This window comes from Grus americana, chromosome 1 (assembly GCF_028858705.1).
Source record: "Grus americana isolate bGruAme1 chromosome 1, bGruAme1.mat, whole genome shotgun sequence".
NCBI lineage: Eukaryota > Metazoa > Chordata > Aves > Gruiformes > Gruidae > Grus > Grus americana.
Genome location: NC_072852.1, coordinates 217401454 through 217613909, shown reverse-complemented (window position 1 = coordinate 217613909; position 212456 = coordinate 217401454). Strand labels below are relative to the sequence as shown.

The window sequence follows — 212456 nt, the reverse complement described above, 5'->3', positions numbered from 1 at the left end:
TCTCAGAGCTCCCCCAGGATTTGGGGGGTGTGGGGGGGAATGGAAGTGGGGTTGTGACACGATGCCTTTCATAGCGGGTGGTATAAACAGAGGAGCAGGATCTTGTTGGGGATCTCCTGCTCTACTGCCAGCAGCATCAAATGGGGCTGCAAAACCCACCCAATCAAGATGGTTTTTTTGGGGGGGCTGCTTCAGCACATCCATTGCTGCAAAGTTGGGAGCCTCCAGCGCCAAGCTGAGACCTTGCAGCTCATCTCATGGGTGATGAGCCACAGCCAGGCAGCTTTCAGGTCGCTGGGAGGATTTGAAGAACTGCTGTTCTTGTATAAATTAGGAGGTTTTGGGGTACAGAGGGCTGTTTTGTATGCTTTCCCATGCCCTTGGAGGGGGGGGGCAGGCACCAGGCAGGGCTCAGGCATGAGGCCTCAAACGCTTCTCCTCTCCCAGAGCGTGGGAAGGACACTTTGTGGGCATAAATGTGCTTATATACGTGTGCGTGTATGTGCGTACATGTGTACATGCGTGCATTCACAGTCCAGCTGCTCTCCAAAACACGCACCAAGACGTTGGTGTTTAACCAGTGCCTAAAATTGCAGGTATTTGGGGAGATAAAAAAAAAAAAAAAGGATATTTTAAACTTTCAGGCTTTCCTGAGCATTTATTTGCCAAGGAGTCTGCAAATATTGGTATTAAACCCATGAAAGCCTTAAAATAAACTCCTCACAAAGCTGGGTGGTGTGTTATTTCAAACACCCACTGGTTTCGTTTCTTGCAAAGAAAATGCTGCCTGGGCCCATCCGTTTTTGGTTATTTCTGCAATAATATGATTAGTTTGCAGGATTTGGGAATCTCCTCCCGTTGAACCCAACGTTGGTCTCCTGGATGGCTTTGGGGCACCTTTCCTCTGTCACCTTTCCTCGTTCATCATTGATGGTGTGATGGCCACCTCCCCAAGTCACCGCAGGCTGCAGTGTGGGGGAAACTGGTGTGGATTCCCTGGTGTCTAATATAAAGGTTGAGCTGTTGGGTGAGGGCTCCTTTGGTTCTTTCTCGTTTGCGTGGCAAGTTTTCTATGAAACTTGTAGGACCTCAGTAGCACAGAGACTTTGTCCGTCTATCGAATTGGCCAACTAGATCAGAAATTACTTGGAGGGACAGGCAGACTTGTTCCTTAGAAAATCAACAGCCGAGGAGGAAAATCAGAAGAAAAATGAAGCCAGGACTCACTACTTGGTAAAGAAGTGAACGTACCAAGTGGCTTACAGTAACAACATGGCTCGCTGCCTGCCTCTGCCAGCTTAAGGGTCTCCTTCCTAGAAAGGCATGATTGGGAAGGAAAAGCCCTGTGCTTGGATGCTGGGAAGGTCTAGTAGAAGTGTGCATGCCTCCAGTCCACGTGGCAGATTTGTTTGCTTGGCAGGAAACCATCAATGCTCTTAACTTTCTCTTCCTGCTCCCAGTGCTAAGAGATATTTAGAAAAAGTGGTTTTGATGTTTGGTGGGTGGTTTTTTTTGTTGTTTGCTTTGTTTCTCTGAAGTAACTGCACAAGCTCTGTGTTCCCCATCAATGGATATTATTCTTGCTTAATTCTCATTCTTGGATTTGAGTGACTCACACGAGTCGGTGCTGGTATGAGCTACGAAGAAGTCATTGCAGCAAAAGCTTGGGTGTGATGCTGTAAAAGCTAAAGCTATCCACACGCGAGCCTTTCATCTGCAGGACATTCATCCCTGGGTGGGACTCCAAAACCTGGGCTGAAAATCAAGAGGGGTTTTTTTTAAGAGAGATGGGATGACTAATTTAGCAATTTTAGGATTTGCAGCTATTTCTTTGGCTTTATGCTTTTGAGTCTTCATGTTTTGGCAACTATAAGGGCTAGAAAGTTTTTTAAAAGAGAAACCAAAGCAGAGCTTTCTCCCATGGCACAGGGGACCATGAAGTGCTTCTCTGTCCCACACCGCAGGGCGATGGGCAGTTACCGTGCCTGCATCTTAAAGACGTTGCTGGAAGATCAGGTGTAAACTAATTTGAAGGCTGGAGAAATTGGTCTTGGGATGAGAGCGAAGAAATTTGAGCTGCTCAGATTATTGCCAGGCAGATTTCAAAGTGACTTGATGATTTGTAATAAATGCATTAATGGAGATGAGTGTGTCCTAAGAGCCTCATTAAGTTGGCAGAGAAAGGCACAGCAAAAGCCAGGCTGGGGAGCAAGTGGCAGATAAGTTGCAATGGAAAACAAAATGTATTTTTTTCACAGGGGCTGGAGTTACACTTGGGAAGACTTCTTCTCCTGGTGTCTGTAAAGGAAGCACATGGAGTGAAACCTCTTGGTTTGGTGGCTCTATGAGTTGTTGGGTGAACCAGAAAAAACGTGGTCTATGGGATGGGAGATGAATTGCTTAGAGATTCATTAATTAATTATTCCATCTAGCAACTTCTTCTGGTCTTCAACAGGAGCAGCCTAGGAGAAGCTACGTGACCAAGTCTATAGAAATAAAAATCAACAAGACTGGCTATTGAATTCATCATGCTACCAGGGTTTTTTGGCCCCTGTAAAGCCCTGCCATGACCACACAGTTCTCTCTGCACTTGGGTTTTGCCAGAACTGGTTGTATCAGCCCCCTGCAAGCACTGATTTCAAGAAACATTAGGTGGAGTTTGCAATTCACAGAGGAGGTTTCACTCGGCAGATGGACTCCAGGAGCAGTGGTCTCTTGTGGGGCATCTTCTACTCGGCCTGAATCTTTGCCAGACCTTTAAGAGGTAAATCAGAGGTTTCAGGTCAGCCGGTTGTAGTTACGGGGCAGTGCTGTAAGGGTCTGCAGTGCAATGCCCGTGGGCACACCATAAGGAGCTGCATGACCCCACTAGGGAGGGGTTAGAGGGAGGTCTGAAGACCTTCTCAGTGGCTTTCAAGGTCCATAGGTTTGCTCTGACCAGCTATAAGGAGCCATCCTGGGGTGTACTAGGATGCTGCAACCTGTCTCCACAGCAAATTTTCACCTAAGACAGTTGAGTTGCTCCTCTGGGTCTTCCTGTCTCTCAGAAGCAAGGATGTGGGACAAGCACCGGTGTTACTGGGCTTTCTGGAAAAGGGGAGACAGCAGCAAGATAAAGTGAAACCCTCCCCAGTGAGCTGCTGGGTTTGGGGGTGCTCCAGTAGCCCTCTCCATCTCATCTCCATCTCACCTTGCCCAAGGATGAGAAGACCTGTCTCTTGGGGTGGCTAGCTCTCCCATGGATTTCTACAGGAGTTTAGATGCTGGAGGTATCTACTGTGGAGCCCCAGTGTGGACAGCTGTATCTGGAGCTTGAAACATGTCTATGACATTCAACAACCCAATTTCTGTCCCCGGTATCCTCTTCTTTGTACACATCGGAGAAGATGGCAGAAGAGTGCTCATAGTAGAAATAAATTTATTTACTACAAGAAATCTGAGGTGTCTGCATGTTACAAAAATAAAAATGTACAGTCATTGTCACAAAAACTTTTTTTTTTTTTAGTATAAGTTAGTTCTTTTGCAAACAAAAAAAAAAATAATCTAGATATAAATTTCCAGTTGGTAACTCTCCAACCGCTCTGCATCTGAACAGTGCCACTAGCTTGTGCGGGATCAGGATCACAGAGGGACCCCCCCATGGGACTGGCAGTGTTGCCCAAGGTGGTGTTTTGAAGCTGGCTGATGCCAGCTTGGAGAAAGGTGGGATCGCCAAGCAGGACTGCAGGAGTGAAATTGAGCACATTTTTGTTGAATTATTCAAAGCACGTAACTTGGTATTCACGCTGCTTTTCGGCAAGTGTGGGCGACCAGGCAAGACCTGGCCTGGAGAAACGTTTGTACCAGTTCAGCGCTTCAGTTGAATTAATTTCTCCCAGATATTTGTCTCGCCCCAGTGACTACGCCGTGACCCTCCCCGTAAAGCCAAGCTCCCTTCACAAGCACAAGGTGCTGCCACGGTGTAAGTTCTATCTTAACTCAACCCTATCCTAAAAGTTCACTCAAGGATGAAATGAACCACTCTACAAATGTCCTATTTTTCTTTGCTGATGGTGCTCAGAGCTGAGACAGTCCTTTGCCTCCTGTGGTTGTGACATTGTTGGTTAGGACAAGAGACCTCCATGGGACCATGGTTCCTCCAAGCCGGGACCACAGGAACCTCCCAGTTAACCCTGAATGGTCCCACTCACCCTTGACTGAACTTGGCTGGTTATGTCGCAGTATGTCTTTATCTCCACCAAGCCACTTCATAAGGAGGAGGGATGGGAGAAAATGAGAAGACGTCTGAGGAATTGGTCTAAACCAGGATCAAATGTGTTTGCCTAATCCTAAAATAGAGCCAGGGCTGCTTTTACAACAGCACTGCAGCACAAGCAGTTTTCATTTTTGGGGCGAGGAATCAGCATCCTTGTGGCAAACTGGGCAAGGAAGCCGTGGACTTTGGCTCTCGGCTCTCTAACCCAACAATTACAGAGAGAAAGACCAAGTGGACCTTCTGGGGAAGTGTTTTGTGGATATTTTCTCTGGTTTACTTTGAACTGTCCTGGCTGTTGGGGATGCCTGACCAAATCCAGACAGGACTGAGATTAAGCTTAGCACCACATTTACCGGTACGGCTGCTAAACCCAGGGTTTAGTGCTACCAAATTTCCCAGGGAAGGTCTACGCTGTCAGTAAGGGATATGCCGACTGGCTCCAGTGGAGCACTGGGATTACTGGGATTATGAGGAGACCAGACAGCAGCATCTGGGCAGCACTTTGACTCATGCCAAGCTGCTAAAGGTCACAGAGGGCTGTCACCTCTGAGCAGCAATGAGGATGTGGCACCATTAAGCCAATGGGATGAGCAATGGTCTTCACTTCTTTGTTGGAAATGTGAGTCACTAGTAAGGGGGTTAAAAACAAGACATGAAGATCTCACCCTGAATTTTAATGAGCTGGAGATAATTATTAAAGTCAGCAGCTGAGAGAAAGCTACGGGTTCTTAAAAGCTTTTCAAGGATGAACGTTGCTGTTGGGAAGCACTAATGGGTGTTTTGGAAGATGTTGACCCCACTGGAGAAACCTACAGGGGACCTGTTTGATGGTACCACTAAACTCTAGTGGGGTGGTACCAGTATACTCCAGTGGGATGTATGGTCCTTTTTTAATGGGAAGCCAGCCCTTGGACAGGAGCTGGGAGTCCCTTCCCGGCTCTGCCAGCAGAGGCCGGGGGCTTGAAGCTGGGAGAGCATTTCTTCAGGGATGCAAAGCTGTGGGAGACTCCTTCCCGCTGCAGGTGGTATTTGCGCTTGACATTTTCATCGACCTGTTTATCAGAAACACAGCTGACACTCCTCATCGACCGAAAGCCTTTCCTCCCTTGCCAAGGCACAGAGAAACCCTTGCTACCTCTGTGCCAGAGAATCTGGAGAAAGGCAGATGGATTTATTCAGGGGAACCTTTTGTACACAACGATTCCGCTTTAGAAAATGATCTAAGATATTCAGGCTGTGATTTGTATTTAGCAGATTTGGCCACCATGATAGAGGTCACCCAACCTCACTGGTGGAGACATGCCATTCAGCATTGAACAGAGAGGCAGGCTTGGATAAAGAGGCAGAGATACGGGGTTTGTTTGTACAACCACAGCAGCATCTTCCCGAAAAAATACGTTTGAAACAGCGACAAGCAGAGGAGCGCATTTAGCACAGACCATGCTGAAGCGGGTGCAAGCCAAGGCACTGCAAACATCAAAAGCCTTGGGCCCTGAAGCATCCTGACCTCCTTTCACACCTGGGATAAAGTCTTCTGTCGTGGAGACGGTGCTGGCCGCGCCGGAGCAGAGCTAGGATTTCACATCCTTGGATGATGTGTCCGAGCCGTTGCTGGTTCCCAGGTGACTATTGGGCACGATCCCCAGCGCCATTTCATTTTGAGGCTTCCCTGGCATTTTGTTGCCAGCAAATTTCATAAATCGTTGCCCTGCTAAGAAATACAAAATGGGATCCAAGCAGCTGTTGGTGCTAGCTAGGGGACGAGTCACCTTATAAACTAAATTGATAGTATTGAGGGTCTGACAGCTCAAGTCCCAGCTCCGGAAGGAGTAGTACAAGGTACGGGTGACATGGAAAGGAAGAAAACAAACGATGAAGACCATCAAGACGATGATTATCATCTTGACTGACTTCTTTTTGGATCGGGACAGCCTGGAGATCCCCCGTGTGGGCTGCAGCAGCCTCCGGGCCATTAGGCAGTAGCAGATGATGATGATGAGGAAAGGGATGCAGAAGAGCAGCACCAGCATCACGGAACTGTAAATGACAAACTGGCCGAAGAGGTCCTTGCTGGACGTGTCGTGGCAGGTGATGGTGTCACGTTTCACACTGGTGGTGACGAAGAAGAGCACGGGTGACTGGCACACGACAGTGATCACCCACACGATGACCGACACCCTCCGGGCGTAGCGAACGTGTCCCCACTGCAGCGACTTCAGTGGGAAGCAGATGCCCAGGAATCGATGGATGCTGATGCAGAGGAGGAAAAGGATGCTGCAGTAGAGGTTGGTGTAAAACAAGAAGCGGACTATTTTACACAAGCCTACGCTGAAAGGCCAGTTGTCCCCCATGGCATAATAATAAACCAGGAGGGGCAGGGAGACCACGTAGAGCGTGTCGGACATGGCCAGGTTGAACATATATGTGGTGGAGGCGTTCCAGGTCTTGATCCTGAAGATGAAGATGTAGAGGGCCAGCAGGTTGAGAAAGAGCCCCAGCACGCACACGATGCCGTAGGAGATGGGCAGCAGGACATACTTGAAGTCCTCATCAAATACACACTTGTAGGCATTATCTCCTGCGCCACCTGGGTCCAAGGAGCTGTTGATGACTCTGGTCCAGGCTGGAGGAGTTGTTAGGTTTGCCATCACCCTGGGGGGAAAGCAAAGAGGCTGTAAGGACACAGAGGTAGAGAGTCCCTGGAAGAGATGACTTAGTTGAGAAAACCCCAATACCACAATGCTGTGACATGTTGCGTGGTTCATGCTGTCGTTATTACTGTTACTATATCCTTCCTTTTTCCTCACACCAAGGTTGCTATCAATGCTTGGCTGTGTCTATCCAAAACCCACCCACAAGCATGGCTCGCTGTCTGGCAGGCAGTGCCATCTCAGTGCAGGTGACAATGACTCGAGAGGTGGCAGTGTGCGCCTCTTGCCAGCACATCGCATACCCGTGAGGAGCATAGCCTCATTGCGTTGGGTGTTGACAGAACTGAGGTAGTCCCTAGCATGCAGGACTTATAGTCAAGCAGATAAAGAGAGGTTTTTTTATTCTCATGTTGTATCTGGAGCACAGAGGAGGAACCAAGCTGCTCTAAAGTCACCAACAAATCCCAGGCCCAACCTGGGAGTCCAGCTCAATATCCCAGTCCACCCTTCCCACCAGGTTCATGCAGAAATTTGGTCTCCTGCACCACAAAAAAAGGAAAGATGCTCCATTCTGGGCTTAACCATCCATGAGAAGTGACTCAGCTGAGCACCGTGAAAGGTGGGTCCTACTAAACCCCAGGCAGAAAGGGCAAGAAAAGGGTACTATGCTCTTCAGCGAGCAATCCCCGTGACTGGCAAGGCTCTGATTTCAGAGGTCTTCAGTCCCTTCTGGTAGAACAAACATCACAACAATATCAGGAGGCCCCTTTGATTACCTTAAGGTAAAACCTTGCCAAAAAGAGCATGTTCTCCAGCATGGAGTGCCTGGGTTTGTTGCTGCTGCTGCTGGGTTTTTAATGCCAAGGGTTTTGCTTGTCTTGGGCTGATGGTGATCATCTTGGTAGTCCTGCTTCCTGGCCTTGAGACCCACTCCTCCAGCATCACCACCACCAGAAAGTCTGCTCATGCTTGTGCAAAGCTGATTTGTGCATGGGAATGACCAGTTGAGATGAGAAAAAATGAACTCAACAGAGTCTCTGCAGACACACAGAGTCTGGCACTGTCTGTGTCAGGAGAGACAAGGGCCCTTTTGTGCGTCAGGGACAGCCCACGACCCAACCGACACATGATCGCTCTGCAAGCCCATCAGCCAGGAATCAAATTAAAATGCATTTGCCTCCCTTCCCGTAAGACAAGCCGGTTTGATCTCAGGGGACGCAACGTGCTGAGCCCTGTGCTGCTGTACCCTGTCACGGGGAGCCTGCGGAAATGAGATTATGGGGAGATGAATCCAGCGCAGGAGCTCAGAGACCGGGAGCTACTGCAGGACAAAGGGTTTGGGTAAAGGTGCCCTTTGAATGAGTAGGTGGGATGTGCCCTGACCCAAATTTCACCATGATTTTAGGTAGAAAAGAGCAATACCAGCTTTCTCAGCTACATGGTTCAGCTCTAACCTGGTGCCAACCATGCTGTGGGATGGCATGGGCATGTCTTTTTTTGCAAACAAGCACTGTTTTGACCCAGAACTATCCTGCACCTACCTCCAGTTCAGATCCTGCAGGGAATGAGGCAATGAGGGTCTCCTAGAAGCTGCCAACCTGCATGATCTCTCACTGAAGTGAAGCACTATGGCATTAAAAAGCACCTTGACAACTCATAGCTGAAGGAGAAGGGGTGAAGTGACGCCTCCAGCCTATCACATGGGGATAACTCCAGTCCTTGCTCCAGGAACTGGATCAAACAACCTGTCCAGATGTGGCATGGACATGATCCCTGATGATGTTTCCCCCATTTTGATGCTTTTCCCCTCTGAGCAGACCACAGGCAGCGCTGGCTGAGGCTCACACTTCCCAAGGACGTGGGCAGAAACCACAGGCACGCTTACGCCCTGACTAATCTGCAACATCTGCAAAAACCCAAATATAATTTTGGGAACTGCTCTGTGATGAACATGAGGAGCCAAGATGCATCTCCCCCTGTCCCAGCTTTCCCTGTGCCTGGTTCAGCTCTGGTCCCATCGCCTTTCACCCTGCTTCCCTCAAGTCCTCGGCAAGGGGGTTGGAGAAGGTTGACAGTGCTCAGGGAGATGGGAAAACACTTTCCAGCTGCTCTTCTCCCCAACTTCTTCCTTCCCTCTGTGGTTTGCATATCTGCAGTCAACAACACAGAGGTTGCCCGCAGACCTGGCAGTCGCTTAAACATGTCAGAACGACCACTGTGATTGACAGAAGCCACACAAGGTCCCCTAAAAGGTGCGGGAAAGGGTTACAGAGCTCCAGAGACATCTGCATCCCCACTGTCCCCTGCAGGCAACCCGTCACCCAGCTCTGAAGCCCTGATGGGGGCAAGATCACCCCATCTTCCAGCCCACCTCCTCGCAGGTTCCTGCAACCCCAGCTAGAAAACCCAACAAGGTGTTTGAAAACCATCCGTAAGTCACGGTGGGGAACGTCCTCCAGCGTGCAGGGCAGCACAGGCTGCCCCAGGCCATGCTGCGGCCACGGATGTGCCAAGCTGCACGTCCCCATCTTCAGGACAAGGACCAAACAAGGCTCTCTGGTTGACTCGAACAGGGTAATCATAGAGACAAAACCCCACTCACAAGGCAGCCTTGTCCTTGCCGTTGTGCTCTCCCTCCTTTTCCTTCTGGAAATGCAAAAGCCTTTCTTTTCTATTTTTTTTCCCTACTTTTGCCCAGAATCCCTGAGACAAAACCTGCTGTGTCTGTCGGGGCCATGGCCGTGGTCCACCCCCTCACCCTCGGCCCTGTTGCATCCGCAGTGAGCTAGACGGAGAGGACATGGCCAGCCAAGGCGTGTGAAGGCACAAAAGCTGGCAGCTGCCCTTTCCTCTGCCTACGGGCCGGATGGCACAAACACCAGCTTCTACAGTGACGCATCGAGCCCCCGGTGGGGACGAGGGGAGGGAGACAGCAACAGCGATCCCTGAGGATGCCAAGCAGGATAAATACTTCTATGACTACCAAAAGCAAACCCATAACAACGCTTCTGTGAGGACCACCTATATCTGCTTCGTCAGCTCTCTCAGCCCTTCCCAGGGTCACGGCGGGAGGTTTTTTCTCCGACGTCGAATGCAGGTGACCATGCAGAGCTTTTTAGGTGCCCTCCGGCCACCCGTGCACAGCAAGGACATCGCCCAGACCAGCTTCCTCTGTGCTGGACCATACGATGGGTCTGGATGAACCTTGTTGCAACGGCTGGACCATCTCTCTCTTTGCAGGGTGACCTTGGACCTGTTTATCCCATGGGATATGATTTTGGGGGGCTTTTTCCCCAGAAAACATTAGCTGTAATGGTTGAAGACAGCAGGGGCAGGAGCCCTGTGATGAGAGGAGCCCAGGCAGATCAGCATTGCAATCCTGGCAGCCACATACCCTCAAATATATACACCCACAGGCATGCGCATGTGATGCCAGCATCCCAAAATGCTCCTGTAACAGTATCTATCACGGTCGGGCAGGGGATATTTAGATGAGTCAATATGGGGAAGGAGGGGGGCTGTCATCAGAGAAGGTCGCAGGCAGTCGAGGAATGGGCAGCAACCAAAGCCAGCACAGGGGGACCATGGGTTGGACACTGAATCACTGAGTAAAGAGCTTTAATCCTGGTTTCTGCCCCATTTTTCAGAATTCCCGGTGCCATCCCAGCACCAGCATCCATCCCACTGTGTTTTATGCTTGGGAACCTGCCAGCAGAAGCAAAGTCACGAAAGCAAACAAAGCGCAACCAAATCATGGCTGTGACGCATGCGTTTTCATGGGGGGTTGATGAAGTTTAATTGACCTTCCTGCATAATTAATATGGATTAATTTGCCGGCAGGACCTCGCAGATGCAGCCCTTCCTTCTGCCGGTGCAAAGCTCTGGGAAATCAAGCCTGCGTGGTGCGGACACACCGACTGTGACTGCAGCTCCCATCTTTTTACACCGGAGATCGAAACCACGATCCATTTACCGCGTCTTCCCCACCGTCTCCTTTACAACAGACCCAAGGAGAGTGTGGGTGTTTTCCCTGCCCTAATTTATAGGCATTTAGTAGACTCATCAAACTCCTCGCTCCAGATCAGGAACTACTCGAGACACTGGGAAGCGAACGACCTGGCATCGTTTTTCTCTCCTCTGGGACCGTGGTTGAAACACTCCCCAACCAAAAGCAAACAGACAGTGTGTTCGGATGCTACCGAGCTTGTCTGGTTGGGAGACGTGAGATGGGCCGAGGCTGAAATCTGAGCCTGCCCAAACTGCCTGGTTTTCATCTGCCCTTTCCATTTGGCTCCTTTCCGCCACAGTGACCTTCAGTGCCTTTCTCCTCCGGGCTGGCTCTGCCCACCAGTGTGGGCTGAGACATTCCCAGTCGTCCCGCTCCCACCATCTGTATCACTCCCTAATGCTTCTCTCCAGCGATCCCAAAGCAAAATACCTCCAAGATAGATTTCCAAGATACCCAAAAACAAGCTTTAAGCAGCTCAAGGGGCTTTACCCATCTCCTTGATCGGAGCCCCTGGCAATGCCCCCTCTTTTATCCCCCATGGATCTGACTTACCCCTTCCTCCATCCCCAAAACAGCCAGAAACCCTCATTCCTCCCAAAATGAGCTTGCAAAGAATTTATGTTTCTAATTTCCACTCCCCGCCCTCCCCCAAAAAAGCACCTCAGAGGGCATTGCTGGCTCTACTCTGGCTGGCAGAAATGGAGCTGTTCCACCAAAGTGTCCCCGTGCCTCAGTTTCCCCTCCTGCCCCCCGGACTGAGAAGCAGCAGGGTTCAATTTGGTTTCACCATGAAAAGTACTTTTTGGGGGGAGTTTTGGTTTCCTAGAGGGTTTTTCAGTCACTTGATCCAAGCTAAAAAGAGGAAAGGGAGTTTGGATAAAAGATAAAACAACTTAAAAAGAACTTTATCACTTTGTAGGTCAAAGAAAATGTTTTGCTTTGAGTCAAGTGACTTTTTCTGGGAATTCCTGGTTTTCCCCAAGAAACTCCCTGAATTCCTCCTTGAATCAATCCCCCTTTGACCCTCCGCTTCCCAGGCGGTACCAAAACCTCTTGCTTTCGTCCACACCACGGGAAGTCAACCTGGATTAACCAAAGCCATGGCTTTAGAGCAAATTAGATGAAAGCATTAAACCCATCAGTGCTGGCGCTCGTCTATAATTAAAGTCGCCTTCGTTCGGTTGAACCTGACTCGATTCCCAGCATGGCAGGTGTCCGGGGATGGATCCTGCTGGAAGCAAATATCACCCTGGCCAATATTTAATCCCTTCATCACCAGATCAAACATTTCCTGCTACTGCAAAGGTGATGCTGCCTGCGTGTTTTTCCCCTGCATCACCTGCTGTCCAGGAGACCCTGCAGCATCCCATGGGGTTGAAGGCAGATTACATCCTATCTGAGCCCCTAAATGTTGATTTTTATTTATTGGAGGATGAAAAACCAGGGCCCTCGCATCCTTTAAGCTTCCTGGGGATAGAAAGGAGCCCTGTGCTGAGTTTTATACCAGGAATTTGACTTTGGTTCTGCCCTCCAAAATTTTCCGGTGCTCACCAGAGGAAATGACGGTCGCACTGGGAGAAGAGTGTGGGACCATTTTCTGGTTGATCACCTGCTTTTGGTAACTCTGTTTCACGCTACAAGCCCCGTATCTGGGAGAAATTACATTTCCACGGAGATCTAACAGTCTCCTGCCCCAACCAAGGGAGCCACCCATCAACACCACAACCCACCCTGCAAAACCAAATGCACTCTGCCCATCTAGGAGATAACAGCATCCGAGACTGGGGATAACGCAATTATCGGGCTCGACCACGGCACCGGCAGTGACAGCAAAGCCAAAGCAGCACCAAACCCCAGAAAACCCCATGTAGGGCGGATTTGGGGGAATAATTTGCTCCTCCATAAGCATCATCCTGTGGGAGAAAAAGGGTCTTTGCTTCATGAACCAGTTCCCGTTAAGGCTTTAACAGGGGATGTTCAGTGTTAAGGAGGGATGACGGCGTGGCCGGCAGCACGCTCCACTGCCAGTGAAGTATTCAGGGCTTTATGTCAATAACCGGAGATAAAAATCACATCGGGCAGAGACGGGGCAAAGCCACTCGGTGCCAGGACAGTCAAAAATACTTCTCGGGGTTTTATAACCCACTAAATCCTGGAATCAGCCACACTCCAGGGTCTGGCTGTGAATTTAGGGGTCTCTGAGCTCCTTAGCCCATCAGGCACTGAGGTTGAAGGCCAAAGTTTCCTTTGTTTGGGTATAAATGAGGAAGAGGAACTTGGGGCTCATGCTTCGCGGTAACGAAATGGCCCAACTTTGGCAGCCGCGAGCCTTGCGCTGGGGGCACCGTCCCCCACCGCCAGCGGCCCCCCAGGAGCAGGGTTTGCTGCTCCCTGCCTCGTGCACAGGAAGGCAGCGGGTTGCCAAGGGGGTTTTGCAATGAGCTGATAAGAAAACTGGAACAGAAAGAGAAATAAGATGTTTTGCCCTTAAACTTGCTCCTGCAGTGATGCCATCCCACGCTCAGATCCAAGGCAGAAGGTGTTTTCGGGGCTAGGAGCTATTAAAGGGAGTCAAAGGGTTTGAAGCCAGGGTCTCACCAACCCCAGTGCAAATTAAACCAAACCCAAATAAATTACACAGGGACCCCAGCATGCAAAGAGGTGGAAAAACACAAGCCGGACTAAAGCAGAGAGTCAGCTTCATGGCTTTTACCAGAGGTGTGTACAGGAAAGCCCTGATAAACAGCCAGCAAATGTGTGATATGTGGGGCGTGAGCTGCTCCCACATCGAGGAGGAGAATTGGGGCTTGGTTCGGTTCTGCTCCCCACTTTGAGTGCACTGGGACCCTGTGCCACCCGTGTCACTCACCCAGTGGGGAACAAGCAGCAAGTGCCACCCCTGTGCGTGTGCGTGTGTGTGTGTGTGCGCGCGCGGGGGTGTGTGCATGTCATCTTCGAATCATAGAATCCCAGACTGGTTTGGGTTGGAAGGGACCTTAAAGCCCGTCCAGTTCCAACCCCCTGCCATGGGCAGGGACACCCTCCACTAGCCCAGGTTGTCCCCCCACCCGTGTTCATGTGTGTGTGCACAGGGGTGCGTGCGCGTGTCCCCCCTCACCCGTGTGGGCGTGTGCACAGGGGTGCGTGCATGTGTGTCCCCCCACCCGTGTGTGTGTGTGCACAGGGGTGCGTGCGTGTCCCCCCCCACCCGTGTGTGTGTGTGCACAGGGGTGCGTGCGTGTGGCCCCCCTCTCACCCGTGTGTGTGTGTGCACAGAGGTGCGTGCGTGTGCCCACTCTCACCCCGTACACACGTTGCACACCCGCACCCCGTGGGTCGCACACTTTCCTGCGTGGACAGGACCCGCACCCCCCGTACCTCCTACGTTCCCCCCCGGGCCAGATGCGGCCCCGCTCACCGGGCGATGCCGAGCCGGGTGGCTCCGTGCCGGGCGGCTCCGTGCCGATCGCCCCGCTCGGTTCAGGCAGGCGGCGGCGGCAGCTCCATGCCCGCGGCTCGGTCCTTCCCCAGCCCCGGACCCGCTCCCGCTGCCCCCGGTCGCCGCGTGTGAGCCGGGCAGCGGGACGGGGGACGGCCGTGGGGCCGCCCCGCCCTCCCCGGGAGCTGGGAACGGGGCAGGACCGGGGCAGGACCGGGGCTGGGACCGCCCCGCCCCGGGGATGGGATCGGGGCCGGACACCCCGCTCCGGGACGGGGACCAGGACAGGGGCGCGATCGCTCCCCCACCTCGCCCCACCGGGGATGGGGATCAGGGATGGGACCGGGGTTGGGGCTAGGACAGGAGCTCCCCACTCCGGGGACGGGGGCATGGATGGCACCGGGGCTGGGACCGGGACCGGAGACCGACCGCTCCCCCCCTCCACCCACCGGGGCTGGGAACCGGAGCTGGAACCGGGGCAGGGGCTAGGACAGGAGCCCTCCCCTCCGGGGATGGGACCATGGATGGGATCTGGGCTGGGGCCGGACCCGGACGCCCCCCTCCCGCATCCAACCGTCCCCCACCCGCAGCTGCCTCCCCCGGGGAGTGCCCTGGAGACCGTCGTGTCCCCCCCGCCCCGCCGGGGGCAGAGCCCACAGTCCCTTACCCGGGGCATGGAGCAGCCACATGGGGGTAAGGGGATCCCAGGACCAGGTCAGGAGGGCAAAAAATGTCTCAGAACGAGCTGGATGAGCCCCGTTTTGGGCTTCTGCCACAGCCACCCTGATGTTGGACACTGTCCCATGGTGGGTGACACCAAGCCATGCCCTATCGAGCCCCGGGAGGGTACCAGAGCACCCCAGGCGATGCCCTGCAGCACATCCCTCTCCGCAAGCTGGTTTCATTTCCAAGGGAAGCAGAGGGATGGGCGACATGAGATGGTAAAGGGACTTTGAGGCCAATTTTGGTTCTAACTTTAGCTCTCAGGACTGGTTCCCACCGATCAGTCAGCAAGCTGTCAAGTCAAACCCAGCTGCCTTGCCATAAACTCCCTGGGGTGGGGGCATTTATTTTTGAAAAGAGTAATTTTGGGGGCCTGATTCACCACAGCTTGTCCTGCTCCACTCTCATTCTCCTGGGAGCCACACGCCAGCAAAGTGCTTCTTCCTTGGGGATACAGGTAAACCCTTGGGAAAGGGGATGCTGCATCTTTTACATCCCAGCTTTGGGACTTTTCATCCAGGAAACAGATTGCTGGAGCCAGGAGGACGTGGCAGAAAGTTTGCTGGAGGTATTGCTCCTTGCCATGTCTTCTCCTGTGGGCTGCTGGGGGCTGGGTTCAACCACAAATAGGCGTCCATCTCCTGCAGAGGGTAACAGACCTGTCAAAATCCCTCTGCTGGGATGCAAAACATCTACAGAAACCTAAGGGCAAACTGGACCATGGAAGAGAAATACTTCAAGGGTCCTAAATTTCTAGGAAGTATGTTGAGTTTGGGTGTGAGCTAGGGGGTTGTATCTGCCATATGCCCCAAACACCCTATGGAGGTGCTCTAGGGTCTGTTCCCGCTGAGTCCTGGCACAACATGGCCTCCCAAGAAGCTATGGAGGGCCACTGCTGTCTTCATAGCCTGCCCTCTCCCTGTAGATGATTGATGTCCAAGTGAAGCAGTGACAGGTTCAACTCTACCTCCTCAGTGGGGCTCACACCCCTGGACTGAAAACCCTTTAATTTTGGGGGGCTGGAGGGTTTCTGGGCAGGATGGGGCCAGAGAACAAGCTCCACTGGACCATATGCAGGTGGCCCAGTCGTCTTCCACCGCTGCGAGTGCAGAGCGAGCCCCAGTGCTCCCCTGTGTATTTCCCCATCTGCGTCCGTGGGCGTAAGCCAGCTTCTCCTTCTGCAACTGGATCCGATTTCACGTGGGGGGGTCCTTGGGCCTCCTGGATGTGACCAGGGGGGATCATAAAGCTCACGAGGGAGGAGGGGAAGGGCACCAATGCCATCTATTATTTAAAAGTAGAAAGTGGCAGCCGGCTAAGGAGGCATTAGCCCGTGTGAAGAGGATATGAACATCTGGCACGGAAACAGCGCTGCAGAGATCTTGCTGACGGACCTTCATGCCAGAAAAAAAACAAAAAAAATTTGCCTATTTCCTTCTTCTGATGTAATTTGTTTGAGGAGGGAAAACAATACATCACTTTGCAGCTATTTGGGGCTGATAAGGGAGGAAGGGCAAGCTCGTTTGCTTGCACAGAGGGAGGGAGATGCCTGGGCAGAGCTGTTGAGTGAGGCTCAGACCAGTGAAGCTGTCTAGCAGTGCCCTACCAGGATGCCAGTGTGGTGCTGAGTTAAGCCCGTCTCTTTGGGATTTGGAAACGCTTCTTGGGCAAAGGTTGTGTTAACCGGACCATAGCACCCTGATTTCGTTTTCCAAATCCTTCACCCTGGCTCTGTCCGAAGGAAGGATGATGTCCAGAGATGATGGATTGAGATGTGGATGATGTCCAGAGATTTGCTGGCTGTCCTTGCATGAGCTTTGGCCTGCGTGATCATCTCTGCTGCTCAGCAGCCCTTGCCCGGCGCCGTCTCCCCCAGACTGATCCTCTGAGGTCTGAACACCCGCAGCTCTTCCACCGCAAGATAAAGCCAAACAACTCAAGACAAGAAGCAGGCTGCTTTTTCACGTCAAGGGGTGATTAATTATGGCCACGACTGCCTGAGAGGTTTGGTCGGTGGCTTGTTGCTGGATGCTTTAACAAACAAGAGGAGATGTTTTTCTAAAAGCTCGTCTGGAGCAGGGAAGTGGGCCCCTGGAGAGTCCTCTTCCCATCAGACCTTTTCCAAGCCTGGTTGAAGTCCCAGCAGCTTCCAGCAAGCAGGAGCTTCCCAGCTTCACTGCCCACTGCAAGGAAAAGCCTTTCCTTCCCCTTCTTTTGCATTTTCTCATCTTTCTCCACTCATTTGGGTGTGAGGCAGATGGGAGGAGGGTTGTTACCCTCTGATGTCCACCCTAATCCACTTTACTCATTTCCACCCTTCATGCAGGTGATGGTCACCCATTGCCCTGGGGACCCAAACCAAGAGCTTCCCTCCCCCCCAAAAATCTCTATTTTCCAGCTCCAAAGCAGCTCAAACAAGTCAAAGAAAGAAGCAGATGTTTTAAATCCAGCTGAGAAGCGAATGATTTGTGCAGCTGCCGCGCAGAAGATGGAGGCGAGCGGCGATACCCATTCAAGCCGAGCTGGAAAGCAGCCCTGCATTTCCCTTCATGGCTTCATTTTTCAACTGTTTTGGCAGCGATGCAGGTTTCTAAGACGCTTTCAAAACATTTTCATGTTGTCTAGGGGGGAGGAATGTGATACAGGAATGGGAGGACCGGAAAGGTCAGGGTGGCCACAGCAGAGCTCTGCACTGCACCCATGGGTGCAGCTTAAACCTGTGATGCAGGCAGGGGGACATGGGCAGAAGCACTTGAGACAAGCTGGGATATCTCAGATCTCTTTTTCTTGCCTTTTTTTTTTTTTTTTTAAAGCTTTAGTGGAAGCAAGGAGGAAAGTTTGCAGAAGTGTGTTGTGTTGAGCCTGCAGACCTGCCTCGCGTTTGTTGGTGGGAGAGGAAAGGGTCATGAACGCTTGTCTAAATCTATGTAAGTGCTACGTGATGCCCTGGTCCAACCTGGCCATGGGCATTTAATCACTTCTCATGGTCTTTTGGCTGGTAAGATGTTCAGCCACTTAATGGGGGGCAGAAACGTGCCCTGTGTGACCGGGCATGTGGGAGGGACTTCCCATGGGAGCAGATCTGATTTTGCAGCTTCCCAAGGTGGCTGCAATTTCCCTCCCTCTAATTCAGTATCATCAGCAATTTTGAAGGGTATACAAGAGGCAGTAAAAACCAATCCAGCTGGAGGATGAAGCATCTGTTCATGGTGGTGAATACCAACGGGGTGTGCAGGGGATGAGGTCAGGTGGGGTTGGTACCCACTGGGTGCTTTGGAGACGTGGGAGGACATTCCCAGCAGTCAACCAAGCTTCAAAGTGGGGTTGATTAGAGAAAGAGATGTTGGAGCTGGGACTTGGGGCAGGAAAAGCACCATGAGCCGGTCCCTCTGTCCATCCATCATACGCATGCGCTCCTGTATGAATGTCCTCCTGCCATCCCCGAGGCTGATGACGTCTGAGGGAGCAGCACCCAAGAGCCACAACCACGGTGGTGAGTGGATGGATGCTGAGCACAGGAAGGCACCTTCCACCCTTTTTCCACTCATCCCCTGCAACAAGAACCGACAAGCGGGTGCAGACGAGGCACAGGGGACCTTTGCTGTCCGGGGTCACATCCAGCTGGTACGGCTTGGGGGAGGGAGCACTTGGAGGAAACTTGGTGCACATGATGCTCACTGAGCAAGCAGCTGGAAGCAGCGAGACTTGATCCTTTCCACATTGCTTCAGTGCAGAGAGAGCTTTGCTCTGCAGCTTTAGCAATCTGGGTGTCTATTTTTTATTCTCCAGCAGTGGTTGAGGGTTTTTTTTAGCCTGGCTTTCGTTTCCTCCCCACTGAGCGCATGTGGTGACCCAGCCCCCCTCCACTGACTGTGGGGCTTTAGAGCAAGAGGGCAATGGAGATGCCAGGCTTTGACCCGCTCACTTTTCCTCCGAGCTCCTACACGACCCAGCTCTTTTGGAGGCGTTTGCAAACTCCAAGTGCATCCCCCTCCCTCAGGAGGACGCTTGCAGAGAGCGATTCGGGTGCTGCCACGACCTCCCAAGCAGCAGGACCTGGCTGCTGGGCCCCGAAGCACAAGGATCCCTTTGTGGCTGGCAGTTTTGCTGCTATAAAGACCTTAAATAAACACAACCCACCGGGGCAGGCAGGTTAAAATTAACCCATGGGCTTGGGCTGTGTGTGTTGCCCGCGGTGGATGTGGTTCTGCACCACAGCCAGTGGAGGGAGGGGGGTCACAACGATGCCTCAAAACCCCACGAGCTGGTGGGGTCAGCCTTCCTCCCCGACAAGCATCATCCTCAGCTCTGCTGCTGCTGACCCCACTGATGGGGCTTTCTTAGAAACAGAGATATTGAGTTTTCTGCCAAATTTCATGATGCTTTTTGCCTCTTCCTCTTCTGCAGCTTCCTTTGGGACTGCCCAGAAAATAGTAAATAAGACTGAGATTTAAAAAAAAAAAAACAAAAAATCCAGACTCAAAAAGGTTATTATTCAAGAGCTGGGTTTGGGGGGCTTTGAGTGAGTTGCAGCAACAAGAGGTGCTGGAAGAGGTGGCTGGGAGGACAGATGTTGCCCTGGGAACAGCTGGTGCTGCTGGAAGGGGTTGTGCACTGATCCTGATGTCCAAGAGAGCAGGTAAGCATATGTCCCGAAACTGAGTCCTCCTAAAACCAGCAGCAGTGACCCATCCACATAATGATCCAAGCCTAAAATAACGCCTGGGGAGAGGCTGCCCTGAAAAAGGCTCATTTCTCTATTTGCAGAGCTGAAGAACCAGGCAAGCATGGGTCCAACCATGCATGGACCCCTGGTAACAGCATGGTGGGACACAGTGGGCATGGGCAGCTAGACAGCACGGTCCAGTTACCCCCTAAAATTTGGGGGGTCACTGCTCAACTGACCCACCAGCAGCTCACCCTGAAGATGGATGCACATCCAATCTGGCACCACGGTGGATTTTGCTCTGGCTTCTCTGGCCAGGGATGGTAGGACACCCATAGCATCCTGTGTCTGCAATCCCATTTTTCATCTGTTCCTCATGAAGGACCCAGCGGACAAGAGCCACAGAGATGCTCAGGAGTAAGTTCCCATCGATGCTGGGGGAAAAGCCATTATGCACTAGTTTTCCGGGTAATTTTTCTTGCTTTCAGCTCCCAGCAGTGAGACTGTGGGACCAGCGCAGGGTCCCACCCTGGAATCCCTTTGTTTCCAAGAAAAACACTTATTCTCCATATGAGGCTTTTGAATTCACTTCCTTCCCCTCCTGCTCCAAAATAACCTTTGCGTCCTTGGAAAGAGTCGTGCTGAGATGACCCAGGGCATGGTGCTGGGACAGCAGATGGATGCGTGGACCCCAGAAAGCCACAGCTCCCTGTGGATGCCATGCCCATGGATGGCCCCTTGGAGATGTCAATCTAAATTAATGTTTCAAATGGGTGAAAGAACCTCACCAAGTCCTTCTTTAGACCCCAAACCGAATGCACCCCTATTTGATGAGTGGGTGAGGATGGGGAGTGCAGCATTACACCTTCACAATACTCCAGCCACCCTCCTCAGGGACCCGTCCTGCTTCCTGCCCTTTGGGAGAAGGTTGGTGGCATCCTCCTGCACCCAAGTCATCCCTTAGCAGCTTCCCCATGGATACGAACCCCATTTGAAGCAACATTAGGTCCAACGTTTGACCAACATTAGGTCCACTTCAGTTCTCCATAAAAACCTCCCTGAGGATGGATGCAATTCAGCTACTCCATTTTAAAACCCCTCTTATCATCAAGATTAATTTTCTTGTGTTTTTCTGCATTTTCTCATTTAAAACACAAATTAAACCCAAAATTTGGGCTCACAAAGCCTACCCTGAGGAGCGCAGAGCTCTGCAACCCTCATCTATTTCCCTGGCCATGGCTGGAGCGGAGTCAGAGCAATTGGCGAGATGGGAAATTGGGTCCACATGGATTTCTCCTGAGGAAACACAGGCTGATGGTTGGGAGCTCTGTCATGGATGTGTATTTTTTTTAACCTCCAACCAGGCAAGATAGGAGGCACCTGCTTTCCTGTGTCCACCCTGCAGTAACCCCACCCCCAAGGAGGGAGACCAGCCCAAAGGCTCGCTCCCAACGGGTGTCCTTGTCAAGAATCCAATATTGTTATCTAGGCCTGGCTGGTGTTTCATATTTGGATCTTTGCCACTGCAGTTAAAATAACTCTCCCACCACTCCCAGCTTTTAAAGGTAACGTTCCAGGGATTAATCCAGAGTGTTTCAGGCTGGCTCCTTAGCTTGGGATTGCTGAGGGGTGGCATCATGGTGCTGGGTGTGTGCTCCCAGTGCTCATAGCCAGGAGTGGGCTTGTCACCAGCACCAGGTTCAACATCCTTGGTGAGCTGAGGATGTAGCTATTAGCAAGAATTAACCAAAGAGAAGCCAATTCCTTCAGGTCAAATGGTTATTTCCTTGTAAATCTGCTTCTAACCCTCAGCCAAGCAGTCCTGGGAAGTCCAGATTTGTAAAACAAGCTCTGGAGGCAATAGTCTTTATTTGATCGACTTGTACAGTTGGTCCTGTGCTTGGTTTTTGCTCAGACAAGTCCTGGAATCAAAGGAATGGGTGTCCAGGCTAAACACAAGCGGAGAGCAGTTGGGTGCTTAATGAAGTGGGTATCAGTTAGGCTGTGTCTAAATGAAATGATAAATCATGCCTAAGGAGCAAAGAACGTGTAGACAAGAAGAGAGGGAAGCGGAAGAGAAATGATGATGTCATTATCCCCAAGGAAAGGGAGAGACATTTGATAGTCTGTGATGTAGAAGATGGGGAGGAAGGATAGTGGGACCTGAGTTATTCTGTCATCTTCTGATCAGGGGATCCCAGCAGACTGGGGTCAGGCTGAAGGTGCTGACACATGCCAATGATGGAGCAGCACTGTGGCCTGGTCCATGACGGCTCCACTGCGCTGAGCCCTAAGTCTCTATCTCAAACTGGGTGAGTGCCAGGGAGTTTTGCTGAGACCAGTAGATAACCAGGTCCAGTTTTTTTAGCTGCCACCTGAATTTCACCCTGCAACCTCCCATGAAAGCCAGTAACTAGTGCTTGAGTTGATCTTCCAGTCCCTAAAGGGGCTCCAGGAAAGCTGGAGAGGGACTGGTGACAAGGGCAGGGAGTGAAAGGCCAAGGGGGAATGGCCTGAAGCTGCAGGAGGGGAGATGGAGATGGGATGTGAGGCAGAAATCCTTCCCTGTGAGGGTGCTGAGGCCCTGGCACAGGTTGCCCCGAGAAGCTGTGGCTGCCCCTGGCTCCCTGGCAGTGTTGAAGGCCAGGTTGGATGGGGCTTTGGGCAAGCTGGGCTAGTGGAGGGTGTCCCTGCCCATGGCAGGGGGTTGGAACTAGGTGGGCTTTGAGGTCCCTTCCAACCCAAACCAGTCTGGGATTCTATGATCTCTGTTAGAAAGGCATCATGTCTTGCATTAGAGACATCCATGGGGAAACCCCACTGCCTCTTGCCAAGATGGTCTTTTCACTTAACACTGCTTCTTCCCCACAGTCTCTGCCCTAAAATTAACATTTTGTGCCTTATGTAATACGAACATGTGTCTGGCTTAGACATCTCATGACCAAAGGGCCCTTTGATACATGACATAGGGCCTTGTGCTGTGCAAGCCCGGTCTTGATCTTCCTTTTAGCAATTTGGGCAGGTCTTTTTGGAAAGAAGCTAACCTGGCCTTTTCTGGGCTGCAAAGTGAACAGGTGGAGGGTGGTCACCAGCAGACACTTCTCAGCCTGCTTCAGGTCAAGGGGAAAGCCCTGGGTTTACAGCGAGAGATGGATGACACACAAGGTACCCGTGGAAAATAGATGATGGCTTTGCTCCTTTCCAAGATTTGTTCCACCCATCATGGTGTAGCCTGGGGCACAGTGCAGGGTTCACACATTAGCAGGTTGAAGGACACCCTGGGCACGGCCTGGGGTATGAGCTCACCATTACCCTCAAGCTGGTAGCTGACATTAAAACTGAACCACAGAATCACATAGAAACAGCAGACCATCTCATCGTCACCAGGATCTACCTCTTCCTGGTTAGAAAACAACCATGAGGAAGACTCTTCCCTTAGCTAAGTGCTTGCAGGTGTTTCCTGGTGTTGTCAGGCACGGGGACTGGCCAGGTTCTCCCTTTCAATGCGTCACTCATGGGGTGGCCATGGCAAAGCCTTGGGATGTGCTTGGACCCTATGATTTTCAGAATAAATAGACTATCTGATAAGAAAAAACCAGAAATAGATATTTTCAGGAGCAGGTATTTGCAAGGGAAGTGGATGGAGATTTATCTCCGGATAGGTAGCCACCAGGGAGAGGGTTTGTCTCTCCCCCATCCCTCCAGTTTCCATTGGAGTGAGTCACTCACCTTCCTGTGGCAGGAGGAAACCCTCCCGCTCTCATGGAGCCCTACAGATTGGCTGCCCATCAACCTTGCCTTTGTAACGAGGCAGCTATTTTGGGATACAATGCCCTGCACCTCCCCATGTCCCCCGGGGGCCAACAGCACGGGCTGGGGAATCCCCAGCATGTGTCTCCTCCATACCACTCTGACTCCATGCTCCCTGTCCCACCATGGCTATGGAGTGATGGCAACAGCTTAGATCAGTGGGAAAAGCTGATGGGCAACTCCAGGCAAGGGTGACTGCTCACGCTAACCGGGTGAGCAGAGCCCTGGAACCCAGGGCAACCTCTGCATGTCCCCACAGAGACTGGGGTGAGGGATCTGTGGTCATCTTCCATGGGCCATAAGGAGGTGGGACATAGTCATCTTACACCAACTTGGTTTTAGGGCATCTGGAGGACCTACTGCCAGGCTGATGGGTGTCCTCTGCTCTGAAATTCAGCTCCCAGAGTAACCCTAAAATCCAGCTGTGCAGTATGACAGGGGTGAAAGGGCAGGAGTGAGGGACCAGCCTCCCCAGCAACTGGGGCACAAGCTCTGCACTAAGCTTTGACCTCCTCTGAGATGCCCATGAACTCTGTAATAGATGGAGAGCAGGACCACAGGTGGAGGGATTGCTCAGGAGGAGGGTGTCTTTGCTCTGGGACTCAGGGCTGGGGCAGCCAGCAATATCCTCGGTCCTGTCATCATGTCTATGCATGCTCCTGGCCACACTGGTTACTCACCAGCAGGGAAAGCCCATGCCTCAGTTTCCCCACCTGTTAAAGGTGAGTATGGAGCAAGTATTGCACCTCCACACCTCCTCAAGAGCCTAAACCAAAACCATGTCAGTGGAATGAAGTGGAACGATTTAATTGAGTTTGCTAATTACATTTCCAAGCTATTTTCCCATTGTTTACAACAGCCAGGGAATCATTTTGCATGTTACCCCATTTTGCCGCCTTGGTTTCAGCTCTGGGGGCTCCTCTCCACTGGGGGTCATCTGGGATCTCTGATCCAAGTCTGACCTTCTGGACCTCTGCTCCAAGTCTGCTCCAAGCCTGAACTTCAGCAAGGTCAGGCTGTGTCCAGGACAGCCTTGAATATCTCCAAGGATGGCGATTTTCCTGCTCTCTGGGCTGTCTTCCAAGGTTTCTCTTTCCTTATGGGATTTTTTTTTTTCCTAGTATCTCATGGGAGTTTCCCTTTCTGCAGTTTGTGACACTGCTTCTTATCCCATCACAGGACACCTTCCTTCATTTCCATCTCCTCTGCACCATCCCAGCAGGGAGGTGCAGGCAGCAATAAAATCTCCCTTGGCCTTTTCTTGTCCTGCTGCACACCCATCTCTCAGCCTCTCCTTCCATGTCCCGAGCTTCAGCCTGGTGGCCCCTCTGGGCTTGCTCCCATCTGTCACCCTCTGCCTGGTACTGGGGAACCCCAAACTGGACCCACTGCCCAGATGTGGCTTCACCAGTGCCAAAGAGAGACCAGGAATCATTGCCTGGCCTGGCTGGCTGCGCTCCTGCAAATGTCACTGAGGGCATGGTCGACTTTCACTGCTGCAAATGCACACTGCTGATTTTGGGGTAACTTGTGGCCACCAGTTGCTTCCAGCTGGCCACCCCAGCCTGGCTTGTTGCAGAAGACCAGCACATCCAGGGGGTAGGACCCTGTGCTTGTCCTTGTTGAACCTCTTCAAGTCCCTCCAGCAGCCCTGCCTCCAGTAAGTCAACCGTGCTCCCCAACTGGGTGTTGTTCCCAAACTTGCTGAGCATGCTCGGTCCCGTCAAGCAGGTGGTTACAAGAATGATGAAGGTTATTAAAATAGCAGTTGACCGTGTCCTGGTCCTCCAGGCCTTCCCTGGAGCATACACAAGAGGGTCTCAGAAGTGCAGCTGCAGTGGAACATTGCATCTGCAGGATCGGCTGTCCGCAGCCAGAAATTGGGTTAACTCTTCACATCCCTTCTCCCAGCTGTCCGATTCGCTTCCTGAAGAGTTCATGGTGTTTTATCATCAGGCAAAAAGAGAGGAAAAGTCATCAGGAGTTTACATTTGGAATTAAGAAGTGTTTCATGCTCCTCATGCATGTGTGCTGAGGTCTTGTGGGGTTGGCACTTGGGGCTGCCTCACGGCTGCCAAGTCCTTATCTAAAGGGCCCTCTTCACAAGATGGTGGCTCTGAGCCCTGTCCCACCAGCATGGAAACACCCCCTGCCTCCTGCCCTGTGCAACCCCTGCCCACACCCATCCCAAGCATCGCCCAATTGTCCTTTCAGTTGAGGTAACATCTTGTCCTGCTGCTTTGCTTCAGCACCCATGAAAATACTGATGGATGTGTCTTGGTTGGTAATGGCTCTTCTCTGACACTCGCAAGGGTTTGGGGAGCATGGATTCACCCTCAGACCCTCCCTAGGGTTGGGTATAGAGGTAGGGCTGTGGTTAGGGTTAGGATTGGGGTTAGGCGATGGTGCTCCCTGTTCCCTGTTTTTCCAGCATTTAATGGAGACCTCACATAGATGCATTACCTGGGTGGGGCTGGCCACTGTCCCTCACACCCACATGACTTTCGTGGGTTCCCTGTCCTTGGCCTCGACTCTCCCTATAAACACACACAGGGGCCTTCTAGCTCAAATCCAGCTCTTATGGGCATCATCTCAAGACATGGCAGCATCTGCACCGGCAGATCGAGTCTTGCTCTTAGAGGACGGCATCTAGGCCATGTCCCTGTGCCACCCAATGACACTTTCACTTGGAGTCCCCATGCATGGGCTGTAGCCTGGTGTCCCCAATGCGACAGTGATGAATGAATGGACCTTTGGGGAGGAGTGAGACAAGGGGAGGCCACGGAGGGCTGCCAAAAACATAGGCAAGGCAAAGGGCCACATTTAGGGCTCAGCGAGGTCAGAAGCAAGTTGGTCCAAGGGACCACCCAACCCCAGGCGATGCCTTCTGCAACTGGAAAAGGGATGCTCAGGAGAGGAAAATGCTCCCACGTCCTGGCAAGGCCAACCTTCACCCCCAGGCAGTGTTTCCTTCCCGACCTCGGCTGGCTAATCCATCGAATCCATCTCACTCGGGGCAAGGGGACGCTCTCTGCCTACAAAGTTCATCTTGGCTTGTGCAACCGAGGCTACTCATGTCCTATAACCACTGATATATTTCCCAGACGCTATCGCGGAGCCAGGAGCTGGGGGCGTTAATGGCACAGGGCTGCTCAGAGCGTTCCTGCCTTGCAGGGCTCTCCATCATGTCCCAGCCTGAGTTGGGACCTGCCACAATCAGCAACCAAGCAGGGCACAGCAAATGAGTCAGACATACTCCACAACGCAGCCAGTCCTGCACAATGTTTTTTGATAGTTCGGGCATGTAGAAAAGCAAACACCAGCAGCAAAACGTGTCTGTGAAGGCAGCAGCAGCAGCAAGGATGGAAAACCTCATCTTGCAGGTTTTAGATCCATCCATGTCATGAGCACACCTGTGAGATCTTCGGCTTCATGGCATGATCTTGCTCGTGCAAACGCCAGCCAGATCCAGCCCTTCTTCTGAGCTTTGTTAGACTGTGCATTGCCAGATGTGCATCTTCTCTCTACATACTGAAGGGCCAGGATTAGGCTTAGCTCAGCTCATGTTTATGCCTCTAAATTCCGGAACTTTCCGGATGTACAATCTGCATCTGTGAACGGGTAAAGTAAATGGTTTAAATATTTCATGGAGTTAAAAAACAAAATAAATTCTTGTTTCATTTGCCCTATGACTCAGAGATGAAAACTCACTCTCCGGAGCGGCTATTGTGTAAGAGTGGGCTTGGTAAGTGGATTTTACCGTTTGCCACTGTAACCTATCAACTGTTCCCAGAGAAGAAAAAACCTTGCATAGACCATGAGCAACGCCCTCGAAACAACAAAACCAATTTGCTCCCAAGAATGTCGGGTCTTTCTAATGTGGTGGGGTAGGTTTTATGCACGAGATGTAGAAAAACAGCTGGCACATCTGAGCCCAGGTTTATTTAGTGCTGCTGGAAAGTTGATAATCTACCAAGGCTGAAGGAACTCAGCTTCGGGACAGCAATGTGAAGCTGTTCTGCCTTTTGTACTGATGAGAAATCAGCACTGAAATTAGTATTTCTATGGGTTTTATTGCTGTTTTCTGATGTTCAGGTTAAAAGCAGCAAGGCGTGCACACTCATCGAAAAGGCTGAACTCAAAATCACTTTATATATCTGTATTTTTACATTTGTAAGTTAAATTAGAGGATTACTTATTGTTTAAACGCTTTGATTAGATCCGATAATTACAGCCACAATCTCTTTTCTCAGTGCATGCTCTGCTCCAGGAGAATAAAAGTCTCTGGGGCCATTTGGTTTATTTTCTTTCACATATTGGAGTTTTCATCTCTTTGCATGTCTCAAAGTGTCACCTTCCAAATAAGATCGTTTCACTGGCAAAAAAAAAGCGGCAGAAGAGAAAAGCAGGCAGGAGTGGGGCTGATCTCTGCGCCTTTGCTACAGCAGGGACAAACCACTTCTGCTCTCAGGCCGGTGCTTTGTGGTCACTTTGCTTTAGCGAGCATGATGCTTGACCATGGAGCATCATCTCCGTAAAAGAGATGCAGTTCTTTGTAGAGAAGAGTTTAACAGGCTGGATGGCCGGGCCCAAAGAGTTGTGGGGAATGGAGTCGCACCCAGTTGGTGGCCGGTCACCAGTGGTGTTCCCCAGGGCTCAGTACCAGGCCAGTTGTCTTTAATCTCTTTATCTGAGATCTGGACGAGGGGATCGAGGGCACCCTCAGTAAGTTCACAGACAACATCAACTTGAGTGGGAGTGTTGATCTGCGGGAGGGCAGGAAGGCTCTACAGAGGGATCTGGACAGGCTGGATCCATGGGCCAAGGCAACTGTGTGAGGTTCGACACAGCTCAGTGCCGGGTCCTGCCCTTGGGGCACAACAACCCCAGGCACCGCTACAGGCTTGGGGCAGAGTGGCTGGAGCCGGCAGTGTGCCCAGGTGGCCAAGGCGGCCAACAGCATCCTGGCTTGGATCAGCCATGGTGCGGCCAGCAGGACCAGGGCAGCGATCGTCCCCCTGTACTGGGCCCTGGTGAGGCTGCACCTCGAGTGCTGGGTTCAGTTTTGGGCCCCTCACTCCAAGAAGGACATTGAGGTGCTGGAGCGTGTCCAGAGAAGGGCAATGGAGTGGTGCAGAGACTGGAGCACAAGTCTGATGAGGAGCGGCTGAGGGAACTGGGGTTGTTGAGCCTGGAGAAGAGATTAGGAAATATTTCTTCACTGCAAGGGTTGTCAGTCACTGGAACAGGCTGCCCAGGGAAGTGGTGGAGTCCCCATCCCTGGAGGGATTTAAAAGCCGTGTAGATGTGGTGCTTGGGGACATGTTTAGTGGTGGCCTTGGCAGTGCTGGGTTAACGGTTGGGCTTGGTGATCTTAACAGTCTTTTGCGACCTAAACAATTCTATGATTTTATGAATTAACTCAAATGAGCTAGAGACACATCAGCATATTGCTGCCACTGTTTCTCCTTTGCAGGGGAAGTTTTGGTTCCCCTCTTGTGTGCCAAGACCCAGCTCTAAGCCCATGTCTCCCCTGCAACCATCCTCTTAAGGAGGGTGCCAGGCCCATATGCAGAATGAGGAAAAAAATGCTGAAAATGGATTATGCCACACTTTCAGCTCTGTACCTAGTTTTGCTTCTTTCCTAGCCTTGGCAGAGGATGGATAACTCCAAAATCTCCACCCATTCATGGATGGGCACTTCAAAGGATGTTGTGGTGGGTTGAGCCTGGCTGGAGGCCAGGTGCCCACCAGAGCCGCTCTCTCACTCCCCTCATTCACTAAACAGGGGAGAAAAGGCGTAACGAAACGCTTGTGGGTCGAGATAAGGACAGGGAGAGATCACTCACTAATTATCGTCACGAGCAAAACAGACCGAACTTAGAGAGGGAATTCATCTAATTTATTACTAGGCAAAACAGAGTAGAGGAATGAGAAATAAAATCAACTCTTAAACCACCTCCCCCCCAGCCCTCCCATCTTCCCGGGCTCGACTTCACTCCCGGCTTCAAACCTTCCCCCCCTCAGCGGCACAGGGGGATGGGGAGTGGGGGTTACGGTCAGTTCAGCACACGGTGTTTCTGCCGCTTCTTCATCCTCAGGGGGAGGACTCCTCTCATCGTTCCCCTGCTCCAGCATGGAGTCCCTCTCACGGGGTGCAGACCTTCAGGAGCAAACTGCTCCAGCGTGGGATCCCCCACGGGGTCACAAGTCCTGCCAGCAAACCTGCCCTGGCGTGGGCTCCCCTCTGCACGGGTCCACCGGTCCGGCCAGGAGCTTGCTCCAGCATGGGCTTCCCACGGGCCGCAGCCTCCTTCAGGTGCCTCCACCTGCTCCGGCGTGGGGTCCTCCACGGGCTGCAGGTGGAATCTCTACACCCCCTCATCCTTCCTCCATGGGCTGCAGGGGGACAGCCTGCTTCACCATGGCCTTCACCACGGGCTGCAGGGGGATCTCTGCTCCGGCGCCTGGAGCACCTCCTCCCCCTCCTTCTGCACCGACCTTGGTGTCTGCAGAGTTTCTTACATCTTCTCACTCCTCTCTCCGGCTGCAAAAGCTCTCCCTCTCTAACTGTTTTTCTTCTTCTTAAATATGTTATCACAGAGACACTGATTGGCTTGGCCTTGGCCAGCGGCGGGCCCGTCTTAGAGCCGGCTGGCATTGGCTCTGTCAGACACAGGGGAAGCTTCTAGCAGCTTCTCACAGAAGCCACCCCTGTAGCCCCCCCACTACCAAAACCTTGCCATGCAAACCCAACACAGATGTGTATCCATCTCCTGATGTCCTCTTCTCCTGTCTCCATCCAGGTGCTCCCTCCTGAGCAGGGACCAGTCAACGATCACAAAGGTCACAGTTCCCCATGGGGTTTTCTTAGGAGCTTCATCTCTGTTTTCTTTCCTTTACTGGCACACAGGGACAGGCCCTTCCTTGGAGGAACCAACAGTGATGTTATCCCTCCCAGTAAGGAGGTTCTTGGCTTCTACAACTTTGCCCAAGCAAGAAAAACCTGAGCATGGCTTCATTTGTGTGCCACTGGATGTAATATTTGGTGGTGGAATCTCATCCACTTTGTGGGAAAGACTGAAACAGAGGAAGAGGAATCAGACATTGATGTTTCCAAGAAATGAGAGAGGAAGGGATGTGAATGTTGCTGAGTTACACTACAAAAGCGCTGTGGTCAGAAGCAGTTGAAAAATGTATAAGAAACAAATTCTCCTGATCCAACCATCACTTCGGTGGTCAAGACAGTAGCAGCATGCAAAGCATGAAGCAAAAGAGAAGGTAAGATTTGGCTGGTGGTCACAATGTTGGGAAGACATTTGCTAGAGTCGTCGTTTGTTTAGAAAAGGTGCTGGGAAAAGATCCTTGCAGGATTTGAGGCTCCCTCTAGACCCTAAAGCATGCAATTCCCCATGGCTGAACTACAGCTGTTCTCCTGGGCTTCGAAGTTGGGGATATTTGGGGTTGGCAAGGGCTTATCTCCTAGGAGGACATTGCTTCTTCCTCCCTTCAGCTGCCCTTGGCCATAGGAAGAGAGGTGAAACAGATACTGAGGCTGGTCAGGGTGAATGGAGACGTCTGCATGCAAAAGCACCAGGAGAAACATCAGTGCCAGGGTGACAGGGATGGCTGGTGTTGATAACTAGGGCTGCAACGGGACAGGACCAAGTGGGGAACGCTGGAAATGGGCCATGTCCATCCAGTCCAGGCAGCTGCAGGCTGATAAGGTCCCCGTGTAGCAGAGCCCTTGGCGCAGAGCAGTGTTCTGATAATGGGAGGGTGCAGCGAGGTGTTAGCATCTCCACCGTCCCCCTGCTCTATGGGTCAATCAGCTCTACCCACACTACTCCTGGTCAACATGTTTCTTCTCTAAAAACCATCCTATGCTGGAGGTGCCATGTCCTTCCTGAACACCCACCATGGACACAGGAACCGACACTCCCTTTCCCTCTGCAGCTGGTAAATAAGGAGAAGGGCTTCCCACATCTTCTCCCAGCCGCACAACACCTTTGAGCCCTCTTGAGCTCCTGGTCCCCAGAACTGCTCTCAGACACATTTTTGAAAAAATCTCTCTCCAGATGGCTGTTCACCCTCTGTCCAAGAAGGACTTTTCCTTGGCTATCCTGGAGGGATCCTTCCAGTGTGCTCAGCCCTCCCCATCCACTGCTCTTCACATGATACCATCTACCAGCAGATAAAAATACTCATGGTCCGTGCAGGCATGGATGTGCCCAGCCAGGAACGGATAATGTTGCGATCACAGAAATGTGCCCCAGCGAGTTTCAAGTTACACATTAACGAGAAAAGAGGGAGAGCAGACGCACAGACCGGCAGGGGAATTTATAGCAGGAATGCATACGTTGCTCAGCTCACGCAGAGGGGATGATGGTGGGGACATCCTCATCCCAGCATGCTCCTGCACAAGCCAGGGCTGCCACCAGTGGGTCTCTGTGAGCTGGAGACGTGAGTGTGTGCCCAGGGGAGCAAGACAAACATTGCTTTTGGGATCAGATCCAAGTCCATCAGTCCAGTCAATTTAGAGGAGGAGTTTGTCAGTCTGACAGCAGATTGTACTTCCAAGGAACGTGTGGAAAACCCCCAAACATGGAGACGTTCTCATAAAGCTGAGAAGATGCTCTTACAGCTCTGGCTTTGCACCTCAACACAGGCACCGGTTGCTAAAAATATAAAAGCCAGCCGGAGAACTGCCACCCATGAGCAGCACCTCCGTTTTTGGAGTCTGCTGAGGCCCTCAGCTCAGCCTTATCTCAGAGCAGGATCTTGTGGCCACCCTCTGAGCAGCTTCAGGGGTCCAGTTTCACCATTCCTGAGCATGCCCACAAGTCTGCCTTATTACCTTGCAACCACCCTCATCCTTTCCTGTCTTTTCTCACAACAAAGCCAGGCAACTGGAAACAACCCACAGCTCCTTGACTTGTGAACACACCACTGGAGAGACCCAGACACATGAACTTGGCTCTGGGCTTCACCATGGGGAAGGGATCTCCCACAAGTGCATCAAACTTCTTCTCTCCATGACCATTATGCGTACAACCATTCTTACCCCCAAATCACCCTCTGTTAAGAGGGGGACACATCCTGGAAGATGTGCGGGCACAGACGTGGTAACCTCTATGGAATGGAGGTGGTGTGCTGCCTCCTCCACTGTTGAAGGCCTATTTGCTGCCATGGACCATGTGGTGAGGCAGCACGGAGGAGGCCTGCACTGCTGAGCACGCAGGACTCAAAGGCGGTATTTTAATTCAGAGCAACAAGTAGTTTTGTGTTGATTGCCCTGATTGTCCCACCTACTGCATATTGGTTTGCTCTGGAAACAGCCCCGGAGCACACAACCTTGGTTCTACCCAGATGAAACCAAACTGGGACATCTTCTCTGGGAGAGTCCTGAACACACAGCAACACCTTTTGGGGATTTGTAGGTCTGACGCAGTGAGTGTCCCCTCAGCCTCGTCCTCCCGCATGTATCAAGCAAGCATGGAAGGCTCTTGCAATGCAGAAAGCATCCACAACACCCCAGGGTCCTTCTGGTGCTTTATAAAGTGCCAGGAGGCATTGTCATCTTCATATTTGCTGTCACACACCTCAACAACTCGAGAGTTCCTCCCTTGTCTTTACAACCTGTCTCCTGCATCAACGTCCTTTCTCTTCTTCCCTAGTCTAAGCCTCCTCTTGCTGTCTCTTCTTGTATCTTGTCCCCTCAGAGCTTTTGTCTTTTCTTTCATCCCTTTTTCCTTCCTGTCCCACCTTTCCTTACTGCCATAATTTCCTGAGGGTTATGTCAACCCTTTTGAGGTCAACTTTAGGAAGGTGAAGGCCACCTTCCTGAAGACAAATTCAACAACTGCCTCTCAGGAACAGCTCAGCAGGTGTGTCCCAACCTTGAGGACCCTGAACAGGTCTTCAGGTGATCTTGCTGCTCACTGGGATGTCCATGTCCATGTCTATGTGCATTGTCCCTGACTATGGTCACCTCAGATCCCATCCCAGCTCTGCAGAAGGGATGGTGACAACTCCTAGTTGAACACCGATGTGGGTTTCTGGAGTTACATCCAGTAATGGTGAACAAGTGGCGTTGGCTTTTGGCAGGAGGCCCTGCACCTGTCTCAGGGTGCCCATGTCCCAGGGGCAATGTGATCCCACAATATGAGCCCATGAAGCCGTGCCTGCTGTCAAAATACTCCCAAATCTCAGGAGCATTGTTGGATGGCTCTTGGAGACTCTTCTCGTGCTTCCTCTACTCCACCAGTATCGGTGACCTCCTGCTCCTGATGTGCTGCTGGTGTAGCACAGCTCCACATCAGAAAAGCAACCAACGGGTGTTTGATGTGACCCCATGGGGCTGCACTTTGTCGGTCCCACTCCTACACCAGATCATAGCAGCCCCACACATTCACTCCCACCCAAGGGCTAAAACCCATCACTGGACATAACACTCATCTCCTCTCTTCACCTCCCCTCATCTGCTCCCAGCTCACAGGATGGGAGATAATACCACTATAAGGAGGAGCCTGAGCTAGGGCTTACCTGATTTACACCAGCAGAGAGGTCACCTCCAGCTGAAAGCACCAAGAAGTACCTCCTGGATAGGCTTGGAAACAGTTATGGTCCCACACCAGGATGGGACAAAGGTCTGAGTCCTGCTCCAGATGAGCAGATGCCTCCTGCCTCCAACGGGCCCTGATGTTCACATCTGGTCACAAGCAAACAGAAAGAGAGCAGGAAAGCTGCCAGTTCTTGGAGAAAACAAACCCCATAAACCTGCCAAGCATCCCTGCTTGGAGATATTTACGCTTTTGACGTGTTCTCATGGAAATTAATCCCAGTCTCACCCCTCCAGGTATGGTAAACATGAGTGAGGAATGGGGAGAGGCTAGGACAGCAGAGCATGAGGAACAAGGCTTCCTGGGTGTACCAACCTTCACTGAAATGTGGTGGAACAGGCCCAAGCAGGACGTAGCAGGGCCGTACGGGCTCTTCTCCAGCTCAGCCGGACCTCTATCCCCCCCGGCCATCTGGGCTGCAGGACGAGTCGTTCCGCCCCAGTTTAACCTGGAGGAGGCTGATTCATTCCCTGGGCTCCTGAAGAGCCACTTCAAGGTTTCCTCAACTCGCACCAGGTTACAACAAGCTCCAAAGAGGGATTTTTTTTTTTTTTTTCTTCTGCTGGGGAATGCCAAAGCATGCAAAAAGCAAGAAATTATACGGATGGGGAAAAATAAGATTCACAGAGTGAATTAGATTCCTGAGATTCCTGGGAATCTAAGCACATGCTTAGCACACTCTGTGAATCTTATTTTTCCCCATCCGTATAATTTCTTGCTTTTTGCATGCTTTGTGGATCTTATTTTTCCCAATCCATGTATTTTACTTTTTATGGCCAAAAAAAAAAAAAAAAAGGAGCGTTCTCAGTTGCTCAGTTGTTACCTTTTGCCTTACCATCGCTGTAGGACATGCGCATCAGCCCAATTCGCATCCGCATGGCACCCCCACGTGGGGAAAGCCCGGAGGCTCCATCACCAGCCTGACATTTTCCTTCTGATGGATGTGCAGAGCTCTCTGGGTGAAAGAATGAAGAGGTGGAAATAAAGATCGAATAATTAATTAGGGGAAATCCGGGGAAAACAGTGGCTGTGCTGGGAAAGCTCTGCCAGGGCAGTGCAAAGCGAATACCAAGATCATTGCTTGAGCACATGGGTTGCTTTGGGCAAACAAGGTGGGACCAGGACCCATCATCCCTCACCTTTCACTGCATCCTGGAAGTGGAGGGGTGCGAGGAGCCCCCCCAACAGATGCTGGGATACCCCTAGCCTGAGATGTGCCCAGGGCATGGCATCTTTGCGGCCTCCAAAAACCTGTCCCCATCTTATTGGAGCAGCAGCAAGGGCTGGAGAAGGGAGGAGCTGGAAACATCTGGAGATACAACATCTGGAGGCTGGAAACACCTGGTTTGGTGCCGTTGTGGTCTTTGAAGCCCTGGGAGAAGCACTCAGAACAAAACCACAGCCATCAGATAATCCCAAACTCAATTTCTGGCTTCACCTGCTCCTCGGAGAGGTCACCTCTCACGCTGGTGAAAACACAGGCAGGCAAGGGAAGAGCTGTGCTATCCCCCAGGATGTAACAGTAATACTGTTAAGTATTAAGGATAATTTTGTTCCTTTAGTATTTTTTAATACTTTCATTCATTTTTTCATTCTTTTTTTCTTATCTATCTAGCCATCTATCTCTAGCTATCTATGTCTAGCTATCTGCCTGCATATCTATCTATCTATCTATCTATCTATCTATCTATCTATGCCATAATCTTTTTATTTCCTGTATATTCATATTTAATTAAAAACATATCGTAGAATCATAGAATCATAGAATCATAGAATATTTCAAGTTGGAAGGGACCCATAGGAATCATTGAGTCCAACTCCCTGCTCCTCACAGGACTGCTATGTATTCATATATCTTCATATTTAATATAAAAAGCTGGCTTCCCTGGAGGAAGCAGTTCCCGTATCATCTCTGCAGGACAGGGGGGACCTCTCAGACCAGCAACTGCTGCGTCAGCAACCCCCTCCCGCCGCGGTTTCCGTTGGCGAGCAAATCCTGCTGCCAGGAAAACTCCTGCCAGTTCAGCAGACAAAATCTGCTTTGTCAGCAGCCGCTTGGATTTGCTGGTGGAAACGCTTCTCCGACGAGGCTTTCGCAGCCAGAGCTGCCTCATGCATTAATCACCCTGCCCATGGTGTGGGTTAAAACATGCCAGTTTTTGCTCCAAAGCGCATCCTTGCAGCCAAGAGTCCTCAAATGCAAAGCGTTTTCCTCGCTCGCCTCGAGCTTTTTGTACATAAAAAGGTTTAAACCCCTTCAGGGATTAAATTCAGATGCGAAGAATAAAGAGGCGCATGGGTAAGTGGCCGCTTGGGAGCCTGACTCCAAAGTGATCCTTTTTACACCGAAGGAGCTGTGTGAGGATGGGAATCAAATGAACCTCCATTCCTTGGGGTTCGTCTCCATATTTTGCTTTTACGGGCAGATTCTTCTTTCTTTCAGATGAGGGAATACACCCCTATTTTCAGGTGTGGGTTATCACCACCGCCTGGTATTTGGCTCTTGGGGTTTTCAGCCTTTACGTCTTGTCTCTGTTGAGGTTCCCTGAGTGTTATGTGTCTCTTTAGGACTGTATTCTGCAACCTTTTTCATATAAAATAAAATAAAATAAAATAAAATAAAATAAAATAAAATAAAATAAAATAAAATAAAATAAAATAAAATAAAATATCAAGAAACCCAAAACCAAACCTGTTTATTCTGCCTGGCTTAGTGATGCCATGTTGAGCTCCTGCTTTTCTCAGCCAATTCAGCGCTGCTCTCCCCCAAAATCTCATCTGCCTCCTCCTCTGGTGTGGACCCCAAGGAAGCAGCTCCCCATTCTCACCACCATATCCAAGGGAAAACTGGGGTATTCATGTCTTGAGCATCCTCACGAGGCCTTGGTGCCTCCTGGAGGGGTTGTGGGGGGTGGATAAACCTTTGCAAACAGCCAGATTTGCAAAAAACATTCCAGAAGATGAAAATCAACAGGGCTGACAAATTATTTCCTTAACCGCTCGGGGCACAACTGGGTTTTATTTATCTCCCTCCATGGGATGTGCCGGCCAGGAAACCCTGCACGGCTCCTGCAGCTGTTTCCATGTTGTCTCCTTGGCGAGATGATATGGAGCAAGGCCAGACTTGGGGTGAAGATCTCAAGGAGCACCCACAGCTTGGTCTCCTTGGGGTTTCCACTGTTGTGTCAGGTACCCTGCTATTACAGAATCACAGAAGGGTTTGGGTTGGAAGGGACCTTTAAAAGTCATCTAGTCCAACCCCCCTGCACTGAGTAGGGACATCTTCATCTAGATCAGGTTGCTCACAGCCCCGTCCAATCTGACCTTGAATGTTTCCAGGGATGGGGCATCTTCCACCTCTCTGGGCAACAGAGCTATTGCCAGAGCCAGCCCAGGTGCTGGACTTTGCACTCCAGTTGGGGACCCAAAGCAGGTTGGGGATGGGATTTATCACCCTTGAGATGAAGGACGATTGTGGATGTTAGGATGTGATGTGACATGATGTGACAAACAAGGGAGCCGCCACAAGAAGGACATTGAGGTGCTGGAGCATGTCCAGAGAAGGGCAATGGAGTGGTGCAGGGTCTGGAGCACAAGTCTGATGAGGAGCGGCTGAGGGAACTGGGGGTGTTGAGCCTGGAGAAGAGGAGGCTGAGGGGAGACCTGATGGCTCTCTACAACTCCCTGAAAGGAGGCTGTAGCCAGGTGGGGGTTGGTCTCTTCTCCCAAGGAACAAGCGATAGGACAAGAGGAAACGGCCTCAAGTTGTGCCAGGAGAGGTTTAGGTTGGAGATCAGGAAATATTTCTTCACCGCAAGGGTTGTCAGTCACTGGACCAGGCTGCCCAGGGCAGTGGTGGAGTCCCCATCCCTGGAGGGATTTAAAAGCCGTGTAGATGTGGTGCTTGGGGACGTGGTTTAGTGGTGGCCTCTTGGCAGTGCTGGGTTAACAGTTGGACTTGGTGATCTTAAGGGTCTTTTCTGACCTAAATGATTCTGTGATTCTAAGCAGGAGGGTTGCAAGGCCAAGAGATGTGGGGATGGGGAAGCACACAGCCTCCCCTTGGCTTATACAGAAGAGGGATCTCCAAATGGAGCGTAGGTGCCTCAAAGCCCTTGTTCCACCATTCCTTAAGTCTTCCCCAGCTCCCTGCAGCTGACACACACCCCATCTTTTTGCTCGCCATGTGGGATGGCATCTTGGATCCCACCTTGCTGATGGATTTTAGGAGCCACTTTCTTCATTGAAGCAGACAAGGTGTGCTCAGGGATGCTCAGGCAGAGCTGCCTGCGCAAGCATGACCTGCCAGCACAGGCAGATCCCTGAGGGAAGGCAGATCCTTTGGGATCTCATTTCTGCAGCAGGATTTGATGGGAAAGCCACTGGCCAGCTCAGCTGGAGCCAGCCCATCACCGCTCAGGTCACCCTCTGACTTGGGAAAGCTCTTCCCCACCAGCACAGACACTCGTACCCCAGGACTTGCGTATGTCAATGAGGATCATGATTTGTTGTTCCTATTTTTGAGCTAAATCAGCTATATCTTACTTCTACCAGCACATGATTTGAGTCGTTTCCTTGCTTATTTGCTTGCTGCACTGTGCATCACTCAGAGAATTAGGGATGCATGACTGCTCCAAGGAATGCTGGGGGACTATTTGCTCATCTTCATCACTGGGAGGTTTTTATCTCAATACCCAATTAATAAATTTCAATCTTGCCAACACACAGTCGGTTTCTGGTGCATCCAGCTCCCAGTTTCCCAGTGATGGAGATGAACTGGGTCCCAGCTAGTGGGGGAGCAGCTGTCAGTTGGGGTCCAGGATCGGTCACAGGCTGTGTTGCTCTCTTGGATGGAGGAGGAATTGCTCATGTCTTGCCTGGAATACTTCTAGCTCCTTAGCTGGCGGGGCAGATTAACCCACGAGGAGCCAGACAGCTGCAGTGGGTGCCACCAGCTGACCAAAATCCTCCATTTCCCATGGAAAAGCTTTTTAAGAGACCTCTGAAGGACACCGGTTCATCACGTCATGAACATCCTGAGTCGCCCTTTGAGCACCGCGACTGAGGGAGAAGCAAAACCCACCCGAAACGGCCCCGTTTGCCAGCTGCAACCCAACTCCAGCACTTTCCTGGAGCCATAAATCTCTGCTTAAAGCTCGGCCCGCCTTCATGGAAATGTCAGGTTTCATTAGAAACTTTTCATGCGCTTCTTGTTTGGAGAAAAACTAAGATAAATGACTATTTAGAAAACTATAAAAGTCCTTTGGCTGCATCTCCCTCTTCACTGATGCTGCATCTCCCTTCTCAATGATTATTTAACTAATCCAGCCCACCCCCTGCCATTAATAACTCTATTTCTGTAGCAGTGGATGCATTTAGTTAATTGTTTGGGTTTTTTAATTGTGAATACGCTTGTTGCTTGTGGAGACCCTGGAGAATGAAGCCCTTAATAAACCTTCTGCACTGAGTATCGTGCTTACCTTGGTGAATATTAAGGGCTGAACCACCTCGAGCTATACGGCCTTAACTACCTCCTCCCAATGCAAAGCAAATAAATACCACCACAATTAAAATTTAGCTCAGACTTTACACACAGCACATCGATGCAATGGCTTTACTATTAACCCTACAATTGCTCCAACCTCTAAAAACCCGTCAGTGGGTCCATCCTTCTGGAGGGCAGAGAAGCACCGAGCTCACAGATTCACAAATTCATGGATTGGTGGGGGTCGGCAGGGACCTCTGGAGATCATCTAGTCCAACCCCCTGCCAAAGCAGGATCACCCAGAGCAGGTTGCACAGGATGGCGTCCAGGCGGGTTTGGAATCTCTCCAGAGAAGGAGACTCCACAACCTCTCTGGGCAGCCTGTCCCAGGGCTCGGTCACCCGCAGAGGGAAGAAGTTTTTCCTCATGCTCAGGTGGAACTTCCTGTGTTCCAGTTGGTGCCCGTTGCCCCTTGTCCTGTCGCTGGGCACCACTGAGAAGAGTCTGGCCCCTTCCTCTTGACACCCACCGTTTAGATATTGATAAGTGTTGATCAGATCCCCTCTCAGGCTTCTCTTCTCCAGGCTAACCAGCCCCAGCTCTCTCAGCCTTTCCTCACACCAGAGATGCTCCAGGCCCCTCCTCATCCTCGCAGCCCTCCGCTGGACTCTCCCCAGTACTTCCCTGTCTGTCTGGAACTGGGGAGCCCAGACCTGGATGCAGAACTCCAGATGTGGCCTCATCAGGGCAGAGCAGAGGGGGAGGAGAACCTCCCTTGACCTGCTAGCTCCTGTTAGCTCGGTGCAAACCTTCATGTGATGCTCCAAATGGGGAGCAGAAACTCCCTTTTGCTTCTATGGGTCCGTTGTCAGTTGAGCTGCTGCAACCCAGAGGTTATTTTCCAGCAGCGAGGAAGGTTGGAGCATGTGTGAGCAACATCTGGTGCAGCTGTATGAGTGGGTGGATGTAGCAGATGGGGGTTGATCGGGATGCGGGCCACCAAGCCAGCCTGGTAGAGGATTAATTATTATATTTCCAACATCTGGTCAGGAACTTTCTTGCCATATATAACTTAAGGAAGAAAAAACCCAGCATGTTAGCTTCAGTTGTGATGTTCGGATTCAGCTGGGCTTGTCTGCGATCACCTGGGTTTGCAGGATACTCAGCTGCCATCAAGTCCCGCTTACGTTTGAGTGATCAAAAAGGAGAAAACAAGGGGTAAAGGCTCAGAATATGCAGCTTGAACTCAATTTATGCCGTGAAAACAAGTAATTTTTTATAAAACATACTGCACTCAAACACTTATACTGTTTACTTTTTGATCATCTTCTTTATTTCATGTCTTTCCCCCCCCAGTTGTGAGTATTACTGGTATTATAAAGACGTGTTAAGTGCTACGGGCAGCTCCACCATGATTTATCACCAAAGATGAAAGCTCCCCTGGGACCCGCGTTGAACCTGCAGCGCCCCGCGGGTCAGGCTTCGGAGAATCTGCGGTCAAATATCTACAACAAAATTATTCATGGAAGAATACAAGTAATCAGTGGAAAAATTATTGCCATGCATGATAAGGGGGGGGGAACGATGCTTCTATTTGCAGGCGTGGTACCTAAAACGCTTCTCAGCCCTGCATGCAAAAGCCCGTGGATGATTTATGCCTGCGCGTGCCAGGGGTTGCGTGCACAGATGCTGCTTGGAGATATCTTAGGAGGAAGCTCCTTCGGGCTGGCCAGAGGAACGAGGCGTGAGATGCAAAACTTTTGCAGGATGACTTGGTTTTGGGGCAATGAGTTAAAACCCCGGGAGCTCGGCAGAGGTTGCATTTTGCATCGGTTCAGCGCGACAATTTTCTTGCTGAGGAAGCAGATTGTTGCACGTTGCACCATTGACTTAAGAGTTTATCGGCAAGAACCCGCTCCCCCTGCAAGCCCTGGCTTCCAAAGCACCAGCTAATTTTTCTTAACCCAGCAAAATGCTTTTTTTCCAACCCATTTTGCCACCCTCCTGCTCCAACCAAGCATCCTCTGCATCCCCCCTGAACGCATCCCACGGCATTTGCTCATCCTGGCTTTGAGCACCGCGCCGCGTGCGGGAGCTGCAATACTTACGTTAACTAATGATTGTACTCAAGGCTTCCGTCCTCCCAAAGCACTTTCCCAGCTATACGTGGATGTGTAGGAAATGCTTCGAATGCGCTTAAAGTTACTACTGGGCACAGGGCACGGTCTTGCACGAAAACCTTCCGGGGTCTGCGGGTCGCGCAGCTCAGATACAGAGACGCAACGTATTTTCACAGCATCCATTGATGCACCACGTCTCACTAATCATTTAGAGAAGGTTTCCCGGAGAGAACGAGTTAGACTAATTAGCAGCGCTAAATAAACTAATAGCTGGAGGAGAAAGGAGAATTCAAGTCGCATTTTAGGGTTTTTTTTAAAGCGTTAAAGATGGTTAAAGCATCTTTAAAAGCGAGGGGTCATTTTCTGGGAGCCGGAGTAAAGCAGTGCATCAATAATAAAGGAGCCGGCGATGGAGCAGCAGCAACGCTGGAGCACTTGGGAAAATGAAATTATGAGAATTGCCTTACGCTCTGCAAACCGCCCTGGCAATTTGCTTAAAGGAAACATCCGAACGCGCTTTAATATTTCAAAGATTTCATTGCAGCAGATCTAATAAGCTAAGCCAAGCAATCTAAGTACTGCGAAGGAGGGGGGGAAAAAAAGCAAAAAAAAAAAAAAAAAAAAAAAAGCACGTCTGATCAGGGGTCCTTAATTCACACCCAGCGAAACATGGCGTGGCACGGCGGGGAACATCACTTCTGCCTCCGGGGCTCTCCTGCGGCTCACCGATGTCTGTGCGACGCTCCCGGGTTCGGCTTCATTTTATTCTTTGATTAAAAGCAACCTCCCGCAAAAGGCTCCTTGGCTGTCGTGTGTTCGGGGGTGCTTTGCTCCCGGTGTGGTGGCTTTGGGAAGCACCAGGACCTGGGTGCCACCCTCGAGGGACTGCTCCGGCCATTGTCCCCAGGGTCTGGGGGTGACAGTCCCTTACATCCTTGAACTCAGCTTAGGTCCAGCTCTTTCTGCCCCACTTTGCTTGGGCAGCCTGCAAAGGGCCGGCGGGAAGGCGACGGCTGCTCTTCCTCCGGTGCATCCCGTCTGCGTGGTGCTGGGGAGCACCCCCTGGGTGGATCCTGCACCCCGGTCTACGTGGTGCTGGGGAGCACCTCCTGGGTGGGTCCTGCACCCCGGTCTGCGTGGTGCTGGGGAGCACCCCCTGGGTGGATCCTGCACCCCGGTCTGCGTGGTGCTGGGGAGCACCCCCTGGGTGGATCCTGCACCCCGGTCTACGTGGTGCTGGGGAGCACCTCCTGGGTGGGTCCTGCACCCCGGTCTACGTGGTGCTGGGGAGCACCCCCTGGGTGGGTCCTGCACCCCGGTCTGCGTGGCTGGATCCTGCGGTGGAGCCTGGGCCAGCACGGCAGTGTGCTGGTGGTGGCCCTGGGCAACGGCACTGCGGGGTCCCCGTGCACCCCCGTGCACTCTGCTGTGCACACCCTGTACCTCTCTACGCACCCCCCTGCACCCCCATACGCACACTCCTGCACGCCCCCCCCCCCCCCGTGCACATCCTTGTAACCCCTGTGCACGCCCTGCACCTGCCCCCGTGCACAGCCTACACCCCCCTGCACGCTCCCGGTGCACACCCTGAACGCTCCCCGTGCACCCCCTGCACGCCCCCCGTGCACCCCGCCCACCGGCACCCCCCTGTACAAACCCCTGCACTCCGGTCCACATCCCCACACCCCTCTTTGCACCCCCCGTGCACCCCCCCTGTGCAAACCCTGCACCCTTTGCACACTCCTGCACCCCTCTGCGCGCACCCTACGTCCCACCTGCACCCTGCGTGCACACCCCCATCCCACTGTACGCACACCCCTGCACCTCCCTTTGCACACCCCCTCACCTCCCTTTGCACACCCCCTCACCCTCCCTGTGCACAGCCTACACCCTCTGCGCAGACCCCTGCACCCCCTGTGCACCCTCCTGTGCACCCCCCGTGCAGTCTGCGCCCACCGTGTAGACCCCAACTCCCCTCTGTGCACACTCCTGCACCCCTCTTGTGCACACATGTGCATCCCCTTGTGCGCCCCTTGCACCCCCCGTGTACACCCCTACACCCCGTTGTGCAAACCCTGCAACCTCGCTGTGCACACCCCTGCACTCCCTGTGCAAACCCCTGTGCACCCCCGTGCAAACCCCTGCACCGCCTGTGCAATCCCTGCACTCCCTTGTGTACCCCCTGTGCACCCCCTTGCACCTCTGTGCAAACCCCCTACACCTCCCCTGCACACACTCTGTCATGCACACCTGCACCTTCCTATGCACACCCCTGCACCTCTGTGCACTCTCTTGTGCACACCCCCGTGTACCCCCTATGCACACCCCTGTGCACCCTCCTGTACACACCCCTGCACCCTCCCTATGCCCACCCCCGTGCACACTCCTGCACCCCCTGTGCACACCCCTGCACACTCTCTGTGCACACCCCCCGTGCACACCCCTGCACCCGCTGTGCACCCCCTGTGTACACCCCTGCACCCTCCCTGTGCACACCCTCCTGTGCACACCCCTGCACCCTCCCTGTGCACACACCCGTGCATCCCCTGTGCACGCCCCTGCGCACACCCCTGCACCCCCTGTGCACCCCTTATGCACACTGCCATGCACACCCCTATGCAGACCCCCGTGCACACCCTTATGCACACCCCTATGCACACCCCCGTGCCCCCCATGCACACCCCCTATGCACACCCCCGTGCACACCCCCGTGCCCTCCATGCACACCCCCTATGCACACCCCCGTGCACACCCCCGTGCCCCCCTATGCACACCCCCATGCACACCCCTATGTACACCTCCTATGCACACCCCCATGCACACCCCCTATGCACACCCCCGTGCCCTCCATGCACATCCCCGTGTACACCCCCGTGCACACCCCTATGCACACCCCATGCACACCCCTATGCACACCCCCATGCACACCCCTATGTACACCTCCTATGCACACCCCCATGCACACCCCCTATGCACACCCCTATGCACACCCCATGCACACCCCTATGCACACCCCCATGCACACCCCGTGCCCCCCCATGCACACGCCCATGCGCACCACTATGCACACCCCGTGCCCCCCTGTGCACACCCCCTTGCACACCCCGTGCCCCCCGTGCACACCCCCGTGCACACCCCCGTACACCCCCATGCACACCCCCGTAGACCCCCTTGCATACCCCCGTACACCCCGCGCCCCCCCATGCACACCCCCGCACACCCCCTTGCACACCCCGTGCCCCCCCTTGCACACCCCCATGCACACCCCCGTGCACACCCCCGTACACCCCGTGCCCCCCCTTGCACACCCCCATGCACACCCCCATGCACCCCCGTACACCCCCGCGCCCCCCCCGCCGGTTCCCGCCCTGCTCACGGCGCCCCCCAGCGGCCGCAGCCGGCGCTCCGGGAGGGCGGGGCGGGGGGCGTGCCCACCCTGTCTCTCTCTCCCCGCCCGCCACTCTATGGTGGCCGCTCTAGGCAGCTGGGAGGTTTCCCGCCGGCGGGGCGGGCCGTTGGCGGGGCGCGCGTCCCCTCAGCGGGGCGCTCCCGAGCCGCGCTCCGCAGCCTCCTTTTTTTTATTATTTTTTTTTCCGAAGTCGCCCCCCCCCCCCCTCCAGCCCCCCCTCAGCTTCGTCCCCGCCTTCCCTCTGCTGCCTGCTTTCCCTCCCCGCTCCCTAGGGCCGGGACTCGGGACGCTGCTCGGCGCCCGCCCGCCGCTGCCCGTGAGGAAGAGGCGGCCTCCCCCCCCCCTCCCCACCCCCGCTCCTCCTGCCGACCGGGACTCGCCCCGAGCCGGGAGGGAGACGGTCGCTGCCCGCTCCTCCTCCTTCTCCTCCTCCTCCTCCTCCTGCAGCGGGGGCCGCATCCTGCTGCCGGGGGGAGGGAATTGATGTGGAGACCCAGCGCAGCACCATGCAGCCCCCGCCGAGGAAGGTGAGGGCCCCCCCCCCCGCCCCGGGGGAGGCGAGAGGGGCTGGGGCTGTAGTGTGTGGAGGAGGTTGGGGGGGGAGCGGGGCCGGTGGGGGGGTTTGGGGAGGGAGGGGGGCGCTGACGGGGATGGGGTAGGTTTGGGGCAGGATGGTGGGGCGGTTATGGGGGGTGTGGGGAGGGATGAGGGGGTCGGGGGGGGAGTGGGGAAGGGGGGGCAGCAGGTTGGGCTCGGGGTGGGCTGTGCAGTGGTGGAGTCTGGAGGCAGGTTAGGAGAGGGAGAGCAAGTGTTAGGAGGGAAGGGGGTGGAGGGGTGAATTGGGGGCTGTGGGGTCTTGGGGAGGGTGGCCCAGCAAGGTGGGAATGTCTGGGGGGGTTGGAAACTGGTCGTGGGGGGCCAGGGGAGTGGGATGGGTTGGGGGGGAGGTAAGGTCTGCAGGCAAGACAGGGCATGGGGAAGGGCTGGCGAGGAAAGAGGTGCCGGGGGGGCAGTGGTCGGGCAGTGGGTGTTGGGGTGGCCGTGCCACCTCCATACCCGCTGGAGGTTCTCCAGATGAAGGAGAGCAATGGCTGGGTAGGGCTGGAAGGGGGTCAATGACTGCAGAGGGCTTGGCTGCATGGAGGTGTTGAGACTGTACCGGTTGTGGGGTGCTGCTGGCAGTATTTTGGGGGCTCAGCTGTGTTCAGGTACTATGGTGGGTTGATACCAACAGTGATGGGTTGGTTGTCTTGGAGCAGAAGGTCACGTCTGGAGTTGATGCAAGGATGCAGGCTATCCCAGCTTGTATCAGGAGCGCGGGCGAACAGGGGCAGCCAAAAATGTGCAACATATGTGTGATAGCAACAATCCGCAAATGCAGCGGGGAGGCTTTTTTGTGTCCGTGCGGCCCATGGAAATATGGGGTGCTTTGCATTAGTGGGGGCTGATGTGAGAAGAGATGTGAAAACGAACGTAGATTGGGAAAAAAGGCTGTTCTTAGCGTGGCTTGTCTGTGCAGGCAGGTTATCTGGGAGACCTGAGCTGTAGTGGGGTCTTGAGCTACGTGTAAGTACTGATACATGGAGATTTATCGGTTAGTTATTTTGAGGATTGTGTGCGATGGTTGGTGTGTGGGGAGAAAGGGGGAGCTAGAGACGGTGAAGCGGGTCTCAGGATGGAGAGGCTGCTCCTTTCCAGGCACCATGGAAGGGAGTTTCGTGGTTTTGAGATTGCGCGTGTTATATATTCTTTGCGATGCTGCCCGGTGAGGGTGGTTTGGGCTGTAATCATTTACAGTCTGATTGTTATAGCTCACTGTAGATGTTTGAGATCTCCTGTGTGATGTTGAGATTTCTCAGTGAGAAGAGGAGACTGCAGGGGTTTGCTGTGTGAGCTGTATAATAGTGACTGGGAGAGATGGGGAGGGGAGGAAGACTTGAGAGGGAGCGTAAACAGAAATCCCTTGTCATCCCCCGAGCTCCCCAGTAGCCCTGGCAGGCAGCTGCAGTGAAGATCTCTCCTTGGCTCATTCCTGCCTCTCGACCTCTTGTTTTGCGGCTGGACTCTGCTTTTGTTAAACTGTTCTTATTTCTATTTTAGTTTGCATTTGGTGGCTTATTTATATTACATGTTTGTCATTCTTTGCCTATATTATTTCATTTGAGATTGTTTCCATTACATGGGTCATCTTGTGTGAGTTTGTTTATTTTGAGTAGGGTTTTTTTCATCTACAAATAAAAATGAAAATGCTGAAAGTTCATATTAAAAATAGACACTTTTTCGACTTAAAGTCAGGGGCATACATGTGTGGGTTTTTTTTTTTTTTCATCATGTGAAAAACTTGTCTTTATTTCATGTTGTGATTAAAGGGTGCTTGTTGCTGGGGGATTGTTTTCAGTGTTAAAATTGAGGTTTTTGCTAGCTGATGAGATCTAGATTTATTTTGCCTGGCTAGAGAAGAAGAGGGAGATCTGTGTCTTCTTCCTCTGAATTCTTCATCTCTCTCCCCCCATTACAGTAACTGTTTGGCATTTCTGTCCTCATGAATGCATAATCTTCAGATACGCTGGTGATCATTTTTTGGGCTGATACATGGATTCCCTGTGATCACTAGAGGGCTTAAATGCCAAGACCTCTTGTTTTGTAAAAACAAGAACAAAACAACCCCAAGGTTCCTTCCAAAATCAAATCATTCCTGATACCTGTGCCAGTGGTGCTACCAGCCAGTTACCAAGTAGGTTCCCAAAGTGTTGAAATTTTAGCTTCACGATCACAAGGTTCAAAGGAAAATTACACCAATACTAAAAACATAAGGCCAACCTTCTGAAGCTTTTTATAGAGGGCTCTTTTGATTTGATGCACAATCAAAAGCAACTTGATGTGTAAGCTGTCTTTAAATGATAGCAATTGTAGGACAGCTTAATAAATTTCAGAATTGTGTGATTTGCACTGAAGTGCTAAATGTATACAATATAATTTTTCCTCTGTGGCCTGCTTTTTTTTTTTTTTTGGTAGGCAAAACCGTTTTGTTGCACACGAGCCTACCCTCCCAGGTTTTGGAATAAAATTGCACTTTCATTAATGGTTGGGTATAAGCTTCTTGCTGTGTGCGGTGTAAGCCTGCTGGGGTGACAGCACTTACTGAAATCAGCCTTTATGAATGTTGCCTAGGGTTAAACTGCACTCTTAACTCCGTGTTTGAATTTTCCACTGAAATGTGCAATTTCAAAATAGGTGAAGGACACGAATTGTGTTTTTCTTGTTGAAATTTGACTTAAACTCTACAGAAAATACATGTGGTCTGTGCTGGTTTTTTTGTAGGTGAAAGTTACACAAGAGCTAAAAAACATTCAGGTTGAGCAGATGACAAAACTTCAGGCCAAGCATCAGGCAGAATGTGAGCTACTTGAAGATATCAGGTAAGGTTACAGAAAATGCTACCAAAATTCCTTTAAGATTCAGTTTTTGGAAGAACATTTGAGTTACAAAACTTCAGGAACTGACGATGGAATTTCCTCTTTGGATTTCCTGCTTTTAGGCTGTTAAAGTTTTGACACAGCTGGAAATTATAACTGGAGCTAACACAATGCAAACCATTTTTTCTTCTCTTCAATGGGGGAAATGTTAAAAAAAAAAAAGGTCACAAACAACATACAAAAAGCATTGGTCTTTTCAGCAATATTTCTGTATATAATAGAGTAAGACTTTGATTTACCGGTTGTAAGAGGCTGCTAAAATTATTAAAATATTTTAAAACCACTGATGATTTATATCTCGCTAGAGATAGTTTTTAACAGCATTTTTAAATTGTATTTTTAACCAGAAACTTGTAATAAGATACTTGCATTTATAATTTAAAACTCTGTGCAGGTTAAGATCAATAGAGGAAATCTACATGACATCAATGGTGGGGGTTTTATTATTCAGTTTACCTAATATGACTGCTTCTCTTGAAGTTAAAAGTTTGCTTTTAACAAAATACGGTGGCAGTGGATACCTGGCATTATATGGAAGATTAATTATTCTGTTTAGGGAGGATCAATTTCTAGGATGGTTCTTCTGTAAAATAGTCAGCAGTGAGTTCACTGCTGTCCTGCTCTTTTTGGCAGTGTATAGTCCATCCGTTAATTATTTAAATGAGATTTCTTGCTTTATATTTGTATATAAAATGCAAATGTGTTAACTTTGACAGATGACATACTGTTTGTCTGACTCTCACAGTGTCCTCTCTTCATAAATCAGAATGTCGAGCCTTGAGCCTTCTCTCCCCTGTTTTTCTTCTGTGGGTGTTGAAATGCTTTTTTTGCATGGGAAAGATCACAGCGTTCATTTCCTTAGATTAAAATTAGTGGCTGTGCAGTGTTTAACTAGCAAATGCTGAGTAATAAGTAACAGACTGATCCAAGGAATTTTTCCCCCTAGATAGAAGCTTATTTTTAGAACATCTAGACCAGGTACTGCTGCTCTAGTCCAAGTTTTGTTAGCATTTCCTATTTTTCAGGAGCTTACAATTACTTCCGTTTGTATTCTGCTGAAAGATGTCATAAGCATTATTAGCCTGTGGATACAAAACCAGGAAAACATGTGAAAATGCCGGCTTAAAATATTTTTCTTTAATGTAATTTAATTTCTACAGTTAATTTAATTTGTAAATTTTAATATTATGGATTAAGAAACTCTGTTAAGATATTTAATTCACTGACACAGTCACTGAACGTACATAGTCTCTGTTCAGCATTCCTGTTGCAAGCAATGTGCGTTTGCAGAATCATTGCCTGGATTTACAGATTAAACATTCTTTAGACATGGCTTGATGTGATAGGATATGACAGCTCTGTCGTGTCAATGGTTTGTTCAGATATCAGATAACAGAATAAGAGAGAACAAGAGAATTTTTGGTTAAAAATATGTGCTAAAAAACCCCCCGAAACCCAAACAAATTTGGTTTGTGATGCGGAGGGCTTTTAATTGCATCTAGCTGTGAAGGAAGACTTGGGCTTTGAAGACTTTGTAGTCTTGATAGTGCTCCGGTCAGCATGTGACACTCGTGTGAGAAGTTGGGTGTCAACCTTGTCGTCCCATTACTTGTGTATTTATGATTGTATTCAGGATATGCAGCCACCGTGATTCTGAAGTGTTCCAGAAAGCAATGCTTATTGGAACCACACACAGGATCTTTTTGTCTCTGGAATGAAGAATGATTTTTATAGAAAGCACCCTGCTGTTATCCGAAAGTATTAAATTTTAACTGAATGCTGTTTGTTTATCAAGACTTGAGAGAGTTTGAGTCCTTTCGTAGCACTGTTGGAGCTTTCAGGCACTGCAAGAGCACAACTTTGAGATCCCATTTTATGCTGCTCTGAATGCTACAAACTTAACTGCTGCAGCGGCAATGAGAAACTCTGAATACACAGTTTGCAAGTTAGTGATTAAGAATGCATATTTTAAAATGTTAAATTATTACAAGTGATAACTCTACTTGTTCGCATATAAATGCAAGCATTCAAATTGCATATGCAATACTTATAAACCATAGTATTTGTATAGGGTTTAAAACTCTTAATTACATTTTTTATATCATTTCAGTTCAGTTTTGTATACAACTAAAAAAAGTGATACAAGGAAAAGATCAGAAAGTTCTCTTATGAGTTCTATTAGAATACATCTATTGTCGAGTGTATTAGCAGATGATTTTTGGCAGCCCACCAGATCCTAAGCATACTTGCCATTCCAATAGCTTTGATATCTTTATGCAAAACTGAGCACTGCTTTAAATGTTTGTAGTTTGAAGGCTTTAACTATGTCATTTGGAGAGAACAAAGGCTGAACTACTATTTATTCCAAACGGGATTTTTCTTGGTCAGGGTTGAGGCATATAGGTGTAACTACCTTTTTTCCAGCCCCTCTGCAAATACTTCATCTCCTTGAGGGCTGTACATAAACAAAACCACTATGTTTAAGTAAATCTAAAATATGTTGTCTTTTTGAGTGATAACACAGTGTTTTGTGTGCAAGGATGTAGATTCAGGTCCTGGAGGCCGGGAAGAAAACACAATGTGTTTTGCTGTGGAAACCATACCTGGGACTTGACAAAACTATGTGCTGATGTTGAATGGAAAGTTTTCCTGGGAGGTGGATGACTTTTAACACAATGTAAAATTCTAATATCCATTAAAAAAAAAAAAAAAATCAAATGTCCATTGCAATCTTACAAACTGCATTGTGTTTCTCTTCTCTGCGGGAGCTTAGTAGCAGTAAAGCTGGAGTATCTTTATATGACTTGACAAGACTATAATAAAAAATGTGTTTTGAAATGTGTTAGCAAATAGGTTTAGAAATACATTTCTGTGTTTATAATCTATTTGGCTTTCGTGTTACATTTCTTCATACTTGGTGACTGGGGAATTTGTGGAACAAGTGATTCAGGATGCTTTTAGGATCATTGGCTCAGTTTTAGGCATGACATATGTTTATCTTCTGTAGCTCGCTAAAGCTACCATATCCTTTCATGTGGTAGATCCGTGCTGGCATTACTATAAAAAGATTGTCTTTCTGCAACCGTGATGGAGAAAGAGGTTTTTCCCCCTGAAAGGTAAATGTAAGCTTTGTTGCTATGACCCAGAAATCCTTCAAAGTTTTTCTATTGCTACTTCTTCACTCTATCGGTACCTGTCTGCTTTTAGGCAGCCAGTTCTTTGGGTGTTGGTTTTTTTTTTTTCTTTTTCCAGGGCCTACTGAATTATGAATGGCTGAATTTATCAGAGATTTTTGGTAATTTTCATATATTTTATTTTGGTTTTAAAGATTGCCTTATGTGATTGGTGGTAGTAAATCAGTCTGAAACTGGCCTTAGTTTGCTGGGATGTAGACATACTTTCCTTTTGTGTATGTGCACGTCGCTGCAAAATTGTAAAGAATGTGTGCGATCCACATTTTAATTCAACTTGGTATTTCTATAATGTATTTATATGCAATTGGCTTTATAAACTTGTTAGGTGATAGTTGCTTTACCTTGAGTGTTATCTCAAGGCCTGCTTTACAAAAGAACTTTATGTGCCTTTACAGTTTTTGCTAATGTATTCTAAAATGTCTTTTTTAAAACTTCTTTGCTTTCATGTGTTGCCAGAGAGAATGAGATTGTGGTTACGTGGCTCTCTTAATTTGTTCTAAAGTCTGGACTGCTGCTGAATGGCCAGCTCCACTTGCCAACTAATTCTGCTGTCTCCCTGTAGGAGCACAAGGATGGGTGAGCCATGTGGATTAGGGTGCTGACCCACCTGAAATCAAACCCCCAACTCTTCTCCCAAAAAGGGATAATTTTGGGATAAATCCATTCCCTGATCCAGCTTGCTGCATGGCTGCACAAGTGCCTCTGCTTAGCGTGAGAGGAGGAGGGATGAGGACCTGAGGAAGGAGAGGGAAAGCAAGACTGTACAGTGCAGGTTCACATGGAATTAAAGTCACCATGTAACCGCAGCCTAATGCTCCTGTAGAAGGCACAGCTGCTGCTTTGTGAACTACAGAGCTGGAAAAGCCACCTTATTTAAGTCTTAGCTAATTTTCTGCTGTCTGGATGTGTTGATCCTATGTTGCTTCATCATTTTAAGTCAGTTGAAAATAGATGTAAAGATGGCATGATTTCTAGCTGAGATGGAATAGCAATGCAGTCCTTGCATTTGCTGGATTCCGAATTTCGGTTTTCAATACTTTCAACTAAATTCGTAGTGTAAAAGGAATTGCCAAGATCATAGGCCCAATCTTCGTGTGCTCCTGGTACGGATGCAAATATATGTACGGATCCCTCCTTCTGCTTCTTTCCCTCTTCTGTCCTTGTGGTTTCTCCCTCCTTACTTTTTCTTATTTAAAATATCATCCCATTGTTCAGTCTAGCATATATTGCAGTGTAACTTATCCTATGAATTAATTCAACTTTTTTTTGGTAAAGCTACGTTCTCCTCTCACTCTATTTCTGTGTCATTTGCTTTTCTCCTTTGCCTTTGTGTGGTATGTTCCGTCTTCCAACCTCTCCTCCAAAGCTCTGCCCTCTGAAGATTGCTTCTTCCTTCCAATTTGTCAACTTATTTTTTTTGTTTTTCCTCCCAGATACTTCATCTCTTCCCTAGTCGTTTCTTTATCCGATTCTGAGTTTGTGACTTTTAATTAGTTCTTGGGTATCACCTCTGTTTCCAAGACGCTTTCGTATTTAAAGTTCAGCAGTACCGCTTACGTCTGCTAGATTTGTTAAGCCTCTGTGTTTACTTGCTAAGTGGGGAGATCTTCTTGTGGGTCTTCCTTAACAATCCGAGCCCTTTCTGGTCTTGGATGCCTCTTCCCTGTCAGGCTGTCACTTGCTTTTGCTCTGCTGCAACGTAGCAGGTTGGATGTGGAGTATGTGGGTGAGGGGAGGAGGAACTTACTGGGGATTTGTGTATATGCGCCTAGTATGATGACAGAGTACTTCTTCAACGTCTCTAACTTGGTGTCTCATTCTTGTCATGACAAGCCTGAGTGAACAGTACAGATATTTAAAAAAAAATAAAGTAAAAGTATGAATGAGTATGTGTCTGTAGTGAGCTAGTTGCTGCTAGTTTTAACATGTCATTTGATGAATTGAATTATGCTCCACTTAATAAGGTTGCATGTAACCTTTTGCTGTGAATATACTTTGTACTGTCCAGTGGAATTTGACTATGCTTCTGTAATCTCACTGATTACATTGGTAGGTTCGTGATAAGGTTTACAGCAACTTTGGCTTTGAGTCAAGCTACTGAAGTAGAAGCTAACTGCAGTTCCAATTTTAAATATAGCAAATCTAATATAGCAGCTACAACGCAGATCACTTAACAGATAATGTGCTAGGGAAGAGTCTTCTCCCAGTATGGATAGTGCTGCAGAAGGATAAGTAACTGGAAAAGAAAACTGTAAAAGAATATGTATTTATATGTGTATATAGCCATATATATTAGGATGCCATAAGAAATTCTGAAAAATTATGAGAAAACTTTACTTTTCCTGTCCTGAGGCAAAGTGGTAGCGAGGAGTTTACCTTTCCTCCTGTTCTTTCCGGTCTCCAGCTGCAGGGAATGCAATTTGTTCAGATATTCTTGAACCCCGTATTGGGCTGCAGAGCATGTTTGCCTCTGGCTAGTGGGTATCTGATAAGGCCTTTTTAAAAAATACCTCTCTTTTCATGAGGAGGGCATCTTTTTTTCCTTTGTAGTGCTCAGAAGTTTGTCCTTCAGTGCCACCTTTCCTTTTTCCTTCAAGGTCGTTCACACCATTCAGCAGATGCAATGCTTGGCTCTGGTGTTCATGGCTGTATTTAAGTAGGAGTGTAGTGATTTTCAGTGCTCACAGGTTCTGAATTCTACAACCTGCCAAAGAGGAAAACAGCAGACAAATTAGAAAAACTCATGAAAACTGTATGCACAATATTGTTTTAGTCTGGGTTTGACTCACACTTGAAAAGACTTTCCTTGTGTGACTAGTGGATCTAGAGGCTTAATTTTTTTTCTTTAAAGCTTTTAATTTTCTTAGGAGTTGATGACATTTCTTTCCTCTTCAGTTGATCTTTCTCACAGCTTGTGAGTATTATGAGTTCATTTGTTATTTTTTTTCCCCCAAGATCTGTTAATTAGTTGAGGACACACGCAATAATTCTTTGCTATAACACTAAATACGCAGAAATTTCAGAAATTTTGAGGAAAAGTTGGTGGTGTTACTTCTGAATAATATTCCGTATAAAGATGCCACAGAATCTGTGGTCTGGGCACGTTACCTGTAATTAGGCAGTCCTTTAATGAGATGCTCGCATTCTTGACGGAATTAAAATCTGGTGATGTTTTGACTGGAACTGTTTGAGGGAAGCTTGGAATGTACTTTAAAAAATGTTGCCTACTGGGTGTGGAAGTCCAAGTTTTGAGAAAAAAAAAGTTTCAGTATAAACATAACCACAGTGTAATGATTCAGGCCTATCTTGGCACAGTGAAATTGAGAAATGGACCACACTCCTTCATTTTTATTTTTATTTTTTATCCCTGATATATAAAAAGTAATGGATCTCCTGTTTCAATATTTCTAAGTAGCTTTACAGTTTTTTAGTTAACTAATAAAGGTTTGTTTTTGATGATTCTTTGGGGGTTTTTTTGTAGCAGCAGTAATAGTGTACAAAAAAACCCCTGACCAAACAAACAAAAAAAACCAACCCAAAAACTCAAACCAACAATCTTTCTCACATCAGAAAGAATTTATTTTTTTTCCTCCACTTTAGCTTTAAGGCTTGCATTTGAATGAGCTTTTATTTATTAAAGCAATTCCAACACATGCTCTGGAAGTCTGAGTTTTAAGGGCTTGTGTTTCCTTAGAAGCTTTCAGGAGAATTCAGGCTTCTTAGGTTAGCTGGTGAGCGCTGTGCCTTTTAGCATGCGTTTATCTTGGAAGACAGTAAAAAGAGGATTCTGGTTCGAAGTACAACACATGCATTCTTTGCCAAAGGTTGTGTTTTCAGTGTTGACTCAATGCCCCTTTTTTAAGAATGAATTCTTTAGCTTGCAGAAAGTTGTGTGGGGTTTTTTTTCTGCATTTTCTCCAAGTATGGTCTTTCCTGGAGCTATCGTTTTTCACCACAATGTTACTTGGCAGACCTCTAGAAAACCAGCAGTTGCAATGCAGTCCTGTAAAGTTGCTTTGTTACAGATTTTTATGGTGACAGTTGCAAGGCGTAGCTCAAAATCGACCAGGTTAGATAGGTATATTAGAATATATGGTACAGGATAATTTTAAAGGAACAAAATACTCTTTCTTTGATCCACTTGATCAAACCCAAGCCTGATTCTGTGAGGGAGGCTTTCCCTTTGAGGCTATAAGTATTTTTAATCCCAGCTCTTGCAAAACCCTGTATGTAAGGGGAGTTGAAGATGTTCAGGACGTACCACAACCATGTCATGATAAGCTGTATTGGAAAGAGGAAGAGCGTTCTTATCATTCCAGACACAATTAGTGTAACCTGGCTTAATTTCCTATGGTGTTTTGTTGTATTTGTTTCATCATGTTTGGTGGGAAAAGGTTTATTTTGCAGGTTTTGCATCCTTTGCCAATAGTGCTTTTAGCATCTTTTGCAGACAGTGCTTTTAGCCTTTTAGCATAACCTACACAAAGACTTTTGTAAACAATACCTGCAGTGGCTTGGGACTTTGAGGCTGTTGATAGCGCTCCACCCTTTTCATCTGGCTTTGTGGCTGAAGACATTATTTTTTCTTCCTGTTGCCTGCCAGCCTTATCTTTCCTCTGGAAGTTATTTTAGATATTCATAGGTGAGCATGGAGATGTGCATCTGCTAGTAAAGCTGATTTCGTGTTAGTCCAGTTCATGGTCCATTATATTATCCGTCTTTCAGGCACAGATTCTTGTCTCTTGCCTCTGCGAGAAGGGTGTGGTGAATAACAGGAGATGGTATTACACCACCAGAACTGGCTTCACAGAAGTGTTTTTGACCATGTGTCAAGCTGGCTCAGAACAAATTCAGTTTTTGTCGTGCTGAAAATACCCACTAGCACGTTGTGAACACTGATTCTTGGCAATGATGATGTTTGAGCCACAGAACTGGAGTGAATCAGAAAGTAAAACTTTGCCCGTGGTCCCTAACGCAAGCAGTGTGGCAGGTTGGTGTTTCTAAAAAAAAAAAAAAAAAAAAAAAAAAAAAGCCTCTGTTCATAGAAGCTGATATGACTTGGAGAATCTGATAGTTGTTGCTGGATCTGAAGAGTTTTTTATGTTTTCACTAAAAGTTGTAATTGGGACCTGTGTGTATTTTGTGTCTCATAAAGGCTAGTTGAACTTTATATAAAGGATGCTGAAGAACCTCTTAAGAAATGTACAGAATTTACATTATAGACCTGTTCAGCCAGTCTCTTGTTGGTGCATTGTGTGAATTTCCTTTTAATATTTGAGTTTCTGCGTTCGGGTCAAGTCTGGCTTTGGAATCAAAAGAGAATGGCTGGTCTCGTCTCCCATGAGGAGACCTTGAAAACCTTGTGCCCTCTCAATACTAGTGAGTGGGAAGCTTGTCCTGACAAATGAGGGAAACAATGTTATCAGATCATACCTTGCGTAAATACTCTTCATAGAGGAGGCAGAGGTAAAAAGAGAGATTTATCTTTTTTTTTCTTTTTCTTTTTTCTTTTTTTTCTCCCCCTCCCTTCCCCCCCCCCCCCCCCCCCCCCCCCCGGTGGGGCCCAATGTAGTGTGGTTATCTTGACTGCAGAGAACTTAGTACTGTGCTACTTTACCATCCCCAGCGGGTCATTGAGATCAGCTTCTCCTGCTCCTAGTGGACTTTTAACCTAGCTGTTATCTTGTATTACAGTTGTACAATTGGTGCTTTTAGTTTTCTTATGAATAAGCATCTGATTATTTTTTTTTTTTGGTTTTAGTGCAGTCAGTGACCTTGTTCAATCTTCTTAGTCCCTTACTGCAGTATGAAACTGCACAAAAAAGGTGTTCTGTATTCGTATTTTAAAAATGGGCTGTAAAAAAAGGGCAAAACCTCATCAAACCAAAGTTATTCTGGTCAAGTATTTGCAGTAAACGAAACTGGCTTACAGTAGCTCAAAGTAGTGTTCTTCTGTTTGTTTTTTATAGTAGGTTTTAAAATTTTAATAACATTTTTCCAAAATGCATAGTAGCAATACGTTAAGTTAGAGGCTTTTTATTGAATTAATGTTTGTAAGTGTTCAGTTGTGTTTATTTCTGAAATAAGGATAGTATTTCCAATTAATACTTGAGGAAAGAGAGTAAAAACTAAAAAAAAAAATCTATTGAAATCTGGGGTGGGTTTTTTTTCCCCTGTGTGCTATTGTAAGCATGTAGATTCTATTCTTAGATTTTTAAAGTTGTTCTCAATGTTCAGAGATGTTCCTTGTAAGTCTTTTGAATTATTTTAAGTATTCCTTTCTTTGTGCCTGTGAGAACGCGGTTAGGTCCAATCTCCAGTGGCTACAAGAAAGTTGTTCACACACATCTCTATCCTCCTGCGCTTTCTCCAGCAAGCATCCTTTTAATGAGAGAGGCAGAACGCGTTGGTGTCTAATTTTATGAGAAAAGCTCAGCCATGCAGAAGGCTTTCGAAGATTTATGGTGGTAAAGCCACTAAGTATAGTTATTTCTAGCTTGTGTGCCAGATGCGAGCCAGTGTTAGTGAAGAAAATTTGGCGCTTGTGACCATGTTTAAATGCATACGATACTGAGCATAAATAAGTTGTTATTTTGGCTCTGCTATATTCTGTATGCGTATTTGAAGGGGAGAAAAAAAGGGAGGAGGTAAAAAAACCAAACAAGCCACAGTTTTTCTTGAGGGTATGATACTCTAAGACGATCTCAGATCAAAAGTACTTTTAAAGATGTTTGAATATAAGAATAAATGAATTTGTATATTTTGTGAGACATTCTTGGCAATACTTGGAAAGGCTCGAAATTTAAGAAATTACTTAAAATTATTTTTTAAGGGTATAAAAGGTGGAAGTACTTTGGTTTTAATTCAGAGTTTGAGAATGACAGAGATGAAGGCCTGAAGTTTTTAAAAATGAAATAAAATTGACCCAAACATTTTTCAGACTTACAGCTGTTTTAGAGTGCTGCTGAATCTCTTGCCATAATTGTGAATTTCTATCTGGAAACATTACCATGTGTTAGGCTGCTGAATTTTTGTTAATGTTTGATCTAAAAATAAGTATCTGTCCATCCTAAAACCAGGCAGAGACAGAGGAGAGGGGCTAGAATGACTTGAGAATTAAAAAAAAAAATCAGAAAAACAATAATAGGAAACATTACGGTGTCTTGATTTCTAGCAGCCGCTCTTCATACTGTTGGTGTCTGTCCAGCCTGGTTTTAGCTTATCTCTAAATGTACTTTGCTTGTTTTCAGCTGGGTTGCCACTAGTGAGAGGGTGTAGATGGCAGCGGCTTTACATGTTATTTTAATGTGCTTGTTGTTTATGAAGTTTTCTTTCATGTTAATTGATTTTGTGTGATTGTTTCTAATTATCTCTGTGTGATCTAAGGTGACTAAATAAGAGGACAAGTAAATAGAGCTGCCTAGTAATACCTAATTAGAAATAAGTCCTCCTTTTGAATTTCCTCTTTATCTTCTCATTCTTCCGCTCTTCTTCTCAACACTGTTAGTCTGCATAGTTGTGTGAGAAGGGTAGTACACAAGTGTTCACATTTTCTCCACAAGGTCTGCTGCAGTATTTATATGTTTGTATTGTTGGGGGAAGCCAAGCCATTTCTGGGAATGCTAGTCTTACTTTCAGTATTTAGTTCCATCTGAATTACAAGAAAGAGAAGAAACAAATTAAGAGAGGACTATCACAAGGTTTAGGTTTTTTAACATGAGTTGTACAAAAGCCTAGACCTTTGGATTTTCATAAATTTATTTCACCAGCTCCTGTGGTATTGATGTAAGGTGGTAAACTTAAGTTAATTCGCTCTACTGGCAATACCAGAATGAGCACATAGGTGCTCTTTAAAAATAGCTGTGCCTCCAAGGTATCTCCCTGGGGTGTCTAACCAGTAAGAATTTCAAACTCTGCCACACCTTCCTTCTGCACTGCAACTGTTGCCTTGACGGACCCAGCTGTTTTCCACTTAGGTGAGGAAATGAAATTGCATGCAGCAGTTGCTCTTGCTGTGTCCTTTTGATGTTATACCATTCTCTGCTTGCACGTAGCACCGCTTTACAATTTGGCCTATGGGGAGTAACAGTTGTGGTTTATCCTTCCTGATACTGGATCGGAGGAAATACTTTGCTGACTGGAATGATCTCTTCCCCTCTGCCAAGTTTGGCAATGAAAGCTATTGAGGTGACTTGTGTTTCTTTAATGTGTGTAAGTCTGTATCTGGAAATATGTCCAGACAGAATATTGGGGAGCAGATCTGGCTGGCTTTGCTCTCTACATTGATAAAATGCAAGCTAACTGTTCATAGAATGATCCAAACAGCCCAGGCTGGAAGGTACCTCAAAGACCATGCGATCCAACTTTTTTTTTTGGAAAAGGGAGCCTAGATGAGATTTCCTAGCACCCTGTCCAGTTGCATCTTGAAAACATCCAGCGATGGGGACTCTACCACATCCCTGGGGAGGTTGTTCCGGTGACTGATTGTTCTCCCTGTAAAAAAAAATTCTTTTTTATATTGTGATGAAACATCTCCCAGTGCAACTTGTACTGTTGCCCCTTGTCTTCTCCATGTGGCTCCTTGTGAAGAGAAGTTGTATGACCATGCTAGACAACAAGGAATCAGAGAGGTGAGACCTTATGGTTTAGGCTCAGTGGTAACGCAGCCAGTAGCATTTGTGCATTTTTGAGCAGAAGATGACAAAACTCTACTTTTTTTTCCTCGCTTCCCTTCAATACTCCTGGGTGTGAGAGGAGTGTTGAATGGGACTATGTGTCTGGAGCAGTAGCAGTGTTGAAATAGCGTATTTATATAGCAAGGTAATGTGGTGTATGAATGTGGGTTGTAAAAGCTGAATATTGTGCATTTCGATACCTCATAACAACAGAGAATTTAATTCTGTTTACTGAAACTATCCTTAGGTTGTTTAAAAAACCTTTTAATACTAGACAATTTTTTTTCTCTTTCTCCATGTAAAACCAGCCAATAAATCTACTAGAGTTGATCTTTCTGAAACTTTGATAATCCAGGCAGGGAAGAAAATGCATGTAGTGTGGGGTTTTTTTGGTGTTTGGGGGTGGGGGAGGGTGAGTTGTCTTTTTTTCAGATATGCCTAAGCAGGGTAACAGAAAGGTGTGTGAATTTGTGAGCAAAACGATTCAAGGCTCGTGATTTTATTTCCTCTCTAGATCTTTAAGCAATGTCATCTTTTCGTTGCTGTTCAAAGAACACTCAGATCTCTGTGTAGCAAACGGGTACTAAAGTATTTTGCGTAATGAATGTCTTTGGGTCTGTTAGCGGGAACTGTAGCTATTTCTTGTATTCCACATTTTCCACCCAATAGTAGAAGAGAAAGAAAAGTAATTTCTGCTTCAGTTTCTGTGAGCAGTTGCAGTAAGACTAGTTCATTTCTGCTTCTTAGTTATTTTCTGTGTGTTTCAAATACAAGTGAAGAGCTCAAAAGTGTAATGATCAGGGAGGTGATGAGTCTTTAGAATCACTACCTCTATATATCGTGGGAGACTTGGGAAGTGCACTAGTTCTCTTTGGGCATTTGAATTTTTCCCCTGTGCTTGCTGTATAAAAGGTATAGAAGCGCTTGCTATGACACAGTGACCGATGTGCTGGCTTTCAGGGCAGCATCTGCCTAAACTTCTCATCTATCAAAATGTATGCGGAGTTTAAATGATGTGCATTATGTTCAAATAGGTTGAACAAAACCCCTAAGTAAAACAAAAAACCAAACCCACCCCCAAATCAAACAAACTTTTAAAATGTTAATCCGTATTTCTATTAATCTATATGAAAGCAGATTTTGATTAGTTACTATGAGCTAATCAGTTGTGTAGAAAACAAAGAAAGCCTTATACTCTGTTTTTTCTAAGCATTTCAAGCTTAGGCTTTTCTGCTGAGGAGGTGAACATAATCTTTGTTATTACATGAGTCTTTCATTTGTAAATCTGCAGAATTTTGATGCCAGTATCCAAAGACTGGTTAAAGCTGGTGTTCCGATCTGCCTATTGCTGGGGGAGAAGTGACTGGACTATCTCTAATGCCAGGGGAATTAAATCCTCTATGTTTCTATTGCTTCTGTAGCAGCTAGTGGGCATTAGGTACTAAAGAAATAGTATAAAAATCTACATAAAGAGTTTGAGCATCTTCTGGTGTGTGGCTGAAGCCTGATAAAAATGTTCTTTAATTTGTTCTTCTGCACGTGCTTCCCATTTGCGCTCCCTTTCCTTTTGATAAGAGGTGGCTGTCTTCGCTTTCATCTTTACAAACGTGCAAGTAGGAGGTAGGAGTGAAGGTATGTTTCTTTTACTTGAAATCAAGGATAGTGATGTTGTTATTCCTGATTTCCTGGGGAGACTTGGACTTCTGACCAGTCGTGTTCTGTGTCCTGCAGCCAAGGTTTACTGTTACTGCAGAGCTCTGCTCTGCCAGAGGAATGTGACTGTCAACAGTGGTCTTTGTTCTGGAGTTTGGGGTAGTCTTTTAAACACCCTGGGCCTAGATTGTGGAGTGCGTTGAGCTTTGATCTTCCCTGAAAAGTTCATTTTACTAGCAGGGGTGCTTTGATGTTCTCTGCTTGCTGGAGCTGATTAATGCCAAGTCCTTCACATGGAGGTGCACTGCAACGCTGCTGTCCAGTTAATAACTGAGGCCAGACCTTTTCAGCCAGAGAGATGTTACTGTGAATCCAGACACATCCAAACACTTTTCTACTCTCAAGTGAGCACATGGATCTCCCTGCTGTAGAGGTTTATCTGTTGAAATTTTTTTTCTCTTTCTAAATTTAGCAGGTTAGTTCAATATTGTGCTAGACAAGGGCTAGGCCCTGTTTTGTTGGCATAGCTAGCTGAATGTTTGAAATGTGTTTCGCCTTATCTTCACCTAGCTGTGCTGGCGAACTGCCGGCGTCGAGGCACCCTGTATTAGCAACTGTGTTCTGGTTTTACTGTAGCTTTTCATTCAGGAAAAACAGTCTATATGATACTCCTGCTCCCCCAAAGTGCTGTTTTCATAAATGAATTACCAATTTAGTTCTATTAAAAACTGATTCTTAATTCACAGTTGAGCACCTGAGCTGCATTTGCCCTTGGGGAAGATTATCCTCTGTTAGGCTTCCTGTTCTGAGGTGTTTGTAGCAGCTGATGCTACTTCAGGTAATAATCAAGATCAAGGAAGGCCAGTGGCAAGGAAAAAAAGCTTCTCATACTCTTTCAGATATCTTTTCCAGTAGTCTGGTTGGCAGTAGACTTAAGTTTCTGCCTTTTGGAACTTTTGGTGTGGCACTCTGGCTTGTGTTTCCCTAGGGCAGGGAATGATCAAAGCAGAATTGGAGATGACTGGTTGTACTCAGAGGAACCTTCCCAGGTGAAATGGGTAGAGGTAAGGAATGCCACCATTCCAGAAAAGGAGATGAGCTGAACTGGAAAAGAAACAGTCCAAGGATAGGCAGTGCCCTGGTCGCAAGTGACATCAGTAAGACAATACTACGGTTCCTTTCTTTTTTCTTCCTACCCAGCAGATGTTCTACCTACAGAAATTTAGCAGCCTCCACTCCTTTTCTCATTATTTTAACAATGACACCAAATTCAGAAAGCATAATTCTGTTTCGGTGTCTCCCCTGTTGCTTCCTTTGATTCCCATCTGGCCCAGGGACAACGTTCACGAGCTGAATAGCGGGGAGCTGAGCAACCTTTCCATTGCTTATTTAGAATAGACTTTCGCAGTGGTAGGGGTAGGTGTTTTTCCGGAGTATGTGGACCACAACCTGTAATAACGATGTAGCATTGAATCATTCAGGTAGGGAAATGGGAAGATGATGGTGGGAGGAAGCATACATTTCGCAGTTCTCGCTGACTGACGGATCCAGTTCCTGCATCCAAGGTACAAGCAGGCTTAAATGTCCTTTGAGGGAAATCTGTGGACAGTATTGTTTACAGAAAGCTATATGGTGAGCAGGAATGTGCTTTCTTGTTCCGACGCCTGTGTACAGAGCAGTGTACCCAGCTGTGGGTAAGCAGTTAGGTTGGTTCACCTGGCTGGTGGGATGACAAGCATCCTTAAACATCTTAAACCCACTTTCTTTGGCAAAATTATGAGACTTTGCACTGCAGTGGCTGAGGTGTGGGCGCATTCCATGCCGACTGTCGTACGTGCGGTAGTGTCTAGGAGAGACGTGCAACAAATAGCAGCTGTTTCTTAAACAACAACAGCTTTTTGTGAAGGTACAAGTGAGTTAGTACACAGAGCAATACGATTGGGGTGTGAATGGTGTGTGAATATTGCCTTCACACAGACACACCTCGGGAACAGTATTTTAGTGGTGAATGTGCTGAAGGTCTGCACGTTGAGTGAAAAGTGTGGAGATAAATTGTTTTCAGTTGCAGCTCGTTTTCTTGCTCTAAAACTTTAAAGGAATACTCAGAGATATACCTACAGATACGTTTTAGAAATTAGACCACATATTTTCAGTGAACTCTTAGATTTTATTGACTTAAAAGTAACAGTACTGTATTCTTATAAGACAGAGCAATTGCACTTTGAAGAAAAAACCATTATGGTAATTATTATTGTTGAATGCATTAAAATACAGAATTTGACTTATGTCAATGTTAATGACAATGAAACCTTGTGAAGGGCATCATTTAAAAATGAAGTGCCTGTGTTAAAAATACAGCTAAAGAAAAGAGAAAAGTCTTTATTATAAACTTGGGTGGCACTGTCAAGATTCCAAAAATGTGACAGTTGAGTAAGGTATAAACTTTAAGGTTGTTGTTGCCTACTAAAAAACATTTTGTAGATCCAGGATAAAATAAGCTGCTTGAATGATGAAATATGTCTTGGCTTCTTCAGAGAGCTGTTAAGCAAATGGGGATCAAAGAAACTCCTCATATTCCTGTTTTCTAAAAACTCCTAGTAGACTGTGAATTGTGCTAGTGTTTTGTGGGTTTTTTTTTTTTTTTCTAAATAAGAAATATCTTGACTATGATGAATCAGGTTTGAGTAAGCTAGAAAAAGCTTTCTATTTGTCTAAATTGTATCTTTCCTTATTGTTTGCTTAATTTCCCATTTAAAACAAGTCTTTAGTGAACACTGTAAATACACTTAAGCTCTAAAACCAATCTTCCTATTTGTTGTAAATGCTAATGCTAGAAAAATGGCGCGCTTTTATTTTGAAGAGGGTGAATGAATGTTGATGCTCACCAGCAGCTTTCTGGTTGTTTTTGTTTTCTTTTTTATTCTACTAAAGGGAAAACTCTATTGTTTTAGTATTGTTTTGTGTCTGGATGTCATGTTTCTCTGATCACATGCTGGATTGCTAATACTTTTCTGAGACAAATTGCTGAAAACATTGACTACGTTTGAGGTTACAAGAATTCTCTATATATAGTGACAGAATTGATTCTTTTGGGTCTGTTGCTAGTGGCAACTCATCCTAATCCCAAACTGCACAGTAATATGATTTATGGTGAGTACGTTGCTCGCCGTTTAATGTTGTCTGGAAATTTTTTCTGCGTGCATTGTTAGAGGGTCATTGTTCTGGCATGAGGTAAAGATATGTCATGGTTTAAGAAAGTTGTTTATCGTAGGTTGTGTGGATTAGAACATTATAAGTGATGAATGAAATCTTAGTTGAAAAGCATACTTAAAACTGAAACTTGGGAGAAAATTGCGTTGTCACTTTTCGATAGGTTTATGAAGGAGAAGCTTCTGATTAATTAGAAGCTTGTGCTGATAAGAATCACAAATATCTCCTGTTTAAAATCCAGTTTGCTTGTGGGTTTGTACTATCACACTAAATATTTTGCATATATATTAATATTTTTGTTTAAATTGGGTAACTTTTACTGAGCGTGTTCCACATACAGCATTAAAAACCTTGTGTTATAAATGTTACCACCATGTATGTTATGCATCTTATAAAGAAAACCTAAACTTGTACTCACTGCCTACGCCAGTTGTGATTGACCTGTCAACGTCCTGGTAAATCCATGACTTCATCATAACACAGTGTATGGCAAAGTTGTAGGTTTTAAGTACATCAGTTAACCTATTGAGAGTAAGCAATGTGCTCTTTAAAATATAAATGGATTTTTAGGGAGGGATTTTTTTTTTTTTTTAAACAGCAGGAAATCGTTCATGTGTGAGAACTTCTAAAGTCAAGAAATTCAAAGTTAGACTGTCTGGATTTTGTGTGTCAAAGAAAGATCTGGTTTATCTGCTCTCTGTCTGTGGGCATGGAAGGCAAATTAGTATTTTACTCCTTCGTATTGAGTGTGGATAAAAGGACAGTAGTGCCTAGATTGCCAGAAATACAACAGTTGATCATTTTTGAACCTGTGTGCCACTGTAACGACCGAAAGGTAGTAACAGAGCTGAGAGTCTTGAATTTTGTAGTGGTGCGGGTGGCAGTACCCAACCACTAACAGCCTGGGGTCAATTGCAGGATTTCTGTCTACAGAAGATAGAGGAAAACCAAATAACTTCCATTATTTAGAGACCTGTTTCCTAGTAAAAAGACTGAGAGAAATTCAGGCCTGGAAGCATGCTGCCACTCGTTTCTTGTACAGGAGGTTAAGCCTTCTCTGGTTTAGTTACCTCTGGGTCCAAATTAGAATCAGTTTTTCCTCTGTCCAGAAGAAGGCTGGTAAAGACCTGTAGCTGTGTTTAGAAACGGCTGTACTTTATGTCAAGGATGGGGCTCAGTGATCACCGAGCAGAGGCAGATCATTTCTAGCTCTGCCTCTCTTCTAGGTTTTTGTAATTCCTCTGGGATCAATGCATAAAAATCTTTTTTCCATTTCAGAGAGTTGCTTGAGGGGAAGGCAAGAGGGATGATCTAGATACTGAAAATTGTATGTGAAAACTGTAGTAAAACAATTGTAGATGAATGCCAGCAGGAAAGGCAGAAGACTGCTTTTGACACAAAGATACTGTGCAAAACTTTGATTCCTTGATTTAGGAGGATCTTTGTTACACAATTTGCTATACGCTGATTTAAGTCAGAAGCTTTAATACCTCTGTTTACATTTAAGAGAATTTTCCTTTAGTGTAGTTTATCTTAGTTGAGAATAAGTGGGTATTTAAAGAGTAAACATTCCAAAGGACAAACCATAGCAAAGCTGCCAGAGCTGATTAGTTTTAGTGGCAGGAAGAGCATACTTCTAACTGCAGCATCGAGACGCTGAATCGGATGCAGTTGGTGAGTTATTGTAAACCCTCTGTGTAGCAGAATAGGAGTAGAAAGATGTAGCAAGACTCCTCAGGGTGGTAAAATGTTCCGTAGTAGCTGAATCAACAAGGGATTACTGTGTACTTGTCTATAAAAGGGATGGGACAGATATTATAGCTTTTAGTTACTTGGGGAAAACTACTGTTTGAAAATAGCGTGATGCATTATAGTAAGGAATTTATAGAGAAGAGCTCCGATATGTCACAGGATGTTTGAACTGTCAGTTAATACTGTTCTGCAGGGACTTCTGAAACTGTATTCAGAAGAGCTGAGTATTTTAAGATTAAGACTGAAGAGGGGATAATGCAAAAAGTATGTATACTAAAATCAAGTTTCAAAATCTCCACTTTTTTTTTCTTTTATACTTGCCAGAGAACTGGACAAATACACTGAGGTAAGTAGAAAAAGTGAGGCATGACTTGCTAATATGTTGCAAGAACAGTGCCCTACAGGGAGAACAGCTGAATTTCTTGACTCAGCAAGCAAAGAGTGTCTTGATGGTACAAATATTTGTGCTTTAAGAGTTGTAAAGATGTCCTTCACGCATCTGCTGAGATCAGGCGGACCTCCAGTTGATTCACAAGCAGGAAATGTGACCGACTTCTCGTGGTGGGTCATAGAGCTTCATTGTGGGCAAAAGTTGAGGCTGTGGGTGACCTTGCGAGGGTGGTTTTGATGAGTTTGTTCTTCTGATTTCTGTGCTTTCACAGCTGACGAGAACTTGGCCTACCCAGCAATGATCGTATTAGTATGCTCTTGTTAAAAGTCTTGGCCTGGAGGCCACATTCACACTGCGTTAAGATGCTTGTGGTATAAGAGCTGCAAATTGTCCATACTTGCTGTGGGAGGAAGGCCGGTATTCTTAACTTGCTGTTAGGAGTCCTTTCCAGACTAGTGGCAGCTTGGGCTTCTGTGACCACAAATTGACTTCAGGACCTAGAGACAGGCTGTCATGAGAGCAGAATTCAGCTTCTTGTGCAGTTGGTGGGCAGAATCTCCTGGGAAGCAGACGGAAAGGGGAAATATGCCTGGATTGCTGGTTTTAGCTCAGTTTTTTGAAGGAAGACTTGCAGAAAGCTAAAGAGCAAACCACCCCGTTATGTGGGAAGATCAGGAATTTCAGCAGAAACCCCACAAGGCTGAGGAAGGAGCTAAAGGACAGCATATAAGTGAAAAGGTGGGCAGTAAGGGAGGAGTATTAACACTTTGCCTGGCAGCTGAAGGACAGTCAGTTGTATCTACAGCTGGTCAGGGACGTGAAGAGTAATAAAAGGGGTGCTATGAGAATGGTAGCAGCAAGATATTTTCGGAGGCAACAGGGGAGACAGCCTAGTGATGAGTTCTAGGGAAAGAGACCGCAATACTCAACACTCTAATTTTTTTTTTTTCCCCCCACAGTCCTTGCAGGCGAAATCTTTACCTAGACTTATGTGCTTAATGTATCATTTGGAAAGAAGAGCCAAGATAATGCTCTGATATGAATGTTGATGAACATCTTTCTACAGGAAAAATCGCACGTGTATCTCCACGCAGAAGGGCATGGGTGATGATCTTGTGCTAATGTATGAGACAGCAAGTTTAGCTGGAGATCAGACAAATAAAGCTAACCCAAAATCTAAGCAGCAAAACTGTGTTTGGACAGTGCTGTTAAATGCTCAACACAGTACAGTAATTTATTCTGGAATTTATTTAATAGGTGGTACAAAGTCTTCAGCAGGAAGGGCAATAGTAGTAGTGCTGATACTACTCAAACCTGGCATGGAATAGTAAGTGTGTGCACTGAGGGATCCAGACTTTTGCTCCTTGATAAAAATGCTGATGAATTGCTCATTCTTTATCAGATATATGTACACTGTTACCCTCCAGATTTAAAATAGTCACCTTTCTAGGAAGAGATCTGTTTCTTTCAGATGAGGTAAAACCGTCAAACAAAAGGGAGTTTGTTATTTTTAAAACCGAACATAAAGGCTATTATTTGCTGTAATATAGCATCTGGTGAAAAGGAAGCCACTGCTGTGGCGGTGGAGAGTATGGTCTTAAATGAAATGGAAGTGAGTTTCTACTTGCTTACAACTTCTTAATTTCTTCAGTTGCCTTTTTGTGAGAGCAAGGGCATGAAGTCTAGTCTTAGAGAGACAACCTTGGTTTGACTGAAATACAGGGATGTTTAAATTGAATCCAACTAGCCAGAAAGTGGTTGGAGGCAGTGCCCTCCCTGGTGAGATATCTTCAGTTGCTGATGGCTTTCAGGTGGTCTGACAGTAGAAAGAGTTGTAATAAAGCAGTTAATTCTTTTACATGTTGAGATTAAGGTGAAACTTTACCTTGCCTATGGATGCTGAAAGAGGAACTTCATTGCTGAAAGAGTCTTTTAACTGCTTCCTTGTGGGGATCTCTGTACCTCTGCCCTTTTCCAGGTGGATTCAGGGAGGAATTGTCCCTTTAGCCTGCTTGGATAAGGATCCTTAAAATGGGTTTGTCCATCCTTTCCTAAGGCAGTTGAGCATGGCTGTCTAGATGGATGCAGATGTATGAGCTCCTTTGTCCTATTCTCAGAGCTGACAGGTCTGTTAGGTATGGAGCATCCAGATCAGAGCTGTTGGAGGTTCAGCCAGCTTGGACCACGACCAGAGGAACCATCAGATTTGTACCAGGTGTACGGGCCTGCCAGTGACACTTGGGACACGCACCGTGCCTTTCTTGCTCTGAACGTTGCTGCTTGCCAAGTCGCTTGCTTTGTTTTTTGTGGTGTGTTTATGGCCTTCTGTCAATGTAGAAGTTAAGTTGTGTTAGATTTAACAGATTTAAAAAGATACTTTATTTGTGGTGCTAGAACAATAGCAATAGTGAATGGACGTGTTGGCACAAACTTAGTTTGAAAAAGCAGACTGTTTGTCATGATGAAAGCTTTGCTGTAGAATTAAGTTTGCATGCTTTGTCCTAGGTGAATCTTTTGATGCATAAGTAAAATATCATTAGTGGTGTTCAATGATCAACATAGGCATGGTGGGCAAGTAGAATTTGTGCCAGGAAACATACTATGGCTAGAAAAGATTAAAATAAACTGTAGATGGTCACTAATGCTACTTTCTCAAACTTTTGTATGTAGTCGTGTTGTGAATACATTTCTTTTTTTGATGTTCAGTCTTTTGTGATTTTCGTATAAGTTATAAACATAAGGAGCACCTTAAAACTGAAGAAAAAAATCTCAAAAATCCAACCAGTGCTGTATGGATTTTCAAGTTACAATTCTTTATTTGAAAAGCAGGTAGCCTCGTGATTTTGCAGTTGCTTAACTGTTAGGGCTGGCTCAAGGGGCAGGGAAACACACTGTTGAGGAAAGAGAGGACTGCACTACCATTTTCACCGGTAGCACAAACTTATCCAAAAGTTTTGCTGGTATAATTTCAGTCATTTAAGAGGCCAGAATTCACTCTGTAAGGCCACTTAACCCACTCCCACTGTACTTGTTTTGGTTTTCTAGTCTGCAGTAGATATAACTTTGAAAGTGCAACAACTGTGAACTTGCTTCAGTTTACCTTTAACTGGGTGGTAAGGGAAAGAAAGGTCATTACCTTCTGATATGTTTTGTTTTTCCCTACTGATGCCATGTTTGAACTTCATATAAACCTGAAGAAGCTTAGAGAGCTTTCCTGTTGTCTGTCAGATACTTGTGTCGAATCACAAAGCTGACAGTAATTTTTCAGATGCTATAGGCAGTGAAAGGGTTCTGTTACTCTCTTCCAGGCAAGGTCATTGCTTTGCCTTAAGATGACAGCATTTTCTGTGTTCAGAGTTTTGCTTGGAAAAGGGAAAGCCAGTCTTTTGTGTAATTATGTGAACTCCCCATCCTACAAAAATCTCTGAATATTGGAGCCATGGGTACTTTATGATGAAAATTGCTTCTGATCGTTCTGCATCTGTTGTACGTAGTGTTTTAAATTGCCTCTTTGAAGTGGCGCGTTGCTCGCTCTTTTCTTTGAAGAACCACACGTGCGCTTACCTGATGGAAAGGAGCTAACAGGAGACCCCTTCTTACTAGAAGTACGTTTCTAATTTTAATAACCTGCATTGTTGTGCTCTGGCTGCTGCAGCTTCTGAAGTCTGTATATAGATAACTTCAGAAATCAGTGCTTTTCTGTAAAATAAATTATCCTTCAGACACTCAGAATTTTATGTATATCTCTTAAAATGCTTCAGTAGTGGTAATTCTGTTTAGTGTAAACAGAAAAACACTAAGAGGAGGCTATTACATGCAGCGTTTGAGAGTCTTGTCATGATGAATAATTTCTGTAGATTAATTATTGCTCCAGGTATGTAGTCTTTGTCTCTGCTGGACATGGAAAGGGAATATTAATGCAGTCTGTCCCTGCATATACGGGTGTTCCTGAAGTACCTAATTAGGCATGCAGCTGCTGGTGTGCTGTTATCTCAGCATTTATTGCCAACCACTGGCCTAAACTGAGCTCCAGTGATGATTTATGTTAGCTGAAGTACTTTTGAATTCAGTTGTGCCTTTGTTAGCGACACATTTAAAACACAGCGACACAATTAAAAACCAGGTAAAAGCACTTGTTCAGTTGTATGATATTGATTCATTATGGCGTATTTTTCATGTTACTGGGGAAAGTGGGATGAGGCATTCAGATAAAAGGAGTGAATTAAACCTCTAAACAAGAATGTCAGCATTCTTAAAGAAATCCTGTTTTCCTACAACAGGGAAAAAAATTTTGGCCCCTTTCCTCCCCCCAAGTATTTCAGGATTGCTCCCCTTTTGATTTTGTAGTGGCAGCTGGAATTACAAACAATGTTTTAATCCAACTGTGACCATACCAAATGTAACTATCAGTCTATTAAACATTAGCTGTTGTACCTTTGAAGCGTTAAGAAGTTTCTTCTGGTATGCTGCACCTTTTGCTTACACATGCATGTGCTTCCAGCGAGGTTCCCCTTGGCGTTGGCAAGACAGTGCAGCAGAGTTTGCTACGTGACATAGCAGTTGGTGCAGCAGTTTTCACGCTGCTTCTTCAGCGATCACCTTCTGGGCAGTGCTGTTGGCTTGCTGCTGCTGGCTCTAGCAGATGGCTTCTCTTGGCTGTTTCCTGACAGGGGAGTACTTAAACCTTTTGTCTTCAACAGACTGATCAGGGAGTGTCAAGCGACTCTTCAACTGATGTTTAGAGAGTGGCTATGTAGCTCCTAGCCTGGAGGACAGCTAACAGGTAGCAGATGACATAGCAGGAACATGAGGTGGGCCAAAGACTCTGTTCAAGATGTGGAATTGCTTGAAATTGAGCAATGATGGTGTTGGAAACATCAACGGGAGCGACTACCCCCTGCACAACAGATGTCTCAACCCAGACAGAGGACACTGCTGTCCAGGTCTTGGGCGGCAGGTTGTGTGTGGTGCCTCTCCGTGGGGCTGGTCAACAGTTGCATCCCCCGTGGGAGATGTACTCTGATAAAGCACCAAGTTGCCACCAAGTAAAGGAGCTACGAAAGGAAGTGAGCAGACTGTGTACCATCAGAGGGAGGTGATGGTCAGGAAACAGAAGCCTCCGTGTGCTGAGCTAATTTGCTATCTTGGGAGGTTTGTTGTTTGCTGGGGAGCTGGATCCAGGATACTGCAGAACAGCTGCAAAGGCTTATCCAACATAGGGACTGTTACCCCATGTGGGCACCTAGGATGCTGCCAGAGGTGACCTTGGATGTGTAAAGAATGATGGCAGAACTCTGGGGACAAGTGTGAAGGACAGGGTGGCCTTGAGGGTGTTGCTAGTCCTTCCTGTGAAGGGCTTGGGCAGGAGCGGACACATCCAGCAGGCCAGCACCTGGCTGTGCAGCTGCTGTTGCAGACAGGACTTTGGATCTTACAAATGTGAGACCCTCGTTGAAACAAGGACTGCTGAGGAGGGATGGGATCCATCTGACAAAGTGGGGTACAAGCACCTTTGCCAACAGATGGACCTAGGGACAGAGGCTGTAAACTAGGTGTGCCGAGGAAGAATTACCATAACCTGAAGCAAAGGCATGGGACCTACCAAAGAAGTGTCTGGGGGACAGTGTCCTGGATGAGAGTCTCCCCAGTATGACTGGGGATCTGTCACAGGTGCCTGTACATGAGGCTGTGCAGCTGGGAAACCAACAGGAGGAATTAAAAATGCATGTGTGGTTGCAGAGCTGTGAGCTTATTGAGACTGCAGAGGTGTGGTAAGACAGTTCGCTCTCTGTCATCTTTGAAAGGTCACGGCAATCGGGAGAGGTTCCTGATGACTGGAAAAAGGTAAATGCCATACCAGTTTTCAAAGATGGCTGGAAGGAGGATGCGGGGAACAGCAGACCAGTCAGCTTTACCTTAGTTCCTGGGAAGATTATGGAGCAAAACCTCGTAGAAGCCATTTCTAAGGTTTCTTTTCCAAGCAGCCATTTCTTGAAGGGGCAAGAAGGTGACTGGGAACAGCCAGTGTGAGTTTATCAAAGGCAAATTGTGCCTGATTGCCTTCTGGGAAAGCTGGCAATGTGGGCAAGGTGACAGCAGTCTATGTTGTACGTGTTGACTTTAGTGAGGCCTTTGACACAGTCTCCCGTAGTATCTTTATAGCCACATCAGGGACATATGGACTGATAAGTGGGTGGAAAATTGGCTGGAGTTCCCAACTTTAAGTGGTGGAGAGCAGTGCGAAGTCCAGCTGGCAGCTGGGTATCCTTCAGAGGTTGATATTGGATCAATACCGTTTAATGACTTTAATAACAACACGGATGATGGGATGGAGCATGCTCTCGGTACATTGATGAAGGGTATCAAATTGGGGGAGAATGGTTGATAGGCTGGAGGCAGGGCTGTGTTCACAGCAACCTCGACAGAGCGGTGACGTGGGCTGGCAGGAACCTCCTGAAGGTCAACAAAGGCAAATGCCAAGTCCTGCCCCTGGGACATGCCAGCCTTGAGCAACAGGCCAGGCTGGGGTGGCCGGCTGGGAATTTCAGTGCCAACTTGTACGTAAATATTTCAAGTGCGTGTAGTTCACCATCGGGGTTCCTCCCCTGTTGCTCACGTATTAGGATCTATTTCCCTTGCTTAGAATAAATACATCTCATCACTGTAAAAGGCATTCTAGATCTGTTTGTCAGTTAAGGGAGGTAGGGAATTGATATTTAATGCTCTGTTTTAACTTGCTGCGTGCAGGTTTTTGTTTGGTTTTGTTTCAAAGGTAGATTGGGGTATTTTGGGAGGGGGCTAAAGCTGTCTTCATGCATGTATTCAGTGTTAGACAGGTGAGTTTTTAGATTGATCAGTAGTGATTTTTGTCTCTGAATGGGACAAAAAGAATGAACAAACCCAGCAGTGTAATTCTCCCTTGATATATAATATTGGCTTTTGAGTTTTCCGAGTTTGTCCCCCTTTTTTTCTTTTATTTTTCTAAAGTGAGAGCTGTCTGTGTTAATGTTTTTAATGGAAAATTTTGGAGTGAGTGTATGTTTTCATCTCAAAAAAAAGAAAACCAGTGTATTATTAGTTTAGAAACCATTGTACCCTGAGTGCGTGTGGTACTAATGTACATTACAAGTAGAAGTTGAAAAGTCATGATTTTCTGCTGGTGTATGTTCTAGATGTATGAATTATTCTTGATCTACTTTTTGAGAAGCTGGAAATTTTTGGGTATTTCATAATTCACTGATTCACTTCCTTGAGTGTTGGTGGACTGAGTCAGTTTAAAATCAGTTGCAATGTGCTCTACAATTCCTAAGTAGATTTACTTCAAGAATTTTTGATGGGGTGAATTAGTTTTCAAACTGACTTTTGAAATTGCCTTTCTACCCCATAAAATCAAAACCATGGAGAATCTTTTATTCCTCCACCTTTCCCCCCCCCCCATTCTTTTTCTCACTGTATTGGAGCTTGACAGATTTACTCTATCAATCTGCATCTTTTGTCACTTCAGTGTGGGTTTCACTTTCTGTCGAGTTGGTGAGATCTGCAGTTGGTAAAGGAAAGAGAAAATGATAGTCTTTGTTAGGGAAACAGTAACATCTATTAAAAGGATTATAAAAAGGTTTTGGAGAGTGTCCATGCACTGTAAATCCCCCCCCCCCCCCCGCCCCTTTCATCATCTTTCAGCAGAACGGCACTGAAAGTGTCAATTCTGCTGCTCTGAGTTCTGCTGATCTGGGAAATTCAGTCTCCGTAGAGCTGAGCATGTTGATTTTTTTTTTTTTCCCCCTCATTTGCTGCTCCTTGCTTTTGTTAGTGTAGCAGTTGGTTAGTCTCTTAGGTCAAGGTCAGTTAAAACAAGTGCATTTCTTTAGTCTAACATTTTGGGATGTTTTGGATATGATACTAATTTGTACGTTTTCTGGTGCTTTGCATAGTTGTATAAATCGTAAGGAATTATTATTTATTTTCATTAAAATTTCTAAACAATTTTTCTGAATGTCCATAACAAAAAATTTTTATTAACACAAACTGCTAATGCTAGGTGAGTTGTACCAATTTGCCAGTTAATACATCTGTTTTTTACCCATTATCGTGATCTTGCACGGGGACTCGTTCCAAATGTGATTCAGGCCCATACTTGGCTCATTGTTGAATTTCTCAGCCTTTAAATGGAAATACATTCACCTATGCAAATTTAGCCCATTCTTTTATTCAAGGGACTTGTACATGAAGTGTCTGTTTACACTTTTGCATAGCTCTCTAGATGTAGTTAAATCAACTTTTTAATATAGAGAGTAATTTGCTCTCTGATTTTCAGAGTGTCACTGCATTTAACTGTTTTGACTTTGCGAGCTGTGACTTTCAACCTTAGATTTGTATGACTGGGTCATCTTGGCAAATATATAACTGGCGCATATATATATATATAATTGGCAATATTATATAACACTAATGTATATTTTTAATGTTAATATACTGATTTTTTTCATTAAAGTGGGAGCTTTAGACATTTCTAGCCCAAGTGGACATCCATGTACCAGGCTGACCCCGTCTGTTTCTCCTGGTAACTGAGAGCTCTGTAGGAAAACTTCTTGAAGTATCATTCTCCACTGACCTGACTCCTTACTTCACATTGTTATGCTTATTTACAACAAAAATTTAAAAATATACCTGAATATTTCATAGCATCTGTTATCTTAAATTGATAGAAGTAATTTAAATACCTAGCAGTTGCTGGAATTTGTGTTTGGGAATTTGCAGTGATGGTGAGGGTCTGGAACTGGTAAAAGTAATATTGACAAAGCAGGGATGACACTAAGTGTAGTTTTCTTTCTCCTGCTCCCTTACAAGTTCCACTGTTTCACGGAGCCCAAGGGAAAGTTAGATCATGTAACCTAATTTCTTTGATCTGACAGATCATTGCATTTCATCCAGGTATTTTTCATCACATAAAGTCATATAAATTAAGACCAAAGAATTTCCTTCCTCGGGAAACAAAGTGACCAGCTCAGCCTCGTGGTGCACCTTGGAGAGTGTTCTGCCAGGTCAGAAGCCTGCTGAGGAGTGTAAGGAGGAGATGTAGGTGGGCAAAGTTCTGCTATACAGCAGAAAAATCTCCACCCTCCTCCTCTTCAGATATTCTTATTAGTTTTTAGTCTGAAAGAGAAGTCCTTTCCAACCCCATATTTAGTCCTTATTGTCCTAATGGCAACTAATCGTTCAGGAGTGACTGTTCTCTAACTCCGCTGCTCTATTTTTGACCAGACTTGGCCAATTACTGACGTTTCGCAGGAAGACACCCCTTCTCTGCAGAGCTTCGCTAGCTGTTTGTGCGTCGGAAAGAACATTCCGTCGTAATCCCTCCAGGATTAGATTCATTCTAGTCATATGGAGCCGTAAACCACGCAAGGGGCTGTAGGCAGCAGAGTGTGAGGAAATGCTGTGGGTGGCTGGCATTGCCTCTCGATGTTAAATCATGTACGTTGAAACCATTGAAATAACTTTCTTGAGCATGATTTTTTTTTTTTTTTTTCCTTTGGGCTTGCAGCAGTCTTCCCTAGCAGCAGGCTCTTTTAAAGACACGCGCATGGTCACACTCTGGATGTGTAATAAAATAATGTGGTTTTTTTTAAGTGGCAGCGACTTGTCCTGATGGAGCATAAATTATTTTTTTTTAGTTGGTTTTCTTCTTTTGGAGACTAAGTCAGGATTTTCCTCCAATGTGAGGATTGTGGCAAGTATCATACTTAAACGAGAAATGGTCTTAGCTTGATTATTTACACTAAATATTGTGGAATTTCTTTGTATGTATTCTTTCTCACCCTCGTTTTAAACTGTCAAAGACTTTAAATGATTTTGAATGATTTTTAATGGAGCAAAGAGAGTGAGCATATTGCATGAATTAACATTTGCAGGATAGAGTAGGTATTTAGAAATTACTGTCCAGCAACAAAAACTAAGACAGTTTTTAGGCGTGCAATTCTGGTGTTTCTTGCACTTAATTAATGGTTCATTTGAGAAACAGATGTAATAGCAGATATTAATACATCCTTGTTTAAAGAAACCCTAAATAATGTTCCCCTTTCCTGTAGGCCCACTAATTAATTTCTTAATTACTTTTCAGTAACAGGTAGAGAACATTTTATTAGCTTATGGAAACAAATGTTTTCTTATATGAAAGAACTTAAAATTCCATACTGAATGACATTAAGGCCCAGAATATTCCAGCTTTGCACATAAAATCAAGATACACACGTGAAAGTTTTCAGGTTTCCCAAGTTAAGAAACTGTGATACATTTAGTAGTCAGACCTTTTATTTTTTTCCTGCTCTAAATAATTTTCTCCTGGGAAATTTGTCTACTTCAGTCTCATATTTTGTCATGTTTTCTAATATATTTATGGTTGTCATAAAAGGATTCCTGTATAAACTGTCCCGAGGCTAAAACCAGCTTTGTGTTTGACTAGTCGAGGGAAATGCAGTCACAAAGCAGCAGAGAACACCAGCTTCAAGGAATGCATATGGCTGATCCTGCCGGTCTTTCAGTACTTCCCATTTTCTTCATTCACCAAAACAGAGATCAAACACAAATTTAAGTATTGTATAAATTGAATTATGTGCTGTCTTGCCAATTTTGTTTGTAAAATCCCATTTAAAATACAGAACAAAATCTAAAACTGCTCTAAAATGTTTCTAATTTATGGAGCTGCTACTGTACAATACATTTTCTTCATGCTGGAGCTTGCAGTCCTTCCAAGTCCAAGATTTCTGTTGGTTTTGCAAGTAAATTTGATTTGCATGGTATTTTGTAATTCTACACTAGGGCCAGTTGAATGCTTTTGTTTTTCTTTTCTAGTGTAAACCTTTTAATGTAGAAGGTTTTTAGGGGATATCTTAGGCTTCCAGCTTGTCACAATTATTGTTATGCAATTAGTTTAAGTGGAATTTGTTTTGTATGGGGGGGAAAAAAAACCCTCATGGTGAAATACAGAGCTCCATATCCAGGGTTTGTGTGAACTGAGAATCCTTAATGTTTAGATCTGATTATATGTTTTCAAATAAGATTAGCTGAGAATTGGAAAATAACCGCCTTTGCCTAAAGTCTTCCCAGATTTATGTTTCAAAGAAAGCTGCTTGCTTTCTTTTACCTTTTCAATATTGATAACACATTTCAGTTATTCCTAGTAGTTATTTCTGCAGTTCTTTATACTTTTAAAAGAAAAGTAAGGTCCTATAGAAGGATATTGTGGTTTTTAGATGTTTGCTAAACTGACTGGGATATCAGACTGTGGAACAGGAGAGCTTAAAAGAAATTGTTTTGTAATATTAGATGAAATATCTTGAATGCTTTCCAAAGTAGATTCATTCACAAGCATCTCAGACAACTTCACCTGTTCACATAGGGGAGTTTCATATGGCACAGTTGTGCAGCCCTCTGTACCCACCTGAGCTACACGAGGAGGCTTTAGGAAGATGGGATGTAATGATTGGAGTTGGAATATGGCCAGCTTATCGAGGCCATCATTAATCTGGAAAGAATTTTAAGCCATCCCGATGCGTTTTGACTTTTGTTGTACATCCTGTTGGGGAGACTGAGCCTGTAATGCCCTATCAGCGTGTGGATGCTCTTCAGGGGTGAAATGGAGTAGACAGGAGTAGAAAGAGGCTGTTCAGAACTGCTTTTGTCGGTGTTCGAGTTAACCTTATTATAGGATGTTCCTGAGGATTTTTTTATTAATGTGTCACCATAATTATTGTGTAACTAATTTAAATAGAATTAGATTTTCTTTTGCTGATGGTGTAGCCTTAAGCTTAGTAGTTTATAGTATAGCTTGAAGAAAATTACTCTGCTTTGACTTGTTCAAGGGTTAAAGAGGGAATAGCTTAAGCTATTGAAGAAAGAGCCTTGACGCATCTAGGTATTTGAACCTTCTTCCTCTTATAACAATATTGAAACCCTCTATTTTAAAATCTGTTGAGATGGTACATCTTGAGCCCCTACATGAGAGCACAGCACTGATGTTAATGTGGGATGACACGCTATGATTGGCACCGGGTTAAGTGGGTCTAATGTGGTACAGCTACATTAATGAGTAAATGGGGATATTGCTGTCGGACAGCATGGCTTTAAAGAGAGACTGTTAGTCTTGTGACTACAACTCTGAACCTCCTATGTTCGGTCGCTGTTGAGGAAGCATGACTCCTTTTTCTTTAAATAAATAAATAAATAGTAAATAAGTCTGTCTAGATGCATAAAGCCAAATTCCATTCTGTGCTACCAAATTTTTCCCTAGGCTATACCAGTGGAAAGCCGATCAGCCTTTAATGAAGTAAATGGTATTTACACCGGTAGTCCTGGGAACTGAATTTCTCCAATAAAACTTGGAAATTTGAACATCACATATGTGAAGTCCACATGCGCTAGTTGCTAGGCTACTGATATACAGTTGTCAAACAATTTTGCTTTTTTCTGTTGCTTATTTAACTATAAAGACTGTCTAGCAGAAAAGACTTTTAAGGAAATTATTGAATTTATAGTGTTTTGCTTTTGTGTTAATGGATTATTTTTTTTTCTTCTCCTTTCAGAGCATTCAGTCAGAAAAGAGCTGCAATTGAGAAAGAATATGCACAGGTAGGTCTGGAATAATTTTAATGTCTATGGCATTGTTCTCTTGAGGCAATTTATTCATTAGCAAATTTTCCACAGTGTATGTTTTTTTTGTTTATCCTTTCCATAAGTTGCTTAGGATAAAAGTACCATTTGAAATTCTGAATCGGGCAGTTTGGCCTATGCACAACTGAGGCTTATTCTGTGCTTTCGTAGATATTTTGACTTAAGGAAGTTCTTGGGTACCGAAGACATTTTTAACATTTTTTTCAGATTGTTATAAAGTCAATCAGCTCTTTGAGGTTTTCTCAGAAGTTAGTGCGAAACTCGAGTAAGAAAGTAAAATCAGGTTAATTAGAGGAGAGGAAACGTGTTCTGGCATACTCAGTCCAAAATAAATTCATATTCTTCAGTAAGAGCAGCTTCCCGTTCATTTGAAATAAAAACGGCCAGATTTGGCCTTGTGCTTGTGATAGGGAGTGGAACGAATTTTGATTTGTTTGTGAGAAAGGAGGGAGGATTGATTTTTCTCCCTTGTTCCAAAATTAGAAAGCGTCTAATAAAGGGTAGCTGCCTGCTTAATTTACAGTAAAGGCTCTTGGAGCTTAAGTTGAAGTACAACAGATTAAAAATCCATTAATTTATTTTAAAATAGATTAAAGGTAGAATAAAATACAAGCGAGGGAGCTTGTAGAGCTCAATATACAATAAATACAGCTGGAGATGTGCCTGACTTTACAATTGTTGATGTTGGGGCAGTGACAGGAGTGAAATGTGAAAATGCAAGCTGTTGCTAAGATGTTTCCAAATGTAGTTTGTAGGCTGCGGCGTTAAGCATCACTGCTGCATCACCCACAAGTATATGCAGAACAAATGTTTTCTGTGGGCCGGGCTTTACTCTCAGTTTATAAAAGAGGATTTCTGTATACTTTGAACCTGCGATGTACACGTTTTCTAGTCCTAGGTTTGCATGTGGTCTCAGCCCAAAACATAGCTGAAAACACTTAGTAAATCAAAGGAAATTTGTGCTGAGTTTAATCCAAACGCTCACAATGGTGCTATAAAGGTCGGCGGTTATTGGTGCTCCAATTCTTTCATTGTACATGAATTTACATTAGCATACATTGATTACATCAGCAGTTGCACTTAATTTGATTAAATATAGCAATTTTTCAATGACAGAATCGATATATGCCTAATGAAACTTTGATTAAAAGTATGTATTCATTAGTGACTTTTGTAATGACATTGTAGAGAACTTAAGATCGATTCTTAATACATTTATCTATTCCACACTGGGAATGTTTCTTACATGCAGAAGCACTTAGAGCAGTCGCTGCATTTAGGGAATAGTCTTGATAAGTTGGAAAAATAATTACATTCTCAGATTCGGAAGGCTCAGTCTTAACAACTGAGGCTTTCAGATACTTGCATTTAAAAAACCACCCAACTTTCCAGCAATACAGCTGCACCATTTGAGATTCATTGAATGGCTGCTTCTATGAATGAAGTCTTGTGGGATCGCTTCCTTGGTTTGCTGATAAGTGTACAGTTCAAGAACAATGTTGGATGTTTCTTCTTGGGCCTAAAAGGATTTCTGTTTTTGAGCTGGTAATAAAATTTCACATAAAGCCTTTTGGTGATAGAAATTGTAATTGAAATAAATGTGAAGTTGTATTCATCATTGGTGGGGGATTCCTTTTAAACCAGTTATAAAGGGAACTGGAAATTCTCAGTAGTTAGTTTCTGAAGTAAGATTTCTAAATCTTTTCACAGATTCTGTCCTTTTGTCACCGTAGGGAATTTGGAATATTCTAACTTTAGACTTTTTTGGCAAGCTAAAAAAAAAAAAAAAAAAGGTGGAACGGTGGACATTGAAAATAAGTTTCCCAGAACTGAATGCTTTGTTGGTTTAAAAATCTTGTCTGCTGATGCACTGCTCTTGGATGCCAAGTTTCTATACACAAGAGTGCTTTTGTTCGGAGAAGGAGAACCTGTACAAATGCTAGTGAAACCCCATGGTTCAGTGTTTATAATTTATCCCTAATTACATGGCACGTGGCTTGAATGTATGTGATGAATTACAGGATCTGCAGGTAAATTGCCCTATGTCTTATTTTATCAAGGGATTTTTTACTGAGTCTTTTTGCTGTGTTGTACCTGTTGCCATTGAAGTTTTTTTGAGCTCTTTTTTCTTTTGCTTATTGTCTGGCTCCAGTAGGTTCTTTACCGGCTTTTCTAGGCTGTGCCGTGGTATAAATGGGAGAAGTATCTGATGTATCAGCCCTAGTCCTGCAATTCTGCAGTCTGTTGTGAATATGTGCTAAGCTATTTCGCTTGTATTTTCAGTACTGCATTATTTAACATACGCTTCGAGGAATACCTTAATATTCAGAACTGAAAGTATAGAAAGGCTCTCGTTTCCCATTGACAGTATTCATAGTTACAGCATTTAAATTGCAGTTTTGTATCACTATTATTATTATTAGCTATTTGCCATGATTAATAAGGTAGCTGAAGTCAGCTAAGAATACTCTTCTGTTAGGTGAAGGAACAACTTAGTGAATGTGTGCTTTTGTTGCTACCTAGTAAAAAAATGTTTTACCTGGCATGTTAAAATTTTTTTGAGATCGTAATTACATCTCTGCTGTACTTATTATTATTTAACTCTTTTAGCTTGACAACAGTCTTTCCCAGTCTGTGTCACGTCCTGAGAACACAGAAGCTGACCTTCCTTGTCATGTTTTGTCGTGCTTTGTTTTCGCTCGATATTTAGCGATTATTATTTCAGAGTAAAATGTGACTCCAGGCAATTAACATGGTGTATCTCTTTGGGTCTGCAAGTAACCTCAAAGAGCTGGAGCTGTGAAACATGCTGCTCACTTCATGCATGCTAATTCAGTTGCTATCTGTAGTACCTACACTGAAGGCATCAATAATGTAGAAAAAAGGTAGGAAAGTCCATTCTGTAAGCTACACAAGAGCTTTAAATTTGAACTGAGTTGCAAGTAGAGGTTTCTTTTCAGATTAAAAAAAAAAAAGGCACTAATTGTTATGATGTTTTTTCTTTTCCTGTCTATTTTTTCTGGAGGTCAAATTAATGTGCTCAGTAAAAAAAATTATCTGTGATCTGGAGAAAGCGGTCAGGCCACTTGGTGTTGATTGCTGCTTCTTGTTGCTTAGATAGTCTGTTGCAATGAGAAACTTAATACACTGAAAACATTTTATAATATGGAGAAAAGGCAGTATAGTTTATAGCCACACATTGGCAGCTATGAGTGAAGCGCAAACGCATCCTTGGGTGTTGTTCCTATCAATGACAGTAATCAGGAGAGGACAAATAATAATAAGACGAATGCCAAAGAGAAAAGCAGCTTGTCAGAGCAGCTGGTGGAGGGGAGAGGGGAGCAGTAAAGGCAAGAGGAAAGGTGGGTGTAAGCAGGTAGTACGATTGCCTTTACTAACTTTCCTCCCCTGTGAGCATCTCACTGGCCTTGAAAAAACCACTTCTTTCAAGACATTAGAATATGTGAATACCTGTTTTCTAGAAAAGTGATGAAAACGTGCAATATTGCCATAGCATTTTTTGTGTATCTATGACGTGTGCTTGTATATACCTTATATATAAAGCACATTCATAATGTATATTTTATATATCAAAATAATACTTATGGGCTGCAGTGCCCAAATAGTTGCTTTATTTTTTGCTTTACTGTATTGGTTTTCCATTGTTTAAGATCAGAAGATAGAAGCTGACTGTTTCTTTTACCATCTTCTGTCAAGGATGCTAGGCTGCTTTACTTAAGATATAGTGGCTTTTTTAACAGTTTTTCGGTGGATTAAAATGCTAAGGGTTAAACTTAGAGATTTTCCCCCCACGTCTTACTAACTTGTGCTGTGGCTAATTTTTTTTCTTTGCAGTCCCTTACTATGTTGTCCAACGCTTTGCAAATTTAACTGATTTCTCCTTGTATCGTGAAGACTGTGCAAAGGTGATAGTATTTATCTAATAAGGAATTAGAGCAACCGAGTGAATTTTAGCCAACATAATACAGGTCTTTTGATAGAATGGGAACTAGATCCCTGGTCTTTTGAGTTTTTTAAATTTTATTAAACAGAAGCCTTTGGCAATTAATGCAACTTTTGCTTCAGCAATAGAATTCCAATAATTTTTCTTCCTTTGCCTTGTAAAATGCTTTGAGGATTATAGAGGAGAAGCCCTGTACAAGTATTGATTTGTAAAGTACCTGTGCTGGCGTGTTAGAGGAAAGGTCTGCTTTTGTGGATTGACAACTTTATTGAAAATCAAATTGCTCCACTTGTAGTAAAAGTAGAATCTTTCAGGAAAGAAAAGTAAGGTGCTAGGTAAAGTACTTCTCGTTTGAAAAGACATTGTTTTAGTGCAATGTTGTAGTAGTTACTGTAAGAGCGGGAGGATGGTAGACACTCCACAGGAACAGCGACATCTGTGAGGCTTGGGGAGGGTGCTCGAGGGCTCCGTAAATGCAAAATGCAACCACTTCAGCATTGAATGCAAGTCACCTGGATTGATTCAGAAATCCCATGTGGCAGAACAACTGCAGCTAGGCAAACACGACCTTACAACACGTTTGAAATAATAAAAAAAAATAAATTCAGAGTGAAATGAAGTCTTCCCTCTGACTCAGCAGCTAACCAACCCCTGGGGAAGCGCTAAAAGAAACTCGAGGTACCTGCCTTGAAAATCCAACAAGCAACTTTCTATTAGTTCATTCCCTGTAGTCTGGACAGAATGTTTTTTTCTGTTCTTTTTTCAGCCCAAAGGATACAGAAGGTTACTGTGGCCTTACGGGGAGCAGGAAGAGATTGTAGACTTTAAGGGTGGATCCCCGACTTGGGGACAAACAAGAAGCAGCCGTAGATTGGCTGGTCAGTAGCCTGTTTTGTTAACCGATGAACTTAAATTATTTCTTTCTTCCTTTGAGGATGATATTAGATTTACTGCTGCAGTAAATCTCCCTCTAGAGTATTTCTGTAATATTGAAGACATTTGTCTTGGTTTTGCTTTATGGCTGAAGTCGATGACATTTGTAATCAAGCAGTAATTTTAAAAATACCTGTGAAATTAGCTTTCAGGGTGTGTATGGAAGATGTATTTTTAAGACTTAGGCATATTTTATCTTTTAGCAAATTAGGAGCTTTCATTTCTGTACTCCAGATCATGTGAGGAAAGGTTTAGTTGTTAACTAGCACGTATACAGAAACTAGTTTTTTCTCAGGCTTATCTTTTGAAGAAACCTGGCTATTGTTCTGCAGTTTCTCTGCAGAGAAACTTCTGCGTGTAGTAAATGAGTAAACTATGTAGAAATTTCCATACTGGACAGTGAGATGAGTGGTTGCTATACCTGGATGTACGTGATAGCAGTTAATTTGGAAGACAGCAAATTGCTTTGAAATCCATCTACGTATTTATTGTATTTTCAAACTTTCTGTAGGAAACATTAGGAACAATTCCAAGTGAAATCTTTTTCCGTAAATGATCTCACTGCATGTTTGCTGGTGTTAGCTTTATCATTGCTGTCTATTTTAAGACAGACAAAAAATTCTAAAAAAACCCCTCCAAAACCCCTTTAAATTTCTGAATCTTCTCCATATAATCCTTCTCTTGAGTTTTTCAGTATCTTTACTGATCTTTTTAGAAAGCCACATCCAGCCTGGCTCGTGCTGCTGCGTGAGCTGATCCCGTAGGCTTGACATGGTCCACATGCATTACTCAAAAGTATGTGTACAAGTTTGAGGTAGCTTCATTCTGTTTTACCATATTATTGCATAGCATTTTAATAGTTTTTTCAGTGGTGGTTTTTTTTTTTTTTTAGTGAATATGAAAAACCACATTTTTGTCTGCCATCACTGGGGAATGTTTTCCCAAGCCAGAGCTGTGGCCTCGCCATCAGTGCCTGGAGGGATGGTGCCTTTTTCCAGCTTGTTCCCCGTAGGGGCTGTGTGTGTTTGGCACCTCTTTGACTTAGGAGAGTTCATTTCTTACCTGTACAGAGAGAACAGCTACTGCAATCTTTATAATCCAAGATCTGAATTGAATTTTCTGCCTTTCCTGTTGTAGGAATTTCTGTAGGAAAAGTCAGCAGACCCACCGAAGCTTCGTGTGTAACTTGATTTTGGATGTTAACTCCCTTAAGTCTTGTTGGCACAGCTAGTTGAAGGGAGGAGGAAAAGCTGTATCCAAGAAACGTCCAGATCCAAATGCAAAAACGCCAGAGCCATTCAGGCCTATTCCTGCCCTGAGTGATATTCCCTCATGGATACTTAGGGGCTGTGAGGCTCCTCTGTTTCTCCTACTTTGGAATCTTACTCTGGTTGATCCCATCTGTCGCAGAAAACCATGTCAGGCAGGTATGCTTGTAAACTTACTGTGGTTCTTCCTGCTGTGTGAATAAAACATAAAAATCTGAGCAGGTTTCTGAGAGGGGAAAAAAAAAAGTGGAAAAAAGGATGTTCTTTTATTAACCCTAGAAACTAAGGAGGATGTAGAGCCTTCACAAGTAGCCAGTGCTTTCTGGGAGATGATGTCTCTGGTTGACACCCATGTCACCACTGACACTTGAAGCACAGGACAGCCTGTGAGAGTTCTTGCTCTCCACCTTCCAGCTCCAGCGGTCCTGTCTGTGGGATCTGTTACTCCTGAAGCACTTTACTACATGCGTGCTTGATGCAAGTGTGAAGAACTGCGTGAGAATGCATTTTGTTTGAACTTTCCTAGTTTACCAAGCGACTTAGATTCTTTTTTTGTGACTGTTTTGTCCTCTTGGTTAGTTACTCCTTTGATTTTTGTTCTGTTTCATTGATGAAAGCAGACAATACTAAGAGGGCCTTGTGCAGGTGCTTGGAAAACTCAACTGAATGTGTCTTAGGTCAAAACACAATTGTCAAAAGAATCATTGAAGTCTTAATTACTGGTATCTAATGTTGTTGTTAAATAAAAATTTAATTAGGTACTAAGACAAATGCTTCATAGAAGTGTGTTGTGTCTACCTCATTAATGCATAATAGATTGGTAGTCTTCACATACTGACCTATGACTGCATTTGCTATGATACACTGACATATGAATCAAGACATGTTCCAGGGCGGTTCTCATGAGAATATTACCTGTTTTATTTTTGCAAAAACCAGAATCTAGTTGGTCCAAATGTTTATTAAATACTGTTTTCTTATATGAGGAAGAGCCTCTCCATGTACATTTATCTTGTCTTCTGATACTCCAGCATTTATAAAAATGAACATCAGTGGGTCTAAAGTTTTCTCTTTTAAGATGTGAGGTTTATGGGTGTCTTGATTAGAAAGTCTTTTTCCTCATTAATGTCGCACATTCTCTATGGCACTAATATACTTGTTTGCATTAGAAACGTAAAGAAACTGCTGCTTTCCAAATACAGAATATTGCTTGTGTTTGCTTTTTCAAAGTCCATTTATAAATTTAATCTCTGCATCTGATACTGGGCCTGTATTACAGCTAACTCCAATTCTTTGTCCATCATTCCATCAGGCAACAGGATTTCCCCCTCCCCAGTTTGAGTTTCTCGGTAGCCTCTATCTCCTCTTTCTCCATTTTGTGTGTATTTTTTTTTATCTTAAAGCCTTCTACATGAATTGTGACTTTTGTTTAGTTATGTATCTGGTGAATTTATTTGTCCCAGTCTCTCTAAATTTTTGCTTGTTAGTTTTTCTCATTTTTCTTACTTCGGAGTATTTAATTTCTTTTAAAGAGATAGAATTGTTGTGTATCTTTGAGACTTCCTCTGCTTACACAACTTAATCAGGTTAAAATCAGTGATCTATAAGGCATCCCCACCTTCCAGTCCAAGAATTTAATAATCTTTGTCTAAAAGCAAGGCAAATATTTAGACTTTCAGTATGCTTTCATTTTCTGTTTAAAAAAAATAACCTTATAATTCAAGAACCTTCTCATGTTTAACTTTCTAGAGGTGTTTTGCAATTAGTGATAGCTCCCAAAACATTATTCTGGAAGAAAACTTTCTACCAGGAAAAAAATTTCTTTCAAGAATCTCCTTGACAAAAATAAGTTTTCTTTATTCTATGCCATCACTTAGTTATGATATTTCTTCTGGATAATCCATGGTGATCTCTGAAAGAGCTTTGGATTCATTCAGTTAAGGTACAAATTTAAGAGGAAAATCTGTTTTTCAACCTGGATTATGAGAAATATGTATTTATTAATGAGAAATATCTCTACATAAATGTCTTTATTCCTTGCCATTTTCCTGAAAAATCTCATATTTGGCGTGAAATGTGTGTATGCGCATGATTTCAGATACACCTGGACAACCTCTTTTGTCATCCAGCTCGACAGACTTTCTGTTTTTGAGAAGAGGATCCGTACCGCTTCCTGGTCACTGCCCGATGTGGACATCATGCATATTGATGACCTGGTTTGGTCCGTTAAGCCATGATGCTGCATAATACATCAACAGAACTTACTGGTTCCAGAAAGAAAACACCTGCTTGATGCTACCTTTGTATTATAGTCTCCTATAGTCAAACAGCATTCAAAACACCAGGATATCAGTAAGAGGTTGAAGAAAATGAAGTGTAAGACTTAGTAGCTATTCATGCCATTCTTTCCAACAGAGCATGGAGAATCAGTGGCTGTGAATGCTACAAAGACGTGATCTGCTCCATTTCATAAATGGTTAAGAACACTATTGTGAATTTTAGAATAACTTGTAGAGACAAGTTTGACAAATCAGGTGTTATAATGGGATTATTGATACTATTCTGCACTTGTCACAGTTCAACCTCTTAGTGCACGTTTCCCTTTTTACCGCAAAACAAGGAGCTCTTTAGAATTCTCCATATTAAATGTCCGTTTAACATTTAATATAATATACTTTGCATGGAACAAAGACTACGGGTCTACGTGTGACATTCCAAACAATATTATCGGTGACCTTCTCTTTTTGTGTAGATTTTGCATTCAGTCATTCGTGTACTTTTTCTTCTCCAAGAAACACATGTCAGCACTTAAAGCAGGGAAAAAAGTCAGGTATCTGATTTAGGTCTTGTCTCATGGACTGTTCTGTTAGATGAAAAATTAAAATGCCTTATACTGAAATATTTGTCCATTTTAAAAGAATTTTAAAAGGCAGCCTTTTAAAAATGCTAAGCTATCTGCTACAGTTTTTATGGAATTCTTTAGGTTAAAATAATATTTCTCTAAGAACAGAGGTGGACTGTCAGCTTCTATTTTCAGTGAAAACATCTAGTTCCTTATAAAGGGCTTGCTAAGCTTAGAATGACGCTATTTCTACAAAGAAAGCCCTTCATAAAGAAACTACATTTTTTGCTGAACTGATGCAAGCAAATTTCTCTGAGCCTGCTTTTAGCCGTTATTTTTCTTTCCAATTACTGTGCTCATAAGCATCCACTGCCTGGAATTCTGATACATGTAAGTGCTCTACTTTCAGATGAAAAACTTTATTCTTAAAAGCTGTTCATTTTTACTTGGTCTTTCAGTTTTAGTGAAGCAGGCAGTGTATCTTTCAGTCCGTGGAGTTATCCGTGAGCTGCTTCTGTGGGCATCACTGTTTTCTCTACTGTAGGTTGTGTGTGTTTGTTGGTTTTTTTTTTCTAACTGCATCAGCATTTCAGCTTTTTGCTAAGACATTCAATCCAAACAGTCATCCTTCCCAATATCTGTTTTTCTCTTCCCTGTGATTTAAGAGGGCTAGTCACAACTCAGTGCTTTAAAAATAAACGAAGTTTATTTTTGGGCCTCCAAAGTAGTAGCAATACCAGCACTGAGTTGTAAGTCTACACCAGCGATATGCTACCTAGTCTTTTCCACCTCTTTGGATTCCTTTTTCATGTTTGTCTTTTCATGAATCTTGTGCTGGCTATACAAGATGACGACTGCTCTTTATTTCCTAGCTTTCCATACCAGTATTTCTTATACACATCACGTATTCATCTCAGAGTTATTTAAGTCTGTCTTTATATCTTCCCTCTAATAAAAATACTTTGTACCTGTTTATTTTAAACCTTAGGAATGACTTGGGAGAAGGGAGTGGGGATACACTTATGCAATATTTTGGAACATGTGAAAAATTACCACTAAGGCGAGGCATACAGTTCACAGTAAAAGGGCCCTCGTCCACATTCATATTTTTTAGGGATTTTTTGGAAGAAAATGAAAAATACTATTCTAACCATATTTTAATGGCCATTTGTTTCATCCTAGTTCTCTTCCTTTCCTTGAGCAAAACCCAGTTCTTATATCCAGGGATTATCCCTGCAATGTTTCCGAGGTGCAGTAGGAGAGGAGGTTGCTGAAGTGGGGAAAGACATGGAAAAGTGAACCAGAACAAGGTGCCTGGGTCAGGCATGTTGTGAAAATGCTCTTGTGAAAAATTGGGATGGAGAACAGGCGGTGGTGTGGGTTAGGCAGTTCATAGGTCAGGAATAGAAGCAGAGAGACATTGAGCTGTTGGAGAGAGTCCAGAGGAGGCCACGAAGCTGATCGGAGGGATGGAGCACCTCTCCTGTGAGGACAGGCTGAGAGAGTTGGGGTTGTTCAGCCTGGAGAAAAGGCGGCTCCGGGGAGATCTAATTGCGGCCTTCCAGTACCTGAAGGGGCCTACAGGAAAGATGGGGAGGGACTGTTTATCAGGGAGTGTGGTGACAGGACAAGGGGTAATGGGTTCAAGCTGCAGGAGGGTCGATGTAGATTAGATGTTAGACAGAAATGCTTTACTGTGAGAGTGGTGAGGCACTGGAACAGGTTGCCCAGAGAGGTTGTGCAGGCCCCATTCCTGGAAGTGTTTAAGAGCAGGTTGGATGAGGCTTTGGGCAACGTGGTCTAGTGGAGGGTGTCCCTGCCCGCAGCAGGGGGGTTGGACCTAGATGATCTTTAAGGTCCCTTCCAACCCAAACCATTCTATGATTCTATGGTATCACTGCCGTAAGTTGTCTGTTTTTCAGTCATGGTCATGACTGCCTCTTCATTTCCCAGGACCTTTGCTGAGTAGCGAAGCTCTATTTCTACTCTTGATTTTAGAATCGGGATAATTTTGAGTGGAGGAGATTCCTGGACATTATCTGGTCCAAACTCCAGTTCAAAGCTGGGCTAACTTTAAAGTTCAGTGCAGTTGCTTAGGTCCTCATCCCTTTATGTTTGGAAAATCTTGAAGCATGGAGCTGCCCAAATCTCTGTGGAGCTGTTCAGTATTCAGCAGCCCTCATGAAAAATGTGTCTTCATTCTCATGGTTGTTTGATAGACCGGGCCCTGCCCAAACCACCTCTTTGGCCATTTACCCCCCTCCTTTTTCACAGCCCCCTGATAGTGGCTGTGCCTTCCTTTCCACGCTTTGTTCTCTTTTTGCCCTTGTTCTTGGCTTTTGGTTTGGTGTCGTTTCCTCGGGGGTGGGAAATGCATCAGAGTTTGCAAACCACTGCTGGAGATTTCTATGCAGAGATCTACAAATTGTCAATAAGTTTATGAATGTTCTGCATGTGGGTTGGTTGTTTTATCCCCAAAACTTCTATGTAAAAAGGCAAATATTTGGTGGATGAGCATCACCTATCATTCCTTCCTCGTATTTTCTAGCATACTGTAGATAAGTCAAAAGCCATTTTATCTTTTCACTTTTTTTTTGTGTTCCATTTGTATTTATGCACTTTCTCAGTTAGCCCTGCGTTTGTTCTGGAGCCATCAATTTAAAAAAACCACTTTTGTATTCCAACAGAACACTGCTTCTTTACCTAATGAGCACGTTCTCTGTTACAATCAAAAGGCCATAATTTAGGGATAAACAGCAGTCACTGAATTGCCTGGTACTCTGGAGAGTGTAATTAAAATGAAAATGTTTGTTTAAAAAAAAATAATCCATGCAGAAATAAAGGTATGTAGAGCTTCATTCTTTTTTGTATCCTGAAGTTCAGCTAGTTAATTCAACTGATTGCTTCTTCTGAAATTCAGCTAATTTAACGGGTTTATAAATGTCGGTAGACGTAAGAGTTGTAGACATAAGAGTTGTTATTCCTTTCTTCTGTGGGACTTAAAAAAAATGTTTGATGGCACCTTCTGCACAGTAAGTAGAGTGTTTTTGGACCTTGTCTGTCTGACTCCATGAATTTTAAGTAGTGATATTTCTGAGAAGCTACTCTTGCCATATTTCTTAGATCACGTTACCTTAATTTTCCTGAGGATAAAGTCTCCATTGGTTTAAGAAAAAAAAATGAAAAACTCATTTAACCCGCTGTGCAATAGTTAAAGGACATAAATTTGTATGTAAGCTGTAAAAATGCTTGAACATACTTTTACAGGAGTGGCCTCTCATCCTTTCAGTTCTAGAGCAGTCCCTGACCCCAGAGATCCAGATTTTACATTTGACACTTAGCAGTTTATTAGATGGATGTAAGGTAAACTGGGCAGACCTTCTTGGCCACTAAAGCTATTTGTCTTAGACCGAGGATTACTTTAAAGGGTACAGTAGATGTGTTCTTAACTATTTTTAAAAACTATACTCCCTTCTTCCCCTTCACAACCTTGGAAGTTAAGTTTTGAGACCTGTACAAACCAGAATGTGTTGACAGCTAAAAAAAAAAAAAGAAACAGAGAGAGAATGTTTAAGTCAAATCTACCGTAAATGATTATTCAGCATAAGATCCTACATACACAGTAGTTGACTTGTTCAGTTTCATACAGATAAAAGGCCTTTTATCAGCCAGTCCTGCCTACTCTCCCAAGAAAGAGGAGGGAGAAAGGAAACGCAAGGTTACTCAGGCCGGTGCAGGAGAAGAGTCCAAATGGCAGCTGCAAAGTAATAAAAGATGTGCTCCTCATCTGAGACATGTGTGCTAGCAGGAAAGAAATCTGTCGATGCGATGTAGGCAAGTGCGTGCTGCTGGTTCTATGGCTTACTGCTTTGGTAAATATGTAGGTGAATGGCTAGGGTGTTTCTCGCATGTGTTATGGAAATGAGGCTTATTCTTCATGTCTGCTCTGGAGCTACAACTGTGCAACCCTCTCATTGACTTGCATACTTTATCATAAAGACATTGTATATTTATAGAATCATAGAATGGTTTGGGTTGGAAGGGACCTCACAGCCCATCTAGGTCCAACCCCCTGCCATGGGCAGGGACACCCTCCACTAGCCCAGCTTGCCCAAAGCCCCATCCAACCTGGCCTTCAACACTGCCAGGGAGCCAGGGGCAGCCACAGCTTCTCGGGGCAACCTGTGCCAGGGCCTCAGCACCCTCACAGGGAAGGATTTCTGCCTCACATCTCATCTCCATCTCCCCTCTTGCAGCTTCAGGCCATTCCCCTTGGCCTGTCCTTCCCTGCCCTTGTCACCAGCCCCTCTCCAGCTTTCCTGGAGCCCCTTTGGGGACTGGAAGGGGCTCTAAGGTCTCCCCGCAGCCTTCTCTTCTCCAGGCTGAACAAGCCCAACTCTCTCAGCCTGTCTCCAGAGCAGAGGTGCTCCAGCCCTCGCATCATCTCCGTGGCCTCCTCTGGACTCGCTCCAACAGCTCCATGTCCTTCTTGTGCTGGGGACCCCCGAGCTGGACGCAGTACTGCAGGGGGGTCTCACCAGAGTGCAGTAGATGAGAGAAACTGTAGATGAGAAACTTTTACATCTTTTTTTTTTTTTTTTTACCATTAATATATAAGCTTTCCTTTAAAAATAAAGTGATTTGCCCATATTTAAAGGAACTACTGCAAAACATGAACAAAAACTAGGTATTACATCAGCTTTTAGATCTTAGGGGATTATTTCTGATAGATGACCAATAAATGTTTGAGATAACAGCTGTTTTTTATTATATATTTTCAGGTCTGTCTGGCCAGCAGTGAAACTCACCTCAACTGGGTCATTCCCTTAGAAATTATTTTAGAAGAAATAAGTAACAATATCTTAAAAACTGGTGCTCTAGTTTTTTGTCAGTACAGTACCGTAGATTTTGAAGATGCCCATTTAAAACTGCTTTAAAAATAAATAAATAAGATAGTGTGGTGTTGGTTTTTTGTCGTTTGGGTTTTTTTGGTTTTTTGGTTTTTTTTTTTTTAAATACAAAACCATCACTGGTGAGGGAGCATGCTGTCCAGCTGGATTCTGGAAGAAATAACATGGCCTGGTGTACAGTCTGTATAGATGATGCGCTCCCCTGCGGATCACAGTTTAGGAAACACCATTGGGGAACATCCTGTCTCAGCGCTCCCAGTTTCTTCCCCCCACCATACCCATTTCAGAACACAGTGTGGGTATTGTTTACTGGATTGGCAACATCACTAAAATAATAATAAAACAAAAAAAAAACCACCCTGAAGTGTTTTCTAGAGCACTCAGTGAAATTCCAGTATAAGTCAACAGTTTGCTTTTTAGGTGAAAAATTCAACAAAACTGTTATTTGCCTTAGCTGTTAAACACTGGGATAGATGTAAGCGTGTGCTTGAAGTACAATACGGAATTGGAGCCAAAATGGGGAAGAAAATTGTGTTACGCCATCCACTCTAATTCCATAAAATTCATGTAGGCAAACGAATCTCCTAATTACAAGTATGAAATAGTGAAAACATACTGTGGTTTAGTCTCTTGCAATTTCAATTAAAATGACATGGGGGTTATTTTCTTAATCTCTGAAACTGTTGTGACTTATCTTCGTTTAGTAGTGTTCAGTGGTTTGTATCCTATTAATTGCAGCAGTGTACTTGAGAAACTGGATAATTTTTCAGTATTTTCCATGAAAAATAAAATTAGCCTGTGCTATAAGCTTTATATTGGGAGGTTTCTGTGTATGTTAAATTATCTCCGTACTGTTGTATTGAGCAAACATTTTAAGATACATTATGACTGCTAGTGACATCATCAATAAACATGAATGTCACTCATGAAGTAGAAATCTAGTATAAGTATAGTGCAGGAACAAACCCTTAACATTGATTTGCATTTTAATTTAGAGATGTAAAATGTTCCTTTCAGTCACCGAAATTGTTCTGGTGGCTGCATAGGCTTATTACTCCTATTCCTTTTTAATTTTTTTTAATATTATTCCATATTTTCTGCTTGTCAGATATTCTTGCTGTTCTTCATTTCACTAGCAATATACTTACTACACCGTCTTTTGCAGTTTAAAGGGTAGTTTGTCATATTTTCAACAAGAATAAAAGCATAATTCCTACTGGTTGCAAACAGAAACTAATAGACTAGGAGAAAGTTAAAGCCTGCAGATTTATGAAAAAAATCTCAGCACTGGTTTTCTTAGCTTGGATTGTGTACAAATGTGTCTCAGATCTTTTTTTTTTTTTTTTTTTTACCTTCACAAAACCATACAGAGGTAATTTAAAAAAAAAAAAAAGTAAGGGCTGGTCACATTTTTTTGAGATGTGAAATTTGTAAGCTACTACATTTCCTGGATTTATTTCTGGTCAGGATGCCAAGTACATCTGTGTTTGCTTTTTGATTGTCTATCCAAATAGACTAGCAAGAAATTTGCATTTTTCCTATCGACTTATTTTTCTTCTGTTTATAGTAGTGCCTTGAAAGACATTTTCTGTCTGGTGTTGGTTTTCTGTTTTTTTTTTTTTCCCCTGATCATTTCTGTTCACTTAAGTTAGAGCAAAGCGTCTGTATGAATGCCCTCCAGTAAGTGTGGTTGGGGGTGGGATTTCTGAGTAGGATTACTTCTTCTGTAAAAGTAATTGTCATAAAAGTGTCTCTCCCTGGATAAGAAGGATAATACACTATCTAACTTTTTAAACAGAGCTTTCAAATATAGAACTGTTATCAGGTCTAATGATACAATTTTTTACTTAACTTTTATAAAAATATCTGATGAAAATTGAGGGGGAAAAGCAAACTTTTGGGTTGGTGTGCCCATTTTTAGGCCTTTGATTGTGAAAACATGCTGTAAATATGCACATGCTGCTGTTAGATGGACAGAAAAACATAAAGAAGAAAGCTGCAGAAATTCATTCAGATTGTGGAGGCTGTGACAGAACATGAATGAAACCAGAATGGTGTATACTCCTGTAAAACCAACTGAAATCTTCCATAGAGAGGTTCATATATGTAGAAGAGTAGATATGTATCCCTTTTTTGAAAGATCATCATTCACCTCTACTCTTACATCTAAAGTCTGAGAAGTGAAGATATCATACAACTGATCCTGCCATGTTCTGCTTCAGTTTTCTTTGCCACTAAGCTCGCCACCATGACCGATTGCCGATTGTTCCTTATAGTTGGGAACAAAAGGTTTCGTCCCAGTTGGTGGCCAAGGGAAGGTTCTCAAAGGGACGTGAGGATCAAAGATCTAAAGTTCCTTTAAACTTGGCTTTCCATTTTATTCCCCCATTAAATAAAAGAGGTGGCATCAGCATGAAGATCTCTGTTCATCAGCTTTGTAACCCTTGCTCTCTCTGAAAAGGAGTTGTGTAGAGACAGAGCTGAAATCTATCAAAATGTTTATTTCTGATCATTCTTTTAGCCTATAGATAGCATTTTACATCTTGCGTCTCCTCCATTTAGAAGCAATGTTGACAGCAACAAAAAAAGCTCGGGAAATTTGAATCTAGGTGCAGACAACTTCTGGAAAGTCTCATGGAGAAGGCTTTGCTTTTGGATGAGAACACCACCATGAGTTCTTATATCTTTAAGAAATACCAAGGTATTGCTAAAACTACATCCTGTCGCTTTTTTTTTTTTTCCTTTCTTTTTTCCCTGCAAAGAGATGTACCTCTTACCAAAGGGCTATTTCAGAGAATTCAGCGCTGTGTAAGAGCTGCCCTGTTCCCTTTTTCAGTGTACAAAACTAAAATGGGAACTAGATGATCTTTGATGTCCCTTCTACCCCGAACCATTCTATGATCCTATGATGGAACCAGAAAGACTCATCCAAGACATTAGTTTAATGGCTCAACCAGCTTTCCTTGGGAAGAGGGATTTAGGAAACACTTTACAGCCTTACCTAGTAACAGTTACACCAAACAGACAGAATCATACTTTGCAAAAACCAGTTGTTACTAATGTTGATAGCTCACTCCTGTACAGGTAGATTTTTCCATAGAAAAAGAACAAGAAATACACAGCATATTGATTGTCTGGACTTACCTCCTCTCCCATCCCATTCTTTCACTCTAAGTTGACCATACTCGAGAGTTGTTTGTTAGATGGCCACTTTATAGAAGTTGTTTCTAGGAATATAAAAGGATATTTCTAATGTTTTATAGGTTACTCTTATTACCGGGGTTGGACTAGATGACAGAATTATAGAATCACCAAATGGTTTGGGTTGGAAAGGCCCTCAAAGCCCATCTAGTTCCAACCCCCTGCCACGGGCAGGGACACCCTCCACTAGCCCAGCTTGCCCAAAGCCCCATCCAACCTGGCCTTCAACACTGCCAGGGAGCCAGGGGCAGCCACAGCTTCTCGGGGCAACCTGTGCCAGGGCCTCAGCACCCTCACAGGGAAGAATTTCTGCCTCACATCTCATCTCCATCTCCCCTCCTGCAGCTTCAGGCCATTCCCCTTGGCCTGTCCTTCCCTGCCCTTGGCACCAGCCCCTCTCCAGCTTTCCTGGAGCCCCTTTGGGGACTGGAAGGGGCTCTAAGGTCTCCCCGCAGCCTTCTCTTCTCCAGGCTGAACCACCCCAACTCTCTCAGCCTGTCTCCAGAGCAGAGGTGCTCCAGCCCTTTGATCAATCTTTGTGGCCTCCTCTGGACTCGCTCCAACAGCTCCATGTCCTTCTTGTCCTGGGGACCCCCGAGCTGGATGCAGTACTGCAGGGGGGTCTCACCAGAGCGGAGTAGAGGGGCAGAATCCCCTCCCTCGACCTGCTGGACACGCAGCCCAGGACATGGTTGGCTTTCTGGGCTGCATGTGCACATTGCTTGCTCATATTAAGCTTTTGATGAATCAACACCCCCAAGTCCTTCTCCTCAGGGCTGATCTCTACCCATTCTCTGCCCAGCCTGTAGTTGTGCTTGGGATTGCCTCGACCCACGTGCAGGACCTTGCACTTGGCCTTGTTGAACTTCATGCGGTTCGCACAGTCCCACCTCTCCAGCCTGTCCAGGTCCCTCTGGATGGCATCCCTTCCCTCCAGTGTGTCGACCGCACCACACAGCTTGGGTGAGTGTGCACTCAATCCCACTGTCCATGTCACCGACACAGATCTTAAACAAGTCTCCAAAGATCCCTTCCAACCTCAATATTTCTCTCATTATGTGATTTTATTTCTAAACAATGAAACTATTAGGAATTTAATAGTAAAAGAAATGAATTGTGTAATATTCTTTCAATAACTCTTTCAAGTTGCTCAAGATATTGTAAGGTTTCAATAAAGGCTCTGCTTCATGATTTGTGCAAATGTGTCTAACTGGCTATTTTGGTACACGTGTAGCTTCAAGAAATGAGGAAATGCATTTTTCATGTTTTGAACTTGTTTTCTAGTATTAGAAGGCTGAGAAGTTGGGATTGCAGAGAAAATTTACAGAATTTTGGTGAAACACTGGCACAGGTTGCCCAGAGGTGGTAGATGCCCCACCCCTGGAAGTGCTGAAGGCCAGGTTGGATGGGACTTTGGGCAAGCTGGGCTAGTGGAGGGTGTTCCTGCCCATGGCAGGGGTGGCACTGGATGGGCTGTGAGGTCCCTTCCAACCCAAACCAGTGTGGGATTCTATGATTCTGAGTCGTGCATGGACTGTAGCTTTGTTGTCCTATTAAAGAATATATTTAAATACATCTGTTGAAGATTGTGAAGATTTGGGGAGTTCAGTTGCCCTTTTGTTTTTCCTGGAAATTCTAGAAAATAATATGAAGTAGAAATATTAAATGGAATTGGATAGATCCTACCTGTTTAACTTACTGTACAACAATGAAATGTCTTTTTATGTAGCTTGCAGAGGTTTTAAAAGTTTGTACTCCTTTTTTTTTTTTCTATATTTTTTTAATAATGAATTCTTCTGGTACTGTGATATCTCTAGATAAGCATCTTTGCTCTGCACCAGCAGTGCAAGACTTCACATGAAAACAAAGGTATTCTTGCAGGGTGGGGGTAGGACAGCGGTCTTTAAATTATTTTTTGAAGGTGAAACTTGCAGCTGCCAGCAAATCTGAGGACTTCATTAATACTGCAGAATTCATTTCTGGCATTAACACTCTTACTTTTGACATGGTCTCTCCTTATTGCATCACCTTGCATTCATGCAGTGTACTCTTAAGTGAAGCCTTCAATTGCAGAGGAGTTTCATGCAATTCTGTTCTTGAAGTAGCCTCTGGAGAGAAATAAAAAGGTTTGATTGCAAGAAGAAATCATGGTACTTAACTAGCTGTTTTGATATGTGGAGACTGCTTTGTAAAACCTAGAGTAAAGATGAGCATTTCAGTTCCTTCTCTTCCAGCCTTCTGTTTCTCTTGAGCTGTTTTTTTTCTATGACTGATGGCAGTGGAAAAACTGACAAAGCAAAACCCTTTTTGATTGCCCATTTGATCATCTGTGAAGGAAGGGACAATAATGGCATCAGCCATCGTGATAGATAAAGCATAAATTTTATGACCATGTTTTTTTTTTTCTAAATTTAAGTAAAACCACAAATTATATCTTCCTTATACTCAAAATGGTGAAAAACGTTTGCATCAGTTGCTATTATTCTTCTGTGCTTGATTTCCTTTCTATTTAGGCTGTCTCCATTAATGCCTCTGCTCCAGGTCATGGTTGAAAATACATCTATTCTACATTGTACTGGCATATTTGACTACCTACACTTTCAGAAATTCTCCTTATGCCATCCACGTTGACCACTTCGTCTTCATAGCTTTTGATTTTGGGGTTATCATTGATGATCACTGGAACCGAGCTACGTGAAAACGAGTACGTAATTCTGTGGGGTGGACTGAGTGATTTGGTCTGCTGGGGCAGATGTTTGAGGACCACGTCAGGATGTGTAGCATGGCAAGACTTTCCTAACTCACCATTTCCACGGGAGGTAGCTGGTGTCCTCTGCGTATGAGCCAGATCGTATATTCCCGATCTGAGGTACAACCCATGTATTGTGGCTGTTGGACAGATGTGTGTTGAGGAGGCCACACAAAATAGAGGACAGAGAACCCTGTAGGGCCTCGGAGGGTCTTTATGTTGTGGTCAGGATGTTTCAGATTATAAGAAAGCTGATGCAGTCAAAATACCACAGGCAAGATGTGTTGATCATTTAATCAGTAGAAGCATTGCCTAAATACAAGGCAGTATTTTTGCCTTGTGGCAAGTTGTGCTTTACCATAGATGTTACAGCTCACAGCCCTCCACTACTGGTATTATTGCATGACATTGAAAATTTACCACCTGCTGGTTTTGGCAGCTGTATATTGCCTGTCTCTGCTCTGAACGACCTGTTCATCACGCCTGTTTCCCCTGGTACTGTTTCACCAACCTTCCAAAGAAACTTAATATGAAATCCCTGATACCCTTTTTGCTCTGAAGCAGCACAGATATCACCTCAGTTTCCTTCAAAGTATGGAAGATGTTAGGACAAGTCTTGAAGAAAAGTCCTGTGAGATAACGTGGAGAACCTGTGGCCATGTCAGGCAGGGAAGCGGTGAGCTTTAGTCTTGTTTGCTTTAGATTCCTGCCCCTGTTGCCACCCTTACCATGATTTTATTGTAGGGCATTCATTAGGGATGTACATCATAGCCCACGTGCCAGCTTTTGGTTGGTCTTGATAGCCAGTCAGGGTAAGATGTTTTAGGTTGCTATTTTTTCCCCTTGAAATTTTTAGTCTCTTTCTTTCTTTTGATATTACTTGTGCATTAAAAGAGGTTCGTTGTTTGGCTGGAGCTCATGAGGTTACAGCACCTTCTGTTGTTGATGCAGGCTGGTTAATGTGTCCTTTGCTTTGAGCCTTACTTCTGGTGTTTCATCTGATGAGAACAGTTAATTTCTATCTCTCGTCACCATGTTGGTCACGATTTCATAGACCAACACCCTGTTCTCCCGTGGCTTCGGTTCTCTGGTTTCCTGTGAGAACTGGAGAGTCCAAGCTCTCCGAGTCGCTCCTAATGTGGCTGTTGATCCATGCATTTGTATCATCCTTATTCCTTCTCCAGCTCTTTATTTCTTGGAGATGAGGCAGAGGGAATCACCATGACAGCACACAGACTTCTGAGATGGCGCTCCATCTATTCCTGCAGCGATAGCAATAATCTGTGTTATGTTCTTCCTTCCATTCCAGCTCCTATCACTGCTGTTGGTTGGGTTTGGGTGGGTTTGGGTTTTTTTGACTGCTAATAGACATATACATTTTTCATGCACCTATCCGTTATACCCCAAGATCTTGACCCTGCGTGGAAACGGTCCACCTAGCATACTAGTTTTTCCCTTGTTTGCATTTCTTTACATTTATTTATATTGAATTTCATTTCCATTTTGTTACCCTGTGACTCAATCTCATTAAAATCCTTTTCCAGTTCTTGATATCAGCCCTTAACTTTACCACTCTGAATAACCGTCGTCAGCAGATGTTGTCAATGCATTGCTCCTCAGCTTCTGCAGGCTATTCATAAACAAACGTCACCTCTGAGACCCAGCACAAAGTCCTGTCCGTGGCTGGAGCTTACGCCATCCCTCTGCTTTGGAACTTGTAACCAGTTACCTGTTTCACAGCAACCTTCACGCTTTAGCTGTTTCTTTAAAAGTCTCTGGTGAGAAATAGGAGAGAGGATTGTTGCTGCATGTTAGTAAATTGAGCTCTTGAATCTAAAGAAAAGCTGTATCTTACTACTTGCTTTGCAGGTTTGTATGGCTTATCTAGGGTGTTTGGGTTTTTTCCCCTGTGTATCTGAAGCCTTAAGAGGAAGTTAGGCAAAGAGCTTGTAACGGAGAAATTTTGAAAACAATCTTCTGAAATATTTTTTAGTTCCCAATATTTGTGCTCTTTTTGGTAACCCACAGAGCTGAAGTGAGGCTTCGCTTCCAAATTAAGATATTAAATGCAGCTAAATTTGAGTCACGGGCTGTGATTAAAAATAAAATACATACTCTCCAGTTTACAAAACTTTTCACTAAATGGTGATGATATTTTCTTCACTGAAATCATTTAGACTAAGCAAGCTGTAAAATTCCACCAACTCCAAGCCTCACGGGGCTGTATGTAACAGGAATAAACAGAGATTTACTCTTTCAACCAATTACTAATGTCCTGTTTGACAAAATTTCTCCCTGATTATTCTTACAGTTTATCCAGGTTCAGGACTGTGAAATGCTTGATGATTCATGGCGGGATTAGAATGTGCTGAGGAAGCATCACTGGAATTTAGACCTGGTGTGAGCACGAGTGTAGCCTGCCTGGTCGATGGTATCAGCGTGTATGCTCAGCACTGTGGGATGTAGGAATAGGTTCTACGTTAATTCTATTGTTTAGATATATGCAGTGATTTTTCTGATATTTTATGATTTTTCTGGTATTATCTGGTATTATGCAGTTTTGAGTATGTGTTTAGCCTGTTTAAAAAGAAAAGTATCTTCCAGTAAAGACGGGAGGAAATCTGAGGTGGTTCTACTGTGCGTGCGTGTCCAACCCTGCACATGTAGTATCATCTGTTTTCCCTTTATTTGGAGTTAGAATTGAAAATACAGTGCCAGCTTTTCTGAAAGCATCACATGTATCACTTCTGCTCAGGTTTCCGATGTTGAAATTCACTTTTCCTTATGGGTTTTGGGAAAAATCATCGGTTGTCCTCAGGAACTTGTGTGGCTGTTGCACTGAGAAATGTCTTGGAGTGAGTTTTTCTGTGGATGGTGACATGGGCTGGGTTGTAAATGCCACTGTACTCAGGTTATCAGAAAGGCCAGTAATCGGTTTGCTGAGGCCAAGATATGATTTCAGGAGTTTAAAACCATGACCCAGAGGCTACTGATAGCATCAGAGATATTTTTCTGCCGTTTAAAAAAGACAGAGTAAGCTCAACTTCGAAATAAAAAGAACTAGTGCATTCTTCAGCCAGCCACTTTTATCCCTTTATTATCCCCAAGACATGTTTATACACTCCGTTGGTGCGTATCTGTACTCGATGTGTTTAATCAACTCTCTCTGAGTGCAGGAGATGTAGTTTAAGTCCAAGATCCTTTTTTTCCTTCTTTCTGATACCGGACTTCAACACGGGAATCGATAGCTTTGGCATTACTGAGAACTGCCGAAGAAAACAGGGCTTCATTGGTTTGCCGAATGGTAAACTAAAATAAATGGCGTTTGTACAATATTAATGTACATAATACTCGATTGATTTGAAGCTTTTTCTATCTCAACTTTTTCTATATTTTATCTCTATGAGTTTTTAAAGCAAACTGCACTGCCAGCTGTCTCTACACTCAAAATTATACCGTCACTGGGTCTGTAAACACAATAGAAAACCAGTTTTATATTAAATTCCTTTCACTGCATAAATGGTCAATGGAGCTGGTAACCAAGTTACTAAAGAATCAAAAGCAGAGTAGCTTTTAATTAAATATCATTTGGCAAGGTGCCCAGAAATTTCACTGTTGTGGGAGTGGAGAATGAAAAACAAAATGAAGAACTGCCACTGCTGCCTTTCAGAGTGTCTGGAAGATGTATATGCTCGTACGTGCAGATACACTACCAAATACTAATACTAATAAAAAATACAAATACACAGAGCAGCTACCGTGTCAAGATGACCTTGTGTGTGTGTTTATCATAATCTTGGTACAGGTTGTGATCAAATTTCATTGAAGGCCATGTCAGCAAAAGAATGGGATGCAAAAATAAATGAAGAAAAATCACGCATGGGTTTAGGATAATGTTTAAAGGTGAGAAGCAATTTAGTCCCATTAATTGCCCCTCATTTACATCAATATTACATGATACCAGAACATTTTTTAATCATCCCTGCTTGTGCGTGGACTCATTAAGTTGTTCATAGGCTGCTGCTAAGGTTGGTTTATGTACGTCTGTATTTAGGTGGTGGTGGTTGTTAGAGTCTTTGTTTTTATGATGCTTGATTTGCCTGAAAGCTTTTCCATAGCTGATTTGCTCATCCCTGGGCTTTCTTGCGCACACATTGAGTATCTCAGTGAGTGAGCAAATGGTTTCAGTGAATCCTCTTTTGCTGCGTTCAAGTGTACAGTGTTGTGATTTCAGTCCTGTCTTACGTAGATCTTCCCTGCCTTTAACCAGCACTACATTTGCTTTTAATTCCCAAATCTCCTCTTTCGTCTTTCTTTCTCAAAAAAGAAATTAGATTCTAAGTTGGAAAACAGATATCATCTTTCTGAGTGATTATTTTTTCTTATTTCACATAATGTTTTGATTCATTTTTTGCCTCTTTATTATTGCCAGAATGTCTTTTCTCAGTCATTGAAGTACTAACATCCTTTATATAGCAACTGAAATGACTTGAACAAAAACTTTCTTTCAATATTCATGGAAATATTTCATATAGATTCCTGTGCTTTTCTTCTACGCACAAGTTTTTTTCTGTCCTTTTTTGCAGCTAAGCTCCTTGTTTGTGAAGCTCTAAAGCATCATGCCCTCGTGTATTAGCCTCCCCCTGGTTTTAGTTCACTTCTCTCAATCTCTTGACTATTTTGCCTTCAGTGATATTGTTCTGTGCCCCTAAAACTGCCTAATATCTGCATCTGCCAAGTCACAACATACTCTACTTACCCCAGTTATTGGTGGTTTTATTTGTATGGTAAGTGCTTCCAGGTAGGAAATCTGTTTTCTTCTGTGTTTGTACAGCACTATGTAAATTTGCAACAATATATAAATGTTTTCTAATGACGCACCCCAGTAGAAGTTAATTAAGTCACATCAGAGCTGAGTTTGACATCTTGTGTTCAGAAACACACTGTTTATTTAAAGACCAAGGAGTCAAAATGAAAAACGTGCTAAAGAAAGGTTCGAGTGGAGAGATGAGACCAGACTGCAAATTTGAAGCTTACCCTAGGCTAAATAACAGTTATTCTTTTAAAATCTATTATCTAGCAAAGCTGATTTCAATATGAATGAAGTTCACTTTGGTTCTGATTCTAGTTCAGATCTTTTAAAACCAGATCTTGTTGGCTTTTCTTAGCAGAAATTTGTTCTTGATGCATTTGCTTAGAACAAGACTTTAGAAAGCCCATCTGCATTCTCCAGTCTCTATATACAGTACTCTCTTCTTTTTGGCTTCAAGCATTCATGTGAAGAGACTTTTCCTTCGCAGAAACTTTGAATTTTAGGCACACATTGGCCAGTGTGTAAAAATACAGTACCAAATGAAGTTAGTTTTATTTCTCTAAGTGATCTATTTAATTTTCCTGCTTTATCTCACTTTTAAAGCTTTAGTCACATCTTTGTGTCTGGGATTAATTTGACTTGGCACACTGCAATGTCTCTGTCTCCCAGGAGCAGCTGATTATTTACAATGAATTTCTTTTTCCTCTTTCCCTGTGGCTTGTAGCGAAGATTTTTCTCTACGCAACTCTGAATAATACACAAAGAGCAAAAATATTTTAAGAATGAATAGTTGAGTTACCTGTAACGACTGGAAACTCAAACATGACTCACCTTGTAATGAGTCCAAACCTGTTATTTACCAGGACATCTTTGGTTTGCAGCAGAAACCTTTGAATAATGAATGGTGGCACTATCTATATAGCTGTACAAAAAATGTTGGGCTAGAGGCCTACACTGAAACAAGGAGTTGACAAACATATGTTAATGATATGCTAAATTAATCATACGGGTTTTGTATGCCAAAAAAGGGGAAAGCGTGTTTTCTTTCCTCTTCAGGTATGCATAAAATGATGTGAATAAGAAAAAGTGGCTATTCAGATCTCATTTTCCAAAGAGAATTTGTTATAAATTTTTATGCACACTATCTTTTTATGGTTTTTTAAGTGCACTCTTATCTATTAATTTTTGGAAAACATGAGGTTATTGAGAGTGCCTGTAAGAGTCGGTGTGTCACTGGGCTGGGTGGACGTTAACTGGAGCAGGGGCATGTCCTGCACCGTGTCCTGTGCCAGTCTCTGGCTGTGTAGCTCAGCAAGTGTCTCTTTAATCAAATGGATTTGTCAAGTAATTGCAAAGGAGGAGAGGAGGAGGAGGAGCATCTAGGTGTGGGTCCTGTTACGGATGTATGCCTGGTGACGTGCCAGTGTGGTGGAGGGAGAAAGACTACTGCAAGGAGAGCGTACGCAGCACTGCAGCAACTCGTGCGATGTGATTTCTGGTCATGGTTAAGGGAATTTTGGGTGGAAAAAAGGTGATGGGGAGAAGACCGTGGGTTGGACTCTGTTACAGCAGGCTGGATTTGTTCCCCCTTTAGTAAATAATACTGTCTCTGTGAACCTGTTTTTATATTCTAAATGCTTTTTGTCCCTCTGCCAATGTATTTTCTGTATACCTAGAAAAAAGACCAATAATAAGTAATATATAACATCTACTAAATGAAAGGTAGAGCAGAACTTTTAGTAAAATCCAGTTATGTATGGTCATATAATTACAGCTGGTAGTGGTATTCTCATGCAAAAATTTTTCTAATATGCAGAAGTAACCCCCAAAGCAATACGAATCCTATCATGACCTGCAGGCATGCTTTACTTAAAATAGGAAACATGTATATTTTTTTAGCCATGCTTGTGCTTACCTTTTTAACTTTCTCTGAAATTCCTGATTATTTACATGAACAAGTATGTAGTTCAGTTTCAGAATAATCCCTGTCCTGTAAAGATTCAGTGAATTGCATGTGACGGTGAACAAGAATCGGTAACTCCGAAGGGAATTTGCAGTAAATCAGCCTAAGGCGGCTAAAGGCTTCCTCTCTCACAGAATTACCTCCAGAGCTGAAGTTAGTGCTGGCATCAGTGAAGCTAAGAGCAACCAAAAAAGTGTCAAGAACGAAGATCTACGATAAGCACAGATGGAAAGAGCCAGATACAGGAAAGAAAACAAAGGCGTTGGGGGTGGAATTTTGTCTCTGGTGAAAGAAGAAATGAATGGTGAAGAGCTGTGGAACAGCATAAAAAATGAGATTATAGGAATGGCTGATCAAGTTGTGTTACAGGCCAAGACAAAGAAACAGAGGTGGGTAAAGAACGAGGAGCTGCTGAGCTGGAAAGTGTTAGAAGTTTCGGAGGGGGAGGAAAAAGAGATTCAAGAGTTTGACCAGCTAGTTGGTGTTGAAATGGAAATAGAGAACTGCCTGGGTAGGGGAAGACTAGTCAGAAGAGTGTGCGGAGAGAAACCTGAAATGAGTTGTACTACAAGATCACAGAACTCTGAAGTGGAACATTTGAATTGTCGATGTCAGTGGTGAAAGACAAGTAATAACTCAGAACAAGCAAGCACATAAAAATAAATGGTTGAAAGATATTTGGAAGCTCTGCAAAGTGCCCAGAAGCCAGTAGGTAGGCTGATCCTGGAGGAGCTTCCTACAAGAAAGAGGGAGAGAGAGCAGTGGAGTTAATGGAAATGCAAAACATTTCATAGCTTGGGAAAAAAAGTAAGACTAAATTCTAAGGAGTATCAAAATAACCACGGGGTAATTATAGACAGGCAGGAGAAATGATAAAGGGAGTGTACATATGATGAACATATGAGCAAGAGTCTTCACTCAACACTTTTATTTGTGAATTCTGTTGAATGAGGAAAAGTAGCAATCATATCAGTGATGTAAGGAGGATTTTATTCATTAATTTGAAGCAACGGCTGAAGCTGCCAATAAATTCTTTTGAATTGAAGATCGACGTGAGGTCTTTCAGTTGTCGGGATCTGAATGGGATTGTGACCAGCAGGTCGAGGGAGGGGATTCTGTCCCTCTACTCCACTCTGGTGAGACCCCCCTGCAGTGCTGCGTCCAGCTCGGGGGTCCCCAGGACAAGAAGGACATGGAGCTGTTGGAGCGAGTCCAGAGGAGGCCACGGAGATGATCCAGGGCTGGAGCACCTCTGCTCTGGAGACAGGCTGAGAGAGTTGGGGTGGTTCAGCCTGGAGAAGAGAAGGCTGCGGGGAGACCTTAGAGCCCCTTCCAGTCATTGAATCATAGAATCATAGAATGGTTTAGGTTGGAAGGGACCTTAAAGATCATCTAGTTCCAACCCCCCTGCTGCGGGCAGGGACACCCTCCACTAGACCACGTTGCCCAAAGCCTCATCCAACCTGCTCTTAAACACTTCCAGGAATGGGGCCTGCACAACCTCTCTGGGCAACCTGTTCCAGTGCCTCACCACTCTCACAGTAAAGCATTTCTGTCTAACATCTAATCTACATCGACCCTCCTGCAGCTTAAACCCATTACCCCTTGTCCTGTCACCACACTCCCTGATAAACAGTCCCTCCCCATCTTTCCTGTAGGCCCCTTCAGGTACTGGAAGGCCGCAATTAGATCTCCCCGGAGCCGCCTTTTCTCCAGGCTGAACAATCCCAACTCTCTCAGCCTGTCCTCACAGGAGAGGTGCTCCATCCCTCCAATCGGCACCTCCCTCGAATCCATGTCTCTCCAATTTAGAGAGTGTGGGACAGTGTCAAATGCCTTGCACAAGTCCAGGTAGATGACGTCAGTTGCCCTTCCCTTATCCACCGACGCTATAACCCCACCATAGCAGGGCACCAAGTTTGTCAGGCACGATTTGTCCTTAGTGAAGCCGTGTTGGCTGTCACCAATCACCTCCTTATTTTCCATGTGCCTGAGCATAGTCTCCAGGAGGGTCTGCTCCATAATCCTGCCAGGCACGGAGGTGAGACTGACCGCCCTGTAGTTCCCTGGGTCTTCCTTTTTACCCTTCTTAAAAATGGGGGTTATGTTTCCCCTTTTCCAGTCAGCAGGAACTTTGCCAGACTGCCAGGACTTCTCAAATATGATGGAGAGTGGCCTGGCCACTTCATCCCTTCGTCCCTACAGGGGCTCCAGGAAAGCTGGAGAGGGGCTGGTGCCAAGAGCAGGGAGTGACAGGCCAAGGGGAATGGCCTGAAGCTGCAGGAGGGGAGATGGAGATGGGATGTGAGGCAGAAATCCTTCCCTGTGAGGGTGCTGAGGCCCTGGCCCAGGTTGCCCCGAGAAGCTGTGGCTGCCCCTGGCTCCCTGGCAGTGTTGAAGGCCAGGTTGGATGGGGCTTTGGGCAAGCTGGGCTAGTGGAGGGTGTCCCTGCCCATGGCAGGGGGTTGGAACTAGATGGGCTTTGAGGTCCCTTCCAACCCAAACCAGTCTGGGATGATTCTGTGATTCTAAGAGGTAGTAATCAGAAATAGAAACAAACTTCCAGCATCTGATATGCTTTGGAAACCTGGCTCAAGGGTTAGGTGGTGTTGAGGTGAAGCAAAAAGAAGCATCAAAAACTTAGTTTTGAAAAGCTACTTTTTCAAAGTAAAAAACCCCCTTCCTGTACAAGAGACAGCTTTTATCTTTACTATTTCAAATTACAGGACTGGAATAGGTTGAAAGCCTGTGGTACTTAAAGCAGAAGAGATACTGGTCTTTGAATTGCTAAATACTGATTATCCTTTACACTGCTCCTGTAAACTTTGAGGCTTGCTCTAACTCTGATTGCCGTGTCTTTTTTGGGGAATAAGGGAAGATTTTTTTTTTTTTTTTATTTGAGCAAGGTAAACCAGATGATTATTTCTTATTTTAGTCTCCTGATACCAGCTGTAGTAACCTGTGTCCTTTAGAATAGTACAAGAAAAGAATAATAGCTAACTGAAGAAAAAATAATGATTATTGAATCAAGTATCACAACTTGCGATGATTGTCAAGCTCAAATAAAACCAGTTACTGGAGTAAATCTCAATGGGATGCAGCTGGCTTGGCCCTGGGAGTTGCGATGGATTGGGAATGCAGCTGCTTCTGTACCCGTTTGCGGCCGGAAGGGTTCAACTGCGGAGCCGAACCCATGTAAAAGTTAATGCTAATGGGACAGGTTGTTTATCTGTTACAACTTCTAGCCCATTAATGCTGTTCTGCATCCATTTAATACCTGGTGCTTTGTGGGTAGGGACAGGCATGCCCTTATAATTATAATTAGTCATGCCTAACTGATAATTAATAAAGTTGCAGGCTGCTGGTTAGCTGCATCACGTTCATTTGCCTAGTCTTTTTTGTGTCCTGCTGAATCCTATAAGATCCAGTTATTATATAAGCAGAAGGATAGCTGAATTATTTAGATGGGTACTTAGGTGGAAAATTGATATTTGGGAGAGGTGAAAAGCATTTTATGTAGAATCACCCATTTTATGGGTGATTTAAATCTTGGGTTTTGGAGAGCTGTGTTTGAAATATAAGAAACTTAAGAATTTTAAACTAGTCTAAATTATGGTACAAGGTGCTGTATTTTAGTAAAACATGTTTAAATTAAAGGAGTGAAGTGAAGCAAATGCATTGACTTAGATTTCACTTGTGTTTTTTAATTACTCCATGACTGCGAGGTGGAATTTAGGAAAAAAATCCTTCAATCATATAAAATCCTGAAAAATTCAGGCTCCCAGATAACTGGCTGATTGCTGCCCATCTTTTAGAAATGTTCTGCTTGCTCTAGTAAAGCATCGCACGGCCCCACCATTCACACGTAAGTGATGTGTTACAACTGAAGGAGAGTTATCATCTTTAAACTGCTTTGTCCCATGGTAGAATACAAGGGAAAATGTAGAATAGCTGCGTATGAAGAATACATTTCCTGGGCTCTGAACTCTGTGTCTGACCCCTGCTATCCGTGCTCCGGTATGGAAATCACGTTACCGTTATGATCATTTCAAGCATTTCACAGCGAGAGAGAGCAGAAGACCAACTCGGTAAGGGTATGTGTTGCTATCTCCCGTTCACATTCCCTCCCTTCTTTCTCTTGGTTTGTTTTCCACATGACTGGGAAACAATTGCTTCTTCCACATGGAGCCCTTCTCCCATTCCTGGGAAAATAGCAGGGAATAGGGAACATTTGCATAATCGTCTTTAGTGCTATTGTGGGCGGGCTTTGGATGCCGGCACGGAGTTGCAGACTGGCCACCTGTCCAGAACAAATGAACTTAGCTTTTGTATAACGTTATCTGGTTTTCCACAGTGTTATTTTTGTGTAATGAATAACTCGATTAAAATATTATAAAACCCCATCATTCAGTAAATGTTTGCATTGGGTTTAAATCCCCCCCTTTCAGGGGTGGGGAGTGAGGGGAGAGATTTTCCTCTTTCTGTGTTAGCACAACTATATTTTCAAGCTGCCTCTGACATAGTTTTATAACTGCCTTTGTGAAATTATCCTCATGAATATTAATTAGGGGTGTGGGAAGAAAAAAACCCCCAAACCTCAAAATGATTTGCATTCATCCTTGTATAAATGATAAATTAAGTGTTGTCTAATGTTTTCTAATGGTCCATTTCACCTATGTAAAACAATTAATTAAACAATTGAGTTCTTAGTGAGGGAGGAAGACGAGGGTAGGGAAGGATGCTGAGGAGACTACCCCGCCAGTGCTTCATCGCGAGAGTTAAGCTCATTCTCTGTACACGTTTTCTTGACTTCTGCATGTATGAATGTTGTTTCTTGATGTTTTCTACCCCTGTGACTAAAGACACAGTGACAAACTAATTTTAATTTCTGCTTTTAGGGGGAAAAGTACGAAACGTGCCATTTCACGTAGCTTTGGTGCTTTTGATAGCCAGGTATAGCCAGGATGAACTCTTGGTGCCATGTTTTATTGCGCATCAACCTTTGCACTTAGAACGTCGTGGTATACAAAGATTGAGTTTCGATTGCTGCATTATGATAAGGGAAAATGAACCCTTCCGTACTATTTTTATCCATTAACTGTATGTAACATAAACCTGATAGCAGGATTCCCATATTGCTGGTTTTTTCCTTGTATCTTTTACTGCTGGGGTCTTTTGTCCATATGGAAAAACAATTGGCTGAAGTTTGGCTAAGTAATTGTTAGTAAAGAATAAAGCCGGACATGTTTTTTTTCTTCCCCTGCCTCTTTTTCTTTCCAGTAGTGGTTAAAGGTACAAGGTGCATTGAGCCAGTAGAACATTATTATTTTAGCTCTCTTTTTGAGCCCTTATTCGATGCTCTGTAATATCTGTGGCATTTATGATTGCTATTTGGTGGCAGCGGAGAAGCGGACGGGAGATTTCCATCATCGTTAACCGCTCTTGCAATTACATTCTTGAGACAAGACACACACCACGTACATTTTACTACCTTGTTTTGCTTCTTATTCCTGACACGCATTTACAACCATTTGAGTGGGTAGGGAGCTGCTGCTACTCTTGTATTTCCCTTAGTTAGCAATCGTTTGGTAACACTTCTAATGAACATTGCACGTTACTATCTGCAGGTGATTTATAAGATCAGCTGTGCAGGTATTTGAATTATTGTGGACTTTGGTATGAAAACTGCAGGGAAAGACAGGCTGATCTGTCCCTCAGGTAGCTGTTGGTCAGTAATGCTGGTTTAAAAAAAGCCAAATATGTCTCCCGGATTACATGTTTCTTTTTCCGAGACATTAAAATCAATCAATTGCATGTTGCTATAATGAAAAATAATTTAATTACAGTGTAAGATGGTAGGCAGGAAAGACTAAATATTTAACATCTGTAAATTAAGGAGATAAGTTTCAAGCCAAGACTTATTACTTCAGCAGTTAACATTTTCACATTTCTTTCGGTTTTGTGTGTGTGGATGATTTATTTATGCATTTTAGAAAATTATGACTGCTGTTACTTACAGCAGTAAAAAAAGAGCTGTTTTGTTTGATTTGCAATCGGTGCTATAGTATGTAAACCCTGAGTCATTAAATATGTGTTTTCTCTGCCTGAAATGTGTTGTTTAAAACCCAACAAACTAGTGAATTGGAAAATCTGGGCATGTTGATGAATTAGACATTATTTTTTCTTGTCTTGTGCTATTTTTTGCTGCGTCGTCTATCTCTTCCATAATAACTGGAAATTGAATTCACTGTTTATACTCCTGTCCTCTGACTGAAGACCTGAATTCCCTACTTCTTCGTTCAAGTTTCTGATTCGCAGCCGTGGTTCTGAGCAGCGTTTATAGGAGCAGTTCTCCATATATGACTTAATTTGGAGGATTTAAAATCTGACTGTTCAATGTAATCCGAATCCTTTCTCCATTACTTATTGATGAGGTTTCCTAGGTTTTCCAGTTGTCAGCTTGCTGATGTAGCTTCGAGATTTAGGATGTTATGTGGCTATGGGAATCGTACTCTTTGTTTTCTTATTAGGAGCCTGACCTCTGGTACCTCATTTTAACGTTAGAGCGGACTCTTGTGAATAATGGGCTGTGTTGAAAGTGCATCCAGCTGGAATTGCGTCTTGGGATGTGGGGGTAGGGGCGACCGGAATCTTTGGATGCCATCATGAAGCAATTAGACAAGCTACTTAATAATTTATAGCTTGCTGTCTTAAGAGTTGTAAGCATTTTGACTGAAGAGGTTTTTGTTTAACCTTTCAGTGCTTTCTATGAAGCCTATATTTAGGTTAGAAATGATTTGCCTTTGAAGAACAGTGGAGAATACAGAACCAGATGACTTTGTCATCTATTAATTAATGCTTTGTGTTGCTACCGAAATGTAACAGTTTGCTCAGATCTCTCAGAGCTGCAACGTATTGTGAATACATAAAAACCTTTGTGAAGCAGCAAATGAACATAACAGTATTTCTTTGCAAATCTTGTCAGATACATTTGTTAAAAGTCCTTTCAGTTGAATTTACTTGTAACTCTGTGACTGTTTTTATATTCTATAACCTTAAATATATATTAAACTGGGAAAAAAATACTGGGGAAGGGAGGAAAGCAGTTGTATATCTGCTAGGTCATAATTTCAGTATACCTGGTGTTTATATGAGTGATTGTTCAAATTACATGGACATCTTATAGCAAAATAATTTCTTGTTGTTTAATATTTAACAAAAACATACTGAGATGCCCAAGCTTTGCTACGTCAAGGAAAGAAAAGTGCACCTGGGATTTCAGGTGCAGGAGAATCAAGTGCTGTTAGACTGAGTTGTCTGGAGATGTGCGAAGGTGAAGGAGAACCAGAAATATAGCCCAGAGCCCCTCGTACAAAATACTGGCCATAAACAGTATCTTCATTTTCATAAGTAAAAGAGATTTTTTGGTATGTTTTTTCCGTTGCTATACATGTTATAAAATTAAAAAGTTATGAGCAATTTCTAATGATTGTCTCTTAAGCATTTGTCTAGGGAAGAAGGATTTATAAAACGCATCACTAATGTTCTTGGATGTGACTCTTCCATCTCCAGTCGATGAGCAGCTGCTTCGCTCAGTTTAAGTAGTTCTGCTGTTATTCTCCCACTGTACACAGACATTAGGAGAGGTTTTGATGACCGTATTCAATACTTGTTTCTTTGGCTAATTCCAATTGTTGCAAATGTGTTATTCAAGACGTAGACCTGTCTTTTCTTTCGCATTGCTTTGAATTCAATTCCGAACAGCTGCACGGTTTCCAGAATTCTACCATGGATTCACTTTTCCTTACAGTATTCTGTCCCCTTTTTGCAATTAAACTCATCTCTTTTTTTTCCGAGGACTCTCCACTTTGGGGGAGCTGATCTCCGTTGCACAGTGTCTCTTGCAATATCAGTGTTAAATTTTGTTGTTTTTTTCCTAAAAACTTGCAAGCTTCACATTTTAATTCTACCAGAGCTCCCTCCTCCCCACTTTGAGTATGCTTAATAGCGTGCTTTGGATAATATTATTTCTGCTTTAAGAATTGGAGTATTTCCATTTGAATTGTGGTGGGTTTTTTCTGAAGGTATGAAATGCAAATATTCATATAACAAATACTACCTTTGATGTATAGGTAGTCGTAGAATGACTTTGCTGGATGTAGTGCTGATGTTCATGGTTGTATGTACAGGTAACTTATAAGGGAACTCTAGGTAAAGGAGTAGTGGAGTTTCATGGTCAAGCTACCGTGCCGTAACTTGGTTCTGTGCATCGGCCGGGTTACTCTTGGTCTGCTCTTGACTGGCACCATCGGCTGCCGTGAGGGTTCGGCACACTGTTGTTTTAGAAGAAAGCAGAGCGGTTCAAGCAGTTACCATTGACATCAAGCAGTCAAGCCATTAGGAGAATAAAATGCGCAACCGTGCTGCTTAGCGTAGGAAAGCTACAGTTTCACAGAGCTCAGCTCCAGCTGCTGATCACCGTATAGCTGCGTTTGCCCTCAAGCAATGACTTTTTTAACACGTCTGCTGGATCAACAATAATGTCTGACTTTGCGCTGAATGAATCCGGTCTTGTATTTGTCACTGGTAAGGCCATGCACACAGTTACTGCTTTTTATTTGATGCAAGGCTATTCTTGTTGGAATAAAGTTGTAGTAGTTGCTAATACTTATTCCTGGAAGTTACAGATTTTTTTTTAGTCCATGTATCTTTTTAGATACAAGATTAAAAACAGTACCTACTAATGTTTGCAAAATGAAAGTTGCTGCTAGGTACAAAAAAGTAATGCTAAATACTCATCAAGACTTTACTTTGAGTACATAATAGCTGAATGCATTGCAATACAAAATAGTGCAACTTCACGTAACTTAAACGTGCTGTTGTGCTGAGATCAGTGTTGTGTTGAATAATGTTGTCTTTTTCTCTCCTGTGCTCGATTCATTTACATTAGATTAATTTTTGTATATAATTTTTGTCTTAAATTTGAGGAGTTGCTACTATATTTGATTTTTGGAGATTTTGGTCTCTCTCTTTCCACCCTGATGTTACAGAGTGCTGACCCATTCAGAGGGTACTGGTGCTCCCAGACACCACAGAGGTCTATGTAGAAATATCTACAGCAGTATGCATTTATCTCATTTAAATTGCTGATCTGAAAATATAATTGAGAACTGCCATTTATCATCAGAGCAAAACCTTACGGTAAACTGGATGGACAAAAAACCTCAGCCGCTGTACCTAATACTAGTGTAAGTGTGGCATACGAATCTGTTTCCAAGTAACTTATTTTGGTCCTATACTCAGCTAATTTTATGTTAAAATAGAGTATATTTGCTATCAGCATAGACTTTTAAATCTTCTGTTTGTGGTAGTTTCAGACTTCTCTGATGTGTTTTATCGATACAAGAGTAAACTCAATGCTTGAGAGCTTCTCTTGTAACCGTGAGTAAATACAAATAAAAAGATTAACTTTGCTTTTTTAAGAATAAACTTACTTTGAGTCCAAGTAAGTTTGGTCCAAATAATCTCAGTATGCTTTCACTGCAGTATTTCAGTCTTGCCTTTTTTTTTTCCTCCCCCTTTTTTGTTTCTGACCTGACCTGGAAGCAGACTAAGGAACTTGCCATATCTAATTTCGAAAATAGTATAGGAAGAAATAGCATTTCTGTGGTGGAAAATTAGCACACAACCCATTCAGGAAGCAGAAAAAAAATACTAATACAACAATCTCAGAAGATTACAGAGATTTTTATATTTCTTTTTCCTACTTACCCTGCTTCAGAATCACCCAAAGCGAAGAACTCTGAGGCTCTGTATGGTTTAATTTTCAATAATTCAAACTACGCAAGGTGTGTTAAGGTTCTGACACAAGCTGAGAAAAGCCAGAAAATGCCCAGTTAAGAGGAAACGTACCATATGCTTTCCAGTCCTTAGCTGCCAAACTCAACTCCTTCCCTATTGTGTTAGCGTGTTAGAGACCAGATGGTCCGCTTCCCCCGTCGCCGGGCATTTTCTTGATTTTCTTAGTTGTTCTGTTTGTCTGATAATACCGAGTCCATGAGTTTCACGTGTGAAAAATAGATATATAAAAGTTCCTGTGGGTGGACCTGTACTTTGCAAACCTTGAGACAGAATAAATTTGTGTTGTAAATACCCGAAGACAAGCTTTCCTTCTCTTCTGGCTGGTTTTCACCAGTTTGTTTTCTGTGCAGAGATTAGCGTGATGATTTATTTTTTTTCTGAATTGTTCCTGTTAAATTCTTTCTTAAATGAGCAGGAAGGACTTTTTTAATTTTTTTTTTCTATGAATGAAGTCAAACTGAGTTGGACTTGGATTCTCTTGGCAGCTCTTGTAAGAGTTGGCTTGCCTTACAACCTCAGAGAAAAAAATATTTTCTAATAGCTTGTTTTTCCCCTTAGTGAGTGCTTTGGCACCTGTATCCTGGGCTGTGGAGGGCTTTTTGCTACAGATGTTTGAACATGAGCACAACTTTTAACATCTCTGCAGTAGTTGCAACTGCCTGCTCTTCTGTCCTGTTGAAAGTAGAGATTTTTAAATTTTTTTCTTAAAGATACCCTTGATTTAAGGTACTAAGATACCTTGAGATACCAGATTTACCCTTGGTAAACTTAAGATAGAAAGACTGCAAACCCTGAAAATCACTGCTGCTTTTTAGAAACTGGATGTGAGCTTTGGAGCCACCTTGCTTTTGGGGAATGCTGGTACCAGTGATGGCCTTTGGACCTTCTTTAATTATTTGCAGTAGTGTTGGCATGGTACGTTCATCTGGATCTTCTCACAGCAAACTCTTTGCAGCATTGCAGGTAATACAGGCCTTGCTTACTTTTACTGCTCTGTGAAAAAAAGCCCCCAAAGATTTTTAGCAAGCAGGGCATATGATTTTCTGGGACCTAGAGTGGATTTGTTTTAATTGCTTCTTTAAAAAAATAAAAATAATTTCTACCAATCTATTTAGAGGGATAGAACGAGGGACACTGCAAAATACAGTACAACCTGCACATTCAGTCCTTTGCACAGTTGAACATATGTAAGTGTCTTTAGGGCAGACAAAGGAAAAAGTTGCCCAAAGCTGCAGATAGCCAGCAGTGTGCCCAGGTGGCCAAGGCGGCCAACAGCATCCTGGCTTGGATCAGCAATGGTGTGGCCAGCAGGACCAGGGCAGCGATCGTCCCCCTGTACTGGGCCCTGGTGAGGCCGCACCTCAAGTGCGGGGTTCAGTTTTGGGCCCCTCACTCCAAGAAGGACATTGAGGTGCTGGAGCGTGTCCAGAGAAGGGCAACGGAGTGGTGCAGGGTCTGGAGCACAAGTCTGATGAGGAGCGGCTGAGGGAACTGGGGGTGTTGAGCCTGGAGAAGAGGAGGCTGAGGGGAGACCTGATGGCTCTCTGCAACTCCCTGAAAGGAGGCTGTAGCCAGGTGGGGGTCGGTCTCTTCTCCCAAGGAACAAGCGATAGGACAAGAGGAAATGGCCTCAAGTTGTGCCAGGGGAGGTTTAGGTTGTGTATTGGGAAATATTTCTTCACCGCAAGGGTTGTCAGTCACTGGACCAGGCTGCCCAGGGCAGTGGTGGAGTCCCCATCCCTGGAGGGATTTAAAAGCCGCGTAGATGTGGTGCTTGGGGACATGGTTTAGTGGTGGCCTCTTGGCAGTGCTGGGTTAACGGTTGGACTTGATGATCTTAAAGGTCTTTTCCAACCTAAATGGTTCTATGATTCTGTGACTGCACCACAGCGCTGGGGAAGGCGCAAGCGCAGACCCACTGCCTCTGCAGGACAGCTGGAGCTGCTGCTGCTGCCGCGCCAAGAAGACTCAGGACGTGCGGTGAAGTTGCTGTGCTTTCTTACCACCATTAGCATGAGAGAAGCAGCAAGCTTGGTTTTTACAGTCCTAGGAGTGTAAAATTCAGTTTTGCCTTTAACGTTGGTAAATCTTGGCTCAATTCTGTCATCTTGGGGTATGAACATTGACAATTTCAGGCAAACAGTTAATTTCTCATCATTGGAAGTGGAACGCTGCGTTGGCACCTAGCATTTCATGCACTGTTATGTCAAATAGGTGATGTAGCAGTCTACTGATAGTGGCTCAGACATTAACTGGAGTAGTAGGCCATGGGTTAAAGATTCTTGAGAATGTAATTTTTCATCTCAGCTCAGCTGAAAGACCAAAGAAACTTCTGTTAGTGTTGAAAACTAGAAATTGCAAAAAAAAATGAGCTATCCCAAGTCATCAGTGGTATGTTGCTCTGATGCATGTTAAAGACTGAAGTTTGGAGTTACGGGGAAGAGAAACAATACTTTATATTTTATTCTTGTTGGGAATATCTTCCAAAATCTCTTGCTTGTGCAAGTGGAAGATGAGATTTTTTCATTCTTAAAGGCCCATTCCATTTCCAGTCAGAGACTGAAAAAACGGTCCTTGGCCGCATTTCTCCAGAAATTTTATTTCTTGAGCTGCTTAGTTTTTTCTGTATTTCCCTGCAGGACACCATCACATCCGTTTTTATCTCCTTACATGCATGCAGATTCTTTGGAAAAACCACTTAGCTGGAATTCCCCTCAGCCAGAATGTATTTATTGTTCCTTTTCTCCACCACAACACATCATGTCCACTGAAATTATTGAGAAATAGTTCATCAGTCCCTCTTTTTGTGGGTCAATTTTCAAATTTCACTAACCAGCAGAAGAAAGTAACTTCGGTGTCTGCTGACCTCGAATGTTGAAAATTGTGTTAGGTACGACTGGACTACTCATACTTACCTCCTCCTCGAGCTGGCTGATGAATCCAGCTGTTTCATTTCGGAAGTCTAAACCTTTGTTTTCCGTAACTGGATCATGATGCCAAAACATATTTGCAGATGTAAGCATGCACACTTTTCTTTCTCATTTCCAGAGAACAATTGGGTTGTTTGTTCAGCTGAGAGAGTTGTCCAGCCAAGGCGAATCATCTGCATTTGTTTTTAGAAATTTGCAGAGCTCTATGTGTCTTTGTCTTCTACTCTTAACATTTGTAACCGTACTTTTAGTATGTACTTATTTGTTCAGAACAAATCAGAACTATCAGTCTAGAGATTAAATTTACTGGCTAAGCAGCCTGTTGTAATTTTTACATTACAATTAATTATTTTACTCATCTGTGCATAACTAGACAAGCAGTGGCAAACCTTTCCTCCTCCTTGGCTGTTGTATTAGTGGAGGAAGAGAAGATGGTAGTGAGCAAAACTTGGAAACGACTAGTGAGTTGGATAGGTTTGGCCTTGTGCCTCCTCACATCATCAGATTTTATCGTATAAATGATGAAAGTGTTTGTATTTAAAGTCTATATTTCAGAATAAACGTTGTAATTTGTCCTTATCAGGATACTCCTTTTCCAACGAGAACATGCGAAATACTCCCCAAACCTAAAAGATGTCTGTCATCAAGGACTCTGTCACAGAAAATAAAAGTTTCTTGGAGAAAACTGCATTAATCGCTTAGACCGCGTGTGATGGTTGAGGCAACGTGGTGCCGTGGCGGGATGGGGGTACCACTAACACTTGCAGTGCGTGAATGTACAATTAGGTGATCTATTTTCCGTGCAAATATGTGTTTTCTGAGATGTTTGAGGAAAAGGTACTTTGCTCAATTGACCCAATCTACGTAAGTTAATAAATATATAGCTGTAGAAACAGACTGACTGTGTACAATCTTTAGTATTATTATTGTTATCGTCATCGTCTTGTATTAGAGGATGTGAGAGTTCAGCAGTGCTAAAAGTAGGCTTTTGAGGTTTAGTGTTTAAAAAGAATACTTGAAACAGAGTGGACAAGAAATATTAGTTAAAAGAAACCCACTGAGAAAACTGGGCAGTCTGAATAACGATGATAATGATTTCCAGAGCCAAATTAGTTCATGTAAACTTTGCCAGCCATACCAAATACCAAAATAAACCAAAACATACCAAATTCATTAAAAATACGGCCTTGTGTTTTCAGGCAGATTTTTGGGTTTTCCCCCACAATATGACACAGATGTTTAAACTAATGCCAAAACCTGACTTATAAAATTTGAATATGAAAGATTACCGAAGTTCCATATTCTGAAGATACGACAAGCTGGGTAGCTAATTACCCAATGCAAAATTAATTTTGACACTGTAGTGTGCTAAACTTCAGGATAGTAACATTTTGGGTGTTATAAACTGATCAATAAATATTATGTGAAGCACAACAACTTTAATAGTTATCTGCCAGCTGTTTTAGGATGGAAAAAAAAATAAGCTTTGTGCCACATAAAACGTGGAGCTGCGTCAATGCTTTGTAATCATGTGAACCTTTAATTAAGAAGTTCCCACAGAATAGAAAATGCCGACCCACTCAGTTGCGAAGACACTTAGAATGAATAACACCGGGCAACTTCAGAAACGGCCGGAGAATGAAACAAATTCAGAAATGCTTTTTACAACACAGAAGAGAGTAAATGTAAGATGTATTCCTCTGCAGATGGAGAACGGAAAGAAGGAATGATTTGCGGTCTGTTTGTAGTGCGATAAAATACAGACTCTTTCAAGAAATGCTTATTAGAGATGAGTGTTCAGATTCACTAATTAAGAGCTCTAATAACTTGGAAGGAATAGCTGCCAGAATTGTTTTGCAGTTCCTCACCTTCTGAGATTCCTTACAATGCTCGTTGTTATGCTTTCTCAAAATATTAAATATTCAGAAATTGAATTCTCATGAACGGCATTATTTAAAAAAAACCCTACGCATATTTATGCTTTATTTATACATATAGATGCAAAATCACACAATGAGGATGAGAGAACCATAATTTTACAGTCCCGGGCTCTGTGGCTGACTTGGTAAAGCCTTAAATACTATTTTCAGTAGCAGTCTGTCTCTGAAACAAGATAGAGAGGTCGCCAACCAGTCTTTGTTTTAGTCCAGCATTCCTAGATGCCGTCTTTGTAGCTCTTCTAATGTTTCCCTGCTTTTTGAACTAGTTCAAAGTAACTTTAGAGTGAAGAAATACATTAAGATCACAGAGTCTGCTGGTTTGTGTGTACACAGGATATTTCAGTGAATTAGTTACCTTAAACTAGACTAACTTGAGTTAGGTTAAGAGATACCAAATCTATGCTCCTGCATCCAACTAATAAAAACCTCCAACTCATGTATTCCTCTCTACCCCTGATTTCTTCAAAATGTCACCTTTTGCCAAAGCGTCCCAAACGCAGCTGTACCGCGTGTTACCGGCGGACGGTGGTGCGTGGTGCTTGCCTGGGGACCAAAGGTACCTTCAGCACGGAAGCTGAGTCTGTGGGGCTGGTGTGGGTTTATTTGTCTGCAGTTTTTTAGAAAATACGAGAACCTTTCAGATTCAAGAGACGAGCTGTGCAGCTGTATAAGCCAGTTTGGTGGCTGGGATGCCGTTGCCACTATTGATAGAGCCAGAGAACTCCTCTTGGCCTCGTTACACTCTGGAATTTATAGAAGTATCTCTATATGATCTTCACTGAGGTCATCTACGGTTTTTATCCTTCTCGTCGATCTTAATAAATACTCCATTTTGTCTTTATCCCAATATACATTTTTGCAATTTCTTCTGGCACTGTACTAAATATTTTCTAGCTGAGTGTTGACTTACGTCAATGGAAGCTACTGCATTGGAAGTGTTTTCAAGAACAATTCTTAATATATTTTGGCTTATACTGAAAGACACCATCATGCCTATCTTGTGTCTACTGTGCTCTTATAGGTTAGTATCTGTGATGGGTTTTTTTTAATAAGTATATCAGATAACCTACCTATTGCTGTACATTTACTTTCTTTAGTTTGTAGCTGCTGATTCTTTGGTGGGTTTCAGCTGTATTTGATAACATAAATATTTAGTTTTAACAGATATTATCACCCTTTCTGTCTCCTGTTCCGAGTCTCTTCAACTATTGTTCTGAATCATATGCTGTTGCCATATACATCTGTTTTCTTTAAATAAACTGGAGATTAATGCCTTTAATTTTGGTAAGGTTCTTATTCTGCTTAGTTCATAATTCTGCATTTCATTAATAGTCTCAAACAGGGACTGCAGTTATGAGAATATTTTCACCTTTCTGTGATACTGTGCTTGCAGGCTTTTAAAGCTGGTTTTAATTTGAACTTACCCTTTATTTAATTCTTCTCTGAAACTCTGTGTTTCACCAGGTCAAAATTCAGCTATGTGTGTTTTATATTGTAATCGATTGGAAGTAAAAATGGACAGTGGAATTTTCCTTAAATGAACATCCTCAATTAATGTACTACTTTTGATATCATATATGTATTTCAAGTTTTCTTAAACTCCCCTTTCCTACAGTCTCCGTAAATCTCTGATTTTGAAGTCTTTTTATTGTTGCTTAATCTGTTTTTGTGGATGACTGATCTGGTATGTAATTTTATCACCCTATTTTCAGATAATTTCCAGCCTGTGTTTTCAATTTACACTTTCTTTTCATATCTTTCTACACTTTAATGTAATTATGTAAGAAAATATATACATTCTGTAATGTTACATTCTACTGTGGCTTACTTGCTATATTTTTAGTGTCCCATCCAGTGTCTCAGTGTTTTTATTCTTGTACAGTTCTCTTCTTTTGCTTCATTTTTCTGTACATCTGCATGAATTGGGCTGTTTCCAAACGCTTCTCTGCCATTAAGCACTAAAGGATATTTTGAAAGCAAAAACTTTGATTTTCGGGTTCCTTTACAAACCAGGCTTACAGTCAGGGTCAACTGGCAGCATTGCTTGGCCAGTCTCCTCCAAAAAGGGTTTGGTTAGATTATAAATATGTATTTTTTTCTTTTTTTTAGGGGGGAGGTAGAAAAAAACAAACATTTTTAGAAGGAAAAAAAAATAGCAAGTGTTTACCATACCAGGTTGAAGTTACTGAGGGCAGGAGAGCTGCATGAATGGGTTATCAAATTCGGGAGGGTACAAAGCTCTATTAACCTTTTTGCTACTTTCTTTAACAAATGTCTGGAATCAGAACCTGGTTCCAGTGGCGGTGTGGAAAGTGCTCGTGTGGTTCCCTGGTGAAGATCGATGCGGTTAGAGCTGTTTCACTGAAAGGATGATAAAGTTTTTCTCTTTCAAATTCTTCCATCAGGCAGGTGAACTAGTTTATGTCAATTTTTAATCCCTAGTTCCGTCTTTGCCTATGACATCCTGTCCTGATTCAGTGGAGATAAGCATGAAGAAGGTGAGAATTTGAGAAGCTTTTGCTTTTTTTGAGGGGTCCTAATTGGTGCTTTGCTTTTTCCCACAGCACCGGATCATGATCCTTGTCCTTCTTTCTCTCCACTAACACAGAGCTCCCCCTTGGGTGGGGAGAAGGAGGCAATCAGCATTTCCGGAGTCCGTAGAGTCAGTTTTGTACTTGGCGCAAGTACTAATTTCTCAGCAGTTCAAAGAGAAAGTTGTACAGGGAGGAAAAATACTTCAACCTGACAGTGCTTGCTCAGATAAGGTTTGTGCAAGCGGCTTGTTTGAGACAGAGGAAGGATGTGGCATTTATTTCACGGAGAATGGCGAGACACTTGTGGGACCAACAAGGGTGAAAGAAGTTCTTCTTTTGAGTGAATGATACAACTGCTTTTTTACTCTCACTTTTACTTGTGATGTTTGGATTATATTTTGTATAGGTGAAGATGCTGTGTCCTGAGAAACTTTACTTTGAATTAACGGTAGAGATCAGACCTGTAAATGGAGAAACCCAGATGCTTAGCCATGACTTCATTCTCTTCAGTCTTTTAATACCAGTTTTATGTGGTCTGTGCCTTGAGACTTAGGGAATCCTTATAAATGGTGGGGTTCGCCCTCTTGATTTACAACTATTCTGGAGCCTTGAGAAGATGTTGAATAAGTTTGGAGTGGGTGCAGGAGCTGCAGAAGGGGATTTTGGAAGAAACTGCACTCTTCCTCTATTGAGGGTTTGTTAAATTTTGGTGTCGGTGCTTCTTACCTCGTCTTTGTGGGGTCTGAGGGTAAAATATCTTCCATCTACAGACAGGAGGTTCTGCCGAGCTTTCTGTTGCAGTGTGGCATCTGACACTGATAGAAAACCTGTTCATCTAGCAAAAAATCATCAGTCATCTGCTATGCTGAATGTTCATGGAATGCTAAATGGGTTTCAGAGGCTTTGTCCTTAATGTCTGGATGTGCTAGTCAGGTCCAAATTGGTAAAAGTTTACCTAAAAGCATAAAAATGAACTCAGCCAAAAATTGTATTGTCTAGTGCAGTACGATGGAAAAGAAATCTACTTTTTAAGAAACTGAAAGCAATAGTTCCCTGTTCAGTGATACCATACAGGAATTTGGTTTATCTATTAGGAGTGGGGATTTGCTCCAGAAACACAGACTTTTAAACCAAGATGCAAACAAATTTCTTCTCCAGAATTGCTAATCCACCTTCAGCTACACAGAAAAGTGATGCGGTGGGAACCTTCTGAAGTCTCTTAATATCATCTGAGGCTCTGCCCTTTCCTGAGGTTTTCTAACAATTTCATAGGGACTTTGGGAAAGCTAGCTATCAAAAACGACTCTATTTAGGTTTATGAAGAACAGCTTCACAAGTATAAGGATGAGTAATTGTATATGGTCTAAACATAAGCTACTTATATTTTTGAAGACTAAATAAATTTTGAGCAGTTTCCCATGTTTCAAACCCAAAGACTGGGGGGTAATTAAGCTTAGCCCGCTTCTCGTGCTGTTGGTGTCTCGGGGAGATGGGGGATGTCTGTTTGCTTGGCACGTTGTACCTCCTCATAGGTCGTGGAGCTAAAAATTGCTGTGTCTGCAAAAAGGGGGTACCTAAACTTGAAGCTGGCCCTCGCTACCCAGTCAGGCAACCCTACAGCAGATGTAGAAGAGAAAACATGTTGCAATAATTCATTGGACTGTACACTAAGAGAGTTTTGCATCAACCTAGACATTTTTTATGAGTAATTTCACAAAAGGCCTTAAAAATAACCTGGAATATTTCTGAATGGCAACGTATCTCTGGTTTAGCAATTTAAAATATATAATTCAGAATGTGAAAATAATTTATACAGATGAATACTTAGCTTGGTCATTGTAACTGGTTTTATTCTAGTTTGTAACTTGTTCAGAGTTGGAAGGATCTGCAATTTAGTTATGGACATGGTGCCACATCGTGAAGATGACAATTATTTTTTTGGAGCGCCTAAAATCCTAAACTTCGGAAGCCAGAGACAGGAGAACTTGGAGAGAAAGCAAACAATTTGAAGCTTTGTAAACTATGGTTTTATCAGTTAAAATTTATTGAAAGAATCTATCAGCATGCTCTCAATAACAGATACACACAGATAAAGAAACTTCCAACATTTCTGTTTTGCCAAGTGAAGTAGAGCAGTGTGGGTAGATTGGCTCATATTAATCCCTAGGTTGTATATCAATCTTGGCCTGATGAAAGATCAGGAATATAATAGGTTAGAAGATATTTTGATTAATAAATCCGAATTGGCTCTAGGTCCAGTCAGCTTGGCTGCAGAGGATTTAGCCTCAGATAATTTCCTGCCTTAAAGCTGTGAGTGTTGTCTTTGAAACCTTGGGAAAAAGGGGCAAACTTGGTGCCAATTTTTTTTGAAAAGAGTGCTGAGGGAGGAAGAGTTAAGTTATATATCATTCAGGTTAGTTTCAATTCCTAGAAAAGATTGCAGCAACAAATAGAAGTGTTATGAAAAAACGCTTAACAGCAGTTGGGTGTAATTTTTTGCCGTTACAGGGTAACAACAGGTCTGTAAATAGAGAAGGTGCTTGGTGTCTTGGCTTTAGGGAGGTTATTGATTCTTTCATGTGGTGGTCTGAAATGCGTGCTAGGGAAATGTGGTCTGGATAAAACGACAAAACCGTGATGAAAAACAGTTGGAAAATCATGTAGTTATCAAATAGTTCTCTGTTAAAATGAAGGAGGTTTCTTAGGGCCTGTCCGTAAGCGGGTAGTAGTCAGTGTTATCATTGATAGCCTGGAGGATGAAGTAGGGTGTGTGATTATTAAATTTACTCATGTTGACTCAGGATGGGCAGTGGGTGAGTCTGCCAACAGCACTGAAGTTCAAAATCAGCCTGGAAAATCAGCGTCCTGTCCTTCAGGCGTTGGCTGCTATGTTTCAGGGAAGGTTTGGACCAACGGGAGAGAGACCAGACGAGAGCAGTGAAAACCAGGGGCAAAGAAAATAGGCAGGTTACGAACTAAGACTGAAAAACTCAGGTTTGAAGGAAGAGACGCGTGTTTAAAGCGTTAAGGAAGTCTTGAAACACTAAAAAGAGTGTTGCAATTTTTTGGTTTATCTGCTGTATAGCATGCTGCAAATTGCGGTAAGTGATATTAAGCACATTAGACTAAAAATCGTTAGGCATTGGGATAAGACTCCGTGATTTTTCCCTATGGTCTTCACCGATGTGGGGTCACGTAGATGGCCTTTTGCCTTTCTGTAGTATCTCACAGGTACTCCTTCTACCAGTGACTAGGCAATTCTTGGGGGCTTTATTTTATTTTTTTTTAATGTCTTTTTATGAAATGAATATAGAAAAATGGGAAATTCCAGGAGTAAGTTGTTTTGGAAAGAATTAACAGGCTTCCAGTGAAGTAACGGTTTTAACTCTTAACTTTAACTTAACAAATGATCAAAATCCATGAAGGATAAGAGATATGACATTTCCTTTGCTAAACCTGATAGCAGGAGTGGCCTAGGTGATATTTAACTGCTTGTAAATTAATTTTTCAGCTTTCCCCTTTGTTTTCCTTTGCCTTCTTGTCATGCTTCAAATATCAGCAGCTTGGAAAGAGATTGCGAATGAAAGAATGAAACTCCGTATTTTCTGGAACTGAAATCATCTAATGGTAGGAAGGAATATCCCATCTCCAGAAAGGAGAAGCAGCACAATTAGAGATACAGCTTTGTATTAGATAACCATGTTTCTGGGGAGTTTTACAGTTGATGCTGCAGATACACAAACCCCTCTTTTATTGAGCATTTAACCATATTAAAGGCAATGCTGATACACAGTCCCGGTGTAGTTTTGATCTACATCTTTTAGAAAGTATTGGGATGCGCTGTGGCGGTCCATGTGCTGCCTGTTACGTGAGTTGTTTTCATTTTTATTTGTGCTGCAGCGGCGCTTTAGTCACGGGTCTCGTTGCCTAAGGCCCTGTGTAAGCTCCAAGCAAAATAATTGTGTCTGACAGTGTTTTTATCGTCAGCTTATAATGTAAATTGGACCAAGTCATATCCTGCGTGGAATCCCTGGATCGAGCCTATGCTGAACAGAGTTCATTCTCATTAAATGATTAAAGGTTTTATTGAATCTAGCTCTAGTAAATAAAATACCACTTTAAATAATCGCTGTGAACACTTAATAACTACCTTGGAATTTAATATTGAGATTAAATCGTTCTTCTGTATTCAGGAGCTGGAGTCATCTTCTCACCACGCAGACTGCATTACATTTTCCGCTCCCACACGTTCCCTTCTCCCTGTCCAAATGTTTTGAAGAGATTGGCAACAGCATAAAATATGTTTCAAATTACTCTTGGAGCTTGTGGAGAAAAACATCTGTATGATTGATAAAGCTGTCTACGGAATTTGTGGCACTAAGTATTGAGTCAGGCTCATTGAGGTAGCTTAAAGTCACGTAAAATCTTACTAATTTAAGAAAAGAATCTGAGAGCATTGGGGAAGCACAAGCATCTGAAATGTCTTTTTTAGACATACCTTATTTTTTTTCACTTTTGTAGTAGAAGCATTCTTCAAAATGTAGAAATTTCACATAGCTCAGTACTGTGGGGTTTTTTTCTTCGCTTTTTGGAGGATTATCATTATGCGGCAGTTTTTCTTCATTCTCAGCCAGTCTTACTCTCCTACAACTAAAAATTGATTTTAAAAATATCAGATAGCAGCCAAACTGCTGTTTTTAGAATGGCAAGAAAGTCTTCATGTAACTCAGTTTTACTTTTGAAGAACCAGAAGTACTGAAATAAAATTTTCCATCTTGCATGCAACTCACAATAATAATGGTCCACTGTTACTGAACATTTTTTATTTTTTTCGCATTTAAAACCAGAATGGAGCAAAGCTGTCTTGCGCACAAGCCATGAATGGGTCCGATAATAAGAATTTATACATAATAAAACTATTACTATTATACATAATAAGCTTATTAATTTTTCTTGGAGAGCCTTAAGTTGCAGGTGTTGAATAGTACAGCTGGCTTCCAAAGTTCTGTGAAGTCAGTTGAATTGGGAATAACCTCACTCCTTCCGGAGAAGAAGTCAAGTAAAGAGAGAGATGCTAAAACCCTCTCCCTTGTGGAGTGTTTGCCTGCCAGAAGAATACTTAGTGAACAAAATAATGCCACTTAGTAAATAAAATCCTGGCAGAAAGCTGCTGCTGCAGCACATAATCCATAGGCAGTGATCTCCAGGATCAGCCAAGCAAATTGCCACGCGTGTATCTGGGGGGGGGGAAGCATTATTTTTCGTCACTTGTCAGCGATCAGTGCTTGGAAAAGTTGTTCTTCAAACTAGAAAAATAGTGTATTAACATCACGTAAGAGATGCTGGATATTAAATGTACAGGGCATCATCTTCCCAACTCAGACCTGGCTCCAGGTAGGAACTCTCTCCTTTCCTCCTGCTTCAGTTCTCCTTTGGATTTTCTCCGTTGCTGCTGTTTCAGGGTCCCACCACCGCTGCAAATGGCACGGGTTTTGGTTTGGGGTTTTTTTTGAAGCTTTTCAATCATAGATCTTTTAGAAGCAGCTGCTCTCCATATGCCCTTCTCCTCTGCCAGCCTCCGATTTAGCACGTTGCCTCAGGCCTTACCTTCTGGCTGGGCTTTTTCTACCGTCCATTTCCTTTTTCTCCACTCGGAGGGATTATTTGGACCGTTTGCTTACAGCCTACGTCGGAGTTCCTTGGTACACTGAATATTAGAGATTACTCAGACAACAGTATTTCTCTGTCCTTCTCGATTCAAGGTTCCTTTTCTTCTGAAACAATAATAGCGGAGTGTAGATTTCTATGTAGAAATGGAAGTTATAAGGGGTTGGTTGATGGATTCTGCTCTGATAAAGAGAAATGATCAAAATGATGCAAGATTTTGAAACCACCTAAGTGCAAAAGAGCACTAAATGTGTCCGGTTGATAGAGATTTTCCAAAACTCAATGTTACATCAGCTAGCGTCTACCATGCAATTGATAATAGGTTTTAGGGGCTGTCATCAGCACCTCTCAATTATTCCAGATAAAGATCTTAGGACCACTTTGAAAAGCATTGTTAATAGGTCTTTTTAAAAGCCGCATACTTTTCTATCAATGATTTTTAATTTGGGACATCTTTCCTTTTCTGTCGGTAATTACTTATTTCTGTTAGTATTAATAGCAAATATATTTTTTTTTTTTTTTCCTCCTCCAATATCTGTCACAACTGACTTTACTAGGACATACCAATAAATAGCTTTGAGGTAAGATCTGGTAACAGGGGAACATCAAACAGCTCCTGCAGCACTGGGAAATACGAATTTGAGCATACATGAATCTGCGTTGATTTTTTGATGGTCTTTCCATTCAGCAAAATTTCTTTTCTAGGTGTTGATTCCTTGGATGATTGATTGACACAATTTTCTGTCCCAGCCGTCCATCTGTCAGGCAGATTTGCAAACAGTTGAAGTACCCACGACTGTGTAACATTAACGTGTTTGTAGCGTAGCGATGCAACGTGCCTTTTGATGAGGAAGAGGAAGGGAAAACCAAGCTGTGGAGGAAGGCTATGGGTCTTCCTCAGATGAGTTAAAATTGGGTTTGTGTGACAGCCGGTCTGTTTAGGCTATTTTAGATTTGCTCTTCCTAAATCCTGCTTTATGTGTTAATAACGCACACAAGTGGAGTGACCAAACACATTTCTTTTGACAAAGGGTGAGCAGAGGTTGCAGAGCGCTTGCAGGGGATTTCAGATATTTTTGACCTTTCACATCAATAATTATTGATTAAAAATAGTATATTTTAAAATAAATCAATTGTTACTCCTGTTCGAAAATAATTAACTAAACTTTTAGTCAAATTCAATGATAGACACCTTAGAATGAAGTGGAAAAATTAAATCAAAAAACCTTGATTCACAGCCATCAGAGAGAAGACTTTTATCGTAGTTTTGTGAACTACAGTTTTACATATTTATACTAAAAATTGTTTTAGTTCTTCAGATATCAAAGGTTTTGAGGGCAGGCCCGTGCCTTTGCACGGCACGTGGAGGTGCCCAGCACAGTGGGACGCAGGGCTCATGAGGGGTGCAGATCCACCGACCTCGCGATATTGCTTCTCCTGAACAGGATTTTAAGGCGTGAACACTCCGACTGTCTGTAGCCCAACGAAACTGAGAAGAAAAAGAGGTTTTATGGATTTCACTCAACTTTGGGTGGGGATTTACGTTGTAATTTTTTGCTAGCGCCTTTACTCAGTAAAGCTCTGTCCCATTCTCTAAAGTATTTTAAAAAAAATATTAAGGAAATGTGTCATCAAACAATATTGAGAGCATTCTGCGTGGACTTCTGTTCTTGCCTCTCTCCAAAGTTATTCTTGCGTTTAAATATCATTATCTCAAGCCTGTTAAACATGATCGATGTGCACCTTTGAGGAAGAAACGAGCACGCTCCTTGGCTGTGGGTGAAGTCGAGCGATGCCAAAGGTTAAAAAATCCGTGGACTTCCCTGCTTGAGCCCAACAGTGGTATTCTTTGTTTCGGTACAGCAAACCAAGAAATGTTATTGAGAACGGAACAAGGAGGATCTCATACCAGAAGAAAGATACATTCAGCATAAAGTTTAAGAAAGCAAACTTATTGTACCGCTCTAATTAAAACCCATACGTTCACATTCATCAGTTTTCGTGAACGAATACTAAATGATCTGACATCTTCACTGCACCTGGAGCCCTCTCTTCGACGTTTCATTGATTTTGGTGGCGATCGTGGTCAGCTTGGCAATAAATGGTTAATCACGGCTACTTTTAGAGTTGATTTGCTGACGTGGGTAATAGGGTTTCTGGGTGAAAAAATGGTTTTATTTATCCCTGTCATGACTTTTTTGGATTTTTAATTTTGGCATAGCTTGTCCTCAACTGCCAGTGAGCTTTTTTTGGTGGTTAGTTTTGTGTTTGTGAAGGTTTGTTCAGCATCTTGGGGCAGATCTTGTAGGTGGAGTCTGATGCAGAAGGGATGGAAACATGAAAATAGCACCAGGTGGGGGTACCTAATAAAGCTCCAAATCTCATCACAAATTGCTCTGCCAGAGTGAAAGGAATGTTATTTTTCCTTTTATCTGGGGTTTTTAACAGCTACCTAATGCAATTTGTGCAGCTTTTAAAGCAAAATGGAAGAAACTGCAGTGGAAATGCAAGAATTTATGGTTATAGGCATAACTTTACCTGTGAAAAGAATTACTGACTGCATAGGTGAACAGGTATGTTCACGTATTTCATGTTCCACCATGAAATATCAACGTGGAATTTGAAAATGATCCTTAACTGAGCAGTAAGTGCAGTGGAAATCAGAGAAGGTAATTTGGGAAGACGCAGAAGCTCAGAATGGGAAATAACAGCTCTCAGGCATTGGCTTGACGAGGACTATTAGCGTAAAGTCAGCTGTGAGCATCGTTAACACCAAAACGTGGTACCCAGCTCAGCAGATCGGTTCAGAGCAGTTGGAGTGGGACTTTACGGTGAAATAGATATATTTAATAGGAGGGAGCGTACGTTTTCTACTAGTGATATATTAGCAACAATTAACATTTTCCTATATGAAAGTTTCAATCAGATTGTAAGCGCAATAATAAATTTTTAGCCTCAAATGGGCTGGTGAGACAAGAGTGAAATCTGGTTGTGCTTTTTGAGATACTTCTTATATTTTTCTCTAAGAGAACTTAAAGGCTGTCCTAGCAGGTGATAGCATCTTATATATCTACACACTATGAAATAGTGTATAGATGTAATATATACTATGAAAAATGTAAAGAAATGATACTTTGCTGTGCTTCTCGTTGAGTGGGTCAGCTGCGAAGATGGGTCGCCCCAGGCTTCTCCTCAGGATGCACGCTTTGGAAAGCATCTGAGGGGTTGGTTTTTCTTAGCTGCAAAGGGAATTTCAACCCAAGTCTCCAACATCTTTGCTAAATAGATTTTTATACAAAAGCTAGAGAGTGCTTCTCTGGTGCTGGTTCCTTTGAAGCAGCAGGAACGCTGCTTAGTGTTCATAAACCCGTTATCCATAATATACATCCTCTTTTCTATTTGGTGGTACTCAATTCATAAGCAATATATACTGTTCAATGAGATTACGAGCCGAAGGAGGAACTGCCGCCGCAGCATGGTTTACAAATTAAATTTTGCTGCTTTCTGAGCTTGAATATGAAAATGTTGTTATTGATTTTCTGAGACCGTGCAAAGTGAAACACAGAGACTAAAGAGTGTAATTAACATTAATAATTAAAAATGAAGTGCTTTTTCGATCTCTTAATCTATTGTAATCCTCTGAGTAAAGGCCTCATCTTATGAGCAATAGAACTTCTCCAGTTCACGATAACGGTGGAGCCTCGAATGCAAAATGTTATTTTAGGTACTTCTTATTCTTAACTTTCTTTTTTTTTTCCCCCCCCTTCTTTTAACAGAGCATTCAGAAGCTGGCTAGCCAATACTTAAAGAAGGACTGGCTTGGAATAAAAGCTGATGAACGAAGTGATTATAGGTAATTTAACAGTTGGATATCTCCAAATAGCTGTCTCTGTAATTTCAATTTGTATAATTATTTTACTGAACAATGAAACATTGCTCTTCTGTAGTTAAAGTTATTTTTTTCTTTGTTGTAGAACATTGCCAGTTAAAAATGAAGCTTTGTTTCCCCCTGGAATTCTGAGATTAGTCTTAAATATATGTTTATTACTTGGATAACTTAGGAAGATTGGGAAAACAAAATGGCAAGACAGGACAACAACTGTAACTGTGCACCCTGTTTGGGTATTAATCCTTGTATCTGAATATATATTTTAGTAAATAGCTTTAAGGTTAGAGTAACAAGAGTGTGGATTTCTTCATAGGAAAAGCCAGCGACAAATTTCTTTTAAGGGGGCTGTTCTTCATGAAGATCACATCTGATAGCAAGGAGGAGGCAAAGCAAGAAACGGTTGTTTACAAAACGTTTCATTAACATGAAAGGTGGATCATAACATGAAAACAGAAATGACTCAGTTGCTGAAAGCCTCCCACCTTTGAATAGTACCTCCTAAATATTTTGAAGAAAGTTTTAAGATACTTTATTTTAATGTGTTCTTTGTATTCTGACAAGTTTTATTTCAAACAGGAAGAAATTGGTGATAGATTTGGTTTTGGGACTTTCAGTCCCTTTTCACCACTTGTGTATCTAAGAAGAAATAAACTGAATTATCAGTCTTAAGTGTATAGAAAACGCTCCCGTAACACACGGACCCCTCCTACATGCAGTTTGCTCCCCACTCAGCAAGCCTTTCTTCTGCCTTCTGTGCCGTCAGATACACCCACAAAGCCCTGAGGTCTTCTCCAAATACCTGCCACCCCCTCCCTCCCTGTCGCTGAGTACTTGGGCTCGGCAAGCTCCGGGAATCTTCCCTTGACACCAGCTGCAGGGCAGATCTTGTCGCCTTCTTCCCCCACTCTCCCTGCTCCACCTCCTCCTTCCGACTTGGGCGCTTGGGAGCTTCTCTGGTGAATTATTGGGGCCCTGCAAAGCTCGTTGCACAGCTACGGTTGTTGTCTTTGGCCCGTTACGTGTGATGAAGGAGCTACGGGTAGCTAAGGCAAAATCGATGAGCAGTTTCTATTTGCTTGATTTGCAAGATGCCCAAACTCACAAAGTCCATGATCTTATAAAAAATTGTCAGCAGCTGATTTGGCTTTGGCTGCTGGTTTCTGTAAGGTCTGTTCCCTTGGAGCAACAGGTTCGACGGAAAATGTTTGCCAAAAAATTGAAGCACAAAACAGGAGAGAAAATTTTTACTTCTGGTAAAACTTCAGTTAAAATTGTTGTTAAAAGTGCACATATTTGCTAGGTCGGCATGAAGGATTGTGCTTTAGCTTTACTTTTAAAAGTAATCCTTTGAAGAATTATGCTACTGTTCTGTAAGGCAACCCATAATTTCAGTGTAACGCCTGGCCTCCCTTTCTTCCTGCCCACAACCTTTCTGTGTTTCATTCTTTTAGGAGCATGTACTCAGTCTGGAAATCCCTTTTAGAAGGCACGATGCAAGTGGCCCAATCCCGACTCAATATCTGTGAGAACTATAAAAACTTAATTTCTGAACCAGCCAGGACTGTAAGGTGCTTTAAGGAACAGCAGTTGAAGAAGGTATTTGGGCTTTCATTAAACTTTTATCATTTTTATTTAGAAAAAAATGATGATTAGAAACCTTTTGTACTTCTAAAATATATATTTACTTTTCAGTCTCTTCCTATGAATGTTGTTACAGAAATAAATAGCCAGCTTGTTGAAGAGGGCTCAATATTCTGAGCTGTTATCTGAAATTAAAATTGCTTTGAAATGGATCTTTTAAAATGTGACACACAGTTGGTCAAAACTGCCTCGGCAAATCTAACATCATGCTGCGGCGATTAGATTGAATTGGGTTTGCAGTGACAATTACAAGTGGGTTTTTGTTAGAGTAGGTTCTGATTTTAAGAAAAGACGTACGTTAAACCTGAAGGAATGACTAGTGCGATCTTCAAGATGTAGAATGCAGGTTATCCAGCTGCCTCCTGTGAAGGCCTCGGAAGTAGGTATTCCAAAAGCTGCTATAATTGATCTGTTAATCCATGCAAAAAAAAAAAAGGGTAGTTCAAGGAAAAAAGTAACCTTGACTTCATTTAACTGGCTGTTAGCATTTTAAAGTAATTTATGTCTTGACAGGTCTGTACCTTCAAATGAAGTGCGATGTTCCATCTGTTTCTGCAAGGCACTAAGAAACATTTTAAAAGTACAGTTATTTTGTTTATGTAAAGCTAAGAACTCTTCATATTTAAATTATTTTGTGTTTGTGTTCTGTGGATTTCATTGGAGCGAGGAGAAAGCCTCCTGTTTTAAAGAGTGAGCAGAGTTTACAAAAAGGCACTACTGCACCAAACATAAATCATTACAAGTTTTCAATGATGATCTTTTTTTAATGCTCGCTATATGGCTTGGACGAAATATAACATAAGGAGGCAAATAGAAATGCTGGTGGAACGCACTTTGCAAGCGTCTCAGATATTAGTTGGTAGTTGTAAATACTCCTTCCTTCCGGCCATTATCGTGGAGCACTTACATCACCTCGGGGTTTCAGTTGAGGTAGGCTGAATGAACCACTCGAGGTTAAAAGACAAAAAAACCCCAACACACCATTTCAGTTTTGTTTGCTAACAAGTGAGGACAATGAATCATATCCTACCTAGTCGTATACTCTAAATCAGTATTTTGTAAAATATTTGGCTACAAACTTTTAAACAGATGTTAGTGTAACATGAGCTCTCAGTTTCGGAATAAATTATTATACAGCTCTTAGAAGCATGTACAATATCTCTTTTTCTGGAGGAAAAAATATCTTTATTTATGTTGTTTTATTGTCCTGTTGAATTTTATTTTTCTGTGAAGCTTCCCAAACAATGCTGTAGTGATTTTGTAGTATCTTTACTGGGTAAATAATCTCCAGCTTTATTTTTCTGCAAATGCTGACAGTTCAGTGTTTAAGAATCAGCAGTCGAAGTGGGGACCACCTATTTAAATTTATATAAATGATGAAGATTCCTTTTTTTCCTGCACTTTCGAATTAGCAGAACAAATTATTACAATTATTAGGGCAGTACTTTTGGTTCAAAGTCCTCTAACAGCAATACACTTTTTCTGCAAGGTGGAATAACCATCCACTCGGTATTAATTTTCCTCCACAACAAGTTTATTGTTTTATGCAGTGCAGTCTCTCACCCTTTCCTTTGGATTTCCAAACAGATAAATAATATATTATGTTGACCTCCATGCAGATAAAAAGCTTATCAAAATTGAAATGCAGAATAAAATACTTGCAAGGTTACACTGGAATGCCCATCTAAAATTGAGTTTCTATTAGAAGCAGCATCTCCATCCAAGATTGCAGTAGGTATTGAGTTGCTCTTGGTGAGATGTCATCTTTATTTTCCAGATGTTTCTGTAAACCTTTACTTCCTCGACTTGGTAGCATATAGAAACTTCATTTTTATGACCCGTTTTAATACTAAACTGGAACGATTTCAGAAAACCTCATAATTTGATGAAAAATATCGCTAAATCGCAAGGTGACTCTGGAGCAGGGGTAATAAATGTGTCTCCTGTAGACTGCGTCTGACCTCTTCCGAAAACCGATCCCTATCCCTCGCTCGGCGGCTCTTGGACACAGAGGAGAGGCTGTTTTGAGAGCACCAGCCCACCCCCTGCCATTATCTTTCCCCAGAGACCTTGTAAGCTTATCCCATAAGCGATGTCTGGTTTCATATGTTGGCCTCGAAGAGAAGGCAGAGAGCTGCAGTGTCTGTTCGGCGGGTATCTTCAGGAAAGACGGCGTGGCCACCACCGCAGACGCTTGCAGGGATCTGTATCAGTAGACTGAAAGGCAAATGGAATAAAACTGCTCTGTGTGGAAGCAACGCAACAAGAAACCATCTCTGTTGGCTCTCTGAAACAGCTTTTTACATACAACTACAGTCTACCCAACCCCAAACCCCTAAATGACAATTTTTTTATTCTTTAGAGATGTGAAAGCAAAGATTATTTTATGCTTTTAAAATGATCGTGTTAACAACTGGAGTTATTTGATATTTTAATTTTTTGATGACAGCAGGAGACTTCAGGGATCAAAATACCGATTGATGTAGCAAAAACCCAGTCCTTCTGAAATGATTTTAGGTCTCTGTCAGCTGTCCAATAAATAGAGATTTTTCTACCTTTCATTTTTCTATCATACACTGAGAGGTCTTCAAAAAACCCAATCCTGCCCTCTGCTACTCCCCAAGCCACCCTCCAGGAAGCTTACCTTATGGATCCTGTTGCTTTATTGGTCTGCACACATCAAATACTGGTTTTAGTGTGAACTTCCATGAATTTTTATGTACTTCATAGCCAGAATGTTATTTGACATTTTTAGTGAGAACAGAATTATGTGGTGAGAAGACGAGCGATTTCTATTGACTGAAACATAAAGTTTCTTTTTTTACAGGCGGCTGGATATTATTTTTAACAATTGTTGAATATTGTGAAATTAATGTTACGTTGTTGGATTCCATCACCAGTGCTTGTAAGGGAGGTTACATGCGTTAATAATTAGTGTAATGAAAAACCTGGAGTGTTTGGGAGGGGTCTTCAGTAAGAGGACAGCGTGTGGCAGGAGAAGTCAGCTGTGGATAATGATGGGAAGAGAGGTGGGACCTTGGGTCTGGTCTTTGAAGGACGGAGAGGCAAATGGAAAGGCAGACTGGTTTCCGTAAGCTAGCTTGAGGCTCTAAGTATTGCCTGGAGCCTTCATTGACCACACCTAGTCGGTAATATCTATAATGAAATATAAATGCAGGGAACTATCACTCTTACATGTCTTTAAGCCAGTTTGGGTAACGGAAAATCTTTACAAATCTTTTTTAAAGGTAGTATCATTCTAGACATTGATCATTTGCATTTATTTTGTTAAGTAGATCCTTTCTGCTTAACACAGATCCTTTCCCACAAATGTTTTTTTGAAGCTGATAGGATGTTTGGAGACTTGCTGAACATTTTAGTAATTGTTGTGAGTTAACCACTGTCAGCAGCTCGGCCCCCCATAGCCGCTCGCTCGCTTCTCTCCGGTGGGATGGGGGAGAAAATCGGAACAGTAAAAGTGCAAAAACTTGTGCGTTGAGATCAAGACAGTTTAATAGGTAAAGCAAAATAAGGAATTAATTCACTACTTATTTTCCTCCTTGACTGGCTATGCACTTTAAGCCTTTAATTTTCCTTTGTGACTTGCACTGATTTCTGACATAACCCTATTTGTTGGAAAGCACTCAAAATAGTTTGAGAAAAATGAGCTCTTAAAATAATGTTTATCAAATTGTTCTTGTTGCTGTTGTGTCGCTGTGTTTTACATGGTAGCTTTTGTCTTCTGTTTCAAATTTTAGAGAAAGAAGGATTAATCATTTCTTCTATCACCTCTGGTAGATTGCCTTTGGATTTTTCCCAGTTGTATTCCAATTATTTCAACTAATTACCTCATCAAAAGCTTTCAGAACTTTTATGTTTAATTTGCAAGTTATCGTTGAATTTGAATAGTTAACCAGCAGCAGAAAGAAAGGAGGAAAGACGGTTTTATGTTCTGATCAGCTTTAAAAGAAAGGCATGAATAATTGACCAGGAGTGACTTGGAGCCCATGTCATTCCATATAAAATGTAACGAAGAGTAATAAAATGATGATGACAGTATTATTTGGATGAAAAAAACCCAACCATTAATGTTTTGTTTCCCGAATGGTTTTTTTTCAGTGCGTGGACCAGTTGACAAGGATCCAAGCTGAATTACAAGAGACAGTAAAAGATTTAGCTAAAGGCAAAAAGAAATATTTTGAGACTGAACAGATGGCTCAAGCAGTACGGGAGAAAGCTGATATTGAGGCCAAGTATGTTTTTATAATAGCATATGTAGAAATAATTGCATGCGTATAAAGCAGATTTGTACTTGTATTAGTTTTTACACTTGATATTATTTTAGAAGAAAGATAATTGCTTGCGATGAGCTTGCGCCAGGTTTTATTTCTTTTTGCTTACATACATTTTTGTAACCGTTTCGAGCATGCTTTTACCCTGATAGTCAAGTACAACTCATTTAGGCTGGTTTCTTTAGGAAGGAAGTTAAACTGACTGCTTTAATTTGACCTTTTCAGGGGACAGGGTGTGAGCTGACACTTTTTGATATTAAAGGCTGCTTACTTCCTTTTCTCTCCACAGATCTCAAATTTGGTATCGGTCCATTTGGAGGGAGAGAGGGGATGGGACGCTATTTTCCATTTTTGAAGATAAATTTTTGAGGCTTTAGGTTTTTATGCTCCTTGACGTCCTGAAGAGGTTGATTTCCTTCCTTTCAGGAAAGCAAATAACTCACGTGTTTTCAGTTTGGAGCTTGGCCTGTCTTACGGGAGTTTGCCTTACCCTTTTTTTGCAAGTTTATTTTTTTATTTGAGAAATTCCTCAGAGTTGTTCTTAGGAAATGAACAGAAATTGTGGTTTCATTAGAGAATTTTTTCTATCTATCACTTTATGAGGGGTGGATGATGAAGAGAAGAGCTTTGATAGGATTACCTATAATTCCCAAAGAAAGTAAAAAGAAAAACCAAACAAAACCCAAACCAAACAAAAAACCCAACCAAAAAACTTGAGCTTGGGAATTTAGGGCCAGATTCGTAGTGCAGTAATGTCCAGATTAAAATAGCTATTTACCCGGTTCTGTTTTCTTATTTATTTTTTAACCACTGTGTTTCAAATAGCTAATAAATTACTTCTCTAATTTCTCTTTCATGAATCCAAATGTGAAAATCAGACCAATTCTGCTTTTAAAAACCTGGGGGTGTACATGGGTACGCCTCCAGCTTGCTGGAACATAATTACTAATGATTTTGCATTAATAGCCCAGGAGATGACCAATAGCTCAAATTTACAGCTCTTGTTTGATTTACATCAAGCCAAAATATCTTGAGTTGCAGCCATCACCCATGTTGTATTTAAATTTTGTTCAAAAGTCAGGATAAGCTGTGCAAAAGATTTCAGAACACGCAGTGAAGATGCTATTGATGTAGCTCAGCATAATTTGTAATATTTTCCTTGATCCTCAAGTTTTTCTTAAAACTATACAAAAAACAATTTAAGCATAAACAATTATTTAAATTAAATTTTTGCAGAAGCGAAGTGCAGAGCCCTATTTATCCTATACTTTTGTAGAAAGACTGTAAGACAGTAATCTCTCTTAATTTTTGTTTCAGGTCCAAACTTAGTCTTTTTCAGTCAAGAATAAGCTTGCAGAAGGCGAGTGTAAAAGTGAGTATAAAAAAACCTTAACGTTTCTTATAATCATGCTTTGCAGCTAATTTCACAAGGCACGTGACCATATTTCAGGAGGCATATGACCAAAGTTGTCTGGAATCTAGAGATGACTGACATTTCAGAAGATAGATTGTCAGAGCAAGTAGTGAGATAAGAGCAGACTCTTTCAGCAGTCGGAGCGCAGAACTACACACGACCAAATTTACAAGGAAAATTTTTTCTAGTGGGAGTTATAACTGTTCTTTGAAGACCGCATGTGAAATTACCAACTGCGTGAGAGAAAAATACATTCGAAGTCCCCTTACCATTAACAAAACTGTTAAGCTATTAAAGTTTTGACTATACTAATATGTACATATGCATGTTAATTTACTATTAATACACGTTTGGTCATTTAACTTCTCATTAGTACCTATCTTTTAACTTCCATCTCTCCTTGTAGTTAAAAGCACGACGATCTGAGTGTAATTCCAAGGCTATCCATGCAAGGAATGATTATCTTCTCACTTTAGCAGCTGCTAATGCACACCAAGATCGCTATTATCAAACAGACTTAGTAAACATTATGAAGGTAAGGAAGCTAATTTATGTATGGGAGTTGGGAAGTGGGAAAATCTGGAATGCAAAATGAGAGAAGTACAAAATCTTGGGTTGTTTCGCGACAGCAATGTTGACTCTTCCGATGTGCTGCAACAGATGAGAGTGCAGTTTGATAGAGAGATGCTGCAATAGTGTGCAGGATCCGTCGTTCCAATTATCAAGCCCCAAAGCTAAGCAGTCACTTTTATTTTTTAATTCACTTTTTTTTTCTGAAAAACTTGGATAAAGGAATCGAGTTGGTAAAACTAAGACCTGCATTTTCCTATTGTAGTCAACCTTAAGTAGCTGGAGATTTTTTAGTTCTTCAGCAGCATATCCTATAATCCTTTTTTTGTTTGCAGTCATCTAATCAGAACATTTCTTTCTGGTATGATTAATGAAAATATAATCATTAAATATCTTGGTTTCAAACTATGAATTTTAGAGAATAGCAAATCGACATTGCTGTACTCGTGCGTGGCAGCTTGCCAAGTCAAGCCAAGAGTAGATACTTGAACTCATAGGAAATGACACCCTTAAAAAGTTCAAATAGGATTGCTCACAGTTTTGTGTTTGTGGGGTTTTTTAATATCATCCTAGAATTACTTAAATGTACACTATTCCTGTAACTTAGGGATAAATTGTAAAATCTGTAAAATTAGCCATTTAAAGCTAATTCAGGCTTTATGTAGATGCATTATTGACATTTTCAAAGCTTATTTAAATTTGCTACCTACAAGCTATTTCCAGGTGATGCAATCAGGCATGGGCAACTTAGAAGTTTGTAATTTGCATTTAAAATTGCTTTATTGAAGAACTATCACTGCATTATAACGAATCACTGTATTATCAGCATGCTTTTTGCATACTGGGGGAGGAAAAATATTGATCTGAAAAGCCGGTAACCAAAGTAGAAAATGAGAGCACTGAACGAGGCATCCGAGGGAGTCTCATATGTAATTCCATTATATCTTGGCTAAGTTTAACAACTCCTATGGCAATATGTGCGTTCCTCCTAGTGTAAATCGCTGCCTGTGTTATAAATTCCTTCCTGGAAGGCTAGATCAGATCTGGGTATCTCGGAGGCAATGCAGAGCTGATAGTCCTTGAGGCAACAAGCCCATCTTTCCTCTGTGTGTGTGTATGTGTGTTTGTGCTTTTCTGGTAGTAAACCGTGAATATTTGTGCTGACTAAATGTTTACTACGTGGAAATGGTTATAAAGTAAAGATTTCCATATAATACTGGAGATAAAATTATTAATTGATGCTTACATAAGATAATTCCATGCTTACATGCATGGTTGGCTGTCATCAGTTAATGCTCTTACTCGGAAGTAATGCCAGAAGCGAATTTAATATGTTCACAAGAAAACAAACAAAACAGTCATTTGAAATAATAAAAAAATGAGCAAACAGCCCAAGTAAAATTACAGCTGGCTGTGGTTATGGCTGCTCTAGTCTCAGGGCATTGTAACGTCAACCCTGCAAAGGGATTTTTGTTTCCTCTATGTATCTGGCTACATTTTGTGTGTATCGGAAACTAAGCACATAGTGAGCGAGGCAGGATCTTCGTCTCTGAGTTTCCATAAACATTTATGTCCTTTTGGATGGTGTGGGCTTTCTGTACTGTGATGTTAGAAACCTGCGGATACCCCAGGAATATTGGGGGGGGGGTGGTGGTTTGTAAGTTGCAATTAAACGTGAAACTAAAAACCATTGAATCATTTTTAAGAGACTGAAAAACAGAATAATGGGAAACAAAGTCATGCTGGTGCCGTTGTCCACAGATGTTCTATGTGCACGGGCTCCAGTTGGTAAAGCCACTGCTCATCTGGTGGTTTCTCTACCCAGGTACTGGGCTTATCCAATCTTTTCTTCTGTAGAACTTTTGAAGCTTTTTTCAAACTGTTTTTTTTTAATATAGAAATCTCTCTGTGCAACCTATTCTTCTATATAAATAATTGTGGTTTACTGAAAACCTAAGTTGCAAGTTCTTTTGTCGAGCCAGATTACTTTGGAAGGAAAGGACAACATTCAGGTTTTGTTTTCTGCATCTCTCTCAGATATTTATAGTAGTTGAATCTCCTCGTCTGGTAAACAACTATATTCTTAATGAAGAACCGTAAATTCCGGTTATTTGCACTGTTGTTGATGAGCAAAAATCCATGGGAGCACACCCACATGTCCTTGCAGCAGGGTCGTTCTTTGGAGCAATAAGTCAAAGGCAAGGCCTCAAATTGAAATGGCAGGGAAAACCCTCAGGAAAATCAAGTGTAATGTGTCGCTGGGCTCCAGCTGCATTCATCCAAGAGCTCTAATGTAAATTCAAATGTGAAATTGCTGAAATATAAACAACGGTGTGTAATCCGGTGCTAAAACCCGCCTCAGTGCCCACAGAAAGCAACAAGTGTGTCCCAACCTTTGAAAACCGGCTCCAGGAGGGGCTCTGTGAATTATAGATGAAGAAATCCGACTTCCCTACCAGGCAGGCTGATAAAACAAGTGCAGTGCTGAACGGAGTCGGTTCATACGCAGATAGATAACGGTGGGAACAATCAATGTGATTTTTTGAAGAGGGAAAGCGTCCTGCAAAAAGAGATCTTGCAGGAGTTGGTAAGCCTGGGGTTAAGGGTGATTCATCTGATTTAATGTCTTGAATTTGCCGGGAGCTCTCAACAAACTTCCCACTTGGTCTCTGCTTACGTAAAAGAACGACGTTGGTACAGGTAGGGCGGTGAGGGTTTTCTCATAGATTAATAACTGATGAAGAGATACAGAAGATGTGGGATTAAAGTAAATACTTGGGTTTTGTAAGGGAAGGAGATTTGCTGGCGAGGTCCTGGTTTTTCTCTTGCCTGTCCTCTCCTCCTGAAATGCGTGTGGGAACCATGCTGTTTAACGCACTGAGAAAATGATTCGTTTATTTAGCATAATGATTTAACATAAACAATATGGAGAAGAAACTGGAGAGGTGATGATTTGAAGGTGAAGAATCATTCAGTATAAGCAAATGTAAAGCTTATGACCACAAAATGTAGCAAGATCTTGACTATTTTGGTTGCCCAGGCAAGAAAATAGCACATGAAATCAATGTTAAAAAGAGAAAAGCAGTCAGTTGGGCAGAAAATTACTGCCTACTGCCTCTGAATAGCCATTACCATTTATGAAAGAGATACCAGAGCTGGAAAATGGAGCGAAGGATAAAGAAATGGAGACTTTGTGTACTAAATGTTTCTAATCCTTCCTCTAGGTAGCATCACTAGGAAGGGAGGTATTTTGAAAGGGTATTAAACCCCTTTCTAGGCAGCGTGGTTCTTATTTTAATAGGTTGAGTGGCTGTGGAACCCAATTTATGTTACATCCTCTAATACAGTTGTAGCATCTAAACTAAATATGTTTGTGTTGAGATTAACGTTCTAAAAATGCACCTTTTATCTTAATATTAGGAAGTCCTTAGGTATTCCAGTAGTGGTGGCCACTTTGCTCCCTGTTAGTATTTCTCCATTTACCTGCCATTGAGCTGATACGCCTTCTTCTGTTTGAACTCTGCGGGGCTGTCCACGTTTCTAAATCACATCAAATTTCTCCTTAAAACTGTTCAGATTTCATCTGTCCTGCAACACTTTTGGAGTTGTTACCTTCTTGCAGATACTCAGCTTCTTTTGTTGCTTCTCTCTTGACCGAGACTCTCAGAACTAAGCATTCCTGAAAAATTCACTTCTCATACCAGCTGCCCCATTTGAGAGCAAACTGGAAGACTGACTTCTGTAAGGAGAGAGTTGGGATTGTTGAGTGGAATCAGTAGCATCTCAAACATCATAGGACTTAATCAGTTGTTTAGTGTCCACTCTTTCAGGAGGAGTTCTGCAAATCGGTGATTATCTCCACTCTGTAGACCAGGTGAGATTCCTGTAACCCACACCATCTACAGTGAGGTATGGAGGCCAGGTGCCCCCACAAAGATGCTTTGTCACCCCCCCTCCTCAACTGAGCAGGGGAGAGAAAATACGATGAAAGGCTCATGGGTTGAGATAAAGACAGGGAGAGATCGTTCACCAATTACCATCACGGGCAAAACAGACTCAACGTAGAAAAAATAATCTAATTTATTACCAAGCAAAACAGAGTAGAGCAATGAGAAATAAAACCAAATCCTAAAACACCTCCCCCCACCCCTCCCTTCTTCCCGGGCTCAACTTCACTCCCAAATTCTCTCCCTCCTCCCCGCCATCAGCACAGGGGGATGGGGAATGGGGGTTGTGGTCAGTTCATCACACGGTGTCTCTGCCACTCCTTCCTCCTCAGGGGGAGGACTCCTCACACTCTGCCCCTGCTCCAGCCTGGGGTCCCTCCCACAGGGCCACATGTCCTGCCAGGAGCCTGCTCCAGCATGGGCTCCATATGGGGTCACAGCCTCCTTCGGATACCCCCGGGGTCCTCCGTGGGCTGCAGGTGGAATCTCTGCTCCCCACCATCCTCCATGGACTGCATGGGGACAGCCTGCCTCATCACGGTCTTCTCCATGGGCTGCAGGGGAACCTCTGCTCCAGCACTTGGAGCACCTCCTTCTTCACTGACCTGGGTGTCTGCAGAGTTGTTCCTCTCAGATCTTCTCATTCCTTTCTCTGGCTGCAAAAAACCTACTGTTTGGGGTTTTTTTTTTTCCTTCTTACACATGTTATCCCAGAGACACCACCACCATCGCTGATGGGCTCGGCCTTGGCCAGCAGTGGGTCCGTCTTGGAGCCGGCTGGCATTGGTTCTGTCAGACACAGGGGGAGCTTCTAGCAGCTTCTCGCAGAAGCCACCCCTGTAGCCCCCCCGCTACCAAAACCTGGCCACGCAAACCCAAAACACTCCAGTACCAGTTTCATGAGTTTGTTTGAAATCAGGTGCGCCTCACCTTTTTATCAGGGCAATTTTTTCTCTATGTGGCAGATATGTGCATTTTAAATTATTTTCAGACTGGTTTGTTAGTCAGTAACCTGTAGATAAATCCTTTCTCTAAATAATACTTCAGAATGTTACTTGTTTAATATAGAAACCTTCAGACTTGAAAAACAAACTACCCCACCTCCCCTGCCTTCAAAATCTCCCTACTCCTCAGCTAAAGTATCAGTTATGCAACAGAGCCATTAGAAATCATGTGGAAAGTGGAAAAAAAAGTAATTTTGTTCTGTTTTTAAAGACAGATCTTATACATCTTTGTCTAGAACAGTTGTTTTCAATGGCATTTAGGTATAAACTGGTGGCTGCTCCTTTGGAGTCTATCAGTATGGATTTTCACTAAAGAGTCAAAGCTTTCCATGTTTTTCTAGTTACGTTACCCAAAGATGATGAAAACTTTAGAAATGAAAAAAGCTGCGAAGAAATTTCAGCTGATGCTTGGCTATATTACTGTGTAAGAAAGTAAAACTTGTGCTTATTTACAGGTGGTTCAGAGTTTCTGTTTCTGTTTGCATCCATTGTAAACAATTTATTTGTAGGTTTTAGTTCTAATCGGGTTATTCTTTCCAGAATGAGAACTGGACCGTGTGGGTTTTGTTGGTGTGAGAGTCATCAGACTCTGGCTCGCTTGAAGCTGGGGTTGGCTTGACTGGAACACCACCGGTCTCTGGCCATGGAATGTACCGTAGCATGTTCTGAAACCATCACTTCGGACCGTCTGCGTGTGCCGACAGCACTCGCTTTCCTAGAAGACTTGAGATTTTATTCTTAACTTTGATGTCAACTTGTACACATTGATAAATAGTGGATTAAAATAAATAAGCTCATTTGGCTGTCTTTTGCTATCCATTTTCTTCTTGTATTAAACTACCTTTTATTCCAATTTACTAAAGCCTAGGTCTGTCTTCGTGACATTTGATCCAAAGGTGGCAATTTGTGTGACTTTTCTTAAAGGCTGTTGTGCATATTTAACCAAGTTGTAATTTTATAATTATGCCTTCAGTTTTATAGTTCCCAGCTGTCAAGAACTCTTTTGCTACACGCATCCCTTGACTCCTACTTAGTGAAGAGGGCAAAACACCGACGTTTATTATAGGATGTGCACATCAAATGTTGGTCGTTGCATCCCGTGCAAGTTGAACTGAACGCAGACGGGTAACATTAATGTGTTCCTTGGCTTGCCAACAGCCTAGACAATGGCATGGTCATCAGTGGCTTATAAGCCATAAAATAAAATAAAAGTTCATTCCACTGTTGAAGAGAAAGGAGGGGTGGTGATATTTTTGCAATAACAGCGTTGGTTTATGCTGGCACAAGGTAGTTGCGAAACTATTGATGAGAAAGCGTAATGTGTGTTGGGCTGGAGACACCGTGGGTTACGCTGTGTTCAGAAGAAGCCAGCGTTGGTGGTGTTACTTCTGTCTGACTCAGAAGCGCTGCTGTTGGACTGTCTTGGGACACATGAATCACAAATACACGTCGTGGCCTTATTTAGTTTTCTGTTACAGGCGACAAATCGATGTTTTCATTAGCAGGATTCCTGCTGACATCCAGCTTCTGATAATTTTTGGTAGTTTGGAATACGTTACTTTAGTTTGCAATATTTTTATGCAAAGAAGAAAAAATTATTCACTCTGCTCTGTGTGTAACTGTGAAAGCTATCACAGAGATGCTCAAAAGAAAATACAAAATGCTTCCAGCATTTTTAAAAGATTTGAGAATTACTTGTACTGTGCCATCCTAGTGTATCAGTGACACAAGTAAATGAGAAGCAAAATCATTCTCCATCTCCCTTTAGAAAAAATACAAATCCCATTGCATTTTTCTATACCTGTCCTTTTCGTCCAAAATTTACATCAGGGTATAACAAAGTTGTGCCACAGACCTGAGCTCTGCATTACCGTCTCTGTAGTCAAATAAAAAAAACCCCACCCAAACCAAAAAAAAAACATAGACTAAATCACCGTAATGTTTTATTCTTTGCCAGTTTCCTGACAAGCTGCTTAGGAACAGTTGCCATCACCTGATCGCTAAGGTGCAGGCTGCAAACCCTTTTAAGCTCAGTCATCTCTGTGGTGGTCAGGCTTCAGCGGAAGTTTAAACCGAGGTCAGAAGGAAGTGGAAGACGACGGTTGAAGTAAATTCAGGGCTGTTTTGATATCTGTCATTTTAGAAACTTTATTATTACTGCATTTCATTTTTTTACTGCTCTGCTCTTAATCCTCTGTAAGTTCCTCTGATGAACCACCTCTGAATATGGCTTTATAAAGCAACTCAGAATGAGGAAATGTTGATCTAAAAAAAAAAAAAAGAAAAAGGAGGCATCATGAACATTTGAAATAATTCTTGGATTATTTTTAGTAGAAAGAGAGAACTAAAACCGATTTCAAAGTCTAAGCATTTATAGATGACATGAGCGCTAGCTCAGCAGTTTATTCCATTACAGCCTGCGGCAGGTGGGTGCACAAGCGTGCGTGCACGCGGGTCGCGGGGCTCAGGGCTGTCTCCTTTGAGCTTCACACACGCAACGTAAAAGATTTTATTCAAGTATTTTATTTTGTTTCTCTACTATGTTTTCAAAATCTGTTACTCTCAAGGGTTTCCCTGTTAATGTTTGTAATTCAAAGTTGAAATCTTTAAAGAAAATCTGCCTTAAGATTTCAGAAGTATTTTATAGTGCTAGGTCATCAATGGAGCTTCATGACTGGTGCCAAACATACAGTCACCTTTGTATCTAGATACTCTTAAACCGTCCTGAATGGTATTGTGGGGTATAATTAAAAAAACCAACCAAACTACAAACCAAAGAGACACCCCACCAGACAATTGGCAATCAAATGTGATTTTCAAGTTGGGGAACTGTTTACTGATAGTGAAAAATTCTCCATAAGGTAGCAAACAGCAGCAGCAGCAGCAGGTATTTCTAAATAAAGCTCTCCATTGTTTTTTTTTTTAAACTCATATCATACCTAGCGTGGTCTTTGGTGTTGGAGGACTGCGTTGGAGGAAGAGTGTGAAAAGCCAGTGTGCTTTGCTATTTTTTTTGTCTTTGTGGTTTCAGTGAGGTTTTTTTATATCATAAGTATCAGTCACCTTTTCTGTTTCTTCTGTACTTTCCAGTTTGCTTGACATGAGGAAGTGCAATTGTATCATTTGGTTCTTGTTCCTGATCAGAGTTCTTGTAGTGATACAGCAGGTTTAAATAGAAACTTCATGTTACGTAATTCCCCCAGAACAGATCTTTATTTCTGCGTGGGTGATACCGAAAAACGTTACAGCATTCCTTTTTTGAGAGATTGATTTTTAAAATTAGAGGTAACGCTTGCCGTTTTCACATCTTTGCCTGTGTTTAAACTCAGTCTTAAGGGGTTCTGAGAGAGGAAGAGGTCTGTCTGGCTTCTGAGGAATGAGCTGGCAGCCAGGAGGCCTAAAGAGTAGTGGGTTTGCTCAGCCTAAGAAAAGAAAGGGAGATCTTAACAGTCTTGATGATCTACAACGACCTAGTGGGGAGTGTATGGAGAAGACTGAGCCAGGCTTTTTTTTTTTTTCTGAAAGCGATGTCATGGTGGGCAAGGAACAAATTGGAACACAGGAAATTCTGATTAAATATAAGGAAAAAGTTTTGCCATGAAGGTGGTCAACAAGGCTCAGTGCCGGGTCCTGCCCTTGGGGCACAACAACCCCAGGCACCGCTACAGGCTTGGGGCAGAGTGGCTGGAGCCGGCAGTGTGCCCGGGTGGCCAAGGCGGCCAACAGCCATCCTGGCTTGGATCAGCAATGGTGTGGCCAGCAGGACCAGGGCAGCGATCGTCCCCCTGTACTGGGCCCTGGTGAGGCCGCACCTCGAGTGCTGGGTTCAGTTTTGGGCCCCTCACTCCAAGAAGGACATTGGGGTGCTGGAGCGTGTCCAGAGAAGGGCAACGGAGTGGTGCAGGGTCTGGAGCACAAGTCTGATGAGGAGCGGCTGAGGGAACTGGGGGTGTTGAGCCTGGAGAAGAGGAGGCTGAGGGGAGACCTGATGGCTCTCTACAACTCCCTGAAAGGAGACTGTAGCCAGGTGGGGGTCGGTCTCTTCTCCCAAGGAACAAGCGATAGGACAAGAGGAAATGGCCTCCAGTGGTGCCGGGGGAGGTTTAGGTTGTGTATTGGGAAATATTTCTTCACCACAAGGGTTGTCAGTCACTGGACCAGGCTGCCCAGGGAAGTGGAGGTATTTAAAACCCATGTAGGTGTGGTGCTTGGGGACATGATTTAGTGGTGGCCTTGGTAGTAGTGCTGGGTTAACGGTTGGACTTGGTGATCTTAAGGGTCTTTTCCAACCCAACCTATGGCTGAACAGAAACAGGGGCTTGGGGAGGAATGTCATACCTTGGAGGCATTCAGAACTTGACTGGACACAACCTTGAGCAACCTGATTTGTCCCTGCTCTGAGCAGAGGTTGGACAAATATCTCCCTTTCAACCTAAAGTATTCTATGCTTCTGCGAAATAACATGTTCTGTTAAGACGATCCTGCTCGGGAACCCCTAACTTCCAGTTTCTGGGGTTTTTTCTGCCATTAACTGGAATAACTGCATGAGCCAACAGTCCTCATGTTTTAACGAACCCTGGTTTTTTCTTTATTAACATTGTTGGAAGTTTTAGTGAAGCTGAGCTGACATGTGCGTTTTCAGCATAGTCACCCACCGCGTTGAGTGAGCACTTTTGATGATCATTTAAAACAAATGTAAATCCAGACACCAAACAGGACTTGCACAAAGGAGATTCAGCTGAAGCCAGCAGTGTTTATAAAAATGACCCAAGATTGAGGACTTAGTGGTTTTCAGTTAATAATTTGATTTATGTCCAGAAATTAATAGGTAGTGTATAGCAAACGTTTTTTTTCCTCTGATGACTCTATTTGACTTGAAAAGTAATTTGACGTTAGCTGAAGGTCTTCAGTTGTCTCGGGAATGTTATCCTAGCAGTGGCTGGCCGGTGTGTGCCCCGTGTAAACAAAAGGTTAACATTTGCATGAGTGCGTATTTCTGTAGACTCCAGAACAAGCAGAACCAATGTTATCGCTGTAAGAAATCATTTTACGTACACGTTATTGTTTTAGACTTTTTATAATGATTTAGAAGCACCCAGGGAATTACTTTTCTAAAATGGAGATTCTTTCCTAAATGAAAAAAGAGCATTAAGATAAAATAATTTTGAAGTCACCAGAGGTTTCCATTTTCTTCCATAAATCTTTTATTAATTCCGTACTAGCTATTCTTTTAAAATCCTGTAATACTCCCTTTAAAATTTAGACGGAATTGATGTAAGTAAAAGAACTATTGTTTCACTTCCCGTTCTTGTCAGCTGCAAGCCACAAATATTTTGTAATTACAATTAAGCCAGCCATAGATCGTGTTATCTACGGTATCAGATGGGCATAGAAACTTTCCTTTACAGACGGTCGATGAGTCTGCATTGCTTGCTCATGTTCATTCCTATGAATGACTGAAGGGACGCAGTTGCCCAACTCGTGATACGAGTGTTCCAGAAGCTCTCTGTGGGCTTCACAGTAGCTGATACCGTGCCGTTTTCCCTTCTGAGGACATCAGTCTGCGTGCATACGTGCACATAAAACCGTGGGGAAATTAATTCCTTTAATAAGGACCTGTTTGTAGTGTGATGATGCGTCCACATAAATTGTTGAATAATTAATACAGAATTGTGCTCTCTTGTTAAGGCTTTCTCCATTGAGTATGTGCTAACTGCAGTTTTGAGCATTTATATTCCGGCTGACTGTGAGTAAACATTTACAGGGAAGTGAAAAGAGGCTTCCTACTGGAAAGACAACCACTTCTGGTGGTAATTCCGGCAAAATCACAAACGAGGGCAGTTTAGATGGCCTTAGCAGTAAGTCGTACTGCCACCACTAGCTGCGGTAGCGTCTGATATTTTCGATTTCACATCCACCGCTCGCACCCTGAAAGATCACGTTACTCATCACGCAGCCTTTCCAAGCTACCTCGAGACAAAAGAGTGGGTCTGAATCACAACTATTTCTGTTGTACAGATGAAAAACTGAGCGATGGTCACATTTGCCTGCTGTTGGTCCGCTCCGTCTCACCTCGTGTTTTAACCACAAGTCAATTCCTTGTTTAAGCATTTGGTCCAAAAAGGCTCCTTATTTCCAGGGAAGTATTATACTTAAATTACTTAAATATTTATACTAAGTATTTATTCCTCCGTGGGTGGGGAGTGTAGAGTGTAAAGACAGAGCATAGCAAAGCCTAATATATAAATCAGGGCAATTTACTTAATTATCTTAAAACAATAATCATTTTTCATGGGATAATAAAACTATTTCTTGATAATGCTTCTCACTTGTCAGTGAGTTTTCCTTTGGCATTATGACAGAAATAACTTTAGAAAAGGGTCGATTGCGAAAAAATGTACTGTGATTTTACAGATGCTGATGAAAGGTATTTCCTGTATAGAAGGTTATGTAGAAAAAATCATGGATTTATTTATAGGAGAAACTAACAGGAGGCTGGTATCATTGGTGCAGTGAGTGGGAGCGACTTGGGAAGGAATAAAGAGAAATAATCAGTGCTGAAGGTTGAATGTAATGCTATAGAACAAGGAAAACGACTGGAAAGCCAAAATAATTCAAAATCACTGCTAGGAAGAGGGCACGGGGAAAGCAGTACAAGGGTTAAGATCGGGAAGGAAGTACTTAACAGGAATCCAGGCAATCTTGTTGAGAAATCTAGTTGTAGGAGTTAACAGAAAACTTTCAAACAATTTTTTTTAAACTTTTAAAGATTTTATGTAGAAACCATTTAGGATTTGGATCGGGCTTCAACATTTTTCTGTCATATGTCATAAAACTACCCATTTTGAACAGGAAATGAAACTTTGCCATCTCATTTCAAAGCCACGCCGTAATACAATAAGAACAGTGCCCGAAATACTTTGCTGTGCCAGAAAGCAGCCTGCACGCCTCCGAGTCTCTGTGTAGCTAGCGTGAAGAAATAACCAAACTCAGGAAGCACCTGGTATGCTCCGGTTGGGAGGCAGGTGGGGCTACGTCGAAAAGTTTTAACTAGAAACACGCGACATTCCTATTTTAGAAGTCACGGAGTCCGTCATCCCGAACAGATTGTTCACGGGGTTTTGTTTTTAGCAACTCCGGATTCACTTGAAGAATTGAAGACACAAGGGAAGAAATACTTTGCATTTTTAGCATTTTTATCTGCTATTACTTTTAACCACGCAGTGTTTCAGTGAGTTACCTGTATTTACATGGAAACTGTGTGAAAAGCTCCCGTACTGTTTTTTAAAATTGAATGTGTGTGCACAGGTTTTGTCCTGTTAAATGAGATACTAGCTATAAACGGTATCGAAACAGTGGGCTAATAATGTGCATAACGTGAATGGCGGTCTGTAGAACTTATACGTCTATATGAGAAACGAGCTGTCCTGTGTCCCCAGAGTGGTTATTTAGGACTGAAGTGATAAGGGAGTTGGTACTGAAAACGCTCAGATGATCCGTTGGATGATTCAAAGTGAAATCCAAAGGTTTTTGTGAATAACTGCTGCTCCATCAAAAATGAAATATCTGGTCACGTAGCTGTCTTGCTAGATATTTCAGTTTTGGTGAAACTTAGCCAATATAGGTTGCAAATTGAAAGTGGTCATCTGGACGTGTTGGAGCTAGTGGCAATGATGAACTGGTTTTAATCTTCTACCAAAGCCTCTAGGAATGGTAGAAAAAAATTTAAAAAGTATTTGAAGCACAATCTTGCTATAGATTTTGTTGTCTCCAAGGAACGTTTACAGCGGTTTAGAAGGCAAAACATGTTATAACAACCATCTTTTGATGGAGACTGTGAGGGCTGATGTATAGTGTGTTGTACGTCAACAGCAGGAGAAAACATTTCTGAGTGACTTAACTTATGAAAGAGGTAGAGGAATTATAAGAAGGAGATAAGACCCAAAATAGCATAAGCCCAATAAGTGTTACATGGAAAATGTCACACTGAATTTGAAATGTAATTAAATCCTAAAAAAAGTTACTGGAAAAATGTTTGGGTTTTTTTTTTTTTTGCATTTTGATGTCACCCTAGAGGGAGACAAACCCGGTAAGAGTTTTTACAGAATTGAGAAGGTTTACATAGGGGTACGGCTGTCAAATTGAGAGATACATTTTATTCTTTCAGCTTCAAAAGCTTTGCTTCTGTTTCAAAGTGAGTTCATTTGGTGATAGTGGAGGTGTTTCCTAGTATGGATGGATGGAGGTGAGGAGCTGATCATCAGTTGTCATAGCCTGCATGGACAATGGCTGTTTGACCTGTATTTTTGGCATGGGCTTTAGAAAACTTTCCTGCCTTGGGAATCCCTTCCCACGGTTGAATTCTGGGCTCGTGCTTGTGAGCCTTTACGGGTGCCCGGATTTGCAGCGCATGCTCCAAAGCCAACACACAACGTTGGGTTTCGGCTCCTTTTGAGAGGTCGGTAAATAGCTCAGGGCTCCATCAGCGACTGGTATCGACAGAGAGAAGCGTTCCTGCGCTATGAGCTGCTCTGCAGGGAGATGAACAGAGCTGATCCGTGCGCCATTGGAACTAGGCCACAGAAGGGCATTAGGAGGTAAGAAATTCCTATTTAGCATTTACAAATTGCTAGGGAGATAATTGCTTGGGAAGCTGGCCGAAAAGCTCGGTCAGCGGAGGAGGAGGAGGAGGAGGGGGAATCCTTCAATATGATTTGTCCGTCTACCTGCTAGTTTTCTACAGGAAAAAAAAAAAAAAATTCCCATCTGTTCAAGTTGTCATCTCTGCCTAAAAGGCTTTATAGCTAGGATAAACCCCCTCGTCGTGGACGGGAAGCAAATATTCCCCACCGGTAGATTCATTAGATCCGTAATGCCAGACGACTGACTAGCTGGAACAGTGCAGTCCAGCTGAACAAGGATATTATTTTGTAATGTTTTACAAATCATTGAAGCACCAAGGTAACTGCTCATAGGATTTGAATGCTAATTAAAGGAAATAACATCTCTCTTGTATACCCCGTGTTGCTCACAGCTAATGGGAAGAACCTGCTCAGCGCAGCTGGTTCACCAGAACCCCGTCTGCTGCGCGCGCACCCGCTTCCCCCTTGGCAGCAGCATCGCCCCAAAGCATCGAGCAGCACCCTTCCATTAATCCCTTTTAAAAATCTTCATGGATTTCAAAAACTTCAGGAAAGTTTAAATGCTTAGGTTCAAGGGCTTTAATCTCACATAACTACAAGTTATGGGAGTTGAAAATGATCTAAAGATACTGGAAGACAATTTGTTTGAAAGAATCGTGACGATATCCTGGGTTTTGGTGCCTAAATTTATTTGTAGGAGCTACTTTTGACTGAAGTATAAAACCAGGTGTGTGGAGATAGGTACGAATAAGGTTTCTAGTTCAAGCTAAAGAATATTAGAAATAGAATGTTTACACTGCTCCTATTAATCAAATTGTTCAGTGGTTTATATTAGACCTTAGATATAATAATTTCATTTAATAGATGAGAATTCAATTTAATAAAACAGAAATTAAAAATGGTGGAGTCCTAAGAAAAAGGTGGATAAAAAGAAGATGACAAATCTGAGCGAGAAGCATCTTTTTTCTAAGTAAAATCTTCACAGATATTTGTGACTATGTGTATACCCAAATAATTTAACACGTTTTAATAGTTGACCCACTTCTGTCAGGCTTCGCTCTTCTCAGTGGGCATTCATTCAGTTGGATTATTGCAGTGTATTTCTATGATATACATATGTGATTTCAGGTACGAATGTCTCTAAATTCTGTGTATCGACGTTCACAGACTCTGCCATCTAGTTGGGTCAGGAAGCCCCATTTCAGATTTAAAAGGGGATATCAGAGACAGTGTTAATTGAATTAACTTTGGTGAAAATCTCAATTTATTTAACAGTAAAGACAAGGTATTAAAGATAGCCTTGTATCAAAGAAATCCCAAGCCTACCAGATTCTTGGAACATGTCTTCCGATGTGATTTAAACATTGCTCGCTCTGTTCTGACCAGATAGTGTCGTTAGGACATCATTATTGTGAAAGTAAGTAGTTTTTAAAAAGGTTTGAGCATTAATCATAGAGCGTGTTGAAATAAGTTGGAAAAGAAGCTTACTTTAATGCAATTACGTTCATCAAATGATGTTATGAGAGTAAAATATAATTAGGTGTTTCCAGTCAGGCCACGCTTAAGAAGTGATTTCATTAAAAGATAGTTTAACACTACTCGATCCCATTTTGTTCACTTTTCTGTTGATTTTTGTTACCCATCACTGTTGTGTATCACATAGTAGACGCCTATAACATACTGCCTGCTTCTGGAGAACATGGTGCGGCCAGTGAAGCCATCGGTACTTGTTTTGGAATACTACTTGTAATGTGGGGTTTTTTGTGCCAGGCTTTGTGTTGGGGGTGGGGGGGAATCTGTTTAAAAGGGAGAAACCTTTCACAATATTTTTAATTACAGATTTCAGACTAAAATTATCTTTCCCCTCACCCACTGGTGCTTATAAGGACTGCATGCATAAATTGTTAGCATGATTCCCCTGGGAATAAATGAGAATGGACTACTAAAAGTAATAAAGCATAATTGGCACGTGGAATTCCTGAGCGATATTTGGGAAACACGAATTAATCTTCTGTGCTGCAATGCAGCTGCTATACCTTTGGCATACCCCTATGATGTTTTTTCCTTTATTGTTTGAGATAATTTCTTTCATTGTTCTCTGATTCTATAATTATTACAATAATCACAGTACGGTGACTCTGAGCCATTTTCCTTTTAAGAACATGTTGCTCATTTGTGTAGATTACAAAAATTCCTAAAAATAGTTTTGCTTGTTTTGGTCCTTAATTTTTAGTATGACTAGTAAAGAGTATTTAGTAATCCGTTAGTAGAGTGCCTTTTCAGGAGTGTGGGATTCCCTCTATGAAATATGCTCTGCCCTTTTCATACTGTTTAATTAGTTCATATGTTAACATAAAATTTAAAACCCCATATTTTTATTTGAGTTGGAAAATGTCTTCATTATTCTGAGAAGACCATTTGTGTTGTGGATCAGGCACAGCGTTACATTTGTAGATCCATGTCAAACTGCAGGTTATGTCTGTTTGGCATGATAAGAATCTGAAATGCTCAGTGATAGATTAAATTTATTGAAGTTTTTAATGTTGCAGCATTGCCATCGCTAAACTTATTTTGTGAACCCTGTTCACTCAGTGGTTTGCTGGAAGTGACAGGTAACTTTAAACCCGTGTACAGAAAAAAAAAAAAAAAACCAAACCATATGGAAGCGATAAATCCAAATAGCAATTGGGAACAACAGCCTGTGTTGGAACAGAAAAGGTTTTGTTAAACAGATTTATTTGAAGAAGCAAATGAAAAGCACACGGGACAAAAAATTAACTGCAGTTAAAATGATAATTCATTTGATTGAGTCAACTGAACAAAACCTAAAACCAGCAATGGCAAAATAGATGCTTAAAAAAATGGAAGGATGCAAAAGAGTAAAAAAAAAAAGAGCTCATGAGGAATGCATATGATCAGTACCTGATTTTAGATTTTTTTTACAGTTTTTTAATGCATTTTATCTGCCCAGGGTGTATTTTTAACTATTAAGAAGCACGAGGTTTGGTATGAAATGCATTTTCACATGCAAATTAGTGTCAATTTAAGGTTTCTGCTCCTTAGTCTATACTCTTGTGGACCATAGAAGATTTTGAAACTTATCCAGAAGAGCTAGTGAGTTGGAGTCAAGGGTGTTTCAGCTATAGCCTCCTATATGTATGAAGGCTTATATGGACACTTACTGGTAAATCCACACCTTTGACACAGTGCAAGTATGTAGTAAGGAAAAATTTCAAGAGCTTTCTTGGAGATATTTTTTTTTTTTTAAACTGAGCAACAAAATAATTCATTGTTGGGTACATTTTCTTCCTGAAGAAACAAGAAGAAAACCAGCTGCTGTTGTTAGACATACCACATACCCCACTGCTGTTCAGCAGTCGTTACGATGACGATGATGTGATCAGCATAAGAATCTTTGAATAGCAGAAATCAGTGGCAAAATGCTGAATGATTTAAATATACATTTTTCTGCGTGAAGGAAGCCAAATATTATTGGCAGGAATAGTATAGAGTACTCTTCAGATATGAAGGTAACGTGACGGTGACAGTCTGCCACAAAGCCTTCTTCTGTGCATTGGATTCGAGCCAGATTTTTTTGTTTTTCAAGAACAAGGAAGTACAAAAGCAAAGACGATTGCACCAGTGCAATTTATCGAAAATTAGTCATGTCAGAAAAAGGACAGGACCCAGGACAAGAAGAACATGGAGCTGTTGGAGCGAGTCCAGAGGAGGCCACAGAGATGATCCCAGGGCTGGAGCACCTCTGCTGAGGAGACCTCAGGCTGAGAGAGTTGGGCTTGTTCAGCCTGGAGAAGAGAAGGCTGCGGGGAGACCTTAGAGCCCCTTCCAGTCCCCAAAGGGGCTCCAGGAAAGCTGGAGAGGGGCTGGTGACAAGGGCAGGGAGTGACAGGCCAAGGGGAATGGCCTGAAGCTGCAGGAGGGGAGATGGAGATGGGATGTGAGGCAGAAATTCTTCCCTGTGAGGGTGCTGAGGCCCTGGCACAGGTTGCCCCGAGAAGCTGTGGCTGCCCCTGGCTCCCTGGCAGTGTTGAAGGCCAGGTTGGATGGGGCTTTGGGCAAGCTGGGCTAGTGGAGGGTGTCCCTGCCCATGGCAGGGGGGTGGAACTAGATGGGCTTTGAGGTCCCTTCCAACCCAAACCAGTCTGGGATTCTGTCATTTCTGGATTATAAAGAATCTGTTTTCATCCTCCAGGTTTTTCTAAACATTATACAGTAGAATCTTTGAAGATCTGATTTTTCCATTCTAATGGCATCTCACATCAGGGTATTCCCAGTGGTTTAAGTGGAATTATTCTTGAACCCTGAAGTGTTAATTTAATGCTATCTTCATCAGGTAACTCTCATGGCTGGCTGCCTCATGGGGCAAGGAATTCTAAAGAGATTTCCTTCGGTGCCTGTGTTCACCTACCCGACCCTCGTCATTAAATGTGACAAAGAGGACACTACCATGAGATCTGTGGAGTCAAATCTAGGAGGAGTAGTAGTTAATGTTAATATTAATTTTACTTATACTTGTTTTAAAGGGACTTTGTCTCTGGATTGCGGGAGGGTGATGGGCAGCTGTTGGTGGCCATTCCATATTTTTCTGTGCTCCCAGTGGACTTCAGTGCGCAGGCAACAAAGGTTTTGTCATTAAAAACAATGACCCTGCCTAAATTGTAAAGGAACAAAATGATGTGCAGAACAATCATCGAGTGACTAATGAGACCAAACAAAGAACTTGCAAACAAGCCCAAAACTATTGACACTAGAAAATACAAAGCTCGGGGGTAAGGGAAAGTGCAAAGTGTGTTTACAAGCGCCGAGCTGAAAGGCGAGCAAACAGAAGTCACGGCGCTTGCTGTCTTCTAGTGTTTATTGTTCCCATGTTTGCCACGATGAAAGCTCCTTCTCTAGGTTGGGGAAAAAGAGGAGAAAACAAAGATAGTTTCTGCAAACTTGGTTGATAAAATAGACAATGTGTTTTGCAACATTTTTCATTGTATTCTCTTCCTACCTTCTGGTTTATTTGCACTCGTTCCCAGCTTTTTGTTCCTGCTCCTGAGCAGTGTGGATGTGTCCCTGGAATATCGTTCACTTCCTTGTTCACAGTTGGCTGTTTAAGAATGTGCTTCTGAAGAACGTAGAATCATTTAGGTTGGAAAAGACCTTTTAAGATCATCGAGTCCAACCCTTAACCCAGCACTGCCAAGTCCACCACTAAGCCATGTCCCCAAGCACCACATCTACGCATACATGCCGTCATGCAGGTTGTTGGTTTAAGAAAAAAGAAAATAAAAGGAAACACGAGAAGCTAATTAGCTTGACAGCAACAGTACAGCGAGACAGTTATAAAAATTCCTTCAAATTATTTTCTGTGAAACTGCAAGAAGGAGCAGAAGCCAGAGAGGTGGAAGAGGACCTTCGTCTAGGGAGTCTTGAGTTATTGGGCCAAATCCTTAATTTCAAAGAGATATGAACAGGTTGGTGGCTGGGGAGGTAGAAGAGTGTACTGTAAGTGCAGTAAGGACTCACAAAGTACAAATGTCTGCAATTTCCTACCCTTTTTGGTTGTTTTGGCTGATAACCTTGTATCTCACGATGCTTGACGTTCAAAGAAACTACGGGCTGCAGGAGTTGAGGACAACTGAGGTGCCCAGGACGCTTGGCTGTCCACCTGTACTTTAGGGTTGGTATCTAGTGACATACTTCCAGAGCTAAACTGAAGCTGCTGTGCGGCAGAGGAAGCAATCAAAACCAGTTTTAATTGGGAAATTCAAGTGAAAGTAGAGTCTTTGTGCTGTACTACTAAATTTTTACAAAGTGGGGACACCAGCATGAGCAGATGAACAATATTCTGCCCAGGCTTGCAAACATTAGGCAAGGTACAGATGCTGGTGGAACCCTGTTGTTATTTAGAAAGCTTTTTTCCCTGTTTGCATCCCAGGTAGCTGCACGGCAGCCATCGTTTAAGAAAAATCAAGTTTCAGTCCCATCCTCCTTTTTACACTTGCCTCTGGGACTGGTCCCAGCTCTCGTAGCTCTGCATTTTGAGTAGCAGCTCCCTGCCCCAAATTAAAGAGAAGCTTTCCTCGCTCTGTCCAGATGTATCTTCTTTAGGGTCGTCGTGTTTCCCTTTTGTGGGACCCCGCTAGATTCCAGATGTTCACATGCAGGACTAGCTGGTGATACTTCGCCAAGAATGAGTTGGATCTGGACCTCGCTATAAAGCAGGCTGATCGCTACAGCAGCTTTGGATGTGCGAGATTATCCTGGGATAACGATAATTTTATAGCCTTAGCGTAGCACTGTTTTGCATTGGGTGCAAACTGCGTGGCTGTACTACTGCTAACTTGAAATTCTGATTTTCCAGAGCTCAGCTTAGGTGGTCCTTTCTCCTTGTAGGCTGAGGAAGATCCAGAAGGATCCGGAGAAGAGGGTAGATTTTTGTCATCAGCTTTCCTTTGCAGCTTTCTCTTCTTGCACAGCAGAAAAATAGGATTTTTTTAATCAAATACCGAGCCTGCAAAGGGCAGGCTAGGCAGCAGGCTTCCCGTCATTCTTAGGTCAGACTTCAGACTTCAGCGTCGCGATGGGTTCAGACACTGCGCAGTTGTTCCTGCAGGACTGCAATGACTGAGAAACGCAGAAACTCGCGCTAGTTTTATGACAGCAGATACGCGGTTGCTGCAGGCATGCTGTTCAGGGACGCTTCGGTTGCTTTGATCTCGGGCTTGTTGGTAATTTATATCCAGAAGTCGCGTTTTGTTGACAAATACTTGGAGACCTGATTTACTTTTATGTTAGGATGGCTTGATGGAGAAGAAGGGTATTTCAGGAATGACAAATATTGCAGTGATGGAAGGGTTTAAAAAGAAAAAGACTTAAAGAAAGCGAGCTCCTCTTCGATATTAGGAGAAATTGATGCCTAGAATAAATTATTTCCAGGAATCAGCATTTTGAAGGGAAAATCACTGTGGAATGTAACTGTTAACTGCAAAGGATGGGTTTTCCTGATCTTCCTTCCTTTCTCTCCCGATGTCCTTGGGAAATGCTGTTATGTATCGCTGATCTGAATACTGCTGAGTTCGGCAAAGCCAGCTGATTCAAGTTGTTGACTTTTTCACTTCTGAGTTTTAGATGAATTTTTAAAATACTCTATCCTTCACCATCAAACAATACGAGATCCATCGCTGTGCTGGGGATAAAATACATACGGACTACTCTCATAGACCCAGAAGGATGCTTAAGCTAATATTTTAACAGTAATAATTCCTCTTAACAATTTAGCTGCTATTGTACGTACCCCAACCTTTCCTTTTTATATTCCTTTTTATCTTCTGAGGTATTTGCGTATAAAACTTAATACACTTGGAGTCTCATTTACCAAAGTCATTCAACTGAAAATTCCCAGGTTGCACCATGCGTGAGATCGTACTGTTTATTTGATGGATTATAGGCATAAGTTTTAAACACAAACACTCAGAAAGTTTCACTCAGCATGCATGTTATGTAATTTTTATTGTTTGTTTTGGGGGTTTTTTTTAATGTTAAGTAAGAAGAACAGAGTAGTGTTACGGAAAATGCAAGATGAAAAATAGAATCCCTGTTCATTATGGGTTACAGGGTGTTTTCAAAAAACATCAGGGATGTTTTAGAAACCAGGGTTTCTAATGCAAATGCGAATAGGGCGATATAAGAAATTAATTTTCATTTTTAATAGGCTACCTAAAATAGATAGAAGGCAGCATCTGTGATACAGATCTCCCTTTTTATTTGGGGATTTTGCTTTGATTACTAAACAGGAAAATATGTCACATTACCATTGACTTTTCTACAAAGTTATCACTCCTCCAACACAATGATTTTTGTTCAGTTCATTTAAAACTTTTCCTTATCTTTTCATTTTCAGACTGTAGTCTGGGTGGGGCAGGGTCAGGTCTAATTTTGTTATATTACCTCCACCCATGTAAGGAAATTCTTTACCTTCAACATCAGCTATATTGTTTCCGACATAGTGGTGGCAGCTTACGAAGCATTTGGCAAGGTTTTTAATGCTTGGCGTAGGCAAGATTAGCCCAAGTAAACTATTGAGTTGCATCAACTCGTGAAAAGATGGATGTTTATGAATGAAACCTTAATTTGATCCACCATGGTCGTCCTACTGAAAGAGTGGGGGGCCAGTGAGGGTTAAGGTGCTCAAAAATATGTAAAAATAAAAGTGCTCGTGTTTAAAAGCATAAAATGATTTCTAGGTGGTGATGATTCAGATGAGACTAGTGTAAATTAGTCAGTGAAAACCCTCATAGCTTTACAAGTGTGGTTTTAATTGTGGGGTTTTTTGACTTAGTACTGGAAGGTCCCGGTTTTGGTGCCTGGTGGATTCAGATCAATAAATGAGAGGTTTAATTTGAACCTGAATTTAAACTGTAAAAATATTCCGTGGAGCTTCAGCGCAGCTTAGCAGTTTCTGTGCAAGACAAACATGAATAGAATAACAGGAATATTTTGGAAAGAAATGAGATAAAATGGAAGAGCCGTCCTTGGTGCCTTTGCACGATTCTGGTCTGCGTTAGGCATGGGTCAAATAGTTTCCATTTTTCCTTTGGGATTTGAGAAGCAACGAGTCTTTTAAAATAAAAAATACAAAGTAGTTTAGCTTGTTCTCTGTCTTCTCCAAGAAATTGAAATGGTAATTTTGAAATGGAGTGTGACTGAGACCTGCAAATGTTCTAGTGAAGAGACCTCGAAGTTACAGGAATGAACATGGTATGTTCAACACGGTGGCTTTTCTACATCATTATCATCTTAGATTAAGAACAACGTCCCAAAGGCAACCAAAGGTACTAACAGTATCTAAAATAGTTTTATTTACATCTTCGCTTTTGAGGAAATCGTTATAGAATGTAGAACGATTAAAGCCAGTGCACTTGAGTTCCTAAAATGTGTAATATAATCTCTTGAATTAAAAAAGAAAAACCTCCTCAAAGTGGTGATCTAAATCGAGACTAAAGTTTTGTTCCTAGGAGAACTATGTTATATTATACTTGAAACTTTGTGTTGAAATGGGAAAGATGTTCTCTCCATCCCCCATATGTCATTTCATTGATTTGAATTAATGCGTAGAATTTCTCACAAAAATATACTTTAATTTGGTTGTGTATCCATTGCCTTTGTTAAAGGTTTCATTTTTTCTCAGTCCTGATTTCACCCATTATTTGCTAAAGCTGAGACTCAGGTGGAGAAGTAGTTCTGTACCTCAAGTATGACAGTTCCACTGCGAAGAAATTATTTCTTAAAAAACATTGACTTTTTTCTATCGTTGGAAATTGTAATTCTGTGGTACTTAACTTCGTATTATCTTAGTTCTGATGCCAGATTTGTTTTAAAAAAAATTTTAAAAAATCTTGATTTCCTTTTGAGGTTGGAAAAAGACAGGTTTTTCAGTCTGATTGTAATACAGTAAGTGATTTAGTAATCTTTTGAGATTCAGAAAGAGAACAAAAGCCATTATAGAGGAATAATGTCTATTGTTTTTTTTAATATTTTTTTTTAATTTCCTCTTCAAGGTGTATGATCAGAAATTTTGAGAAGACTTTTTTTCAGACCTGAACTGTGATGTTCAGTGGTTTGGCTCAGAGCGTTGGAAAGTAAATGAGATTCAAATTTGGCATTATAAAATCCCATATGAATGTTAATTTATATCATATAGTTCAGCAAGTCAAATCTTTTGTTTTACTATTAACATATCCAGCTTGATATAATAATTACCATTTTAGAGAACGAATAGATACATTATCATTGAAAGCAACTTGTAACCGACCTGGTCTCTAATCCTGTATCTGATGGGATTGTCACGTTTGCTGCGTGATGATGAGTTTTTTAGCACGTGTCGGGGCTGCACGCTTAGCCATGGGTTTACTGGCTGACAAACGTGCCTGTGTTGTATTGCGCCGACTTTAATAACTTCCATTCTGGCAACTCTCATTGGTATTTAAGAACTTCATCATATTGAAACCGCTTTTAATTAATGAAAAGAGAAAGGCTGTAATGCAGTTTTCACGTGCTGACAGATTTGTATGCTTCCTCGTGTTTTGCCACGCTTTGCTTTGATGTTCTTTCTTCTATATCTCTGTATCACACTGGGGGGGGTATCCTGGCATCTCAACACAAAACTTCAGAGCTGTGGTCATTGCAAGAGGAGCGGGGAAATAATGAAGTTAATGTTTCTATATCTTTTGATATTCGTAGAACTGCAGAACGCAACCATAGATGAATTAATTCCTAGTGCTCGGTAGATAATAGTTGCAGAGAAGAAACACGTGTTGAGATGGGCTTCATCTCGCCCAGCTTTATACGAGCACCGTGTAGACGTGTATATCTAAGCTAATTGTCTGGGCGCTATTTACGGTCAGTGAAGAGGAATAGGCACTTGGCACGCTGCGTTTCATCTGACCTGTTTTAGCCATCTATCTTAGAGGGAGATGAATCGCACCACAGAAGTACCAGCTTCTCTCCATTGACTCTAAAAAGGACCTGGAGTGACAAACTCCGACGTAGATGTCTGCGCTGTAGAAGTCTTAAGTTAAATGACATCAACCCCTCCTGCTGGGTTTGACATAAAGAGAACATATGGGCTTGATATGAAGGCAGGGGGATCGAACTCTGAAAAAACTCGTTTATAGCACGCTGGAATTAAAAAATCACAGCTGCTTTGCAAACTGAGCATTTGTAATTGCTTTGCCAAGTTTAAACTATTTATTTGCATTTATTAGCAGAGTTGCACTCTGGCCCGGTGTTTGATCTGAAAGGCTTTAGGAACAGATAAGCTTGATCGTAAAAGTCTGCAAGTTCTGTTTTTGGGGGAGTTGCAGAATTGCCATCATCGTACAGCGATTCTCCTGAGAGCAGAACCAGTCATGGCAATTTTATACATCATTTGTATTCTCTGAAAGTCCAAGACAGACCTGCTGTTGGGATCTGAAAATCAATGCCCTTGAAACGGGCTGCTAACTTTGGCGCTCAGATAACTCTGATGCTCTAGGGCTCCTCCCTTTAGCGTTAGGAAAAGCACGCAAAGAGTTAAAATCCTCATGCTAACCTAGGACTACGCCTTACGAACCAAATGTGCGTTGCAAGATGAATTCCAGTAAAGCTGTGCCTGTACCAAGAGAGATGAGAACTGAAGCTGCATGTGTGCGTCGCTGTAGGTTTTTATGGATTTGCGGTTGGGAATTTCCTGACATTTTTATCAATTGAACATCCCAGCTGTAAGCTCGTATTACATAATTCTTTTAATAATTTAAAAAAAAAAATAAAAATATGCTTGACGGAGTATTTGGTAGAGCTGACATCACTTGTAAGTGCCTGTAGTTAACCTATAGCTCTTTCCCAGCCATACGGTGCATCTTCCTTCGCTGAACGGAGCCTTCCCGTGGCTGGGGGCCTCAAGTAGCTGCCCTGGCTGCTGACCCCTCGAGACCGGCCTTTGATGCGGGTAGCTGGCAGCATGGCTGAGTGAGCCGGCTACATTGTGGTGGCTTGAAAGAAATTCCCACGTTTGCTACCGGTTTGGCACGGCGGCTTATCGGTTTGTTTTCTGATGGCTGTAGTTTTGCACTAGCAGGTTTTGAAGCAGGTTTAATGTCTAAGGTTGAAGGTAAAAAGGAAGCCTGTGCTAGGAAGAACTTTACACTTGGTAGGTGGAGGATGAAGAAATAGTTTAGTATAAAGTGGATTTTGGATATAAAATTCTGGACACGAGAATTTGTCACACAATTTTCTTACTTTCATCAAAGCATCCTTCACCGAGGATGTCTGTGTCTGAAGTTGTAATTTCATCCGGTGGGTGCTATAGCTGTGTGCTGACGGTGGGTGAACTTTGACGTCGCCTTCTGGTAACTACCAAGTCGATGATAAATTTTTGCTGTGTATCTGGTATTTCTGTGCACAAAAGAGATGTGTTGTGCTTATGTAAAGTGGCAGGTATTGATTAGCAGGTTCGAATAAGCAAATAGCTGCGTATCTGAAGCAGACGGATGTTGGGTGTCTTGGTAACGTCATTTGGAGTCTGGTACGGCGACTCGAAGAGTGCTCTGGCCGGTAGAACTCCTTGGGGTTACTAGGTCCCTTTCTTGACATAAGTGACATCTCCCTGAGCGTATTCACTTATCCAAACCTGACCTCACTGTTCTGCTATGGGCGTATTACACAACTGGGTGGAAATCATTTCACAGACCGTGATATTGTTACGGTGCTCTGTGGTGCCATCTAATGGAAATAAAGCACTGTCATTCCTCCTTGTCAAAAATGAAAGATGTCCACCTGTCACTAGCCAGGCTAATAATTACAGGTGAATGTGTGTTGAAAGACGTTATAGGAGCATCTTACAAATCTAAACAGGAATATTAATGACATATACAAAAGTACACCTTGCTTTTCTTAATTTCTTTCTTAATTTTTTCAAAATCTTTCCCTCGTGCAGGCTCTTGATGGAAATGTATATGATCACCTTAAGGATTATTTAATGGCATTCAGCAGGACTGAACTAGAGACGTGCCAAGCTGTACAAAACACATTCCAGTTTTTACTGGAGACTTCCAGCAGGGTAAGTTTTTACTGAATGATCCTTTGTAACTGAATACTTACAGCATATATAAGTTGTCAGGCTTAAGATTTGATTCCAAAATAATGACAAAACTGAGTGGTTATTATTTCTGGTTACTCCTGAGTGGTATTAAGTTAAAAGAAACTAGACAGTTTTCCTGGGGAGAATTTTTCCTGTTGCCACCCAGATTGCATTCTCATGAGAGCATTTACACAGTACAAGATCTTTAGAGAACAGCAATCAAGAGATGTTCAGTTATACGCACTCGGCGTGTTTGGAAAGAGAAATTGCAGCCGAGTTGTGCACTGGGTAATCTGGAACTGCATTAGTCATCCATCACAATAAAGCCCTGTGAAACTCTTTGGATCATTTCTTAATAATTGACTGTCAACTTAAAAACCAAAATATTACGGTGTTTTCTCCCTTGAATTAAGAACAGCAAATACAGAAAACAGATTAGAGTCTTGTCATAGACGTGGTTTGTTTGCTTTGTCGAGCAGCCAGAATCAGTGATAGCTTCCAGGATAATTTTGATAGTTAAATAAGTCATCTGCTGGGCTACAAACTAAATAATCATTGCCTCTGAGCTCAAACGAGCTGCTTTGGTGCAGTCATAATATTCCTTTCTTTGCTTACCTTAACCACCCACACAGAAACAGAGCTCATTCATGCAGGGACTTATGTAGAAACAACATATTTAACACGTTCCTTATTCACCTGCAAGCATGCTAACTCACACCTTATTAGATACAAAGGGAGTGGATTAAAAATTGGCTTCACACTAGCTTGTCTTTGAATTTATTTGGCAGCAACTGTAAAGATAATGAAAATGCCATTTTATCTTCTGTTGGAAAAGGACATTCAGTAATTTATCTTGGTGTATGTCATTCAGGTCAGCTTAAAATATCTTCCCCAAAAATGCTGGGTTTGAGTCTTTTATCTAAATATGCATATGTGTAATGTCTACATATTCATAATTAATTTCTCAATATTGTATTCAATGCTTTCTGATTAGAGTATTTGGAGTGGTGCCTGTCAGTTAAACTGTTGTTTCCAAACAGCTCATAGAATCCCAGACTGGTTTGGGTTGGAAGGGACCTCAAAGCCCATCTAGGTCCAACCCCCTGCCATGGGCAGGGACACCCTCCACTAGCCCAGCTTGCCCAAAGCCCCATCCAACCTGGCCTTCAACACTGCCAGGGAGCCAGGGGCAGCCACAGCTTCTCGGGGCACCCTGTGCCAGGGCCTCAGCACCCTCACAGGGAAGGATTTCTGCCTCACATCCCATCTCCATCTCCCCTCCTGCAGCTTCAGGCCATTCCCCTTGGCCTGTCACTCCCTGCCCTTGTCACCAGCCCCTCTCCAGCTTTCCTGGAGCCCCTTTGGGGACTGGAAGGGGCTCTAAGGTCTCCCCGCAGCCTTCTCTTCTCCAGGCTGAACAAGCCCAACTCTCTCAGCCTGAGGTCTCCAGAGCAGAGGTGCTCCAGCCCTTTGATCAATCTTTGTGGCCTCCTCTGGACTCGCTCCAACAGCTCCATGTCCTTCTTGTGCTGGGGACCCCCGAGCTGGACGCAGCACTGCAGGGGGGTCTCACCAGAGCGGAGCAGAAGGGCAGAATCCCCTCCCTCGACCTGCTGGTCACGGTGCTGGTGATGCAGCCCAGGACACGGTTGGCTTTCTGGGCTGCCAGCGCGCACTGCTGGCTCATGTTGAGCTTCTCGCCCACCGACACCCCCAGGTCCTTTGCTCAGGAATACCCTCATCGTATATTTGCGCACGCTGATCTTGTGATAGCTCGTGTTAGCAAGCCTCTGTGTGGCCAGAAGCCTGCAGGTCGGCTTATTTTACACAGTAACAACTTCATGCTCTGTGTTTGAGGAAAATAGTTCTGTTTCTGCTTTACTAAGTCAGTACAACGCCTGGAGAATGAACAAAAATGTAAATACAGCTGTCAGGTCTGAACAGGATTTTTACAACTGGTTTATGGCTCATCAGCACCAATTTTCTTGCAGTTCAGGAATGCAGAGAAGAAAAATTTGTATTACAGATTTGTTGCTGAAAATGTGTGTCTTGCTCTGAAATACTAAACACATGAATCGGTGGCTTATTCCAGGGACGGAGGCTTTGCTCATCCTTTCTTTTGAACTTTCAGCATTTCTTGAAGTCCACGTTGCAAGAATCAGTCAGCTCAAAGGGAGAGCTGAACCCAGAATAGAAACTCTCCATCAGAAGCTATGAATGTGTTTCAAAAGTAGGTTGAGTGTTAAACATGCGACAAACTTGTTGGCAATTTAGTAATTTGGAATAAAAAACCAACTTGCCATCAAAGCGAAGATTTTATTTTATTTTTTTTTTTAAATATTTCGCCTGTTCTTTCTTAGCTTTAAGTACAAGATCACAAGCTTGCCAAGCTACGTTTGGAAAAAACACTTTAGATCATTGGTAGAAATGCTTTAGTTTTTCCATCTGAACTATAATTCTGTTTATGGGATGGAATGAAATGATATTTGCTGTAGAAGGAGACAAGTTGCTTCCCAGACGTGCCTGCTTACCTCTCGGGTGCCGGAGAGCCAGCGGTGGCTGCTGCGGATGGGCAGGGCTGCGTTGGTGCCAGCTGCTTAGGAGATTGTCAGGGTGGAGGGAAACATCTCAAACTCAAGTTTTCTGTAGAAAATGAAGGGTTTTCATGGTTTAGCGTAGCATTGTTTCTTGCAGCTTTGGAGGTTTTATTACTGCTAGGTTGGGGTGACCTGTGGAATTCCTCTGGCATGTCCAGGAAATATTACCCTCTGACACTGAGCATATGAAATTGCAATTTAACTTCCTTTTCACTTGAACAGTCTCAGTCAAGACTTGTGCTTCTCGCACTTCTCTTTTGGAAAAAATCTGATTTTCTTTGGAACATCTTCTGAAATTCCATTTGCTGTTTTGAATAACATTGCTGTGATGTTTCTGGTAAGAAGCTTCACCAACCTGGGGCAAATAATTTCATTTATGTACATCTCTGACGATGCCTTCTTTCTGCATATGGTATATATTTAACTTGGGATTTCAGGTCTCTTTTACCATGTCTATTGATGTTGACTTCATAAAGAAACTGTGTGAGAACGTTGACTTGATTTCTGACTAACAGGAAATCTATTTGGAAAAGTTGCTGCTTAATCCTGAGAATATTTTCTTTTTGACAATTGTCAAATATATTGTGCAAAATATTAATTTGCTGGACTTGCACGCTCTCCCAAGTCTGACGTTACGGTAACAGTTGTTCTCGTTTCTAATTAAGTTGCTTTGGAGGGAAATTTCTGATGGGTTGCTTTTGAGTTAGAGGTCTACAATGAAAGTTTATTGCATTAAAATAACTGTCTAGGTTTTCACGGCCTCAGTAACTACACGTTGGGGTTTTTTTCAAATTGTTGTATATTTGACATGGCACAGAGCTGTGTGCCCTGCTCAGTGTTCTAAAGGACCACGCGAAGACTGGAGGTGTTTAACGTAAATGATGTCGATGCCGTGGTCAGTGCTGAGCATCAGCTGAAGCTGCAGATCGTTCCTCCTTTAGTATTTTCCAAATTTCTGTTTATGGGAATTCCTAATACAGGCTCCATGTATGCCTTCTCTGTATGTTTTCTATGCATTTCAATGTGTTTACGTTCAGCTGCTCAAATTGGTGCAGTAATTATGTACTTTACTGTTTTAAATGAGTGCATTATTGGCCCTGGAGGACTATTTACTTTCCTTAACTGAAGATTAATTTTTTACAGTTCAGTATTTCGGTAACACAAGCATCAACATTTTGATGCGTTAAAGAACATGTTGTATTTACCATTGTACACACAGTGTAATCAGAATTCTTAGTCACATACAATGCTGCTGCTATTTCTGGATAAATACCATCTTTATTATACACTTCTGTACATTTAAACCCTTAGTTTGGTAGTAGATTTTTATAATTTCATGCTGCTATTTGCGCATTTTCCTCAATTGAAGCAGTGAATACTCTCTGGAGTTCTTCAGCCAGTGATACTATTTTTTCATATTGCAATCAGTGAGTTTTTCTTTATAAATATGTGTAAATTGTGACATAAGAGATTTGTTTAGGGATACGTGTCATGCTGTCTGAAATGTATCATTAAACAAATTTAGTAGCTGAAGTAGTTTTAGTTTAGCAAAATGCAAGCTACGAGAGGTTTCTCTGAAAGCAATTTAATATAAAGAGATGAATTTTGCGACTGATTTTGTATACATTATTCCACATAGTCTTTTCAGCTCCCGCAACTAATAATTTGTGTAAAAATAAGACATTTCAGCTTAAGAAAGAACTGCGCACAAGAAATTATCCACAAGAGGAGAGAAAAATATTTATGGTAGTGACACCACGTATACTCTATACTCAATAGTTAGCTTTTTTTTTTCCCCATTTTGCCTCTGTGGGATTTTTCATTGATTAGTGGCCAATATTTTTTAGGTCTTTGTCATCCGGTGTGTGTCCTACCGGTCACTTCTGAGTAACTGCCCAGAATCAGGTCCTGTATTTCCTTTTGTTGCATTCACGGTTCTGTCTCTGTTCGAAATAACCTACTAATTGTACTGGAGCATGTTTTTAAGTTTACACAATAACGGATCTAAATGGCATTTGTTGTTTTCTCAGGTGGTGCGGGATTACAATCTACAGCTGTTTTTACAGGAGAACTCCGTGTTTCACAAACCACAGCCCTTCCAGTTCCAACCAAGTGACAGTGACACTGTAAGAACCTTGCTGAATTCCTTCTTTTATTTGTTCTTGCTCTATTTTTAAGAATGTTGTTATCAATGGGTAAGAGAATAGCGCCCGCTGGTATCCCAGTCTGCTTTAACCTCATGCTATATTTTTGGAAAAGAAAGTGAAAGTGGCCTGATTCCACCAGCTCTGCTTGCAGTAGGTGGCTAACGGTAACAAAAGCATCAAACAGGCTCAGCATCATCTACAGAAGAGCGGAATCTTTATTTTTTTGCTTCCCGATTGTGACCAGCAGTCCCGTGTTTCTCTGCTTTCTGCATAATTCTTACTACATTTCGTTAGCATTTATCGTGCTGCTGAGATTCTCATAATAGTCACTAATACTGGGCTACAACATATGTGATGCTATGCCAAATAGTGTCCATGTACCCCTGAATTACTCAATGAATAGTTATATGTATATATCAGAAGTTATTGATTTGGAAAGAATACTGCTAAAACATTGCATTTCAAAATAATCTCGGAAGATATTATTTTGGTGCCTGTGTTGCTTCCAAAGCAATCATTAATTATATTAACTTTGAGTAAATCACAGTATGTAAATAGATTTTCAAACAGCACTTTAATACAGGTGGATTGTTGATGGCCCACCGACATTTCTAACGTTATTTTAAGAAATAATGGTTTAAAATAAGTCTAGATCTTTAAAAAAGTTAACCTCGTGCAGCTTTTTATTACTTGAATTCATTAATAAACTGACTTGGACAGAAATGTCTTGATCTCCAGGTGATTAAATTCACAAACCCTGTTAATAGATATGTAAGAGTGATTTTTCCAGACATACTAACATCTATAACAGAGTTTCCTTTGTCTTTCCACTTTAACAAACCGTGATTTTGATTTTTCTTCCAGCTCCTTTGTTATTTCCATAAAAATTTCAAGTTGTTCTTAATACAGTGAGCAGAATCTTTCGAACTCTCTTTGCCTTGCCTTTCTAACCTTTGCTGCTGTGTGTTTTCATCCTTGTGCAATCTCTGCGTCTAGAGTTTTAATGCAGTTCAGCTGGTGGATATTGAGCCCTCACCTGTCAGTGCTATGAGAATGACTATAGCAGAGGTATACGGTAGTATTTATGATCAGCCTTTGGCGTTTGTGTCGTTATCGTGCACGCATGCGGCTCAGGATGCTGAATTTACACTCGCGTAGAGGTGGCAACAGAATGCGTAATATATAAAAAATGAGGGGGGGGAAGCCTTTTTCACAATGAGACTTAAGGAAGGAAAAATCAATTTAACTGTGTTATTTGTGGGGATCAGCTTCACACCTATCTATCGCACTTGCACGGCATTTGTAATTGATACTCTAATCTTTTGGGGGCATGAATTAAAATTTCACAGCTCAAGATAGTGATGTGTGTAATTGGTTACTTCTCTGATGTGAACGGGGAAGCTTGTGTAACAGCTGGAGGCTATTAGTATGCACTGAGGAAACGCAGTCCTATTATTAATTTAATTTTATTCTTTTTCCAGAGAGCTATCCCCATGTAAAATAGAACCGTAATTCACTCTCATTAAACTCTTCAACATGAAAAATTACATGATTCTTTGACACGGCACTTGTGCGGTCTGACACTGTACATGTGCGCCGCTTGTCGTGCTTAACTCAGGAGTTTTTGGAAGGCAACGAACGGCTCGTCGATGTCTAAAGCCGGCTCAGTACCTCAGGTGCAGGGACTTCTCGGGCTGTAGAATTACTGCGTTTCTTCCTTGCACTGTGGTTTTTGAGCTTCTAGCTGCTTATGCTGTAACCAGTTTTCCAAAAATACGTAGATTATTTCTTCTTCTTTATGAGGCAGATAATTGTGCTCAGTCCTACCTGGGCAATTGCAGGTTACACATTCACTGGTTTTAATCAGTAAGTAGAGAGAATGAGGGCTTTTTGCTCAGGCTTTTGAATGTGTCAGAAATCCTATGTTTTCTAATTAACCGAAGAACATTTAATTGAAGAACAATTACCGAGCATTCTTTTGCCACGTATTCTCTTTGTAGATGATCTGCAGAGATTATCAGCTGGCTTTTAGGTTTTGGGGGTTACGCATGATAATTTTCACACCGAAGACTAAAACTGAAAGAAATCTAAGCAGGGCGATTAATACATCCAATCAAATGTTTAATATTAACCTTTTCCAAGAACAAATTACAGCCTCTCATCAAACTAAATACCCGATCCATTGTGACCACGGTCAAAATTTGGAGCATTGAAGTATTACTGGAATGAAATTTTGAGTATTGTAGTCAAGACGACTGTTATAAACAATATGGATGTGGAACTCACCTCTGAATGCTTTTGTAAATTCTAGTTTTATGTGGTCCGTCTCAAAATTTTGTTTTATGAGGGGAGAGCTGTTGCCAAAGAGTAACGCAGAATAGATTGTCGTACAGTCCTTGAGTCAAGTACAAAGCCCACAGCTAAATTTACTTTCAAAATACTCTCAACATGGACAGTCAGAGCCTCCAAGAGAGACTTGATTATAAAAAAGGTAGGTATGAAATGGTTTTCTATCATATCAACATTTTCAGGATTTTTGTTTCCCTACCATCCCACTAGAAATGTAGATTCTTGAGTGCCCACAAGGAGAAACTGACCACAAAATATTTTTCATCTAAAAAACATGGTTTGAGCTTAACATTATACATTTGTTCATCTTACTAAAATACTAAGATTGTTTCAATGTCTCTGGTGATTTCGACTGACATTAATTTTAATTTTTTTTTAATTTTTTTTTTTTAAACCAAACCATTTTCCCTTAAGGAAATAGTTTGTCTTAAAAGTATTCAGTAAGAAATCATTGATAAATTCCCAACCAGCTTTAATCTTTTCAATAAATAAATTCAGAAAATGGATTGGACCTTCACGAACAGCAAGATGGAAAAAAGAAATGTGTCTTTTGAAATACCTTTAGTTCACAAGAAAAAAGCAGTCAGCACATGCTGACCTTACGTGGAGGTATATTCAACGTAGTGACAGTTTAATTATCAAACATCCTCCCACGAGAAGTGATATTAATTTATGAAGCCTGCAGAAATCTATTGCGTTGAAAACATACTCTCCCCAGGCTTCACAGATAAGCCCCAGCCATAAGAACAGGGCAAAATATAAAGGAAATTAGCCAGCTTTTCCCTGTTTCCTGTTTGGAAAAGATTCTTTTTCCTTGAACCGCCTGTTATCATGTGAGAAAATGAGCCAGACGACAAAAAGCACGTCGATAGTGCGGGAGGATAACGGCAACAAAAAGCTGACACGAAACTTTGGAGGTCTTTTTCCTGTTTTTTTTTAAATCTACGTGTCGCCTGTGACTGTAGTTTCCCCTGTACATTACCGAGGCTGTCGTTTTCTTTGAGCACGCAACTAAAAACTGTGGCCAAGTCTTATTTCTGTGACAGCTTAGCGCCATGAAAAAAAAAAATTATATATTTTTCTCACTGGAATTTGCAGAAAACCAACATCGTGGTAAAACTGGGGGAAAGTTTTGCCATTTCACCGCTTGTTACTTGGATGTAGAAGTTTTACAGATAGATTGGGAGAATAAGGATGAATTTCGCTTTGCAGAAGAGTATCTCGAGCAGCTTATATTAAGCTATAGGTTAGAAATTAGATAAGCTATACTTACAAAAGGACATCGTTCTTGCTTGTGGCAAGGCATGTTTGCCCAGCTCTGCGAGTGCTCAGGGGCTTGACAATAAATAGAAATTACTGTATAAATGGGAAGCGGGGCTCAGTCGAGGGCTCTGCTTTGTCAGACTTTACTTTTAGCAGGTTTCTGTGCATACCTGCAGAGGTATTTACATATTTCAGCATTTACTATGGAATTGATTTATTTAAAAAATATTTAAAATTTATTTAGTATGAAATATGTTTAAATATTTTAAAATGCCTTTGTTTTCTAAATAACGTTATAGTCTATTTTTATAATTATAGAATATAAATAATTTATGTTTGATATAAATATTTAAATACAAAAAAGTTCATGAAATCTAAACTGCTAGTAAAAAACAATCCCTCACCTAAGTAAACCCAAACTACCAAGATCAGAGAATGCACTACCTTTTTCTGTAGTCTGTGCTTTTAATACCAGAACAAAGTGATTGTTTTTAACTATAATTTTTTTGAAGCTAAATATAAAAGAAAAAGATTTAATTTTATCAATGTATAAAGTATTAGGAATTATTACTGAGGAGAAATACAGTTATTTGGGTACAGAAATGTTCAGTAGATGCAAGTAGGAGCCTGGCAAAGCTGGACTATTCCTTGTATAACTTGACACGTCTTCTGCATGGCCAACACGACTAAAACCGATTTTACTTAATTCCCCCTTACCCCAGTCATGGTTAAAATAAGGTCTGAGCTATAAAATTCATACTTAAGGTTGATATTGAAAGTTTAGTTTGAAGAAAAGGGAAAGTCTTGGGTTGAATGGTAACATTGTTTCTGATTTACTTTAAGTATAATGAGCTGAAATTGGCTCACTACCTAATTAATTTTATTTCAATTTAGAGACCATGCTGTTAATATTTTATTTTTTTTTTTACAGTCAGGAAACCCCGTTTAAGCCAAGCTCTGAGACTAGAGAGCAGAAGTGATACTTGAAAGAAGTGACCACTTAAGACATAGGTCTTTGTTTGTATTACATTGAGAATATCTATCAAATCAATTTTTCTACGTCAAAGTTGACTCAAAAGGCCTTTTTTTTTTTTTTTCCTTTGGTTACTTACTGAGAGCAATTTTTCTACATTTCTAGTTAGAATGGAATGCTTTCTAGATTTTTGGAAAAGTTGTATGTGAACGCAGCTGCTGTGATAGCTAAGGCAAATGAGAATAATTATGAGGGTGAGAATGGAAGTACGTGAATGAAAACATACTGCACTCTAATTTCAAAATTAATTTCAGTGAGATGATTAAAAACTTTTAAAAATAAGATTAAATTTTAAAAAAAAATATTTGTGGCTTTTAATCTCTGCTATATAACAAAAGGGCTTAATACCAAACTAACAGGCAGTCAGAACAACAAAGCTGTGTTAATCCCTGACATCTAACAAAACCCAGTACTTTCAAGATTCTGATCTTTCCAAAAAACCCAAACCCAAGCAGAGATGGGAAAAAACAACCTTTACAGTAACCCCATCCTAACATGTTTGGCATCGGCTGCTGCAACAATCTGCATGCACAGCATGTTTCAGAGATTTCTAGCTAATGGTCAGCGATCCCAGAAATAATTATTGAACCAGAATTAAAAATAAACACCTCCCTAAAAACCAACTGGAGAAATCATTTCATACATATGGCTGTACAACTGTTCCTTTCGTGGGCACTTTTAGTAAGGAGGGGTTTGGTTACACCAGATACCAGACGATAGCTTCAGTATTTGTTGGGATTTAAATATTTTGCTATAGGAAATGTCTTTAAGTAAAAACCACGTAATCATGGCGGGACTATTTTTCAGCCTGGATGACGTCAAAAAATCCCAGGATCTCCTTTCTCTGTTCAGATATCCCAGAGCCCTCTTTCTAGTGATGAGTTTAAAAGTAATTATTTTCTTTATTCCCTGCCTGATAGGATGTTCCTTATCCTTCTGCAGCCCCCAGCGCTCACCACAGTGAGATGTTAATTTATTAGATTAAAAAGCAGAATGTGGTTATATAAAGCAGCAATAGTAGGCTGGTTTGGTTTCAGCTTTATCACAATGTAGGTACAGAGGTTTACGTAACCTATTAATAGTGGAGGTCGAGCCATCTTTAGTCTTCTGAGTGGAAAAAAAAAAAAAAACCCTGTATGCGAATAATCTTTATTTTTAAAGATGAGGAGTGTCCTGTTTGTAACGTTGAAAATTTATTGAAATGCAAGTCGGTCCTAGCTCACTCTTGGCTAAACTAAAATTAAATTAGTTCCACAATAATAGACTGTAACGAGCACCAAACTTGACTCACCATTTTCTTCTAACTGTTGTGTTTAGCTGTGAGAGGTGTGAAAAATGTCATGCATATTCCTTCCTCCTCCCTAGAGGTGTTGATCGTAAGGTTGAGCTTGCTTTTCAACAGTGGCATGGTAACCTCTTATTTTCACCTCTGTAAAAGCAATGGCTGTGATTTTTAGGTGTGTTTTGTGTTGGTGATTTGCATGCAATAAACGTTTACTAGTTTTCTCCTTTGTTGAAATGAACTTTTTTAGTCTTCGGCTACAAAAACAAGACGCTTTTAGGCTCAGGAGCCAAACTCCTTTTTTTGCTCTTAGAACTGTACATGTGCCATCTGCATCCAGATATAACTGTGTAAATAAGAGAAATGTGTGTTTGTCCCTGTCATGAGGCAACTTCTGCACCTGCAACAACATTTCAGACAAAAATGGAGAAGCGACATGTGTCTACAGACTAAACGCATTTGTTAATTTAAGAAACAGCACTAAGCTCTTTAGCTGGTTGGAGTCACCTAGTACTTTCTGTTGGTTTACTGATTGAATTTTTAGCACTAAACACTGCTTTCGCTGTAACCCAAACCCTGAAAGAACAGCAGAATGTCCGTCTATGTTTAGCTTGGGTTTTTTGGCTCTTCCTTCATTCCTTGGCCATGGTAAGTGGTTTTGGTTTCCCTCTTTTTTGGAAGAGGTTAAACTGAGGCAGTGGACGTCTTGCCACCACCAAATTCCAGTCCTGAAAACACTGAAGCAAGAGCTTAATTTAGTAAATCGGGTTAGGACCAGACACTTCACTTCCCCCACCTTCTTCCCTACACTTGTGATTTTTATGTCTGTAGCAGATAAATCTCTGGTTTAGCTGCTTTCTTCATACCCCTTTAAATGGCAGTGGGCTTTTTTTATTTCTTACTTGGTGTACCCCTCTAGCCTGTCTTCACCTGAGGATACAGACTTCTCAAGTCATCCTTGAAGTCCTCCTGGAGCATATAGTCTTCCATGCCAGTCAGGAGTCCCTGTTTTCAGCTTCTTCCCCAGGAGACTAAATTTTACCTCTAGATCTTGTCTCCTGCTTTTGCCTATATTTTTTGTATCCACAGCTCTAGGTTTTTCCCCAACTCTTTTTATTACCCCATTTTTGTGTTATTTTTTAGACCTTTAAGCAAGGGTGAGGTCTGCTTGGATACAGTAATGTTTTATGAATAACTAACATAACCACTCTGATCCAATAACAATTCATTTCTTTTTTAGTCTGCCCTTAGGAGTCACCACAAAGTTTGCATTCATTTTTCTGGTCAAGTGCTTTTCATAAATAGATTAAGAACCAAAAGCACGCTTGGAATAATTCAGAAAGTTATCAAGCGACTGAAGTCTGTATTATTTCTTAATGAAAATGTGCTGAGTAGGAGCAAGACCGATGGGAATATTGAAAATTCGTTATGTTTTATAGAGGAGAGGCAGTGGCAAACGATTCTGCTCACATTTGCAGCTGTTAAGACTGGAAGCTGTGGAAGAAGAGCTTGTACAAGAATGCCTACTCCAATAAACCAGGAAAAAACTGAGCTCAAATCTTATCTTAAGGATTGGATGTGGAAATAAATCCGTGTGTTTGTCCTTATATTTTGCGGTGACCTAGTGGAGCAGCTTAACGTAGGTAATTTGAGAGATCAAACAGCAATGAAGAAACGTGATCGTATAAAGCCACCTCAATAAAAGCAGGCAAAAGCCAACTTAATATTTAAACCGAGGGGATGGGTGAAGAGAGCTGCACCCGCCTGTTCTTTGCTTGTTAGGCAGCTTTGCCTTCCTACTCGCTCATGCCAGAGCTTACCACATGCTTGTAACTTACCTCCTCCTCTTCTGGGCTGCTCCACGTCTCATCTAACGATTTCTTTCACCTTGAAAATACCATTAACACGGGCTTTGGGGCTCCATCCCACTCCAGTGGGTGAACTTCATGGAAATGTTGTTTCTGGCTTTGAGCTAAAATATGATGACATCTTATACTGGATTGTAAAAGCCTCTTGGTTTTTTGGGGTTTGGTTGGTTGCTGTGAGCAACACAGGGATGCTACCTCCCCTCCGCCCCTCTTTTGATGTCTGTTAATGGATGCCTTAAGGCGTTCTGTAGGGACAAGTTGAAGCGCTGCAAGCTTCTTGGCTCAGTTACAGCTTCTCGCAACAGAAGCAGAAAGTGGCCCAGGAGTCGCCCGAAGCATTAGATATGTTTTAGAGCCCTGTGGTGGGCATGTGCGTGTTTGTGTGCGTGTGGAAGGGTTTTCTTCCTTTCTCTCGCTTGCCTCTACCATTGGAAATCATCTCCTCTTGACAACCCCTTGAATCCGCTCCCCCTCACTCTCTTGTAATAAGAAGATGAATAAGAATAAAGGCCAGATTCAATTTTGGTGAAGAGGAGCTTAGCTGAACAAAATAACAAGCTGAACCAATTTTTGCCTCATTTTCAATTAAATCCTCTGATAGGATGTTAGCATTAGTCACTATGGTTGCCTCTCCCATGAGGGCAGTGTCATCTAAAGGCAGAAAAGTCTTGCTTTCAAGATCGCTTTGGTTTGCTTCCCACTATCTCTTGATTTTACTCCAGTCTATGCCAAATGCTAGAATTAAAATTGTCTTCCTTCCTTGACGCAAATTGTACCGCTTTGCCTGCTAAAATACCTGATAACACCATCTCTTCTTCTGCATCAGCTTCTCACCTAGCCTGAAAATAATTCCTCGTCTTTCTGCTCTCTTACCTTCCTCCTGCTGGCTAACCTTGAACTTCTCCTTCCTAAACAAGTTTTTGCATACTTGTAGGATCTTCTCTAGTTTCAAACCACACCTGATGGAGAAAAATCCTGTCTTTTCAACCATAGAGGAGAGGATGCGAGAAAGAAATTCATGGAACAGTCATTTCTTTCATGCGTGCATACGCAACCTCAAGTTGTTATCAGCAGCACTAAGCACGATCTCTCTTCTTGAGTGATAATTTTAAGAGGATTTTTTTCAGTTGACCTCAAAGGTTGTGCAAGATAATATCAACCTGAAGGCGACTTGTGAGAAATAGGAATGCAGGGTGGCTCTGGACTGCAGTGACTGTCTCAGCAGTGAGATGTCCATGAGTCAGCAAGTCATCCAGGACAAGGAGTTCTTCTTGAGAATCCCCTTTGGAGTATTGATTAACTTAAGTTGGAGGAACCACTGAAATGTATGTTGTAAGAATGTGTTCTGTTGTACCAGCAGCACACCCTGGGAAGGTGGGGTGAATATAATGTCTTCTCACAGCTAATTTTACTGATGGGAACAGTATGAGACTGGCTCAGAACAAAAATCACAGAATTCCAGGCAGCTTGAGGTTGAAAGGGACCTCTGGAAGTCATCTGGTCCAGAGCCGGTTGCCCAGGACCGTGCCCAGATGGCTTTTGAGTATCTCCAAGGGTGGAGACTCCACAACTTCTCCGGCCAACCTGTGCCAGTGCTCAGTCACCCTCACGGAGAAAAGTGTTTCCTGATGTTCAGAGGGACCCCCCTGTGTTTCAGTTTGTGCCCATGGCCTCTGGTCCTGGCACTGGGCACCGCTGGGAAGAGCCCGGCTCCATCCTCTTGGCACCCTCCCTGCAGGTACTTATGGACATTGATGAGATCCCCCTGAGCCTTCTCTTCTCCAGGCTGAACCGTCCCAGCTCTCTCAGCCTCTCCTCATAGCAGATGTGCTCCAGTCTTCATGGCCCTTTGTTGGACTCTCTCCAGAATCTTTATTAATAGTTATCCTTCTGCGGAATAGGTGCGGTAAATGTCTACAGAATACCCACAAATGTAGGAGGAATATCAGGAAACCTACTTTAGTGGAAAGGTGGAGACGGATTCGTGTCCTAAACACTGAGATGTATATGTCAGCGCAGTGGGTAGTGCACTAATGGAAATTAGAGAAAGATTGGGAATGATTTCAGATATTAAACGCTGGGAAGTCTGTCTTCAGAGTTTCAGATGGGTTCTGTTCAATCTGTAGACAACAGAGAACTACTTCATCTTGCTTTAGTTGGCATTTCTTGAAGGGGAGACTTTTTTTTTGTTATTGACACAATAAAAGCAGGCATAAGATGAAACTATCAAAAAGGTGATTTGAAATTTGAGTTGCTGTTCTGCAGACAAAAATTTTGACAGAAATTGCTGTGCTGTTCTAAAATATTTGATGACATTATGATTTGATCACAAATTACAAAGAATGAGCCTGAATGGCCTATTGCATCAGACTTAACCTTTCATCTTTGCTTCCAGTAATGCATGTTTACTTTAGAAATTGGATGACTTCCTTGGCTAGTTATTCTTCATCTCTTTGATACAGTGTACGGGTGAAAAGGTATTTCAGTTTTATTCATCGTGAGTGTCTTTCATTGCAGTAGAACTGTGTTTGGTATTCAGTGTCACGCTGGTTTTCCTGAGACGGTTCAGTTGTGAATTCTTGGGAATTTTGATTTGCTTTCGTAGTTGGCTTTCCACGACATGGTACCATCACAAAATTCATAAGGAAGAGAGTTGTTTTGTTGAATCTTTTTTGTTTTGTATGAAACAAGATCCCAGGCTGATGAATGTCATAGAAAGTTATCCTGTAACTAAACGTCGTCATATCTACAGAGGTGGCCCCAGGTCTATATCGTGACTCGTTCTCTTGTTGTTTTCTGTTCCAGAGTCGACAACTGGAATCGGAAACTGGAACGACTGAGGAGCACAGCCTCAACAAGGAGGCTCGGAAATGGGCTACCCGGGTAGCCCGCGAGCACAAAAACATCGTCCACAGTCAGCGGGTAGGTTAGGAAAACATTCGTTTACAGATTTTATTTGCTGCATGAAAGAGGAACTGCTGCAAGCGCCAAGGAATTATTTTTGTCCTGTTATCTCTCCAGGCAACTTGCCATTTTCATCTTAGCCTTTCTTGATAACGATCCACTCAAACGGCCAGGTTAGCACCTCCTCAGACTTTCTGGTTTGTCAATACGGTTTGTTATTCCCATACAGGGATCTGTTTCACATGCTCAGGTCAAGCCTAATTTGCATAGACTGCATTAAATTCAGTTAAGGAAGATGTGTCTGTACTACAATATCTCTAATACGATCTAAGATTCAGTGAGCTTCAGCCCAGGAAGTGGGGACCTGGCTTTTAGTTCCACTTCAGAGATCTGAGCCATTCCTCAAACTACCCAGGGGAATGCACGAAGCAAGACCAGAGTAGGTGTTGACCATCTTATCTGTCTTCTGCTGAACCTGGGTCACTCTGTAGCAAAACCCAGAAGTTGTAGCACTAGGCGGAAGGTATTAACAGAGTCTGTAACCAAAATATGATAGGAAAAACTCTCCACAGAGGAAGGAGGGAGCATCCTGGGTTCTGTTCCTTTTTCTCCAAAGACTATAGAACACAAAATACACAGTCACTGACCCGGTCACAGCTTTGCAGATAACTGCTGAAGATTTGTGCAGTCACGTGCTTCTTTTATTTTTAATTTGGACCAGTGCAATCAACATCCACGTACATGAAACTAAAAAACTCCAATGTGTCTTCTGTGATTCAGCAAATTCTCTGGACACGACGTTCCTGCAAATGCAGCAAACCTGTCTTGGCCTCCCCTACAACAGGGCTACCGTTAGCAACTTCTCACGCCACGTTTAAGATGCTCTTTTTCAACCTGACATAAACATGGAGCAACATATCCATTTTAAATATGTAAATATCACCATATTGATGAGTTGGTTCATGCCCCATAGCGTGTTTTCATGAAGGTGTTGAAGTGTTCCCCTAAGTGGAATTTCCATGTGGAATACTGGGCTTTTAAATTGTATTTTGCCTTGGTCATCATCTTTTTTTCCTGGAATGGACTATTGTTGGTCAACCCAGCATCTAATCAAACAACAGTTTCCCTGACTTGTCATAAATATTGATCATGTAAATGACTTGCTAGCATTTACTACATCTGTGGTGGATTTTCTTTATTCTAACAGACACTTGAAGAGCTAGAATGCCATGGGCCTGTGATGTCTGAGCAAACTCGAGCAGAACTGGAGCAGAAAATAGATGAAGCCAGAGAAAGTATTCGCAAGGCTGAGGTAAGAAGGAAATTATTTTGGCATGTTCAGCTTCGTACCACAGAAGGATTTGTGTTACAGCTATTTAATTTTCTTTGTGGAAAAGCTTTAGCATCAAAAGCTTTTAGCATCAAAAATCGGGGAATTTTAAGATGTCTTTTTTTTTCCCCCCTTGATTTCATACTTCTCAAATGGCTGAATCAACTTAATGAAAGACTCGAGATTAGAAGAGTAATATTAAAAAAACCTCCTGATGAAGAGTGATTAAACTTGCTGCGTTTTCCGCTATTGTGCAAAGGTCAAGAATCTCTATTCTTAGGGTCTTTGTCTTAAATAGAGAAAAAACAATCTCAGGTTTAATAGTTTCCTTCTGCTTGAAGGAATTAATACCAGAAAATGGTGATCATATCTCTACCTTCACGCTTTTTGGCTTCTAGAAGGAACTGCCATACGCTGATAAGCCCTCTGTTCTAGTATTCTTTGATACACATATTAATTTGTAATGTCAACGGGAAAACATTTGAAATAATCTTTGTATCTCTTTCTACCTTTACTCTGAGGTATTTTTGAAAAGGTTACAGAGCTTTTTGAAACCTGTTCTGGGTTAAGAAAGACTCATGAAAAGATAAACTCGCTTCCTACTTGACTGCCAGTGTTGGGTTGGTAAATGTTAACTATTTTCATGGCCAGTGATTCAAAAAACCTTTTGCAAGCAACAGGAACTAATCTATTAGTTTTAGGCTGAGTGGGTCGCTTAATTAAAACTGTAGAGCAAATGTAATTATTGCAGTTAAAGGCTTCTCATACTGCTAGATATTCAGAGTACCTGATGTAATTAGAAATGTGATTTACAGTTCAAGATGTTAGAAAATACGGGATAAAAATATTCCTCCTACTAGTGTGATAAATGTTAGCCTCTCTTTAAAACAAATCCAGAACACGCTCTCTTAACAAAAAGTGTTTTAAAATGCAATAGCCTTTCATTTGGAGTAAACTATTTCAAACAGACTATACTCCAAAGTACTTCAATGTATATTTAGTTAATGATTAAATACGCAAGGACAGAGAGCATGAGAATGAAAGATAAAAACAGCAGCAGAAAGAGAGAAAAATCCGGATAAGAAGTTGCAGAGGAGAAGGTTCTCGCACAAAAATATTATAGAAGGTACAACTGAAATCAGTCTGGACCTTGAGCATTTGCAAATCTTAAGAATGTACAATTAACAGAACCCAATAAATCAGTGGAAACTGAGCAAAGAGATAACATGTTTCCTTGGAGGAGATGGTGGAGAGAAAACTTGACAGGAGTATTTTTTATTTGTTAAATTCTGGAAAATTAGAACTTTGAAAGTAAGTGCCGCAATAGTAATGGATCTCCGCAGTAGAAATTCAGCCGTGGTCCTGTATGAGTGAAGCAGGGATAACACGCCAGTTATTCTCTATGCAGATGCAGCAAAGAAGAAATTTAAGAGCACACAAGGACTTTTGCCCAGCAGAAGACTGACTTTTCTGAGAGAATTAGCTAAAAGAGCTTGAGACAAAATTGCAAGTTTCCTTGGCCACAGCCACAGAATATAACTGAAGATAGAAAGAAAGTGCCAAGAAGTGGAAGGTTTATATTAAAAAGAAAAAGCGATGTGAGATCAGAAATAAACCCTGTAGCGTGCTTTAGAAGGCAGAGGTCTTTTCCAAAAGCCGAGGGCTAGATAGAGCTCCGTTGGGAAACATACTGGGCAAGAAGCTCACGGCCAGGAAGGTGGTTCATAAAAGCACTGAAGGAGGAAAAAAATAGCCTGCAATTCACAGGTATAATGAGGAGCAAATGCAGCGTCATATTTACGCACCCTTATAAACACCAAAGAGTACTCCAAAGAGTTCCGGAGCATGAATCTTTTTCTCCAAGAGATGTGTTTCACAGTGTTTGGTAGAAAGCATTCAGTAGTGACAAATAATGTATTTCTGTGGTTTTCCAGTGCTAGCCGGTGTGGCGTAGTTAAAATGCCGTCCCTTACCTTTCTAGTATGTGACACGCGTTCTGTTTTACAACAGAAAATCGAGGAAGTGCCAAGTACTTGAGTCTAGAAAGACTCAGTGGCTGGGTGATTTTCACTTGTTTTCTTCCTTTTCTTAGACAAGAGCTTTTTGCATACATACGATCCGTAAAGAAGAAACTACATAAGCTTTGAGTAAAAATGTTTTCTTTTGTAATGTAATTATAATTCTTTTCAGTATGTGAAAACCAAACATTTGCCACATTCCTGCATATTTAAGTGCAACTGATTAAGTGGGAATTACTGATGGTCAGGTAGGGGAATGGTATTTGTGCAAAAAGTTACAGTCACGTATTGAGGTTGTAGGGGAGCTATGGAACTGCCCGTTCCTTGTCCTGCTCCACTGCGTTTGGGTCAAGGAGCTGCAGCTGATAAGTAAAGCCAAGCAGAGAGACACCTGATTTAGCTCAGTGCTTTGAAGAGGTCCTCCTCCTCAGGATAGCACATGGGGAAAGAAGGATGTCTGGAGAGTTGGCAGGAGTCAACCGTCAATTATTGGAATTGACTGCCCTCATAGGACGAGGGATAGTGGTTTTAAACTGAAGGAGGGGAGATGGAGATGAGATGTGAGGCAGAAATTCTTCCCTGTGAGGGTGCTGAGGCCCTGGCCCAGGTTGCCCCGAGAAGCTGTGGCTGCCCCTGGCTCCCTGGCAGTGTTGAAGGCCAGGTTGGATGGGGCTTTGGGCAACCTGATCTAGTGGAGGGTGTCCCTGCCCATGGCAGGGGTGGAACTAGATGGGCTTTGAGGTGCCTTCCAACCCAAACCAGTCTGGGATTCTGTGATTCCTGGCTTAGGAAGGAGAAAGATTTTTCAGCATCTCCATGTTACTCAGAAAAAGAGGACTTGGAAAGTGGAAAAAGAAAGATTACATAGGCTTTGTTTCTTTGTTGTGAAAGTCAATTTGATGTGTGGAATTTATAAAGTAAAACTGAGAAAAAAAAAAAGTCCCCAAAACATGCAAAGAACGTTTATTGGATTTACAGTTGCGGCTGTTACCAAAGGCATGGTCTTCTACAGTTCCCTGACACCATCCGTGGTGGCAGCCAGTGTGAACAGCCCAGAGTAATTTGCCCTTTAACACTGGGTAGTTCAGGATCGCCTTGTCACATTAAATCTTCAATTAAATCGGCAAACGTTGTGGATACTGCCGTGATTGTAAGTGGAAGAGTAATATGCTCTGGTGCAGCGTCTGAAAGTGTCTGATGATAACGTGTAGATTTGATTTTTAAAAACAAAACAAAACTCTTTTTTGGGGAAGGTATCAATGCAATTTTGCTCGTGACTGCAACAAGTATTGGTTGATGTACTGTTGTTTCTTGCCACGATGGCCAAGTCTCAGACGTGGAAATCTCCCTGTTTGTTGTCACGGAGTAAAGCAGCTAGAGGATAGCACATCTAGACGATGACGGGGGTTGCGAGGTATGAATTATGTAACCTTGAGATAATTTCCTCAAGTCAGTGGTTGTATCAACCTGCAGTACCGACAGAGCAGCATGTGTAGGACTTAACGCTTCTGAACGATCATGGGTGCGTACTGCTGGCGCTTTGAAGACACGGACGTTTTGCTGGATGTTATTTGTTGGTCACGTGCGTGCGTCCGTGGTGTGTTAGCTGGTGTGTACTGTACTTCCTCATTCCAGAGACGTTCTCCCTTCTTCTTTTTGGTTTCTTATTTATCTCTTGCAATGCATTTTATTTTTATTTCCTCTCTGGAGTAGCGTGCCTGTTGTTCTCTCCTGTTTTGACGACTTTACCTATTCTTTGGTGCTTTCGCCTTTGCAAATCACCCTCTTCCTCTTATTTCTTCATCATTTCTGAAGGGGAAGATAACTTCACAGGCATGTTGGGGTGAAATTTTGCCTTTCTTCTGGCAAAGCTGTATTGGTCATCGCCGAACATTTCCACCTGTATGTTTCTCCTCGGGGAATTTCACATTCTTGGCACATTGCTGCAGTGCCAGCCTGGACCAGAAGACAAACCAGTCTCTCCGTGCCATCTAATACAACATGAGCTGAGTCAGAACCTTTTAGAGATGATTTATATTGGTAATGTGATTTCTCCAGGGTGTATTGTGCATAGATGTATTTATCTCATCCCCCTCTTCCTGAGAGACCCTGAATCCTTTGAAACCTGACGGCTGAGAGGAACTGTAAGTACATATAACTTACGTGTTTTCTGACAAGCACAACGAGCGTGGAAGCTGGCACAATTTGAAGGTACAGCTAAGAAACGTAGTAAAAGTGTGCGTCCAACCAAGACATACCGAAGAAATCTGTGTTTTTGTCTTGTGCAAGATACAGTGCCTGAACAGAAAACCTTAGATTGGCACATTCACAGCTCAGTGGGTTATTTTTGATCTTTTTCTCCCTGGGATATGAAGATGTTTTTCCTTGTGATGTTTCAGGGAGCAGACTCCTTGATTAAAGTTTGGGAAAAATATGGCTTACACCAGAGTGCTCCTCTACAATTGATACATGACGGATGACACACAATGACTGTGATTGATAACCAGAACCCATATTTTCTTCTTAAAAAAGGAAAGTTGCTGTTTCGTTAAGGGTTTTTTTGTTTGGTTTGCTTGCTTGTTTCTAAAGAAAATGTTAGAAAATGTCTGATAATACCTCTGGCACGGGCAGAGTGCTAAAATTTACTGTGGTTAATGTTACGCTGTAGAGTTTCGATCCAGAGGAGCCCCATCCTTGTCAAAACAGCGTTTAACGACTGCTGCACAAGGGCTGGATTTTGATAAAGACAAGCACTGGGAGCAGAGAATGCTCATTTAAATTGAAGGTGGCACAATTGAAGCATCATCTGTAAAGGAGGTCAACACCTTTGAAATTCAGTAATTTGAGAAAATAAATTATTCTTGTCACTCCTTTGCACTTACTCAACCTGTTTTTTCAGCTTTCATTTTTGTAACAACAGTAAGGAAGGTTGCTGGGCATTTTATAGCTGTTAATTCAGCCAATTGGGTAGATCTGATTTGCCTTAAAATAGCTTTCCATTTCCCCACTGCCCGTGTCCCTTTATCTTTAAACTACTGGAGACAAAAAATTTACTATTTCCACTGATCTGTGTTGCAGAAATAAGGGAAAACAAAAGTTGAAGCTATTTCCTTGGTTTCTATGGTCCTTCTTTCAGGCTGCATCCCAGATTACTCGAATTCTTCTTCTCATCTTATTTTGTCTCTAGCAAACTAAAGACTCCGATACGTTGATAGCCCAGCGTGAGGCTCACCAAGCAGTAGAGTTGGTCCCAGGGCTGGAATAATTTTTTCTCAGTGATGGTGGGAGATTTCCCATTTGTGCTCAGGTCTGTGCCCAGGGAAGGTCTTGAGGCCTCCACGGCGATTAATCCTATTTCCACTTAATTACAGGGGGATGCATTTTGTCTCATCATTAGGATATCTACGACTCTCCAGAGAGTATTTGTACCAGATAAGATTTGATTAAGACTCATTATGGTGCTGTTTACTTCGTTTGATTAGTTCTGAAGCTCAGGTCCATTTTTAATTGTAAATGGAGGGCTGTTTTCTCCCTCTGCTTATATTTGGCTATGAATATTTATTACTGTGCAGTGATAACAGTTGTGTTTGCTGGCTGGGCTCCTGTTCTATCTTAGGATCTAATCTATTAATTGTATGCTGCGTGCGGTCCTACGGCATCTCAAGTAGACGTAGCTACGTTTCAGCCTGTTGTTATTTGTGTGTTCTTGCAGTTTGAATCTTTCGACTGCAAGAGTGGTGTCATTCTCTGCTCATAAGAAATAAGAGAAAAGCTTAATTCCCAGTGCTGCGCTAAAATAAATGAAATGGAATGAGGCTACCAACGTCCCCAAAAAAGTTAAATTTGTAAAATGTCACCTGCTACCATCTATGGCTTTGCTCAGGAAACATATGCTTGGGAGAGCTGTGCTGAGTACACAGATTGCCTTCTCGGTAGGAGCCGTTAGTCTTTCCGGCTGGGCAGATTGAAGAGTAGCCTGGAAAAATGCCACCGACATCCACAGATCAGGAATTTTGAAGTCTTTTGGTGAAAAGCAGTTTAGGGAGGACATCTGCAGAGATGAGAATGTCGAGAAGAACATCGTCAGAGCCCTGAAGGTGTATTATGAAGATGTACAAGACTTAGTACTTTATCATCCGGATCCAAACATTTAATCATTCTGATTGCAGTGTTGCAAAGAGTTTACTACCATATTAGAGAATTTTTATCTTGAATTAATATTTTCTGATAATTATTTTTCAGACACTTGCTGTAAGTGAGAAATTTGGAGAGCATGCGGTATGCTCAGATCCTGCTTAAATATTTCACAGTATATCTTTTTACAAACTTGCCTGTTCTCGTGTGAGCAATGAGAAAGGAAGTCTTTAGAAGACTGGGTATTTTTTTCATTCGTGGATTTTTAACAGAGGAAGGTATTTTGTGGGATGAAGGGGTGGGAAACAAACACAGAGATGGTTTGAACCTGATGATGAAATACAGTTATAAAGATTCTTGGAAAGATATAGTCCACTGGAGAGCCATATTTGCTCTCTCTCTAACTTATAGATCCCTATGTACTGTAAAGGCTAGATATCCTTATATATGGAAACAAATGGATAAATCATTTTGAAAACATCCTACAAATAATAATCATCATGACTTTAAATGTTGCCGAGATGAAGAACAATTGCTGCAGGACTTCAGGCAGCGACTGTCTCTCAGATCTTTTTGGTAAAGGGATCAGGGATTAGTCTGGGCTACAAGAATATTAATGTTGCTTGTTTTGTAGATGTTCTTTTTGTCTTTTTTTTTTTTTTTTTCTATTCCTTTCTTTTGAAAGGTAGATCGCTCTGAAAATCCAACTCGGGTCCTTAAGCCTGTGGTTTGAATGGCGTGTCATTTCACAGAGTTGTTCAGGTTAGGGGCTGGGGGGTGTCTCTAGTCCAGCCTCTGCTTAAATCTTACTGAACCTTTTGACTATGATATGAATACATCTTTCGCTATATTAAGAACCAGTATTCATTACCAGGACTGCAGAGAAATGTGTTAATAAAGGTTTGCATATATAGATTTTATATACATTCATTTTCTACTTACAGAATTTGGGTAATTTCCATTCAGCCCCATTACCAGTAGCCTGGGAACAACTCCTTAAACCCTACAGAATGCTTCGATACTGTTCTCTACTCTCCGTCTCCTTCCCCACCAACTGCTTTCTCTGTTTAGGAATCTCTGATGTTTTTATATGCTTGAGCTTGGGAAAAATCAGCCTGCCAGTTGGGCTGGAGCTATGCAGGTGGCTCTTCTCCATTAATAGCTTCACCTCTGTTTTCTTAACCTTGGCATTCACTCTCGAGACGCGTTATCTGTGTCAGTGTTTCATTTCCTGTTTGCTTCACCCTAACAGTCTCGTTTGATTTAACTCCGTGCAGAATATTTAGCATATAAATTAACTAACTCTGCTGTAATATCTGTAGAAACTTCCCGCCCATCCTTCCACTTAAAAAACCCCACTCACTGATGTGTTGAATAATATCATTTATTAGCTAGTTCCCTGGCTGGTGCAGAACAAGTGTTGGGTTTGGGGATTTCGGTCCTGGCCAGGTGAATTCGCAGGGGCTGGGGGTTCCAGGTTGCAGCAGGACTCGCTGTGGTCGCTCTGTTGCAAGCAGTGGCTGAGCTTCGCCTGGAGCCAGGTAGCAAGTTGTCCTGGTTTCGACTGAGATGGAGTTAATTTTCTTTCTAGTAGCCGGTATAGAGCTGTGTTTTGGATTTAGGATGAGAACAATGTAGATAACACGCTGATGGGTTGAGTTGCTGCTGGGTAGTTGTAGTGTCTACAGTAAGTCAAGGACTTTTCAGCGTCCCACGCCCTGCCAGGCGCACAAGGAGCTGGAGAGCCCGGCCAGGACAGCTGACCCAGGCTGGCCAAAGGGATATTCCATACCACAGAGCGTCATGCACCGTATAGAACTGGGGAAGCGAGCTGGGAGGTGGGATTGCTGCTCGGAAACAGACTGGGCATTGAGTTGGTTTATTTTCCTTTCGCATGTGGGGAGCAATTGCATTTGTGCATCACTTGAGGGGTTTTTTAATTATTATTTATTATTATTATTGTTATACTACTACTACTACTGTTGTTCTTTTCCTTTGTTATCTGATTAAACTGTCTTTGTCTCAACCCACGAGGGTTTTTTTCCATACCGGCTGGGGTTAAACCATGACACAAATGGGTTTCTTTGGCTGCAGAGGAGACAAAGGAAACCCAGGGTAGAGCAGAAACAATATCTTTCTTACCTGTTCTCTATAAATCTCATAAGTCCTGTGGTCTTGATTTACAGTACAGCAGATGATCGCTGTACAGCCAGACTTACTGATAGCCTCCCCTTTCAAGGCTGAGCTCAAGTTTGTGCCTCAGGGATCAAATGTGAGGTGAGCCGTGCAGGATAGGGTATTTTTTTTTTTTGATCGGGGTGGGTTTGGCGTAGCTAACTTCTCCCCCTAAACATCAGCAAGGCAGTGAAAGTTGAGTTTCGTGGATTATTTGCTCACGCTTCGCTACTTCAATAGCACTGGACTGCGATTTAAAACGGATTTGCAGGGGAGGGCTTACGTTGCGTTTTGAGAAGTTTGTGGCATTCCAATAGTTGTTTTTACTGTACTCATAGTTACTTCTGCCTATCGCTGTGTAAATAATTCTGGTGGCAGAAAATTTAAATGATACATTATTTTTCATTAAGAGAATTATTTCATTTTAATTCCTTTTTTTTTTTAATTAAAGAAGCCTAGAATTTAATCAGAAATGTTTCTAAATGAGGAACAAAATAAAGATAATATCTTTCCAGAATGTTTAGCCAAAACCTTTTCCCTGTCTTTTCTTAGCTAAAACAGTTTGCCAAATGAGATTCTCCAACCCAATTAGTGATTTTCTTCCTGCCACTAGAAAAACATTGCAGTGGAATAAAATATTTCTCACCAATAAATTATTTAGATCTACTTGTAATCCTAATTAAATCCAATTTTAATGTCTGAACATGTTTGTAAGTGTAACTTTTGTCTAAAAGAAATAATTTTGAATTTTTTAAGGGAAAGATACAGGCTGGGCAGTGGAGTTCAGGTGGCTTTAGGACAGATCAAAAACCACAGGGAACCTACAGCGGGAAGAGGAGCGCTCTGATGGTCGGGGGTCACGGTCTGTGCCCTGAGAAATCGTGGAAAATAAAGCAACTCTACTTTCAAGAAACTCCATTCAAAATTGATCTTAACAATCATAAACCAAAATATCGAAGGGGCTCCATTAGATCGGCGTTGCAGGATTTCTGTGTTTGCTTTTTACCCCAACACTTTTATAAATGGCTTTAAAAGACTTGCAACTGAGATGTTTGTGGGATATGAACGACCACTTGGTTTCTTCCAGGGCCTTTTCTTTCTGGGAACAGAGAACAGCTATGTAATGTGTTCTTGCTGGTTTTAATTTCCATGACTTCCAAAGAAGTTGTTTATCTTCATCTTGTGCAAGCTGTAGGTCTAAAGCCTTTGCTTAATTAAAACTGGAACAGTAAATAAACAAAACTGTTCCTTCTTCCATGTAGAGCAATGATAGGTATGTGAGAAATAGATAACAGTATTTATGTTTTTAAAAACTTTGGAGTTTTTTTCCTTTCATCTTCTCATAACCTTCCATCAGCTAAGGCAAAAGAACAGCTTGGAGAAGCAGGAGCCACCCAGAACACTGTTTGTAAACTTTGTGGGTGGCTGACGGTTTTTAAATCAGTGCAAAGATATCCCAGTCCTTAGCTATTAAACAGTAATTGGTAAATAGTAATTGTAAATAGCAATTTTGCTGTTAAATAGGAAAATATTTGTCCTACGGTGAGACTTAATAACAACGAAATGTGGGCAGCACCCAGGTTTCAGAGCGAGCGCTGGATTCCAGCATTCCTGCGCTTTCGAAACTCAGCTGCCTTCCTGGAGATACTTGGTATTGCTGGGAATGTAAGTGGTTACTCGATTTAAAATATTTTCAAGTCTATGAGCTTCTGTCAGCGGAGGTCGCTCAGTCGGGAAGTACGGCGTGTGTGTCTGCTCGAGTCCATTTTGTTGAGAGGGAAAGTCGATGATTAAAGCCTTGTTTAGTTTTTAATTTGAAATATATGATCTTTTTGAGGGAAGAAGGCTTTGAGAGCTAGCGCATCTTTTTTTAAGGGTGTTGTAGGCTTGTGTGGTTTTGCAGTGTAATGCAAAGCACACCACGTCTCTTCCTATTTCAACGCATCGTTTTCTGGCTACCTTCCCACGTCAGAAACCGAGCGAGAAGATGGGACAAGCTGACGTTGCACCCGTTGGGCGAGGTGGGTCCCTCCTTGATGAAGTCAGGACTCCAGCTTGCAGAAACCTCACCTTCCAAAGGTTTACCCTACCTTGGGCCCGGGTGCACGGACGGAAAAGCTTGTTGCATCGCTCGATGCTGGTGAAAACACCAGTATTTCCTCCGGGTGATCCCTCGTTTCCCTCTTAACATTTTATTCCGGCATAGTGAAAGCATCAAACCCCAGCTAATTTAGACACAGTGATATTTAAATGAAGCACTTGTATTTTTAAATACGTAGCTTTTCCTGTGTGAGAAGCAGAATAAAGTTATACTACTGTCTGGTATTTTATTTTATTTTTTTCATATGGGTAGGAAGCTGTTAACCCTGGTCTACCAGTATAATTATTTAGGTAAAACTATATACGTGTGCTTGTAAATAGCATTATACATCTTTCAAGTGCAGGCCTGACCTAATACCGTTAGTACTTTTATAGCTTGTCTGCAATGGAATGGAACTCAAAACATTTGTGGTTTGGAACAAACATTTGTTGAATATTAAGACTACTGTGTGTAAATAGAGTGGGGTAACTCAATTGGATTTGCTGGGTACCTTGAATTAAAAACTCTTGTCTGACCCTTAGCAAGTACAGTCAAGGATCTTGGAGCAGCTTGTTTATTTTAGCTAACAAGTTTGTACAAACAACATGGTTTACAGCGGACCGACTACTAATATGAACTACAAATGTTTATAGCGTGCCTAGACTAATGTTTATTGCCGTTGCATAACTCAAACTAATTGGAAATTGCATAACGAGGTAAAACAACAAAACAACTCAGCTGATCATTTCCTAGGCAACTTTTGTTGAAGGCATACGGAAAGTCCTCGTAATACAATGCCAGAATATAAAGATAAATCAGGGGATAGCTACTTTACTCCACAAGTGTTTGTATACACGGAGGCACCTCAGCTCGGTAACGTGATAAAATGGGGGGTTTCTCATTTAACAAGCTGAAGCTGATGACTCACGGTGACCTGCGTTAAGTCAATCTATCACAGTTTGAAAATAAAAACCCAAAGGATGATGCGTCCCCCAAAGCCGCTATCCCCCCCAAGCCCTACCCCAGTCTCAAATCAACCCCGTTGCCTTTGACAAGGTTGTTTTCACGCTGCAGATGTCCAACCCGCGTGTTGGAGCGCAGCTGCCAAGGTCGGAGCTGACCGTGCTCCAACATCCCGCTAGCAGGTAGCTCATCTTGGGTGTAGGAGCAACCATAACAAGAGGCAGGACCAGTGGTCATCATCTCTGGGTGCCAGAGAGTCATTTAGCCCCCCTTCTGTCAGAGCAGAGGTGTTTAGAAAGTGGTTTCGTTCAAAATCTTGAGTACTTATTAACAGGGGAGAGATGTGTTCGCTCGCAGAACTTGGCATCCCTGGATTCAGCTTTTTTGGTGCAACCCTTCTGCGCTAACATCTTTGGTTTAAAAGTGTATTCTCTGCTTGAAACAGTGAAAAATCCACTTCACAGTTTGATAACTGCTCCTAAACCAAAATTTTTTTCCAACGAAAAGGTTAATAATTAATTAAAATTATTATTGTTTCCCTGTTCTCCCCGGTTTAGGATAAATAAACTAATATGAGTAGGGGCAAAAGGAAAAGCACTGAGAGGCATTGCCTTTGTGAGACCAGTAAGGGATAAAATGCCTACTCCATCCACCCCTGGAACTCAGAACTCTAACACTTCTGATTTCAAACCTTCTCGTAGGAATTGCTGTTGTAAATGTTTACACATTTCAGGCTGGGGCTTGGGCCGTACTAACTTACAAGGTTTTCAGAAGATGCTTGATGCCATAATTGAATTGAGAAGATCTGGCTTTCCAATGTAAATGCCGATGCGTGGATCGATCTTTGGACTTTGTATTCTTTTTAAATCAGTGTTTTCTGAATCTTGACTGAAGCAGTGATGCATATTGATATATTTTACTTTTTTCCTCATTTTCTCGGCTCTGTGAACAGTATTTACAGTACATGTTAATCATTCACCTGAAGACCGCTTGCACGGAGAAGTGGAAACTTCACTTGGCTAAGTGGCTTTGGCTTTTCCCGTGGGAAATACTTCTCAAACTTGTCTGATCCTTCAGTCTCGGTACCTAATTCTGTGGGAGAACGTATGCATACAGCTGTACCCATATGAAGATACATCTCACATCATAAATTGTACTCTAATAACTTAGCTGCTTTTTAAAAATCACATTTCTAAACAGAATTAAAAATAAAAGCTCTCAAAAGTAGTTTCATCATTTGAAACAGCTTTAAAGTCACCTTCGCAAATAGTTTTAAAATGAAAATGGATCCATATTTGGGGATTCAGCTGAATGAAAGTTATAGTCATTTGTTTTCTGACTTGTCTTCTTATTAGAAGGATAATAGTAAAGTGCAGCAGCATGTCAAAACCAAGTAAAATGCCAGTATCATTTCAGCTCAACAGAAACTTTTGTATATAGTGAGGAGATGTGTAAGAGAGAAAAATCACGTAGCATCAATTGGCATTTTAATTCACTGTATATATATATTCTTACATAGTCTGCTGGGCTTCAGCCACTCCAGAAAAAGTAATTTCCCTCTAATTTTTGCTTCGACCCATCTATTTTTGCTGGTTTTGCTTGGTTTCCCAGTGTCGCTGATGTGTCAATACAGGCAGTGATGCTGAAGTAAGGTGCTTCCGACCCCCGTGGAAGGGCGAGAAAGGAGATGAAACTTTGCTACTTGCACAGTAACTTACTCAGAATAGTAATGCTGGGAAAGAAATGCAGGAAGAACTCGGGGACCGTTCAGGGGGGTTCTGCTGTTGCCTCCATCAGTGACTCACTGAAGGACCTTTGGTAAATCACCTGGATTTTTGGTCCTCTGATGAGCAAGTGCAAGAGGAGGATGATGATGATAGGGCTGGACTGGACATAAATATCCTCGACTTTATTCCTAGGTTTGCCCCCACTTCTTGATGCGGTCTTTGAAATTCTGCTTTGCTTTTCTTTTACAATTCTGAATTTTGCTTTTCTTGAAATTCTGAATTTCTTCATGCTATTCTTTCCATTCCTTCTGTTTGGATTGTTAAATCGCTTGGATCAGGGTGGTGATTTGCCATGAATTCGTTAAAGCCTTGGCTCCGTCGGCCAGAAACCATGCCAGGATGCTGAAGTGAACCCAGCTGTCAGAAAACCTAAATTTTCATTCTGTTCTAAAGACAAAAATCATGAAACTGTTTGTTGAAGTGTGATATTTATTCAGTTTTGGAATTATTAGGATATTCTGTTTCCATAACAAATAAGCTTCCTGTGATCTCTGGCAAGTGCTGATGGAAAATAGACTCAGCTGGGGGGGGAGTGTATCACGTCGGATTTATTGGTGTATCACATCCAGTTTAGTCACCAGCTGAGAGGGCACCCAGGGTCTGCAGCCCAGGAGTATCTTGGATTTTAAAAATACCGTGAAACACTGGATTTTGTCTGGGGTTTTGCACTTTGAAAATAATTTAAACTAACCGACCGTTAGAATAATGAATAGAAAGTTAGCACAAACTAATGGATGTTATTTTAAAAACACCGACTTGTGAAGTTGGCTGTGCCTGTAGTTTTATATCTCTAGGAAACCGTTCCCTGTCTCTTGGCTCACGCCGCATTCCTGCAGGCAAGGAAATGAAGAACTGGACTCGTTTCCGTGCGGAGCAGCTTTCGGAGCCACCTGAGTAATTTGTGGATCAGGAAATAAAACGCATTTGAATCGTTGCAAGGAGTGAAATGTAATCTTGAAAGAATTCTGACTTGTGGCGTGTTTATTTCCTCAGATAATTAAGCTGAAAGCAGAAGCCCGTCTCGATCTGCTGAAGCAGATCGGTGTGTCTGTGGATACGTGGCTAAAAAGCGCGATGAACCAAGTGATGGAAGAACTGGAAAATGAGCGCTGGGCCAGCCTGCCCTCGGTGACCAACAACGGCTCTTCACACCTGGTACGGCTTCCAACCTGTAAACCTCTCCTCGTCTCCACGTGGCTCTTTCCTAGTAGCAACTCCTAACTTCGTACCGAATATAAACCAAAATGGATAATATTTAGTTGGTTGGCTAACCAGGAAAATCTTGTAGCTTTACGTGGCTGAAGCGTGTGTCTGAATTTCATGCAAGAAACAAAAAAAAAAACAAAAAAAAAAAAAGGGATTTCTGGGTTCTGTTGCTGAGTTTACTTTAGATTGATTTTTCTGACCTTGGATAAGTGCCATAGCATTTATTTGCCGTCTCCTGAAAAGAAAAATGTCTGTGTGTTTCTTTGAAGTTTCATTAATAGTTTACAATGTTATCTGAGATACTCGGATGAAAGGTTTTATTCTTCCAAATGTTTAGAAAACTGTAGACTCTACATCTTCTCTTCAAGAGTCGTTTATGTGCAGATCGCAGTCATCAGGAAAACTGAGCCTGTTTTCCAAATCGATTTGGATATTTGAGATTAAAATTCGATTCATTAAAAAACAGTGCAAGGCTTTGGAAAACAGGCTGTCCGTTTCCATGCACGGGGCTAGGTGTTTCCCTCAAAGATTTGTCGTAGATTTAGATGGTACTGCTAGTCACCTGCAAGTTACTGCCCTGTTATTTGAGATACAGCAAATATTTGACATTTTCTGTATGAATATCTAGTTTCACTTATAGCAGTAAAGAAGTTAAATTGGAACAGAGCACAAACCTGATCACTACTGCATTTCATCCCAAGAGTCGGTAACTTCTTAAAACTGTTAAATTCAGTTGCGTACGTCTGACTGTGTCCGAAGGCTCTTCTGAAAATTTCATCCAATGTACCCAAAAGTGAACGAAAAGCGACTTTGGTCTGTGCAAGATTGGTAACGATTTTTTTGCTCAGTTGTAAATTTGAGGGCTTAGTCGGTTTGCCTCCAAAAATCTTTGAATTTTCTGTGCGTTGATATATTTAATATTTAACAAAATTCAGAGGCTTTTGTGAAGTCTCAGTTTGCTTGCGGATACTTTCCTAACTATAGTCTTCATGTACTATTAAAATTACTTAATTCACGCTTTCTTTTTAAACACTTTGGACAGCCAGAATATATCTTCTGTATAACAAAACTCTCAGGGGGAATGGGGATGTGGTTTTTTGCGGCATTGTGAATGATTTGGAGGATGGTTTGCTTTCACTGACCACCCAAAAGAAACAAAATCTCCATTTCAGCAAGTACGTGGTATCTACACACAAAAAAAACCCTGCTCGTTCCCATGTTTCTTCGTGCTTTTCTGCTTCTTAATCTTTTTCTTGGTGACGGTGGGAAATCCTTTCCTTAGAGGGAAAGGATTTTTTAGGTGTCCAGATATTTTCATCTATCTCAATTTTAGTTCAAAAAAGTGAGCGAGCGCTGAATGGGATCTCAGCAAATCCTGAGACTCCCGACTCCGCTCTTGCCTTTCTTCAGGGTGTTAGGATGTTACACACAGAGCTCAAACACAGCGACAGTGATTCGCAGTCTCTCTGCAGGCTTTATTCCCATGGTTAGTAGTATAATTAGAGATTAAAGTGTGGAGCGTGCAGATCCAAGCTTCACCCTTCCCAAATCCCAAAGGAGTTCTCGTGCCGAGTTTCATTTCAGATCCTTTCTGGCCGGGATGGACGAGGATGTGTTACATCACTGTGTTTAACAGTGTTTTTTCCCTTTCTTCTTGTACTCCACCTCCTTTAATTTCCCGTCGTGCACGTTGGATCCCACCCAGTACCTTGTTCTCGGTCTCATCAGACATGCCAGCGGTTGGCCCCGGAGCCAAACCCCGTGCTAGTCCCTGGCGAGCCAGCAGATGCCACAGCGTGGGAGGTTAAACTCTGATTCTTATTTTCCCCTTTTACACTTACATATGCTCCTGTGTTAAAAAAAAAAGATGCTGTTGACCTTGGCAGGCCAAACGAGGACAGCCCGTAGATGGAATTCTTAGAACCGTTACCGAAATTACGTTGCTTGCAATTATTAAAAGAATTACTGCAGCGTCTAACAAGCCACTTTGATGAATGGGAAGTGTTGAATGTTCAGAAACCAGCGGTCTGCCATCCTTACGTCCTGTGCCGGTATTTGTCACGACAGAATTTGTTCAGCAAAGCTCTCGATATATTTTCTTTCAAAGAGCTAAAAAAGAAGAAAGCAACTTCAATGGTCGATATCACTGTATTTATTTAACCTGCTGCAATAATATAACGAGCTGAAGGAGTTAGTATCCCGTCACCGATCCAGCTGGCTGACTTTCTGATATAATGATGAAACGCGCAATCTTGGGAGGGAATAGATTTTATATTTTTTTTCCCAGTGTACGTGCCCCAGAAATGGACACTTTTAACTCTAAAGTGATATAGCGTCTTTTAACTGTACCAGATTACACCGTCTTTCAGCTATTAGACATATTCGAACCTGATTGTCATCTGCTACCAGCAAACTGTGCGAAAAATTGTGCTTTCGGTCCCTAAATACCTGTATTGCGAACGGTCTCTGACCGATCGACACCTTTGGGTGCTCGGGCAGACCGCTCTCTTTGTGAACTGGAAGGAAATTTCAGCTTTTTTTTAGCCCCTGCAGGTCACACATCCAAATTCGGAGTGGAGGTGGTTCGGTATGAATGTGTCCTCTGTTGTTGTCAGGGTCTCTGCATTTCCGAGGGACTTTTGGTATATTTTTTTGGTAGCGAATCTCTTTTCGTATAGGATATGCAACAACACAAGATGTAGCACAGCTTTTGTCATATGTATAATCAAACTATCCGGTCAGCTTCTTACCTGCATTTATTCTTGTGTTTGTTCCCTGTTCCACACCTTCGGTATAATTGTGGCCGATGTATTTATTCTTTGCTTACGGTGTTTCATTACCAGGCTCCGTAGAAAGATGAGCTTTACAAAACAAACCACTGAGTTTTCTGTATCGTTAATGCCGTTTTCTCTCTGTGTGCCTACTTTGCAAATGTTTCTATTCAAGGACTTTGAGCAGCCCACACACTGAAAAATTAAAATGTATTTTTCCTCCTCGCATTAGAAAACCGGGACCAGATGTTTTACGAACGAGTCTTTCTAGACATGATACACCAATTTCCATGATGTCTCGTACGGCTGTCAGCTGAGCGTCAGCTTTGGCTGCTGGGACATAGACCATGCACAGCAAAAAGCAGTTACAAACTGGAGGGGGAAACCTTAAATTTGCCATAATTTAGAGTTGGTCAGTAATAGATCAAAGCATTAGCTAGGTGGGACAGCGATTATTTTATTTTTTTGTTACTGCAACATCCTTTAACGCTTTTAAGTAGCAACGGATGCGGACTGCGCTTGAATGAAAATGAGTGGGGGAAAAAAATCATACGAATTACAAGGACGTAGTCTGGAAATCATAACGTAAAAATTAATCTGAGTCAGAAAACGATGAAGCTTTGTGCTCTTCTACGCCAAGTCTAGAAGAGCAAAGAAGTTACGGAGCGGAGGTGCAGAGCCAGCTGGTTTAGAGAGCCTGCACAGTGCCTTTTTGGTCTCAGCCTAACTTTCTGGTGATTTATCAGCCTTTTCGTTTTCATGAGGCATACCAAATTAAAAGGAATAAAGAAAGGGAAGATGGCAATTACATAACAGCGTTGCCTTTGATTCGAAGGATTTGCCTGTTTTCACAGGAGATAAAGTGTTTATTCAGAATTTAATCCAGGCGCAAGGCCAAAGCACAGCTCATGTCAATGTTGCCCAAACTACACTTACAGAAACTTGTATTTGTCCAGTGTATCGACTTCCGTTTTTATTTAAGCTTTTATAGCTAGTTTTTAATCATCATTCTTCTTCTCTAAGGATTTTTTTTTTTTAATAAACTGCAGCGAATCAATTTGGTGCAGAATATACCAGCTGGAAGGCAGATTTTTTTTTTTTTTCATGTTTAAGTATTTCTGCTGCAGTTTCATTTGATAACTCATGGTCATAGGTACATTAATCTTTTAATAGCACAAATTCTCAGTAAGCAACTCTTTTTTTCCATTAAACTATTTGTTACTGCTCTGAAATGACATCTCCAAAGTACATTAGCCACTGTTCCACAGTGTATATAAAAAAAAAAAAAGAATAATGATCAGTTCATTTTTATTGTTTACTTCTTCCCTTATTTTTATCTGATGGTAGAATGCTAAATTAAATTTGTTTTAATAGATTAATGCTGATGCAGAAAAGGAGGAAGGTGAAGAGTTTGAAGACAACATGGATGTTTTTGATGACAGTAGTTCTAGTCCTTCTGGTACTCTAAGAAATTACCCACTCACCTGCAAAGTTGTTTATTCATATAAGGTTTGTGATTTTATTTTTTATTTTTTAAATTTGATTAGAAAAATGAATTATGCAACAAACAACTAATAAATGTAACTGTTCAGTGGGAGTTTGAGGTAGAACATTAGCGTTTGGCTCAATAATGGTGCACATTAAATATATCCTAACATCTAGTTGTGAAAAAAAAAAAAAGTGTTTGCAGAGTACTGAAGTCCGTGCAGGAATTGCAGCACGTAGAGATGTCCCTGTCTGGCTTTCGGGAGACCCGTTGTGTGCCTGCCATTAGAAGATCTTCCAATTTTCGTTGCTGAGCCGGTGTGGCTCTATCCGAAATGGCTTCTGGGTGTTAGGCGTGCTTGTATGCCGTGCGACAAAGCTCCTCTTTGTCCTGTGATAGTGAAACCACCATTCATGAGTTAAAGCTTTGCTGACAAACTCCATTCACGCTATTTACTTCTGCTAGCGCTGCGAGGTCAGTTGTAAATCACGCCGCTGCGGTAGCCGAAGCCACGGGCAGACTTAGAGTACGGAGTAATTAGGGTTTCAAAAGTAAATAGGGTTCGACGCGCTGGGTGGTATTCGGGGTGCTTCCGTCTATCCTCTTGACTGAAAAGGGGCTTGTGAATGTCAGTAGGTACCCAGAAAAACCCTTATTAATATGTTTTAAAAGTATGCTACAGCGTAAAATCTTCAATTTTTTAAAAAACCTAAGTTTTAATAAAAGTCTGGATGAGAATGTTCTTTACACTGCCTGTTCCGTGCGCCTGAAAACACTTTTATTTTCTAATCTTCCTGTTATATACTTCAGGCTTCTCAGCCCGATGAATTGACCATAGAGGAGCATGAGGTATTGGAGGTTATTGAAGATGGAGATATGGAAGACTGGGTAAAGGTATCATTCTTCCGAGATTGTTTTCTTTTCGCTATTACTTTTAGAAATAGAACTTGGGATGGGAGAAAGTATTTGGATTCTTTTCAGAGTAGTATGCAAAAGCAGAGCATCTTTTCTGTCGTTTTATTTCCAGGCACGGAATAAAGCGGGTCAAGTGGGTTATGTGCCAGAGAAGTACCTGCAGTTCCCGACATCCAGCAGCCTGCTGAGTATGCTACAGTCCCTTGCGGCACTGGACAGTCGATCACACACCTCAAATAACTCCACCGAGGCTGACTTAGTCTCGGGCAGCCTGAATGGAGACTCCAGTGGTAAATACCAATAAATAAATAAATAGTATGCTAAGTTTGTTCTTGAAAGCATTCTTCATATCGAGTTTGGATGAAGCACATGAGAATTTCTCTTATTTGACCTGTGTCTGAGTAGAACTGTTCTCAGTAATTATCTGTCTTATATCAAACCTGCATAATTTACCTGGCTATCTCATAGAGTTGAGATTAACATTAGCTAAAATTCAGGACAGCTCAAATAATTTGACTCAGCAGGTATAGAATCATAGAATCAATCACTTAGATTGGAAAAGACCTTTAAGATCATTGAGCCCAACCGTAGAAGTATCTGCAGTACTTACTATTTTTTTTTAAGCTCATACCAATTACACTTTTATTTCTCCTCTTCCATTCTTCAGTCTGTTTTGTAAAAGCACTTTATGATTACGAGGGCCAAACAGATGATGAGCTGTCCTTCCCGGAAGGAGCGATCATCCGCATCTTGAACAAGGAGAATCAAGATGATGATGGCTTTTGGGAAGGAGAATTCAACGGACGCGTTGGGGTGTTCCCATCGGTATTAGTTGAAGAGCTTACGGCCTCAGAGAACGGAGAGACTCAGTGGATTGGTGATATTCAGGTATGTGAAGAGTCAAGGTGCTAGCTTACACGTATGATATTCGTTTGTTAGGGCAATTTTTCCAGGCTGCAAACATCTGCTGCTTTTTTAGGAAGAAAAAATCACAACCAATTTAAGAAAAGAAAAAAAAAACCAACAAACCCTGAGTGCTTACTTTTTAGTTTCTTACACAGCCTAATAATTATCAACTGATACATTTTGGCAAATGTAACAGATTTGTGAATAAAGGCAGGTATTTGGGTAGAAAGGAAATGAACCAAAGGAGAAAATTCACAGTCTACTTCCAGTAATTAATTTATGGCATAGACTGAGACATCAAACAGAACCTGGCAAAAAGAGAATTACAAGTTCTCTCAGCCCTAATTTAATGCTTTCATACTTAAATCTATTCTGTATCCTCTCCATTTTTGAAGGGCAGAATGCTGCTGAATATTATATTACAGTAATTTTTGCAAAAATGTCCTCATTCTAGTATAGTTCTGTAATCCTCATATCATATTAGAAAATCAGACACATTCTCATGTCTAATTGCGGTGCTAGAAAGTGGACTTCCATGTTCCCTACAAAGTAATTTCTCCAGTATTTTTATTCTTTGATTTGAGAAGATCATGAAAACTTAACATTGGAATGATATATATGCTGTTGAGTTGGGATAAAACTCATGATCTTAATGCTTTTGTGTGAATCTATGTGGAGAGGCACACTTGGCCAAATGACTTTTTTCAAATAACCTTCAAAAAGTCTGTCTAAATTACCTGGGAGAGGATGAAAATTTCTGCTCAGTGGCAACCTATAATTTAAAAAACACAGAATCACAGTTGGATATCTTGGCTTTCCTTCCCAAACGTACCTGACAGCGCTTTTGCCACGTAGTTTTTCTCCAGATGAAAGTTCCTAGCATACCGATGTGCCAGAGAACCTACTGCACCTCGGTGTGTACATAAAAACTGTCGAGGTGTAAGGCTTTCTGCAGCCCCTCTCTCTTTTTAACTCAGGTATCCCCGACTCCGAAGCCTAATAATGCCCTTCCACCGCTGCCGCTGTATGACCAGCCACCCACTAGTCCCTACCACAGTCCGGATAAAAGAGGTTCTCAGTACTTCCCCAGATCACCGTCAACTAACGGTAAGAAATTTTGTGATAGTAAAAGAAACGTTTCAGCTAATTGCTTGATTTAGATTGTTCACATTTCAGAGGGGAAAGAAAAGAAAAAAAAAAAACACCTTTTTTTTTTTTTTTTTGGCAACATAAAGTTTATCCAGCAATACCGAGCGGCGTGTTCGTGATGGGTTGTTGCTTACTCTTTCAGAAAACAGCTTCAGTTCAGAGTCCCCTGGATTCTCACAGCCTCCGCGAATTCCTCCCGAAACTTCCTATGGCAAACTGCGACCTGTAAGTGAGAAACAAGTACTGTTTGCTGTTGTTTTTATCGATGCTACAAAGTTCTAAGGCCATGCCTAGGTAAATCGGGATGGGTACATTCAGAGCAGGGTGGTGATACAGATTTGGCGCTCGGTGTTCTGCAAATCCAATCACTGTGTGTAAAACCGCGGTATCTCAGGTGAATACTGCGAGGAAAGGTCTGTTCGCTCCCCTTCGATAATACCATAGATGTGTCAAAAAGCTGTAGGACGTGAGAGCTATTCGAGATGAAGTGAACGCTAGAACAAAACAAAGCTGCGCTTGTTTGAACAGCAAGTGCCTGTGTTTAAAGATGACCTTGAATCTTATCCATCCCCTGTCCTTCACCTAACCTGCCCTCCTGTATCTGCCTTCATAGATGTCACACCTGCATGTCTCTGTGTGAGGCGTATGAATCGTGAAATCTAACCTGGGAGGAAATTACATCTATAATGACAGTGAAATAGATGGTAGTCGATAAACTTACGCTGCCTTCTCGGGCATTGGGAGGTCATTTCTGTTCTTGCCACTGTAGTAACCCCTAAACAGAACTAAAAAAGAAGTGGTGAATAAATGCCAGAACTGTTTAATCATACGAGTTGTACAACAGCTTCTTCTCCAATGTGCTGGCAGACAAATCTGCTGGCCAGCAGTTTGATGTCATACACGGTCCTTGGGACTCGATTGCACTTAGGGTTAAATTTATTTCCGAATCCCTTGATTGGAGGGGTTTGGATTAAAAATTCTTAATGTTAAGACATTTTGTGATGTCTTTGCTGCCTAAAAAGAGAGATTCTGCCCAGAAAGGAAAGAAAGAATTTAATCACTTAGAACTTTGCAAAAAGTTTTTGCAAAAATCCATCTCCTAAGATTAACTTTGAAATCAAGTTTTGGGCATTTCAAAGTCCTGAGCCAAATCATGTTAGGATGTAATATTTGTATTTTCCTGGCATTCTCAATGGATGAGGTTTCAGAAAAAGAGCTCTTTTGGATATTCAGAAATTATATTCTGAATATTCCAGCAATCAGTGAGTTAGCCTTATTCATTGACATACACAAGGCAGACGTAGGACTGCATCGTTGAGTATTTAAGTATTGAACAGAGAAATTTCATGTTATCTTATTCCCTTCTAACAATACACTGATTCAGCTTTTCCATTTTGTAGAATTATATTTTCTTGACATTTACTGTCTTTTCAAGGTACTACTACAGTGTCGTGCCTTAATTGAAAGGATTTCTGTTAGTATTGCGTTTTAAATATGCCTGGTTTGAAAATATTGTGAAGTTTGTTCTGGTATTCACATTTTCCAGAGCAGATCACTCTGGTGTTTTCTGAAATCACGTGATAAAAACCCTGCATGAAATGCTTAAGGTAATCTGTATCAGGAGCAATAATCACTTTATTGATGCGGCAGAGTGTAAAAATTGCATCAGATTTCAGGCGTATATCGTTCAGGTCAGTGATTGATTGAATACGAATCAGCCACTTAGATACAGAAGGCATCTTGTGCTTTCCAAACCACGTAAGTTCCAGGCAAGGGTGTCATCAGATTTTGTTTGATGTAAAGTCCGGAGTCAGTCCAGATTTACGTACAGGATCATCCATGGGTCCAGGCACAGCAGGTTATTTCCCTCGGTGTGTTTGCCCCGTGGTGACTGCTTGTCATCCTGGAGAAAAGTCACCTGAGGGTGGTGGCAGTTGATAACGAAGAGCCTTGATGGCTTAATTGGAGATGGCTGGACCTGAATTCAGCTGGTTACTCGCTGTAGTTCTGTTGATCTTAATACACGATCTGTATATTTGCATCATCTTGAGGTATAAGCCCAAAGTTGCAGTTTTAGTCTGTACAAGTTCTGAAAGTTTGACAGTTTTCTGATAGTTACAGGCTGGTTCTGGCTGTTTCAGGTACGAGCAGCTCCACCACCCCCTACACAGCATCATCGCCGGACAACAGAGAAGATAGAGGACGTGGAAATTACTCTGGTGTAATGCTTGGACTAGTTAAGTAGTAGTGCTACAATCAAGACCAAACGCGGTATTTGGTCGATCTCGTTTTTAGGCACCTTTGCATGATGAAGACTTTTAATAGAGCAAGAGATAGGGAGGATTTTATGTGGCAGTGACATGGTGGATTCCTTCCCACGGTCATGAATATTTTGTGCCTTTTTTTGTTTGTTTGTTTGTTTGTTTTGATTTGTATACATCATTCTTCCTCTCTTAGCACAAACCAAGATGGGCCAAACAGCGAGCAGAGGATTGCCTCGGAGCAGGTTTCTCTCTTGGCTGAAGATGGTCAATTTTTATACGGAGGCTGAGGAAAGAGCCTCATTCATGCAGTTTAGTCATAGCGTACTTCGATCACGTGCATTAGTACAGTATATTACTGTTGCCATAGGAATGTGTTAAAGATTGTCAATTCTTCAAGTAGCGTTACTCGTCTGATTAGGTATTAATCAGATCTTGCGGAATGAAAAAGGGAACTGAAAAATAAGTATAAGGAGAGGCTGGCTCCTCTTTAATCCCCTTGCAGAAAGGAAGAAACAGGAAAATAATCTTATAGATAAGGAAAACTGATGCAGATCATATGGCGTTAATTACATGAATGCACACCTCTTCAATAATTAACAGTTAAACAGAACTAAATGTTCTTTGTATTAATATTTATGCAGTACATTTAGTGATAGAGTATCTAATACGGAGGTGCTGAATTAGTAGCAACATCTTGTTCCATAGCATAAACCAACTGGTAGAAAAGTAAGTGAGGTTTTGTCTAGATCTGGAAATTGAGCTTCATTTTTTTCTTAGCAGATTTTGGGGGTTTTGGTTTTTGTTTCTGGTTTTTTTTTTAAAGTATTTGGGTCACTCTTATCCCAGTTATTGCCGTGTACTTTATTATCCAACATTAGCAGTATATCTTTGTCATCAAAACATCTGGCTAGAGTTAGAAATTACATTTAGAGTATTTACATGCATTATTTAGTTTTTGCATTGGATGGTCCTGTAGCGTTTTCCCACGTGAAGCCCGTTAACTAGCCAAAGCCGGAGCGCCAGGAAAAGCTCTGGTTTCTGCGAAGCCTTCAGACCGCCTTTGTGGCCAAGGTTAGGGTCTCAAAATTGCTCTTAGGCAAAAAACAGAGAGTGAAAAAATTTCAAAAGTAATTTTCAATCGGGAGATCTCTGAAAAAGAAGCTTTTTTTTTGGTTGTTGTTGGAAAGAAAAGGGCAGAGGGTATTCAGAGTTGTAACATGGAGAGAAATGGTCAGAGGAGAGGGAAAAACTGGATGAAAACAGGTTTTTCTTTGTGTCCTTACTAAATTATTTTCGGCCATCTCCATCAGATCAAAGCTTCAGTTAAAAGGCATCACAAGGTTGGGTTTTTTTGAGCTGTTATATGGGTTCTATTGAATGCGCTCTTATGTCTTCATTTTTTTTTTTTTCTAAGCCAGTAAGTTTTCTACCTTTAGTTTACTAACAAGGGCTATTTTTTGAGGCTGCATTTACAAAAAAGCAAACAAAAAAAAAATCGTCTAACAAGATTTTATCATCAACTTTGCACATACTTGTAAATCCCAACCCAAGCTGGGTCTCTGAGACATTCGTGTTTGCCAATCTCCTTTCCCAGTGGGATCTTTAACCAAGAGTGGGGCTGTTTGAAGAAAACAAATTCATGGATCAGTTATGAAATCGGTGACTGTCCGATGAAGTCTTTTCCATATTTTTCATTCTTTTGCACCTCTTGTCCTGTTGATCTGTTTGAGGTCTTTTTATGTGTTTATCAAACTTATTCTTAAGTTTAAAAAAAAAAAAAAAGTTTTTAAAAAAGATTTAACTGTTTGCAAAAATTTTGAAAGCTTCACAATGCAGAAGATAAGCAAGTATTGCCATAATGTTCATGTTCAATTTCTTTGGCCAGTTTTTCTGTGTCCTTCATACCTGGACTTTCAAAATTCAGAAAGTGTTATTTAAAGTCTCTTTAGTTGTATTTTAAAATATTTTCTGTAAGAGCTGCTAATTTTATTTAAAAAAAAAAAAAGCAAAAAAAGAAGAAAAGTTGTAAAAAATATGCCTCCTTTTTAACTATGATTTCTTCATACAGGGCATGTATTCAACGTATCATCGTGTACAGCGTCAGTACACTGAAAGCATCGGTGCAAATGCTTTCTTTATATTGGCTGTAAAAAGTTTGTATTTATTATGTATAAAAAGTTGAATAATAAAAAAGTGGAACTAAATCCATGACGTTGCCTTGATACGGACACTGCTCTGCCTACGGCAAAATGTCGTTAGAAGATTTGGGCGTAGATCTGTGGCGGAGGGAGAACCTGGCATTTGGGGATAAAAATGTACGTTTTCGTGGGTATCATTTTTATGGTTTATGCTTTTACACAGAAATTTGAATCTCCTGCTCAGGAAAACACTTGTGCACATACTTAAAGCGATCTTTAAACATCGCTTTAAAGTGGGTTTTATATGAGGAACAAAATTATGCCAAAAACGAAGAGCCAGTAACAAAGCTCCGGTTATCAAAATAATTGCTTAATAGCCTTTACGCACAAAGAAAGGGAGAGTGATTGATAACAACTCCTCAGCGTGATTGTCCTTTAACGGGGTTGATTTGCCTCATTGTGTGAGGAGTATTTCCGCCGCATCCCAAACCTCTCTAGCGTTAGGATCCCTTTACGTTCTGGGTTTCCCTGTTATATTTTCTTACCGGCACTCAGAAGCCACCCGCCGGTGACCAGCTCCTTGCGTGGCTCATTTCAGTTTCTCAAAGGTGAGTGCTTTTTGCGTTAGGTGCTAAGTGATACGTGAGCTCTGCGTGCTTGATTTCCTCCCGATTTTTGCTTTCAGCTGTTTGGAGACGAGGCTGTATTTCACCCTGTTTGAACACAGCTCGCTGCAGTAGGACCCCAGCACGATCGGCCGCTGGGCATTGCTGCGGCGTTAGGTTAGATCTTTAATCTTTCATTTCCACTGTTCACACAGAACCGTTACGCAGGCTTTCATCATTTTTTCCCTGAGCTCCTGCAGCCGCTTCCTTTGAGAAATCCCATCTTCCTCTGCTTTTTATATGCATTCACAGTGCTCCTCCAAAAATTATTGTCCTGGCTTGCTGCTTTGACCGCTTTGGCCTTTCTTTTAGCTTCTTGCTCGTTGCATCTCTCCTTTTCTTGCTGCATCACACACAAGCCTCTTTGCTTGTGATTCTTTACACTGTCAGCATCGCTTATAGATGATGTTAATCCTCAAATCCACCAATGATGCCACTTTTCATTTCTTCCCTTTTTTAACAGACCCCCTTCATGCCTCTACTTTTTCTCCTTCCCCCTTCCTTAAAAGCTGTGCCGTGACAAAACGAACCCAGCAGATAATGCCTGTTCAGCAGGTGTGCTGTGATTGCATCATTCTTGCCATTAACATGTGCATAACTTATTTCCATGAAAATCTCTTCACCCCGAAGTGCTTTCCCAACTGAGCAGCAAGCCTCCGTTGCTGCCGTTTGCCTGCAAGTGGCGGGAGATGGCCGCGGTTTTAACAGCACGCGGCGGCCATTTAGAGGCAAAAAAAGGTGCGGAGTTAAAACAAAGAGCTCCGGGGTTATATATTCTGCTTAGGATATTTAGAAAGTGGTACGGGGACCGTGCCCAGCGCAAAGGTTGAAACGTCGGTCTCTGGAAGAGTCGGCAGCAGGACCATCGCTGTCTCTGTTGCAGCTGGGGTTTCCTGATGGCTCTGATTCCCGGATTTGCACTTTTTACCTGCTCGCTCTTCCAGCAAGGTCCCTATAATTAAACTATATTATATATTAAACTATAACCTGCAAATCTCAGCACGGCAGAGGCAGGAGGAGCAGGAAATCTACCTCAGTCAGCTTCTCCTTCTCTTGAGCCTCCCAGGAAGCTTGGGAGGGGAGATGCTGCTGCCGTGGAAAGAGTCCTGTCTCCCCACGTTTTCTCCATTTGCTGATCTGCTGCCCTACATAAAAATGACGGGGTGGGGTAGGAGGGAGCATGCTGCCCTCTTCCATCCTACGTCTGGCCGGCTC

General features: G+C 42.7%; 2 protein-coding genes across 5 annotated transcripts in view; one reads left to right on the top strand and one right to left on the bottom strand.

Annotated features, from left to right (window-relative positions):
- P2RY2 (purinergic receptor P2Y2) overlaps positions 1-14519 on the bottom strand; it is a 15532-nt gene extending 1013 nt beyond the window's left edge. Inside the window, exons 1-3 of one of the 2 annotated variants that reach the window (XR_008574419.1) lie at positions 14334-14519; positions 5775-6907; positions 1-1755 (exon numbers count right to left, since the gene is read on the bottom strand). The exon at positions 1-1755 is cut by the window's left edge and continues 1013 nt beyond it. Coding sequence is in view for 1 of the 2 variants with exons in the window: in XM_054806892.1 (XP_054662867.1) it covers positions 5827-6903 (1077 nt within the window). In the remaining variant the exon portion in view is untranslated. Of the gene's footprint in view, positions 1756-3401; positions 6908-14333 lie in introns of those variants that run through there. The other variant, XM_054806892.1, reaches the window with a different exon arrangement.
- Positions 14520-45414: 30895 nt separating this feature from the next.
- On the top strand, positions 45415-210939 carry FCHSD2 (FCH and double SH3 domains 2). Of its 3 annotated transcripts, XM_054843663.1 has the most exons (22): positions 45427-45716; positions 48511-48608; positions 51707-51781; positions 80122-80167; positions 133561-133637; positions 135125-135269; positions 139434-139567; positions 140924-140978; positions 141427-141555; positions 167668-167790; positions 172439-172534; positions 173552-173623; positions 183156-183272; positions 184462-184566; positions 198735-198896; positions 203093-203227; positions 204015-204098; positions 204232-204409; positions 204787-205007; positions 206003-206132; positions 206317-206399; positions 208316-210939. In XM_054843663.1, exons 3-22 carry the CDS (start codon positions 51753-51755, stop codon positions 208397-208399), a joined length of 2205 nt encoding a protein of 734 aa, XP_054699638.1. In that variant the 5' UTR covers positions 45427-45716; positions 48511-48608; positions 51707-51752; the 3' UTR covers positions 208400-210939. The 3 variants fall into 3 exon arrangements, with proteins under 3 accessions (XP_054699628.1, XP_054699638.1, XP_054699621.1); XM_054843646.1 differs by lacking the exon at positions 51707-51781 and having other exon boundaries at positions 45428-45716; positions 208316-210936; XM_054843653.1 differs by lacking the exons at positions 51707-51781; positions 173552-173623 and having other exon boundaries at positions 45415-45716; positions 208316-210927.
- The last annotated feature ends 1517 nt before the right edge of the window (positions 210940-212456 follow it).

Coding starts and splice junctions, on each gene's coding strand:
- FCHSD2 (XM_054843646.1), top strand. CDS start 45,696: ATGCAGCCCCCGCCGAGGAAG. Junction 45,717..48,510: donor TGCAGCCCCCGCCGAGGAAG/GTGAGGGCCCCC, acceptor GTTTTTTTGTAG/GTGAAAGTTACACAAGAGCT. Junction 133,638..135,124: donor GATGAACGAAGTGATTATAG/GTAATTTAACAG, acceptor TCATTCTTTTAG/GAGCATGTACTCAGTCTGGA.